Source organism: Salvelinus fontinalis, chromosome 24 (genome assembly GCF_029448725.1).
Source record: "Salvelinus fontinalis isolate EN_2023a chromosome 24, ASM2944872v1, whole genome shotgun sequence".
Taxonomy (NCBI): domain Eukaryota; kingdom Metazoa; phylum Chordata; class Actinopteri; order Salmoniformes; family Salmonidae; genus Salvelinus; species Salvelinus fontinalis.
This window is the reverse complement of record NC_074688.1, coordinates 17,254,967-17,531,478: the sequence shown is the minus strand read 5'-3', so window position 1 is coordinate 17,531,478 and position 276,512 is coordinate 17,254,967. Positions and strand designations below refer to the sequence as shown.

At 43.5% G+C, this 276,512-nt stretch overlaps 5 protein-coding genes, 1 long non-coding RNA gene and 1 pseudogene across 13 annotated transcripts; 3 read left to right on the top strand and 4 right to left on the bottom strand.

Moving 5' to 3' along the window:
• Nucleotides 1–674: 674 nt before the first annotated feature.
• Nucleotides 675–93,029, bottom strand: LOC129822073 (delta and Notch-like epidermal growth factor-related receptor). Its single transcript, XM_055879958.1, has 13 exons — nucleotides 92,511–93,029; nucleotides 51,702–52,028; nucleotides 51,385–51,482; nucleotides 28,719–28,882; nucleotides 26,258–26,406; nucleotides 25,172–25,325; nucleotides 24,217–24,330; nucleotides 10,766–10,996; nucleotides 3,830–3,952; nucleotides 3,207–3,320; nucleotides 2,887–3,018; nucleotides 2,532–2,778; nucleotides 675–1,979 (listed from the first exon to the last, which is right to left on the bottom strand). Exons 1-13 carry the CDS (start codon nucleotides 92,808–92,810, stop codon nucleotides 1,868–1,870), a joined length of 2,265 nt encoding a protein of 754 aa, XP_055735933.1. The 5' UTR covers nucleotides 92,811–93,029; the 3' UTR covers nucleotides 675–1,867.
• A 6,215-nt stretch (nucleotides 93,030–99,244) lies between these two features.
• LOC129822057 (E3 ubiquitin-protein ligase TRIP12-like) lies at nucleotides 99,245–155,287 on the bottom strand. Of its 6 annotated transcripts, none has more exons than XM_055879929.1 (44): nucleotides 155,182–155,278; nucleotides 152,155–152,269; nucleotides 142,018–142,107; nucleotides 141,469–141,615; nucleotides 140,972–141,097; nucleotides 139,953–140,737; nucleotides 137,323–137,428; nucleotides 133,617–133,759; nucleotides 133,166–133,249; nucleotides 132,945–133,040; nucleotides 132,132–132,283; nucleotides 131,998–132,033; nucleotides 131,683–131,778; nucleotides 131,340–131,432; nucleotides 127,432–127,593; nucleotides 127,072–127,140; nucleotides 126,807–126,972; nucleotides 126,481–126,598; nucleotides 126,167–126,323; nucleotides 125,792–125,945; nucleotides 125,170–125,398; nucleotides 124,939–125,057; nucleotides 124,379–124,583; nucleotides 124,153–124,253; nucleotides 121,849–122,023; nucleotides 121,075–121,216; nucleotides 118,989–119,180; nucleotides 116,236–116,387; nucleotides 115,884–116,041; nucleotides 115,597–115,670; nucleotides 115,285–115,484; nucleotides 114,293–114,420; nucleotides 112,530–112,681; nucleotides 111,942–112,084; nucleotides 109,648–109,804; nucleotides 109,350–109,448; nucleotides 109,027–109,141; nucleotides 108,563–108,717; nucleotides 104,508–104,672; nucleotides 103,965–104,129; nucleotides 103,728–103,841; nucleotides 103,528–103,622; nucleotides 103,318–103,421; nucleotides 99,245–100,661 (listed from the first exon to the last, which is right to left on the bottom strand). In XM_055879929.1, exons 4-44 carry the CDS (start codon nucleotides 141,564–141,566, stop codon nucleotides 100,465–100,467), a joined length of 6,177 nt encoding a protein of 2,058 aa, XP_055735904.1. In that variant the 5' UTR covers nucleotides 141,567–141,615; nucleotides 142,018–142,107; nucleotides 152,155–152,269; nucleotides 155,182–155,278; the 3' UTR covers nucleotides 99,245–100,464. The 6 variants fall into 6 exon arrangements, with proteins under 6 accessions (XP_055735904.1, XP_055735907.1, XP_055735906.1 ...); XM_055879932.1 differs by having other exon boundaries at nucleotides 152,155–152,306; nucleotides 155,182–155,251; XM_055879931.1 differs by lacking the exon at nucleotides 142,018–142,107.
• LOC129821691 (F-box only protein 36-like) lies at nucleotides 149,221–157,777 on the top strand (annotated as a pseudogene).
• A 568-nt stretch (nucleotides 157,778–158,345) lies between these two features.
• On the bottom strand, nucleotides 158,346–177,260 carry LOC129822072 (uncharacterized). 2 transcript variants are annotated; one of them, XR_008754444.1, is made up of 4 exons: nucleotides 177,060–177,260; nucleotides 175,950–176,022; nucleotides 163,331–163,415; nucleotides 158,346–162,686 (listed from the first exon to the last, which is right to left on the bottom strand). It is a non-coding gene; the product is annotated as an uncharacterized LOC129822072 (long non-coding RNA). The 2 variants fall into 2 exon arrangements; XR_008754443.1 differs by having other exon boundaries at nucleotides 158,346–163,415.
• On the top strand, nucleotides 158,889–172,228 carry LOC129822059 (zinc finger and BTB domain-containing protein 38-like). Of its 2 annotated transcripts, XM_055879936.1 has the most exons (3): nucleotides 158,889–158,977; nucleotides 159,537–159,610; nucleotides 167,085–172,228. In XM_055879936.1, the coding sequence occupies exons 2-3, from the start codon at nucleotides 159,590–159,592 to the stop codon at nucleotides 171,015–171,017; spliced, it is 3,954 nt and encodes a 1,317-aa protein (XP_055735911.1). In that variant the 5' UTR covers nucleotides 158,889–158,977; nucleotides 159,537–159,589; the 3' UTR covers nucleotides 171,018–172,228. The 2 variants fall into 2 exon arrangements, with proteins under 2 accessions (XP_055735911.1, XP_055735912.1); XM_055879937.1 differs by lacking the exons at nucleotides 158,889–158,977; nucleotides 159,537–159,610 and adding an exon at nucleotides 161,774–161,865.
• On the top strand, nucleotides 176,319–222,099 carry LOC129822061 (ras GTPase-activating protein 2-like). The gene is made up of 24 exons (XM_055879943.1): nucleotides 176,319–176,524; nucleotides 179,511–179,634; nucleotides 182,733–182,836; nucleotides 182,937–183,031; nucleotides 185,850–185,926; nucleotides 189,550–189,633; nucleotides 189,810–189,882; nucleotides 193,390–193,466; nucleotides 194,237–194,338; nucleotides 196,663–196,813; nucleotides 197,343–197,491; nucleotides 197,597–197,711; nucleotides 197,912–197,986; nucleotides 198,120–198,243; nucleotides 199,646–199,752; nucleotides 204,782–204,868; nucleotides 205,299–205,376; nucleotides 205,549–205,622; nucleotides 205,951–206,057; nucleotides 214,664–214,746; nucleotides 215,107–215,315; nucleotides 217,032–217,135; nucleotides 217,456–217,633; nucleotides 217,795–222,099. The coding sequence occupies exons 1-24, from the start codon at nucleotides 176,467–176,469 to the stop codon at nucleotides 217,823–217,825; spliced, it is 2,466 nt and encodes an 821-aa protein (XP_055735918.1). The 5' UTR covers nucleotides 176,319–176,466; the 3' UTR covers nucleotides 217,826–222,099.
• An 18,016-nt stretch (nucleotides 222,100–240,115) lies between these two features.
• On the bottom strand, nucleotides 240,116–274,734 carry LOC129822066 (transmembrane protein 255B-like). Its single transcript, XM_055879950.1, has 9 exons — nucleotides 274,449–274,734; nucleotides 273,193–273,335; nucleotides 272,099–272,161; nucleotides 266,130–266,219; nucleotides 249,801–249,881; nucleotides 249,500–249,585; nucleotides 245,200–245,359; nucleotides 242,662–242,778; nucleotides 240,116–240,582 (listed from the first exon to the last, which is right to left on the bottom strand). Exons 1-9 carry the CDS (start codon nucleotides 274,507–274,509, stop codon nucleotides 240,436–240,438), a joined length of 948 nt encoding a protein of 315 aa, XP_055735925.1. The 5' UTR covers nucleotides 274,510–274,734; the 3' UTR covers nucleotides 240,116–240,435.
• Nucleotides 274,735–276,512: the final 1,778 nt, after the last annotated feature.

The following is a 276,512-nucleotide window of genomic DNA, read 5'->3' as shown; positions in this document are numbered from 1 at the left end:
ATTTGTTTAGATTGATTAGGTTCTCAGGATTTGTGAAATGCACAATATTGATGATACAATTTTGAGTTGGTTGTCAAACACTAGTTTAGTCCAAAAATAGTACTTAGTCTTGTGCTTTGGAGGTTATCCAAACCCACTTCTCATGTCAAGTCGTGATAAATCATCTTTTCGACTTCAGTATCATTTTCATGTTTCAAGAGTATTGAGATCTAATTGCTGAGGTTTCGGTCACAATACTCAAGAGACACTGCTGGAATTGGATTGGACAGAAGAAATACTGATTCCATTCCAAGGTTAGTTGTCCATTGGACTCCAGAAGACAGACAGAAGAAAAGGAGGCCCGTGACAACATGGAGAACAATGACGAGTGAAGACTGAACTCCAGCAACACCAGTAGAGCTGGAGCACAGTGGAGAAGACGGCCAAAGACCACAGGAAGTGAAGATCCTTTGTTGCTGCCCAATGCTCCAGCCGGCGTGACAGGATGAGTGAGTCAATGAGGTTTTACATATTCAATTCATGTTTATACATGTGTATTACAATGACCAAGTCTTGTCATAGTACATTTCCACTGAGTCAACAGAACCCTGTGAGTCAAATGTTTTCCTAGACACAAATAGACCTCTGGTGTCATAATAAGAACAAACACCACGGAACTCACACGAGACACCAGCTGGGTTTGTGTTCACTTCAACCTTTATTGTTACATCATTGAACATAGATAATAATCATGTGGTTCTTCTCTTTTAAAAAAAGACGACCCTAGTAGGCAAAACATCAGTCAAGTGGAGAGCTCACTCGGTGCTCCGGGTGGGCGTAGATTTCACTAAAGAACCAATGGAATGGTCTAAAATGTGCAGCCCATCCGGCGCCCCAAACGAATGCACCCAGGGGTTGACCCTGAGTGGAACAACACAACCGCACACAGACAGAGAGAGAAACACCTATACCTGGGACACAGAAGCACATATATTACTGGAGCAGACCCACCAGCTGACCCCCACCTGTCAATCATCCACTCAAGACCCGCTCACCCCACCTGTCAGTCATCCACACAAGACCCGCCCACTGGCTACTCCGACCACTCCTGCAAAAACCACAATTATTATTCTTCCTTTATTTGTACAGAACTTGCATGTAAATAATAAAAACATGACAACCAATGTTTTTTTTTAAATGCTGTTTTAAAGCTTCCCCCATAGTGTACATCTCTTCTACCTCTACCCCACGTTGTTGTCTGAAGAAGGAGACGATTTTGCCATAAACCTGGCAAAGACACAGTAAATCAACCACAATATACGGAGGGTTTCAAAATTATGCAGAAAACATTGAATCTACCCATGCACCAAGTAAGGCAACCTACTGCAGATTTTTTATATAGAAAGATATATATCGTACTGCACTATGACAAGTGCACCTATTTCTACCACACCTGTAAGAACTCCTATCGACAGCCTCTGCTGAATCTACACTTTAAACTGAGCTCATGGGTTGGTGAGGGACATCAGGAACAACCCCCTTTTGGGAACCCAATGGCATCCTGGGTAATGTAGTCACATTCTACTGGAGAGAAGAAGTAACCAAGATGGCAGTATCACCCAACACCTACTAAAAAAGGTACGCTCTTATGCTACAGTAGCTTTATGGATATTCCAACAGATTTGTATTTATCTTCCCGCATAAGTATTTTTTATTTTTTTTCTCCACTACATTTATTTTGTTCATTTTTATGTAAAGAAATACTAAATGGTTTGCATTAACTGAATTTGTGTGTATTGGTGCACGTCCGAACATGTGCAGTTAGTTGTATGTGTGAACAGGTGATGCGTGATACTGTGTGTGGGTGGGTTTGTTGCCGCTGTGTTTTCTACAAATCTTTTGTTTTGATCAGAGTGACCAGGGGCTTGTCGTCAGGGCTGTAGTCCTCGTAGGTGATGGGTGCAGCGTCGTACATGGCCGGCCGGGACTTCTTCCCAAATCTGAGAGAGGGGAAGAAAACACATATATGGAACATCACTTCAGGTAGGACAACTAGCTAACATGCAAGACAGTTCCTAATGTTTCAAGTGTAGAGTTGCTCGGTTGAGAATGAAATACAGTTGACAGGTGAGTGTAGGGTTATAAACAGAGTAATATAAACATGGTGTTGTGAGAGAGGCATTACACATTTACCCACAGTGTATTACAGGTGAGTATATCCTAGTGCTGGTAATCTTCCAAGATTAGCCTGAAATCTACCGGAATGGGCCTTTGTCTCGTGTATGACATTGTTATTGAGTATTGCATTGTTGGGTTTTGAGTTTTCAAGAAAGGCATTTCACTGTACTTGTGCATGTGACATTAAAAACTTGAAACTTGAATGGGCCTTTATCTCCCGGTTAACAGCAAAGCTATAACAGGAGGTGTTTCTAATGGCTGAATCAATGTAATACATCAAATACTAACAATGTTGAGGCACTTGTGTACTTATAGTAAGCAAACCTAGTCTACCCTGAGGTGTGACTTGTTCAGAGAGCTTTGTGCCGTCTCACCTGGCGTGGCGGATGGAGGCGATGGCGTTGCTGAACTCGCTGTCGATGCTACGGCAGTTGTAGAACTCCTGGTAGGCATGGCGAGATGAGCCCTGGTACTCGATGCGGCTGATGCGGCAGATGCCCACGATGAGGATGATGAGCATGAGGACGAAGGCGACGCACAGGGCGCCGATGATGATGTAGAGGGAGTGACGCGGCATGTTGGTCAGGGTGTCCTCGGGGTGGGTGGTCTTCCACTGTAAGTCTGAGAGAGAAACAGACAGACTTATGAATAACCTAAGCAAGGCATGTACATGTAATCATATTTCATAATTTACTCCCACAACAAGGGGATTCTGGGTAATGTACTTACGTATCTCACAGCTGGCCCCTACCCAGCCTGGGGGGCAGTGGCAGGTGTAGGCATTTGATTGATCGATGCAGGTTCCTCCGTGATGACAGGGATTGCTCTCACACTCGTTGATGTCAACCTCACAGTCCTCCCCTGAGATAACCAATAGTGGGGCGGGGTTATGTTTAACTGGAACAGCAGGTACAGGTATACTTTGAAAGGGTTCAGAGAACAGCCTACTCCCACCTATGTCTAAGGCCTACTATGATAGACTGGGTGACACACATGTGTACTCACACGCACACGCATGCACACAAAACACACAGAGTTGAAATGCTCACCAAGGTAACCAGGTGGGCAGACACAGGTCGCGTTGAGGCCCACACTCTCACAGTGTCCTCCGTTCTGACAGTGAGTGTTCAGACAAGGATCCCTGTAGATCTCACAGTGTCTGCCTGCACAGGGACACACACATATGACCCATTAATGATGCACACACAGTACTCTCTACAGAGGTGGGTTCAAATACCTTTGGAAATATTTCAAACACTTTAAGCATTTGCTTTAGCACACTTTTTGGACTTTTTTATTGGCTCATTGCAACAGACAAGCTCATTAAAGGACAGAAGAAATATTTGAAATGATTAGAAATAGTATTTGAATCCAGGTCTGCTCTACACATGACAGTTTACACCAACACAGCACACTACCTCGCAATCTACTACACAAACACATACTGTAGACAACATACAATCACTTATATGGACACATTCATAATACAGGCTGTATAAACTCATCGAATTAGCATACATGTTGCAGTATCAGCATCATCACACAATCCCACCCCAGGATAACATACTTAAAACTGTCCCCGTTGAGTCACATTGGATTGAAATCAATACACACACACACACACACACACACACACACACACACACACACACACACACACACACACACACACCTTCATACTGGGGAGTGCAGGCACATTCGTAAGCGTTGATGAGGTCTCTGCAGGTAGCATAGTTCTGGCAGGGGGCTGACAGACACTCGTTGTATTCTTCCTCACAGTACAGACCATGGTACCCTGGGAGACACACCACACACACACAAAGTCACACTGTCTTTGATCATAATATTAGATGACAGTTCAAGTAATGATTATGTTTAGATATCACTAACGAGAAGATCACGGTGAGACTTTTTATGAGGGTGAGTTAAAAGTGGTTTAATGTACCTTTATTTATAAATAGAGATGATCACTTAGATGGAACAAGTCAATATATTTCTTTGCCTACATGTCTATGGCAAAACCTTGTGGATGTTACATCCACAGACATCTTATTAAATTAATTCTAGATGCAATTCTATGGTTACGTCGATATAGCCATGATTCAGCCGTGACTGTTAGTGATGTCTATTAAATGCAGCACACCCCAGTTAACACTGGGTGGCAGGTTTGCACTGGGACTGAGAACTGTGGGTCTTGGTGTTTTTCCCTATAAAAGAGAAGCAGTATGAGCCCAAGGTCAGAACACAGCGATTGACAGAATCTCAAAGTTGATGTAGGACATTGTGTTCTTTCTTCAGAGCTTACAAGCAGAAGCTACCGTACTGAGTATAGACATGTCAGTATGTGTAATGCATGCGTGAGTGTGTGTCGGGCTGTGTGTGTGTGTCTGGCTTTCTGCTGGTGTGTGCATGTGTTTGTCGTTCACCATGAGAGGAAACATTTACATACAAAGTAAGCCTTGATAAATGCCAGAGGTTCTCATAAAAAGCCAGTGAAATGTCAAGTGCCTTTCCCAGACTCCCAGACCCATATCCTCTGGCTAGTCTGACTATCCTCTGCCTGATAGGGAACAGGGAGGCTGGGATCCACTAGAGTATATATCAGATCCCTCACAGCCTCCTCTCCTCGTAGAGGGCGCAGACACCAGCTGGCATATTGATGAACAGGAGAAAAGGTCAATTATTTCCTTAAATGAGTCTGATTGCAAATCACCAATGACATCATTCCCGTTAGATGGGGGCTGTCTGAATGGAGATTGGATGGCATCATCTGCCCAACTAGTGTAGTCAAACAATGGTTGCAGACAGACAATGGTCTGGAAGGAAGCGCAAAGCAACTGTCTCACCTAATAAAAAGAGATCCTAATAAAAATCAACCAGATGACAGAGGAGAAGGAGAGGGAAATGAGGTGGGGAAAGAGAGATACAGAAAGAGAAGAGAGGAGGACAGAGAGAGAGGGACAGAAAGCCAAAGAGAGAAAGAGATGAAGAGCAATGGAGAGTAACAGAGAATAGGTTAGCGTGAAAGGTGAAAAGAGATATTATGTGTGAAAAACCGTGTGATATTATGTGTGATTTTATGTGTGAACATACTGTGTGAACATATTGTGTGAATATACTGTGTGAACATACTGTGTGAACATATTGTGTGAATATACTGTGTGATTTTATGTGTGAATATACTGTGTGATATTATGTGGGAACATACTGTGTGATATTATGTGTGAATATACTGTGTGATATTATGTGCGAACATACTGTGTGAACATACTGTGTGAATTTACTGTGTGATATTATGTGGGAATATACTGTAGGATATTATGTGGGAACATACTGTGTGATATTATGTGTGAACATACTGTGTGATATTATGTGTGAATATACTGTGCATTTGGAAAGTATTCAGACCCCTTCCCTTTTCCACATTTTGTTACATTACAGACTTAATCTAAAATGGATTAAATAAAACATTTTCTTCATCAATCTACACACAATACCCCATAATGAATTTTTAGCAAAACAGAAATACCTTATTTACATAAGTATTCAGAACCTTTGCTATGGGACTTGAGCTCAGGTGCATCTTCTTCACCAAACTAGATCTCAGAAGCGCTTACAACCTGGTGCGTATCCGGGAGGGAGACGAGTGGAAGACGGCATTCAGTACCACCTCAGGGCACTATGACTACCTCGTCATGCCGTACGGGTTGATGAATGCGCCATCAGTCTTCCAAACCTTTGTAGACGAGATTTTCAGGAACCTGCACAGGCAGGGTGTAGTGGTGTATATGATGACATTTTGATATACTCCACTACACGCGCCGAGCATGTGTCCCTGGTGCGCAGGGTGCTTGGTCGCCTGTTGGAGCATGACCTGTAGTCAAGGCTGAGAAATGCCTGTTCTTCCAGCAGTCCGTCTCCTTCCTAGGGTACTGCATTCCCACCTCAGGGGTGGATATGGAGAGTGACCGCATTTCAGCCGTGCGTAATTGACCGACCCCCACCATGGTAAAGGAGGTGCAGCGGTTTTTAGTTTGCCAACTACTACAGGAGGTTTATCCGGGGTTTTGATCAGGTAGGGGCTCCCATTACCTCACTGCTGAAGAGGAGCCCGGTACGTTTGCAGTGGTCAGCTGAGGCGGACAGGGCTTTTGGTCACCTGAGAGATCTGTTTACCTCGGCTCCCGTGCTGGCCCATCCGGATCCCTCTTTGGCGTTCATAGTGGAGGTGGACGTGTCCGAGGCTGGGATAGGACCTGTGCTCTCTCAGCACTCGGGTACGCCACCGAAGCTCCGCCTCTGTGCCTTCTTCTCGAAGAAGCTCAGCCCGGAGGAGCGAAACGACGTGGGGGACCGGGAGCTGTTGGCTGTCGTAAAGGCCTTGAAGGCGTGGAGACATCGGCTTGAGGGGGCTAAACACCCTTTTCTCATCTGGACTGACCACCGCAATCTGGAGTACATCCGGGCAGCGAGGAGACTGAACCCTCGTCAGGCAAGGTGGGCCATGTTTTTCACCCGTTTTGTTTTCACCCTGTCCTACAGACCAGGCTCCCAGAACATGAAGGCAGATGCACTGTTGCGTCTGTATGACAGAGGAGCGGCCCATGGATCATACTCCCATACTTCCGGCCTCCTGCCTGGTAGCGCCGGTGGTGTGGGAGCTGGACGCGGACATTGAGCAGGCGTTGCGTGCAGAGCCCGCTCCGATCCAGTGTGTCGCTGGGCGTCTGTACGTCCCGTCTGCTGTCCGTGACCGGTTGATCTATCGGGCCCACATGTCACCCTCCTCTGGTCATCCTGGTATTGGTCGGACAGTGCACTGTTTGAGCAGGAGGTACTGGTGGCCTACCTTGGATAAGGACGTGAGGGTTTATGTTTCCTCCTGCTCAGTGTGCACCCAGTGTAAGGCTCCTAGGCACCTGCCCAGAGGGAATCTAAACCCCTTACCCGTTCCACAACGGCCTTGGTCGCACTTGTCGGTGGATTTCCTTACTGATCCCCCCCCCCTCACAGGGTAACACCGCGATCCTGGTCATTGTGGATCGGTTCTCTAAGTCCTGTCGTCTCCCTCTGCCCGGTCTCCCTACAGCCCTACAGACTGCTGAGGCCTTGTTTATGCACGTCTTCCGGCACTACGGGGTGCCTGAGGATATAGTGTCTGATCGAGGTCCCCAGTTCATGTCGAGGGTCTGGGCAGGTGAGTAATGGGCAGGTGGAGAGTAACTAAACCAGGATGTGGGCAGGTTTCTGCGGTCTTATTGCCAGGACCGGCCGGGGGAGTGGGCGGCGTTCGTGCCCTAGGCAAAGATGGTACAGAACTCGCTCCGCCACTCCTCCACTAACCTCTCCCCCTTCCAGTGCGTACTGGGGTACCAGCCGGTTCTGGCGCCTTGGCATCAGAGTCAGACCGAGGCTCCTGCGGTGGACGACTGGTTCAGGCAAACGGAGGAGACATGGGAAGATGCTCATGTTCACCTTCAGCGGGCGCAGACCATCACTGCAGTAAGGCCCCGGTGTTCGCACCGGGAGACCGGGTCTGGCTCTCGACCCGAAACCTGCCCCTCCGCCTGCCCTGCTGGAAGCTGGGTCTGCGGTTTGTGGGGCCATTTAAAGTCCTGAGGAGAGTGAACGAGGTTTGTTACAGGTTACAGCTTCCACCCGATTACCGTATTAACCCCTCGTTCCATGTGTCTCTCCTCAGGCCGGTGGTGGCTGGCCTGCTCCAGGAGTCTGAGGTGTGGGAGGTTCCTCCACCCCCGCTCGCTCCATACTGGATTCGAAGCGTCGGGCGAGGGGCCTTCAGTACCTCGTGGAGTGGGAGGGGTACGGTCCGGAGGAGAGGTGCTGGGTTCCGGTCGAGGATCCTTCAATGTTGCAGGAGTTCCACCGTCTCCGTCCGGATTGCCTTTCGCCTCGCCCTCCGCGTCGTCCCCGAGGCCGGTGTCAGCGCGCCGCTGGAGCCGCGTGTCAAGGGGGGGGGGTACTGTCACGACTTCCGCCGAAGTCGGTTCCTCTCCTTGTTCGGGCGGCGCTCGGCGTCGCCGGTCTTCTAGCCATCATTGATCCACTTTTCATTTTCCTTTTGTTTTGTCTTGTCTTCCCACACACCTGGTCTCATTTCCCTCATTACATGTTGTGTATTTAAACCTCTGTTCCCCCCACGTCTTTGTGCGGAATTGTTTATTGTAAGTGCATGTGCACGTTTTCTCTGGTGCGCAACGGGTTTTGTACCCATTTGTTTGTTGTTCTGGTTTCCGGTGGTTTCATGAATAAAACTGCTCCGTTGATTACCCAGTTTTGCTCTCCTGCGCCTGACTTCCCTGCCGCCAGTTACGCACTCCCTAACAGCATTCTGTTTCCATTGATCATCCTTGAGATGTTTCTGCAACTTGATTGGAGTCCACCTCTGGTAAATTCAATTGATTGGACATGATTTGGAAAGGCACACACCTATCTATATAAAGTCCCACAGTTGACAGTGCATGTTAGAGCAAAAACCAAGCCATTAGGTTGAAGGAATTGCTCATAGAGCTCTGAGACAGGATTGTGTCGAGGCACATATCTGGCGAAGGGTACCAAAACATTTATGCAGCATTGAAGGTCCCCAAAAACACAGTGGGGTCCATCATTCTTAAATGTAACCACCAAGACTCTTCCTAGAGCTGGCCACCCGGCCAAACTGAGCAATCGGGGGAGAAAGGCCTTGGTCAGGGATGTGACCAAGAACCCGATGGTCACTCTGACAGTGCTCCAGAGTTCCACTGTGGAGATGGGAGAACCTTCCAAAAGGACAACCATCTCCGCAGCACTCCACCAAATCAGGCCTTTATGGCTGAATGGGCAAACGGAAGCCACTCCTCTGCAAAAGGCACATGACAGCTCGCTTGGAGTTTGCCAAAACGCACTTAAGGACTTTCAGACTATGAGAAACAAGATTCTCTGGTCTGATGAAACCAAGCTTGAACTCTTTGGCCTGAATGCCAAGCCTCACATCTGGAGGAAACCTGGCACCATCCCTACGGTAAAGCATGGTGGTGGCAGTACCATGCTGTGGGGATGTTTTTCAGCGGCAGGGACTGGGAGATTAGTTAGGATCGAGACAAAGATGAACGGAGCAAAGTACAAAGAGATCCTTGATGAAAACCTGCTCCAGAGTGGTCAGGACCTCAGACTTGGGCCAGGTTCACCTTCCAACAGGACAACAACCCTAAGCACACAGCTAAGACAACACAGGAGTCTCTGAATGTCCTTGAGTGGCCCAGCCAGAGCCCGGACCTGAATGAACATCTCTGGAGAGACGTGAAAATAGCTGTGCAATGACGCTCCCCATCCAACCTGACAGAGCTTGAGAGGATCTGCACAGAAGAATGGGAGAAACTCCCCAAGTACAAGTGTGCCAAGGCTGTAATCGATGCCAAAGGTGCTTCAACAAAGGGTCTGAATACTTATGTAAATGTGATTTGTTTTTTATTTTTACTAAATAAAAAAAACAGTTTTTGCTTTGTCATTGAGGGAAAAAAAACTATTTCATCAATTTTAGAATAAGGCTGTAACGTAACAAAATGTGGAAAAAGTGAAGGGGTCTGAATACTTTCTGAATGCACTGTACAGTATATATGGGAATGAACATACTGTACCAATGCAAGGTCTGAGGTTGTTTCAATGAGAGAACAAATAACATAATGCGATGGTATGAGACAATAATATACTAATAAGAGTATGAACACAGTGAGAAGTATCTGGCTACAGAGGACAGTCTGAATGGATAGTGTGATCCCCAAAGGAACTATTTTAAATGAAGTGATCTAAAAATTGTAGAATTGGGTTGTTTCTGTAAAAAAGAAAAGAAAAAAAGCCATTACTAATTTAGAGTGTATCTCACTCCCCATCCAACCTAAGATTGCAAATGACATCAAAATGAAAACTGAAAGGCAGAAAGATATATAAAGGGAACTCTTTGACAGACTGATAGAGAGGAGCAGCAGCCCGTCACACTGTGTTGATGCTTCTACTGATAGGGTTGTTCTCCTGCAGTCACACCCAGACCTGGATTTAAATACTATTTGAAATATTTGCAATATTACTACCATTTGTTTAAGCCTGCCTGGCGTGCCAAATGGGCGGGGTTTGCAATTTTGTGACTATTCTATTGGTTCCCTTGTACCAGGCAAGCTCAATCAAGCCCAGCTAAAGTAATTGAAATGATTTCAAATAGTATTTGAACCCAGGTGTGGTCACACAGCTGGGTAATTGCTGAATAAGGGATAATGATTTGTCATCATTCCACACCATTAATCTGAGCATGGAGCCATAAAAACCAGTGGCATGATCAATGAGCACATAATGGGCATGGTATTACGCACTCTGTGTCTGCATCAATGATATCACTGGGTGGGTTGGGGAATGGGTTGTGGAATAGTGAGTAGTAACAATGCTAATTTAAGATGCAGTATATTACATGTTACATGTTCACTAACATATTTACTGTGGGAGAATCAATCTGTTAGCTAGTTTTACAGCTCATCTATAGTGTGGGTAATGGAAGGTGGATCAGATTACCCCCCATACTAACACACGCTCGCTTTCACGCAGACACAGGATGGCTAACCTGGGACACACAGACACCTGAAGCTAGTGCCCACACTGCGGCAAATCCCGTGAGCACAGGGGTTGAGGGCACAGAAGTCCACCAACTGGGCACAGGTCGGGCCGGTAAAGCCGGCGGCACAGCTGCAGCCAAAGCCCAGTCCGGGACCCTGGGGGAAGCAGCTCCCGTTGTTGTGGCAGGGGCTGGAGGCACATGGGTCCACCCTCTGTTCACACATACTTCCCTGATACCCTGAGAGAGATGAAGGGAGAATAAGAGTGAGCGAGAGGAGCGAGAAAGAGAGAGGGGGGGGGGGGGGGTGCATCTGGTCTGGTGGCAGGAATGCTGTGGGGTTCTGGGAGTGTGAAGGACCCCATTGTGGGTGTTGAGGTGGCTCTGTGGACTCACTGGGATGTAGCCTACAGCGTCTGTTTTGTCTACACACGTACACACACCCGTCCCCAGTCTCCCGCCCGCCCACACACAAACACATACAAACAAACAATAATGTATACTAATAATATACAAACACCAGAAGCCAGCAAACCCATACTTAAAGACGGTACTTTGGCAACTAACTTTTTTAAACCTGCTTTGGGCTGGACATGTCCATGTGTAGTTCATACATGCATAATCTATGAGAAAGAAAGAAAAGATCCTGTCTGAGACACACACAGAAACCCAGCGACTTATTTCCTCCCTCTCTGCAGTGACAGTGAGATAATGTCCATCAGTCTGGGTGATATTGAGTCCTCCTTGCATCTGGATAAATGAATCAGCAGACCCTGAGAGCCTATCTTCATTAGCCCGATGAACTACACACACTTACACAATCACTGACACAATCAACATGCTCCTGGGTTATATTGACTGTGTAACACACACACACAGGCCAACACGCATACATAGGCTGACACAAACACCCTCATAAATGCTCACACACACACACAGTCCCTTCACAATAACACACAGTCTCCTCTCTGCGCTACCATGGTGATGATCCTGATAAAAACACCATTCTCCTGAGGAGGGAGGGAGGACAGAGGGGAGGGTGGAGAGAGGAGAGGGACGCGGCAAGGGGGGCACTGAGAGTGGCAGAGATGGTGGCAGTGATTGCAGAAGGTATGACAAAGTGCAAGTTTGATTGAGGGTGACCTCAATTTATGATCAGTCTTTCTCATAAGAGCATCAGGGTGTAGAAGGCTAGTGGGAGTAGAAAAGCCAGGTCAAACCACATAGACTGTTTGAGTTTGAGTTTATTTTTACAGGGACAGTGCACATTAATCAACGTTTCAGTAAAAGTGCCGGTTTTAGCCAGCCGGCTAATTTTCAACCGCAGTCCCTGGGCAGGTTATTAAAAACAATTACAATATAGACAATAGCAACATAGAACAAGACATAGCATACAGACATAGCAACATAGGACAAGCAAGACGTAGCATACAGACAGAGCAACATAGAACAAAAAGCAGCAAGACAAAATTCATAAAAGCAACAAAGTGTTTCCACACCTCACAAGTTACAGACAACAGACATGGAAAGCGGCAACACACAGCTAGGGACCATGTTCACAAATCTGATTGACCTTTAGCCATGTCTTCAAGCATTTTGTGAAAGTGTGATATGTGGTGCAGTTATGTGTGTCTGATGGCAGTGTATTCCAGACATGGGAAGCTCTCACAGAAAAAGCGGATTTACTAAAGGTGCTTTTCCTTAGGGGAACTACACAGTCACCTCTCATGGCAGACCTTGTGGATCTGCTGCCATATATTTGGGTTTTCTGTTTAACAAAAATACTGAGTGGAGGGGGAGCCAAGCCATTTAGGATCTTGAATACAAGACATGCATCGGTGTATTGCACAAGATTTTCCCAACTCAGGAGCTCATGCTTTCTGAGGATGTGACAGTGATGATGGCTATTGGGCTTCCTATCAAGCACTTTGAGAGCCTGTTTGTAGACAGACTGAATAGGTCTTACTGTTGTACAGCAAGCTTGGGCCCAACTAGTCAAGCAGTATGTTAAGTGGGGGAGTATCATAGATTTGAAGTACAGTTTTGCTACCTCTGTAGTCAAACAATTCCGTATAAATCGGAAATTAGCTAGGTTGAATTTAGTTATTTGAATTACCTTTTTCACATGCTTTTTAAAAGAGAGGTTGGAATCAAGTATGATGCCAAGGTACTTAAAATCAGATACCACCTGGAGCTTCTCCCCTGACACATAGACATCTGGCTCAGTAGCATCTGTTGCCCTCTTTGTGAAGAACATGCAAACAGTTTTTTTCACATTGAGATGCAAACACGAGTCACTGAGCCACTTTGTAACCTGGACCATTACAGTAGTGAGTTCTTGTGCAGCTTGTTGTTTGCTCTTTGAATGCACATATATCACTGTATCATCTGCATACATTTTAACTTCAGACCCAGATCATTAATGTACAGGCTGAACAGGAGGGGCCCCAGTATTGACCCTTGGGGCACGCCCACATCATAGCTAAGAGTGGGCGACAGCTCACTGCTCACTCTGACACACTGAGTTCTGCCTTCAAGGTATGATTTCATCCATCTCAAGGCATCGGGGGAAAAGTTTAACTTGGACAATTTTGTGATGAGAATCTCATGGTTAACAGTATCAAAAGCCTTCCTTAGGTCCAGAAACACAGTCCCAACAACGCCCCCTTTGTCCATCTTGGACTTCACATTTTCCAGAAGAAAGCAGTTGGCGGTTTCTGTGGAGTGTTTCGCTCTGAAGCCAAACTGCATGGAATGTAATGTGAAGGGGCTGTTGTTGAGGTGGGCAATCAGTTGTTCTGCTACACACTTTTCAACAACCTTTGACACCACAGGTAGTATACTAATGGGCCTTGTAGTTACTCACGTCAGGAGGGTCGCCTGATTTAAAGATGGCCGTTATTATGGCCGACTTCCATACCCTTGGAAAAACCCCGAGACCAATAGATGGGTTGGTGACCTTAGTAATGGGGCCAATGAGTGACTCTTTGTAGTTTTTAAGAAAGGTAGAGTCCATCCCAAACACATCTTTGGCTTTAGAGTTCTTTAGTGAGCTAATCACCTTGTCCACCTTTGACTCAGAAACCTCCCTTATGATGAAGACAGGTTGAGCATCATTTACTAGCACTGAGCCCAAGAAACCAGTGGAAGGGTTCTGTGTCAGTACCCTGACAGAGTCAATAAAGTAGGAATTGAAGGCTATTGCTATTTCGACTGCATCCTGTGTTAGATTGTTATTCACCATGATTTCTAGTCTTTTTGCAGTGTTACTATGGTCTTTCCCTGTTAACTTTTTTAGATTCTCCCAGATCAGTTTAGAATTTCCCTTTGCTTCACCAATTATGTTAATAAAAAAGTTTGCCTTGGCCTGTCTGATTTCTTTTATCACCTTATTTCTCAACATGGTGAACCTACGTTTGTCATGCTCTAATTTGGATCTTAGGGCTATTTTTAGATAATAATCTCGTTCTTCCATAAATTTCCAGATTTCTCCATTTAGCCAAGGAAGAGTGCTCTTTTGGCCAGGTTTGGATTTGATTTTCTTTAGGAAACCATTTAATTTAGTCTGGATTGTGGATAGAAAAACTTGACTATCAGCTTCCACGTCTGCATAGGACAAGAGATAATTCCAGTTAATTCCCTTAATTGCGTTTTCAAAATAGCTTAATTCACTCTTAGGTATTCTTAGTTGATCAGGCTTTCTAACAGTAGAGAGGTTAAACCTGCTCTTAGACAGCTTTCTGGCTATAAGTGTCAGATTATGATCAGATAGCCCAGTAACCATATTGAATGATTTAGTCACTCTCTCTGGTTTATTACTGAACACCAAATCAATCTGTGTTTTAGAGCAACAAGTCACCCTGGTTGGCCCTCTAACTAGCTGTGTAAGGTCAAAGGTATTAGTGATCCGTTTGAGGGTTTTCCTACAACACCTGTCTTCATAATTCATGTTAAAATCTCCCATTAAGCTGACCTCTTTCCCAAAAAAACATTCCCTAAGCATGTTATTAAACTGATCAAAAAACACACTTTTGGTGGAAGGTGGCCTATACATTCCAATGAGGGTAAAAGACATTTGGGGAGACAGTGTAATGTTCAGGCCAATACATTCTAGTTCATTATCACATGACCACTCAATTTGTTTACATCGGATAGGTTCTTTAATGTAAATCATCACACCCCCTCCTCTTCCTTCAGTCCTGTCTCTCCTGAAAACATTGTAGCCAGGCACAATCAAAGCAGCAGATGGAGAGTTTTTATGGAGCCATGTCTCTGAGAGGCAGAGAAAGTCAAGGTTGGAGTCTGTGAGTAGATGTTGAATTTGATCACTTTTTGGAATGACAGTACGAATGTTCAAGTGCCCCCCCCCCTAGTAGTCCCTTGGGCTTAGCTCGTGGGTCCCAGATGACTCGAGAGTGATTGACACATTGAAAAAAGTTACATTTTCTGTGTTTTCTGACGGCTGGGTTTAGGCCGTTTTGATTAGGGGCAGTTCGGTAGCGCAATTAACAATCCCTCCCGCCTGCACTGGATGCGGGAAACTAATTAAAACAGCTTGCGTACCAGAAGCAGAGTCAGGGATCGCATATAGCGACTTTGGTATGTTGGAAGAGTCAAAATCTATCCTGGAGCCGGGTGAGTCGAGAGAAACCATAGGACCATAGCACTCACCGACGACGATCAGTGGACGAGGCCATCCACCGCTTTCCACTCCGGTGCGTATCGCTGGCTCGGTGATGTTGGGCCCAGGATTGAGTTGCACATCCCCGGAGAGCAGGAGGGTAGTGAACAGGTAGTTTAACAGTTTCCGATAAATGTTGGACTTGTGTTTGTTGCGCCTAAGCGGTTCAGTAGAATAAGGAGCGAGGTAGACTTGGCCATTATTCAGAACATTATGGTATGCTGTGTACTGTCCGCTCCCGTGGAACGGTGAACCAATGTGTTTGGTGTTAATATTCTCCGGTAGTAGACTGATTGTGTCATCCCAGCAAGGACGCACTGAGATTATCAGTAGAGCAGCTACATAACTGACAATCATGGCAGAGTACTGGAGATAAAACACATAATTGCGCTTTAACTCTTTGCATGAGTTACTTAGCTGGGGTCGGCGTACACCTGATGGTTTAGATAAAATTACAGCATTCGAATGAGAAGCGGCACCTGCCGCACCACCCTGTCTTCCGTCCGCCATTTTTTCTCTACTGATAACCTGTAAATTCAAGCTGCCCTCATCACCCTGTCCTCTTCTGCAGAATTAGACGTTTGTCCAGGTCCCCGGAACGTCTGGAGATACCTTCAATACCGGTCACTAGGGGCAACGTGAGCGCCTTTTACCATCGAGCAGTCTTACGGCTTGCTAGCACGTTGTGGATGGAGATAGAGATGGGACTTAAAGGTCCCGAACAAAAAGATCCCATGTAAAAAACCTTTAGAGTGACTAAAATATCACACATAATATTTTGGGGGAAAGAAATGCTCACAATTTTAGAAATATGACTTTTTCTTTCACGGCTAACTACCAGGAAGTTTGAAAAGACACCCTGAGTGGGCAGGGAGCTTATATTCATGAGCTTGCCTTACAGCTCTTTGAAATGCCTATGTCAAGAAACTTGGATGCAGTGAGCAGTAAAATAATCTCAAGCTAATTTGGTGATACAATTAACTCAAACTACATACAAATTGCATCACTAGCTAGGTTTCCATCCAATTGGCGACAAATTATCATGAGAGTATTCATTACCAGTGGTGTGCTTTCACCAAACAGACTTGTTGCAGATCAAAATCAGTATGGGATGACATAGTGAACACACAAAGACATGTTTCACTTAGGTTTTCATGTACCGAATCAAAATCTACAGCTCAATATGTTTTCCACTCTACCGATAGTTTTGTCAGAAAAACTGTTGCTTTAAATAGAAAATGTGCTACTCTGGTCTGGGCACTTGCTCTCTAGCCAACAGCTCGCAAATACAGTGTAGGTAGGCTGTGCGGGTACAGTAGGCTAGACTACATGATGAGATTATTATGGATAAGAAGGAGAATATTTGTATTTGTCAAATGGCAGTCAAGCATCGATCATCATGTCACCAGAATAAGACCCTCGATATTTGTTGGAAAGGAGCATCAAGATCACCATGCACTTTCACCACCCTGTGAAGTTCATCATAACTTATAACATCTGTAGACTAATAAACTGCATGGCTTCCGAGTCTTAGTGGGAGGACCACACACCATATCATCACGTGACTCTAAGTTTACTTCGATACAGTGGCAAAAAAATATATATAATAATAATTATATATATATATATATACACACACACACTTTTTTTTTGGGGGGGGGGGGGGCTTGCCTGTTATGCATGTTATTTTGCCATAAATAATACATGTCACATATCAGTTTGCAAACAATATATATATATATATATATACACACATGTATATAAATATATATACACACACACACACACACACACATATATATCATTGAGTTAATAAAGCCGTGTACAAGCAGGCAGCTCCAAAATGCAGGTGTTACAGTCTAGCTCAGTGCTTTCTGTGGTGGTGGGGCAGGCCAGCAGAAAATAGGAGCATTGTACTGTGATTGGCTCAGCATTGCACTGTTATTGGCTCAGTGTTCTGTCACTCATGGGGACACTACGTCACTCGCCTTTAATAAGGGTAGACATCAAGAATATGAGCCGTTTGTGTGCTGCCATTGAGTTACATTAGAAGTGCCCTTCCAAGAAGGCTCAAGGTCATTGGCCACAGATAAAATTACGTCAAATCACGTTATATCTACAGTAGCTTTGATTGGACTGATCATGTCAACATCATACTTTCAAAATCTTAGCTAGCAGTCATCATCATGAATCAAGTTGACAATCTACTGGCAAATCCTTTTTAATCCTTGTCATATGAAGAGAAATAATGAAGAGAAATTATAGATAAAACGTATCGGTGCTCATCGACCATTGGACATAAACATTACACAACAAGTTGGAAATAGGAAATTCAACAATGAGTTGTTTGGAAGGAATCAGTGACAGTAGCTAACCGCAAGCATTGCAACTGGAAAGTCAGACTGGGAAAATACGTTTTCAACGGTCATCCAACTCGGAACTGTAAATCTTTGATGACAACATTATCCAGCGAAGGACTGCCACGCACAACAAGGTGAGTCCAAAAATGTCTTGTATGCTGCTGCATAAATTATGTAATATGCCAGGGAGATATGGTCAGCCATATAAGCTATGTTTTTTTAAAGGCAGTAAACGAGGCTGAATGAACTGTTTGGCTGCCAGACAAGGCTCCGCTGATAGCCAGGTGTAGTGGTGGTCAGGATTCACTCCATTGTGCTGGAAAGAAAGCTCTGCTGTTGGGACAATTTTATGTGGGCCCTAACAGTTTGTGGGCACTGCTTGTCGCCGTTATAGTGCAATTCATGTATTGTTTAGTGTTGTGTTGTGTAGTGGCTTTGCTGGCATGCATCTAAAAAAATGTTGGGGGACTTTGCCCCACCAAGATTTACATGCTAAAATCACCACAGCTTCGATATGATGGTTATTATATCTATATTTGCGCATAAAGGCATTTCCACCACCATTTCTCACATAATTCATTTAACAGACACAAAAAGATCCCACCATGTCAAACAAACAAATTGTCTGTCTGCATTTATAGAATTGTACCGAAACGTCCTGTTTCCATCACAGCTGTCATGATTTTCTTTCATATGGTATGACTTTACTTGTATAAAAACTGTGGATGGAAACATGATTAATGAAGTAAATGTTTTTATGCATCCCTTTTGGCATGTCTCTTGTGATGCGGTTCACAACAGCACTGACGGATGTGTTGGCATGACAGCTGCTTCAGAGTTTTGAATGACCCTTCCCGCTCTTTTGTTCCATGATGGCTGAAGACCTAGCTAGCCAGTAACTAGCTAACACCAGACACAGATGAAAGGGGAGACATATACTGTAAGTATCTTTGCCATAGATGAAGTGTAAAATTGTAATTATACTGTATTTTCTGATACGCTACAGTCAAATGTTGGCATCAGTAGAGTAGCTATATAAACCACGTACCTCTGCAAACACGCCTTCTCCAATGTTGGTTACAAGGCAGTACTTATTTAAACTAGGTAAGAGAATATTATGTTACCATTGGTGTATTAACATGAGAGTTAGGGTCACCCTATTCCCTTAATAATCCTGCCTCCTGAATCCAAGTGTTTGACATGGGGGATGGGATCAGTAACTTTATGATCAAAACTCATCAATGTAGAAGTAACAGTAATTTTTCATACTTTGGGCATCATACTTTGATTTGGTTTCATCCAAATATCATCCAATTTCATGAAAAACATGATTTTGAATGTTCATGACTTTTAAACTGGGCTCTACAACTCAGAGGATTGTGGGTTCAATCACTTTGCTAGGCACTCATTGTTATGTTTTTCTATTTTAACCCTATCCCAAACCTCAACCTTTACCAGTCGGAATGAATGATTAAAGGTAATTGTCGAGTTTTGACGTTTATCACTCCCCCTATATGTGTGCACACACAGACATATAGACACACAACCGCACATAATCTCAGATGTAGTAGAAAAGGTGACATGACAAAAGGTAAAGAAAAGAGAGAGGTAAAGGTGCCAAAAAGGAGGATGTGAAGATAGGAAGGAGGGAAATCACAGCTCTATTCCTTTATCTCTGTAGAAAGATAAGTCTGCACCACACAGTTTTCACACCCTGCTGCTTGTGTGCATTTGCCTTGGGCCTTGTTGTCAGGGAGATTGGCTCGGTGTCTGAGCATCAGGACCCCATCTCTCAATTCAATTCAAGGGGCTTTAATGGCATGGGAGACATATGTGAACATTGCCAAAGCAAGTGAAGTAGATGATATACAAAAGTGAAATAAACAGTTAAAATTAACAGTAAACATTACACTCACAGAAGTTCCAAAAGAATAAAGACATTACAAATGTAATATTATGTATACATACATTGTTGTAAAGATGTGCAAATGGGTAAAGTACAAATGGGAAAATAAATAATCATAAATATGGGTTGTATTTACAGTGGTGTTTGTTCTTTACTGGTTGCCCTTTTCTTGTGGCAACAGGTCACAAGTCTTGCTGCTGTGATGGCACACTGTGCTATTTCACCCAGTAGATATGGGAGTTTATCAAAATCAGGTTTGTTCTCAAATTCTTTGTGGATCTGTGTAATCTGAGGGAAATATGTGTCTCTAATATGGTCATACATTGAGCAGGAGTTTAGGAAGTGCAGCTCAGTTTCCACCTCATTTTATGGGCAGTGTGCACATAGCCTGTCTTCTCTTGAGAGCCATGTCTGCCTACGGTGGCCTTTCTCAATAGCAAGGCTATGCTCACTGAGTCTGTACATAGTCAAAGCTTTCCTTAAGTTTGGGTCAGTCACAGTGGTCAGGTATTCTGCCACTGTGTACTCTCTGTTTAGGGCCAAATAGCATTCTAGTTTGCTCAGTTTTTTTGTTAATTCTTTCCAATGTGTCAAGTAATTATCTTTTTGTTTTCACATGATTTGGTTGGGTCTAATTGTGTTGATGTCCTAGGGCTCTGTGGGGTGTGTTTGTGTTTGTGAACAGAGCCCCAGGACCAGCTTGCTTAGGGGACTCTTCTCCAGGTTCATCTCTCTGTAGGTGATGGCTTTGTTATGGAAGGTTTGGGAATCACTTCTTTTAAATGGTTGTAGAATTTAACGTCGCTTTTCTAGATTTTGATAATTAGTGGGTATCGGCCTAATTCTGCTCTGCATGCATTATTTGGTGTTTTACGTTGTACACAGAGGATTTTTTTGCAGAATTCTGCATGCAGAGTCTCAATTTGGTGTTTGTCCCATTTTGTGAATTCTAATTCAGATCCTAATTGGTATGTTAACTTTTATGTTCCTTTTGATGGCATAGAATGCTCTTCTTGCCTTGTCTCAGATCGTTTAGTCCAAGGTGTACAGTTAAAGTCGGAGGTTTACATACATTTAGGATGGAGTCATTAAAACTAGTTTTTCAACCACTCCACAAATTTCTTGTTAACAAACTATAGTTTTGGCAAGTCGGTTAGGACATCTACTTTGTGCATGACACAAGTCATTTTTCCAACAATTGTTTACAGACAGATTATTTCACTGTATCACAATTCCAGTGGGTCAGAAGTTTACATACACTAAATTGACTATGCCTTTAAACAGCTTGGAAAATTACAGAAAATTATGTCATGGCTTTAGAAGCTTCTGATAGGCTAATTGACATCATTTGAGTCAATTGGAGGTGTACCTGTGGATGTATTTCAAGGGATACCTTCAAACTCAGTGCCTCTTTGCTTGACATCATGGGGAAATCAAAAGAAAGACGTCAGAAAAAAATTGTAGACCTACACAAGTCTGGTTCATCCTTGGGAGCAATTTCCAAACGCCTGAGGGTACCACGTTCATCTGCACAAACAATAGTACGCAAGTATAAACACCATGGGACCACACCAGCTCTGTCAGGAGCAATGGGCCAAAATACACCAAACTTATTGTGGGAAGCTTGTGAAAGGCTACCCGAAACATTTGACCCAAGTTAAACAATTTAAAGGCAATGCTACCAAATACTAATTGAATGTATGTAAACTTCTGACCCACTGGGAATGTGAAGAAATAAATAAAAGCTGAAATACATAATTCTCTACTATTTTTCTGACATTTCACATTTTTAAAATAAAGTGGTGATCCTAACTCACCCAATACAGGGAATTTTTACTAGGATTAAATGTCAGGAATTGTGAAAAATTGAGTTTAAATGCATTTGGCTAAGGTGTATGTAAACTTCCGATTTCAACTGTATATAGTTATTTGTATGCTCTAGGGCAACGGTGTCTAGATGGAATTTGTATTTGTGGTCCTGGCGACTGGACCTTTTCAGAACACAATTATTTTGGTCTTACTGAGATTTACTGTCATGGTCCAGGTATGGCAGAATCCCCCCACCTCCCGCCTCTGATCATGCTGACAACTCTCCCCAAGACCAAGCTCATAATTCACTATGACACAGGGGGTATGGGTCAGCAGGCATGATAAAGACACACACATGCGAGTGCATGCATTCACACATATGCATGCACACACATGAACACAGGACACCCCCCCCCCCCCCCCTACCAAGCTTGCACACTTAACCAGATTCCCAAGGGAGCTCTGATATGAAAGGAGAGCAGCTTTAGCAGAGCAGCTGTACTCCAATAGAGTGAGTTAGGAGTCTAAATATAGTACCTCCAGCCCTCCTGTTCCTCACTGGAGACAGTGCCAGTCCCAGAGCTGAGAGCGAGACCTCAGAGGGCAGAGAGAGCAAGGAGGACTGCTGTGAGCAACCTCCTCAAGAGGCTCTGGCTGTCTGAAATGATACCCATATATCATCAAGCAGATCGCTCAAGATTGACTTTGAAATTGGACGTCTGTCCATGTCCTGAGGACGTCAATCCCATGACTTTGAATCCGATTGCGCGCTCAATCCCAGTGGTAGACACTCATTTTTTAAAGTCTGGTTTTAACCATATCCCAAACCTTAACCCTTAACTTAACCATTCAGAATGGATGCCTAAAGTTAATGTGTTAACCCTATCCTAACCCTTAACCAACCATTCAGAATTAATGACTAAACTTAATGTTAACCCTATCCCAACCCTTATTTTCAAGATTTGACATTTGGAGAAACGTGGATAAAAGTCTGAATCTGAAGTCAAATTGGTAAAACCATGATAGTTGCACTACTTTTGGCCAGGGCTCAAAGGCGCTTTGACATGATTGGTCGTGAATGGACATGACATGACAGATACTTGTTACTTCTTCTCCAAATAAATAAGAGACAGTCTAGTCCAAAAGGAAACAGTGGAGGTAAATTAACAACAGTACAAGAGTGTGTATTTTCCTCATTCCCCATAATTCCAGGTCCGTCAACTCCAACTTTAGCACTTCACAACTTATCTGTACCTAGTACTAAGAGGTATGCTACAAAGCAGGATCAATTAGTTAGCCAGCTAACCTTGATAAGCAACCAGAAAAGCTGATCTTTCTACAAAATAAAAAGTTATATCTGAATATTTAGACAAGATAGTTGGCTAACTCCATAATCCTGCTTTGTAGAATACAACTCTGCTATACTGCTGCCCTCAGTCACCTGCCAGAAAACAACAACTGTGAACCCTAACACATTCTTTACGTCTCTCCTGCTCAGTCTCTCACGACTGGATGGGAATCAGATGGACAGGAGTCTGCAGCTTGGAGCTACAGCCTGGAGTCTGCAGCTTGGAGCTACAGCCTGGAGTCTGCAGTGTGCAGCCGTCCGCTCCCACTCCTAGTGTGTTTGTGTATAAACAGAGGTAGAGGTGAGGCAAGGTGCCTCCTCATCACCCTCCACTGGCTGATTGTTGTCACCTCTGCAGTCACCTGTTCATTCGCGAATGTGATAGGCTAATTGCCATGAAACCCAGTAGAAAGGCTTCAAACGGCAGGATTACCTAACGAGCCTGTTCTGTTCAATACTTAGTCTCTCTCACAAACACACAACTCCTTGTCACACTTAATTACCGAGTGCTGAAGCAGGTTCCACCCCCATTGTTGCACCACAACCATGATCATTCTGTGAAAACAACCAAAGGGAAAAAAACTGCTGTGTATGGATGAAACAATTCTGGTCGGCGTTGGCGTTCGTCCAACAGTGTAAAATTAATAATTTAATCCAAGTTGCGTTGTTAGCAGGACTGTGGATCAGAACTCAGTGACCGCAGGGAATTGTACCTGCAATGTACCATATTTTTTGGACCAGGTTTTACATTCATACCTCTGTTGTTTTATTAATGTGTTCGAAGAGGATTATTCCGGAATGGTTTCGCATGGCTGTGTGCGTGTGTTCGCGTGCTCGTGTGTGTGCGTTTGTGTGTATTTATAAAAAGTGTGGGTTGGCATGCCCTTATTTAGGAGTGCTGTGTTTGTCAAAATGTAGTTTTAGCGGATGTAGATTTCCCATGTGGGGCAGAGAGCCGGTTGTTAGGGCTAGGAGGACTAATTAGACTAGTGGAGGAAGGTTTAAATTAAGCAACGGTCTGGCACAGATAAACACTGAGCAGGCACAGAAACGAACGACAGCGGAACTAGGATATCCTCACACACACATATTCAGACTCACACACACCACCAGACGCACGCATAGACCAGGGAACCAGGACAGTCCAACACACACACACACAACCAGCTAATCAGGCTCTGAAAATAAAACGGATTAACAACGTGGTATTGTGCAGTACATCCTTGCTATTGTTCATTGCTGTAGATCTGTACATGTTATGTTATGGCAATAGATGGTCTGCACTCAGAGCATTGCTGTGCTATTGGTACTGGGGTACCTACTACCCTCGAGGCAGAGTTATGATAAAGTACCTACCCTCAGGGCAGTAGCACCTGGGTCCAGCCAGGCTGCTGGAGCAGGTTGCCCCGTTCCTGCAAGGCTGAGACAGGCAGTGGTCCACCTGCAACTGGCAAAGACCACCCTCGAACCCTGGAGCACACAGACGAAACACAGTGTCACATAGCATTAAACCTGAACACACACAGAAGGAGCAAAACATACACCCGCAACTCTTACGCACTGACATGCAAACCATCCAACTTTGGCTATAACAAGAACACACACACACACACAAAAAAGCAGATGTACGCAACACACACACAGGCCACCCTATGTCTCACACTTCCCCATGACTGTCTATCTTCATTAACTCATCAGGTCAATTCAAAACAGAACACTCACTCTTCCAAGAACAAGTCCTGCATCTAGCCAATTACCCCAACCTTACTACCCATCAATCATGTAGTGCGGCCTCCACATTGCTCTAGATGAGCCTGTGAGAACCCACTGCCCTCAGTCTGTCTGTCAGGCAGGCAGGCATACCACCACAGTCCTGTAATCACTCTTCTCTAATAAGATGTGGCTGGCCATCAACAACAGCTCCAGCCTCTGCTTCTATAACAAGGCAAGTATCCTCTCAGGTGGATCAAAGCTGCCCTCACTGGTCCGGGCCCCAAATATATCTAATTGACAAGTTGAAAGGGTGCACTCTTCTCTGCGTCCCCTATTTCATTTTGAGACACTCACACACGCAGGCCTCAGGAGGTTGGTGTCACCTTAATTGGGGAGAACAGGCTTGTGGTAATGACTGGAGCGAAATTAGTGGAATGGCATCAAATACATCAAACACGTGGCTTGCAGGTGTTTGATGCCATTCTCTTTGCTCCATTCTGGCCATTACTATGAGCTATTCTCCCCTCAGCAGCCTCCTGTGATGCATGCACATACGCATGTACACACAGACACACACACACAAACACACAGTAGTTACCTGCAGGGCAGATACAAGTGAAGTTGCGGCCCTCGTCCCCCTGCCTCAGGTCACTACAGATGGCGTAGTTCTGGCAGGGCCTGAGGTGGCAGGCATCAAACTCCTCACAGAAGATTCCAGAGTAACCATTCTCACACTCACAGAAGAAGGTGCTCTGGAGGTCAGAGGGGTCACTGTCACACACTGACTGACTAAAGGTACCAAAACTAGTGCCAGTTTCTCCCAACCACATGACCAGGATAAACTCATGGCTCTATATGTGACTAGTATAGGGGTTCATGTGATGAGAAGAAAAACTGATGAGACTGAATGGTCAGATAACATTGTGAGCATAATGCTCAACACTTTGTCTATCACTGGGATGGTTCTAGTTACTGGGGCTACATGCGGCTCTATTGAGATGTACAACCCTGGGATTCTCTATTGTTAGTCCTCTAAACCCCACCGATACCCTTCTCCTCCCAGCTCCCCAAAGTGTGGTGTGCTAAATCACCCTCTAACACTGCACCTGTAGGCAGGAGGGAAAGAGCTAGCAGGCCCTCAATCTAACACACGTCTCCTCTCTCCCCTCTCTTCTCCCTTCCTCTCCCTTTCTTATTTTTTCTCCCTCTCTTCACTTCTCTTCATTTCCTCTCTCTGCAGCAGTCTACTCCTCTCTGCAGCAGTGATTATTCTGCTAACTGCAATGCCTCTAGGGACCCAGGGAGCGGGGGAGCAGTAGGGATGCAGGACTATATTATTAAGAACTCTGTCTCCATCCCACAATACATTTATACCTTTCTCTGTTCCCATGGCAATAAGGCATGGTCTTTATTCTGTCTTGCTTATCTTTTTCTCCACTCAGTCTCCTGTTGCTATGTTACCGCATAGTGTATCATCAAGACAATAGTGTCGCAATCTTACAATATTCTGCTGAATTTAAGCAATTACCTTCCAGTATATTGAGGGGGAAAATCAGTTTTCTGAATATTGAAAGTGACATGTTAAGCCTTAAAATAGTGTTCACAGGATCAAGCCCAAAGACAAGGGATTGATTCACCTACCCAAGGACAGGTGGCATCACATATTTGACCCCTGACCTCTTACCACAGAGGACTGGGTGATGCACTTCCCCTTCCCAGAGCATTGTGGGTCACTGAAGCGGCTGCCAGGCTCCACACAGCTGCTGGCCTTCACTGTCAGATTGAGACGCAGGGTGACTTCCGAGCCACTGGGGGTGCCCACGCGCAGCACACCTACAACGGGAGAGAGAAAAAAACAAGATCGATCAAAAAATATTTATTCTATCCTAAGGTCCTAGCTGGTTCACCTTGATAAATATGAAAAGACTGATTAAATGTGAGCAATATTCAATATTGCCAATGTAACTAGAGAGGAAGGTAGGGGAGGTCAACATGTATGTAGGGACAGAGGCATTGTGTTTAGATAAGGTGCAGAGAGAAGTAATGGTTCCTTGCAAAGAAGATTATGGTCGAACGTGTCCAGTTCTACACAAGTTTGCTATCTTAACATCATCGTACATAACATTGACCAGAACACCTTGTGTTTGACAAATGTTCTAGGAGGGGTTGCTTATGGATCATTGCCTAGATAAGACACCTCTAGCTTCCATTGAAAAAGATACATGTATTTCCTGGCGACCAACTATTAGAGAAATGGAGAGGAAAAGGCCATGCTAGCAAATATTAATCAAAACCAAAATAGATGAGTTATTGTTTTGTTATTTATGTGTCATGTGACACACAGCAGACTGCTACCAGAAGCCTCTATTTTAAAATAGCCTCAAAGTGAAGATTAATAGTCGTTATTAGGGACCTGCTATGAGCCAATGAGGCGTGAGCAAAGCCAGGACGAGTCATTGCCACAACAAAGCCCTGCAGCCAATCAGGCGTCTATAAAAGCTGGTCCCCTAACACCTCACCATTTTCTGGTTAGGTCAGCCCAATAATGTCTGTTCCTCACAACACAAACTCACAAATGCAAAGTCACTGCTCTCTGATGCAGCACTAACATGCACACACACACACTTACACTGCGTTTAGACAAGCAGCCCAATACTGATATTCTTTTCACTAATTGGTCTTTTGACCAATCACATCAGATCTTTTCACATCAGATTTTTTTCAGAGCTTAACTGATTGTTCAAAAGACTAATTAGTGAAAAAAACAAGATTAAAATTGGGCTGCCTGCCTAAATGCACGCACTGTAAAAAAAAAGATTAAACTCAATTGTAAGGAAATCAACTGCAATATGATTGTAAGTTTGCTCAACAAAATGTTCAAGCACAAACTTTTTGTTGTGAGTTTACTCAACAACATTTCTGCTGAGCAAATTCACAATCCTATTGCAGCTGGTTGCCTTACAATTGTGAGTTGAATCCTATATATATATATTTTTTTTTACAATCCAATCTGCCACCATCATTATTTCAGTCACACTAGCTGTCTCAGATGTAGGAACATGTGGTACATGCGTGTACGAGAGGGAGTGTGTGTGCACTTGTTCGTGTGTACTGCATGTTTTTGCATGTGAGACAGATTATGTGAGATGCACACACACACATCTCCACAGCAGCCTTGCTCTCAAGGACGTGACTCATTTATTATCCAGAGTCTTTGACTGGTAAACAACCAAACACGATGACAGAAAAACGACTCTCACTCTTTCTCTCTCCTTTTCTCTCTCTCTCTTTAATTCTCTCCTCCCTCACTCGCCAGACAGAGCCGCAGGATCTCAGGCGTAGTGTCTCCAGCCAGCTCAAGGTCAGTGGACAGACAGGCTGAGACCTAATACAGCAATGTTGGTATGGAGACCACGCACACGGGTCAAGTAGACGATTCACTAAAGGGAAGGACACCAATTACGACGCCACACCTGCTGGAATCCACCGAACCTTCAGACGTACGTTACTGTAACATTCCTCATTGAAAATAATCTTAACGGTAAAATATGCAGAAAAACAACAAACCTGAATTGCAGAGCCAACTGTTTATGTGCGCCAGCCCCATACAAATGAGCCATTATCATACTGTTTATGAATTGTATGGATATTGCGTTCTTGATTGACATTCCATGCAAATTACTGATCCAGACAACTCAGAACACTGCAGAGAATGTGAATGTTAGTATTGAAAACATGATGGAATACCATTCCATCCTATTACCCAATGGGCTTGTTTGATCAGGGTCGTTTGTCTCTGACTTTGAGGTACCTTATACCAATAAACTACAAGTAACTTCTAAATAGGAGAATGTATAATATGCACTTTTATCCCTATATGTGCTATGCAAAGATGCATTCCCTTGGAGTTGAAGATAGCCATCTCTAACGCAAAATACAGTTGGCACCAATGACAGGTTTGGCAGTATTGAAGTGATAGCGCCATAATAGCACCTGTACATTTACCACCAAATGGACAGACAGAATAAAGTAACCTATATTCCTACATATGCTTTATAACAGTTGTATTGAGGTGGAGGGGAAATCTTCTGTTCCACCTAGGAACAGACAGGATTACGTAAATTGAGATGGAGGAGGGGCCTTACTGAGGAAGTAGTTGTGTCCAAGAGGGAGGGAGTGGTCAGGGACCACCAGTCCATCCGAGGCCTGCTGGAACCACATGATGGTCCCCTCCACCAAGGAGGAACGCTGGAAGCCATCCTCTCCGACACGCCAAAGGACGGGCGCTCCACTCACATTCACTACGATCCTGAAGAGAGAGGGAGAGGGGAGGGAGTGTGAGAGAGAGAGAGTCCTCGAAACCAAACACTTTTGTTACCAGCCTGCTACAGTGCATTCAGAAAGTATTCATATCCCTTCATTTATTCCACATTTAGTTGTCACAGACAGAATTCCAAATGGATTAAAGCACACATAATTCCCCGTAATGATAAAGTGAAAACATGTTTTTGGAAAAATTTATTACAAATTAAATACAGAAATATCTGATTTACATAAGTATTCTACATAAGTATCCTTTGCTTTGACACTCCAAATTGAGCCCCCTTTGCCTTGATGACAGCTTTGCACACTCGTGGCATTCTCTCAACCAGCTTCACCTGGAATGCTTTTCCAACAGTCTTGAAGGAGTTCCCACATATGCTGAGCACTTGTTGGCTGCTTTTCATTCACTCTGCGGTCCAACTCATCCCAAACCATTTCAATTAGGTTGAGGTCGGGTGATTGTGGAGGCCAGGTTATCTGATGCAGCTTGGAGGTGTGTTGGGTCATTGTCCTGTTGAATTATATTCCCATATTCCCACGCAAACTAGATGGGACGGCTTATCGCTGCAGAATGCTGTGGTAGCCATGCTGGTTAAGTGTGCCTTGAATTCTAAATAAATCACAGACAGTGTCACCAGCAAAGCACCCCAACACCATCACACCTCCTTCTCCATGCTTCACGGTGGGAACCACACATGCGGAGATCATCCGTTCACCTAATCTGCATCTCACAAAGACACGGCGGTTGGAACCAAAAATCTCAAATTTGGACTCATCAGACCAAAGGACATATTTCCACCAGTCTCATGTCTACTGCTCGTGTTTCTTGGCCCAAGCAAGTCTCTTCTTATTGGTGTCCTTTAGTAGTGGTTTCTTTGAAGCAATTCGACCTTGAAGGCCTGATTCACGCATTCTCCTCTAAACAGTTGATGTTGAGATGTGTCTGTTGAACTCTGTGAAGCATTTATTTGGGCTGTAATTTCTGAGGCCTGGAACTATAATGAACTTATCCTCTGCAGCAGAGGTAACTCTGGGTCTTCCTTTCCTGTGGCGGTCCTCATGAGAGACAGTTTTATCATAGCGCTTGATGGTTTTTGCGACTGCACTTGAAGAAACTTTCAAAGTTTATGAACATTTCTGGATTGACTGACCTACATGTCTTAAAGTAATGATGGACTGTCGTTTCTCTTTGCTTATTTGAGCTGTTCTTGACACAACTGATTGGCTCAAACGCATTAAGGAAATAAATTCCACAAATTAACTTTTAACAACGCACACCCGCTAATTGAAATGCATTCCAGGAGACTACCTCGTGAATGTGGTTGAGAGAATGCCAAGAGTGTGCAAAGCTGTAATCAAGGCAAAGGAGGGCTACTTTGAAGAATCTCAAAAATAAAATATATTTTGATTTGTTTAACACTTTTTAGGTTCCTACATGATTCCATATGTGGTATTTCATAGTTTTGATGAAGTTAGTTTAGTTAGTTTCTACATTGTAGAAAATAGTAAAAATAAAGAAAAACCCTGGAATGAGTAGGTTTGTTCAAACTTTTGACTGGTACTATATGTAAATGAGATATTTCTGTATTTTATTTTCATTACATTTGTTTTAACTTTTTCATTATGGGGTATTGTGTGTAGATGCGTGAGAACACAACAAAATGTCAAATAAGTCAAGGGATATGAATACCTTCTGAAGGCACTGTATACATTTTATAAGACACACAACCACCATGCTCGTAGGATGGAATGGTGGACATGAGTAATGCCTGGTCCTGTCTCAGTGGGGGTACTATACTGCTTACTGTGGTGACTGAACAGCTCTGAAGGCCAGGGAGTAGAGTTATGACTGCTGTGGTCAAGGGCCATTACTCATCTGACTTTGGGCCAATTACTGGAAGAGAGAGTCTCTCTGCACAGACAGACAGTGTCAGCAAAGCAGATGCACTCCAACTTAACACAAGACCAGCTACACTCCCAGACTCCTCCCACTGGCGGAGTCACTCACAGATAAATAAACACACAGGTAGGTAAGTAAGTATTGACCTTTCAAAAGCTTTTGATAGCATTGAGCACCATTTTTTGTTGTTGCATAAATTACAAACTTATGGCCTTCGAAATAGAGACCTCGACTGGTTTAGGAGTTACTTCGTTAATAGGAAACTGTTTTGTGGAACAGCACAGTTTTGAAGTTCAAGAACATGCCCTGATGAGATTCCTCAAGGTTTGATCCTTGGCCCATAGCTTTTATTTTAAATTGATGTTAATGACAATTTTGATTGTGTACATGTTATATTGTTTGCTGATGACTCCAACATCTTTCTGTCTGATAAAGATGGTCAGAAATTGATCGCTAAAATGAATTCGTAATAAAGAAAAAAAATTGGACGACTGGTTTAAAGCATTTAAGCTGTCTGTAAATTAGGGCAGTCAACGTTAGCGAGTTAATCATGCATTTATGCGCTACATGTTTATCGACGTACATTTTATTTACACCGTTAAGCGCGTCTCCATTTCTTCACCGCACGGAACCTTTTAAGAGCATGTGTTTCCGTAACGGACCCTTTTAAGCACAGGACACAACACGAAACACAGCTAGTGTCAATGCTTGCGCATTAACATTGCTGAAGGCCATGTGCCTGTAGCCAAAATCATGTAAAAGTTATGCCCAATATTACCAGAGCTATATATTTTTTTTACCAGAGCTATATATTTTTTTTACCAGAGCTATATATTTTTTTTACCAGAGCTATATATTTTCATTGTTTAGCTAGCTAGTCATGTTAACTTGACTGACTAGGCTATGCACAAATTTGGATGGCACAGGAAGAACTGAAAATGAATAGGCTACTCAAAGAGATGCTTCAAAGGCAGGCTGCATATACAAGAGTGGGTTGTGTAGAATTGTGTGTGTGTGAGCTTGCATGCATGCAGGCACTATCAGTAATTAGCACACAAACACAACACAAAAACGATATTTGCCTACAGCCAAGAGCGGAGACTGTTATGCTGATAAAGACCTCTTATGTTTCCACTCTCCTGTCATTTATAATGAGACACTATACATTGACCACTTTGGATGACCAATAAAGGACATTTATGATGCTTGCTTAAATCAGAACACATTGCAGTCAGGCACTATACTTGGGCAACACAATGGAGGTAATTTGCTACCATCGGGGTTGCTGACAGAATAATAAAAGACTGCAAGTTCCATGTAAATGACAAAGGACGATAATCATAAGACAATGATCTCAAGGGAAGACAGATGTAGTGCAGTCTCCAGTGTGGTTTTATGCAGAACTACAGTTCACTTGGGAGGGAGAGAGGATAGGATAAACAGGAGAGAGAGGGAGAGGTTAGGATAAACAGGGGAGGGAGAGGGAGAGGTTAGGATAAACAGGGGAGGGAGAGGGAGAGGTTAGGATAAACAGGGGAGGGAGAGGTTAGGATAAACAGGGGAGGGAGAGGTTAGGATAAACAGGGGAGGGAGAGGGAGAGGTTAGGATAAACAGGGGAGGGAGAGGGAGAGGTTAGGATAAACAGGGGAGGGAGAGGGAGAGGTTAGGATAAACAGGGGAGAGAGAGGGAGAGGTTAGGATAAACAGGGGAGAGAGAGGGAGAGGTTAGGATAAACAGGGGAGAGAGAGGGAGAGGTTAGGATAAACAGGGGAGAGAGGGAGAGGATAGGATAAACAGGGAAGGAGGGAGAGGATAGGATAAACAGGGGAGAGAGAGGGAGAGGTTAGGATAAACAGGGGAGGGAGAGGTTAGGATAAACAGGGGAGGGAGAGGGAGAGGTTAGGATAAACAGGGAAGGAGGGAGAGGTTAGGATAAACAGGGGAGAGAGGGAGAGGATAGGATAAACAGGGAAGGGGGGAGAGGTTAGGATAAACAGGGAAGGAGGGAGAGGATAGTATAAACAGGGGAGGGAGGTTAGGATAAACAGGGAAGAGGGAGGGAGAGGTTAGGATAAACAGAAGAGAGAGGGAGAGGTTAGGATAAACAGGGGAGAGAGAGAGAGGATAGGATAAACAGGGAAGGAGGGAGAGGATATGATAAACAGGGGAGAGAGAGGGAGAGGTTAGTATAAACAGGGAAGAGAGAGGAAGAGGTTAGGATAAACAGGGGGAAGAGAAGGAGAGGTTAGGATAAACAGGGAAGGAGAGGGAGAGGATAGGATAAACAGGGGAGAGAGAGGGAGAGGTTAGGATAAACAGGGGAGAGAGAAGGAGAGGTTAGGATAAACAAGGAAGGAGAGGGAGAGGTTAGTATAAACAGGGAAGGAGGGAGAGGATAGGATAAACAGGGGAGAGAGAGGGAGAGGTTAGGATAAACAGGGAAGAGAGAGGGGGAGGATAGGATAAACAGGGGAGAGAGAGGGAGAGGATAGGATAAACAGGGGAGAGAGAGGGAGAGGTTAGGATAAACAGGGGAGAGATAGGGAGAGGTTAGTATAAACAGGGAAGGAGGGAGAGGTTAGGATAAACAGGGAAGGAGAGGGAGAGGCTAGTATAAACAGGGAAGGAGGGGGAGGATAGGATAAACAGGGAAGAGGGAGGGAGAGATTAGGATAAACAGGGGAGAGATAGGGAGAGGTTAGTATAAACAGGGAAGGAGAGGGAGAGGTTAGTATAAACAGGGAAGGAGGGAGAGGTTAGGATAAACAGGGGAGAGAGGGGGAGAGGTTAGGATAAACAGGGGAGAGAGAGGGAGAGGTTAGGATAAACAGGGAGAGAGAGGGAGAGGTTAGGATAAACAGGGGAGAGAGGGAGAGGTTAGGATAAACAGGGGAGGGAGAGGTTAGGATAAACAGGGGAGGGAGAGGGAGAGGTTAGGATAAACAGGAAAGGAGGGAGAGGATAGTATAAACAGGGGAGAGAGAGGGAGAGGTTAGGATAAACAGGGGAGGGAGAGGTTAGGATAAACACGGAAGAGAGAGAAGGAGAGGTTAGGATAAACAGGGAAGGAGAGGGAGAGGATAGGATAAACAGGGGAGAGAGAGGGAGAGGTTAGGATAAACAGGGGAGAGAGGAGAGGTTAGGATAAACAGGGAAGGAGAGGGAGAGGTTAGGATAAACAGGGAAGGAGGGAGAGGATAGTATAAACAGGGGAGAGAGAGGGAGAGGTTAGGATAAACAGGGGAGGGAGAGGTTAGGATAAACACGGAAGAGAGAGAAGGAGAGGTTAGGATAAACAGGGAAGGAGAGGGAGAGGATAGGATAAACAGGGGAGAGAGAGGGAGAGGTTAGTATAAACAGGGAAGGAGGGAGAGGATAGGATAAACAGGGGAGAGAGGAGAGGTTAGGATAAACAGGGAAGGAGAGGGAGAGGTTAGGATAAACAGGGAAGGAGGGAGAGGATAGGATAAACAGGGGAGAGAGAGGGAGAGGTTAGGATAAACAGGGGAGGGAGAGGTTAGGATAAACAGGGAAGAGAGAGAAGGAGAGGTTAGGATAAACAGGGAAGGAGAGGGAGAGGATAGGATAAACAGGGGAGAGAGAGGGAGAGGTTAGTATAAACAGGGAAGGAGGGAGAGGATAGGATAAACAGGGGAGAGAGAGGGAGAGGTTAGGATAAACAGGGGAGAGAGAAGGAGAGGTTAGGATAAACAGGGAAGGAGAGGGAGAGGTTAGGATAAACAGGGAAGGAGGGAGAGGTTAGGATAAACAGGGAAGAGAGAGAAGGAGAGGTAAGGATAAACAGGGAAGGAGGGAGAGGTTAGGATAAACAGGGGAGAGAGAAGGAGAGGTAAGGATAAACAGGGGAGGGAGAGGTTAGGATAAACAGGAAAGAGGGAGAGAGGATAGGATAAACAGGGGAGAGAGAAGGAGAGGTTAGGATAAACAGGGGAGAGAGAGGGAGATGATAGGATAAACAGGGAAGGAGGGAGAGGATAGGATAAACAGGGAAGAGAGAGGGAGAGGTTAGGATAAACAGGGGAGGGAGAGGGAGAGGTTAGGATAAACAGGGGAGGGAGAGGGAGAGGTTAGGATAAACAGGGGAGGGAGAGGGAGAGGTTAGGATAAACAGGGGAGGGAGAGGTTAGGATAAACAGGGGAGGGAGAGGTTAGGATAAACAGGGGAGGGAGAGGGAGAGGTTAGGATAAACAGGGGAGGGAGAGGGAGAGGTTAGGATAAACAGGGGAGAGAGAGGGAGAGGTTAGGATAAACAGGGGAGAGAGAGGGAGAGGTTAGGATAAACAGGGGAGAGAGGGAGAGGATAGGATAAACAGGGAAGGAGGGAGAGGATAGGATAAACAGGGGAGAGAGAGGGAGAGGTTAGGATAAACAGGGGAGGGAGAGGTTAGGATAAACAGGGAAGGGGGGAGAGGTTAGGATAAACAGGGAAGGAGGGAGAGGATAGTATAAACAGGGGAGGGAGGTTAGGATAAACAGGGAAGAGGGAGGGAGAGGTTAGGATAAACAGGAGAGAGAGGGAGAGGTTAGGATAAACAGGGGAGAGAGAGAGAGGATAGGATAAACAGGGAAGGAGGGAGAGGATATGATAAACAGGGGAGAGAGAGGGAGAGGTTAGTATAAACAGGGGAGGGAGAGGTTAGGATAAACAGGGAAGAGAGAGGAAGAGGTTAGGATAAACAGGGGGAAGAGAAGGAGAGGTTAGGATAAACAGGGAAGGAGAGGGAGAGGATAGGATAAACAGGGGAGAGAGAGGGAGAGGTTAGGATAAACAGGGGAGAGAGAAGGAGAGGTTAGGATAAACAGGGAAGGAGAGGGAGAGGTTAGTATAAACAGGGAAGGAGGGAGAGGATAGGATAAACAGGGGAGAGAGAGGGAGAGGTTAGGATAAACAGGGAAGAGAGAGGGGGAGGATAGGATAAACAGGGGAGAGAGAGGGAGAGGATAGGATAAACAGGGGAGAGAGAGGGAGAGGTTAGGATAAACAGGGGAGAGATAGGGAGAGGTTAGTATAAACAGGGAAGGAGGGAGAGGTTAGGATAAACAGGGAAGGAGAGGGAGAGGCTAGTATAAACAGGGAAGGAGGGGGAGGATAGGATAAACAGGGAAGAGGGAGGGAGAGATTAGGATAAACAGGGAGGGAGAGGTTAGTATAAACAGGGAAGGAGAGGGAGAGGTTAGTATAAACAGGGAAGGAGGGAGAGGTTAGGATAAACAGGGGAGAGAGGGGGAGAGGTTAGGATAAACAGGGGAGAGAGAGGGAGAGGTTAGGATAAACAGGGAGAGAGAAGGAGAGGTTAGGATAAACAGGGGAGAGAGGGAGAGGTTAGGATAAACAGGGGAGGGAGAGGTTAGGATAAACAGGAAAGAGAGAGAGGGAGAGAGGATAGGATTAACAGGGGAGAGAGAAGGAGAGGTTAGGATAAACAGGGGAGAGGGGAGAGGTTAGGATAAACAGGGAAGGAGAGGGAGAGGTTAGGATAAACAGGGAAGGAGGGAGAGGATAGTATAAACAGGGGAGAGAGAGGGAGAGGTTAGGATAAACAGGGGAGGGAGAGGTTAGGATAAACACGGAAGAGAGAGAAGGAGAGGTTAGGATAAACAGGGAAGGAGAGGGAGAGGATAGGATAAACAGGGGAGAGAGAGGGAGAGGTTAGTATAAACAGGGAAGGAGGGAGAGGATAGGATAAACAGGGGAGAGAGGAGAGGTTAGGATAAACAGGGAAGGAGAGGGAGAGGTTAGGATAAACAGGGAAGGAGGGAGAGGATAGGATAAACAGGGGAGAGAGAGGGAGAGGTTAGGATAAACAGGGGAGGGAGAGGTTAGGATAAACAGGGAAGAGAGAGAAGGAGAGGTTATGATAAACAGGGAAGGAGAGGGAGAGGATAGGATAAACAGGGGAGAGAGAGGGAGAGGTTAGTATAAACAGGGAAGGAGGGAGAGGATAGGATAAACAGGGGAGAGAGAGGGAGAGGTTAGGATAAACAGGGGAGAGAGAAGGAGAGGTTAGGATAAACAGGGAAGGAGAGGGAGAGGTTAGGATAAACAGGGAAGGAGGGAGAGGTTAGGATAAACAGGGAAGAGAGAGAAGGAGAGGTTAGGATAAACAGGGGAGAGAGAAGGAGAGGTAAGGATAAACAGGGGAGGGAGAGGTTAGGATAAACAGGAAAGAGAGAGAGGGAGAGAGGATAGGATAAACAGGGGAGAGAGAAGGAGAGGTTAGGATAAACAGGGGAGAGAGAGGGAGATGATAGGATAAACAGGGAAGGAGAGGGAGAGGTTAGGATAAACAGGGAAGGAGGGAGAGGATAGGATAAACAGGGGAGAGAGAGGGAGAGGTTAGGATAAACAGGGGAGGGAGAGGGAGAGGTTAGGATAAACAGGGGAGGGAGAGGGAGAGGTTAGGATAAACAGGGGAGGGAGAGGGAGAGGTTAGGATAAACAGGGGAGGGAGAGGTTAGGATAAACAGGGGAGGGAGACGTTAGGATAAACAGGGGAGGGAGAGGGAGAGGTTAGGATAAACAGGGGAGGGAGAGGGAGAGGTTAGGATAAACAGGGGAGAGAGAGGGAGAGGTTAGGATAAACAGGGGAGAGAGAGGGAGAGGTTAGGATAAACAGGGGAGAGAGGGAGAGGATAGGATAAACAGGGAAGGAGGGAGAGGATAGGATAAACAGGGGAGAGAGAGGGAGAGGTTAGGATAAACAGGGGAGGGAGAGGTTAGGATAAACAGGGGAGGGAGAGGGAGAGGTTAGGATAAACAGGGAAGGAGGGAGAGGTTAGGATAAACAGGGGAGAGAGGGAGAGGATAGGATAAACAGGGAAGGGGGGAGAGGTTAGGATAAACAGGGAAGGAGGGAGAGGATAGTATAAACAGGGGAGGGAGGTTAGGATAAACAGGGAAGAGGGAGGGAGAGGTTAGGATAAACAGGAGAGAGAGGGAGAGGTTAGGATAAACAGGGAAGAGAGAAGAAGAGGTTAGGATAAACAGGGGGAAGAGAAGGAGAGGTTAGGATAAACAGGGAAGGAGAGGGAGAGGATAGGATAAACAGGGGAGAGAGAGGGAGAGGTTAGGATAAACAGGGGAGAGAGAAGGAGAGGTTAGGATAAACAGGGAAGGAGAGGGAGAGGTTAGTATAAACAGGGAAGGAGGGAGAGGATAGGATAAACAGGGGAGAGAGAGGGAGAGGTTAGGATAAACAGGGAAGAGAGAGGGGGAGGATAGGATAAACAGGGGAGAGAGGGGGAGAGGTTAGGATAAACAGGGGAGAGATAGGGAGAGGTTAGTATAAACAGGGAAGGAGGGAGAGGTTAGGATAAACAGGGAAGGAGAGGGAGAGGCTAGTATAAACAGGGAAGGAGGGGGAGGATATGATAAACAGGGAAGAGGGAGGGAGAGATTAGGATAAACAGGGGAGAGATAGGGAGAGGTTAGTATAAACAGGGAAGGAGAGGGAGAGGTTAGTATAAACAGGGAAGGAGGGAGAGGTTAGGATAAACAGGGGAGAGAGGGGGAGAGGTTAGGATAAACAGGGGAGAGAGGGGGAGAGGTTAGGATAAACAGGGGAGAGATAAGGAGAGGTTAGGATAAACAGGGAGAGAGAAGGAGAGGTTAGGATAAACAGGGGAGAGAGGGAGAGGTTAGGATAAACAGGGGAGGGAGAGGTTAGGATAAACAGGGGAGGGAGAGGTTAGGATAAACAGGAAAGAGAGAGAGGGAGAGAGGATAGGATTAACAGGGGAGAGAGAAGGAGAGGTTAGGATAAACAGGGGAGAGAGGAGAGGTTAGGATAAACAGGGAAGGAGAGGGAGAGGTTAGGATAAACAGGGAAGGAGGGAGGGATTAGTATAAACAGGGGAGAGAGAGGGAGAGGTTAGGATAAACAGGGGAGGGAGAGGTTAGGATAAACACGGAAGAGAGAGAAGGAGAGGTTAGGATAAACAGGGAAGGAGAGGGAGAGGATAGGATAAACAGGGGAGAGAGAGGGAGAGGTTAGTATAAACAGGGAAGGAGGGAGAGGATAGGATAAACAGGGGAGAGAGGAGAGGTTAGGATAAACAGGGAAGGAGAGGGAGAGGTTAGGATAAACAGGGAAGGAGGGAGAGGATAGGATAAACAGGGGAGAGAGAGGGAGAGGTTAGGATAAACAGGGGAGGGAGAGGTTAGGATAAACAGGGAAGAGAGAGAAGGAGAGGTTAGGATAAACAGGGAAGGAGAGGGAGAGGATAGGATAAACAGGGGAGAGAGAGGGAGAGGTTAGTATAAACAGGGAAGGAGGGAGAGGATAGGATAAACAGGGGAGAGAGAGGGAGAGGTTAGGATAAACAGGGGAGGGAGAGGTTAGGATAAACACGGAAGAGAGAGAAGGAGAGGTTAGGATAAACAGGGAAGGAGAGGGAGAGGATAGGATAAACAGGGGAGAGAGAGGGAGAGGTTAGTATAAACAGGGAAGGAGGGAGAGGATAGGATAAACAGGGGAGAGAGGAGAGGTTAGGATAAACAGGGAAGGAGAGGGAGAGGTTAGGATAAACAGGGAAGGAGAGGGAGAGGTTAGGATAAACAGGGGAGAGAGAAGGAGAGGTAAGGATAAACAGGGGAGGGAGAGGTTAGGATAAACAGGAAAGAGAGAGAGGGAGAGAGGATAGGATAAACAGGGGAGAGAGAAGGAGAGGTTAGGATAAACAGGGGAGAGAGAGGGAGATGATAGGATAAACAGGGAAGGAGAGGGAGAGGTTAGGATAAACAGGGAAGGAGGGAGAGGATAGGATAAACAGGGGAGAGAGAGGGAGAGGTTAGGATAAACAGGGGAGGGAGAGGGAGAGGTTAGGATAAACAGGGGAGGGAGAGGGAGAGGTTAGGATAAACAGGGGAGGGAGAGGGAGAGGTTAGGATAAACAGGGGAGGGAGAGGTTAGGATAAACAGGGGAGGGAGAGGTTAGGATAAACAGGGGAGGGAGAGGGAGAGGTTAGGATAAACAGGGGAGGGAGAGGGAGAGGTTAGGATAAACAGGGGAGAGAGAGGGAGAGGTTAGGATAAACAGGGGAGAGAGAGGGAGAGGTTAGGATAAACAGGGGAGAGAGGGAGAGGATAGGATAAACAGGGAAGGAGGGAGAGGATAGGATAAACAGGGGAGAGAGAGGGAGAGGTTAGGATAAACAGGGGAGGGAGAGGTTAGGATAAACAGGGGAGGGAGAGGGAGAGGTTAGGATAAACAGGGAAGGGGGGAGAGGTTAGGATAAACAGGGAAGGGGGGAGAGGATAGTATAAACAGGGGAGGGAGGTTAGGATAAACAGGGAAGAGGGAGGGAGAGGTTAGGATAAACAGGAGAGAGAGGGAGAGGTTAGGATAAACAGGGAAAAGAGAGGAAGAGGTTAGGATAAACAGGGGGAAGAGAAGGAGAGGTTAGGATAAACAGGGAAGGAGAGGGAGAGGATAGGATAAACAGGGGAGAGAGAGGGAGAGGTTAGGATAAACAGGGGAGAGAGAAGGAGAGGTTAGGATAAACAGGGAAGGAGAGGGAGAGGTTAGTATAAACAGGGAAGGAGGGAGAGGATAGGATAAACAGGGGAGAGAGAGGGAGAGGTTAGGATAAACAGGGAAGAGAGAGGGGGAGGATAGGATAAACAGGGGAGAGAGAGGGAGAGGATAGGATAAACAAGGGGGAGAGAGGGAGAGGTTAGGATAAACAGGGGAGAGAGAGGTTAGGATAAACAGGGGAGAGAGGAGAGGTTAGGATAAACAGGGAAGGAGAGGGAGAGGTTAGGATAAACAGGGAAGGAGGGAGGGATTAGTATAAACAGGGGAGAGAGAGGGAGAGGTTAGGATAAACAGGGGAGGGAGAGGTTAGGATAAACAGGGAAGAGAGAGAAGGAGAGGTTAGGATAAACAGGGAAGGAGAGGGAGAGGATAGGATAAACAGGGGAGAGAGAGGGAGAGGTTAGTATAAACAGGGAAGGAGGGAGAGGATAGGATAAACAGGGGAGAGAGGAGAGGTTAGGATAAACAGGGAAGGAGAGGGAGAGGTTAGGATAAACAGGGAAGGAGGGAGAGGATAGGATAAACAGGGGAGAAAGAGGGAGAGGTTAGGATAAACAGGGGAGGGAGAGGTTAGGATAAACAGGGAAGAGAGAGAAGGAGAGGTTAGGATAAACAGGGAAGGAGAGGGAGAGGATAGGATAAACAGGGGAGAGAGAGGGAGAGGTTAGTATAAACAGGGAAGGAGGGAGAGGATAGGATAAACAGGGGAGAGAGAGGGAGAGGTTAGGATAAACAGGGGAGAGAGAAGGAGAGGTTAGGATAAACAGGGAAGGAGAGGGAGAGGTTAGGATAAACAGGGAAGGAGGGAGAGGTTAGGATAAACAGGGAAGAGAGAGAAGGAGAGGTTAGGATAAACAGGGGAGAGAGAAGGAGAGGTAAGGATAAACAGGGGAGGGAGAGGTTAGGATAAACAGGAAGAGAGAGAGGGAGAGAGGATAGGATAAACAGGGGAGAGAGAAGGAGAGGTTAGGATAAACAGGGGAGAGAGAGGGAGATGATAGGATAAACAGGGAAGGAGAGGGAGAGGTTAGGATAAACAGGGAAGGAGGGAGAGGATAGGATAAACAGGGGAGAGAGAGGGAGAGGTTAGGATAAACAGGGGAGGGAGAGGGAGAGGTTAGGATAAACAGGGGAGGGAGAGGGAGAGGTTAGGATAAACAGGGGAGGGAGAGGTTAGGATAAACAGGGGAGGGAGAGGTTAGGATAAACAGGGGAGGGAGAGGGAGAGGTTAGGATAAACAGGGGAGAGAGAGGGAGAGGTTAGGATAAACAGGGGAGAGAGGGAGAGGATAGGATAAACAGGGAAGGAGGGAGAGGATAGGATAAACAGGGGAGAGAGAGGGAGAGGTTAGGATAAACAGGGGAGGGAGAGGTTAGGATAAACAGGGGAGGGAGAGGGAGAGGTTAGGATAAACAGGGAAGGAGGGAGAGGTTAGGATAAACAGGGGAGAGAGGGAGAGGATAGGATAAACAGGGAAGGGGGGAGAGGTTAGGATAAACAGGGAAGGAGGGAGAGGATAGTATAAACAGGGGAGGGAGGTTAGGATAAACAGGGGAGGGAGAGGTTAGGATAAACAGGGGAGGGAGAGGGAGAGGTTAGGATAAACAGGGGAGAGAGAGGGAGAGGTTAGGATAAACAGGGGAGAGAGAGGGAGAGGTTAGGATAAACAGGGGAGGGAGAGGTTAGGATAAACAGGGGAGGGAGAGGGAGAGGTTAGGATAAACAGGGGAGGGAGAGGTTAGGATAAACAGGGGAGGGAGAGGTTAGGATAAACAGGGGAGGGAGAGGGAGAGGTTAGGATAAACAGGGGAGAGAGAGGGAGAGGTTAGGATAAACAGGGGAGAGAGAGGGAGAGGTTAGGATAAACAGGGGAGAGAGGGAGAGGATAGGATAAACAGGGAAGGAGGGAGAGGATAGGATAAACAGGGGAGAGAGAGGGAGAGGTTAGGATAAACAGGGGAGGGAGAGGTTAGGATAAACAGGGGAGGGAGAGGGAGAGGTTAGGATAAACAGGGAAGGAGGGAGAGGTTAGGATAAACAGGGGAGAGAGGGAGAGGATAGGATAAACAGGGAAGGGGGGAGAGGTTAGGATAAACAGGGAAGGAGGGAGAGGATAGTATAAACAGGGGAGGGAGGTTAGGATAAACAGGGAAGAGGGAGGGAGAGGTTAGGATAAACAGGAGAGAGAGGGAGAGGTTAGGATAAACAGGGGAGAGAGAGAGAGGATAGGATAAACAGGGAAGGAGGGAGAGGATATGATAAACAGGGGAGAGAGAGGGAGAGGTTAGTATAAACAGGGGAGGGAGAGGTTAGGATAAACAGGGAAGAGAGAGGAAGAGGTTAGGATAAACAGGGGGAAGAGAAGGAGAGGTTAGGATAAACAGGGAAGGAGAGGGAGAGGATAGGATAAACAGGGGAGAGAGAGGGAGAGGTTAGGATAAACAGGGGAGAGAGAAGGAGAGGTTAGGATAAACAGGGAAGGAGAGGGAGAGGTTAGTATAAACAGGGAAGGAGGGAGAGGATAGGATAAACAGGGGAGAGAGAGGGAGAGGATAGGATAAACAGGGGAGAGAGAGGGAGAGGTTAGGATAAACAGGGGAGAGATAGGGAGAGGTTAGTATAAACAGGGAAGGAGGGAGAGGTTAGGATAAACAGGGAAGGAGAGGGAGAGGCTAGTATAAACAGGGAAGGAGGGGGAGGATAGGATAAACAGGGAAGAGGGAGGGAGAGATTAGGATAAACAGGGGAGAGATAGGGAGAGGTTAGTATAAACAGGGAAGGAGAGGGAGAGGTTAGTATAAACAGGGAAGGAGGGAGAGGTTAGGATAAACAGGGGAGAGAGGGGGAGAGGTTAGGATAAACAGGGGAGAGAGAGGGAGAGGTTAGGATAAACAGGGGAGAGAGTAGGAGAGGTTAGGATAAACAGGGAGAGAGAAGGAGAGGTTAGGATAAACAGGGGAGAGAGGGAGAGGTTAGGATAAACAGGGGAGGGAGAGGTTAGGATAAACAGGGGAGGGAGAGGTTAGGATAAACAGGAAAGAGAGAGAGGGAGAGAGGATAGGATTAACAGGGGAGAGAGAAGGAGAGGTTAGGATAAACAGGGGAGAGAGGAGAGGTTAGGATAAACAGGGAAGGAGAGGGAGAGGTTAGGATAAACAGGGAAGGAGGGAGAGGATAGTATAAACAGGGGAGAGAGAGGGAGAGGTTAGGATAAACAGGGGAGGGAGAGGTTAGGATAAACACGGAAGAGAGAGAAGGAGAGGTTAGGATAAACAGGGAAGGAGAGGGAGAGGATAGGATAAACAGGGGAGAGAGAGGGAGAGGTTAGTATAAACAGGGGAGAGAGAGGGAGAGGTTAGTATAAACAGGGAAGGAGGGAGAGGATAGGATAAACAGGGGAGAGAGAGGGAGAGGTTAGGATAAACAGGGGAGAGAGAAGGAGAGGTTAGGATAAACAGGGAAGGAGAGGGATAGGTTAGGATAAACAGGGAAGGAGGGAGAGGTTAGGATAAACAGGGAAGAGAGAGAAGGAGAGGTTAGGATAAACAAGGGAGAGAGAAGGAGAGGTAAGGATAAACAGGGGAGGGAGAGGTTAGGATAAACAGGAAAGAGAGAGAGGGAGAGAGGATAGGATAAACAGGGGAGAGAGAAGGAGAGGTTAGGATAAACAGGGGAGAGAGAGGGAGATGATAGGATAAACAGGGAAGGAGAGGGAGAGGTTAGGATAAACAGGGAAGGAGGGAGAGGGTAGGATAAACAGGGGAGAGAGAGGGAGAGGTTAGGATAAACAGGGGAGGGAGAGGTTAGGATAAACAGGGAAGAGAGGGAGAGGATAGGATAAACAGGGGAGAGAGAGGGAGAGGTTAGGATAAACAGGGGAGGGAGAGGTTAGGATAAACAGGGAAGAGAGGGAGAGGATAGGATAAACAGGGAAGGAGAGGGAGAGGTTAGTATAAACAGGGAAGGAGGGAGAGGATAGGATAAACAGGGGAGAGAGAGGGAGAGGTTAGGATAAACAGGGGAGAGAGAAGGAGAGGTTAGGATAAACAGGGAAGGAGAGGGAGAGGTTAGTATAAACAGGGAAGGAGGGAGAGGATAGGATAAACAGGGGAGAGAGAGGGAGAGGTTAGGATAAACAGGGGAGAGAGAGGGAGAGGTTAGGATAAACAGGAGAGAGAGGGGGAGAGGTTAGGATAAACAGGGAAGGAGAGGGAGAGGTTAGTATAAACAGGGAAGGAGGGAGAGGATAAGATAAACAGGGGAGAGAGAGGGAGAGGTTAGGATAAACAGGGGAGAGATAGGGAGAGGTTAGTATAAACAGGGAAGGAGGGAGAGGTTAGGATAAACAGGGGAGAGAGAGGGAGAGGTTAGGATAAACAGGGGAGAGAGAAGGAGAGGTTAGGATAAACAGGGAAGGAGGGAGAGGTTAGGATAAACAGGGAAGAGAGAGAGGGAGAGAGGATAGGATAAACAGGGGAGAGAGAAGGAGAGGTTAGGATAAACAGGGGAGAGAGAGGGAGATGATAGGATAAACAGGGAAGGAGAGGGAGAGGTTAGGATAAACAGGGAAGGAGGGAGAGGATAGGATAAACAGGGGAGAGAGAGGGAGAGGATAGGATAAACAGGGGAGAGAGAGGGAGAGGTTAGGATAAACAGGGGAGGGAGAGGTTAGGATAAACAGGGAAGAGAGGGAGAGGATAGGATAAACAGGGGAGAGAGAGGGAGAGGTTAGTATAAACAGGGAAGGAGGGAGAGGATAGGATAAACAGGGGAGAGAGAGGGAGAGGTTAGTATAAACAGGGAAGGAGAGGGAGAGGATAGGATAAACAGGGGAGAGAGAGGGAGAGGTTAGGATAAACAGGGGAGAGAGAAGGAGAGGTTAGGATAAACAGGGAAGGAGAGGGAGAGGTTAGTATAAACAGGGAAGGAGGGAGAGGATAGGATAAACAGGGGAGAGAGAGGGAGAGGATAGGATAAACAGGGGAGAGAGAGGGAGAGGTTAGGATAAACAGGGGAGAGATAGGGAGAGGTTAGTATAAACAGGGAAGGAGGGAGAGGTTAGGATAAACAGGGAAGGAGAGGGAGAGGCTAGTATAAACAGGGAAGGAGGGGGAGGATAGGATAAACAGGGAAGAGGGAGGGAGAGATTAGGATAAACAGGGGAGAGATAGGGAGAGGTTAGTATAAACAGGGAAGGAGAGGGAGAGGTTAGTATAAACAGGGAAGGAGGGAGAGGTTAGGATAAACAGGGGAGAGAGGGGGAGAGGTTAGGATAAACAGGGGAGAGAGAGGGAGAGGTTAGGATAAACAGGGGAGAGAGTAGGAGAGGTAAGGATAAACAGGGGAGAGAGGGAGAGGTTAGGATAAACAGGGGAGGGAGAGGTTAGGATAAACAGGGGAGGGAGAGGTTAGGATAAACAGGGAAGAGAGAGAGGGAGAGAGGATAGGATTAACAGGGGAGAGAGAAGGAGAGGTTAGGATAAACAGGGGAGAGAGGAGAGGTTAGGATAAACAGGGAAGGAGAGGGAGAGGTTAGGATAAACAGGGAAGGAGGGAGAGGATAGTATAAACAGGGGAGAGAGAGGGAGAGGTTAGGATAAACAGGGGAGGGAGAGGTTAGGATAAAAACGGAAGAGAGAGAAGGAGAGGTTAGGATAAACAGGGAAGGAGAGGGAGAGGATAGGATAAACAGGGGAGAGAGAGGGAGAGGTTAGTATAAACAGGGAAGGAGGGAGAGGATAGGATAAACAGGGGAGAGAGGAGAGGTTAGGATAAACAGGGAAGGAGAGGGAGAGGTTAGGATAAACAGGGAAGGAGGGAGAGGATAGGATAAACAGGGGAGAGAGAGGGAGAGGTTAGGATAAACAGGGGAGGGAGAGGTTAGGATAAACAGGGAAGAGAGAGAAGGAGAGGTTAGGATAAACAGGGAAGGAGAGGGAGAGGATAGGATAAACAGGGGAGAGAGAGGGAGAGGTTAGTATAAACAGGGAAGGAGGGAGAGGATAGGATAAACAGGGGAGAGAGAGGGAGAGGTTAGGATAAACAGGGGAGAGAGAAGGAGAGGTTAGGATAAACAGGGAAGGAGAGGGATAGGTTAGGATAAACAGGGAAGGAGGGAGAGGTTAGGATAAACAGGGAAGAGAGAGAAGGAGAGGTTAGGATAAACAAGGGAGAGAGAAGGAGAGGTAAGGATAAACAGGGGAGGGAGAGGTTAGGATAAACAGGAAAGAGAGAGAGGGAGAGAGGATAGGATAAACAGGGGAGAGAGAAGGAGAGGTTAGGATAAACAGGGGAGAGAGAGGGAGATGATAGGATAAACAGGGAAGGAGAGGGAGAGGTTAGGATAAACAGGGAAGGAGGGAGAGGATAGGATAAACAGGGGAGAGAGAGGGAGAGGTTAGGATAAACAGGGGAGGGAGAGGTTAGGATAAACAGGGAAGAGAGGGAGAGGATAGGATAAACAGGGGAGAGAGAGGGAGAGGTTAGGATAAACAGGGGAGGGAGAGGTTAGGATAAACAGGGAAGAGAGGGAGAGGATAGGATAAACAGGGGAGAGAGAGGGAGAGGTTAGTATAAACAGGGAAGGAGGGAGAGGATAGGATAAACAGGGGAGAGAGAGGGAGAGGTTAGTATAAACAGGGGAGAGAGAGGGAGAGGTTAGTATAAACAGGGAAGGGGAGGGAGAGGTTAGTATAAACAGGGAAGGAGGGAGAGGATAGGATAAACAGGGGAGAGAGGGGGAGAGGTTAGGATAAACAGGGGAGAGAGAAGGAGAGGTTAGGATAAACAGGGAAGGAGAGGGAGAGGTTAGTATAAACAGGGAAGGAGGGAGAGGATAGGATAAACAGGGGGGAGAGAGGGAGAGGTTAGGATAAACAGGGGGGAGAGAGGGAGAGGTTAGGATAAACAGGGAAGAGAGAGGGAGAGGTTAGGATAAACAGGAGAGAGAGGGGGAGAGGTTAGGATAAACAGGGAAGGAGGGAGAGGATAAGATAAACAGGGGAGAGAGAGGGAGAGGTTAGGATAAACAGGGGAGAGAGAAGGAGAGGTTAGGATAAACAGGGAAGGAGAGGGAGAGGTTAGTATAAACAGGGAAGGAGGGAGAGGTTAGGATAAACAGGGAAGAGAGAGAGGGAGAGAGGATAGGATAAACAGGGGAGAGAGAAGGAGAGGTTAGGATAAACAGGGGAGAGAGAGGGAGATGATAGGATAAACAGGGAAGGAGGGAGAGGATAGGATAAACAGGGGAGAGAGAGGGAGAGGTTAGGATAAACAGGGGAGGGAGAGGTTAGGATAAACAGGGAAGAGAGGGAGAGGATAGGATAAACAGGGGAGAGAGAGGGAGAGGTTAGTATAAACAGGGAAGGAGGGAGAGGATAGGATAAACAGGGGAGAGAGAGGGAGAGGTTAGTATAAACAGGGAAGGAGAGGGAGAGGTTAGTATAAACAGGGAAGGAGGGAGAGGGTAGGATAAACAGGGGAGAGAGAGGGAGAGGTTAGGATAAACAGGGGAGAGAGAAGGAGAGGTTAGGATAAACAGGGAAGGAGAGGGAGAGGTTAGTATAAACAGGGAAGGAGGGAGAGGATAGGATAAACAGGGGAGAGAGAGGGAGAGGTTAGGATAAACAGGGAAGAGAGAGGGAGAGGTTAGGATAAACAGGGAATGAGAGGGAGAGGATAGGATAAACAGGAGAGAGATGGAGAGGATAGGATAAACAGGGAAGAGAGAGGGAGATGATAGGATAAACAGGGAAGAGAGAGGGAGATGATAGGATAAACAGGGGAGAGAGAGGGAGAGGTTAGGATAAACAGGGAAGGAGGGAGAGGATAGGATAAACAGGGAAGGAGGGAGAGGTTAGGATAAACAGGGAAGGAGGGAGAGGTTAGGATAAACAGGGGAGAGAGAAGGAGAGGTTAGGGTAAAAAGGGAAGGAGAGGGAGAGGATAGGATAAACAGGGAAGAGAGAGAGGGAGAGAGGATAGGATAAACAGGGGAGGGAGAAGGAGAGGTTAGGATAAACAGGGAAGAGAGAGAGGGAGAGGTTAGTATAAACAGGGAAGGAGGGAGAGGTTAGGATAAACAGGGAAGAGAGAGGGAGAGAGGATAGGATAAACAGGGGAGAGAGAAGGAGAGGTTAGGATAAACAGGGGAGAGAGGGGGAGATGATAGGATAAACAGGGAAGGAGAGGGAGAGGTTAGGATAAACAGGGGAGAGAGGGAGATGATAGGATAAACAGGGGAAAGAGGGAGAGGTTAGGATAAACAGGGGAGAGGTTAGGATAAACAGGGAAGGAGAGGGAGAGGTTAGGATAAACAGGGAAGAGAGAGGGAGAGGATAGGATAAACAGGGGAGAGAGGGAGAGGTTAGGATAAACAGGGAAGAGAGGGGGAGAGGATAGGATAAACAGGGGAGAGAGGGAGAGGTTAGGATAAACAGGGGAGAGAGAGGGAGAGGTTAGGATAAACAGGGAAGGAGAGGGAGAGGTTAGTATAAACAGGGAAGGAGGGAGAGGATAGGATAAACAGGGGAGAGAGAAGGAGAGGTTAGGATAAACAGGGAAGAGAGATTGAGAGGTTAGGATAAACAGGGGAGGGAGAGGGAGAGGTTAGGATAAACAGGAGAGAGAGGGAGAGGTTAGGATAAACAGGAGAGAGAGAGGGAGAGGTAAGGATAAACAGGGGAGAGAGAAGGAGAGGTTAGGATAAACAGGGGAGGGAGAGGTTAGGATAAACATGGGAGAGAAGGGGAGGTTAGGATAAACAGGGAAGGAGAGGGAGAGGATAGGATAAACAGGGGAGAGAGAGGGAGAGGTTAGGATAAACAGGGGAGGGAGGGAGAGGTTAGGATAAACAGGGAAGGAGAGGGAGAGGATAGGATAAACAGGGGAGAGAGAAGGAGAGGTTAGGATAAACAGGGGAGGGAGGGAGAGGTTAGGATAAACAGGAGAGAGGGAGAGGTTAGGATAAACAGGAGAGAGAGAGGGAGAGGTTAGGATAAACAGGAGAGAGAAGGAGAGGTTAGGAAATACAGGGGAGGGAGAGGTTAGGATAAACAGGGGAGGGAGAGGTTAGGATAAACAGGGGAGAGAGAAGGAGAGGTTAGGATAAACAGGGAAGGAGAGGGAGAGGATAGGATATACAAGGGAGAGAGAGGGAGAGGTTAGTATAAACAGGGAAGGAGGGAGAGGATAGGATAAACAGGGGAGAGAGAGGGAGAGGTTAGGATAAACAGGGGAGAGAGGGGGAGAGGTTAGGATAAACAGGGGAGAGAGAAGGAGAGGATAGGATAAACATTGAAGGAGGGAGAGGATAGGATAAACAGGGGAGAGAGGGGGAGAGGTTCGGATAAACAGGGGAGAGAGAGGGAGAGGTTAGGATAAACAGGAGAGAGAGAGGGAGAGGTTAGGATAAACAGGGAAGGGGGGAGGATAGGATAAACAAGAGAGAGAGAGGGAGAGGTTAGGATAAACAGGGGAGAGAGAGGGAGAGGTTAGGATAAACAGGAGAGAGAGAGGGAGAGGTTAGGATAAACAGGGGAGAGAGAATGAGAGGTTAGGATAAATAGGGAAGGAGGGAGAGGATAGGATAAACAGGGGAGAGAGAGGGAGAGGTTAGGATAAACAGGGGAGAGAGAGGGAGAGGTTAGGATAAACAGGAAAGAGAGAGGGAGAGGATAGGATAAACAGGGAAGAGAGGGAGAGGTTAGTATAAACAGGGAAGGAGGGGGAGAGGATAGGATAAACAGGGGAGAGAGAGGGAGAGGTTAGGATAAACAGGGGAGAGAGGGAGAGGTTAGGATAAACAGGGAAGGAGAGGGAGAGGTTAGTATAAACAGGGAAGGAGGGGGGGAGGATAGGATAAACAGGGGAGAGAGAGAGAGAGGTTAGGATAAACAGGGGAGAGAGAGGGAGAGGTTAGGATAAACAGGGAAGGAGAGGGAGAGGATAGGATAAACAGGGAAGAGAGAGGGAGAGGATAGGATAAATAGGGAAGAGAGAGGGAGAGGATAGGATAAACAGGAGAGAGAGGGAGAGGATAGGATAAACAGGGGAGAGAGAGGGAGAGGTTAGGATAAACAGGAGAGAGAGAGGGAGAGGTTAGGATAAACAGGGAGGGAGGGGTTAGGATAAACAGGGAAGAGAGAGGGAGAGGATAGGATAAACAGGAGAGAGAGAGGGAGAGGTTAGGATAAACAGGGAGGGAGGGGTTAGGATAAACAGGGAAGAGAGAGGGAGAGGATAGGATAAACAGGAGAGAGAGGGAGAGGTTAGGATAAACAGGGGAGAGAGGGGGAGAGGTTAGGATAAATAGGGAAGAGAGAGGGAGAGGTTAGGATAAACAGGGGAGAGAGAGGGAGAGGTTAGGATAAACAGGGGAGAGAGAGGGAGAGGTTAGGATAAACAGGGAAGAGAGAGGGAGAGGTTAGGATAAATATGGAAGGAGAGGGAGAGGTTAGGATAAACAGGGGAGGGAGAGGGAGAGGTTAAGATAAACAGGGGAGAGAGAGGGAGAGGATAGGATAAACAGGGAAGAGAGAGGGAGAGGTTAGGATAAACAGGGAAGAGAGATGGAGATTATAGGATAAACAGGGGAGAGAGGGAGAGGTTAGGATAAATATGGAAGGAGAGGGAGAGGTTAGTATAAACAGGGAAGAGAGAGGGATAGGTTAGGATAAACAGGGAAGGAGAGGGAGAGGTTAGGATAAACAGGGAAGAGAGAGGGAGAGGATAGGATAAACAGGGGAGAGAGAGGGAGAGGATAGGATAAACAGGGGAGGGAGGGGTTAGGATAAACAAGGAAGAGAGAGAAGGAGAGGTTAGGATAAATATGGGGGAGAGGGAGAGGATAGGATAAACAGGGGGGAGATGGCGAGGGGGAGAGGTTAGAATAAACAGGGGAGAGAGGGAGAGAGGGCGGGGATAGGATAAACAGGGGAGAGAGGGAGAGCACTATGCAAACACACACTCACACACATATACACATACACACAGGAAGGTACCAGTACATGCAATACAGGGCTCTTACTTGATGGCAGTCTCCTCAGGCACCTCTAGAGAGAGAGTCAGAGTTTCAGAGGTCAGCTCACACAGCTCAGGACTCACACAGTGCAGTCCCTCCGTCACCTGCAACAGGAACACACACATGCATGGACACACAGAGACACACATACACACAGGCACTCACATACATGGAAATACACAAAGATACACACATGAGGCAGCAAGTGGATAAATGTCATTATTTTATAAGACAAATAAAGAAGTTCTGCGAACTCTGAACCTAGCTAGCTGGTCAGCTGGACTGTTGTGACTAATAGAGTACAGGTAGCATTCATCTCTGACCTGTTCTTTCTCCCACTGCACCACCAAGAGTCTCTGTCCAGCCTTAGGCTGCCATGGTTGCAGCGTCGGAGGTGCCTGCGTGGTGCTGGACACTGTTGTTGGCTGGTAGGGCTGAGTGGCGGTTGTGGGTGTGGCGGGTGTGGCCTGTTCGGGGGCAGGGGGTGTGGCAGGATCCCAGTTGGAGACAGGCAGCAGGTCCAAGGTGCCCTGCTCACACTTCTCCCCCTCGTACCCCTCGCTGCACTCGCAGGTGTACTCCTCGCTCTCACCACTGCGGCTACAGTTGCCATGGAAACATGGGCTGTTGGCACAGGGGTCTGTGAAAAACTGACAACACAAAGAGGAAAGGGAAAATGACTATAGATGACATGGGAAACGAAACGCCAATTTCAGACTCAATATTCGTTGTATATGAACCACTGTATATTATGGATGCATCTCAAATCACAAACTTTCCTCCAGAGTGCACTGCTTTTGACCAGAGAGCTTTACTGTCCACTATGCCTTCATCTCAAATTACACCTTTTACAACCACTACTTCACAGGACTCTGGTCAAAAGTAGTACACTACATAGGGAATCAATCGAGACGTAGGCTGTATCCTCACTATTCTGTAACGGCCATCACCATTGGCTCAGAGGATTCTCCCCTTGTCCATTATTAACACCTGGATGTTTATTGCAACTTTTCCTGCTTAGGCTGCAAAACCAAGAGTGGCAGAGAGTGCAATGTTCTGCGGCAGTTTTATATTTGCAGCGCGTCTAAGGTAAGAGAGCTCAGTTTACCAGGGTAAACTCTCAAATCTTATTTTCATCCCTCCTAACATGTATCTTCTCTCTTCCTTCATGTTCTTTTCCCTCTTTCTTGTCTTCTTTGCTTTTCACTCTCTCTACTTGCGAAAGCCTGTTGCAGATATGTCCACTCGTCACATGCTAGCTGTATTGTTCTTGTAAAGGCCACAACAAATTATACACTAATGCACAGTTATAAACAAATACTCAATCACGACCACAGGCTTCCCGGTTATGTCCATAAGTAATCAAAAATGTTCTACGAACGAACCTAGGGTTTGAACTCATGTGCAACCAGAGGCTCAAGGTTTCTCACTATCACGCACACATTACTTTAATGGACCCTGGCAGTCTTTTTCATGCTGCTGTCTCCCATTAATAATTCACCATATTTAGAGAAGAAAAAACTCTGACAAAAGCGTTTGAAGGTGAGAGAAGATAAAGCTAAGTAGGTTCCAAGATGGCGTAGCAGTCGGACGTGTGTTTTGTCTTGTCCCGTCCCGTGTAAATATAATTTTCCTCTGGGTTTTTTTCATATATATTTCATATATATTTTCATCTCACTTTCCATCTATGGACTGAATATACTCTCCTGCAACCCGCCTCACCCAATGTGGTACGGATCTGCAATTTTTATACTTTAGAACCGGAACCCCCATCAGCAGCTAGCCAGCTAACTAGCTACTAGCTAGTAGTCAGTTAGCCACTGCTAGCGGTCTTCACTGTTAACTCGGACTCCAGCCAGCCTCAGCTCGGTCAATACCTGCCAGTCTGCACAGCGCAATATCAACCCAGAGCATATCGGACTGCTTTTTCTCTATCACATATCCAGATTCCTACCGCAAGCTCTGAACCTTTACACCGGATCATCGCAGTTAGCTAGCTGCAATCTGAGTGGCTACACCTGGCTAACGTCTCTGTCCCGAAGCAAGCACCAGTTAGCCTTGAGCTAGGCTCACCTCTCAGCTAGACGAAGAGGTCCACCAGCTAATTCTTGGGCTACAATACCTCTTTTGCGAATTGGCCTGGACCCTTTTCTGCCAACACGGAGCCCCGCCGATACATCACGACTGGTCTGCCGATGTAATCGTCCGAGGTGATTTCAACAGGCTCTTCCGTTTTGACGTCTGAATCGCCATGTCTCCAGCTCGCCTAGTAGCGTAGTAGCGACTACTGAATCGGCTCCCTGACTCAACTATTGCTACTCATTGGACCCTGTGATCACTCGGCTACACATGCCTCTCCCTAATGTTAATATTCCTTGTCTATTGCTGGTTTGGTTAGTGATTGTCTTATTTCACTGTAGAGCCCCCAGCCCTACCCAATATGCCTTAGATAGCCCTTTTGTCCCACCCCACACACGCAGTGACCTCACCTGGCGCCTCTAGAGACAAAACCTCTCTCATCGTCACGCAATGCCTAGGTTTACCTCCACTGTACACAAATCCTACCATACCCTTGTCTGTACATTATGCCTTGAATCTATTCTTCCACGCCCAGAAATCTGCTCCTTTTGCTCTCTGTTCCGAACGTACTAGACAACCAGTGTTTATAGCCTCTAGCCGTACCCTTATCCTACTCCTCCTGTATTCCTCTGGTGATGTAGAGGTTAACCCAGGCCCTGCAGCCCCCAGCACGACTCCCATTCCCCAGGCGTTCTCATTTGTTGACTTCTGTAACTGTAAAAGCCATGGTTTCATGCATGTTAACATCAGAAGCCTCTTCCCTAAGTTTGTTTTATTCACCGCTTTAGCACACTCCGCCAACCCGGATGTCCTAGCCGTGTCTGAATCCTGGCTTAGGAAGGCCACCAAAAATCCTGAAATTTCCATCCCCAACCACAACATTTTCCGACAAGATAGAACTGCCAAAGGGGGTCGGAGTTGCAATCTACCGCAGAGATAGCCTGCAGAGTTCTGTCATACTATCCAGTTCGACCTTCTACTTTTAAAAATCCACCTTTCCAGAAACAAGTCTCTCAACGTTGCAGCTTGTTATAGACCCCCCTCAGCCCCCAGTTGTGCCCTGGACACCATATGTGAATTGATTGCCCCCCATATATCTTCAGAGTTCGTACTGTTAGGTGACCTAAACTGGGATATGCTTAACACCCTGGCAGTCCTACAATCTAAGCTAGATGCCCTCAATCTCACACAAATTATCAAGGAACCTACCAGGTACCACCCCAAAGCCGTAAACACGGGCACCCTCATAGATATCATCCTAACCAACTTGCCCTCTAAATACACCTCTGCTGTTTTCAACCAAGATCTCAGCGATCACTGCCTCATTGCCTGCGTCCGTAATGGGTCCGCGGTCAAACGACCACCCCTCACCACTGTCAAGCGCTCCCTAAAACACTTCAGTGAGCAGGCCTTTCAAATTGACCTGGTCTGGGTATCCTGGAAGGCTATCTTTTTCAAACAGAAATTTGCATCCTGTTATTTATCTTCTTTCTCTTTTGAACCCCAGTATCTCTACTTGCACATCATCATCTGCACATCTATCCCTCCAGTGTTAATGCTAAATTGTAATTATTTCGCCTCTATGGTCTATTTATTGCTTTACTTCCCTAATCTTCTACATTTGCACAGACTGTACATAAACTCAGCACAAAAAGAAACATCCCGTTTTCAGGACCCTGTCTTTCAAAGATAATTAGTAAAAATCCAAATAACTTCACAGCTCTTCATTGTAAAGGGTTTAAACACTGGTTCCCGTGCTTGTTCAATGAACTACAAACAATGACTGAACATGCACCTGTGGAACGGACGTTAAGACACTAACAGCTTATAGACGGTAGACAATTAAGGTCACAGTTATGAACACTTAGGACACTAAAGAGGCCTTTCTACTGACTCTGAAAAACACCAAAAGAAAGATGCCCAGGGTCCCTGCCCATCTGTGTGGACGTGCCTTAGGTATGCTGCAAGGAGTCATGAGGACTGCAGATGTGGCCAGGGCATAAATTGCAATGTCCGTACTGTGAGACGCCTAAGACAGCGCTACAGGGAGACAGGACGGACAGCTGATCGTCCTCTCAGTGGCAGACCACATGTAACAACACCTTCACAGGATTGGTACATTCGAACATCACACCTGCGGGACAGGTACAGGATGGCAACAACTGCCCGAGTTACACCAGGAATGCACAATCCCTCCATCAGTGCTCAGACTGTCCACAATAGGCTGAAAGAGGTTGGGCTGAGGGCTTGTAGGCTTGTTGTAAGGCAGGTCCTCACCAGACATCACCGGCAACAACGTCGCCTATGGGCACAAACCCACTGTTGCTGGACCAGACAGGACTGGAAAAAAGTACTCTTCACTGACAAGTCGCAGTTTTGTCTCACCAGGGGTGATTGTCGGATTTGCGTTTATCGTCGAAGAAATGAGCGTTACACCGAGGCCTGTACTCTGGAGCGGGATCGATATTGAGGTGGAGAGTCCGTCATGGTCTGGGGCGGTGTGTCACAGACTCATTGGACTGAGCTTGTTGTCATTGCAGGCAATCTCAACGCTGTACGTTACAGGGAAGACATCCTCCTCCCTCATGTGGTACCCTTTCTGCAGGCTCATCCTGACATGACCCTCCAGCATGACAATGCCACCAGCCATACTGCTCGTTCTGTGCGTAATTTCCTGCAAGACAGGAACGTCAGTGTTCTGTCATGGCCAGCGAAGAGCACGGATCTCAATCCCATTGAGCACATCTGGGACCTGTTGGATTGGAGGGTGAGGGCTAGGGTCATTCTCCCCAGAAATGTCCGGGAACTTGCAGATGCCTTGATGGAAGAGTGGGGTAACATCTCACAGCAAGAACTGGCAAATCTGGTGCAGTCCATGAGGAGGAGATGCACTGCAGTACTTAATGCAGCTGGTGGCCACACCAGATACTTTTGATTTTGACCACCTCTTTGTTCAGGGACACATTATTCAATTTCTGTTAGTCACATGTCTGTGGAACTTGTTCAGTTTATGTCTCAGTTGTTGAATCTTATGTTCATACAAGTATTTACACATGGTAAGTTTGCTGAAAATAAACGCAGTTGACAGTGAGAGGACGTTTCTTTTTTTTTGTTGCTGAGTTTAGATGTTTCTATTGTGTTATTGACTGTACGTTTGTTTATGTGTAACTCCGTGGTGTTGTTTTTGTCACACTGCTATGCTTTATCTTGGCCAGTTCGCAGTTGTAAATAAGAACTTGTTCTCAACTGGCCTACCTGGTTAAATAAAGGTGAAATAAAAAAAAATGTAAAGGCCATGTTGACTCCAGTCCAGGACTCGTTGGTAATATTCATTATGCACCTAATGAAAAACGGACTGACACGAGACTATCTGAACTTGTCCAAAAATAAACACTTCTTGTTTTCCGTTGCAAAAAGTTTTGTCACAGTGTGCCCTCAATGAATACGACCCTTGCTTTTGTTTAGTGTGAGGAACGGTTCTTACAGGAGTCAATAATCTTGCTTCCCACCACAGAATCCCAGAAGCACCATATATCTGCCACCTCAGACAGCCACACCGTTCAAACGTGTGTGACTCAGTTCCCATTAGCAAAGGAAACAGAACAAAAGTCTGAGAGTGTGTGAACAGCATGCTGATGATACTCATGTAGAATACCCAAGTGTGTGTGTGTGTGTGTGTGTGTGTGTGTGCGTGTGTGTGTGTGTGTGTGAGAGTCTGTGTGAGAGAGCGTCATTAACAGCCCTGCTTTCCCTAGGACTGACTCATATCTTATTAGCACTAAACTCTCTCAAGTGTTTTCTCATGAGTCTCTATCAGAACCACTTAGAGCACTACACTGGAGGAGCACAGTGGCCCAACAGCCCACTCCACAACCCCTCAGAGAGACTGCTGACCTGGTCACACAGCTGTAGCACGGCCCACAGACCCAGCCACCGCAACCAAGACACACTAGGAAAACTGCCTCTCTGACGGCTAGCACCACACTCCCTCTGGATTAGAGGTCGACCGATTAATCGACATAGCCAATTAATTAGGGCCGATTTCAAGTTTTCATAACAATCGGTAATCAGCCTTTTTGGACGCTGATTATGGACGATTACATTGCAATCCACGAGGAGACTGTGTGGCAGGCTGACCCCGTTACACGAGTGTAGCATCAAAAGGACCTTGTGGCTGCAATTAGCCAAGACAAGTTGCTAGCTAGAATTAAACTTATCTTATAAAAAAACAATCGATCTTCACATAATCACTAGTTAACTACACATGGTTGATGATGTTACTAGGGTAACTAACTTGTTCTGCATAGCATATAATCAATGCGGTGCCTGTTAATTTATCATCAAATCACAGCCTACTTCAACTTTGCCAAACGGGTGATGATTTAACAAAAGCACATTCGTTGCAATAATGTACCTAACCATAAACATCAATGCCTTTCTTAAACCTTAAACCTTAGTTAAAAGAAATTAATGTTAGCAGGCAATATTAACTAGGGAAATTGTGTCACTTCTCTTGCGTTCAATGTATGCAGAGTCAGGGTATATGCAGCAGTTTGGGCCGCCTGGCTTGTTGAGAACTGTTGAAAGGCCATTTATTCCTAACAAAGACCTTAATTAATTTGCCAGAATTTTACATAATTATGACATAACATTGAAGGTTGTGCAATGTAACAGCAATATTTAGACTTAGGGTTGCCACCCATTCGATAAAATACGGAACGGTTCCGTATTTCACAGAAATAATAAACGTTGTGTTTTTTTCGAAATGATAGTTTCCAGATTTGACCAAAGGCTCGTATTTCTGTGTGTTTATTATATTATAATTAAGTATATGATTTGATAGAGCAGTCTGACTGAGCGGTGGTAGGCAGCAGCAGGCACGTAAGCATTCATTCAAACAGCCCTTTACTGTGTTTGCCAGCAGCTCTTATCAATGCTTGAGGCACAGCGCTGTTTATGACTTCAAGCCTATCAACTCCCGAGATTAGGCGGGCAATACTATAGTGCCTATAAGAACATCCAATAGTCAAAGGTATATGAAATACAAATGGTATAGAGAGAAATAGTCCTATAATTCCTATAATAACTACAACCGAAAACTTCTTAACTGGGAATATTGAAGACTCATGTTCAAAGGAACCACCAGCTTTCATATGTTCTCATGTTCTGAGCAAGGAACTTAAACGTTAGCTTTTTTACATGGCACATATTGCACTTTTACTTTCTTCTCCAACACTGTGTTTTTGCATTACTTAAACCAAACTGAACATGTTTCATTATTTATTTGAGACTAAATTGATTTGATTGATGTATTATATTAAGTTTAAATAAAAGTGTTCATTGTTCATTCAGTATTGTTGTAATTGTCATTATTACAAATATATATATATATAAATCGTCCAATTAATCGGTATCGGCTTTTTTTGGTCCTCCAATAAATCGGAATCGGTATCGGCGTTGAAAAATCATAATCGGTCGACCTCTACTCTGGATACAGTATATACTGGAGGCTAACATCTCTAAAGGTTCCGCACACACGTAACACAATACCAACATAGCATGTGAAACCTGTCACAAACTCGCCTACGTAACTGACATCATATAGCAAACACCCAACATAATAGAATCAGTTCCTCTGGGTGTATGAATGGTAAAGATGTTGGTGCAATTGGCTCGCCTACTTCTCGATAGGCAACTACTGCCTATAAGCACAGGGACAGGGCTAACAGTGTGATTTAGCACGTCTATTAGCTCACAGAGGCACAGAACAATAACAACCAACATACGCAACAAGCACTGTAACTATATTCCCACATGGGACACGAACAAAAAAGATCTAAAGATATTTTAGAGAAAAAATGTATTGCTTCACAAGTTAAAATGATCAACTTGCTATTTCTCCTGAAGCGAATAAGGATCAATAATATTGAAAGAAGATAGTATTCTTGTGTACATGAGAGACATAAAGACAGAGAGACAGACAAAGAGACAGAGAGAGAGAGATACAAAGAAAGAGACGGAGAGAGACAGATATGAGGTGGTGGGGGAAGTGGTGGTGGAAGAAGTGGGATGAGCTGCTGGCCATTTTTCAGCCCCTCACACACACACACACACACATACATACACACCATGTTTTATGGAATTGCTTAGGAGTAGATGAGACAGAGCTGTCTCCGAGCAGAACTACCACGGCAAACAAAATTAACAAGCTCAAGCTCATGGCACAATTTTCTTGTTTTTCTATTTACGGATAGCTAGGGGCACACTACAACAAGCAGACAACATTTACAAACAAAGCATTTGTGTTTAGTGAGTCCTCTAAATCAGAGGTGGTAGGGATGACCAAGGATATTCTCTTGATGAGTTAGTGAATTGGACCACTTTCCTGTCCTGCTAAGCACTGAAAATGTAAGTACTTTTGGGTGTCAGAGAAAATGTATGGAGTAAAAAGTACATTATTTTCTTTAGGAATGTAGTGAAGTAAAAGTAAAAGTAGTCAAAAATATGAATAGTAAAGTAAAGTACAGATACCTAAAAAAAACATTTAAGTAGTACTTTAAAGTATTTTTACTTAAGTACTTTACACCACTTCCACGGGGCTACCTCATTGGACAGAGGTGTAAAAGTGGGACTGGCCAGTGGGATGGCCAGTGGGATCAGCAGGCCTGTAATGGTTGATAATTGGGCCTGGTCAATTCATCCAGTTTATCAGGCAGTCAATATTTATGGCTGAGTCATCTGCACCGTGGGTGAGGCTGCGGGGACGGCCGGCGGGGGCGGTTTAATGGCAAGCTGGCTCAACCGCACACAGACCACACTAAGGAAGATGGAAGATGTTTAGGAAGATGCAAACACACAAACACAACTCAATGTCCCAACCATGGGCCGGTAAAGTTGTGGCAATACTGGAACAAATTCCAAGAGTCCTTTGAGTGTTTTTCTCATACAAAGAGCATTCTGTCTTTAACATGGTTATTACCTGACAATCTGTGAAGCCAATATGGTCTCATGTCTCAAATGATTTTGTAACCATTTTATAACGACATATCCGCGTTGCCATAGCTACAGTAGCTAGGTAGCCTGAAAGCAATACGCCTTGGTGAAAAAAACATTGTGTCTGTGGGCGTAAAGTACCTGAGACAGAGAGACAGAAACAGACAATAAAGTAGTAAGAGTACATAGACATATCTGAGGGTCATATTTCAGTTTTTGTCATTTAGCAGACACTCTTATCCAGACAAACTTATAGTAGTGAGTGCATACATTTTATTTCATACTGGCCCCCTGTGGGAATCAAACAACTCTGGCATGGCAAGCACCATGCCCTACCAACTGAGCTACATGACAAAGACACAAAGAACGACAACCCTTGATAGACAGCCAGCTCCATCACGTCACGCTGGAATTACTCGTCAAATCCCAGATAAATTGTCTGATCTCTGAAACACCGCTGCTTGATTTTCCTGAATGGCACCCGGTACTGCTGACAACCTTCCTGTTGAGAAGGCGCCCAGGACATTAGCATCTATTAGCATAACTCAGCAGCACCCAGAAAGACATGAAACTGTCACATAAAAGTTTCATCAGACAGCGCCTCAGGGACACAGACACATTTTCCACTCCAGAGAAGATGTTATTGTTTGTGTGCACCTGCAGAGGCACTGATAGCGAGAGTTCGTTGGCTGTCTCTCTGATAGTTCAATCAGCCGTAAAGCGGTCGGTCGGAAAAACGCAATTATAATGTCTCCAAACAGCTGTTGAGAATGAGAGCTTTTCTCCCCCAAATAGATCTCCTGGTTCCACTTTGAAACATGCTCAATCACTGCTTCTGAATATTGGTATCTTACTCCTTGGGAGAATATAACTTGTCAAAACTCTTACTTATACAAAAGTTTGAAGTAAATGCCAAGTAATGGCAGTAATTTCCCTATCTTGCTTCCTCCTGCTGCCATACTTCACATTTACTGTAAGTCGCTCTCAGGGTTGGGTAGGTTACTCTCTAAATGTAATCTATTACAGTTACTAGTTACCTGCCCAAAATTGTAATCAGTAACTTTACTTTTGGATTACTCAAACTCAGTAATGTAATCGGATTACATTCCGTTACTTTTAGATTACTTTCCCTTTAAGAGGCATTAGAAAAAGACAAAAATGTATGTTACCAATTGAACAACATCTATTGCAGGATAAATCAATGTTAAAGTTTACATAGCTGGCCATATATGGATGTTACATTTTTACTTTATGGGTTGGTTATGTAGGCTTCTTCTAACCCATCGCTTTCTACTACATATAATAATATGATTAAATTATATCTTTACATTAAAAACCAAAGTCTATCAGAATTCCAGTCATTACAATAAATGTTATACCCCTTGATCTTCAAGAATAGGACTTGGAAATATGGAAGTATAGATTAGCCAAATTGTTTTACTGGAGCATAACCCCAAAACTATAAGGACTTATTAGCCAGAAAAAAATGATGCCATTTGCTGCATTTGCTATAGGCCTAGTGTTTACCTTTTTGTTGGTGACACTTTGATATCTTGATAATATGCAACTGTTTAAACAGCAAATCCACAGATGAAACAATAACAAAACGGTCGCCCCGCCTCTGTTTTGGTAAAAAACTGAGGGATGGGTCTGGAGAAATGTAACCACACTCAGATTAACAGACAGAGTTTTGGATGCGAGACTGACCATCCATGATATCAAAATTATACTTTTAACCATGTAATGAGGCTATAAGGTGTTTTTTTTTATTTATAATGTTTACAAACATTGGAGGGAAAAAAAATTATATTTTGGGTTCTCAATGGGCGTGACGGTTGAACTAAGCTTAGGAGGCATTTATAAATTAGCATATCATTTATAAATCCAAAAATGGATATAGCAACTACAGATTGCTCATTTAAGTCTATCAACAGTGTGCGAGTTTGAGCATGTGTCCATTAGGCCTATGGATTATTACAATTTTCTATGAGCATTAATTAAATTGAGCACTAAAAGCCTCACCACATTCCTGTTCCCAAGAAAGCTAAGGTAACTGAGCTAAATGACAACCCCCCTTGGGTGGTATATTGGCCATATACCACAAACCCCCGAAGTGCCTTATTGCTTAAATATATAACTCAGAGTGATGGTGTGGCATGGATAAATGAGTAACAGTCCAACCTAGAGAGAGTCTCCAGTTGGGCACCCCCCTCACAGCCATTCATCACAAAAATCCCACTGTATAGAACCAATCTACAGTACTATTCACCAGACTCCTCTAGCGTTCACTGTTCATATCGACAGAGCTGCCACAGCATTCATCACAGAACTCTAGGAGTTACAATCAGGCCTATTCAGTCATCAACATTGGTCCCATATGGCCAGTAAACACACAGCATGCTCTCCAATTAATGTATCATTTTTTCGGTACAACACAAGAGCTGATGTGCTGTTGTTCTAGCACTCCCCTGCCACCTTCACACTATTGCTGTTTTGTCCCATCTTCATTAGAGCTCTCACTAACCATCCCTCTCCCCCTTCCTCCTCCTCCTCCTCCTCCTCCTCCTCCTCCTCCTCCTCCCTGTCTTCCCCCGCACAACATGGTGGAATCTGATAACTACCTTCACACCAATCTGTTGATTCTCTCATTTTGGCTGCTATGGGATGGAGTGTAATTAGGAAATGGAGGCAGAATGCATCTACAATTTGCTACAGTCAGTCACACGCATGCTCACACAAACAAACAGACACACACAAATTTTATTTTATTTTTATTTTACCGTTATTTTACCAGGTAAGTTGACTGAGAACATGTTCTCATTTGCAGCAACGACCTGGGGAATAGTTACAGGGGAGAGGAGGGGGATGAATGAGCCAATTGTAAGCTGGGGATGATTAGGTGGCCATGATGGTTTGAGGGCCAGATTGGGAATTTAGCCAGGACACCGGGGTTAACACCCCTACTCTTACGATAAGTGCCATGGGATCTTTAATGACCTCAGAGAGTCAGGACACCCGTTTAACATCCCATCCGAAAGACGGCACCCTACACAGGGCAGTGTCCCCAATCACTGCCCTGGGGCATTGGGATATCTTTTAGACCAGAGGAAAGAGTGCCTCCTACTGGCCCTCCAACACCACTTCCAGCAGCATCTGGTCTCCCATCCAGGGACTGACCAGGACCAACCCTGCTTAGCTTCAGAGGCAAGCCAGCAGTGGTATGCAGGGTGGTATGCTGCTAGCGATGAAGCTGTTCTGTCAGATAAGTGGAATTATATATGTACATACCCCAACCAGAAGCCATGGATTACAGGCAATATTCGTACTGAGCTAAAGGTTAGAGCTGCCGCTTCAAGGAGCAGGACTCTAACCACGGAAGCTTATAGGAAATCTCGCTATGCCCTCCGACGAACCATCAAACAGGCAAAGCTTCAATACAGGACTAAGATCGAATCGTACTAGACCGGCTCCGATGCTTGTCGGATGTGGCAGGGCTTGCAAACTATTACAGACTACAAAGGGAAGCACAGCCGAGAGCTGCCCAGTGACATGAGCCTACCAGACGAGCTAAATCACTTCTGTGCTCGCTTCGAGGCAAGCAACACTGAAACATGCATGAGAGCATCAGCTGTTCCGGACGACTGTGTGATCACTCTCTCCGCAGCCGATGTGAGTAAGACCTTTAAACAGGTCAACATTCACAAGGCCGCTGGGCCAGACGGATTACCAGGATGTGTACTCCGAGCATGTGCTGACCAACTGGCAAGTGTTTTCACTGACATTTTCAAACTCTTCCTGTCTAAGCCTGTAATACCAACATGTTTCAAGCAGATCACCATAGTCCCTGTGCCCAAGAACACTAAGGTAACTTGCCTAAATTACTACCGACCCGTAGCACTCACGTCTGTAGCCATGAAGTGCTTTGAAAGGCTGGTCATGGCTCACATCAATACCATAAGGGGGTGCATGCTCAGTCCACTCCTGTACTCCGTGTTCACTCATGACTGCACGGCCAGGCACGACTCTAACACCACCATGATGTTTGCCGATGATACAACAGTGGTAGGCTTGATCACCGACAAGGATGAGACAGCCTATAGGGAGGAGGTCAGAGACCTGACCGTGTGGTGCAAGGACAACAACCTCTCCCTTAACGTGATCAAGACAAAGGAGTTGATTGTGGACTACAGGAAAAGGAGGACCGAGCACGCCCCCATTCTCATCGATTGGCCGGCTGTAGTAGAGCAGATTGAGCGCTTCAAGTTCCTTTGCGTCCATGTCACCAACAAACTAACATGGTCCAAGCACACCAAGACAGTCGTGAAGAGGGCATGACAAAACCTATTCCTCCTCAGGAGACTGAAAAGATTTGGCATGGGTCCTCAAATCCTCAAAAGGTTTTACAGCTGCATCACTGCCTGGTACGGCAACTGCTCGGCCTCCAACCGCAAGGCACTACAGAGGGTAGTGCGTATGGCCCAGTACGTTACTGGGGCCAAGCTTCCTGCCATCCAGTACCTCTATACTAGGCTGTGTCAGAGGAAGGCCCTAAAAATTGGCAAAGACTCCAGCCACCCTAGTCATAGACTGTTCTCTCAGCTACCGCATGGCAAGCGATAGTTGAGCGCCAAGTCTAGGTCCAAGAGGCTTCTAAACAGCTACTACCCCCAAGCCATAAGACTCCTGAACATCTAATCAAATGGCTACCCAGAATATTTGCATTATCCCCCCCAGCACCCTCTTCTACGCTGCTGCTACTCTCTGTTATTATCAATGCATAATCACTTTAATAATTCTACCTACATGTACATATTACCTAAATTCTCAATCTTCAGAGCTCGTGCTGCTAGGTGACCTAAACTGGGACATGCTTAACACCCCAGCCATCCTACAATCTAAGCTTGATGCCCTCAATCTCACACATATTATCAATGAACCTACCAGGTACCACCCCAAAGCCGTAAACACGGGCACCCTCATAGATATCATCCTAACCAACTTGCCCTCTAAATAAACCTCTGCTCTTTTCAACCAAGATCTCAGCGATCACTGCCTCATTGTCTGCATCCGTAATGGGTCAGCGGTCAAACGACCTCCACTCCTCACTGTCAAATGCTCCCTGAAACACTTCAGCGAGCAGGCCTTTCTAATCGACCTGGCCCGGGTATCCTGGAAGGATATTGACCTCATCTCGTCAGTAGAGGATGCCTGGTTATTTTTTTAAATGCCTTCCTCACCATCTTAAATAAGCATGCCCCATTCAAGAAATTTAGAACCAGGAACAGATATAGCCCTTGGTTCTCTCCAGACCTGACTGCCCTTAACCAACACAAAAAACATCCTGTTCCTGCATTAGCATCGAACAGCCCCCGTGATATGCGACTTTTCAGGGAAGTTAGAAACCAATATACACAGGCAGTTTAAAAAGCCAAGGCTAGCTTTTTCAAGCAGAAATTTGCTTCCTGCAACACAAACTCAAAAAAGTTTTGGGACACTGTAAAGTCCATGGAGAATAAGAGCACCTCCTCCCAGCTGCCCACTGCACTGAAGATAGGAAACTCTGTCACCACCGATAAATCCACTATAATTGAGAATTTCAATAAGCATTTTTCTACGGCTGGCCATGCTTTCCACCTGGCTACCCCTACCCCGGTCAACAGCACTGCACCCCCCACAGCAACTCGCCCAAGCCTTCCCTATTTCTCCTTCTCCCAAATCCAGTCAGCTGATGTTCTGAAAGTGCTGCAAAATCTGGACCCCTACAAATCAGCCGGGCTAGACAATCTGGACCCTTTCTTTATAAAATTATCTCCCGAAATTGTTGCAACCCCTATTACTAGCCTGTTCAACCTCTCTTTCGTGTCGTCTGAGATTCCCAAAGATTGGAAAGCAGCTGCGGTCATCCCCTTCTTCAAAGGGGGACACTCTTGACCCAAACTGCTACAGACCTATATCTATCCTACCCTGCCTTTCTAAGGTCTTCGAAAGCCAAGTCAACAAACAGATCACCGACCATTTCGAATCCCAGCGCACCTTCTCCGCTATGCAACCTGGTTTCAGAGCTGGTCATGGGTGCACCTCAGCCATGCTCAAGGTGCTAAACAATATCTTAACCGCCATCGATAAGAAACAATACTGTGCAGCCGTATTCATTGACCTGGCCAAGGCTTTCGACTCTGTCAATCACCACATCCTCATCGGCAAACTCAATAGCCTTGGTTTCTCAAATGATTGCCTCGCCTGGTTCACCAACTACTTCTCTGATAGAGTTCAGTATGTCAAATCGGAGGGCCTGTTGTCCGGGCCTCTGGCAGTCTCTATGGGGGTGCCACAGGGTTCAATTATTGGGCCGACTCTCTTCTCTGTATACATCAATGATGTCGCTCTTGCTGCTGATGAGTCTCTGATCCACCTCTACGCAGACGACACCATTCTGTATACTTCTGGCCCTTCTTTGGACACTGTGTTAACTTCTTGACGCTAGAGGACAGATTCTTTTTTATTTTTAAATAACGTTCCCAAGGTAAACTGACTATTTCTCAGGCCCAGATCGTAGAATATGCATATAATTTACAGATTAGGATAGAAAACACTCCAAAGTTTCCAAAACTGTCAAGATATTGTCTGTGAGTATAACAAAACCGATTTTGCAGGTGAAAACCTGAGGAAATCCAACCCGGAAGTGCATTTATTTATTTTTTATCCCTGTTTCATTGCCTGCCCCTCTTCCATTTAAAGGGGTATCAACCAGATTCCTTTTCCAATGGCGTCCTCAGGCTGTGACCAGGCTTTAGACATAGTTTCAGGCTTTTATTTTGAAAAATCAGCGAGATATTTCAAAACGAGTCAGGTGTCCTTTGATTAGTTCCTGCGCGCGAGGGGGGTAGCTCGTCATTTTCTTTCTCTCTTTTATTGAATAGGTTACCGTCCGGTTGAAATATGATCAATTATGTATGTAAAACTACCTGAGGATTGATTACAAAAAACGTTTGACATGTTTCTACGAACATTACGGATACTTTATGGAATTTTCGACTGCCAGGAATGGAACAAGGCTGTGGTTTACTGAACATAACGGGCAACCCAAATGGCGTTTTTTTGTTATAAAACTAATATTTATCGAACAAAAAGAACATTTATTGTGTAACTGGGAGTCTCTTGAGTACAAACATCCGAAGATTATCAAAGGTAAGCGATTCATTTTATTGCGTTTCTGACTTTCGTGACCAAGCTAATTTAAGGCTAACTGTTCTAGCATTGATTGAGACACTCACAAACGCTTGGATTGCTTTCGCTGTAAAGCATATTTTCAAAATCTGACACGATAGGTGGATTAACAACAAACTAAGCTGTGTTTTGGTATATTTCACTTGTGATTGCATGATTATAAATATTTTTAGTATTATTTTTGAATCTGATACTTTTTGGAATTTTCTTCTGCCTTTCAGGACCGGAACGAGCATGTGGTTTTCTGACCATAACTAGCAACACAAATGGCGTTTTTTTGTTATAAAACTAATATTTATCGAACAAAAATAACATTTATTGTGTAACTGGGAGTCTCGTGAGTGCAAACATCCGAAGATTATCAAAGGTAAGCGATTAATTTTATTGCTTATCTGACTTTCGTGACCAAGCTAATTTAAGGCTAGCTGTTCTAGCATTGATTGATACACTCACAAACGCTTGGATTGCTTTCGCTGTAAAGCATATTTTCAAAATCTGACACGATAGGTGGATTAACAACAAGCTAAGCTGTGTTTTGGTATATTTCACTTGTGATTCCATGATTATAAATATTTTTAGTGTTATTTTTTAATTTGGCGCTCTGCAATTCAGTGGTTGTTTAGGAAAATGATCCCGTAAAGTTAACAACCCTCCAGATGAGCTTCAATGCCATACAACTCTCCTTCCGTGGCCTCCAACTGCTCTTAAATACAAGTAAAACTAAATGCATGCTCTTCAACCGATTGCTACCTGCACCTGCCCGCCCGTCCAGCATCACTACTCTGGACGGTTCTGACTTAGAATATGTGGACAACTACAAATACATAGGTGTCTGGTTAGACTGTAAACTCTCCTTCCAGACTCACATCAAACATCTCCAATCCAAAGTCAAATCTTGAATTGGCTTTCTATTTCGCAACAAAGCATCTTTCACTCATGCTGCCAAACATACCCTCGTAAAACTGACCATCCTATCGATCCTCGACTTCGGCGATGTCATTTACAAAATAGCCTCCAATACTCTACTCAATAAATTGGATGCAGTCTATCACAGTGTCATCCGTTTTGTCACCAAAGCCCCATACACTACCCACCACTGCGACCTGTACGCTCTCGTTGGCTGGCCCTCGCTTCATACTCGTCGCCAAACCCACTGGCTCCAGGTCATCTACAAGACCCTGCTAGGTAAACTCCCCCCTTATCTCAGCTCGCTGGTCACCATAGCAGCACCCACCTGTAGCACGCGCTCCAGCAGGTATATCTCTCTGGTCACCCCCAAAGTCAATTCCTCCTTTGGCCGCCTCTCCTTCCAGTTCTCTGCTGCCAATAACTGTAACGAACTACAAAAATCTCTGAAACTGGAAACACTTATCTCCCTTACTAGCTTTAAGCACCAGCTGTCAGAGCAGCTCACAGATTACTGCACCTGTACATAGCCCATCTATATTTTAGCCCAAACAACTACCTCTTCCCCTACTGTATTTATTTCTTTATTTTGCTCCTTTGCACCCCATTATTTCTATTTCTACTTTGCACATTCTTCCACTGCAAATCAACCATTCCAATGTTTTACTTCCTATATTGTATTTACCTCGCCACCATGGCCTTTTTTTGCCTTTACCTCCCTTCTCACCTCATTTGCTCACATTGTATAGAGACTTTCTACTGTATTATTGACTGTATGTTTGTTTTACTCCATGTGTAACTCTGTGTTGTTGTATGTGGCGAACTGCTTTGCTTTATCTTGGCCAGGTCGCAATTGTAAATGAGAACTTGTTCAACTTGCCTACCTGGTTAAATAATTGTGAAATAAAATAAATAAATAAATGACCTCAACACCGGTGCCCCAGCACATTGACTCTGTACCGGTACCCCCTGTATATAGCCTCGCTATTGTAATTTTACTGCTGCTCTTTAATTATTTGTTACTTTTATCTTTTTTTTATTTTTTTTAGGTATTTTCTTAAAACTGCATTGTTGGTTAAGGGCTTGTAAGTAAGCATTTCACTGTAAGGTTTACAGTACAGGCTACAGACTACAGTACACTGTGCACATCAGCTATATGTAGGACACCAGAAGAACAACATGTCTTTCCTCATAGGATACAGTATGTTAGCCTCAGTGTTTTCCATCATGCAGTTCAACATAATCTCCCCTGTAGAATGAGTTTTTTGGCCTAGGCTTTGGTTTAGCAGGCTAAAGCATTCCTGTGGGCATGCAGGAGACCTGGATTCGAACCACATTAGTCACACGTTCTCAAATGTGATAGAGAACTTTGGAAGGGAACATTGAGAGAACATTGGGAGAACGTTCCAGAACATTCCAGTTGGAGGTCAAGCAGCTGCTTCTATTAGATTCAGTGTTCCAGAATCCAGACCAGACAGGACTGGAGATGTGATTTATTAGAGACGTCAAGTGTAAGACAAAGGAGGGAGTGTTAAACCACTCACTACCGACAGACCTGGGTCTTGTCTCCGATGGACACTAACTCTTAAGGAGCAGAAGGATGCATAGATGTAAAATACGCAGGTCAGTATACCACTAATGATGCACGCAGGCGCACACACGCACGCACGCACGCAAGCAGGCACACACGAACGCAAGCAAGCACACACACACACACACACAATCAGCCTGAACATTGGTGCTCTTTCGGTCATGGAGGTCTGATGAAGGCCTAGACCAAAGATCTATCGACCGAACCTCAAGTCCCTTTTCATGTCTTTCATGACACAGCCAACATCGTGTCCCATCTGAATCTCAGACATACATTCTCTAGTGAAAGCAATCGTCATTGTAATGTACAACCGCTCCACTTTACGTAGACAGAGTTAATATTAACTTTTACTGCCTCTGAAACCCGGATCCGGGATCCCCCCCACCCCCCCCACACTGATTAGCATCGCTAGCATAGCGTCACATTTAAATAGTAGCATCTAAATATCATTAAATCACAAGTCCAAGACACCTAATGAAAGATACAGATCTTGTGAATCAAGTCACCATTTCAGATTTTTAAAATGTTTTACAGGGAAGACAAAATATGTAAATCTATTAGCTAACCATGTTAGCAAAAGACACCCATTTTCTTTGTCCACCATTTTTTCTCAACACCAGTAGCTATCACCAATTCGGCTAAACTAAGATATTGATAGCCACTAACCAAGAAAAAAGCTCATCAGATGACAGTCTGATAACATATTTATGGTATAGGATAGGTTTTGTTAGAAAAATGTGCATATTTCAGGTATAAATCATAGTTTGCCATTGCAGCCACCAACACAAATCTCACCAAAGCGACTAGAATTACTATAGAGAGCAACGTGTATGACCAATTTACTCATCATAAAACATTTCATAAAAATAGACAAAGCATAGCAATGGAAAGACACAGATCTTGTGATTTCAGACAACATTTCAGATTTTCTAAGCGTTTTACAGCGAAAACACAATAAATTAGCATACCACATGTGCAAACGTCACCCCAGCATGAATTCAAGCCAAAGGGCGCGATATCGTTATCATCGCCAAAAGATATACATTTTTTCACTAACCTTTTCAGAATTCTTCCGATGACACTTCTGTAACATCACATTACAACATACATATATTGTTTGTTCGAAAATGTGCATATTTAGCCATAAAAAAACGTGGTTATACAATGAAAATAGTAGCAAATCAAGCCTGAACATGTCGGACGCCATCTTTCATAGTGATCTAGTTTAATCGAAAGCTAATCATATACTTGACTAAAAAATACAGGGTTGACAGGAATCGAAAGACAAATTAGTTCTTAATGCAATCGCTGATTTACATTTCTAAAATTATCCTTACTGTGCAATACAGGGTTCGCCAAGCGAAGCTATAGCAAACAAAATGGCGGATTATGCGTTTACAATATTTCGACAGAACAACGATTTATCATATTAAATATTACTTACTATGAGGTGATTTTCCATCAGATTCTTGGGCAATGCATCGTTTCTTGGGTCTAATCTTCTTTTGGTCGAAAGATGTCCTCTGTCCGTCGAAATGACCACTAACGTTCGACCGGGACCCCAAAACGTGCCCGGTGCTTGAAAGTGCATAACAAAGCAATGCCTCAAAACCGCACTAAACGGATCTAAATTGCTATAAAACGGTTCAGATTAACTACGTTATGATGTTTCGAACTCCTATATCGAATTAAATTACAGACAGATACATTTCACGTTGATAACCGAGCCTCTGAAAATGGCATCCCGAGGTCGTCTTCTGCGTAATGGCAAGAGTCGAAAGGGGGGCTACCCTCACTCCTTCGCCTTTTATAACCTCTGAGAGCTACGCAGAAAGCCCATTCCACTTCTCATTGGTTACTGACATCCAGGGGAAGGCGGGTGCAGTTCATGTCGTTCCATAGGATATACAGAGACTTTCAAAACTGATCTGAAATCAGAGCTTCGCTCTCAGACCATCGCAGTACCTGTCATGGATTTCGCTGTAGAAAGAGTTCTGGGTCACCCACAGACAAAATTCCAACGGCTATAGAAACTAGAAAGTGTTTTCTATCCAATAAAATTAATAATCTGCATATTGTAAGATCAAGAATTGAGCACGAGGCAGTTTAATTTGGTGACACCCAGAAATAAAAAATGCTAATTGCGCCACCTATTGGCAAAAGGTTAACAGAGAAACAAGTCTTTGTGGCAAAGATTCCTGTCGACTTCCTTTAGTCTGCGATCAAAGCATGATCATTTCAGACTCCATCAGAGTCTGTCTTTGTCTGGGTGATTGACAGAGACTGACACCTGTCAGATACTATGAGAACTTGGGTGAGATCAAGTAGAAAATAACATTCCAAAATAGAATCTCAAATCCTAAGGAGAACCCACCCAGAAAGATGACAACGACCAACTACCACACTGTAAGGCTGCTGCATCAGACCCAATATGGATGGGGGGATATTGAATATTCATAGGGCCAGGAGTTTGTCCCGGCCACTTGACCCGATTAGGAAAAACTTCAGGTGAAGTAGATCAGCTTTAATATTCCAGATAGATTGTAGGTTCCATCAATGTAATTTCTGCACATGAAAGCATTGGCCCACCCTCACACACTCACTTCCCCCAGAGCCCCCTGGTCTGTGGCATCAAAGGACGCGCTTAAAAATCTGATCCATGGAAATCACACAAACACCTTCAAACACAGGGGGAAACTCACACCTGTCTTGTTGTATCAATACCAGCCCTTGTGTCCTGTCTCCCTTCTTCCCTCCTCTTTTCCCCCTCACTTTATCTCTTCCCCTCTTTCCTCATTTGTCATGCTCTAGAGTTTCATCATCACAACCCAAAAGACATGAGCATGATAAATCAACCCCCGTTAAAAATAACACACATCTGCTGTAAAACATTCTTATGTAAGGATCCCTTACTCCTCCAATAGATCACCACAAATTAGGCCACAATCCCTCCAAATCAACCCACATGTATATTACCAGACAACAGAGAGGATCAAGAGGTATAACTATGGGGAAGGAGAGGGAAAGGGAGCAAGGTCGTGCAAGAAAGAAAGAGAGAAAGAGAGACAGGAGAGGATGAAAGAGGAGAAAGAGAGACGGGAGGGGATGAAAGAGGAGAAAGAGAGACGGGAGGGGATGAAAGAGGAGAAAGAGAGACGGGAGGGGATGAAAGAGGAGAAAGAGAGACGGGAGGGGATGAAAGAGGAGAAAGAGAGACGGGAGAGGATGAAAGAGGAGAAAGAGAGACGGGAGAGGATGAAAGAGGAGAAAGAGAGACGGGAGAGGATGAAAGAGGAGAAAGAGAGACGGGAGAGGATGAAAGAGGAGAAAGAGAGACGGGAGAGGATGAAAGAGGAGAAAGAGAGACGGGAGAGGATGAAAGAGGAGAAAGAGAGACGGGAGAGGATGAAAGAGGAGAAAGAGAGACGGGAGAGGATGAAAGAGGAGAAAGAGAGACGGGAGAGGATGAAAGAGGAGAAAGAGAGACGGGAGAGGATGAAAGAGGAGAAAGAGAGACGGGAGAGGATGAAAGAGGAGAAAGAGAGACGGGAGAGGATGAAAGAGGAGAAAGAGAGACGGGAGAGGATGAAAGAGGAGAAAGAGAGACGGGAGAGGATGAAAGAGGGGAAAGCGAGACGGGGGAGGATGAAAGAGGAGAAAGAGAGACGGGGGAGGATGAAAGAGGAGAAAGAGAGACGGGAGAGGATGAAAGAGGAGAAAGAGAGACGGGAGAGGATGAAAGAGGAGAAAGAGAGACGGGAGAGGATGAAAGAGGAGAAAGAGAGACGGGAGAGGATGAAAGAGGAGAAAGAGAGACGGGAGAGGATGAAAGAGGAGAAAGAGAGACGGGAGAGGATGAAAGAGGAGAAAGCGAGACGGGAGAGGATGAAAGAGGAGAAAGCGAGACGGGGAGGATGAAAGAGGAGAAAGAGAGACGGGAGAGGATGAAAGAGGAGAAAGAGAGACGGGAGAGGATGAAAGAGGAGAAAGAGAGACGGGAGAGGATGAAAGAGGAGAAAGAGAGACGGGAGAGGATGAAAGAGGAGAAAGAGAGACGGGAGAGGATGAAAGAGGAGAAAGAGAGACGGGAGAGGATGAAAGAGGAGAAAGAAAGACGGGAGAGGATGAAAGAGGAGAAAGAAAGACGGGAGAGGATGAAAGAGGAGAAAGAGAGACGGGAGAGGATGAAAGATCAGAAAGAGAGACGGGAGAGGATGAAAGAGAGAAGGAGAGACGGAAGAGGATGAAAGAGGAGAAAGAGAGACGGGAGAGGAGAAAGAGAGACGGGAGAGGAGAAAGAGAAACGGGAGAGGATGAAAGAGCAGAAAGAGATTGGAGAGGAGAATGAGGAGAAAGAGAGATGGGAGAGGATGAAAGAGATTGGAGAGGAGAATGAGGACAAAGAGAGATGGGAGAGGATGAAAGAGGTAGACAGCAAGTGAGAGCACAGAGAGAGAACGAGAGAGAGTATAGAGAGAGTGTTTACTGTTCATTCCTATTATTTATTTCACTTTTGTTTATTATCTATTTCACTTGCTTTGGCAATGTTAACATATATTTCCATGCCAATAAAGTCCTTGAATTGAATTGAGAGAGAGAGAGGTAACAGTGTAAGAGAGAGACAAAGGGAAAGCGAGGGTGTGAGGGAGAGAGCAGAGGAAGAGAGATAGGAGAGGAGGAGTTTAGGGGTGGGCTGTCAGCAGTGATCTATTTATACCAGGCGGAGGAGGCTGTCGTGTTTCTCAGGGGATTGCATAGCGCCGTGACGTCACAGGTAATTACCTGGCTGTTTTAGGGTTAGGAGCTGGGTTAGTTTTAGGGTTAGGAGCTAGGGTTAGGTTTAGAGTTAGGGTAAAGGTTAGGTTTTTGCATTAAGGTTAGGATCAGGGTAAGCGTATGAGTTAGGGTTTAGGGAAAATAGGATTTGGAATGGGACTGAATTGTGTGTCGCCACAATGTTAGCTGTACAAGACTGTGTGTGTGTGTGTGTGTGTGTGTGTGTGTGTGTGTGTGTGTGTGTGTGTGTGTGTGTGTGTGTGTGTGTGTGTGTGTATTTGAACAAAAGGACTTCAAAGTGCTGAATGGGAACAGTATCCTGTTCATTACAGTTAATCAGTATGTAGCATCCACACACAGTCAACACACAGTCATGCCCAGTCACTCCCTCCCAGAGCTCCTCTGTTACATGGAGGAGAGCCAACCACAGCTGGCCTGAGTGAAGATCTATTTCATGCACCATGGTGATTGATATATGAGGTGCCTGTTCACTGACCTACATACCTACGCTTCCCTGCTGCCTGACAGCCAGTAAAAAGACCCCTAAAGAGCCCTGTTAAGCCTCAGCTTGATGGCATGGAAACATAGAACCGATTCCCTGTGTCAAACCAAATTTGTGCTGCAAATTATGATTGTTTCTCTTTTCTTTGCAGCCCTTACAGTAAGAAGAACGCAGCGGTTAGATATTGAGGGAGCTAGGACAATGGGAAAGGATGAAAGATCAGTCAATAGAGATAGTAGTGGGGCCTATTTCCTGTCCAATGGCCATTCGCATGCCTTCACCACATGAAGCTACCCAAGTTTTCAAATCAAATCGTATTTGTCACATGAGCCGAATACAACAGGTGTAGACCTTACCTTACTTACAAGCACTTAACCAACAATGCAGTCCAAGAAATAGAGTTAATAAAATATTGACGAAATAAACGAAAGTGAAAAAAAATTGAATCAATCAAAAACAATGTACATAACAATAACGAGGCTCTATACAGGGGGTAACGGTCCCGAGTCAATGTGTGGGGATACAGGTTAGTCGAGGTCATTTGGAAAGTGACTATGCGTAGGTAATAAACAGCGAGCAGCAGTGTAAAAAACAAAGGGGGGGGGGGGGGGGGGGTAGAAGCTGTTAAGGAGACTTGGCGCTCTGGTCCTGCTTGCCGTGCGGTAGCAGAGAGAACAGTCTATGAGTTTTGACGATTTTTGGGGCCTTCCTCTGACACCACCTAGTATGTACAGTGGAAGTCGGAAGTTTACATTCACTTAGGTTGGAGTCATTAAATCTCGTTTTTCAACCACTCCACAAATATCTTGTTAACAAACTATAGTTTTGGCAAGTCGTTTAGGACATCTACACAAGTCATTTTTCCAGCAATTGTTTACAGACAGATTATTTCACTTATAATTCACTGTATCACAATTCCAGTGGGTCAGAAGTTTACATATAGTAAATTGACTGTGCCTTTAAACAGCTTGGAAAATTCCAGAAAATTATGTCATGGCTTTAGAAGCTTCTGATAGGCTAATTGACATAATGTGAGTCAATTGGAGATGTACCTGTGGATGTATTTCAAGGGTTACCTTCAAACTCAGTGCCTCTTTGCTTGACATCATGGGAAAATCAAAAGAAATCAGCAAAGACCTCAGAAAAATGTAGACCTCCACAAGTCTGGTTCATCCTTGGGAGCAATTTCCAAATGCCTGAAGGTACCACGTTCATCTGTACAAGCAATAGTACACAAGTATAAACACCATTGGAACACGCAGCCATCATATCGCTCAGGAAGGAGACGCGTTCTGTCTCCTAGAGATGAATGTACAACGAAACTGAAAACTTGAGCGTGCATAACTATTCACCCCCCCAAAGTCAATACTTTGTAGATCCACCTTTCACAGCAATTACAGCTGCAAGTCTCTTCGGGTACGTCTCTATAAGCCTGGCACATCTAGCCACTGGGATTTTTGCCCATTCTTTCTAGGCAAAACTGCTCCAGCTCCTTCAAGTTGGATGGGTTCCACTGGTGTACAGCAATCTTTAAGTCATACCACAGATTCTCAATTGGATTGAGGTCTGGGCTTTGACTAGGCCATTCCAATACATTTAAATGTTTCCCCTTAAACTACTCAAGTGTTGCTTTAGCAGTATGCTTAGGATCATTGTCCTGCTGGAAGGTGAATCTCCGTCCCAGTCTCAAGTCTGGAAGACTGAAACAGGTTTCCCTCAAGAATTCCTTTGTATTCAGCTCCATCCATCATTCCTTCAATTCTGACCAGTTTCCCAGTCCCTGCCGATGAAAAACATCCCCACAGCATGATGCTGCCACCACCATGCTTCACTGTGGGGATGGTGTTCTCGGGGTGATGAGAGATGTTGGGTTTGCGCCAGACATAGCGTTTTCCTTGATTGCCAAAAACCTAAATTTTAGTCTCATCTGACCAGAGTACCTTTTTACATATGTTTGGGGAGTCTCCCACATGCCTTTTGGCCAACACCAAACGTGTTTGCTTATTTTTTTCTTTAAGCAATGGCTTTTTTCTGGCCACTCTTCCGTAAAGCCCAGCTCTGTGGAGTGTACGGCTTAATGTGGTCCTATGGAAAGATACTCCAATCTCCGCTGTGGAGCTTTGCAGCTCCTTCAGGGCTATCTTTGGTCTCTTTGTTCCCTCTCTGATTAATGCCCTTTTTGCCTGGTCCGTGAGTTTTGGTGGGCGGCCCTCTCTTGGCAGGTTTGTTGTGGTGCCATTCTTTACATTTTTTAGTAATGGATTTAATGGTGCTCTGTGGGATGTTCAAAGTTTCAGATATTTTTTTATACCCAACCCTGATCTGTACTTCTCCACAACTTTGTCCCTGACCTGTTTGGAGAGCTCCTTGGTCTTCATGGTGCCGCTTGCTTAGTGGTGTTGCACTCTGGGGCATTTCAGAACAGGTGTATATATACTGAGATCATGTGACAGATCATGTGACACTTAGATTGCACACAGGTGGACTTTATTTAACTAATAATGTGCCTTCTGAAGGTAATTGATTGCACCAGATCTTATTTAGGGGCTTCATAGCAAAGGGGGTGAATACACATGCACACACCACTTTTCAGGTATTTTTTTTTTATTTTTTTTTTATAATATGTTTATTATTTTCCAATAAAAATAAAGTAAAAAAGACAGCAATACAAACAATGACATTCATTGTACTGTTGGATGGGATGGCCAGTTTAGAGGACAAAACAAAAGTTAACTCACACATACACAAAATAAAACAAAATCCTATTAGGTGGTACATGTATAAGAAGACAGCGTATAGTCATTACAAGCAGTGTAGTTCAGCCAAAAATAAATATTGAGTGGAGTACAGCACAGAGTAGCAGCAGATCGTCAGCCCAGTTATGAAGCGGGACTAGACCATTTATCCAGTATCGGCTGCCATATTTTGTAAAACAATGGACTTCTATTGGAGGTGTTGTATCGAATCTTTTCCATATGGATTACATTCCCTAAATCCCGTAACCACATTTCAAAGGTAGGTACAGTCTCCAATTTTCAAAATTGCAATATGAGCCTTTTGGCTAATAGAGTACAAAGAGAGACAGCTTTCCCCTCCTGGTTATTCCCATCAACTGTACCAAACAGAGCGATCAATGGGTCTGGGGCTAGAACTCTATCAAAGGCCTTAGATAAGTAATCAAAAATGAGAGCCCAGTAAGCATGTAATTTAGGGCATGTCCAGAATAAGTGGGTCAACGTCCCCTCCTCCTGCTTGCACCTCTCACACAGTGGTGAGGTGTCCGGGAATATTTTATGCAGTTTTACTTTTGAGTAGTGTAACCTGTGTATCACCTTAAACTGTACAAGGTTGTGTCTGGCATTCACTGAACTGTGGTTTATATTCCTGAGAGCTTCTACACAGTCCTCATCTGAGATTTCTAAACCAAATTCTTGTTCCCAAGCCCTTTTAATGGTGTCTGTGGATACCTCTATGTGGGCCTGTAGCACATCATACAGTCTAGAGACCGACCCTTTTGAATGGGGTTTGACAAGGATCAAGCTATCTAATGTAGGACTATTTGGCTTCATGCCATACTGTGGGATATGTGTCCTTAAGAAATTCCTGATTTGGAGGTATCTGAAAAAATGTGTTGTTGGCATGTTGAACTTTGCCTGTAATTGTTGGAATGAAGCTAACTGACCATCTATGTATAAATTACCAATTGTTGTGAGCCCCTTCTCCCTCCACTGTGAAAACACCACATCATCCAATGCAGGGTGGAAAGCATGATTCAGGCTAATCGGGGTGTCTATGTAAACAGTGGGTATGTTAAGAAAATCCCTAATCTGTTTCCAGATCCTAAGCGTATGACAAATGACTGGATTGGAGTCATAAGTGGCTTTTTTCACATATGATGGGCTATTAACAAGTGCAAGGAGTGAGGAACGTTGACAGGAGGCCTGCTCGATCAAAAGCCATGAAGGCATATCCTTCTGTCTCATCGCAGGTAAACTTTCCCTCCAGAAAGACACAATGTTCAGATTAGCAGCCCAATAATACAATTTGAAGTGAGGAAGGCCAAAGCCCCCCTCTATCTTGTACTTGCATAAATGCTTCTTTGAAATTCTGGCTGCCTTGTTATCCCATAAAAATGGAGTTACTATTGAATCCAGTTTCTTAAAATAGCTTTGTGGTATGAAATTGGGTAGACATTGGAAGAGGTAAAGAAACCTGGGTAGGACAACCATTTTAATAGCGTTTATACGACCAACCAAGGAAATAGGCAGAGTTTTCCATAAATCTATATTTTGTTTAAGCTGATATATTTTCATGTCCCAATTCACTTTCAATAGCTGGTCAAGGTCTCTTGTCACTACAATGCCAAGGCTTGTGAACTTGTCCCTCACTGTTCTAAACGGGGTAGATTGCAGAAATTGCATATCCACAGGCCGTGATATTGGCATCAACTCACTTTTTTGCCAGTTTATCTTATAGCCAGAGAAGGAGCCGAATGTGTTTATCAAGTTAAGTAATGGTGGAATAGAAGTTTTAGGCTTGGACAAAAACAAAAGAACATCGTCTGCATATAGGGAAATTTTGTGCTGTGTGTCTTTTATTTTAACAGAAGCTATATCGGCACATGCCCGAATGCGAGTAGTAAGGGGTTCCATGGCTATAGCGAAGAGAGCAGGCGAAATAGGGCACCCGTCGGCACCCCTTGAACAGGCGGAATGACTGCGACATTTCCTGATTGGTCACCACGGACGCCATTGGGTGTGCATAAATAATTCTTATCCAATTAATAAATTCCTTTCCAAATCCGAAATGCTCCAGAACCGACATCATATACTTCCACTCAATCTGATCAAACGCCTTCTCTGCATCAAGAGCTATTACCACTGCCTCAACTTTATGATCATGATACATTACGTTGAAAAGGCGTCTCAAATTGTAGTATATATGTCGGCCCGGGATAAAACCTGTCTGGTCAGGGTGTATGATATCGGAAATATATTTTTTCAATCGGTTTGCCAATATCTTTGTCAACACCTTGTTTTCTATGGGGAGTAACGACACGGGGCAATAAGACGACATCTCCATGGAATCTCTATCTTTTTTCAAGATCAGGGCTATTCAGGACTATTGTAGCCTCATACAGTGTTTGCGGGAGTTTGGTATTTTCTTTGGCTTGTTGAAACATTCACATAAGTGGAGATAGACTAGCGCAGTACTTCTTATAGAATTCTATTACATATCCATCGGGCCCAGGGGCCTTGCTGTTTGGAAATTGTGCTATCGCTGTGTTAATTTCCTCTAAGGTTATCCCTGCATCGAGTGCGGCAGCTGCCCCCGTCTAGTTTAGGAAGTTCACATTCAGCGAGAAAGCGTTCCATAGTTTGTGGATCAGTAGCATCGCATTTTGATTGGTATAGCTCTGAGTAGAACTGTGCAAAGCATTTATTAATGTCCTGCGGATCTGTTACTATTTTACCCTTCTTGTCTTTTATTTTGTGAATAGCTCTAGATGCTTGTACATGCCTTAGCTGTCTTGCTAATAATTTATGTGGTTTGTCCCCCAGTTCAAAATAACTTTGTTGCGTTCTAGCAAGTAAAGAGCCCACCCGTTTCGAAAGGATGGTATTGTATTCATACTTTAACTTTGTGATCTTCTCAAGGACTGTATACGAGGAATTTGTCCTAAAAACATTCTCCTAACTCCCTAACTCTCTTTCAATTTCTCTCAGCCTAGTATTGGCACGTTTCTTCCTCTCTGATGTATAAGAAATAATGTAACCTCTAATCACAGCCTTTAGAGATTCCCAAAGGGTGGAGTCGTCAACATCCCCCGTGTCGTTAGTACTGAGGAAAAAGGCAATCTGCTCCTTCAAATACTGACAAAAAGCCTCATCTTTCAACAGGTATGCGTCTAAGCGCCACGGTCGCCGACCTGTCGACATATTGTCGACATATTGTCGAGTTTCAGCACCATGGACAGAGGAGAGTGGTCCGTAATTAGAATGGGGTGATAGGTAACCGAGTCAGCTGCTGAAATTAGTTTGGAGTCCAACAAAAAATAGTCAATTCTGGAATATGATTTATGAACTGATGAAAAGAAAGAATAATCCCTGTCTGTTGGGTGCGTCAGTCTCCAAATATCGACAATGTTAAGGTTTGTCATCAATGTATTTAGACAGACATTGGCATTTGATTGTTGAAGTGACCTTGATAGCTGTTTATCTAAAAGAGGATCTAACGTACAGTTAGTCACCTCCAACAATAACACTTGTATCCGAGATATTTGGTATGGCCTTAAATACCCTTTGAAAAAATAATGGATCATCGAAGTTGGGTCCATATAAATTGACCAAGGTTATTGGTTTTGAATTCAGTGTACCAGCCACAATAATATACCGACCATTAGGATCTGAAATCGAGGTGGAGTAAACAAAAGGAATGTTTTTCCTTATCAGGATTGCTACCCCTCTCGCTTTTGCATCAAAGTTAGACTGGTATATCTGACCGATCCAGCCGACTCGTAGCTTGGCCTGCGCCGAGCGTTTAATATGAGTTTCTTGAAGAAGCACTATGTCAGCACCCAGTGATTTAAGATGAGAAAAAACCTTAGCTCGTTTCACGACATGCCCTAAGCCATTACAGTTCCAGCTGACTATCTTTATTCCACCTGGTCTACTCTGTGCTCGGTCACTATGTGGCATTTCTTATTTTAAAGCAAATTGCTGCTGTCATACAAAACCCAGAAGAAAAACGTCCCGCCGTGCGGGAGCTTGTCATGCCACCTGTACTAATAAACGTGAACATAAAACACAGACCCCATCCCCCCTCCCGTCCCTTTACTGAGTGACTTCCCCAAACGAACCACTCCTTGGCTAACACACAAACGTTAGGGTGTCTAGACATAAAGCTTGAACTAACTCGTCGTCTATAGATGCTCCGCATATAAACTAATATTAAATAACACTTAACTTAACTCTCACGTTAGGGGGTGAGTGGCGCTAAAACATGACATGCCAAACAATGCTATATTAGCCACAACATCTCACCTATCATATAAGTCCCAATTTCTGATCTTCTGATCGAAAAGACATAGGCCGGAAATTCAATTCACACACATTCCTGGCCTGTATTTGGCCATTTAGCCTGCTGGCATAGCCGTTCTGTATCCTCAGCCGGGGAGCTTGCTTGTCAAGAACAGATCGGCCTCTTTTGCGTTGTCAAACGTACGTGTTGATCCCTCGACTGTCACCTTAAACCGGGCTGGGAAGAGGAATCCATATCGGATGTTGGCCGCCCTGCATTTGTTGCGTACCTCATCATACTCTTTCCGTTGGTTCCTCACCTCCAAGGTAAGATCTGGGTAGAAAGACACCCTGGCTCCGTTGTAGTTAAGGGGGAACTTTTGACTAGCCAGCTTGAGGATGAGATCCCTGGTGTGGGGATAGTGCAGCCTTACAATGAATGGCCTTGGTGGCCCGCCCTTGGCCGGCTTCGTTGCCTGTGCTCTGTGTGCGCGGTCGATCAGGATGGCCGTTTTGAAGTGTTCACTCCCCAGCAATGCCGGTATCAGCTCCGAGACAAATTCAGTGGGTTTCCCTTTCTCAGTGTCCTCCTGGATCCCACATATTCGGATGTTCTGGCGTCTTGAATGCGACTCGAGCATTTCCAGTCGGGCCTTCAGGGTTTTGTTGTCATTTTTGAACATTGCGCACTGTTTCTCTATGTCCTGTAGCCTGGCCTCGTGATCGATTGTCGTCTGCTCAACCTCGTGCACCCTTCCCTTAGTTGCCTTCACAGTTTCGGCCAAAGTCCCAATACTCTTTGAGATATCAGCCAACCTTGTGTCCACCTTCTTGCTTAGTGCGTTTATGGCAGCCAGTATGTCACTTTGAGTAGGATCTGTGGGGAACTCTTGGAAGCTAGCCTCTTCAGCTAGCTCCTCGTGGGTCGGCGACGTTGAAATTGGTTCGTTGTCTATCTCATTCCAATTACCTTGTTTAGCGCCCCCTTTTTTGTTGCCTTTTCCCTTTGTCATATTTGTTTGAAGTTATAGGTTGTGAGAGGTTAAGATAAATATTAATTTGTTTCAAAATTGAGCGGAGCTCTAGCAATGCACGTCTACTCCATAGCACGCTCTCTAGCGCCCCCTCAGGTATTTATTTTTTAGAATTTTTGAAACAAGTTATTTTTTTAATTTCACTTCACCAATTTGGACTATTTTGTGTATGTCCATTACATGAAATACAAATCCATTTAAATTACAGGTTGTAATGCAACAAAATAGGAAAAACGCCAAGGGGATGAATACTTTTGCAAGGCACTGTATGTAAAGCAATATACATACCGTATGTATACATGGTTTATATATGTTTTACATTTTATATACGTCATTGATGTAAAGTGATGGCTTCCTCTACAGCAGGGGACGCTGGACTCAGACAGTTATCCCGTACCCTCCCCAAGCCTCCTCAGCCCCCCTCCCCAGTCAGCACAGAGACCCAGCTGCTAATGCTATCTAATCACTCTGGTTAGCGCCCTGGGCTAACAACACACCCACTGGGAGGGGAACACAGACACTTCTCTTCCTATTCCTGTCAGTCTTAGGGGCTCTGCCTGTCTGTATTCTTGTCTGTCTTAGGGGCTCTGTCTGTCTGTCTCTCTACTTCTCTCTCTGTCTGATTGCCTGCATTTTTTTAAATGTTAAAACCAAATATACTGTATGATTCAATGCCAACTACCTCTCCCAGTCCTGGTAAAAAGCTAAAACCAGGTGGGAGCTCACATTGATCTGCAGGCGGCTCTGATTATATTATCTGATTATCTTAGCTTGGTTTCCAACATCCTCAAGCCATTTCTATGCTTCATTTACTTTACAGAGGAGAGTGTAAGTGGAGTTTGTGGCCTGTGCAAGGTTGCTGAGTTAGAGACAGGATACATTTCAAATGGCACCCTAGTCCCTATATAGTGCACTACTTTTGACAAAGGACCATAGGGCTCTGGCCAAAAGTCGTGCACACAATAAAGGGAATAGACTGCCGTTTGGGACATAACTGAGTGTACAAAACATTGCACCCTCCCCCCATATGTTGACCTCAATGCTTCCCACAGTGTGAAGTTGGCTGGATGTCCTTTGGGTGGTGGACCATTCTTGATACACATAGGAAACTGTTGAGCGTGGAAAAAAACCAGCAGCATTGCAGTTCTCTGGCACCTAGTACCATACCCCGTTCAAAGGCACTTAAATATTTTGTCTTGCCCATTCACCCTCTGAATGGCACACATACACAATCCATGTCTCAATTGTCTTAGGCTTAAAAATGATTATTTAACCTGTCTCCCCCTCTTCATCTACACTGATTGAAGTGGATTTAACAAGTGACATCAATAAGGGATCATAGCTTTCACCTGGATTCACCTGGTCAGTCTGTGTCATGAAAAGAGCAGGTGTTCATAATGTTTTGTCCAGAGTTTATATACACACAACCTAAGTAGATGTATCACTTTGGAAGTGATCTATTCACATATCTTTAGTTGGGTTACAAGCAATTAAACACATTTCCTGTAAATCAAGATATTAAGTTTGTTCCATAACATGAAGTAATGACTGCACTTTCTTTACATAAGACTTTCATATTAACTGGTTACAGAATTGTAACCAAATGGTGACTATCCCAACAATGGAAACCTTCCCAGGTTCTTTAGTATCACAGTACTTACACAGATATCATTTAAGATTCAGTGCTGGCAGGGAACATATAATCATACAAAATAAAAAAAATACAGAACAAATTGCCTGGAATGACATTCACTGTCACTGGTGGCCAAAAATAACAAACAATATGCCACTCCTCCAACTATTCTGAGAGAGATTACGTTCATCTGTCAAATTCGTTATTTGATTCTAGACAAATTTAATCGAAAATATGTTAAACGAACCAAAGTGTAATTTTGGATCATACCAATCAGAAAAATAACTTCAAATGAACAACAATGCCGTTCCACTTGTTATAGGGTATCTGTCTGCCCGCTTGCCCTTGTGGTCCAATGTCAGGATTGTAATGTCAGGATTGTAGGTTCAATTCCCCGGGCCACCCATATGTAAAATGTATGCACACACGACTGTAAATCACTTTGGATTAAAGCGTCTGCTAAATGGCATATATATAGTCTGTGTCTGCGTGCCTGCCTCTCTGTCTGTCTGTCTCCTCAGGGGGCCTCTGTCATCGTCTGACAGTGCAGATGGAGTCATGCTATCTGAGGTAAAACAACAGGCCTCCTTTAGATTAAGCCTCCGTTTAGTGTCTCAGAGACCCAGCAAGCTGTTCAGGACTACTCCAATACACAGAACATACTGGGTATCATCCCACACCGCCTCATTAAATGCTGTTATGCTGATAAACTGTGTCTGTGGCTTAGATCAGTATGTGTGTCTGGATGCCCGTCTATGTGTCTGTGTGTGTAAACTATAACTCAGTGGAGACGGCAGGCGGATTTGGCTGCACTGTTGCTAAGAGACACCCTCTCCTGGAAGAACGAAGGGCAAAAGTACAGATGATGAAGACACACACTCGCTGGTGGTATCAGTCTTTCCACATCTCCATCCTTATCCTCCAAACATACATATACACACACACACACGCAAGTAACCACACTATGACTGCTGATTAATAGGTGGCATGTATACTAATGACCATGGTGGATGGAGGGTGGATACTTGCTGAGTAAGAGCAGTATGCGTTTTACCCCCAGCCTTGTGACGCAAAGCCTAGGGCCGTAGAGGATATAAATAGGACTTATGACAGACAAACAGCAGAAACATAAACACACTGGCAAAAGAGCCTTTCTCAATCTAGGACAAAGCAAAAAGACAAATGTCTGTGTCCTATGACAACAGACAAAAGAGTAATCTTCTCTTCAGTCCTCCTCCATCCCTCACCCGAACTGACATTGACCTGACAACAGCACCAATAGAGGATGAGATCAGAAAGGATAGAGTGGTGTCTGAGTTCCAGATCAGCTGGAGCTTTTAGCCAACTCCCCTAACGTTTGTCATTGAATAATAGAGTCTGGCAACCAGGTCATATTGGGATGGGTTGTGAGGTTGCCAGGTTGGTTTCGGCTTATTGTAGCTCAACACCACAGAGCCTATTAAGGTTGACAATGAAGGCCATGTTGGCCATATTCACCCTATCCATATGCATAGACCTCTCTCAGCCACAAGATCAAAGATCAAGATCAAAAGGGAAGGTGATGTGTGATGTGGAAATGAGCAAGGCATTTGGCTGAGTGAGTGCTCTCTTCTTCAGAAAAATATGGGAAACATCACATCTAGAGGACATCACCCTGAATATGAGATTATTGATGATTGGTGATGGTTAAAAAAGGTCATTCGTCGTATTCGGTGGCAGATACTGCATTGATGATATTGTATATTTTCGGGTTCTTCGAAACCAGCATTAATAACATAACAATTCTTCTGTTCTAACCATACGATAGGCTACTAGGATGTATATAGAAAATGACTCACTAAAATAGGAGCTTCTATATGCCAAACTAAACAACTGAAAAAAAGAGGGGATACAATACTTCAGAGTGAGATACAACTCAGATAAAGAAGGCAAGAGGGAGAAATGAAAGGATGAAAACTTAAAGAACGAGACAACGAGAGTAGAATACCCAAGGGGTGCTGTAGTCTAGAATAGTCCATGTTGCTGTTCTATTTCTTGTAAGACAAATGGGTGAGTGACAGGGTGAGATGGTCTGCAGTGCTGCAGGGCTGCAGAATGAGATGTTTCAGTCCAGAACTGTCAGTCTGCCTTGCAGACAGTAGGACTTATGTTCCCTGCTGCTAACGTTAAGGGGCGATACTACGACTATATACATCAACCTTACCTAATACACTGGACCCACTGCAATTTGCATACCGCCCAAAGAGTTCCACGGACAACACAATCGCAATTTCGCTGCACTCTGTAGTATCCTAGACAAGAGGAATACCATCATTAAGCTCAGGGCCCTGGGTCTGTACCCCTCCCTCAACAACGAGATCCTGGACTTCCTGACGGGCAGACCCCAAGTGGTGAGGGGCCCCCCACAGATGCATGCTCAGCCCCCTAAAGTGTCCGCATGCTTCCCAACCGAAACAGTTTGGAAGAGTTTGTGCCTATATTATGACGACATTGTGTGACGTTTTTGTTTGTTTTGGACTTCGGTAAGGGTTTCGGGCATACACATCTTTTTCTACGGGCAAGCCGAAGTCAGTAGCTGAAGTCAGTAGCCGAAGTCTACGCCCTTTGTCAGTGATTGGTCAACAGTAGAGATTATTCAATAAAGTCTTTGTTGTGATTCAATGAGAGATGATGCACATTTTTTCATTGAGAAATACTGCACCAAACACCTTAGTTAGATTAAAATTGTGCGACTAAGATCTCCTTGGCAAAAAACGTCAAAATGAATGACAGATTTCTTGAATGATCTTAGATTCATTCTGACTATTTTGAGGAAGTCTATACTGGCTATGGCGTCTCAGAATGGACAAAGAGTACTATTGTCGCTTTTTCTGCTTTTCCAAGCGGTCTTTTAAGGGAATATGCACACTTGTTCGGTTCGCTTAACCGACTTCGGCTAGGTGCCAGCAGAACTGACACCTTTAGAGACTGTTTGCACTCTCCACACATCCAACCTTTACACACAACCACAAATAAACACACACACACACAACCACAAATAAACACACACACAAACACAAGCACACACACATACACACAACCACAAATAAACACACACACACACACACACACACACACACACACAACATTAAAAACACACACACACAAACACAACATTAAAAACACACACACACTCACTCACTCACACAGAAACACACACACAAACCAGAGTTGACCAGCAGGGGGAGAGAGTGAACATGACCATCTCCTGTTCAACCTGCTGATTCTCTCTCAGACTGGAAGCAGTCTTATCTGCCTTATCAGCAATGGAATAAAACAATATTCATTCTAATCCAAACATTATGATCTGATGATAAAGACCACCGTAAACTCCCTGTGCCACAGTCTCTCTATGGTATTGTAATGATCATGTAAATACTGTAATGAGTACTCCCTCTGCAGTGTTCGGATAAAAAGCTGTGTGGGTATTACCATATTCCTTGTGGCCTCTATCTTTCTGCTCCCCTAACAAGCAGGGGATATGAAAGCAGCTCAGACTGAGACTAAAGGGCTGTGTGGCGTTGTGCCTTGAGCTAGCCTTAACTGGATGGCACTGAAACGTTGGAACAAAAGCTGTAGCTCTGCAGCAACCCAGAGACTCTGAGAGACACCAGTCCCTTCTCCTAGCATATCACATGTTAGTATTCTGCAGGGCCCTGGCCTGTGCATAGCAGAGGGTACTGAGGGGGACTCGGTGACCCCCCCCCCCCCCCACACACACAAACCTTTTTGGTTCCATGTAGAACCCTTTTGGTTCCAGGTAGAACCCTTTTTTTGTTTTTATGCAAAACCCTTTCCACAGAGTAAAGGAACCAAAAAAGTTTTCTCCTATGGGGCCGAAAATCCCTTTTGGAACCATTTTTTCCTAAGAGTTTAGGGGTGTACAAACTGCTCTCAACCTCGAATATTTTTCCTTCAAAGCTGTGATGCGCAGCTCCCATAACTAGTGGTTCGGAATACATAGAGCCACCTGCCACTTAAAACAGCTCAAACAGTTTCCATTCCACCACAATGAAAACCCATTATGATAAACCTCCACACAACCTCCAGAAAAGTGCAGAGCTCAAATGAAATCCTCGCTAGGAATCATTGGAAGTGAGTGACCTCATAGAGAGGTATACTTTGTAATGGTAAACACAAAATGCTGGAGCAATGAGATTAAGTGAACCCAGCTCAACAACCCACTATTCACCGTCTCATAATGCTGAAAGGCTGAACAATCCAATAAGAGCTCATTGTGGGCTTGTCTTTAAGGGGTGACACTCTACAGTCTCCCTGACACTGACACACATACTTATTGCAGAGCACAACCAGTCTTTCAATAAGGAATAAGCCTGGGCCCTGGAGAGTCATGGGCGAATAACTTATAGATACACAAGCAGGAGAAATCTCAGGAACACACCATATAGGACCAGCTAATAGCTATAGGTACAGACTAGAATGGGTAGAGGTTCAGGTAAACAAACAACTACGCTTGATTCACACTATATGGCAGTCCTGAACAGTACTGTGCTGGCTTGGATATTTTCTTTTCACATTGTCCTTTACAGCACGGTTCCAGCATATCCTGGCCAGCCCAGCACAGCTCCTCTGTGCTTGATTTGTGAAAATGGTACTTGTTTAATTAGATTATATTTTTGATTTAACTAGGCAAGTCAGTTTAAAACAAATTCTTTTTTTCAATGACATCCTAGGAACAGTGGGTTAACTGCCTTGTTCAGGGGCAGAACGACATAATTTTACCTGTCAGCTCGGGACTTGATCTTGCAACCTTTCGGTTACTAGTCCAACGCTCTAACCACTAGGCTACCTGCCGCCCCACATTAGATTAGATAACCAGGCATGTCACTGATTCAGTATGTTCCTGGTTTCTCTCAGCTCCCATCTGAACCAGCTCAGGATGAGACATGATGGTTAACTGACTCTAACACCATCAAACAATGGCACACTCTCCGAGGTCAAATCTCACTTTCTTCTCCTCCTACTCTCCAGCACGGAAACATTTAGTCTCCTAAACTCTTGAGCTCATTTGACAAATTGGACGATTCCTTTAGGATAGGATGTTTGGCTGATTCCCTCACAGTTCTTACTGTCAATTGCTTTCTCGTTCTCTCTCTCTCTCTCCATCTCCCATCCGTCTTTCTCCATCTCCCCCTCTCGCTTTCTCTCTCAATCGATCTCTCTCTTTCCATCTCATATTTTTAATTCTCCATCTCGCCATCTCCATCCTCATCCTCTCTCATTCACTCTCTCTCTCGCTCTCTTCCTCCACTTCCGAGCTCCATCTGTGGTGCGAGTGTGACGCACGGAGGAAGGATGCAAATAGCCAGGGTGTCCCGCTGTCCGTCCGACAAAACAGGTCCTTTACCAAATCCCTATTGACTGCTGCTCCAGTTGCCATGGAGAAAGAGTGGGTGAGTGGGATAGGGAGAGAATAATCAATTACTCCCCAAAGAGTTTCTCTCATAGGCTGGCAGTGGCGGACCTGTGGTGCGGAGGAGCGGAGTGGTTGCGACAGTACCAAACAGCTGCTGCCCTCACCATTTCTATTCCAGGAGAAGGAAACAAGGCCAGCCAAGGAGACAGTGATAAGGTCCCTGGCTGAATGTTCCATTAAGAAGTCCGCTGCTGTTCTGTAACTGCTGGTGGTGGTGCAAAGTCTATCCTGAATGTAGTAGAAGTCATTTGGAATCATGCTGTTGAAGAGGTAGCCTTGCCTGAGACCCCAAATGTCATCCTCGGACCTTGAAGACGTCCTCTCGGCGTAATAGTTAAGATATTGGTTTGGCAAATGGGAAACCTGGGTTCAATCCCCATTGGTTCAACTTACACAGCCAGTCAGACAGCGCACTCACCTCCACACACTGCCCCTTTTCTTCAGGTAGATTGGCCTGTGACCAGGCTGTGACTGTGGGAGGCCTACCTGCTACCTGTGGGTTTGTAGCTGTCAACGTTCTCAGCAAAGAGTCACCTTGGTAGTTTGGTTATGAGATACAATGACGCTGGCTGCTGTTTGTGGATGCACTCTCTTACACCAGAATAAATCAGACAGGGGCCTTACAGACTGAATCCTATTGCTATCTACCTCATAACAACAAGCAGTATTCGCTACATGCAGTGAATAGTTGAGTCAACTCTGAATCCCCTTGAGGTATCCTACAAAGAACTGGGTTAGGTAAGATTGAAATGCGAAACACATTCTGCTATTGAGGTCATTATGACCAGTGGTATGTGAAGCAAGGACATTGGCCTTTTCCTTAGGAAACAATCCCACCCATTCAGGACATTCGCTTAGACATGTGTCATCACACGCATCAGTTATTCAAGTGCTTCACCTCTATCACTGGTAAAGTTATTTTCTTGCTGATGTAAGGAATCGTTAGAAATTTTCACAAAATTCAATGAGGGTCAAAACGCCATGGGTTCATATAAATAGGTCATGATTAATGAATAACAGCCATATCCAACCGTAGGAGAGCACATTCATTGATAACAGTTCTCGATAATAGAATCAATGGCCTGATGAATGCCAATAGTTGTAGGCAAGTTCTACTCTGCTCACACCAGTGCGTATTCACGGTAGCCACACACACACACAACCCTAAGACACACATGTTTGTTTTACTATCCTTGTGGGGACCAAACAATTGATTCCCATTCAAAATCCTATTTTCCTTAACTCCTAACCCTAAGCCTTAAAATCACCTTAATCCTAACCCCAAACCCTAAATTTAACCCCTAAGCCTAAAATAGCCTTTCTCATTGTGTGTAACAGTGAAATGTCCCCACTTGTCCGAATTGTCCTTGTTTTACTATCCTTGTAATGACTTCTGGTCCCCACAAGGATAGTAAAGCCCCACACACACACACACACACAAATACGCTGAAGATTGTATTTCAATGTATTTCATTGACACCGTCAGTTCTCAGGCTGATGAACCACTTGCCTCTAGCTATGAACAACTCAATGTTAGCTGGTAGTACGACATTATACTCCTGTTCAGCCTGTGAGACTTGGTTGGTGTGAACCGCCATAAACATCTGTGCCTTACAGTACTGCTGATCCATCTCTGTTTCCTATCATACGCACTCCCGTATCCTACATCGCTACTCCTCTCCACTCCTGTTGCCACAGCAACACAGCACTCCTCTTCATGTCTCGCTCACATCACATGCTCCCATTAAAAACCATCTCCAAGGGAGAAGAGAGAAAGAGAGATGCACATTATGTTATATCGGTATCAACATTCTAAATGTAAGAGAACCCAGCAGGATAATATCAGACAGACAGACACAGACAGACAGACAAGACAGACAGGTGGGTGGGGCTCACCTCACAGTTGTGTCCGGTGAAGTCGGAGGTGCAGGTGCAGCTGTAAGCCCAGGTGTTGGGCAGAGTGTCCTCTGTCTCCGGGTCGGAGGGCTGGGCCGAGCAGGCGCCTCCGTTGAGACAGGGCCGTCCCTCGCAGGGGTCAGGCAGGGGAGTGGCCTGGGTGGGGTCAGCCTCAGCCGGGGCAGCCGCCTCCGGAGCAGGGGGCTCCAGATCAAGGGGGGAGGAGAGACCCCTACCCCCGGCACTCAGCAGAAGCAGGAGGAGGTACAGGGGGTGCTGCGTGGGCACAGGCATCCTCATCTTCTCTTATGTATGTATATCCCTTATTTGTCTCTCGCTCTCTGTTCCTCTTAGCTCTGGCTTAGTGAGTAAGCTGCTGGTCGCTCTGCTATCTCGGTGTGTTGATGAGGGAGCTGAATGGAGAGTGTGTGAATGTAAGAAGCAGGCTGGTAGACTGCTGTAGACTGGCTGTGTGCACTGCTACTGAGCGAGAGAGCTGACTGGCTGACGAGGAGACTGAGGAAGGGGGCTAGCTACCGCCCCAGCTCTGATTCATAGTGACGACAGGTGACGACACTATCTCTCTCTCTCTCACACACACGCACAGATAGCCGCACACACACAAACACACAGAGCTGCGCACATATATGCACAAGCACATAGTCTACACTTGTTGTATTCGGCGCATGTGGCAAATAAAGTTTGATTTGATTTTGACATGGACGCACGCACACAAACACACCTTAGTTGGAATCTCATCATACATGACCTCCTTGGAGCTGGAGGGGGAGGGGGGCTATTCCACATAATATTCATAGAAAACATATGCAGAGTTTCAGCTAAATAAAACTGGTCACAATTCACATTTGGAATGATGCAGAGTATTTGCTGCACCACATAAGAGACATTCCACAGTGGAACTGGGGACAGATCTCCATCTGCTACATTGGAATCAGAGCAATAATGTAACGGTTGTCCTCCTCCTCTTCATCCGAAGAGAAGGAGCAGGGATTGAACCAAAATGCAGCGGATTGTGAAGACATGATATTTTAATAAACAAGACGGAAAAAACACGAAACGAAATACACTTGGATGATTAACAAAATAACAAACGGAGTAGACAGACCTGGACGACGAACTTACATAAACACGAAGAACGCATGAACAGGGAAAATAGCCTACACATAAATAACGATGAACAAACAAACCGAACAGTCCCGTATGGTGCGACAAACACTGACACAGGAGACAACCACCCACAACGAACACTGTGAAACAACCTACCTAAATATGACTCTCAATTAGAGGAACGCCAAACACCTGCCTCTAATTAAGAGCCATACCAGGCAACCCATAAACCAACATAGAAACAGAAAACATAGAATGCCCACCCAAACTCACGTCCTGACCAACTAACACATACAACAAACTAACAGAAATAGGTCAGGAACGTGACAAATAATCCAACTGACAAGCTCTTTGAAAACAATAGAAACGATTAGAACCAAGATTTAAGAAGACCAAATCTTGGTACAATGAGTCAATAATCCATGCATTCTGGAAATTCTATAAAGTGCAAAACTTATGGGCGAAGTTAGAAAGTTGCCTGTCAGAAGTATTACAATGTAAATGTACTTCTAATCAGTCTGTCTACATATTTCAAGACATGTCATATGAGGGTGCAGTGAGATACCCGATGGTTTGGACGATACTCTTCCTGTCAATTACCTTGAAAAAAACGAATACTTAACTTGAAATCAACCAATCCGACATCGTTAAGACAATGGACAAATCATATGCTTCAATATCTAAATATTGAAAGACCGTGGGCGATGGAGATGAACGCAATTGAGGACGTGGTGGAGAGGAGTGCAGGCACTGGAGATAGGGGTGAGAAAAGGTGGGTCTGGGAAGGTGTGACGTTGTTGATGTTTGTGTTCGTCTGTATGTTGTCTTTTGACGTGTATGTTTTGTACAATCGTGGCATAAAGTTTTGAGAATTACACAAATATTAATTTTCAAAGTCTGCTCCCTCAGTTTGTATGATATCAATTTGCATATACTCCAGAATGTTACGAAGAGTGATCAGATGAATTGGAATTAATTGCCTTGCAAATGATCTGAATCCCCCCCCCCAAAAAATGTCCACTGCATTTCATCACTGCCACAAAAGGACCAGCTGACATCATGTCAGTGATTCTCTCGTTAACACAGGTGTGAGTTTTGACGAGGACAAGGCTGGAGATCATTCTGTCATGTTGATTGAGTTCTAATAACAGACTGGAAGCTTCAAAAGGAGGGTGGTGCTTGGAATCATTGTTCTTCCTCTGTCAACCATGGTTACCTGCAAGGAAACACGTGCTGTCATCATTACTTTGCACAAAAAGGGCTTCACAGGCAAGGATATTGCTGCCAGTAAGATTGCACCTAAATCAACCATTTATCAGATCATCAAAAACTTCAAGGAGAGCGGTTAATTGTTGTGAAGAAGGCTTCAGGGCACCCAAGAAAGTCCAGCAAGCGCCAGGACCATCTCCTAAAGTTGATTCAGCTGCGGGATAGGGGCACCACCAGTACAGAGCTTGCTCAGGAATGGCAGCAGGCAGGTGTGAGTGCATCTGCATGCACAGTGAGGCGAAGACTTTTGGAGGATGGCCTGGTGTCAAGAAAGGCAGCAAAGATGCCACTTCTCTCCAGGAAAAACATCAGGGACAGACTTATATTCTGCAAAAGGTACAGGGATTGGACTGCTGAGGACTGGGGTAGTCATTTTTTCTGATGAATCCCCTTTCCGAGTGTCTGGGGCATCCGGAAAAAAGCTTGTCCGGAGAAGACAAGGTGAGCGCTACCATCAGTCCTGTGTCATTCCAACAGTAATGCATTCTGAGACCATTCATGTGTGGGGCTGCTTCTCAGCCAAGGGAGCTCACTCACTCACAATTTTGCCTAAGAACACAGCCATGAATAAAGAATGGTACCAACACATCCTCCGAGAGCAACTTCTCCCAACCATCCAGGAACAGTTTAGTGACGAACAATGCCTTTTCCAGCATGATGGAGCACCTTGCCATAAGACAAAAGTGATAACTAAGTGGCTCAGGGAACAAAACATCGATATTTTGGGTCCATGGCCAGGAAACTCCCCAGACCTTAATCCCATTGAAAACGTGTGGTCAATCCTCAAGAGGCAGGTGGACAAACAAAAACTCACAAATTCTGACGAACTCCAAGCATTGATTATGCAAGAATGGGCTGCCATCAGTCAGGATGTGGCCCAGAAGTTAATTGACAGCATGCCAGGGCAGATTGCAGAGGTCTTGAAAAAGAAGGGTCAACACTGCAAATATTGACTCTTTGCATCAACTTCATGTAATTGTCAAAAAAAGCCTTTGACACTTATGAAATGCTTGTAATTATTCTTCAGTATTCCATAGTAACATCTGACAAAATATCTGAAGACACTGACGCAGCAAACTTTGTGGGAATTAATATTTGTCATTCTCAAAACATTTGGCCACGACTGTATTGTTTGAAAAATAAATTTTAAATCGTACAAAAAAAGGAATCAGAGCAATAATCCAAACTATAAAGCCTCTCTTCAAATACTCTCAATTACTCAGCAACCAGTTTCCATGGCGATCCCGAGGGGACCTGTACACTTGACAGGCATTATAGCTGTAATGTCAGCAACTCTTATTGTTTCTCTCCATCACCTTCAGGGGTGAGCCCAGAGGTCAGTTCATTCTCCACCCAACCCTGAACTGCCTCTGATGTGAATTACCTCTCACCCTGCTCTTACACCAAACGCTGCCTATGAATGGTTCTAAACACCTTCATGGTGAAATAAAACCTTAGCAAGTTGCAAGAATCTAATTAAACAAGTTTGCATGATAAATATAAAATAAAGGTTATGAGTCTCTTAATGATCTTCAAATACATTGATGAAATACCATTCTCTCAATCAGGATCTTATAACATCATAAATGTAAAAGCTCAGGAGTTATAGATTATGTCCCAAATTGTACCCTACTACTACTTACACTACAGTTCAAAAGTTTGGGGTCAGATAGAAATGTCTTTGTTTTTGAAAAAAATATATATTTTTTGTCCATTAGAATAACATCAAATTGATCAGAAATACACCGTAGACATAGTTAATGTTGTAAATGACTATTGTAGTTGGAAACTGCTGATTCTTTATGGAATATCTACATAGGCGTACAGAGGCCCATTATCAGCAACCATCACCTCCTCAGCATCCCGGAATCGCCACTTCACTGTTGACGTTGAGACTGGTGTTTTGCGGGTACTATTTAATGAAGCTGCCAGTTGAGGACTTGTGAGGCGATTGTTTCTCAAACTAGACACCAATGTACTTGTCCTCTTGCTCAGTTGTGCACCGGGCCCTCCCACTCCTCTTTCTATTCTGGTTAGAGCCAGTTTGAGCTATTCTGTGAAGGGAGTAATACACAGTGTTATACGAGATCTTCAGTTTCTTGGCAATTTCTAACATGGAATAACCTTAATTTCTCAGAACAAGAATAGACTGACAAGTTTCTGAAGAAAGTGCTTTGTTTCTGGCCATTTTGAGCCTGTAATTGAACCCACAAATGCTGATGCTCCAGATACTAAACTAGTCCAAAGGCAGTTTTATTGCTTCTTTAATCAGAAACAGTTTTCAGCTGTGCTAACATAATTGAAAAAGTGTTTTCTAATGATCAATTAGCCTTTTAAAATGATAAACTTGGATTAGCTAACACAACGTGCCATTGGAACACAGGAGTGATGGTTGCTGATAATGGGCCTCTGTACGCCTATGTAAAAAATCCATAAAAGATCTGCCGCTTCCAGCTACAATAGCAATTTACAACATTAACAATGTCTACACTGTATTTCTGATCAATTTGATGCTATTTTTACAGACAAAAAATGTGCTTTCTTTCAAAAACAAGGACATTTCTAAGTGACCCCAAACGTTTGAAAGGTAGTGTATATAGTAGAGTACTGTTGAACAGAGCCCATAAAGTTGTGCACTATGTAGGGAATAGGGTGCCATTTGGGAAGTACAATAAATATTCCCTTATCTCATGAGGTTGGTATGATTCATGACCTTCATTTCGGTAAGTAAAACGTCTTTGTAGGCAGCTACCTCAGGAAGTGACTCTGTCGCCATGTCATGTGACCATGCGGTGTGGTCGATATAATGCACGGTGGTCGAGAAAAGCACGTCAGCCCTCCGCTGAGTCCCAACTCTCTATTTCCATAAGGAGTCTAAACTCAGGCCAGTAAATCTGTCAGCTCCACCACTTTACTCATCTCACAGAGAGCCGGGTACTGTAACCAACTTATCTGCTTGCATGCTTTAAAAAATAAAGGTAGAGAAGTTTATGGAGTTACTGGTTCTGGCAGTATTGTATGTAACCATACATGACTCAATATAACTGGAATTCTGACCTGTCAGCGTCATGGTGATGCAATCCCTTCACTGACAAGGCCCTATCAATAAGCTATCTAATGAAGACTTCTTGGCACATTAGACTTTCAATGGTGTCCCAGGACAGACTAAATGTAAGAGTCTGATTTAAGTCTTGAATAATTCCATTTGTAGTTGACTGCAAAGGACACTTGGACTGTGGAGAAGAAAAAAAACATGTATTTATTCAGTGGGATCCATTTATTGGCCATTTAGTGCTATCACTTGGCAAAGACATTTCTTCTAACTCATTTCCATTATGCAACAAATGATGCAGAACTTTAGGCAGCATTGAGTAAGTGTGCTACAGGTGAAACTGTAGGTGAAACTGTAGCACAGCAGTGGACTCTATGCTTCTTTGCTGTATCTCCAAAGCCTCACTACCCACTTCCCCAACCCTTAACAAAAAAAGGTTGCCGTTTAGGAACCGCAGTAAAAGTGCAGTCGACTGTGGTATTCTGGACAGTTATTGCAGAATAACTGGTTATACTGCACTATATTTGCAGTTACACTGCAAAATTACTGCAGTAAATGTTGTACACAGTATTTGCTGCATACTGCAGTTATACTGCACTTTAACTATATATACAACAGTGTACTGCAGTTACATGGCACTGACTGCAATCTTTTTTTCATAAGAGAAGAGGTTAGACTCACCCTGCTGGGGTAGGAAAGGAAAACAAATTCCTCTGGAGGTGACATTCAAGACACCTCTCCGCCTGTCCCCTAGCATCTCCCTGGCCGTGACCCTACTCTCTGAGGGTCTCTCAGGAAGAGTAGGGATATGCAAAAAAAAACATTTCCAATTCACACATGTATTAATAGACTTGTACATGTGTAAAAAAGGACAAATAAGCACCAAATTATACTGTATATCAGTTATGTTATGTCCAATTCCATGTCCCTCGGAACATTAATGGTTCTAAAAAAATAAGTAAAGTTACCTATAATGAAGACAATTCAAAAACTTACATTTTACAATGCAAGTTAATGTATATATATATATACATACACACCCACTCAGTTCATACACAATACCTTTGTCCACCAGTCACTGAAACATCAACCCTTCAAGTGCTACTCTTAATAAACCATGACATAGAATTGGTAGGGTCAGTGGTAATCAACTGTTCATATAAATGAGGTATGTTTTAAAATCAAGCAACTCCTACCCCCATTGATCACCTCCAAGACTGTCAGTCAGATCCACAGAATGAAGGATGAAAGGAAGAACAGGAGGATTAAATAAAGAGAACACAGATGAGTCAAACAGTTACTTTATTTTATGTTCAGGTAAAAACATTAACCTGATGCAGTAAATTATTGCAGATCTTAGAAACCAGCACATGAACGATTGGGCCAGGAGAGCATTGAGTGGGGCCCTCCCCTGGCCACAGACTGCAGGTGCACACCACGGTTTGTTCCAAGCCAGCAGCCAAAAAAAAAAAATAGACAGCAAGAAGAAAAAAGGTGGAAATTAAAAAAAGGTGAAGCAGACATCCCCACCTCAAACCGGGCATGAAACTGCATATAAACTCTTATTCCATAAATGAACTTGAAATGCTATCTGGCCGTGAAAGGATAAAAGGAGTCCAGCCAAATGGGTGCGCTCAGCTACAATAGGGATTGGATTGGGGGGGGGGGCTCAGAGTTTGGTCTAAGCCAGTCAGTCTGTCAGAGCGCACTCCCTCAGAGTCCATCTGAGACACACTACTATTCTATCAAAGTGAGAGCAAAAAGTAAGTTAACTTATCCAACACACTGGATAACTCTTATGTTTGAGCTGAAGCTCTTTGTAATTGTAGACCAGAACACAATTTCAACTTGGGAAAAATATATATATAAAAAAAAAAGCTCTCATCACTACCCGCAGTCAACCAACTGCAACTCTCGTTTCCAAAAAATGTATATGCAAACACACAAAAGGAGGGGTAGCAGAACCAAAACGCAACACAAACTGGGGCCGGCCGTATAATACAAGAGAACAGAATGGAAAACAGACAAACTGAAGGGGAAAGGAGACATGAGAACAAAGAGCTATTCTATCAAATGTGTAGAATGAGCAGTCTGGAAATTTTTTCTGTACAAATTATCTTTGGAGCTAAAGTGAACCTAGCTTGCTCTATGGACCTCCCCACCACAGTGACATTCACCACTTGGGAAACATCCCTTTAAATATCACACAGCAACGCATTTTAAAATGTAACTCAGGTTTTTTTTTTTTCTTAGTTTTTTTTAAACATTACTCAACTGATAATTTTTGTTTTGTTCTGCGAGTCATTTAACGCCTTTTTTGTAGGAGACAGGGGCAGCAAATATATAACTCAAGTCCTTTAATTTCTGCAAGCTGTGTTCTCTAACAAGAAGGCTGTACACACTTGGCCTTGATGTAGGTGATTACAAAAAGAAAAACTAAAAAGGAAGTCATGATTTCGTCAGTTTGCTGTAGAAGGCATTTTGAATAGGAGAGAGACTGCGAGATCAGGACAGGTGGAAGGACTGCTGGCCCTCACGGGCCGCAATCAACAGTTTCTTGCGCATGATCTCGATGCTGGAGTAGTCAGGCAGTTTCAGGTAGTTGACGCAGGTCATAACCGACGGCAGGAAGTCGTCTGGGTTCTCCGTCGACTCAAATGTCTTCCGCACGATGGTTAGCGGCGGGTTCAGACTACGGAAACCTGGAGAGAAAGAGGTGGCATGATCAGAATCAGCTCAAAACTGCCATGGCTGGATTTGTCTGTCGACACTTTTTTGTCTTGTCCTATTCTCTATACTTGAGGTCTATGATATTTTCATTTGCGGGTTTCCAGTAGAGTGAACAGTGTCACATTCATTTCCTTACTAAGTGCATGAGGGCACGACATGACTACAGCCTCAGTTAACTTCTACTTCATCACAATCCCGGATCCGGGAGCACCCCCATCAGTAAAAAAGCTGACTAGCATAGCCTAGCATAGCGTCACAAGTAAATACTAGCATATAAATATAATTAAATCACAAGTCCAAGACACCAGATGAAAGACACAGATCTTGTGAATCCAGCCATTATTTCGGTTTTTTAAAAATGTTTTACAGGGAAGACACAATATGTATTTCTATTAGCTAACCACGATAGCAAAAGAGACAACTTTTTTTTCCCACCATTTTTTCCTGCATAGGTAGCTGTCACAATTTGACCAAATAAAGATATAAATAGTCACTAACCAAGAAACAACTTCATCTGATGACAGTCTAATAACATAGAAAAATGTGCATATTTCAGGTATAAATCATATTTTTACATTGCAGCCACCATCACAACTCACACCAAAGCAACTAGAATAACTACAGAGACCAACGTGAATTACCTAAATACTCATCATAAAACATTTATGAAAAATACACAGCGTACAGCAAATGAAAGACAAAGATCTTGTGAATCCAGCCAATATTTCAGATGTATTTTTTTTATATTTTTTTATTATTTTTTTTAAAATAAATTTTATCCCCTTTTCTCCCCAATTTTCGTGGTATCCAAACGCTAGTAATTACTATCTTGTCTCATCGCTACAACTCCCGTACGGGCTCGGGAGAGACGAAGGTCGAAAGCTATGCGTCCTCCGAAGCACAACCCAACCAAGCCGCACTGCTTCTTTACACAGCGCACCTCCAACCCGGAAGCCAGCCGCACCAATGTGTCGGAGGAAACACCGTGCACCTGGCCCCCCTTGGTTAGCGCGCACTGCGCCCAGCCCGTCACAGGAGTCGCTGGAGCGCGATGAGACAAGGAAATCCCTACCGGCCAAACCCTCCCTAACCCGGACGACGCTGGCCCAATTGTGCATCGCCCCACGGACCTCCCGGTCGCGGCCGGCTGCGACAGAGCCTGGGGCGAACCCAGAGACTCTGGTGGCGCAGTTAGCACTGCGATGCAGTGCCCTAGACCTCTGCGCCACGCGGGAGGCCCCTTATTTCAGATTTTTTAAAGTGTTTTACAGCGAAAACACAATATAGCATTATATTAGCTTACTACAATAGCCAACCACACAACAGCATTGATTCAAGCCAACAATAGCGATAACGAATAAACCAGCAAAAGATATTAATTTTTTCACTAACCTTCTCAGCCTTCTTCAGATGACTGTCCTATAACATCATATTACAGAATACATAGAGTATGTTCGAAAATGTGCATATTTAGCGGCACAAATCGTGGTTATACAATGAGAATAGTAGCCAAGCTGCCAACAAAATGTCGGGAGAAATCTTGGGAGAGGCACCTAATCTAATCAGTAACTAATCATAAACTTGACTAAAAAAAAATACAGGTTGGACAGCAAATGAAAGATACATTAGTTCTTAATGCAACCGCTGTGTTAGATTTTTAAAATGAACGTTACTACGACATACAGCGTGCGTTAAAGCGAGACCGCAACGAAATTAATGGCGGAATAGGAGTTTTACATTTTTCAACAGAACAACGAATTAACATCCTAAATAGTTCTTACTTTTTGATGAGCTTTCATCAGAATCTTGGGCAAGTTGTCCTTTGTCCAAAAGAATCGTTGCTCGGTTGTAGATTGTCGCCTTCAACTTTCGAATTAGCAGTAAACATTAGCCATGTGGCCCAGACGTGCCCAACTCACTATAACGCAGCACAAAGAAATATCCGAAAATCGCAATATACTGATATAACTCGGTTTAAAAATAACAACATTATGATGTCTTTCACACCTATATCGAATAAAATCAGAGCCGGATATATCTAAGGCCTATAACGGGAGCTTTCCAGAACGCCATCCTGAGGTCTGTCTTGCGTCATGGAATGTTGAAAAGAGTGGACCCCACGTTCCCAGACCCTTTATATGGCCTCAGATCTGCCTAGGAACTCCATTCCAATTCTCACTATTTGCTGACATCTAGGGGAAGGCGTATGCAGTGCATGTCGACCAATAGAAGACATGCAAATTAATTAACTGACCCCAAAACAGCCTGCCTGATTTCAGATGTCACTTCCTCACAGGAAGTTTGCTCCAACTTGAGTTCTGTTTTACTCACAGATATAATTCAAACGGTTTTAGAAACTAGAGTGTTTTCTATCCAATAGTAATAATAATATGCATATTGTACGAGCAAGAATTGAGTATGAAGCAGTTTAATTTGGGAACAACATTTTTACAAAGTGAAAACAGCACCCCCTATTGAGATAAGGTTTTAAAGTGTATTGCACTCTGAAAACATGTCACCCAAAGCGTGGGATTGTTCAATTCTCAAATCGGAGAATGGGACCACTCAACTTCGGTGCAGAACAAATCTTCAAGTGTGTATGGTGAATATGTATCCATGACCACTCACCTCCAACAGGTAGCCTGGGGCTTCCTGTTACAAATTGCAGGAAAAGTCTCTGCTGCTCTGCATCGAAACTGCTGAGCACGTCAAACAGGAACCGCACAGCACGACTGTGGAGAGAAACAGACAAAACGTCAAACCACTGTACTCTGACAAGTCCTAAACACGACACTAAGTGTAGGTCTGGTCAGAGCTCTGGTCGGTGGAGTAACTCACCTGTCATGTGTGTAGCCGTGGTCGGGCCGACAGCACTCCATCAGGGTCTTGACGTCCCAGGTCTCGGACTTGCTGCCACAAAGCAGCTGATCCAACTACAGGCGGAAGGGAGAGCACAGAGGGGGTTGGCAACGTGATATCCTGAAGACAACCAAACACCTAAATAAATTATTTTTGGGATTATTGATAGCAGTACTCACCTCTTCAGGGTAGAAATACTGCAAGTGATGCAGGGGGAAGACTGACTCAAACCCTTCCCTGAAAGATTCAAACTGCCGGGACACACCTTCGTTCATCGTCCAGTAGACCACCAGCTGTGGAGACAATGGGACCAAAGGTCAGCTCCATAAGGAGGTGGACACTGGTTTGTGGAGAGTCTATATGTAGGAGCGCTGCGTGTGTGTGTCTAAGTGTGTGTGCGTGCATGAGCTACCCACCCTGAGGTACTCCTCCAGGTTGTAGATGGTGACAGGGATGTCCTTGCCTCCCTTCTTCAGCTCGATGTTGGGGAAACCGGGCAGGGTGAAGTCCAGGCCTAGGTCCTCCACAGAGCAGCCGTTCATGTTGAGACTCTCCAGAGCCTGCTGCAGGGTCTCTCTCGTCTAGGAGGAAACAGGCCTTTTATTAATATGGGGAACGTAACATGGAAGAGCTTCATCATTCTGATAGGGAGGGGCCTTAACGGTTTTACACTCCACCAAGCACTCTTCTTAGCAAAACATCACTGACACTTGAATACAGCTGCAAATTCTGACACGCATTAAATTTACGTGTGGACTGCAGAGCCCTTTGCGCAATGCGTGGGGAGAGCCACTAAGCGGATGTCTACTGGAGTGTAAATCAAGCCTTACTATAGCTACCACTATGAACCCCATCTCTGAGAAAGACCTCCATAAGAGTATCCAAGTTCTCATCACCAAAATCAAATTGTAATGACTGAGGTTAGCTGCATCTGGGGAGGTTGTGTATCGGGGACTGACTTGGGAGCGGTCCTGCTCCAGCCTCCTCTTCTGGCGGATGATGTCCTCCAGGTGCTGGATGGACTTGGCCACGCCCGGGTCGATGTTGACCAGGTCGTGGGAGCTGATGGATGTCTCGTGCCGCAGCATCCACTTGTAGAAGGGCAGCCCCAGGGGCAGGTCCAGCTGGGAGGGAGACAGGTGTTAGATCAGCAGAGGGCTCCCCACAGAGGTTCAGGTGAGTGTACAATTCTGCTTGAAAGGTGAGAGCATGTAGGAGGGCTGTAGAAGAGGGGAGTTAAAGTAGGAGCACAGAAAAAATATACAAAATCACCAAAATACAAATCACCTTTATTCTTGCAAACAGGGCTAAAGGCAAGTAATGTAAGTGTAAAAACCACTCCAAAACAACTAAAAGTGAAAGGTCAAGAAGCATTAGCAGTGGAGAATGTTAACTCGAAATGAAACAACGACAAGGTTCCAGTTTAACTAAGTTTAAAATACTATGAACACACTACAAGTAGCCATTACACTCAAGGCCAGGTCCATCAACGACCAGACTTCCTGCGCATGCGCACTCTTGACTGAGTGATAGTCCCGTAATAACAGAAATATAGGGATACTTAAAACATGAACTTAACAATCTCCCCCTTTTCTTTTAAAGACAAATAAAACATCAACATAATTAAATGTCCAAGTATTATTCAAGATCCCCATTACAAATGGGTTGTGTGACAGTTCTTATTTGTATTACTCAAGCTGCCACTTTCCATTACTGAGAGCCTGTAGGAGCACAAGACCGGATGCTCCTTTTTTAGTCAGACAGTCAGCAAGCTGTTTCTTTGTGGTCTACCACAGAATCCGCTGGATTCTCTGTGCTTGAATAAGTTCCTTGATGCTGAGTCTTTTCTCTGTGACAGACTTGGTTGACTTCACAGCATCAACTAATAAATAGTTGTCAGTGACACAAACTACAGGTAGAAAGTGCTGTTTTGTCTCACCAGTGATAAGCTCTGAGAACAGAGTTGCAAGAAAGATAGCATTGTCAACTCCATCCCCAAGACCAAGGGTTTCTCCAGCAAGTCTGCTTTGGACAACCCTTGTGATCCTTTTTTGACTGCCAACAGATAGGTGAGAATCTTCCTCCTTCACCCATTAACACGATTAGATGTCCATCTTGTGTGCCTCCATCTGTAAGGTTCCCTAGCAAAGCATCTCTGAAGACAACTAGTTTGAAAGAGTCATCTTATCCAACATGCTGAAACTTTAATATCACTTGTTGTGATTTCAGATTACGAACAACTTTGTTTGCCTCATGAATGGTTTGTACAGTGGCATGTTTTGTGTTAGATGCCAAGTTGCAAACAAACATTACATTAGGTCTACTCTGTCTATCAACCCATAAAATTTGTCCCATCTTTGACCTCAATTTATCAGCTTTAATTCCACTTGGAGGAATTCCTTTGTACGGCTCTTGAAGAATCCATGTGGATGGGTTGAAGATTCTTGATATAGCTCTCCTGTCGCATCAGTATTTTGCCATCAACTGTAATAAACTCTATGCCAACATAACAAAAATGTATGATCATGCTCCTCACGGCCAACCTAGAAAACAGCTTTGAGGTGTGGAATCAGTTGAAGCAAAGGTCTCTGAGCCACCCCAGATAAAGTCATCAACATGACAGGCAAGTACTCCAGTCACATTTTTGGCCAATATCTTTGACTTCCTCAAACACTCAATTTTTCCTCCAATTACTGAGCTCATCTAGCTTAGCTGAGTCAAATGACACGTCCTTTGTTTCAAGTACATCATCATTTTGAATGTCATTCTGTTTTCTCAATTTTCCATTGATTCAATTCTGATATTATCTACAAGTGACAGGTCAGCTGACCCTGTTGTACCAGAAAGTGTAGCTGGTTCAGAGTACTGCAAGTTGTACCAGTTCTTGTGTTTTACTTTTCCTGCTCGTCCAATGACGGTTGCTGTATGTGGAATACCACTTTCTCTGTCCATGTATTTAACAGTTTGTCCTGTTTTCAGATTGGAACAACCATGTTCTCTTAACACATATGGCTGTTGTTGAATGTTTTCCTCGTTTGAACGCTCAATAGTATTACCTGTGGCATGGTTAAAGGTCTCTGCTCCATTTCCTTTGTCAGTTTCAGTGTCCATATCATTGGATGTGACATCTGGTAGGTTTGTGTCTGTTACTGTGTCCTTTTTGTCATTTTCATTAGGAGACTGATTCTCAGCTACAGCCCCTCTATCTTCTTGATCATTTACTTTCCGCAATCTTGAGTGATGCACCCTGACAATCATGCCTTCGTGCCTAACAAATATCACCACACCATCTTGACCAATGACTATTTCCACTCTTGACAGTCAACTCGTTTTGCAGTACACTTTGTTTCCAGTTTCGTACTTCTCATCAACATTATTCCCTGAACTGCTGAGTAACTTCTGAAGTCTGTCAACTGTATCATGTCCAAATTGTTTGTAAAGCTTTTGCAATACTTTGTTTTTCTTTAGTGCTCATGTTCTCTGTGACTGTCAGAATCTCCATGTGCTCTGTGTCAGTCAATCTCATTTTTGCATGGACTCTGAGATGTCTTTGTCTAAAATGTTTACACAATAGTGGCCTGAGGTAGTAAGTTCAAGAGTCACTGGTTGTTTAAACATCACTGCCTGGTCATTTTTTATGTCTAGTACAGCCCCTGCCTTCTTGAGGGAAGCTTTGCTTAATGTTAAGGGGATATCTGTAGGTACCACCTCTGTTTCAATGTGACACTTAGTCTGACCAATTTGTGCTGGTATCTTAACTCTCTTGGTAGAATAGACAATTCTCCCATCTCCAAATTTGAAAGCTCTTTTGCTTGGTGTGTCAATCATATTTTGTACTTCTTTCATATTTAGTTCACTGACATAGCTATCAAGCCATTTTGCACCACACACTGTCCGTGTACATGCAATATCAATCACAGCAGATCCTAAGGATTCAACTAAAAATCTCAGTATCAGATTCATTTGAAAACAGTGTAATGTTACACTGCTCTATCTGTGTTTACATTTTCCTCTGTTAGTTTAACTTGTTCATTTTTATGAGGACAGTCTTTAACCCAATGGTAAGTGCTTTGACAAATTGCACATTTCAATCTCCTTCCATATTTGTCCAGTGGATTTGTGCCGGGAAATGGTGCCCTCTTCTGGTTGTCTTGAGAACGTGACTTGTTGGCGCCTTTTCTGTGCTGCTCGGTGTAATATGCTGCGTCACTCACTTGCATTCCATCTGTTATTGGCGCGACAGACGTCTTCTCACCAAATACTCTTTTTAGTGCCGACTTCATAGATGCAAAAGTCAGCACAGTACAAGCAGTCAAAGCCAACTGTTTCTCCCTACCATCTAGACAAGCGGTGTCTAGCAACTTGAACGCTAACACTGCATCTGGGAGAACCATGTCGTACTTGCGCATTCTATTGTACCTCTGTTCGAAATCAATGATGTAGCCCGCCATTGCAACCAAAATATCTCTCGTAGCACTGTCAAAGTTTGAATATGCCTCGTAGGCACGGTCTTTCTCTTCTTTAAGAAATACAGAATCCAGTGCTGTGATCAAAGTTCCCATACCGTCATCCTTGTTCAAATCCTCAACGGATATTTCCAGTGCTGTATCTCTCGCTCTTCCCTCTAGCGATAATACCACCGCAAGTGCTTGCTTTTTTGCCTCCAGATTAGTAACGCGTGTCCAGATTCCCAGTTAATTTTTCCAACTTTCGTACGACCTCTTCTCGTCGAAGCGAGGTGGCACATTGTAGTTAGAAACCATCCTCTGCTACCAATGTTAACTCGAAATGACACAACGACAAGGTTCCAGTTTAACAAAGTTTACTATACTATATGAACACACTACTAGTAGCCATTACACTCAAGGCCAGGTCCATCAACGACTAGACTTCCTGCGCATGCGCACTCTTGACTGAGTGATAGCCCCATAATAACAGGAATATAGGGAAACTTAAAACATGAACTTAACAGAGACTGGTCCACTGGTCAGAGGTACAAAGTGTTACTGTTTACCAGTCTGAAGTCCATTATGGCCTTGGCCATCAGCTTGCCCAGGAAGCGGAACTTCATCTTGATTTTGGCGATGTGTGCCGGTTTGGTTGTCCTGCCAAAGGGAACGGCAAACAGCCCTCGGGAGCTGAACATGTACTTGGTCCCTTCTTGGCTTCCTGGGAGAAGGAAGCAAGATGGTGGACAAGAGGACATTTAGGGAGAGGAAGAGTTGTTCCAATGTGGGTCTCAAAGACAAGCTACTCAGCAATGACGTCCTCTTTAGGAGCCCATATCTCCGCATGTGACTTAACAGTTGCCACCCAGGCACATCTTAGAAAACTGTAGGAGAGCCTTTAAATCTAAAATAAATCTTATTTCTGTCCAAATTAAATTGTTTTTTGTTGCAGAAATCACTTCTAAAATGTTTTTAGGAGCTCCTATTTAGAGACAAATATATTCCCCAGAGGGTTGGAGTAGAAAGTTACCTTTTGGGTTGGACAGGGCGACCTCCTCACCCCTCCACAGCCCGAGGTCGGCCCTCTGCAGCTCCTGGGAGACCAGGGCATAGAACTCCAGGGTGGGACCCAGCCCTGTGCCCACCTGACAGAAGGACAGAGACCGGGGGAGTAAGGGGGAGAGAGAGAGAAGAAATAGAGGCAGGAGAGCGATGGAGCTTCTATCTATATAAGTTTAGGGTCATGTTCAAAATCTACCCCCCCAAACGACTCCAGGTTCTGAGAGGGACAAACTCAAAATGGAGGTGACTGAACAGTGCTCTGTAATGAGGGTGTGAACGCGTGTACTGTACCTCGTTCTCATACTGGATCTCCAGCATGGCTCTGGAGCTGCCAAGGTCCTGCATCACTGACTCCGCCTGCTTCAGCAGCTCCTCACGGTTTATCGTTCGCTAGAGACAGGGGGAAGAGCAGAAACGAGGAGTTAGTGAAAAGACAAACAGGAGTGGGTAGAGATCCAGCCTGCTTTTAGTAATTTTTAATTGGGGATGTCCACTCCTTTTGGCTACAGTTATTAAACCCATTCCAGAAAGCCATTTGAAATGCATACATTGAGTCGATTAGGTGACATTACACCAAAATATTCAACACCTTTTTTCTGTCGAGGCGGGGCGCCACGCGGCTGTCCTGGGAATCTGACTGGTTGATCTCAGGGTTGGTGTCGAGGAGGCGCTGCATGGCCCGGTCACGGTCAAAAGCAGTCACATAGAAGAGCATCTGCCGTGTGTCGAATGGAAAGAAGAAGGGACTGGAGAGAAGGGAGTAACAATGATAGTTGGTCAAAATGCAACGCATCTATATACTCACCGGACAGTTTATTAGGTACACCCATCTACACAGAACAAAAATATAAACGCATCATGTTAAGTGTCGGTCCCACGTTTCACCAAAAATGTCATTGACACAATTGTTCACATCCCTGTTAGTGTCATAATCCATCCATCTGACAGGTGTGGCATATCAAGAAGCTGATTAGACAGAATGATCATTACACAGGTGAACCTTGTGCTGGTGACAATAAAAGGTCACTAAAATGTGCAGTTGTCACAACACCAGATGTCAAGTTTTGAAAGAGCATTGACATGCTGACTGGAGGACTGTCCACCAGAGCTCTTGCAGATAATTTCTCTACCGTAAGCCTCCAACATCCTTTTAGAGAATTTGGCAGTACGTCCAACCGTCCTCACAATGGCAGACTATGTGTAACCACACCAGCCCAGAACCTCCACATTTGGATTCTTTACCTGCAGGATCGTCTGAGACCAGCCATCTGGACAGCTGATGAAACTGTGGGTTTATATAACCGAATTATTTGCACAAACTGTCAGAAACCGTTTCAGAGAAGCTCATCTGCGTGCTCACCAGGATCTTGACCTGACTGCAGTTCGGCGTCTTAAGACTTCAGTGGGCATATGCTCAACTTCAATGGCCCCTGGCACGCTGGAGAAGTGCGCTTCATGCATGAATCCCAGTTTCAACTGTACCGGGCAGATGGCAGACAGCGTGTATGGTGTCGTGTGGGCAAGCAGTTTGCCGATGTCAACGTTAGGAACAGTGCCCCATGGTGGCGGTGGGGTTTTGGTACGGGCAGGCATAAGCTACGGACAACGAACACAATTTCATCGATGGGAATTTTAATGCAGAGGTACTGTGACGAGATCCTGAGGCCCATTGTCGTGCCATTTATCTGCCACCATCACCTCATGTTTCAGCATGTTACTGCACGGCCCCATGTCGCAAGGATCAGTACACACTTCCTTGAAGATGAAAATGTCCCAGTTCTTCAATGGCCTGCATACTCACCAGACATGTCACCCATTGGGCATGTTTGGGATGCTCTGGAATGCTGTGTATGATGGTGTGCTCCAGGTCCTGACAATATATCCAGCAACTTCGCACAGCCATTGAAGGGTGGGACAACATTCCACAATCAGACTGAAATTCTATGTGAAGGAGATGTCGCACTATGAGGCAAATGGTGGTCACACCAGATACTGACTGGTTCTCTGATCCACACAACTACCTTCATTTTTCTTTAAAGGTATCTGTGACCAACATACAGTGCTCAAAAAAATAAAGGGAACACTTAAACAACACAATGTAACTCCAAGTCAATCACACTTCTGTGAAATCAAACTGTCCACTTAGGAAGCAACACTGATTGACAATAAATTTCACATGCTGTTGTGCAAATGGAATAGACAAAAAGTGGAAATTATAGGCAATTAGCAAGACACCCCCAATAAAGGAATGGTTCTGCAGGTGGTGACCACAGACCACTTCTCAGTTCCTATGCTTCCTGGCTGATGTTTGGGTCACTTTTGAATGCTGGTGGTGCTTTCACTCTAGTGGTAGCATGAGACGGAGTCTACAACCCACACAAGTGGCTCAGGTAGTGCAGTTCATCCAGGATGGCACATCAATGCGAGCTGTGGAAAAAAGGTTTGCTGTGTCTGTCAGCGTAGTGTCCAGAGCATGGAGGCGCTACCAGGAGCCAGGCCAGTACATCAGGAGACGTGGAGGAGGCCGTAGAATGGGCAAAAAAAAAGTGGCCTAACATTCAATCGAACAGTAACTGAATGCCTCGATGCCTGCTTTATCTAGTTGGCCACGTGACTCACTGTGTGTAGGCGCGATCCATTTGTGGAAGAGGTGGTGTACCTAATAAACTGGCCAGTAAGTATATATATTCAGTTGCTTATGTGGGGTTAATCTTGGGCCTGGAAGAGAAAATTGAAGTCTCAGTTTACTTCCTGAATTGAAATTGTCCCCAACCCTGGTCTAGACATGCGGTTTGAGGACATTGCATTAGTGAATACTCAGTCAAATATTCAGGAAAAGCTAGGCAGGTTCTTGTGGGTGTTTATGAGCTGAAAAGTAGTTACCAGGTCTTGCCGAGCTCTGTGAGCCAGGTGGGGATGTTGCCGGTCATGATGACCAGAGGGTCCTGCAGCTGTCGGTTGGCCTTGGCTGTCAGCTTACTGTTGATGAACTCACTGGTGGGGATGATCTCCTTAGACACAGCATTCTGAAAAAAACAACCTCAGTCTACTGGAACTACAACACAGTGCCCCTTCTCTGATGCAAAGAAACAGGGGGCTAGGTTGTTTGAATGAAAAAAAGAACATTAATTTGGGCAACTGTGCACCAAACAGCTGTCTAGCTGGCAGACAGTTATATATATGGTACATTGTGGTTTACCTTCTACAAGCCCACAGACTATAAAGATATCTTTAGCATTATGTAGAACATGACACGGACAGTGGAATATGTTGGAGGCAGACATACAGGCTTGTGTCACAAATGGCAACGTATTCCCTACATGGTGGACTACTTCTGACCAGATCCCTATTGGTCCTGGTCAAAAGTAGTGCACTAATAAAAGGTTATAGGGTGCCTTCTGGGACTCAACCAGTATGTTCAGTTAGTGCCAGTATCTGTGGGCTGGAGAGGGGATAGGACAGGCTACTCACGTCGTACAGGTAGAACCAGTAACTACTAATGGAGTGCAGCACCCTCAGCAGCAGGTTGACATCCAGAGACGGGTCGTCGAAGGTGATGCTCTCTGGGGGTTCTGATATGAGGTACATCTCCAACGGGCTGGCCACGCTGGGACACACGCCGTCTGGGAGAGGAGACAGCAAGTCAGGGTCATAATTTCGTGCACACGGTAGCAAAACGTTTTGCAATGGTAAACAAAAACAAGCGTTTCTTATTGGACAAGGGCAGGTAGTCACTTGTTTGACCTTTTCTTCCGTTTTGTGGCCAATGAATACGACACAGATATGTGGTAGCTAAACTGACATGATAAAATGCATAGTATGAGATAAGGACTTGTGGGCAGATTTAGTGTAGGTCAAAGAATGATCAAATCTCCTATGTAGTGGACTACTTTCAAAAGTAATACGGTGTAGAGAATAGTGTGTCATTTGAAACTGTAAAAGCCCCTTGGCCAGGGGGTTAGTGCAAAAGCAAAGTTTTGGAAATACATTTGATTAATTGATTAGACAGACCATATCTGTGGGCTTGTGTGAAGAGGTCATCTCAGGTCACATGAATTCAGATGGTAAAAAAAAAAGTCAATTGACCAGTCACTAAGCACCGCCCCAGAAATTTGGGCACACCGATGGATAGCAACTGTAGTACAACACCTTGGACAAGCTCATGTTTAAAACCCTTGGAAGCCATGGATGGCTATGATTTTTTTTTAAACGATGATACATGAAATAGAGCCTGTTGTAATATTTTTCGAAAACAAAATGATACTGGGGTTACATTGTTTGCTCGCTAGCAACGTACAAGACCATTCGGAGGAGCAGAAAGGAAATATATTTTTTACACTGATCGGCTACCATATGGGGCCAAAAGTGTTTATTGGGATCTCTTCTTGAAGATAGTGGTTTCCTTATGTTTTGATCGCATACAGACCCTTCACCAGTTGTTTAAAGACAATGTTACATATAGGGTTAATATAACTGGTTCTGCAAATGCATGTTAGCTAGCTAAGTTGGCTATATTAAAATAAAATAATGCTAATTTGCTGTTGACAGTAGCCAACAATTAGAGCGCGCTTAGCAGAAAAAGTAAGAATAGCTCAGGAAAAACATTGACACATTAATCCCCTTATTTTTGTTGCCACAAAACGACCTCCATATTCCCATGGGTTACCTTCAGACGAGTCCCATGATACTCGTGGGGGTCGTAGAGCAAAACAGAGAACATCCTCGTGAGTCATCTTTCCACTACAGACATTTGTGAGAAGACCAATTTTCAGGAATGTCTCATGGTATGAAAAGCACCGCTATAACTCGGCCAACTTCCATTGCAGATGCGGAAGGACGACATGGGCAGATAAGGTGGATTTAGACTCAGCCCTTGCAAAAAAAAACATGTCTAGCTTAAACTGACATTTTGATGGGGATTCTTATTTTTTACTTAGATTGACGCACGGGTTCGGAAATAGACTTAAGGATTACAAACAGTTTGAGATCATTGTGAGGGGTTTTCGCCAGTGGTTTGAAAGATGAATTGGGCTTCGTGAAAATGTTGACCGAGGTTGCAACAGTAACCAAGGGGCGCAAGGCTTAGCGAAGGGTCAGCTCACTCCCTCCCCACTGTAAGGAGTACATTAGAGTTGCACTATAAAATAAACCAGCAGAACTTGTCTCTCAGTCTCCAGGCCAGTAGACAACACAGACACCCACCTAGGCCCAGAGGTGGTGGTAGTGGTTCCTACCGTGCCACAGCTCATCCTGTTTCTTGGCATTGCGGGGCGAGATCTTGGTGGGGGCAGTCTGTGCCCGGCCCCTCTTCCCTCCCACCACATCCTTAGTGCCATCCTCATCCTCCCTCACTGGCTTATACCTGATGGGATAGAGAGTCTCTACTTAAAGCATATCGTGGAACATGACTACACTGCCATGTCAGTTGCATTTGATCACTAACTCAGCCACCTATTAGACATGTGTGTTTGTATGCGAGACATCTCAACCCTAACAGCCACCTACTAAAAGCATCAGTCAGATATGTTCAGGGCCAAATGCAGGTATATTTAGGTATTGGCAGGCAAGAAAGTCTATTTCACCCGCCACTGTTTTTAAAGTAATTCTGCTGTTTTGTTTCATAGCCGTTTATTGCACAAATAAAAACGAATCCTATATCCCACCTCAAGAAGCAACACTGCCTGGCAGGGGAGCTAAGCTCACTGAGTGAAGTGCTGATCGATACATTTTTGGAGGCACATGTATAAAATAGTCTAATATAGTCTATTTACATTGTTTTGTTCACAAGTTCAGTTGTTTTTCAACGCTAGTTCGAGTCTGCTGCTTCAACTGAGAGCGAAGAGACGTCTAAGATGCCAAATCTTAGACATGTGACTGGACTCGGGTGGCCCCGTTACTATGGTGACCATGTGCCCTTAAAAGCGCAGCAGAACATGTTGTGTCTGATAATTTTAATTAAAAGAGGTAAACAAATTAAATTGAGCAATATACCACATTATTTCTTACTAATACATTTCTTGTTTTAGAAACATGGTCATCTGTTTTATGTAATTACAGCAAAAAAATATTTTGGCTGATAAAACAAATCTGAGGGGCTGGTAGATTGTCTCATCTACCTGCCACAGTGGCTGGTGGACCAAAAACACAATTTTAGGCTATGGTTGGGTTCGTTAATCAGTCCAGCCTATAGACTGGTGTGTGTGGACAGCCAGCGTAAAAGGGATACCATATGGTGTGGGTTTTGGTCCAGATGCCGGCCCGTCCGAGCGGGTTGGCCTCGTCGTCCGTTGACTCCCTCTCCTCCTCTGCCTGCAGGCTGAACTGCCGCACCGCCTGGTAAACCGTCATGTTGTAGGGCAGCAGGTGGTCGCCGATGTAAAACTGCAGCCGGTGGCGCACGCTCCCTGAGTTCAGGAACTGGGCCGCCTGGACAGAGATAGACGGTCAAGTTAGGGTGGAAGGTAACATAGTTATTGGTGGGGGAAAGAGGTAGTATCCAATATGGAGAGTATTTTGCAAGGACATTGTAGCTACGTACCAGCGATTCATCAATTTCATCGTCTGAACCATCATCGTCGCTGTCCTCATCCTCCTCTCTTATTCGTCCGTAACCTGTAGACAAAAGTCCCATTGAGCACGTCAGCATGTTAACCATAAAGGAGACATTCTATTTTGCCAGAAGAGAAGGACAGAAATACTCTGGGAAGGAACTTGAGAAAGCAGCCCCGTTGGATGAAGATCATTTGTGGGTGACCTATGCTCCAGAGTGAAAGGGCTTAAGTCAAGACAGTAACTCAATGTAAAGAGACAGTTCCCAGTGCTCACCTCGGACCACCAGGTAGCGTTCAATGGCCTGTACCAAAGCCAGGGGGTCAATTTTCACCGGACCCCCCTTCCACTGCTTCACATTGGTGCAGTCCGGGTGCCTCTGCAGCTGACACTTGAGTTGGTGTGTGTTGAAGAACTTCAGAGCCTGAGAACCTCTGAAGAACACAAGTCAATAGACAAGATCACAATGATACAAACGAGGTAAATACTGGCAAGTCCCCTTCCTTGACCTACACCCATCGACTTCAATAGGACATCACACATTAAGTAACCACACATTAGTGAATAGCTGACAAAAAAAGGGTTTGTGGAACAAAAGGAAAGGTTGGAACTTGGTAAATGAACTAACCTGCTCCCGTTGCCGTTGCCACTGGGGAAGTCGTGCACCTTGACAGGGAACTGCTCCATCTGGCTTAGGCAGTTGTTCATCTTGCGCACCAGTGACAGCAGGGGCCCGTTCTCAGATGGCTCCAGGCGGCCTGCCGGCTCCATCCCCGGGATCTGGACGGGCATAACACAGGAGGGACACACTTCAAACAAACTGCAAAGACCTGTCGTATTCATCAGGGCACACCGTAGAAACATTTTTGAAACAGAACATTTTAAAAAACATTTATTTCTGGGATAAGTTTAGGTAGTTCCTCCCTTTAGTTTTATTCCATTTGTTTCCTACTGAGTACAACCAGGGTTGAATATTGCCATTGTAAAAAAACTGACAAAGCATGGTTTTGCAATCAATTGTGTCATACTGTATTTAGACTGTTCAAAACATGGGCCCACTCAAAACCATGAAAAGGAATAACCCAAGGAGGCCTAGATGCAAAATACTTAATTTAACCCATGCTTGAAAAAATACAAAGAATGACAGTGCAAGGAGCTATAAGAAAGTTGAGCTGAAATAAAAGATTGCAGACATTATCCATACGGACAAAAAGTTAATTCCCTAAAATGTTGTGCACAAATTTGTTTACATTCCTGTTAGTGAGCAATTCTCCTACGCCAAGATAGCTGTCAGGTGGATAGATTGTGGCATTAATCTTTCAAGGAGCTGATTTAAAAGCATGATCATTACACAGGTGCACCTTGAACTGGGGACAATAGGCCATTAAAATGTGCAGTTTTGTCACAACATAATGCCACAGATGTCTCAAGTTGAGGGAGTGTGCAATTGGCATGCTGACTGCAGGAATATCCACCAGAGCTGTTGCTAGAAGTTTGAACGCTCATTTCTCTACCATAAGCCGCCTCCGTGGTTTTAGAGAATTTAACAGCATATCCAACCGGCCTCACACCCACAGATGACGTGTATGGCGTTGTGTGGGCGAGCGGTTTGCTGACGCCAACGTTGTTAACAGAGCGCCCCATGGTGGCGGTGGGGGTATGGTATGGGCAGGCATAAGCTAAAGACAACAAACAATTGCATTTTATGGATGGCAATTTCAATGCACAGAGATACCATGACGAGATCCTGAGGCACACTGTCGTGCCATTCATCCGCCGTCATCAACTCATGTTTCCACATAACGCACAGTCCCATGTCGTAAGGATCTGTACACAATTACTGGAAGCTGAAAATGTCCCAGTTCTTTAAAATGACCTGCATTCTCACTAGACATGTCACCCATTGAGCATGTTTGGGATGCTATCGATCGATGTGTACAACGTGTTACAGTTCACGGTAATATCCAGAAAGGGACAACATTACACAGCCCACAATCAACAGCCTGATCAACTTCATGCGAAGGATGCGTCACGCTGCATGAGGATCAACGCTCCTAATTTTATTAATATTTTTCTTCTTTTTAAAGTACCAACAGATTCATCTCTATTCCCAGTCATGTGAAATCCATAGATTAGGCCCTAAAGCATTTATTTCAATTGAACGATTTCCTTAAATGAACTGTAACGGAGTAAAATCTTTGAAATTGTTGCATGTTGTGTTTATATTTTTGCTCAGTATAAATAAAAAGGAGCATACGTTTCAGCCTTATGCCTTCAGAGCTGTACAAACAAACGAGGAGACACGTATTTAAGACACCTGCTGTGCATAACAGGAGCAAGCAGCTATAGTTCATTAGATACTGGCAAATTGGTAGTTAAATGTATATTAACAGGGAATATGTAGAAGACTATTAAAAACGGTCAATTCAAATGTCACATATAATTTTAAAAAAGACAACGGTCTAGGCCAGTGTTTCCCAACTTCCATTGTGTTGTAGCCCAGGACATAAACACCCGATTCAACTTGTCAACTAACCACCAAGGCCTCAATGAGCTGAATCAGGTGTTTTTGCCCAGGGCTACAACAAACATGTGTGCTGTTGTGGATACTCGAGGACCGGAGTTGGGAAACACTGGTCCAACCTACATAATGTAGGGCTCCCGAGTGTCCCGAGTGGGGCAGCAGTCTATGGCACTGCATCTCGGTGCTAGAGGCGTCACTACAGACCCTGGTTCGATTCCAGGCTGAATCACAACCGGCCGTGATTGGGAGTCCCATAGGGCAGCGCACAATTGACCCAGCGTTCGTCCGGGTTTGGCTGTCAACTGACTTGACAAGTTAAATAAAAAGTTTTTAAAATATATATAAAAATACTACATTATATAAGCAATAGATATAGAGGCAATACTCTAGTAGGCCACAAAACTTGAGGGTGGGGCTCAGTTGAGTGAGTACCTTTTGAACTCTAGGAGAAAAATATACATACAGACCAGCTGCCATTCATTCTAGCCTGAGCGCAAACCCTCATACTGGCTTTATAATGTATTTAGAGCCATGAGATGTATAGCCAATAACTAGGGCCTTGAGTTTATCTTGGTCAGGTCAATCTGAAGTGGTCAGAGAAAAACTTGATGCCCTACTAGTGCAACATGGCCCATTTGTTTGAGTGACAGCCTTCCTAGACAGATGTTTTTATTTATTTTTAAGATGCCCTCAGCTCCAGTCTCTGCCAACATGGCCTATTAGACTGGAGTTGGCTACATTCAGTCACTGGATACTGAGAAAGGATGAACGTCTTCATCGGGCGAAAGACAAACTTCTGATAATAGAAACAGAATCTCATTCTAGTTCTGTGCTTCAGACCAGGCTAACAGCCTTACCGGGCAGCCGTAGAAGACGTGCAGGAACCTCTTGAGGCGGACGTCACGGCTGACCAGGTCCCGGTCACTGCTGGAGGTCAGGTAAAGCAGCAGCTGCTTGACCAGGCCGCTGTGCTGGATCTCGAACGACGACACGTCCGACTCTGACACGATGCTGCAGATCTCCACGAGGCACTCCACGCCACCGTCCATCTGGTGGGGGATTGGGGGTGTGACAGCGGTCAAGAAGTGTATCATAACCCAAGTCACTCACCATCATACCTTAATGACCTTGTCTTTAGCTAGCAATGTAGATAGTACCATGTACAGTATATCACAAAAGTGAGTACACCCCTCACATTTTTGTAAATATTTGAGTATAACTTTTCATGTGACAAAACTGAAGAAATGACACTTTGCTACAATGTAAAGTAGTGAGTGTACAGCTTGTATAACAGTGTAAATTTGCTATCCCCTCAAAATAACTCAACATACAGCCATTGATGTCTAAACCGCTGGCAACAAAAGTGAGTACACCCCTAAGTGAAAATGACCAAATTGGGCTCAATTAGCCATTTCCCCTCCCCGGTGTCATGTGACTCGTTAGTGTTACAAGGTCTCAGGTGTGAATGGGGAGCAGGTGTGTTAAATTTGGTTTCATCGCTCTCACACTCCCTCATACTGACTGGTCACTGGAAGTTCAACATGGCACCTGATGGCAAAGAACTCTGAGGATCTGAAAAAAATTATTGTTGCTCTACATAAAGATGGCCTGGGCTATAAGAAGATTGCCAAGACCCTGAAACTGAGCTGCAGCACGGTGGCCAAGACCATACAGCGGTTTAACTGGACAGGTTCCACTCAGAACAGGCCTCGCCATGGTCGACCAAAGAAGTTGAGTGCACGTGCTCAGCGTCATATCCAGAGGTTGTCTTTGGGAAATAGACGTATGAGTGCTGCCAGCATTGCAGAGGTTGAAGGGGTGGGGGGGGTCAGCCTGTCAGTGCTCAGACCATACGCCGTACACTGCATCAAATTGGTCTGCATGGCTGTCGTCCCAGAAGGAAGCCTCTTCTAAAGATTATGCATAAGAAATCCCGCAAACAGTTTGCTGAAGACAAGCAGACTAAGGACATGGATTACTGGAACCATGTCCTGTGGTCTGATGAGACCAAGATAAACTTATTTGGTTCAGATGGTGTCAAGCGTGTGTGGCGGCAACCAGGTGAGGAGTACAAAGACAAGTGTGTCTTGCCTACAGTCAAGCATGGTGGTGGGAGTGTCATGGTCTGGGGCTGCATGAGTGCTGCCGGCACTGGGGAACTACAGTTCATTGAGGGAGCCATGAATGCCAACATGTACTGTGACATACTGAAGCAGAGCATGATCCCCTCCCTTCGGAGACTGGGCCGCGGGGCAGTATTCCAACATTATAATGACGCCAAACACACCTCCAAGACGACCACTGCCTTGCTAAAGAAGCTGAGGGTAAAGGTGATGGACTGGCCAAGCATGTCTCCAGACCTAAACCCTATTGAGCATGTGGGGCATCCTCAAACGGAAGATGGGGGAGTGCAAGGTCTCTAACATCCACCAGCTCCGTGATGTTGTCATGGAGGAGTGGAAGAGGACTCCAGTGGCAGCATGTGAAGCTCTGGTGAACTCCATGCCCAAGAGGGTTAAGGCAGTGCTGGAAAATGATGGTGGCCACACAAAATATTGACACTTTGGGCCCAATTTGGACATTTCACTTAGGGGTGTACTCACTTTTGTTGCCAGCGGTTTAGACATTAATGGCTGTGTGTTGAGTTATTTTGAGGGGACAGCAAATGTACCCTGTTATACAAGCTGTACACTCACTACTTTACATTGTAGCAAAGTGTCATTTCTTCAGTATTTTCACATGAAAAGATATACTCAAATATGTGAGGGGTGTACTCACTTTTGTGATATACTGTACCATCAAAACAGCAAAGCAAAACAGCTGTTCTCAAGTTAGTATTAGCAAACAGGGTCTCCAAAGCAGTCTCCAAGATCTCAACTAATGGCTATTTACTTTCATCGTGTGCAATACTACAACATGGGAGAGTGTTGGTGAGTACAGTACCTGTAGGCTGAGCTGTTGCGTGGCGGTGCAGAGTCTCTGGAGTACATTTAGTGCGGGGTTGCTGCCATCAATGTTTTCAGTGTTGAAGTAGCGTGCCACAAACTTACAGGCCTGCTCTTTGATCCAAGTCTTGATCTTGTCCCTGTAAGGGGGCGACCATCATCATCACCACTACTACTATTGGCTGTCTTGTTTTCTCAATTCTTTAACTCCCTCACAAAGACCATTGGAGGAGGTTGTCCAAGGGGAGAGACCTTGGAACCAGGAGGAATCTAAGATTTGACAGCTTGGGTGCAATTGATTTGACTAAACCAGGGGTGTCAAACAGAGCCCAAGGGCAAATCCGCAAGCCCATTCAATTTTAAGTGCAGCCCTCAGGACCTGAGACTGCCAAACGAGGGGCACATTATTTGGGATTAAACTCTTGCTATGTCACGTGACAGTCTGTATTGAATGGCACCTTTCCCCAAAGCGTTCAACGTTCTTGGACAGGTATGTTTGCACCGTGTGGTGGGGTGTGAAGCAATGAGTGACAAATTTAAAAGGGTAGCGTTGCATTTTGAATGCTCATATTTACACAACCAAACCTCTGTTTTTCAACTGATCTTCAGGAACAGCACCGTTGCACACCAATTTTCATACTGAACACAGCCCTAGCTACATTTTCTGAGCGAGCCAATGATAATCACCAACACCACTATTATAATCTCCACAACTACTACCAACACTGCGATAAAATCATCATCACCACCACCGTAATGGTTTCCGTCGTACCTGTTGTTGGAGACAGAGTCCTTGGGAAGGGCGCGTGCCAGGCCACTCACACCGGCCGTGCGAGAGGGCTCAGAGTTGGTGCTGTTGGTCTGGGCGCCCAGCTTGCCCCAGGTCTTGGGGTTCAGACTGGCCAAGAAGGAGGATTTGGGGGACTGAGTAGTGGTAGGACTCTTGGCTGTAGGAACAGTAGAATGGTTAGTCACAGGATGAAACATGACAAAGTGGGTCTCAAATGATACCCTATACTTGAGTGTTTCTCAAACTCGGTCCAGGGACACCAAAGGGGTGCACATTTAGTTTTTTTCCCCAAGCACTAGACAGCCAATTAAAATCATCAAAACTTAATGATTGGTAGATTATTTGAATCAGCTGTGTAGTGCCAGGGCAAACACCTAAACATGCACCCCTTGGGAAACTCCGTTATAGTTGTTTGAAACAGACACCAGATTCTCTGGCAGATATTAAAGAATGAAGTCTTGCTGTATTTATTTATGTCAAGAAATCATAAGGATCAGTTTGCATTCTGCATAAATGTCCCAAATATACCAGGACTCCAGGCACAAAGAGGCATGAGACCAATGATGCCGCAAATGAGAACCAATTTTGAAGCATCGACTCGTCCTGGTTTTACACACACTAACAGTCAAAAGGTTGTGACACCTACTCATTCCAGGGTTTCTTTAGTTTAAAACATATCTACATTGTAGAATAATAGTGATGACATCAAAACTATGAACTAACACATATGGAATCATGTAGTAACCAAAATATAAAAAATTCATTGGTTTGAACAAGTCAAAATATATTTTATATTTGAGATACTTCAAAGTAGCCACCCTTCGCCTTGACAGCTTTTCAAATTGCATTATCTCAACCAGCTTCATGAGGTAGTCGCCTGGAATACATTTCTATTAACAGGTATATCTTGTTAAGTTAATTTGTGGAATTTCCTTCTTAATGCATTTGAGCCAATCAGTGTTGTGATAAGGTAGGGTTGGTATACAGAAGATAACCCTATTTGGTAAAAGACCAAGTCTATATTATGACAACAGCAGCTCAAATAAGCAAAGAGAAACGATAGTCCATCATTACTTTAAGACATGAAGGTCAGTCAATGCGGAAAATGAAGAAACTTTCAAAGTTCTTGACAAGTGCAGTCACAAAAACCATTAATCGCTATGATGAAACTGGCTCTCATGAGCACTGCCACAGGAAAGGAAGACCCAGAGTTACCTCTGCTGCAGAGGATAAGTTCATTACAGTTACCAGCCTCAGAAATCGCAGCCCAAATAAATGCATCACAGAGCACAAGTAACAGACACATCTCAACATCAACTGTTCAGAGTAGACTGTGTGAATCAGGCCTTCATGGTCAAAGTGCTGCAAAGAAACTACTACTAAAGGATACCAATAAGAAGAGACTTGCTTGGGCCAAGAAACACGAGCAATGGACATTAGACCAGTGGAAATCTGTTCTTTGGTCTGATGAGTCCAAATTGGAGATTTTTGGTTCTAACTACTGCGTCTTTGTGACGCGGTGTGGGTGAACAGACAATCTCTGCATTTGTGGTTCCCACTGTGAAGCATGGAGGTGGTGTGATGGTGCTTTGCTGGTACACTGTCTGATTTATTTGGAATTCAAGGCACACTTAACCAGCATGGCTACCACAGCATTCTGCAGCGACACACCATCCCATCTGGTTTGTGCTTAGTGGGACTATCATTTGTTTTTCAACAGGACAATGATCCAACACACTTCCAGGCTATGTAAGGTCTATTTGACCAAGGAGAGTGATGGAGTGCTGCAGCAGATGACCCAACCTCATCCCAAACCATCTCAATTAGGTTGAGTTGGACCACAGATTGATGGAAAAGCAGCCAACAAGTGGTCAGCATATGTGGGAACTCCTTCAAGACTGTTGGAAAAGCATTCCAGGTTAAGCTGGTTGAGAGAAGACCAAGAGTGTGCAAAGCTGTCATCAAGGCAAAGGGTGGCTACTTTGAAGAATCTCAAATATATTTTAATTTAATACTTTGGTTAATACATGATTCCATGTGTTATTTTATAGTTTTGATGTCTTGACTACTTTCCTACAATGTAGAATAGTCAAAATTAAGAAATCCTTGAATGAGTAGGTGTCCCCAAACTTTTGACTTGTACTGTATGTATGCATGTGCACACACACAGGCATTTTCCCTATACTACTACAAATGTATCATTGACATTTAGCACTATTTGTATCACCTGTGAGAACCATGTGCATCCAGGCTTAGAGACTGTATGATACTTCCAATAACAATTACCCTGATTGTCTACTTTGTCGTCGTCCCTGGGAGGAGAGTACTTAGGCCTTCTGGGCCCTCTCTTAGGCAGACGTTTTCTCTTCAGCACATCACTTAACCTCCTAGGAGAGAGGGCAAGATTAATGTTGTTCTATGGAGGAGTGTATGAGTGTCCTTGCATGTGGTATCTGACCTATCATACATGCACATTCACGTATTCATGTATTTAGTATTCGTGGTCTCTCACCCCTGTGGGCTGAGGTCCAGTGAGTCGTCCATGCTGTGCTGGAAGCTAGGTGAGCCCAGGTCTGGGGGGGCGGTGGTGGCCGCCGTAGTGTTTGCAGTGCTGATGGTGGTGGTACACAGGCTAGCCGTGCCGCTGGTGCACGCCTTCGGTGGACTAGTGAGGAAGGCCTCCGACTCAGCCAGGTTCTTCACCTGGTGCATCACACCTGGAAGGGGAGGAGGGCAGAGGTGAGGGCAGATGGAATACAGCGAAATTCCTATTTTCCCAATTCTCTGACATTAACAAGGTTGGTGTCAGAAATTGTGATTCAATAAATCAGGCATTTAACTACATAAACAGCTTTCTGTGGTCCACGACATAAGTGCACTGTGGTGTGACATCCCAATTATGACCTCAGTGTTGACTTTGCTAAAAATGCATTGAAGCTCAAATAGCAATGAAGGACCAATTCTAACAGGTCCTCTGAACCGCAGCTCCTGGTGCTAGAAAAGAGCTGTGTGTTTTGGATCATTACGGGTCAGCTCCTCTAGGGAGACACCGGCTCAGGCAGGATCTATCACCTTCTCTTCTGAAGAAGACACTGAATACGTCAGGCAGCTTCTGCATGAGGATCTCAGCCATCTGCAGAGAGCCCACTACAATCTTCAGGTCCTGGCTGGACAGCATGGAGGCAATGTGACTGGGAGAAGGAAACAGACAAACACTGAGGTTCAGGTGTGATGTGAAGATGCATGTCGTACTGACTATTTCTTTTTGTCTATGGAGGCAGCAATCTTGACTCAAAAGTTCACCTGGACACAGCGTGGTTCCTCAGCACATCCTTGAGGAGCTCGGCATCGGCGAAGAAGATGATCCTGAGGATGGCTCGGAGGCACTTATGTCTGACGGCTGGGCCGGCCGATGAGCTGTACACCTCGTACAGCACCCCGAACAGGGTCTTGATGAAGCACTTGGCCAACTCAGGGTCCTCCTTCATCAGCTGGGCCCGTGCATCCTCCCTCCTCACCTCCTGGTGACCCCCTGGAGGACAGACAGGGAAAAACTCAAGTAAGAATTGATCATTCCTTTGACTCAAAAGGAGAAATTGGATTCCATCAGCTAGTGCAGAAGACACGATTTCACAAAAAGATGCGTCAAGAGCTGCCTCTTGAGCACGTCTGCATTGGGAAAAAGGTAAATCTGCCCTCAATGGGATTACCTGGTTCAAATGCTCAATAAAAATACCAATAACTTGGGGCACTGACCCCTTTCTCCACTGGCTCTATAGCGATCGATAAAATGTATATTTTCCGGTGAATAGAGCTAGTCTCAGAACCCAATGAGGGCATCATACGACAGCAACTGACATGAAACGCATACAACTGACACCAGTTTGGGGATAGTCTATGACTAGAGGTAATGATGGTCTCTCACCAGTAGTGGGGTTGGCTAAGGGGTTGGGTTTCCTCTGGATACCCCGTGCTGTGCCAGTGTCCTCGTTGATCTGCTGCATAGAGTTGAAGTCGATGGTGTAGACGCGGCCCAGGGTGGACAGGCTGATCTCGTCCTCTCCGTTCTGGTGGGCCGTCTGGAGAGGAAGAGAGAATCAGACACCCCCAGACGTTAGTGTAACACTGGGCTACACAGGGGATTCACACAGCTCACAACATATCAAGACTGAAACAGTCTACTCCGTGTAGTATAGGTAGAGCATAGAGTTTTCTGACTACCTGACGAGGACATACTCTGGGCCCCAAATCTGGAAGAAAATTCCCTATAATGGAGCGGAGCAGCATGTCTGTTCTTTACCTCAATGATGCGGCTGTCGATGCGGTTGTAGGGGTGCCACAGGCCCCGGTCGTCCCTCCACTGCCAGATGGCCCCCTCTGTGGCCTGGGCACTGCCCTTCTTCAGCATGAGGTCCACAGCAAAGATGCCCTCTCTGGGCAGGCAGGGCATCAGCTCGCTGGTGAAGGGGGGACAACAGTTAGCAAAGTGCATCAGGGAAATTAGCAAACAAGCCATCTGTGACACGTGCATGGAGGCCGCTATCTTTATGCACATCCACCATTAGGGAAGAAATGGTTGTTGTAACGTTGAGAGCAGCAGAGGGGGTTCCTTACCAGATGAGTGAGGTGAGTTCATAGAGCTCCTGGGGGCTCCGGGGCACCAGGTCAATCTGCTCCTGGCAGCTACCGTTGGCCGCGCCGCACAGAAGGAAGCGCAGAGTCTCTGCAATATCTGAACAAAGACAACGTGCTTAGTTTTCCCTCTTTCCACAGGCTATTGGCTTGATACAGTCAGGGACTTGGCCATGGAGGCATTTATACTGTCATTATATATAGTTAACTTAACCAAGATTATGTAAGCTGCATTTTTAGGCTTTATTCAAGTGAGCGGTGTAAATGCATACCAATAGAAAGTGTTTGTGTCTGCATGAGCCACTTACTCTGCTTCATGAGCTGCACGGCCAGACAGGGGCAGTTGGAGCACATGAGGGAGAACATACGCACCACCATGATGAACATGCCCGAGCTGAGCACGGGCGGGGTTACCACCAGCAGCTGCTGGATGTTGGTCAGCAGGTCCCGCGAGGCCACCTGCTGCAGCAGGTTCTGTGGACAGCGGTCACATAGAGATCAGTCATAATTGGTCTGTTCAGGAGGGTGAGAGATGTTAGAGCCATAGAAACGTGTCGAGTAGAAACACCTCACCTCCTCATGTTGAAAGTTGTCCACCAGCCTGGCAAAACAGAGACAAGTGCTTTCAACGGATTTCTTATCCTGTAGGGGGGGGGGGGATAACCACATTAGACATGTCTGTGGTATGTTCCCTGTGAAGACAACACCAGTGGTGGAAAAGTCCCAAATGTACAAACTTGAGTAAAAGATACCTTGATGACTCAAGTAAAAGTGAAAGTCAAACTAAAGGAAAAGAATAAGGTTTGAAATAAACTTAAGTATCAAACGTTTAAAAAAAATCTAATTCCTTATATTATGCAAACCAGGCGGCATCATTTTCTTGTTTCTTTAATTAACGGATAGCCAGCATGTAAAAGGTGAATGTATGTTTACCTGGTGTGTGAGTCTCTGGGTCAGCAGTGGCAGAGAGTCAGAGACAAAGTGGAACTCGTCAGGGGTGATGCTCTGGCAGCAGTTGGCGGCAATGGCCAGGGCGTTCCTCTGGGCGTTGATGCTGAAGAACTCCAGGTACAGCAGACAGTCAGCCAGGCCACCCTGCACGACACAGGAAACACAGTTAAACACAAGAATTTGGGATAGCTGGCACACACGATGACCATTAAATGTGTGAATTCAAAATGGCTTTTCTACCCAGTTTCATTTATTAAAGTGATATTCTTATTCTGTATTGCACAACTATCATACAGCAACCATTTATTAACACTGAGGGATCTCTGACCATCAAATTTTTTAAATCAAAAACGGCTTTCGTTCATCTCTACATTCCTGTACACAACATTTTGAATATTACATTTATGCGTCACTGCACAACAGGGTTTCCGTTAGGAATAAGTGGCACTGGATAATGTGTCCGGGATGATTTTAATATACCATCGATTTGAGAAATTCACCAGACCCATAACCCATCAGGGTGTCCCTCCACAGTTCTCAGAATGATAGAAATCACATTTAGATTATGGTAACGCATCTTAACAGAACATGCAACTCATGTAAATGAGGCATCCAACAGAACGTAATTTTCAAACATTTGCCAAATGCAATGTGCGGGAAGACACCATTATAAACATCACACCTGTCAAACCACCATTCTAAACAGCAACCTGATAACAGTTCCATATGTGACAGATGAAACTGTTAGAAATTTAGAGGGGGAATCTAAAGATGCAACAACTAGGAAGGGTTGCTAATATGACTAGGGTTTTGCCTTTGGCTTCTGGACAACAACAAGTTCATATGAAAACATATGAACAGGAGAGAAATTACTTAAGGGTTGGTTCCATAGGGAAGTAAATGGAAATAATTTTGCCAAAATTAAATTAATGATTCCTGTCAATACTGCAATAAAATCATTCAAAATACTTTATCAGAAAGCATGACTTAGCCAGTGGAATCAAGGATCCTTAATTAGCTTCTTTAAAAAAGATAATGGCTGAGCTTCTTCAAAAAGAAATAGCTGATTATAGCGGTCAGTGAAAAGGACCCAAAATGTGAAGATAATGTGTAGAGTATAAATTAAAATGTTGAGACAAGGGGAGAGGTGTGGTGAAGATATAGGAGAGTTTCAAGAATGGCTCAGCTGTTTCCCACCTATTCTTGCACATTCATTGTGTGAATAGACCATTACATACGTCACCAGTAGTAAATGTACCGTTAATCCCCTTCATTTGGTTACATACATCTGTTAATGCAGGCATTGCAGTCATTTACTGTACTCCTCACAGTTAGCTATTTGAAAAACCTTTCCAACAAGCTCCCACTCGATAATCACCAATCCTCAGTGTGAAAGAGCAATGATATAGGCCCACTGGGCATTGACCTATAAGGCCACGAGTTCCATGCACTAATTTCTTTAGCCGCCAATGGATCGCACTGTATCAATGTGTTAATTTGGTAGGTGTGGCGATCTCGGATTAATTGACTTATGATTAATATTTTTTTTTTTAAAGAATTAACCACATAACTGAAATTATTTATAATGACTGTTCCACAAAATTAAGCACATGAAAATCCTAACTGACACGCAGAACGGTAGAAATGGTAAACTTCCAAACTTGAAACTCACGCGATGCCTATGAAGTCTTAAAAAAATTACGTCCAAGGTCCCATGGGTCGATTTTGCCTATAGGCGGATTTGAAGCAAGGTAAGGCACGACTCATATGAAATAAAACATTCAGGTTTCAAACAAGTAAGTTCTCAAATGCATACTGCCTCCAGCTCACATTGAAAAGTGATGTTTGACGCACTGATTGCCTGCACTTGAATGGTGAATGGCCTGCGCACTTAAATTACAAGTTGAGAAATCCCAAAAACTATTTTTAAAATCGTGCACCAAAACTGGTAACACGTGATTGCATTTACAATTTTTGCGTAAATGAATGTGCTTATAAAAATAACATTTTACTCCAGCAGCAACCAGCTGAGGAGCAGCAGGAGAAATCCCGCTCAAAATAGGCTCTGTATGCTGTGCGCGTGTGATAGTTATGCATCTTATAAATCCAACTAATGAAAATACACAGGCAAATTATATATTATTACACCGATTAACCTATAGACCGATAAGCATGGCGGTCAAATGTATCTAAGTCAATTAACAAAAAGCATTATTTTATAGGGATGCGCCGATATGTCATTTTTGGCCGATACCGATATTTTCCTTATGCATTCTACTACATTTAAAATCGTTGAAACACCCACACACACCAAAAAGTTGTTGGCATTTACGCATGTCTCCATTATCAGTAAAACAATCAAAACTTATTTCTTTCACTTACTTGTTGTGTTGTTCAGTCGTTTCATTCTCAACCGGGATTTCGTCAAGCAGTGTCAATGGCCTCTTCTGTCGTGGGTCCTCTTTGTCAGTGCGCACTGTCACTGTGTCCGTTTCCATCTTGTCCAGCTGTGTCTAACATTTCACATAAACCCTGTTTCTTGTCTGCATGGAAGTAGAGGTCCTTGTACCTAGCATGGTGGCGACACCGTAATGAGGCTCTAAGAGAACGCCAACGAATCGCTTGTACACAGCCTCTAGTAGAGTACTTTTACAATTTAAACCCATGATCTGTCGGCAGCGTCGTTGAGCAGGCTAGGAGTGTGTTCATGTTTCCAAGTTTAAAACATGTTCGCAAATGCCATTGAAATGGCAGCAGCGGTATGAGAACCAGCACATTCTTGAGCATGCAACACGGCTTCCCTCAGTACGAAATCCTTGCCGACCCACTGTTCTGTCAGACTCAGCATAATCATGGGCCTGATATCGCTGGTCCAAATGTCAGTCGTGAAGATAATAGCAGCCCATAGCAAGTAGCTCATGGATGTGCATTTCAACAATACTGTGTAACTCCGGTAGGGCAACATCTGGAAAAAAGCACCTACTTGGTAGTGTGTACCGGGGCTCGAGGTGCTCGACCAGTCAGCGAAAGCAGACATCATCCACGACAGAGAACGGTTGATTGTCAAGGGCAATGAATTCCATTATCTTGGCATTAGTGGACTTTGCCTTAGAGATCTCGCAGATACTTTCTTACTCTTTCAAATGACTGCTTGACTTGAACTTGTTGGAAGTGTGCTTCTTTTTTGTTGTTGCTTTTGTTCTAAACAGTCCCTGAACATCTGGGGGTGATGCACTTTCAAAATGAGTCAGTAGGTTTGTGGTATTGAAAGATTTCACTTTCTCCCCTCGGGAAATAATAGCGGTATAAACATTGCATGTAGCATTTTTTATTATCTTCCTTTGAAAGATCAAAATAGAGCCACAAAGCAGACATTGTGGGCTAGGTTAGGAATCCTGTGTTGCACTTGTGCTGCGCAGTATTTTTCGTTGCGTCAACTACCTACGTTATATAGGTATGCACGTCAGCTTTGACATCGGTTTTGCACAGGCGTTATACTAGACATCAGGCCGAACACGGCATTTTTAATATCGTCCGATTCTAATTTGCTTACCGCTATATCGTGCAACCCTATTATTTTGCAATGGTATTTCTTTACTCCCATAAGGCGGTGTACAATTGGCGTCGTCTGTGTTAAGGCAGGGTTTGGCCGTCATTGTAAATAAGAATTTGTTTTTAACTGTCTTGCCGAGTTAACTAAAGGCCACTTAATATTTTTTACTCCCGTTCATTTTGGCCGGCAACAGTTTTATTTATCAACTATTATTTCCGGCTAATGGAAAATATGAGGTATATCTAACATACAGCCATCACCGTCAACACTTATTTTAAGGTGAGCCCATGAGAGCAGAAATGAGAGGCAGAGCTGAGCCAGAGGGAGCAACACTTACAGCCTGCAGGATGGCTTTGCTGTGTCGCCTTGACAACATCTCCAAGGCAGTCAGAGCCTGCTCCGCCACGTCAATGAACTGAATCACCTGAAGCTGTAGACAGAGAAAGAGAGCTATTATCATATCCACCACCGTTTTATGACTGCATATGAATGAAGAGGGGACAAGAACATGAGAATGACAAATGGAAGACAAGAGAACAAGGTGTGGGCTAGGAAAACCTGGATTGCATTCAGTAGGCATGAATTGTTGGAACATGTTTTCAAACGTACTAGGTAGTACTGAAATTTGAATGAGTGTGTGTTTGGTGTCTACTGAACCTGAACAGAGGGGGTTATCCTACCTTTTCCAGGAAGACGGGGATGGCATCCACGACCACAGCAGAGGACCGAGGCAGCGCCTCCATCATGTAAGTGAGAGCACGGGAGGCGTGGTTCATCTGAGCAGAGGCACGGGGTAAGATACAGATTACAAACATAACTCCAAAGCAATCCTTGTTGGCTGGAACCACAGTTAAAACACTGTACTGAGGTATAGTTATTTGCAACAAAATATAACCAGGAGACAGAGTGTAGCACCATGCAATGTAGGCCTAATGTCATGGTGAAAATCAAATGTCACTGGGCCCCCCCCAAAGATAGAAGCTCAGGATACTCACAATGTCAAAGTTATGCTCCATCTGTAACAATGTGATCTGTGAGGAAGAGAAGAGGGGATTAAGGGACTTGGCAAATCAAGTCATGGTGTAAAATGACTTAAGACTAAAGGCGGACAAAGCATTTTGTGACTCACCAGAGCAGGCACAACGCTCTTCACGGGGAAGCCTCCTAGCGTCTCCTCGTTGCCCATCACTAGAAGCTGGCACATCTCGATAGCGGCCTGGAGCTGCTGGGACTCGTCGCCGGTGGCCTGCAGGCCCTGCAGCAGCTGCTGAGCCTTGGAGCCTGGAAGGAGAGGAGAGATAAAGCAGGTCAGAGTAGAGACTAAACAGCAGGGCCAGTATTCACAAGAGTAGGAGTGCTGATATAGGATCAGTTTAGCCCTTAAGATATGGGCTAAACCCCTCGCCATATAATGAGATTATATGGCGAGGGGGAATCAGACCCTAGATCAGCACTCCTCCTCTGAGAAACGTTTTTAATATGGGCCCTGCCAGGAGTGCAGTCAGCACACATTAGAGATTAGGATTAGAGTTGACTGAATAGCAGGTTAGAAGAATAAAGACAGACATAAGTGAACTCAACATGCCTCCCCTGAGGGAGATTGGAAACATCCTGCTCACTCGGGGCCCCCGAGTGGCACTGCAGTTTAAGGCACTGCATCTCAGTGCAAGAGGCTTCACTACAGACCCTGGTTCGATCCCGGGCTGTATCACAACCGGCCGCGATCGGGAGTCCCATAGGGCGGTGCACAATTGGCTCAGTGTTGTCCGGGTCAGGGGAGGGTTTGGCCGGGGTAGGCCGTAATTGTGAATAAGAATTTGTTCTAAACTGACTTGCCTAGTTAAATAAAAGTAACAAAAAAAAGAGAAATAACAAAAATAAAAAAGATGTTAAGTGGTAATTAAATGGATTCTGGACACAGACAGGATGGTGTAGCACTCACTGGCTCCACTGCCTATAGTTCTGTGAAACAGCTGGGACATGCGGGGTCCCAGGGGCCCAAAGAGGTGTGGGGGTAGACCCCTGGCCTCCAGCAGGGCTGTGGGGAGAAAACAGCTAGGTTAGACAACAACCAAAGACCCCGCAACACCAACAAGGGCTGACAGGGAACTCTTAGACAGGAACATAGGCACCTGTATCTAAGGAAAGCTGTGATCGTCATACCTTGGAGTCTGCCCATTTCAGAGTCATCGGACTCACTCTCACCGGATGTGGTCATCCCTACAGCTCCGGCCACTGAGCTAGAAGCTGGAGAAAATTAAGGGGCAATTAAATCACCATTGTCATCATCAAAATTACAACAAATTCATCAAACACAGAGTTCAGGTAAGGGTCATACACACCCATGCAGGCCTAGGAAAACAGTCAACGATCTTTAAGTGAACACACACCAAGCAGAGGCTACATCAAGCTTAGGCTGGCTCTTATGTGTTTAGAACAAACACATACCAGAAATTTGTGGGATAGTGCAAAAGATGTTATCCACTAAGGGTCAAGGGGAGAGAATCTCTGCTACCACAAGCAGGTAGTGTACCATTGTAGGTGTAGCACTGAGTTTGTCCCTGACCATGCGAGCTGAGAAGGAAAAACTCTGTGCCCTAGTCGCAGTAGGTACCTGTACCCGAAGCCCCCTGCGGGGCCTCATCAGTGCGGGCGGCCGAGGAGTTGGCCCCATCCTGGTTGTTGTCCGAGTCAGCCATCTTCTCTTGTCGGCGAGCTTCGGCTGCCCCGCGCTTGCCCAGGCCTGAGCCTCGCCGACTGCATGGGGGGGGGGGGGGGGGCATAGTGGAACTGAGTGACTAAACAAACTAGACCATTAAGCCAACAATCAAACATGGCGGCACACAACTGACATTCCTGGTCATAAGGCAATCACTAACTTACACTAGTGTTTCGCAATGTGAACATATGTTCACACACACCTGTGAGCAGACAGGTGCAGGTACCGACAAGAAGCGAGTTCACATTCTTGAATGGTTAAACTGTCCAGTAAAAATTATGTATATTACTTAAAATAGTTGTTACCTCATACCCAAATAAATGTGGCCAAATAAATTGTGTGTGTGTGTGGGGGGGGGGGGCTTTAAAAAATAAAAACTTTTGGAAGGAAAACTAATTAACTCATATTGGAATTATAGGTCATATCTTAGAAACCAGTAAACACTGGACACCTAATTGACAGGAATAATTCACCTAAAACCACTAATTCAGTGTTAAATAATAATAAATGTAAATCATTTTGTCATTATAATAAGGTTGTTAGCAAGATGTCGAAATTTGTTGCAGCACAAGTCGACTACAACACACACACAATGCAAGGCGCTCTCACTCGGAGGGCTAGGTAGCTGGCTAGAAAATATAGCTACACACAATAATGACAAAAACAATATTAGCATGTATAGTAGCTAGCCAGCTGTAAAATCAAGAGTCTACAATATTACCATGTTCAACCTGCAGATCGTCTGCCTCAAGGAGGGGCGTGCTGACCTTGCTATGGCAACAGCCCTTTCCCATACATGCGGTAAAGACATTAATGGAACGCCGGGGCAAGAGCAAGGATGCGTCATTGGCTGCCATTCAAAAAAATCTGATCTAACAAAATGGATATTGATGATTTAGGAGGAGTTTTAACAGGCTCACAAATGTGGTTACTATAATCCGACATGGGTATATTAAGCTGGATAGTATTTAGTCCTTTTCGGGTTTGGAAAAATGTCTGCTAAATGCTTACTCCTATTTGTATAAGCTGGTAGCAAGGCTAGCCTTAGAAATTGGTAGGTGATGTTTTAAGTGTGATCCATTTGATTGGTGATGACGTTAACATGTATTGGGGTTGACATCCATTCAAGTATTATACCCGGATGTTTACCGCAAGATTGTGTGAAATACACTAATAGCCTAAATGTAGGCACAATAAGGGATTCTGAATCTTTCCCCCGCGTGCGTGGAGTTTCCATTGTTTTGGTCAAGTTCCATAGATCTATTTACAGAATCTATGCTTTCCCACAGACATAGCCCAGGGCAAGAAGGGAGGAGAAAAGTTCATTGCAGATTTTTTTCAACCCTTATTTTTATCAAGTAAGTTGACTGAGAACACATTCTCATTTACAGCAATGACCTGGGGAATAGTTACAGGGGAGAGGAATGAGCCAATTGGAAGCTGGGGATGATTAGGTGGCCATGGAATTTAGCCAGGACACAGAGGTTAACACCCTTACGATAAGTGCCATGGGATCATTAGTGACCGCAGAGAGTTAACTTCTCTAGGGTACGTGGGACGGTAGCGTCCCACCTCTTCAACAGCCAGTGAAACTGCAGGGCGCCAAATTCATAACAGAAATCCTAATTAAAATTCCTCAAACATACATGTATTTTACACCATTTTAAAAGATACACTTGTTGTAAATCCAGCCACAGTGTCCGATTTCAAAAAGGCTTTACGACGAAAGCAAACCAAATTATGTTAGGTGAGTGCCTATTCACAGAATAACACAGCCATTTTTACAGCCAAAGAGAGGACTCACAAAAAGCATAAATATAGATGAAATGAATCACTAACCTTTGATGATCTTCATTAGATGACACGCATAGGACTTCATGTTACACAATACATGTATGTTTTGTTCGGTAAAGTTCATATTTATATCCAAAAATCTGAGTTTACATTGGCACATTACGTCCAGAAGTTTCAAAACATCCAGTGATTTTGCAGAGAGCCACATCAATTTACAGGAATACTCATAATAAACATTGCTAACAGATACAATTTATGCATGGAATTTTAGATGCACTTCTCTTTAATGCAACCGCTGTGTCAGATATCAAAAAAGCTTTACGGAAAAAGCAAACCATGCAATAATCTGAGGTCGGCGCTAAGAGCCCAATCAAGACAAAAATATATCCGCCATATTGTGCTGTCAACAGATGTCAGAAATAACATTAGAAACATTCACTTACCTTTGATGATCTTCATCAGAATGCACTCCCAGAAATCCCAGTTCCACAAGAAATGTTTGTTTTGTTTGATAATGTCCATCATTTGTCCAAATTCCTCCTTGTTGTTCTAGCGTTCAGTAAACTTTCCAAAATCACGACGCGCGGGCAAGTCCAGCGGAAAGTATGGACGAAAGGTTAAAAAAGTTATATTACAGTCCATAAAAATATGACAAACAAAGTATTGAATCAATCTTTAGGATGTTTTTAACATATTTCTTCAATAATGTTCCAACCGGAGAATTCCTTTATCTTCAGAAGTGCGACGGAAGAGAGCTCGCTCTCACATGAACGCGCATGGTCAGGTCATGGTAGACCTTACTCATTCCCGTCTCCTTCGGCCCCACTTCACAGTAGAAGCATCAGACAAGGTTCCAAAGACTGTTGGCATCTAGTGGAAGCCTTAGTAAGTGCAAAATGACCCATATTCCACTGTGTATTCGATAGGCGATGAGTTGAAAACCTACAAACCTCAGATTTCCCACTTCCTGGTTGGATTTTTTCTCAGTTTTTTGCCTGCCATATGAGTTCTGTTATACTCACAGACATCATTCAAACAGTTTAAGAAACTTCAGAGTGTTTTCTATCCAAATCTAATACTATGCATATTCTGGCTTTTATGGCTTTGTAGCAGGCCGTTTACTCTGGGCATGCTTTTCATCCGGACGTGAAAATACTGCCCCCTACCCCAAAGAAGTTAAGAAACCCATTTAATGTTCCATCCGAAAGACAGCACCCTATACAGGGCAATGTCCCCAATCCCTGTCCTGCGGCATTGGGAAACTGAGTTGAATAATTTGGTCCACTGTTTAGTTTGAGCACATCTAATCGAAATATATACTTAGTCACGACGACAGACAGATGGATGCCCATGTAACTCCAGATGTAATCTGGAGTGCAGGTAATCATTTTAAAACCCTTATGAAATGTGATAGTGTGTTATTCCCCATCTCCAGTGACAAGAACCTTATGATGCGTTACAACACGATTTCCTGATTACACACTGTCAACTTAGACGTCAAATCATTGTGAAAATAGTTATTTTACCAACTCATAGAACATAACCAAATTGACAGGGTGTTTCATGTCTGGAGTGGATTTTCCCCTTTAAACATGTTATGGCTGACAACACTTTTGAATGCACTGAAAGATCAACTTCAGGGACAATTTCATTAGGTATTGCCAAGGAAGCCATCCTCTTCCATAAAATATTGGATGTATATTTTAATACTTTTTGTACACACCGAAATACAGCCGACTACAATTGACTTGGGGCTTTAGACTGGAGAAGTTGAGATGACATTGAGAGCAGTGTGAGGCTGTAGTACCTGGTACTGGCGCAGGAGCCCGTGGTCTTCTGGCGTGTGCTCCGCCGAAAGCTGGGGAGCTCTGCTGGAGGAGACTCGCTGCGCTTCTTAGTGGACTTCCTCAAACCTGATGAGGCACGAGGAGCCAATGAGTAAACAGTCAAGGTAAAAGACAGGACAAACCACAGTGATAGTAGACCACTAGAAATGTGTTATATTGCTCTCATGATAACCAGTTCATCCATTTCCATCACTTAAGAGGAATATGTAACGTAAATGATTGAGCTATGCAGAGATGCCACTATATATAATGTTGGTTTAGTCTACAACCATTACTAACCAAATGGTGTCTTAAGATATTTCACCCAATCCGTTTCAGCAGTGATAAGGGGTGTTTTTCCAGTAGAAAAACTGGAATATCAGATAACTCCCTAAAGTTTAAGAAAATGTTTGTTTTTTTACCCCAAATCTGATTTTAACTGATGCCAGCCACCTTGGTTAAGTACAGTAGTCGTTAGTGGTTGACAAGTGGCATAACGGTCAAGAGCAAGGCAAGGACTGGTTCAGAGGGGTCGGCACCAGTCACTCATAACAGTAAGGTAGGACAGTCACACACTGACAGCTCTGGTGTTGTTCTCAGTCGAGAGCCCAGTGCCACAGACGCTGGGTGAGAGTATAAATAGCCCATCTCTCATTAGTACAGAACAACCTTCATGCTAAACCTGAGGGTCCCAACAGAGTGCAAAAATATGACACCGACTGACCTTTTCCCAACACAGATATAACACAGGGTCGGTCAGCAGACAAGTAGCCACAAACCCAACCACACACGTCCCCCAGTAACACCAGTTACACAACAGAATAATCAAATGGCAATGTATTGTTGCTACAGCAGGAAGCCTGTTACGCGCCATCACAGCCACACCGCGTACCCACCATGCAATCTAGCTTACTCACCATTATAGCAGCAGAGACGACAGACTGAGAAGATGTTGTGTGTGTGTGTGTGTGTGTGTGTGTGAGACAGTGTGCACTACAAGTGAGAAAATGTGCCACTCCCCCCTTAATAACAGTGGGTGAATCACTCGCGCCGCTCCCTTCCCCCCAGTGAAAACATGATCCCTGCTAGTTGGCCGGCCGTCAGGCAGGGTGGGCTGGGCTAGGGCACATGTTTGGAGCTGGGCCCTGTGGCAGCATGCCCAGCCTCGGTTACCATCTTGGAATCCCCTACCCCAAACCAGAACGCACTGATCCACTGATCATCTTCCACTCACCCGCATGCACTACGTTTGTGACAGCTCCCCCCCACCTAGGAGCTTTAAACTCAAGACTGTATGAGTGAACATTAGGAGCCATGCAGTCACTCTTCTTCAAAACAAACTACAGCCAGAGTCTGACCTTCACCCTACAATTCCCATAATGCATTGCTGTATTGTGACCTCCGTAACCTCAGGGCTGATTGTGTCTGATCTGACAGCAAAAGTGTAGTGCCTCCGAGCACGTTAGCGAGCCCACCTACCTAACACATGAGAGGCTGTAGTAAATTAGTCTGTCCTTCACAAATATCCATTTGCGCCACAGTCCAACCGGTTACAGTAGAGCCATCAGACAGATTATTTACATCTTCCAGTTTGAGGCTGGCCTGGTACTGAAACCTGAACCAGTCAAGCCAGGTATTTGCAGATCTTTAAGGCACATTTTCTCCTCAATTTCGATCTTGTCTCATCGCTGCAACTGCCCAACAGACTCGGGAGGCAAAGGTCGAGTCATGCGTCCTCCGAAATACGACCCGCCAAACCACACTTCTTAACACCCGCCTGCCTAACCCTGCAGCCAGCCGCACCAATGTGTCGAAGGAAATACCGTTCAACTGACGACCGAGGTCAGCCTGCCACAAAGAGTCGCTACAGCGCGATGAGCCAAGTACAGCCCCCCCTGGCCAAACCCTCCCCTAACCCGGACGACACTAGGCCAATTGCGCGCCGCCCTATGGTATTCCCGAACTCAGCCGGTTGTGATACGGACCGGAATCAACCCCGGGTCTGTAGTGACGCATCCAGCACTGCAATGCAGTGCCTTAGGCCTCCCGAGTGGCGCAGCGTTCTAAGCAATATGGTTTACCACTACACTTATACTAATCCATACACTCCAGATCTGTAAACTTTAAAGGGTTAGGGCCAAAGGGAGCGAAGAAGCAAATTTGGACAACCTTTATCAGTTACATGTGTGTCTGTGGGAGTTTATCTGCAAGGTTCGCTCTGTGTGTCCATGCATGCTTATCGGCACCGACTGTCTGCGCAGGGTTAATCCCCGCCGTGTGTGTGTGTGTGGTTTAGTGTGCATGGTGGGAGAAGCAGTCACCCCAGCAGCAGCAGCAGTCCCAGTGCAGAGTGAATTTCTGTAACTGAGGCCGCAACAAGGGTCCTGTGACATTTAATCCCATAGTGTAACCTCTACCAGAGCCACACAACAACCCTCCAAAGACTGCTGCTCACAGAGCCCTACAACCTTTGAACCTGAAGGAAGCAAACCCTTTCACACTGGCTGGCTGACCATTACAAATATGAGCACCCCAAACCCAACTCCCCCTTGGTTGAAGGGAAATGTGAACCGGCCCACACAGGTACGAGGAGAGGGCAGGACAAACTCACTTGCTAGTTTGGCTTGTAGTCCTGAGGGTCCAGGTTTGGAGGCGGTCTCTGTCTTGGAGGAGCTGGGTAGGGACAGTTTGGGCTTTGGCAGGTTGACTTTGGGACTGAAGCGGGCCGCCCACTCAAACTTAGACGAGACGGCGGCTTTGGCCTGCTCCTTGTCACGGGTGCTTCGGCGTGGGGAGGGGCTGGAGGCGGAGCGGGAACGACGTGCCTTGTTCTGGTCTTTGCCCTGCTTGAGCCTGGCGCCCTGTGTGGCAGTGGCACTGTTAATGCCTGTGGAGGAGGAGGAAGAGGTGGAGGCAGAAGAGGAGGAGTCAGTCACCGTGCTACACCCAGCTTTGGCTGAGGCGGCCGACTTCGACGCCAGCTTGGTGGGTTTTGCAGATCTGCCGTCGGTACGGTTGGGGAGCGACCCAGCAGTGCTGCTCAGACAGGGGAGGGAGTCAGCCTTCTTCCGTTTCAGAGTCGGTGAAGGCCCAGAGGCCCCGCTCTTCTTGCTCTGGCCGCAGCCTGTAGGTGGCTCTGTAGCCAGGGGTCTCTTCTTGGAGGATTTGGCAGGGCCTTTCTTGGCCTCAGTGGTACGGTCTCTGGGTGGGGGGTTGGATTTTGACTTCTTGGCTGGGGTGGGGGTGTAGGTGTTGAGGTCAAGTGCAGAATTTCTCTTCAACCCTCGGGTGGTGCCTTCAGTCTTGGATTGGTGTGCTGTTGGCTCTCGCTCTGATGTCCCTGCGGCCTCTGGGTCGTCTTGCAGCACAAATGAAGCCACAGACAGTGACAGACTGCTACTCCCAGGGCGGTGGAGGAAGAGAAAGAGAGAACCTTTTAGCACAGTGTCCAAACTGGAAAGACAAAGTGATTAAGTACAACGCTTCCATTCAGTTAATTTAGGCCTACAGTAAATAGCCGACGGCGCTATAGATGGAAAAACAATAGTTACATTTTTATCTAAGCGCAATAGTCTGTCAAAAGCAGACCCCACAAACACACAGTGAGTGGTAAGGAGAGAGGAAGGGTACCTTCTTGAGCTGTGCCCTCTGGACTGGCCAGAGGCTGAGCTGGTTGCGGCTTTGGAAGCCTTAGATTTAGGTCTTCTACTTTCAGGAGGGGAATTTGCTTTATGTTTTACCTGCTCTGACTGTAATCTGTAAGGTGGGGAATTAAAGAGCAAGTGAGTGTGGATTGTGTGTACATCACTTCATATCATAAATAAAAGACTTGATTAAGTCATTCCCACATCATTGTTCACCCATCCTGTACTGCTCCAAGGAATGCCTCTGGAGAACACCATGCAAAACAATCTAAATATACTTGTAAGATTAATACAAAAGACACCAAATCATGCTTTTTCCTTTAACTCAACACATTGTAAAGGCTTAAGACATTAGTAATACATTAGAAGGAATGTCAAGCAATCGCTTACTTGCTCAAACAGACAGACTGCAAGACAGAAACACACCAAAAAACAAACAAACATGTGAGAACACAGATATAGATGTGCTGGGGGGGAACTTACCTTCCTGCGACTGTCTGGTCTTGTGGCTGGGCCGCAGCAGTGTTCCTCTGTGAACGGCGCAGTGACCCCCCTGGATTGGAATTAGGCCGGTTGGACATTGGCACCTCTCTCCTGAAGGGACATACCCTTTCTAGACACTACCATTCACTAGGCCGAGGAGAAGAGAGTAAAGATCAGATCACGGGTGAGAAATCAGGGTGCCCTTGTGATTACAATGTTCCCAAACAAAGTAAAATCCAATGGACAGATGTGTTAGCTATTGATGTCAATGCTGCCGTTTGACTCAAAGAAGTATTCCATCAACCCCACTAAATGATCAATCTCAGGACCATGTTTGCTGCATTTACAGAGGCAACACAAATCAGATTTTTGGATCCATCAGATCAGCTCAGAAAAATACCTGATGTGATTGGTCAAACTACCAATTAGTGGAAAAAATATCTGAATTGGGCTGCCTGTGTAAACACAGCCCTGGTAAATGATTCACAAAAATGTACACCTGATGATACAAGCCCCTGCCTAACAAAACAAATCAATCGTATTACTCACATTACCAATTGTTTGAAGGCAGCAAAGGGCAGTATGCAAGATCAATGAGCCTCAGCCAAACACATCACATGGAGACATACACCTCTAAATCTGATCAGACCAAAGATAGAGGGCAGATTGATCCAATGAGACAATGACGACAGGCCCAAAATAACTACACAAACTTAAAACAAAGATGCATATAGATTTAAAAGTAGTGATGGACCCATGACATTTTTGGCCAATACCGATATTTTCCTTACCAAAAAAACCCAGATACCGATATTTAAACGTTTCTGCGGCCTTCTAAGCAGTCTATTACAGTTAAATAGTTAACACACACACACACGCAGCGGTCTAAGGCACTGCATCTCAGTGCAAGAGGCGTCATTACAGTCCCTGGTTCGAATCCAGGCTGTATCACATCAGGCCGTGATTGGGAGCCCCATAGGGCGGTGCACAATTGGCCCAACGTCGTCCGGGTTTGGCCGGAATAGGCCGTCCTTGTAAATAAGAAGTTGTTCTTAACTGACTTGCCTAGTTAAATAAAGGGTACACACACAAAAGTTATTTTGTTGGTATTTACATATGCCCCCATTACCAGTAAAACAATCAAAACCTATTTCTTTCACTTACTTGCTGTGCTGTTTTGTTGTTCAGTCGTTTCATTCAACCAGGATTTCTCATACTATGGAACGACATTTGGGTCTTTGTGTCAAATAACACTATTTGACGTGTCAAATAAGACCAATCAGGACCTGAATATGACTGCACATCACATAATTAACACATTCATAGATTTTGTACATAGTTAGACTATCACTCATATTTCATGTCACAACGATTCATCGATACGTATGCTATAATGCCGGTAAAGTTCTCGCACACCTACAGTTCTGGTTAGAGGTCGACCGATTAATCGGAATGGCCGATTTCAAGTTTTCATAACAATCGGAAATCAGTATTTTTTACACCTTTATTTAACTAGGCAAGTCAGTTAAGAACACATTCTTATTTTCAATGACTGCCTAGGAATGGTGGGTTAACTGCCTTGTTCAGGGGCAGAACGACAGATTTTTTACCTTGTCAGCTCGAGGATTCAATCTTGCAACCTTACGGTTAACTTGTCCAACGCTCTAACCACCTGCCTGTTACGCAAATGCAGTAAGAAGCCATGGTATGTTGCTAGCTAGCATTAGCCTTATCTTATAAAAATAAACAATCATAATCGCTAGTTAACTACACATGGTTGATATTACTAGTTTATCTAGCGTGACCTGCGTTGCATATAAACGATGCGGTGCGCATTCGCGAAAAAGGACTATTGTTGCTCCAACATGTATCTAACCATAAACATCAATGCCTTTCTTAAAATCAATGCACAAGTTTATATTTTTAAACCTGCATATTTAGTTAATATTGCCTGCTAACATGAATTTCTTTGTGTCACGTCTCTTGCAACAGAGTCAGGGTATATGCAGCAGGTTGGGCCGCCTGGCTCGTTGCGAACTGTGAAGACTATTTCTTCCTAACAAAGACAGCAAACTTCGCCAAACGGGGGATGATTTAACAAAAGCGCATTTGCGAAAAAAGCACAATCATTGCACGTCTTTCCCTATCAAAAACATCAATGCCTTTCTTAAAATCAATACACAGAAGTATATATTTTTAAACCTGCATAATTAGCTAAAAGAAATCCAGGATAGAAGGCAATATTAACCAGGTGAAATTGTGTCACTTCTCTTGCACGCAGAGTCAGGGTATATGCAACAGTTTGGGCCGCCTGGCTCGCTGCGAACTAATTTGCCAGAATTTTACATAATTATAACATTGAAGGTTGTGCAATGTAACAGGAATATTTAGACTTATGGATGCCACCTGTTAGATAAAATACGGAACGGTTCTGTATTTCACTGAAAGAATACAAGTTTTGTTTGAGATGATAGTTTCCGGATTCGACCATATTAATGACCAACGGCTCGTATTTCTATGTGTTATGTTAAAATTAAGTCTATGATTTGATAGAGCAGTCTGAGCGATGGTAGGCACCAGCAGGCTCGTAAGCATTCATTCAAACAGCAATTTCGTGCATTTTGCCAGCAGCTCTTCGCAATGCCTCAAGCATTGCACTGTTTATGACTTCAAGCCTATCAACTCCCGAGATTAGGCTGGTGTAACCGATGTGAACTGGCTAGCTAGTTAGCGGGGTGTGCGCTAATAGCGTTTCAAACGTCACTCGCTCTGAGACTTGGAGTAGTTGTTCCCCTTGCTCTGCATGGCTAACGCTGCTTCGAGGGTGGCTGTTGTCAATGTGTTCATGGTTCGAGCCCAGGTTATAGCTATACTGTTAGCTATACTGCCCAAGCTATACTGTTACACTGGCAATACTAAAGTACCTAAAAGTACATCCAATAGTCAAAGGTAAATGAAATACAAATTGTATAGAGAAATAGTCCTATAATTCCTATAATAAGTACAACCTAAAACTTCTTACCTGGGAATATTGAAGACTCATGTTCAAAGGAACCACCAGCTTTCATATGTTCTCATGTTCTGAGCAAGGAACTTAAACATTAGCTTTTTTACATGGCACATATTGCACTTTTACTTTCTTCTCCAACACTGTGTTTTTGCATTACTTAAACCAAACTGAACATTTTTCATTATTTATTTGAGGCTAAATGCATTTTATTCATGTATTATATTAAGTTAGTGTTTATTCAATATTGTTGTAATTGTCATTATTATAAATATATTTTTTAAATTGGCCAATTAAATCGGTAACGGCTGTTTTTTGGTCCTCCAATAATCGATATCGGTGTTGAAAAATCATAATCGGTCAACCTCTAGTACTGGTCACAACAAAAAAAAATGTCTAGCTCATGAATGCAATCAACGTTCTTCCCCCAAAACATAGCAAAACGCCAATCTGTTTCAGTAGCTAGATAGCTAGCTACAAAACAGTTTTTATTTTATTTTTATTATTAATGGTGGCCGGACACATCTGTGAAGCTAGCCACAATAAGGATTAGCCACAATAGTGGACTTTGCGGTTAGCCTTCAAAATAAAAGTATGGCATAATTCCACTATTTGTATTCATTTACATCATTGTCAATGACATTGACATAGTGGCAAATTTGACTACTGTGCCTAATCCTTATTGTGGCTAGCTTCACAACACAACCGGCTCGAGCCTCACTAGCCACTTGAATATAGCTGGCTGCTTATAACATTGGCTATGGGAAACAGGGTTAAGTAGCTGGCTAGCTATTTTCATGAACTAAAGTTAAATTTCAATAGGCGAACAAGTGGCTACCTAGCTAATACTTACGCACAAGGATTCCTAAATCACTGCTAAGAATAATGAAAATGACTGCAGTTTCTACAGGTCATTGTTTTCAGGCTGCTTGTATTGGTTGTGGTCGAACAAATAGCTTATTACAAGCGCGGTATTGTAAACACATAGTTCGTGGCCAGTGTGCGCTTGTTTGCAGACTTCTGTTGTTGTACAGCTTTGACAGTACTACTGATAGTAGTGGTGGCGCTTGGCTTTCACGTGCAAATTCAGAACACACAACAGTCAATAATATAACTGTTATTTGACATGTATCTTTTTTGACACGCATAGACCCAAACCGCATTCCACAGTATGGAGTGAAGCTAATAGCAGTGACTATTACTGTGTAACTCCGGTAGAGCAACATGTGTACTGGTGCTCGACCAGTCGGCAAAAGCCATCACCCCCCAAGAGAGAAGGGTTGATTGTCAAGGGCAATGAATTGCATTATCTTGGCGCTAATGGATTTCGCCTAAGCTGTCTCACTGAAAATGTCTTACTCTTTTTAACTTCTCTGGGATAGGGGGCAGCATTTTCACTTTGGATGAATAGCGTGCCCAGAGTAAACTGCATCCTACTCTGTCCCAGATGCTAATATATGCATATTATTATTACTACTATTGGATAGAAAACACTGAAGTTTCTAAAACAGTTTGAATGATGTCTGAGTATAACAGAACTCATATGGCAGGCAAAAACCTGAGAAAAAATCCAAACAGGAAGTGAGAATTCTGAGGCTGGTCGATTTTTAACTCATCGCCTATTGAAATCCCAGTGGGTTATGGATCTGTTTGCACTTCCTACGGCTTCCGCTAGATGTGAACAGTCTGTAGGACGTTGAATGAAGCTTCTACTGTGAAGTTGAGCCGGATGGGAGCTGTTTGAGTCAGTGGTCTGGCAGAGAGCCAGGTCTTGGTCACACACATTCCACATGATATCGACTTGCGTTCAATTACTTCTATAGACAAAGGAATTCTCTGGTTGGAACGTTATTGAATATTTATGATAACAACATCCTGAAGATTGATTCTCTACTTAGTTTGACAGGTTTATTCGACCTGTAATATAACTTTTTGAAGTTTGTCCAAAGTTCGCCTGGACCTGCACGAGCGTTTGGATATGTGTACTAAACGTGCTAGCAAAAGTAGCTACTTGGACATAATTAAATGGACATTATCGAACAAAACAACAATTTATTGTGGAACTAGGATTCCTGGGAGTGCATTCTGATGAAGATCACTAAGGTAAGGGAATATTTATAACGTAGTTTCGTATATCTGTTGACTCCAACATGGCGGAGAAATGTTGTTTCTGAGCGCCGTCTCAGATTATTGCATGGTTTGCTTTTTCCGTAAAGTTTTTTTAAAATCTGACACAGCGGTTGCATTAAGAACAAGTGTATCTTTAAAAATACATGTTTTACATAGAATTAATCAAAGTTTATGATGAGTATTCATGTTATTTGATGTGGCTCTCTGCAATTTCTCCGGATATTTTGGAGGCATTTCTAAACATGGCGCCAATGTAAACTGAGATTCTTGGATATAAATATGCACATTATCGAACAAAACATACATGTATTGTGTAACATGATGTCCTATGAGTGTCATCTGATGAAGATCAAAGGTTAGTGATTCATTTTACCTCTGTGCTTTTTGTGACTCCTCTCTTTGGCTGGGAAAATGGCTGTGTGTTTTTTGGACTTGGCGGTGATCTAACATAATCATATGTTGTGTTTTCGCTGTAAAGCATTTTTTTTATTTTTTTTTATTATTATTATTTTTTTTAATCGGACATGATGGGTAGATTAATTAAGGCTAGGGGGTGCTGTTGTCACTATTTATGGAAATCGTGTAATTTTTGAAACGGCTTCCTACAAACATCTTGATCGTACAATATGCATATTATTATTATTATTGGATAGAAAACAGTCTATAGTTTCTATAGCCGTTGAAATTTTGTCTCTAAGTGGAACAGAACTCATTCTACAGCAATTTCCCTGACATGGAGTCAGATTTCACACATTTTGGCCCCTGTTCTGGAGTCAGTTTTAAGGCCACTGTTATTCCTATGAGTATACGGACACTGCTTACGTCTTCCCCTGGATGCCTTTACGTGATGACGCTTTGAATGGTATCGATTGCCCAATCACAGCCACTATAAATGAAAAAATCCTGTAAGTAGGAACTCTTTTCTAGGTGCGTCATGCGCGCGGAGGATACCGACCTACTGTTTTTCCAAGCATTAGTGTAGCCAGTTATATTTCTCCGGTCATATTTTTACTCGTTATAGGAGTTAAAAACATCATAAGGTAGTTAATTTAAAGCGTTTTATAGCAATTTATATCCTTTTAGTGCGATTTTGGGACATTTATTTCTGAGCCACTGTGAATCTCTGGGCACCGTTCCAGTTCATGCCGAACGCAATGTGCATTTCTGCATGGCAAGAGGACAGCTTTCGACCAAAAGACGATTAGACCCAAGAAAGGATTCTTTGACCAAGATTCTGATGGAAGAACAGCTCAAAGTAGGAACAATTTATTATGATAAATCGTGTTTGTCGAGAAATGTTAATCGCTTAGGACGCCATTTTTTTTGACTTAGCTTCGCTTGGCGCAAACTGTATTGAAAAGTAAGGATAATTTTAAAAATGTAATTCCGCGATTGTATTAAGAATTAAATTGTCTATCAATCGCTGTCCACCCTATATTTTTTAGTCACGTTTATGAGTATTTATGTATACGACTAGATCACTGTCTAATATGGCGCACGACATTTTCTGACCAGCTGGGCTACTTTTCTCATTGTCTAACCATGATTTTGGTGGCTAAATATGCACATTTTCGAACAAACTGTATATGTATGTTGTAATGTGATGTTACAGGAGTGTCATCTGAAGAATTCTGAGAAGGTTAGTGAAAAAATTAATATATTTTGGCGATGTTTACGTTATCGCTCTCTTTGGCTAGAATCAATGCTCTGGTAACATTTGCACATGTGCTATGCTAATATAACGATTTATTGTGTTTTCGCTGTAAGACACTTAGAAAATCTGAAATATTGTCTGTATTCACAGGATCTGTGTCTTTCGATTAGTGTATGCTGTGTATTTTTACGAAATGTTTGATGATTAGTAGTTAGGTAAACACGTTGCTCATTGTAATTATTCTAGTCCATTTGTGACGGTGGGTGCAGTTGTAAACTATGACATCTACCTGAAATATGCACATTTTTCTAACAAAACCTATCCTATACCATAAATATGTTATCAGACTGTCATCTGAGGAGGTTTTTTCTTGGTTAGTGGCTATCAATTTCTTAGTTTAGCCGAATTGGTGATAGCTACTGGTGTTGGTCGACAAAGAAAATATGGTGGATTATGCTAATGTGTTTAGCTAATAGATTTACATCTTTACATATTGTGTCTTCCCTGTAAAACATTTTAAAAATCGGACATGTTGGCTGGATTCACAAGATCTGTGTCTTTCATTAGCTGTATTGGACTTTAATGTGTGAAAGTTAAATATTTTTAAAAAAAAATAATAATTGAATTTCGCGGCTCTGCCTTTTCAGTGGGGGTGGGGGGGGGGTGTGCCGCTAGCGGCACCCCGGGGCTAGACAGGTTAACAAGATGTTTCTTTCATTTGCTGTATTGGACTTGTTAATGTGCGAAAGTTACATATTTCTAAAAAATATTTTTGAATTTCCCGTGCTGCCTTTTCAGCGGAATGTTGTCGAGGGGTTCCGCTAGCGGAACGTGTGTCCTAGAAAGTTTAACGAGAATTTTATCTTTAAAATGGTGTAAAATACATCTATGTTTGAGGAATTTTAATTATGGGATTTGTTGTTTTGAATTTGGCGCCCTGCAGTATCACTGGCTGTTGACGATGTGGGACGCTCACGCCCCCAGAGAGATTAACGACTGCTCAATCCACACAGCAGACATTGTGGGCTAGGTTAGGAATGCTGTGTTGCACGTGGCGTTATTATGCCACGTACCTACGTTACATAGGTATGCACTGCAGCTTAGACATTGGTTTTTAACATCGGCGTTAAACTATGTTGGCATTTTTAGCTAATATCGGCCTATTCCGATATATCGTGCTTCCCTAGTTATTTTAGATTATGACACCTAGCTATATAGTTAGCTAACTATAGCTACTGAAACAGATGTCGTTTTGCTACGTTTTTGGGGAAGAACAGTTTGCATCCAGCTAGCCTTTTAATTTTTATGACCAGCACTGTAGGTATGCGAGAACCAGCATCATAGCATACATATCGATGAATCGTTGTGACATAGGAAATATGAGTGATAGTGTAATTTTTTTGCGTATGTGTTAAATTGGGACGTGCAGTCATTCAGGTCCTGATTGGTCAACCAGCTTATTTGACACACCAAAAAGTGTATCTTTGACACGCAAAGACCCAAACGGCGTTACATAGAAATCCTGGGTGAGAATGAAACAACTGTACAACTAAACAGCACAGCAAGTATGTGAAAGAAATAGGTTGATTATTTTTCTGGTAATGGGGATATACGTAAATACCAACAAAATAACTTGTGTGTGTAACCTTTATTTAACTAGGCAAGTCAGTTAAGAACAAATTGTTATTTACAATGACGGCCTAACCCGGACCATTTGTGCGCCGCCCTATTGGCCTCCCAATCACAGCCAGATGTGATACCGCCTGGATTCGAACCAGGGACTGTAGTGACGCCTCTTGCATTGAGATGCAGTGCCTTAGACCGCTGCATCCATTGGTGTGTTTCAACTATGCAACTGTACTAGAATGCTTAAAAGGCCACTAAAATTTTAAATAAAAATCGGTATTGTTTCTTTTGCCAAGGAAAATATCGGAATCGGCCAAAAATGTCATATCGGGTATCACTAATCTTGATAGCATGTCGTGTTAACTTATTAGCATAGACATGAAATATGTCTAAAATGTACTCTCACTTTGAGACTAAATATAGTTCACATGTCAATAATCTTTTACCACAAAGTTGTGCATGAATCGGTTGTTGCTAAACAACCCACAGGTCTATATCCAAGCTATATTGATGGAGAATGGTGATATCGTACAGGCCACGAATACAAATCATGAGTAGGATAATTGACAGTTCACTCCAACCTTGATATTGAGATACCAATGGCGTGCTGTTCTGTAGCGCAAGACTTGATTCAACCCTGAATTGAATTGCTAAATTTAAAAAGCAAATGCCCAATTTTACAAGATAAACACTGCAGTTTGAAATTAAGCAAATCTAGATATTTACATTTGTCTTCCAACAGAGTGGAGGTGAGAATGCCAGGGAGGCTGAAAGAAACAGCTTAGCGAGGGTTCCAATTTTATTTAACCTTTATTCTGATTCACGCAACGTATCCTCAGATCCTCAAAAAGTTCTACAGCTGCACCACCGAGAAAATCCTGACTGGTTGCATCACTACCTGGTATACAACTGCAAGGCACTACAGAGGGTAGTGTGTACGGCCCAGTACATCACCGGGACCAAGCTTCCTGCCATCCAGGACCTCTATACCAGGCAGTGTCAGAGGAAGGCCCTAAAAATTGAGAGACTCCAGCCACCCTAGTCATAGACCATTCTTTCTGCTACCGCACGGCAAGCGGAACCATAGCGCTAAGTATAGGTCGAAGAGGCTTCTAAACAGCTTCTACCTCCAAGCCATAAGACTCCTGAACAGCTAAACAAATGGCAATCCATACTATTTGCATCCCCCCCCGCTATTCTGTTTATTATCTATACATAGTCACTTCACCCCTAACTACATGTACATATTACCTCGACTAACCGGTGCCCCCGCACATTGTACCAGCACCCCTGGTATAAAGCCTCTAGTTATTTTACTGCTGCTCTTTAATTATGTTATATTTATTTGTATTTTTTTTAACAAAATTTTCTTAAAAACAGAATCATTTGGATTAGGGCTTGTAAGCAGGCATTTCACTGTAAATGTCTACACTTGTTGTATTCGGCGCATCTGACAAATACAATTTGACAGGCCTACTGCCACCAAAACGTATTACAGAGGAACTTAACAGCCGTGAGTAAAAGTCCTAACTGAAAGGGAGAATCACATTGGAAAAAAGGGGGTCAATTTCAAGCAAGAATCAGATACTAGTCACTCTTAAATTATGGCTGACATTCATTAATGCACTTCCAAATTTTGGTCATATTGTATTATCACGCAAAAATTAAATATAATTTGATTCTGCAACAGGCAACTTTGAGATTCCATAATACACTGAACAAAAATATAAAAACTTGTTTTTCACAAGCTGAAATATGAGATCCCAGAAATGTTCCATATGCACAAAAAGCTTACTTCTCTCAAATGTTGTGCACCAATTTGTTTACATCCCCGTTTAGTGAGCATTTCTCCTTTACCAAGATAATCCATCCACTTGACAGGTGTGGCATATCAAGAAGCTTATTAAACAACATGATCATTACACAGGTGCACCTTGTAATGGGACAACAAAAATGTACACTAAAATGTACAATTATATCACAAGACAATGCCACAAATACCTCAAATTTTGAAGGAGCGTTAAATTGGCTTATTGACTGCAGGAATGTCCACCAGAGCAGTTTTCATCCCTCCATCGTAACCAGCCCTCAACGCCGTTTTAGAGAATTTGGTAGTAAGTCCAACTGGCCTCAACCACATACCACGTGTAACAACGCCAGCCCAGGACCTCCACACTCGTCTTCTTAACCTATGGGATCGCCTGAGACCAGCCACTCGGACAAGCGATGAAACTGTGCTTTTGAACAACCAAAGAAATTCTGCACAAACCTTCAGGGAAACTCATGTGTGCTCGTCGTCCTCACCGGGGTCTTGACCTGACAGCAGTTTGGCGTTGTAACCGACTTCCATGGGCAAAAGCTCACCTTCGATGGCCACTGGCACGCTGGAGAAGTGTGCTCATGGATTAATATTGGTTTCAACTGTACCGGGCAGATGACAGACAGTGGTGTTGTGTGGGCAACAGGTTTGCTGATGTCAACATTGTGAACAGAGCGCCCCAGAGAGGCGGTGGGGTTATGGTATGGGCAGGTATAAGCTACGAACAACTAACACAGTTGCATTTTATTGATGGCAATTTTAATGCACAGAGATACCGTGACGAGATCCGGAGGCCCATAACCGTGCCCTTCATCTGCCGCCATCACCCCATGTTTCAGCCCCATGTCGCAAGGATCTGTACACAATTCCTGGAAGATGAAAATGTCCCAGTTCTTCAATGGCCTGCATACTCACCAGACATGGCACCCATTGGGCATGTTTGGGATACTCTGGAATGACGTGTACGACAGCGTATTCCAGGTCCTGCCAATATATCCAACAACTTCGCACAGCCAATTAAGAAGAGTGGGACAACATTCCACTGCATGAGGCAAATGTTGGTCCCACCAGATACTGACTGGTTTTCTGATTCACGCAACTACCCTTTATTTTTAAATTAGGGAGCCAATATGTTTTCAGCACGGATTTCCATGACTGATCAAAACTTGTTCTCTCATGCATCTCATCACTATGCAGCAGACAGACTTATGGTGAGAAATATTTTGGAACATCAAATCATAATACATATCGAATGACAATACATATAGTATCAGCAGCTAAGTATCGTGATAATATCATAGAGGTCTGTGGCAATTACCAGCCCTAGAGTCAACACAGTAAGTTGGCAGGTAGACAAAAAAGCTGATTTGTAAACAAGATTTCTGCTTCCATTAATTAGCTATGCATTTCTTTAAGCGAAGTATCACCAATGATTCACTAAAGTTCCTACGCAAATCCACTTGAGCCATATCCAATGAAATATGGCACAATGGCAAATTAATATTTCAGGCCTTGCTTTCTAAGTTAAAAAAAAAACAGTAATCACAGTAAAGGTAAAATCACAGTAAAGAGCCTTCAGCATGTAACGTTCCAGTAGTTCACCTATAATAAACACGCGAGTTTAAGTAAATGCTCATGTTAAGAGTCGAGAGGACTCAAAGGTGGAATTTGAACAGACTTATTTCGTGAGTTGATTATGATGCACGTCTTTAAAAAATTTAAATCTGATAAACTAGCTACATGTTCTTCACGCCCGATGTATGCCGTCACTCATGTTAAGACCCAATGAACTGCGATATTGATCATAAAATAAGAGAACAATTGGCAACCTCGCAAGGCCATCTTTGCCAGGCCTTCTGACTCCATCCTAGTCTTTATTTATTCGTCCCAAATGACAATTGGTGTTTTACCATGTTCCACTGTAGTCATATACAATAGACAGTTCCTTCATCCTTCGATGAATATAATAGCTGTCATTATAACTAGCTTTTATTAGCCTACACTAATTTATTTCAAGCTCGTTTTACAAAGAGGCCTTCATACTGACGTAGTTAGCACCAGCTAGGTGGTTAGCAAACCCAGTCCCGTAATTTCAATTTGACAGTAAAGTTAGCTACCAATAGACAAAGAGCCTAGTATGGCACCTTCCAGATTGTAAAGCGATAACGTATGACTTAGCTAAGATGTCTGGTTATTAATGTAAAAATACATTTAAGTCCGCAAATACCATGTTAGCTAGCTATGTATTAATGTAAGATGAGCTATGTGACATGAAAATGCGTAGTTGGTTGACTGTTGTCCTAAACATTCAGCTAACGTTAAAGACAACCGCACAAAAACATGTAGATTAAAAAGAAACTTTTGCGCTGGCAAATCTAAATAACAATTGTCGGATGTTTCCATCAAATTGCAACATTGGCCAGACTAATATTAACTTAGTTGTACTAGCTAGCAAGCTTGCTAACTAGCTTTCTTGTTAGGACAGGCTAGTTACGTTAATTTTAGTTGTTCAAATGGGATATCAGACAAACTCCATCCAACGATATTCACACGGCATTAACTAACGTTAATCTGGTAATTTAGTTTTGTATTTATCTGACGTTAGCTATGTAACTAGATTATGTTAGCTAGCTAACGGTAGTTCGCTGACTAGTTTTGATAATTATTGTATCGCCTCAGTAATTTACCAGCTGTCGACGTGTAAGAAACGCAAGATTTAAAAGTAACGTTAGCTATGTAGCTAGCTAAACAAGCGTTTACTTGATTAGTTATGGCTAGCCAAATGGGAAGCTAAAGTTTCTTGCCGCTAGTTAGCAATGTTAAATTCGTTACCTGCTTACTTTCTAGCCTGACGTTATAAATTACTACTGTAGCTAGCTAACGTTAGCTCTATTAAATGGGGAATGCCATATTCAATAACACGATAACTTAACTTTTACACACAAGTTGCAAGAGGTGGTAGCCAGCTAACGTTAGCAGCTTTTTAATATTATGTTAGATACTAACGTTACATGTTGACCTTAACCCGAACAATATCGGGTTAGTTAAGTTAGTGTTAACCGGCTAACAAATGTCGCTAACTCCGATCATTGCTAACGTCGTTAGCTAGATAGCGAGGTAACTTGCCTAGCTGGTAGCCAACCAACTAGCTAAAATGTTTGTTTCTCCGACTGGCTAACAGTATGCTATTTCCAATTCAAGAGTAATTGTTTGGTTAGCGAGCTTATTTTGCTGCGCTAGCTACCTATGTTGATGGAAAAGCAATTGCAACACGAAATGGCCTCTGAACCTTCTTTGCTGCTTGCATCACACAGAAAAAGCAGGAACAGGATTCGAGAGATGACAATTGGAAACCATATTTTTTCGCGAGACAGATTCTCCATTCCTCACAAGTATTTCAGTCTTATATTATCAATGAGCCCCCCCCCAAACTACGGAATAAGACGCCACTGAACGTTAAATATATCATGTTATTACCTATTTGTTCCAGTGTTGTAGTTGTAACAGACAGTGCTCCACTCTCTCAGCCTTCACATCAGCTGAGGGACCTGCAACTGCAATATACCTCCGCTCTAAAGTGTCCCATTCTTCCGCTCGGGACTACTTTCAATTTAGATGATAAAGTCGACAATGAAACAAACCTGCGCCAAATAAATACATGTATTCAATAACAATTTACTGACTGTATTTACTATTGTCTACAGTTGTGTTCAGAAAATGTAAAATTATATTTCACAGTAGGATAGCTGCGAAATATTAATCCGCTGGGTCGTGACCCCCTAATCCAACTGTTTTCTCGAAAATATACATGACATTGTGGGTTGATCATTATTTTATTTATATACTTAAATTATCAATCACTCAATGTATACAGTTGCGAACAGAATTCGCTTTCATTGTCACACAAAATATTTCGCTGTTGTTTTCTCTCTGTTGTCATGGAAACTCTTTAGCGTCTAAAAACGGCGTCTTTACTTGGCAAGAAAGTGTTTGAAATAAATGGCCAGGGTCCTCCTCCTACAAAATATTTTTTTTCAGCTTACTGTCACTAAAACTGAGGTAAATTATTATATTTTATCACCCATTTGATATGTATCTTGGGATTGCTGAGAGTTAAAAACAGATAAAGTCAACTTTATCTGCACAATGCTGGACTGTGCCTGTGGAGAAAGGCTACACATCAAGACAGCAGCCATGGTACACAACACTGTATTTGGTAGTGTTGCTCTCCATTGACATGATTGTACTTTTAAATGCTACATATCAACCTTATGTATCTGACATTTCTTTCTGCAAGTAACTTCTGTTTCAACATGCTTTGAACATAGATTAACTACAAGGCTCTGATGATTGGAGAGAACTGAGTTGTATAACGGGCCTATGTATTTTTGAATTTCTCTTTAGGTGATATGGAGATCGTGGAAGATTTCTTTGCGGATTGAATTCAAGGGTGCTGCACCTGGAGAAAATAAGATGACCCACGATGACCATTTGCATGATGCCCGCATGCAGCGTAAGGTTTCCATTACAAGTCTCTGCCATGAAATACTTTAAGCCTACATCAGCTACTGTATTTGTTTTTGTGTAGATACACGTGGTTCTGTTGGTGTCTTGAAAAGTGCACTGCCCTGAGTATGTATGTACTTCTCCTTCTCTAGAACAGGTAGGTGGGGTGTTTGGCCAGCAGATTTTACAGTACACCCAAGCACTGTGCCATGGGAACTTTGATTACCTGAAGTGCCTGCCCAATGACTTACTGCTCCAAATCCTGGCCTTCTTGGAACTGAAGGACATTGCACTGCTGGCACAGACCACAGAGGTTCCACAAGGTGAGCCTGGGCTTTACAAACCCAAAGGACCGGTTTCTCAGATGAAAATGAAATCTACTCCTGGACTAAAAAGATTAATATAAAGAGAATTTCAATTTTTTAAATATATTTTTTTACCCTTTATTTAAATAGGCAAGTCAGTTAAGAACAAATTCAATGATGGCCTAGGAACAGTGGCAGAACAACAGATTTTTACCTTGTCAGCTCAGGATTTGATCTTGCAACCTTTCGGTTACAAGTTCAACGCTCTAACCACTAGGCTACCTGCTGCCCATTGACATTGCTTGCTTTTAAATCCAGGACTAGTCTTAATGTGTCCAGGAAACCAGTCCATATTGTGTACCCAAATAATTTACAAAAGCACATGTTACTTTCATATGCACATTATTTCATGAAGGGCCCTGAGTTTTTACTGACCATGTGAACAGACAAGGAAAACCTCGGGCTCTAGTTAGGCTTTAACATGGCCAGGAAAATATGATCTGGGTTTAGTTAGTGAGCTAGTGTTTGTCTGCCTGCCTGTCTGTCTGTCTGTCCGTGTGTGTGTGTTGTATTTCAATACGGAATGGGATATCCCAGCTCTGCAACTCTCCAGAGTTCTGGGAACAGACTGAGGGGTCGCTGTGATAAACTCTGACATGGAGGCCCTAGCCAACGCCACGGGCTGGAGGAAGATATTCTTTGCCTTCTTCAACACCAAAGAGAACCAGCAGTATGTACATGGCGGTAGCTAGACACTTAAACAAGACAGTGTTATTCATCTCATAATAAAGATTTGAGAAAATGTAATTTTCTCTGCCATTAGCACAAGGAGTTATGTATTTGAATGGTGTGTTGTGTCTCTGTGTTTAAAATGCACTATTGCTTGATTTATGTTATGTGAATGTGTATGTCAGAGCTTGTTTATTCTCTCTGCAAAAAATAAAAAGTGCCAAATGCTGTAGGCTTCCTTCGAACAAATAACATTCAATTATTTAGTCTTGGTTTTTGTTATTGCATTCGAGTTCTAATCCAGTATGTTATATGCACTGTTTACAAGTAAAGCCATACTATTATCTGAATGAATGCATGTTGCAATGGAATTGTTGAGGTGTTTATTAAATGAGAGTTTATTTGACCAACGTAAATTGTATCAGTGTGCTACTCTCTGGGTGTGACTGTGGGTCGTGTTCTTCAGTTGAAATGAGATACTTGGTAAAGTGTCTGATCTTTATCACACTCAATAACAGTAAGACCACATTTGTATGGTGTTGTAAATTGTATTAAAATGCCTGTTATAATAAAGAGTAGGCCTAAAACAGATTCAGCTACACAGCTGCTTATAATGAGTTCATGGGTCAGACGTAATGCTGGAGATGTTTCCTGTTTGATGACTGATTTAGCGTTCCTACGCCCTCTGCTGAAAACCAGCTGTACTGAAGGAACTGTGTGAGGGGGGTCTGATACAAACACTAGCCAGCAGAGGGAGCAAAGTGTCAGAGAAATGCACATCCTTACTTCAGGATTTCCAAGTAAAACAAAGGTGACGTGTGCAAAACAAGTGGTATCAGTCAGACAAACGTAATCCTACTGTTGAACTGTAACCACACTAGCATGAGTTTGAATGTAATCTTAGGTAGGCCTACTTAGCACATGTATCAGAGAAAAATGTGTGAACCCTCCAAGTGCAAGGGAAGTTTGGTGAAAGGGGATTTTTTTAAAGAGCAAACATTTTAGTAGTATACTCAGAAAGATAGGCCACATAACCCCACTTAATTTGTTTAAAGAAACTAACTCATACTCACCCTTTAAATTATAAAGAGGAGAGTCATGTAAAACAGAACATGTTTATTAATAAAAAAAATCTGTCTTTACATTGAAACGTTACAAAGGACACGATGGAGATAATTTTTAATGCATGTATTGTTGTTTAAAAACGTGTCTTTAAGTTGTAAAAAATCAACCAATCAATTGTGTCCAAATACCTCACTTCGGGGGGTGAAATGGATCAGATTCCCGCACACACACGGCCCTCAATGGTACTGAGCTCTATTATTAGTCTGAGTCAGAGTCGCTAAACACCGCCTCCTCAGCTGGGTCTGGGAGGAAAAATATGCATTACGTAACAATAAAAGATCTGTCTCTGGCTCCACTTCCTGAATACCACAGTGGCTAGGCCTGCGACAGTCGACCAGGCCGGAAGCCTCACTTTCTATTTATGCGTTTGGGCAGAGCTCACTCTTTCATTTATCCCTTGCAACACATTCCCACCACCCCTCCTCCTCATGTCCTCTTCATCTCCTCTTTGTAGGTCAGTGATGCAGCAGGAGTGACGCAGCAGTGTCAGCGCCTCATCGGCCTCCAGACGGGCAGCGTCTCAGGAGTGGACTGGAGGGAGAATCTGTGCCCAGGCTGGGCCCAGACACAGGCAGCCAGCCACGAGTAAACAGAGGAGAAGTTAGAAGGTAAATTATATGGCTAGGCAGAGAAAGAGCAGGCCTGGAGCTGGCTAGCTACAACTCTCCTTCCTACACTTTCTCTCTCCAGAGTCACTGCTCACTTTCATAGCGACAGCAAAAGGGCCTGTAGGACCATCCGTGAGGAAAGAATGTTAGTCGGCTACTGAGCATGTGTGAGTTGGATGTGCCAGCGCAACAGTAATGAGGATCAGTGTTTATGTACGCAGTGTGTGTGTGTGTGTGTATTTTGAGAGAGAACAAGGCCTAGTCAGGCTTGCGCTATGGGCTCTGTTTCCCTGCCGATCAATGTTCCTCTAGTCTAGTCTCTAGCGGGGCTCTGCAAGTGGCTACGGACAGACTGAGGCAGTAAAGGCATGTCTTCTTTTGTTGTGGTTTTGAAAATATCCCAGCTGTAATGCATTTAACGGATGGGTGTGCCAAAAAAAAATAGAGGATGTCAGAAGAAAGGAAAATATCTAGACAATTTCTATTAAAACTAAATTAAATGTTAAAAGTAAATGGGAAAGTCACATCAAACATTGTTGATATGTGATCTGTCTGACAGGGATGAATCTCCAAGCAATTATTCAAGAGTGAAAGAAGAATTCATCCCAGAGAATGGCAACAATGAATCAGCAGGTTGGATCTTTTTAATTTCTCCGATATCCACAAATAATGTGTTCATAGCAATATAAATTTGTCCAAATTATTTGTTCAAATTTCAACCGCTCTTTATGTATTCTTTGTTTGCAAGACATTCGAAGTACTAACAAATACTGTGGGAGAGGGGTTGTGGTAATTGAGACAAACAGTAGGTACTGCAGGCACTTAATTTGCAATTCTCAAAACTGTAAAAAAACAAAGAGCATGGATGGTAAAGGAGGGCTACTTATTATTTGTTTTGGGATGTTGAGTTACCCTGCAGTGCACCAGTGGAAATTGATTTTGCAGACAAGACTACAAATACAGGAAAAGTGGGGAGGAAGCAGGCAAGACCATTAACCATACATAGCAGGAATGTCTTAACACTGAAGGAAGAGAACGGAAAGACACCAGAGGAAAAACTGAGATAAGGCGTGATAGTGGCCACTCAAATCATATTTCCTTTTGCTTTAAGAGGCTCCCTCCCAGAACGTGTAAGGTTCGCAACCTTTACTGTTTCATACCACCATGCTGTTAAGGTAGCACTGTTTTCTTCAAATGTTGCCACAGCAACAAGGTCATGCCAAAGTGCAGCGGCTTACAGAAAGAAGTGTGAGGGCTGGCGTGCTCCAGGCTGGTGTACTGCTTACCCAGGCCAATGCAAGCAGACAGAGGCCTTGATTGCACTCAGGTAATGTCAACAATCAAGCCGGGTAGGCCTGCACTAGAAATAGCTGGCAGACGGCTGAGCTTGTGGTTAATTGTGTGCGTCTCGATCACAACCACAAGGCCATGTGACCAGTAATGAGCAGAGAGAGAAAGCACAGGGAGCAGGAGGGGACAGAGGCATGGGGATTTTCATGATAAGCTGAACGAACACTGATAGAAAGTGCACAACAAATGTCTCCCATGCATTTCATGAGGTCAATCTGTTCTGTGAGACCAAGTAAAATGTACATGGATTTCACACCCGGGTGCAGAAGCCGCATCCCTGACCCCGGAAAGAAAGCTAAGACACGTATGCAAATTCAAAAACACTTGTAATAAAACCCCTCCGCCTTCATACGCATAAAGCGACTGTGTGCATCTACAGCAGCTGGTGGGGCTAGCAGTGCCCTGCCTGCCTGGTTTAGCCCCTCCCTCCTGCACTCTGCAGTGCTGAGGCATCCCTCTGTGTTCCCATCCATCAGCAGCCTGCACAAAGATGACGGTCCTCCTCTCCCCCTGCTCTCTTCTACATCTTCTTTTTTCTCTCACTTTCTCTTACGGTACTTTGAAAGTGAAGAAGCAGATGAGAGAAATAAACCATACATAGTCACAGATATCTCATTGATCATGCTGCTATATACAAACAAGAGCATTGTAGGCTTATCATGTTCATGAGGCAATGCACACAGATGTGCTGACAAAGAGCGAGAGAGGGTTGAGTGTACACAGTAGCACAGAAAGAGAAAGTGAATGTGTGCATAGGCATGAGACAGATGGAGAGCTTGATGTGACTTGTGTTTGAAAGTGAGCTACAGATCCAGCTTCCCTTTTGGACTATGAGATACAGTATGAATGGTGTCAGTGTAGAAGTTGAGCAGAAATGTGATTGTGGGTGCGCTTTGTTTGAAGTTGTATCGCCGTAACCCCGGTAGCAGGCGTGCAACCTAGGTGTTTTCTCTGTGATCTGTGCAGCACGGCATAGTGGTGTGTGATGTAGCACTGAGCCGCTCTCTCTTACCGTCCTCAGCCATGATTAATAAAGTTGCCGTTTCCTGCTTGGCGACTGCAGAGTAGATGCCGCTGGGCTCCAGTTGCCCGGGCAGCACAGAGGCAGCAGACAGACCCATAGTCCAGTCTAGCTATTTTTAAACTTCAATGTGGGAATCCTGTGGTCAATGGTCTGAGAGCTGAGGCAAGCCAGGACAGGACTGGGTGGAAGAGGAGAGAGCAGGAGTACTCGACCAGGACCTAGGGAGAGACGAAGGACGTTGAAGCTGGAGTGATCAGCGTAGAAAGAGAGAGGGAGGGAATGAGAGAGGGAGAGGAGGAAAGACAACAGCGAAAGCTCTGCCTCCAACAGCACCACTGAGCAGCGACGAGTCTAGAAAAAAAAAGTGTCTACTTTCGCCTTCCTTTCACAAAAGTTATTTTCCTGTATGGTAGAGAATATGAACTATAGTGGAAGGACACTGCGTAATGTTTTTGGCTGTTTGCCTTCTGTGTCAGCTGTTCGCCTTCTGTGTCATTTTATCTGATTCGCAAAGGTATGTTCTGCACGTTTCAACGCAATCTACAACCTATCTTTAACGGAAATACACATATTGCATGAGGTGGCTTGAGTGGGTTCTGCTATGACATTTTCGCTCTTTGTTTGACTAGACAGCTTGTATTTAAGACAGTTTTTTTTCTCGTCTTGTGGTTCACAGAAATTAGGGGATTTTAATTTTTAAGGTTTTGAAATGCATATTGCATGATCTTCTAAGGCACAGTGAACTAGGGTGTGGCAAAGAGACAACCGTTGATGACAAATTCAAAATTTCCGCTCAATGTGTGAACAGAGTAAAGCACATCAAGATGAGAGAAAATTGGTCATATCAGCCCTCATTGAAAATAATCAACTGAAACCGCAGATATGCGGGCAATTTCCAGATGAAAATACAAGGAAAACGGCACAAACCAGGGGAAATCAGCATCAAGGCTGAATCAGAAGAGAGAAAAAGTCCATCGGGCTGCTGCATTTCTGCTGCAGACTCACACACACCGACTGACACATATCCAGAGTGGAAACAAAGGGCAGCGAGCCTCCATTGCAGTGGCGTTGGAGCCTGGCAGCTCTGCGGTGCTGTGGCTCTCAGACAGGCAGGGCTCGCTGTCAGGAAGGACCACACCAAATCCCCGGACGGCTAATGCAGTCGCCCACCAGCCCCGCCATCCGTCTGAATCTGAATCCCAATAAGTGCTGCGCCACAGCATGTTGCCATGACAACAGAGGCCTGTCAGACGGGGAGGCAGGAGGCTGTATTTCACAGCGATACGTAAGGCTTCTCTTCTCTGTCTGCTGCCAGCCATATTGTAATCGTGGCACCTAGAGAAAACATTAGCAAAAATATGTATTTTATTAAGATTTTTTTTTTCTTCAAACAAGGGTGCTTGATCACTTTAATAATAAGTTTAGTGACTACACATTTTTATGTTTCAATACGGACATGTTAAGTCAAATTAGTGTTTATGGCCTGGGGCGGAATGTATGGTTTATTGCTGTGCAATTATGTAAATCTAACCTCTGTCATTAGGTTATTCGTTCTTCCCTGCCTTTTCTGAGTAATATGTAGAATGTGATGCTTAGGAAAGTCAGTTGAAATATAGAGACTGAAAATGAGTACAGTTTCAATATTAAAACACGTAGGTGTAATGTAGTTGAACAAGCAATAGGGATGCCTCTAGCGCAGTATTCAACTAAGGGTATATGGAAAATGATATTTTTGTTACGAATAGGAGGTCTCATCTCAACATCATGATCTAATGGCAACCTGGAGCAGGGACAAATGGTACCCCATAAACAGGCAGCCATTTTAACCTACCCCAACAGCTCACCTTCAACAAGGATAAAGAAGAATATAGAAAATGGCCGCCATGCCATGGAACATTACATTATCAGCATTTGGTAGTGCACATTTATAAGCTGCCCTACTATATGCATAACAACAATGCCACAATTGCAGAGCTGACCTTAACCATCAGATAGCCTTGTTCTCTCTGTAAGCAAAGCTGTGGTGCGCTCCAAAGCACCTCTGCCGGACATCAGGGATTGCATCTTAAAAGTCAAACAGGGAAAGAAGACATTTTGCATTAGGAAGTATGTTGTGACACTGATCTTAAAATAAATATGTTTCCAGAGACCTCTTTGAAAAGAAGTCAGGGACAAAAATCACAGGATGCTAATAAAAATAGAACTATGTTGCCTAGGCTTCAGCAGCATATAGGCATAATCATATTAATAGTCATGCAAACAGAAAGTCAAAAAGAAATGCTGATAGCCTAAATATAGCCTTCCGCTAACTTCAGAAGCTACTTGCCTTTGCAGATAACCTAAGCATCATCCTGTTTAAAAGCCTGACAGAGGTGTTGCCTCAGACCAGTCCACACAGTGACATAGGCCCACTCCCCTGGGAGGAACACACAGGAAGTGCTATGCTCTTTAATTTCCTCTTAGGTTAGACAGAAAGACAAGAGACATTAAAATCGCACTGAACCACATGCAAAAGCATCGGAAGACGTTACACACAAACATAACACAACCCACTGGGCACAAACTCCAATTCAACATCTATTCCACATTGGTTCCATGTAATTTCATTGAAATGACATGGAAACAACTGATTCAACCAGTGTGATCCCAGTGGGAATGCTCTACAGATGTCTATAGATATAGTGAAGCAGATGGCGTGTTTGTGTAAGCCGTATGTGCGCTCCGTGAATGTGCGATTAGGGACTGGATTAGCAACTGAATTCTACGCTGAAAAGAGTTTAATGGTCACCGTGGTGGTCGTTCCTCTACAGTGGCTCTGTAGCCCAGTGCAGAGGACCCGTTTCAATTATAGGGCGTTGGTTAAGTATTCCTATAATTGTATTAGCTCTGTCTCAGCTGTGTGTGGGTGAGAGCAGTCAAAACAATCCTCCAGTGCTTATGAATAATGAACTAACGCTAGGGGCAGAAAGGGCGAATGAGTCAGGTGAGACAATCTTACCATCTCATTTACTGCCATCAACCTGAGCCCTCAGTATGAATTATGCTGATGTACCTACCAGCCAATAAGGGCAATGACTCTAGCATGGCTGGTGACCTGGAATGGCATTGAACGTTTGACTGAAGCAGGTAGAGCGACTCCAAATCCTGGGTGAATCACATGTTTGTCCTCATTCTAGTTTCCACCCCACCAGAAGTATCACTTGCCAGGTACAAGTCATTTTGCTCCAGGCACTTGACTAGAGCATGCTTAGTCAGTGTTTATTAAGAACATAGTGGGCAGCCTCCAGACTGCAGTCATTCTGCGTTAAGTAGCCTAATGTGCCTCACCAGATTGGGAAACAACAAAACAGAGAAGAGTCTCCAGGAAGCCATACGTCTTCAGGAATAGGTTCACAAATATATACTGAACAAAAATATAAAATGCAATATGCAACAATTTCAAACTTTTTACTGAAATCAGTCTATTTTTTAAAAAATGTATTAGGCCCTAATCTAAGGATTTCACATGACTGGGAATACAGATATGCATCTGTTGGTCCCAGATACCTTAAATTTAAAAAAGTAGGGGCGTGGATCAGAAAACCAGTCAGTATCTAGTGGGCCCACCATTTACCTCATGCAGCGCGGCACATCTCCTTTGCTCTGCATCAGGCTGTTGATTGAGGACTGTGGAATGTTGTCCCACACCTCTTCAATGGATGTGCGAAGTTGTTGGATATTGGTTGGGAACTGGAACACGATGTCGTACATGTCGATCCAGAGCATCCCAAACATGCTCCATGGGTGCCATGTCTGGTGAGTATGCAAGCCATGTAAGAACTTAGACATTTTCAGCTTCCAGGAATTGTATACAGATCCTTGTGACATGGGGCTGTGCATTATCATGCTGAAACATGAGGTGATGGCGGCGGATGAATGGCACGACAATGGGCTTCAGGATCTTGTCACGGTATCTCTGTGCATTCAAATTGCCATCGATAAAATGCAATTGTGTTTGTTGTCCGTAGCTTATGCCTGCCCATACCATAACCCCACCATTGGGCAGTCTGTTCACAATGTTGACATCAGCAAACCGCTCGCCCACACAGCCATACATGCCATCTGCCCGGTACACTTGAAAACGGGATTCATCTGTGAAGAGCACACTTCTCCAGAGTTCCAGTGATCATTTGCCCACGGAAGTCAGTTATGAACCTGGTGATGAGACAGTTTGACAGTTTGTGCAGAAATTATTTGGTTGTGCAAACCCACAGTTTCATCAGCTGTCCGGGTGGCTGGTCTCAGACGACCCTGCAGGTGAAGAAGCCGGATGTGGAAGGCTGTCGTGGTTACACGTGGTCTGTGGTTGTGAGGCTGTTGGAAATACAGCCAAATTCTCTAAAACAATGTTATGGTAGAGAAATTAACATTAAATTCTCTGGCAACAGCTCTGGTGGACATTCCTGCAGTCAGCATGCCAATTGCACGCTCCCTCATCTTGAGACATCTGTGGCATTGTGTTGTGTGACAAAACTGCACATTTTAGAGTTTATTTTTATTGTCCCCAGCTCAGGGTGCACCTGTGTAATGATCATGCTGTTTAATCAGCTTCTTGATATGCAACACCTATCAGGTGGATGGATTATCTTGGCAAAGGAGAAACGCTCACTAATAGGGATGTAAACAAATGTGTCCACAAAATGAGAGCAATAAGCTTTTCGTGCGTATGGAACATTTCTGGGATCTTTTCAGCTCATGAAACATGAGACCAACACTTTACATGTTGCGCTTATATTTTTGTTCAATGTAGTTCTATCACATACGAGGCAATTATTCAGAAATGTAAAATAAAAATGTCTGAAAGCAAGAAGTTTAATTGAATTGGTTTTCAGACAATGGTGAGTGCTCATTTCCAGGTGTATACATTTTTCCAATGTATGGTCAATGTTGTTTTTTCCAACAGAGAATCATCAGAAATTCTTCATGTACAGCATTGTAAACATTTTGTAAGGGTAATGTCAAGAGGAAATCTTTGTGCTGTTGTTACTTTTCATTAAGTAAATATTACATTAGTATATTCTCATGAGAACTAAGCATTGTTCTGGTTAATCTATTTGAATATGCTTGAAGAAAATAAGATAGGGCCTACAGTTCTTCAAGATATGGCGTGCCAGCATCATCTCAAACTTTGCTGCCATCTAGTGTGACAAAGTAAGAAGAGCGGGATCGCTTTCTTAGAAAACTCACACATTCCACTTGATTTCCATAAGGCCATTACTTCCAAATCCAGCCCATGCTTAATCAAAGTAACAAACCATATACCTTAGATTATCTCTGTATGAAAGGAAATGTTATTGTTTGCACAATTATAGCCTACTAATATTTTGAATACTAAAGAATCTAAGAATAAATAACACAATTTCTAATTCCACATAAGAAAAAGTATGTACCCCTTTCATATGTTTTTCTTACATTCCAGAATGACAATTTAGTCATTTTGACATTTTAGTCATTTAGCAGACACTCTCATCCAAAGCAATTTACAGTAGTGAGTCATATATTTTCATACTTGTTCCTAGTGGGAATCGAGCCCACAATCATGACGTCGCAAGCGCCATGCTCTACCAACTGAGCCACATGGGACTCAGTTTGTACAAATGTAATGACGTGTTCATATTTTTCATTGTGACTATAAGCAATGGGCTAACAATGTTTCGAAACCAATTTGAAATTTCCTTTATGTCCTCTATGCAGATGACCGTGACGTCTCCCTGCACCCAGGGCTTGATGGACAGCTCCCATCCCCAGGCGCTCCTCAGCAGGCTCAACGAGCAGCGCTCCCAGGGCCTCTTCTGTGATGTCACCATCGTGGTGGGGGATGTAAAGTTCCGGGCCCACCGGAACATCCTGGCTGCCTGCAGCGGATACTTCCGCAGCGCCTTCACCTCCCCAGAGGTGTGGACTTCCAGCCAGGTGCTGGAGCTCATCGACCTGAGGTCTGAGGTGTTCGCCAGCATCCTCAACCTCCTTTACTGTTCCAAGGTGACATCATCACCTAGCACAGAGGACACTAGATGCCTGATGGCAGCTGGAAAAAGACTGGGGATTCCCTTCTTAGAGAAACTAGTGGAACAAGACAGGCAGGACTCAGGTGGGCCACAGATCCAGACCTCAACCAACCCTGTTAAGACCACAGGCCATAGTAAAGCCCAAGGGCCCCGTAAAGCAAAGAAAGAGACCTCCAGGCCAGAGGAACCAGACAGTGCAAGAGGCCCACGGATCACCAATGCTTTCTCTATCACTGAGGTGGGTTCCGGGAACAACCTCTTCACCCCACTAGACCTGCACAGGGGGGAGAGGCCATCACCTGATCTTGGACAGACCCCAGCGGGCTGCCCTGCCCCCTGCCCCCTCGCAGTGGACAATGAGCCCATGCAGGCACTGTCAGAGCACTCCTACGCAGTTATTAGCCAGGGACCCAGGGACCCTGAGCACAGGGATGGCAACCAGGAAGAACAAGAAGGGAACAAGAAGGGCACCAAGCCCACACAGTCCCAACCAAGACAACTGGCCAGCAGGAACAGTGGCCCACTCAAAAAGCGTCACAGACTGCGAGCCGCCTTGAGTAAAAGCACACCTCCAACACCGGCTGTAGCACATGAACCTGTGCATCCTACTGGAAGCAGCCCGGCATTAATTAAGCCCACTGTACAACCTGTGGGAACGTCACCCCCGTCATTATACCCGCAGATAGTGCATACAAGCAGGGCCAATGAGCTGCCTCTAGCCATTGATAATGGCTACAGGGAGCTGGACCCACCTCCACTTTCACCCCACACAGATGATAGCATATCAATCTACAGCTGTGAGCACTGTCCAGAGATATTCACCAATAAAGCACTTCTCACCGTACACACAGAAATGCACAAAAAAAGGTTTGTCAGTCATTTGTTTTGCAAGTTTTGTCGCAGGAAGTTCATGCATTTGAAGCGGTTGCGGAACCACGAGACGGTGTGCACGAAAACACAGAGGGGCTCGCCTGAACACGAGCCCCAAGGCAAAGAGGCCAGGGCAGACCATTATTCAGACAGCATGCCAAGCACGAACAATACAGTAACTAATGTCCAGTTATCTCCTCCTGAATTTCCTGACCCTTTCCCTCCAACCAGCCTCCAAAAGAACCCCACGTCAAAAACACTGCAGGCTGTAGATAGGTTAGTGAAACCTAGTGGAGGCCAGAGGGTCTATAACTGCAGTGTGTGTAAACGGGCATATGTGACCGTCTCCAGTCTGAAGCGCCACGAGAATGTGCACTCCTGGCAGAGGGCGTACCCCTGTCACTACTGCAATAAAGTGTTTGCCCTAGCCGAGTATCGCACCAAACACGAGATCTGGCACACAGGTGAGCGCCGCTACCAGTGCATCTTCTGCTTAGAGACCTTCATGACCTACTACATCCTAAAGAACCACCAGAAGGCCTTCCACGGAATCCATCCCAGATTGTCTGTGAGTAAGAAGTCAGCAAATGGTGGATTTAAAGGCAGCGTTTACCCCATAAAACTCTACAGGCTTCTACCTATGAAGTTTAGAAAGAGACGTTACAAGACTTACAGTCAGACCTATTCAGAGGAGCTGGGGGGCAGTGAGCAGGCCCCGCTGGGCTGCAGCTCTCCCATCCCTTCATTTGATGATGGTGGCGCTATGAGTAACCAAGATGCTGCTATATTCTCAATGCCTGTGACATTCATGGCCACTCCAAAAGTGGTGGCATCTGTAATGCCACGCATCAGTTTTGATCAGCCCTGTGACCAAGATGTTGACCAAGTTGCAGGCACAGGAAAACAGGCCTCTCACTCCGAGCATAATGGGCCTCCATATAGCTATACAACCCCCTTGGCCATAATGCAGGCAGGTGTGGAGTCCCCTGCAATGGACTATGGAGATGGTGCCGCATTCCAAAGGTTTAAGAACCCGGAGGGCAACAGTCACAATCTACCAATCCTAAAAATTAACCAACCCAGCTCTCTGAACAGGCTATGTGAGCTCTCAGCTGCAGCCCAAAGAATTGAAGCCATGACCAGTCAGCTTTTTCTACCAGGGGCTGAGAGCCTGATGCCTAGCAAGACTGCAGGGGGGGAAACTGAAACGTACATTGCCAAGCCTGCATGTCCAGGTCCCTCCGTGGATGGTCATGTTCTACCCCTCTGCCAGATCACAGTGAAAATTGGCAACGAGGCAATCATTCGCCGAAGGATCAAGGGCTCCAAGCTGTTCCCCAGGAAGAAGAAAAGAAGCAGCGGGAGCCAGGTAGAGGAGTGTTGGGACCAGGGCCGGCCTACAGAGGGCAGCATGGAGAGCTCCAGCCTCCGCTTCAGGACAGAGGTCACTTCTGTCATAGAGCCAGAGCCATGCGATGACCTCACTGACCGTGACACAGCTGACAAGCTCTGGCGTCCCTATTACTCTTACAAACCCAAGAAGAAGAGTAAGAAACTGAGATCCAAACACAGAAAAGAGAAACGTTGTCTACGCTATTCCATGACATCCTCAGTAGTGCCCAGGGCCAGCAAAGACTACCTGGATAAAGGATGCAGAAGTGCTGAAGAGAGCATCTCCAGCGAGGGCAGAGAGCTGAAACAACGTCTCAGAAACACCAGCCCAAAGACGACATATACCTGTGACATCTGTGCAAGCACCTTCATAACAGCATCTGGTCTGAGAGCGCATGTCATTGGCTGTCACCCAACTTTCTGTCGGACCTGTGCAAAGCAGTGTCCCCCCGGCGAATCCCCCAGTGCCAGCTTTGAGACCGCTGAGGACAGCAGGGATTACGTATGCAAGAGCTGTATGGAAAATGGCTCCTGCTTTGACAATTGTGCCCGCAGCCCCAGCACAGAGAAGCGGTATCATTGCTCCTTCTGCCCCCAGCGCTTCCTCTACCTCGCAACCAAGAAGAGCCATGAAAAAAAACACCAGGAGACAGCAGGAAAGGGGTACAGCAGCAACAACTACTCCACAGATCCAAAACACCCAGCAACTTTGGACTTAGGCTTAAATCTGAAAAAGCATGTCATCAAAACAGAGGAAGGGGAGGATCAATATAGCATCGACAAGGAGAGCAAAGCGCCAGCGGGATTGCTAGGCAGGTTCTCAACAGAGAAGATAGAGCCTAAGCACGAGGAATGGGAGGACACAGATGACTACATGTCAGTGGCGCCCGAGAAAGAGATTCCATTTAGAATTAATAATGATGGACACTATCAAAAAACTCCAATGTCACCCCCCTGCACCGACACCTTTTCTCCATCCCCTTCAGAGATGCAGTATAGAAAGCCTTCCCCTTCAGATATGCAGTACAGAAAGCCTTCCCCTTCAGAGATGCAGTATAGAAAGCCTAAAAAGCGCATTGAACATAAACAGCAACATCAGACAAGCCTCACTTCCAAAAGGCAGAAGCAAGTAGACTATATCGGTAGAGAGACACCCAGCCATAAGGACCCTATGGCCACACCAGGAGCAGACAGTCATTTTAGCTATGGGCAGTCTTCTTCTACATATCTGAAAAAAGACTCTGTCACTAGAGCAACCACTCCCTCCTCGCCCAAGTCAGAAAAGCATACATACAGTGCAAAGAAAAGACCTCTTTATAAACATAATACTTATCATTCAGGAGGGAAATACTTTTAAGTGATTATATGCCTATGTAGTAAGTTGCAGACCTACAGTCAAATACATACAGTACCAGTCAAAAGTTTGGACACAGCTACTCATTCCAGAGTTTTTCTTTATTTTTAGTATATTTATAGAAAATAGTAAAAATAAAGAAAAACCCTGGAATGAGTAGGTGTGTCCAAACTTTTGACTGGTACTGTATGTCAATAGATTTCAAAGCTGTGCTTGATTTAGGTTAGTTTGATTTATGTTCGTTTGCCCGAAATAATGGACACAATGGAATTGACCCAAACTAAATCAAGTTCACCTCAAGTACTTTGAAAACATTATTTGATATTGTGTATTTGACCTGGGTCTGGAAAACAGATAGATCTGAAATAAGTTGCCAATGGAAAGCAGATATTGAATATGAGGACCTAACTGACATCTATGTAAATTGAATCTTCTTCACTTATAACACAAATCGGTCGTTTTTCATGTTTAAAAAAAAAAGTAATTTATTTTTGTACTTTATTTTGCTTTGAGACTAGTTCATAATTATTGTGCTGTCCATATTCTCTACCTATGCTAATTGTGCATTGTTATTTGCACTTTATAATAATTTATATTTACACTGTATAGGCTACCATTCATATTAATAACCTGTCCACCACTTTGGTAGTGTCATTACCACTGATAGCACCACCAAAATGAATGAGTCCCTATGTGTGTCTTTTAAAATAATATACATAAGTGTTACAAAGTTGACAAACTGCAGTTTGTCAGAGAGAATAAATAATTAATCAATCAACCAGTAGATAATGACAGGAAGAAAACATACATGCTTGTTTTTATATTCCTGTGTCTTGGGTTATTTAGATAAATAAACAAACAAACCTGTCTGGAATTGCCGAGAAGAGCTGTTAAGCTACATTCTGGAATTAAGAGGACAAATGAATGCATGGCACACACACACCCTCCTATTGTTTAGATAAAATAAGCACACAGGAGGCCATAATTTGTAAGTCCTTGCACTGATGCAGTTTGCAGCCGTTACTTTCATAAGACAAATATAAATAAAAACAAATCTAAGCCATCTAATATTTTTACTCTTTACTTTACTGAATGCTCCTCTACCTTTGTGTTAAATGTTTTACCTAACTTCTCAGTTGTATTACCTTCGGTAAATAAAAGTGTGTGTAGATTTTGCAAAGTGCAAATGCTTAGTAAATCTGACTGTCTGTTTACTCTGGTGCTCTGTTGAATTCAGTTCTACAGTCACTTGGTGGCCTCGAGGGTCAGCCCATCTGAGAAGTTAATTCCTTTCCCATCATCCCTCAACAAAACCCAGCAACATTTTAGAGTCTGGCCCACACGAAGCAAAATCCAGATGTTCCCCTCTCCCCATCCCCCTGGAGTCGGGACTGGCCCCGATCTGGTAACAGGTTTATTTGGTAATACAGTTCTTACCTTCTCCTCCTCCGCAACCCCCTTGTTACCTAATGCTACCAGTTTCTGGATAAACCTTAACTACTACTCTCTGCTCCTTCAATTAAAGTTAAACCATTGAGGTGGCTGTGAGTCACAGGCCATGAGAGTTTAACTATTTACAATTGGCTACACAGTCTAAATAAAGTTATTGATAATAATACACATATGACAAATCAAAGCATAGTCATGGAGTAGTCATCATGGCTGATACCCATAAGGACCATATAACCAAATGCAAAGCAGGTTAGGTTTGTACATTGAAACTTCCTCTGGTTTATAGAAACGGCAAATTGAATCACACTGGTCTCCTCTTCTAACACAAGCATCTGGTCATCTAATCTACTTCCTTCATGATGAGGTAAGTGGTCACATAGATAAAAACATCCATATGGGTGATTCCTCACAAAATTAGAACAAAAAGATGAGTATGATTTTGGGGATTTTCATGAAATGTAGTCTATATAAGGTTCCTTTGGTGGAAGGATTGTTGACATAATAGACATTTGTATCTTAAAGCATAATTGAGAAATCATTCATTGAAGCTGGAATGTGACATTTACCCAGGCCTCCTTAATGGTTCATCTGTAGGTGCTACAAAGCAGAAATTGTCATATGAAACCGCTTGCTCTGCAATATGAGTAGTATTTTGATTACAAAACCAATTTTCTTTCATTCATTTATGAATATTTAAAATATAACATTTTTGATTTGGCTAATGTTTCAATATATTGTTGATCATAACATACTCTACAAGCACACAATTCCCAGAATGGGATCTCTGCTACTTTGGAGTTATAATCCAATATGTAAGCATTACCAACAGAGTGAATGTGAAAACGGTTGCCCTCTGCTGCTGATTTGCATGATGTGCAATGATACAAGTAAAGGAGCATGCTATGCCAATTTATCTGAATAAAATGGGCCATAACTTTAAAACTAGGAGATCCCACTCTGGAACTTTGATATGTCCGTATTGTATATTATGTTCATCACTATATTTGAGTAATCAATTTTTTATATTTTCAATATAAGATCATTTGTATTAAAATCAAACTGCTACTCATATTACAGAGCAAGCGGTAAAGCTTCAAATGACACACATTTGTAGGTGCTTTGTAGCACCTACAGATGAAACATTGTGGAGCCTTAAACGAGGCCTGGGTAAGGCCAAAATGTTACAAATGTTACAATTAATTATTTCTCAAGTATGATTTAAAGCGCAACTGAAGGCAATAAACAACTTCTCTGATAGAAAACAGCCCATGTGGTATCGATATTAGTCAGAAACATTTATTAGAGTGTTAAAATTGACGCCAAAGTGTAAATAGGATCATTTTGATAAAGTCAGTCTCGTCCAAAAGAAAGTGTCATGTACACGTTTAAAGTGTTGTTTAAATAGAAAAAAAATTGACAATAGAACTTTCATAACAGTTACATACCAATAAAAAGAGACTAGCCTGCTAGCCTTACTGGGTCGATAGGAACATTAGCCCAAGCTATTTAGGAGGGATATCACACCTGGCACAAATTATTGTCTAGTTCTGTTTTCCTGCCGAGAGGTGCCCTATACCTACACCCAGAGAGGATTAGTTCAAAGTCCAGGTACAGGGGGTGGCTTGGGTCTAAAATGATTTTGTGAGCCTTGCGGAGGGCCCTGAACTTAAAGATATCATCCAGGCCTGTCTGTTTGACTCCAAGTGCCTTGCTTGCTGTGGTGATAATCCTTCTCAGCATATTTCTCTGGCTGACAGTGGCATTGCCAAACCAACAAACAATACAAAAAGTTTAAATAATCTCAATGAAAGATTCAGTATAGTACAGTCAACATTAAAAGATCCCAGCTTTTTGAGAAAGTACAGTCTCGGACTCTTTTTGTAGATCAGGTCTGCACATTTACTCCACTGGAGCTTATTGTCCAAGAGGACACCCAGATATTTGTATTCCTCTACAATCTTCATGTTCTGACCTCTGATAGATGTTGCAGAGGTAGGTGTTGTACACTTCCTGAAGTCTACTCACATCTCTTTGGTCTTGTTGGTATTGAGGACCAAGTGTGATTTGATACACCACTCTACAGTCATTTAGGACCAGGCCATGGTGTTCCTCGTCAGCATGCAACAGGCTGATCAAGGCAGTGTCATCAGTAGTACAGTAACCACATGTAAACTGAAATGAAATTTACATAATCTCCAAAAGTAATTATTAATCATGAGAAGACAATAAACAGTAACTAGTAATGCATCATACTCCAAGAAAGGTTAAAATCTCACCTTTCTGTTTTTTTTTTAATAGAAATTGCTCAGGTGTAGTCACTTTTGAAGACACAAGCGCAAGTACACAGTACAAATGAGGAAAATGTGAAATATTTTATATGATGTATTTCCTATTCAACAAAACTGTATGAATAAGGCTTGAAATGACATATGCTTTCTAAATGTAGTATAATCATATTATAAAACCGCTTACTATAAGATTTCACCTTCCTTATAACTAAAATACATATTTGTTTGTCTAGTGTTAGAGAAAATGTGCATATTTTCTAAAGGCCTCTCTTGATCAAAACACCTGCCCCCACCGCTGTGAACGTCAAATAGAGCTATATCAATTTCACATTAAATTTGTCCATCTATGACAACCAGAAATAGTTTTTTGTTTAAAATCTATAAAATATTTTAGATTAATGGCTATAAATCGATCTCTGAATATGCTATAGTGATGAAACCACTCTCACCTGCTGCGCTATGATGTAAGGATTGCAGGCATGCGCTTTTTCAGTGGATGTGATGTAGGGTTCAGCCAGGAGTTGATGGACAGTCGGAAGAGCGAATTAAATGGTAGGAGCTTCAAGTGGTTTCAGATTTAACGTCCTACGTCACACAGGCAGACAATATACTACTGTGTCTGTGGGAACCAAGGTTATCGCTCAATGCATGCCATTTTGAGCTAGTGTCCACAGATCCGATTTATAAGTGAAAATGTCAGTCGGAACCGGTACCAGAACCATGCAGGTCCCCTAAACAGGGGACTTTACATCTAAGAGGGATACAAATGTCAAATATATGTCAACAATCCTTCCTCCAAAGGACCCTTCTATTGATTACATTTTGCGAAAATCCCCAAAATCATGGTTTTTTTTCTTTCTAGTTTCATGAGGAATCACCCATATGAAAATAAGGTCAGGTTTAGGATTAGGGTTAAGGTTTTCAAAAGGTCTTGCAATAAAGTGGGCACAAGGGTTTGGTTAGGGTTTTGAGGTCAAGATAAACTGGTGCTAGGGTTAAGCGTTATGAGGACATGAGGACATGGGTTACAGTTTTGAAAAATATGTGAAGATAAGACTGGGACTAGGGTTTTCTAAAGTTAGTATAAGGTTGGGTCTAGGGTGCTGTTCCAGTGGTGTAAAGAAGATTGGCACCCGAATTGACAGGCACAAGGCACTTTCATTTCTGCTTGCCTTGAGCAGGCAGGTGTGCATACCTGTATTCCCTCTGTCCTTGTGAATGTCCTGAATAGTATTGGATAAGCAATCCACCATCCAAACTGTGAATACCTTGAAATAAGAAAGAGATGAGAGAAGTGAACATAGCCAATTCCCTGTATTACTGAAAAAAGCACATAATCCGAATTTGCAAAAATATATCAGCAGTAGGCCTGAACATTGTTAACTTTCAAATAACAAAATATACAAGTATTGTCTGTGCAAATTCCGTGTCTCTAGGCCTTGTACCAAAAGAGGAGTGGGGGGGCGCATCCTCTCATCTTTGACACTTTTTTTGTGTGAATTCGGAACAGAGCTTCCACTTGTTTTACAAACTGTGAGAGTCAGTGCAGTGAATAGTATTCACACAAGTCTCTCCAGTCTAGTCTAATGTCAGCGTACGGCCAATAGCGCTCGTAGTGACGCTGCAGTAGGTTGGCCCTTCGCTTGCATTCATAAACGGATATTATAGCTAAGCGTTGAATGTACTAGCTACAGATACAGTCAAGTCGGACCATGGCGGAAGAAGAGGACACGAGAATACGGATTTTACAAAGCCTGCGGGGAAAGATATGTAAGTGCGAACAATGTATTTATTGTATCGGCATTCTTCAATTGAAGGGTTTAACAAAGTAAACGACGTGAAAAAAGAGGGGCGCGGTACGATCAACACAGCCAGTTCATGAAGATAGATTGAGACATTGTTGTGAATGAATGTTGCCCGGGCCCGATAAAACTTATTTTATATTTTCAGAAAACGCTGTCACAATGTAGCTATTTATTTTAATATCACGGCTAGGTTATCTCCTAACAAAAGCCTATGCAAAGACGGGCTAGTTAGTTAGCACAGTCAGTGGTTTGAAATCCACACACGCATCAAAACACATGAGCTAGGACTGGCTAGCTTAACTGTTAGCTGGCTCGCGCTAGTTAGCTACGTTGCTAATTTAGCTGTCTATTTTTCTAGCAAACGTAAAGTGCTTTCCGTGAAATTGTGCCACTCCCTATACAGGTAATTCATTTGTTTCAATGTATCTTATCTTAGCTAGCTATCTAATAATAATTTGTCATTCATAGCTAGTTCACGCTACCAGTAGCTAGCTAGTTACCTTGTCTCTGTTCTCATCTTGCGAAACGCTCGTGGCAGGAAGTTGTCTCCGTGTGTTGGTTAGGTACTGAAATTTAATTGTGTTGAAATAACTAACTAGTTTCGATATTACTCTATTCCAGATTAGTCATCACTTGAGAAATTATTTTGAAATTTTAAGCCATACCCTTATCCAGCAGGGTTGGCTACAAGCTGTTTTTTGTTACTGTCATATTGATAAGGGGAAAAAAACGTGAATTTACCCAGATTTGAGAAAAATATTAATTTCATCAAAGATAATGGATACAATGTATTCTTCTTTGAGTGGAACTTTTACACTTTCGTGATATATTTGGTCACAAACACCCTTGTCCATCATTCTTTGAGCAGGAAAATAGCATGAATTAATAAAAGTTCCATAATACATTCTATAAGTTCTGTGTGACCCTTGCAATGCAGTTTACTCACGTGAATAAGATCAATTAAAAGTCATAATCATAAGAACAGGTTGATTACTGACATTTCTTCCTTCCATGGATGTCGGTGCATTGTTTTTGTTTTTTTTTGCAATTAAGAGACTTCTTGAGGTCCTAAACACATTCCACATCAAGACTACATCCATCATTGTTATTATCCTCTGTAAGCATCTACTTGCATCTATGAATAACAGCTAGCCTATAGCAGATATATAAGTAACTTTGTCAAAGTCCATTTGATAAAGAATTTGTTTGAGTTCATAAACATGCACCTGGCTTTGATGCAGTTCGTTAGTTTTGAATGAGCACAGTACCACACAGGATCTTTTGATGGAATGTTACTGGCACACAAACAATACTGTTAGCTTTGTTAGGGTAACTGTGAGAGAGAACAACACCATTCACACTATCTACTGCAAAATGGGAAAACAACATACTAAGCATCGCATACATAAACCTGTTTTGATTGCACGAAGTCTAGTAAAGTATGAATTTATCTCAATGGTCTAAAAGATGGGACTCCTCCTTTGGTCAGTGTTTTCACTAAAAAGGACTAATCATAGTACCTGCCCTTGGTTATAGACTACTGTATCACTGTATTACCCCGCCTTCCTCCCCTTCACTCTGGCTCTGATGCTTACTTCTGCAGATGCTATCATGAGTGTACAAACAAGCACAGAAGTTGACATGCACAAAGTACTGTCATCATAGGTGTGCATTTAAACATAATAAATGAATGCATTATGCACTTGCGCGCACACAAATCGGGTGCAAAACAAATGGCAGTTTCACTAACATGCATTGATTAGCACCCAGGAAACAAGAGAAATTGAGGAACTACCCTTGGCAAGAAAATCAGTTTGCCATCTTACGAAACCTTTTTTCCTCTTGGGGTTTCTCTTTATGTCTTAAACGAAAAGTGTCAATGGAAGTTGTAGTCTATTCAGTACAAACAGAGAAGTTTGTATTAGCGTGACGTTTGCTCTTTGACCTCTTGCCTCTGTGTTTCCATGGCGACCAGTGCTTTTTCTTGTGAGGATGGCATGGAGGAGGGTGGAGTTAGCGAGGGCTTGAACTCCCCTGCAGGTCAGGCTCACCGGAGCTTAGTGGCAGCTCAGGGCTCTGCTGTAGGTTTTCACAGCCCTTTTCTGGGATTAGACATATATTAATAGCCCTTTTAAAGAGCCTGATCTCCGACTCTGGCTTTTCTCCATTCAAGTTTGTTCACCCTTATGTATCCCAGACCAATTTAGACCACTGTTAACCACTACACAGTGAATAATCTTGTGGTTCACACACACATTGATGTGCGAAACTATTGAAACATGAAGCTGGTGACGCGCCATATAGCAGATGTAGACAGACAGAGCTCTATTACAGGTAGTGGTGTGCAGTCCTTCTTATGGTGCAGTAGCATATACATTTTAGTGGGTATTCGTTGCTGTGCTGTTGATCCAGGTGCAAGCAGTTTACCTGGCTGGATATTTCCGAGGTGTTTCACATTTGTGAATCAGCGCTCCACTGTCAGAGCCAGGAGCATGATGGGAGGAAGTTAATGCGCTGTCCTCAGTATCCTGACTAAATGCATCAATGAAATGACTAGGCCCCCTTACATGCCACATCATGACGTTGTCAAAATCAAAATAAATCTTCAAAGAAGGCCTTACGGAACACACTTCAGTTGAAACAAATTATCTTTTGGGTGTTTTTTATTATTTAAATCAGGGCTGTTCAATGTCAGTCCTGGAGGGACAAAAACACTTCTGTTTTTCCTCCTCTCCTTCTAACAATGAACTACCAGGTAGAAACAAAATCCAGAAGTGTTTAGGCCCTCCAGGACCGGAATTGAACAGCGCTGATTTAAATGTTCACATTGGTATTATCAACCATAGTAACAGCAGGTCGATGGGAAAGAGACCTTGGCAATTATTTGACTGAAGTCTATTTTCCACGTTAGCACCACCTGCCTCTCTGACCCTCCCCTCCATATCCTGCAGGTGAAGGCAAGAACCTGGGTCCGTGTTCGGGGCCCAACCGACAGCGGGACCTCTGCACCTTCTGCACCATCAGCCTGGACCAGGAGGAGGTATTCCGGACCAAGGTGTTTGACAAGAGTCTCAGGTAACAACATTTTTTTTATAGTAGTATTATTATAATGATATTATATAATCTATGCCATTTAGCAGATGCTTTTATCCAAAGCGACACAGCCCTGCGCATACATTTTACGAATGGGTGGCCCCGGGGTTAAATCCACAACTCTGGCATTGCTAGCACAATGCTATACCAACTAAGCCACAATCTCCCTCCATCATCATCCTCAGACTAAAGGTAGTCACTATCTGGCCATGCTACAAAGGTCTGAACTCGGAAGTATAGGTAGGCCTAGTCCTAAATAAAGAATACACCATTCATATACTTGCTCATCAGTCACAATAATCTAGCCAATTATGTTCTTTGTAGCATGGGCATCTAGTGATCACCTTACAAAAGGGAACATGTAGGCTACCTTCATATGTTCAAAAGTACCTCACAGCACTGCCTGCAAGAACAGCGCAGTGAAGACATTGCTCTTGTCATTTTAGCCTAGCCTATATTGCACTATTGCCATGGTGATATCATATGATGTGTAACATCCTCTTCCTTGCAGGACCCAGATCTTTTTTCATTTATCATTTTGTGTCAATGTCATCAGGCAGGGTAATAACAGTATAATTTCCTTACCATCTCTCCTAACGTTGAAATGTGTTCTTCACGATCAATGTGGAGGTGTCATGTAACACCATTGAAAACGTAACCCTTTAGCCTTAATGTTTATTGTAACCTGGAGACGACCAGGGCTGCCTCCCCAACTAGATACGCTTCTCGAGTCCAGGAAGAACAGAAGGACACCCAGCCGAGTTGGCTGTGTGTGTTTGTGGGCATAGTGTCAATTGGGCAACACCAGACGAGGACAGTGTTAGCTAGGCTACATCCTCTACGATGAGAGCAGCCATATTTGATTTGAAACGAACTATGCTGCTTAAAAGCTCCCTATTCAGAGCTGTCTGGGGGAGATGGACACGGGTAGAACCTAATGTTTCTGGTTCTAGTCTCGTTCATCTCACTGTAAACGCGGTGCTCGTCTTCTCTAGGTATTTCACAACGCACATCAGGATTTTTTTTATCCACTGTCGCAAACCCGCCGTTCAAAGGGCTCCTTTTAGAGTCTAAGGAAGTGCATCCTCCCACTCTCTCTCTCTCTCTCTCTACCTCTCTCTGCATATGCATGGTCTTTTATATGGCTATAAGACTTGAACAATCTCTCTCTGCAGAATCCCAAGGTTGTTGCCTCCCGCCACTGTCACGTTGCACAAAGTTGTCATATTTGAAAACAATTGCAGTGGAGCAGCTATACCGGTACCATATTACACTCTACTTATGGGGTGGTCAAAGGACAATGCCACTCAAACTATATAGAACCTTCAAAATACAGAAAGTGGCACAGTAAGATGCATTTGAATATGTGACAATCTGTGAGAACTGTGACAATTTTAGCATTTTGATTGCTGACATGCAAAACATTTAGGACTGAATCAACAGTGGACTAATGAAGCAAATGCCAGAAGATTTTGAGTGGAATTTTTCTTTAACGTTAGGATGTGTTTTGTTGAATCTAGGGCGTATTCATTACTCAAATTCTGTTGCAAAATGTTTCTTAAACGGAAGCGAACTGGGCGAAACGGGGAGGGACCTACCTGAATTTGTCCAATAGAAACTCCTGTTTTCTTTGCCAAACACAAGTGTTTGGACTAATGCTTACACCCGTTATCTGTCTGAGGGGGAAGGAACGGGACAACGAAAGAGGTTGTGTGTGTGTGTGTGTGTGTGTGTGTGTGTGTGTGTGTGTGTGTGTGTGTGTGTGTGTGTGTGTGTGTGTGTGTGTGTGTGTGTGTGTGTGTGTGTGTGTGTGTGTGTGTGTGTGTGTGTGTGTGGAGGCTACAAGTGCGTAAATCCATGTGATTATGTGCACTGGAGGATGCGTGGGCGTCTGCAGCCTGTTGCCAAACCCTCACTGCGGAAGTGACAGGCAAGGCATTTCACCAACCGTGCATGCAGTATTGCATAGAAGCTAGCCTTACTTGAACACAGCTTTTATGAACAGATCACAACGTTATTAGCACTGTTTGACTTTATTAAGATAATGGAATAAATGTCTGTCAGTTGTCCTGTTTTTGTACTGGTCTGTCATACACCTGCTAGCCATGCTTAAACCTGCTTAGCTTCTACTGTTTTGAGAAAGCTACACCATTCTGCAGCCAACAGCCATTCTGGCTTCTCTTTACATAAATTATGCCTCATACCAGAGTAACTACCAAAGTAACAATTTTGCATAATAACCATGTAACAGGCTAGTAACTATGTGCAGTTATGGTACATTACCATAATTGTATTTTCTTGGAAAATATTAATAACAGTGACAAGTATTTAACTGCCTGTTAGGCTCAGAAGGGCTCTTTCTCAATTGTCTAAAAACATCTGTCCTCGCCACCTCCTTCATTGCACTGATCTGAAAGAACTGACCAGGTGAAGCCAGCCTAATGATGCGCTTTCACCTAGCAACTATTTCTAGGTTTGGGGCGGAGATGAAAATATGATAGATTTTTAAGCAATTGGGATTGGGCTCAGGACTTGAATAATTCTTTTTTTTTTTACATGGTTTAAGTTGCACCAGCTCCTTTTCAAAACATTCTCTCCTGTCGGCCCATGCATAGTAATGAACGCAAATGACCCTGGTCATAGATGGATGGTACATCTGCTTGGCACCCTCTCTGCCTGCTCTTCCAAACCACTTGTATGCTGGTCAGTCAGTCCTAGGAGGCCTGGCCACCACAGAGCTAGGCTATATTTAGCACCTGCTGTTTAATGATTGCTGATGTAGGGCGGTCTGTGGATAAGGCCTTGGTTTGTGTTGTCGTCGGTGTGTTGTCTTCTAGCTCTTGAAATAGTATCCTGGTCCCAGATCTGTTTGTCTTGCCAACTCCTTGTCACATAAGTTGTTTGGCTGAAAAAACTGTTCTGGGATCAGGCTAATCAGTCATAAACCCTTCCCAATGAAAAGCCAACCAAGTTTTCAGTAAATGTTCCCTTTCCACAGAGGTCAGCCTGTTCTCTGAACGTAGCCTAAAGATGGCGTTTTGCTCTTCACTTCAACGACTTCCTGTGTGGTTGTTTTCCAGCCCTTTCTACGGTGAGGACTTCTACTTTGAGATCCCACGACCATTTCAGTGTTTGTCCTTCTACGTATTCGCCAAGGGTGTTTTTCAAAGGGACCTGCCTGTCGGTGAGTAGGAGCTGACACACACACACACACAGTTACACTATGCTTTCAGCTGGAGGATTTACAAGTATGTTGACGTCTGTCTGTCCATGTGTGGTTTCAGGGAAAGTGTCCATCCGGAAGGAGGAACTGTGTAAATTCAGTGGGAAGGAGCACTGGTTCGGCCTGCAGCCCGTGGACCCTAACTCTGAAGTCCAGGTGGGTGTCAGTCAGACCGTGTTTAGACATCTTTATGTGTACCCAGTTGGTCTGGGGTGTAAAGTTCACCTTCTAGTCAATGTGCTAGTTCCTATATGTGGTCATTTAGCCAACATAAGGCTGTTCAATGGTATTGATTCTAGTTGGTCACCAGTCAGACATTTGGCTTGGTCCAACTGTGTAACTGCAGCAGACACCTCCTCCTCCTCACATCCTGTTGTTGTATTCTCTCTAAGCTGAGAGGCTTGGCAACTGGGCTGATCCAAAGGGACTCTAGCTCAATTGATAAAAAAATCTCTTCTCACCTTGTCTTCTTCCCTTCAATCTACACTGATTGGAAAATACTTGACAGGTGACAACAATATGGTGGAAGCTCATTGGTTGGCTTTCACCTGGTCAATTCTTTCAGATCAGGGATGAGGCAAGGAGAGGATGTACTTTTTCGAAAATTGAGAAAGAACCAGGAGCTCTGCTGTTTCTGATGGCAGGACTTCTGGCTCAAAGGAAGGAGAAAGACTGGAAAAAAAGAGGACTTCTGCTCTCCAAGGTGTATTCAATTGCTGGTCTTCTTACACTCCAATTGACTCGATACAAGGCTATCTGTAAGCGTCTGCCCTCACTGAAAAGCTACTGTCAGATGCCTCTCGGTTACATAATGGTGTCATTAACCTGGTGGTGAGTGTTTTTTGTTCTTGAGTGATGAGCAGAGTTTAGGATATTGAAATCTGGCGGAGAACGGGCTGAAATAACCCCGTGTCCTGCTGCCACAGCATCCTGAACTGACCTAAGCCCGCAGACGTGTTACCCAATCACTGTAGGCTGTGTAGGACAGTTCCATTTAACCCTATTTCACTCCACAGTTGTAGCATTTCATGTTTAGCGGTGCCCTAGTCTGGGCTATTCTGAGGAGGGATTTGCTACAGTGACTCACTCTGAAGATAACCAGGGCTGCCTCCCCAACTAGAGACACAGTTTGAGTCCAGGAAGAACAGAAGGACACCGAGCCGAGTTGGCTGTGTGTGTTTGTGGGCATAGTGTCAATTGGGCAACACCAGACGAATACAGTGTTAGCTAGGCTAAATCCTCTATGGAGAGAGCAGCCATATTTGATTTGAAACAATCTATTATGCTTAAAAGCTCCCCATTCAGAGCATTGTGTGGGGGAGATGGACACGGGTAGAACCTAATGTTTCAGGTTCCAGTCTCGCTCATCTCACTGTAAACACGGTGCTCGTCTTCTCTAGGTATTTCACAACGCACAGCAGTTTTTTTTTTTTTCTCTCCACTGTCGCAAACCCGCCGTTCAAAGGGCTCCTTTTAGTGTCTAAGGAAGTGTATCCTCCACGCTCTCTTTCTCCCTCTCTCTTTCTCCCTCTGCCTCTCTCCCTCTCTCTTTGCAGATGCATGGCCTTTCATATGGCTTTAAGACTTGTAGAATCTTTTTCTCTCTCTGCAGAATCCCAAGGTTGTTGCCTCCCGTCGCTGTCATGTTGCACAAAGTTGTCATATGTGAAAACAATTGTAGCGGAATTGCCCCAGTCTAGGCTATTCTGAGGAGTGTTTTCTACAGTGACTCACCCTGAAGTAGGTGTTCCAAGTCTTGTTACATCAGTGATGGACTGCAGTGTGTGTGCTTGTGTTCTCTCTGAAAAAGGGGTTGAAATTGATGCAGAAACTGTGAGTGCAGTTGGCAATAGGCTGAGAAGAACAGAGTGAGTTAGAAGTGGTTGCTTCTGTGCGGTTGTTGATGGTACAGATTGGAGTATGTTGAAGTTGCCCTTTCAGAAGTGCCCAAGGTTAGGGCTTGGGGAGGACAATCTGTTCCTATATCTGTGCCAAGTGGATACTTGTACATGGACCTGATAGTACAATACAGGCCATGTTTTGAAGGTGAGTGGCAGTGAGCTGGGTCGCTTACATTAGGGCACGCAATAGAAAATGCTTTGCAGCAGAACATTATAGAGTGCTTCTTAGTCCAGGTAGTTCGTCCCTGTTTCAGTCCATTTTCCTTCGTTCGGTGTCTAATGAACACGTACCTAGGGACATTAACTCAATCCAGCAGGCATGCCAGGGTAGTTCTCACCATGTCGACCAAGCCTTATCTTCCATTAGCAACAACGTAAGCGACAACAATCACTATCTGAGCTCAACTCATGCTGTATTGAGGAGGGGAGAGGGAGTGCGTGCATTTGTTTTTTTGTTTTTTTTCTGCCTCCCTCTGACACTTCTGAAGGCAATGCAGCAGCCTTCACCACATCCGACCTGATAAAGACTTTGTGCGCTGGTTCACATGACAGCTAGCTGTGGCTTATCACACTCCCTAATGCACACACAGCCACTACAAACCTGAAGCCACCATAGAGAAAGACTGGGGAGGTTAGAGGAGTCAGCCAAATACCTTACTCATATCCACCACTTTAGAATGAACGTTTAGCTCATTCATAGAGTAGGCTGCACTATGAATGTAACCTAACCTCTAAAAGTCAATTCTGAACGTATGTTCAGAGAGTACACCTTTGAGCCATGCCTCTTTTGTACTACCCCTTGTTACAACAGCCACGGCTCATTTAAAATGTCTTGTGACTAGATTAATATAATAGCTGAATTTGACTCATTTGATAACTTTGACTTACAGAATACTGTGCTCTGCCTGTACCTCTCCCTCTGTGAGTAAATGAATGGGACAGATCAGACAGTACTCATTTGAATAGGATCTGGCATATACCACCAATGTTGATAGGAGAAATACTGAAGTAAATCCTGTTGACTTTCAGTATGCTCTGATGTCATGTGACGTCTCTCCTCTCTCTCCACCCAGGGAAAGGTCCACCTGGAGATGCGTCTGAATGAACTGATTATAGAGAATGGCTCCATGTGCCAGCAGCTACTGGTCCGGTGGGTATACTGATCCAGGGTCAGATTGTTATCTTCCCCTTAATGGGTTAGGGTGGGGGGTGTAGTATAATCTGATCCTAGATCTGTGGTTAGGGGCACCTGTTACCTTAAGAAGCGTTGGAGGACTTTAACACAAGTACATTAACATGTGGATTTTCTCTATGCAGTCTTATTTGCTGTCGATAAGCCTTTGTTTGTGGCTGGGCTAGATCGGCCAGGACCATTAAGCCTCCCAGTCAGGCATCAACAGGCTCTAAGGAGCCAGAGCCCAGAGACCCAACCATGGTTTACCCTCTCTTCAGTTCCCCTTACCGCAGCTGTTTTCTCCTACTCGTGAATTCATCTCTGCTGTATTCATTTTCAACATCCCTCCCTCCCTCACACACACACACACACATAGCTCTCACAAACAACTTGTCTCCTCTGTTGGCGTTTGACTGTGCATCCATACTGTAGTGCTGTCCCTGAGCACTCCCTTTGGCATTGCATGTGTGTTTGTACATTTCCAAGAGATCGTCATCTCTAGGGATTTGTGTGCTTGCATTGTGTGTGCGTTAGTCAGTGGATGTTGTTGTTGCTTGGCTTCACTCATTCCAACCGCGGCAAGCAGGTTAATGAGGAGGAAGTGATGGCATCTCGACAGGAAACTGCTGTAGCACTGCTCCCACTGCTGTGGTTGCTGCAGCTGGCGTCTCAGAACCGCCGCACTGCCGTCGTCGGTGTGTCACCACTACCTGCTCACTGTTACTGTCTCCTCCACCCTGACCTGTCACTGTGGGAGGATTAGGGTAGTAAAGCTACCAGTAATTGACCAAAGTTACCAGAATCGTTGGTAGTTTTGGTAATTAATTTTTAAAAATATGGCAATCTATGGTAACTTTGGTTATTTATATATATATATATATATATATATATATATATATATATATATATATATATATACTGAGGGTGCAAAATATTAAGAACACCTGCTCTTTCCATGACAGACTGACCAGGTGAATGCTTTTTTTAAAATCTACTTCAATCGGTGAAGATGAAGGGGAGGAGACGGGTTAAAGAATGATTTTTAAGCTTCGAGACAGTTGAGACATGGATTGTGTATGTGTTCCATCCAGGGGGTGAATGGGCAAGACAAAATATTAAAGGTCCTTTGAATCAGTCGAGGCTGCTGAGGGGCTCCTAATAATGGTTGGAACGGCACGAATGGAATGGCATCAATATTAAGACGGTGTTCCTAATGTTTTGTCCACTCACTCATAAACCATATGTTTCAAGAGAAAATGGCCTAATTAATGAAGGATGCATCTAATTAACAATGGGACTATTTTCAATGAAGGGATGGGGCTTATTGGGCATTACTAACAGCCAGCCAGAGGGTTGCGGGGGAGTTCAACACGTAGTCGGCCAAAACTTGAACCAAACCACAGCAACGAAATGATTTGACCATAAAGGAGTCAGAGAATAAGAAGCCAATTTCCTTAAACATTTAATTTCCCTCTTTTTTTAAAGCAACTCTTGAGTATAATGTTACAAACATGAATACATTTCCAATGCCTTTTCAGATTGTAACATCCTTTTCAAGTTGCATTTTTCCTGCATCTAACAAGATGACCACAGTTGATCTGTCATGATTAGTTGATGTCCTGTTTTCAGTTGATCTGGGTCATGATTAGTTGATGTACTGTTTTCAGTTGATCTGGGTCATGGGTAGTTGATGTACTGTTTTCAGTTGATCTGGGTCATGGGTAGTTGATGTACTGTTTTCAGTTGATCTGGGTCATGGGTAGTTGATGTACTGTTTTCAGTTGATCTGGGTCATGGGTAGTTGATGTACTGTTTTCAGTTGATCTGGGTCATGGGTAGTTGATGTACTGTTTTCAGTTGATCTGGGTCATGGGTAGTTGATGTACTGTTTTCAGTTGATCTGGGTCATGGGTAGTTGATGTACTGTTTTCAGTTGATCTGGGTCATGGGTAGTTGATGTACTGTTTTCAGTTGATCTGGGTCATGATTAGTTGATGTACTGTTTTCAGTTGATCTGGGTCATGATTAGTTGATGTCCTGTTTTCAGTTGATCTGGGTCATGGGTAGTTGATGTCCTGTTTTCAGTTGATCTGGGTCATGGGTAGTTGATGTCCTGTTTTCAGTTGATCTGGGTCATGATTAGTTGATGTACTGTTTTCAGTTGATCTGGGTCATGGGTAGTTGATGTACTGTTTTCAGTTGATCTGGGTCATGGGTAGTTGATGTCCTGTTTTCAGTTGATCTGGGTCATGGGTAGTTGATGTACTGTTTTCAGTTGATCTGGGTCATGGGTAGTTGATGTACTGTTTTCAGTTGATCTGGGTCATGGGTAGTTGATGTACTGTTTTCAGTTGATCTGGGTCATGGGTAGTTGATGTACTGTTTTCAGTTGATCTGGGTCATGGGTAGTTGATGTACTGTTTTCAGTTGATCTGGGTCATGATTAGTTGATGTACTGTTTTCAGTTGATCTGGGTCATGATTAGTTGATGTACTGTTTTCAGTTGATCTGGGTCATGATTAGTTGATGTCCTGTTTTCAGTTGATCTGGGTCATGGGTAGTTGATGTACTGTTTTCAGTTGATCTGGGTCATGGGTAGTTGATGTACTGTTTTCAGTTGATCTGGGTCATGGGTAGTTGATGTACTGTTTTCAGTTGATCTGGGTCATGGGTAGTTGATGTACTGTTTTCAGTTGATCTGGGTCATGATTAGTTGATGTACTGTTTTCAGTTGATCTGGGTCATGGGTAGTCACTAATGAAGGGCAGAACATGGGCATGATTACCTTTTGTTTGAGGAAGAAGGTGTCAATAATAACTTAATGGTTAGGATTAAGCAGAGTTTTACCATTGTTTATGCAAAGGGGGGGTATAACTAAATGTAAATAATGAATGTGTGGTTATATACAAATAAAGTGGCAGGAAGAGTGTTGCTGTATGCCTGTAGGGTAATGATCCATGTATGTTCACACGGTACAGGCGCTCAACAGCAGCAGACCTGCTCACTGTATGCAAGGGCCCACAGGGTAACCACCTCCCTCTGCAGTGTGCTGGACCGTGTGCTCCTGGAAGGCCTCCAGGTTCACTAAATGATTGTTATTCATGTGTTCATTCATTCACACTTTTGGTTGCATCCTCTACTGCTAATTTGCATTGCATCCTGTCTGGTGTTTCATCATGGCACGTTTTTATGTTTTGTAGTAAAAAATATAGAGGAAGATAAGTGTTTCCAATGACATCATCAACCATTATTAGACCATTTAGTAGGCAATGCCTGCTCATAATTGGTTAAAAATCGCATGATGCATTGGAAACTTAGAGAAAGATATCTTTTTTACTACAAAACATAGAAATGTGCAATTTTCACATGTTGGGGTGGTGCTGGAGATGAAGTTGAAACATTTCCCTACAAAGACTTAATAATGTGCATGTTTACAGTTTTTGTAGCATATTTCATATATGTAGCACATTGTGAGTGGTAGGTCAGATTGTCAGAACACTGTAATATTGATATGAGAAACACTATGGTCAATCCTGTCAAAGTTTAGTGTATTCTATGGTTTTATTAGTGTTTTCTCCTGTTGCTTTTGTCTCCCCCAGGATAATAGAATGCCAGGGCTTGCCTCTGATCAGTGGACAGAACTGTGACCCGTATGCCACTGTCTCGCTCGTTGGGCCTGCCAGGTAAGACAAGACTAGACTACCATCCTCTGCAGTGGAACATGATTATGAGCTCACTTCAATTGAACCCACATAGCTAATGCAATGTGTCAACATTTTAGGCATTATATCCGTTATTCTTTCATATATACCCCCATGAGAAAGGTTTGAGTATATTTCTGACTCTTCTGTCTCCTTAGGTCTGACCAGAAGAAAACAAAGGTGAAAAAGAAGACCAGCGACCCTCAGTTTGAGGAAACCTTTAACTTTGAGGTAAACCTAATTTACATCTGGCGGCTCATGTCATCTGTTTTCTTCCCAACAGAGGAAAACTGACTAAAATGGGGAGAGACTAGCAGGAATGCTCACATTTTGTTTTCCATTCCAAAATGTTTTAAACCGTTTTCCATTTCGTGCCCTAATGAACGCAACCTAGGTGTCTGGCTGGTTTTGACAGTTCATCAAATTTTGTCACATGCGCCGAGTACAGCAGGTGTTGACCTTACAGTGAAATGCTTACTTACAAGACCTTAACCAACAATGCAGTTTTAAGAAAATACCAACAACAAAAAAGTAAGAGAAGAATAACAAATATTTAAAGAGCAGCAGTAAATAACAATAGCTGGGCTACAGTATATACAGGGGGCACTGGTGTCGTGTGCGGGGGCACCAGTGTCGTGGTAATATGTACATGTAGGTAGAGTTAAAGTGACTATGCATAGATAATAACAGAGAGTAGCAGCAGAGTAGAAGGGGGGGGGGGCAGCAATACAAATAGTCCGAGTTGCCATTTGATTAGCTGTTCAGGAGTCTTATGGCTTGGGGTAGAAGTTGTTTAGAAGCCTCTTGGACCTAGACTTGGCGCTCCGGTACCACTTGCCGTGCGGTAGCAGAGGGAACAGTATATGACTCGGGTGGCTGGAGTCTTTGTCAATTTTTAGGGCCTTCCTCTGACACCGCCTGGTATAAGAGATCCTGGATGGCAGGAAGCTTGGCCTCAGTGATGTACTGGGCTGTATGCACTACCCTCTAGTGCCTTGCGGTCAGAGGCCGAGCAGTTGCCATACCAGTGATGCAACCCGTCAGGATGCTCTCGATGGTGCAGCTGTAAAACCTTTTGAGAATCCGAGAACCCATGCCAAGTCTTTTCAGTCTCCTGAGGGGGAATAGGTTTTGTCGTGCCCTCTTCATGACTATCTTGGTGTGCTTGGACCATGTTAGTTTGTTGGTGACGTGGATGCCAAGGAACTTGAAGCTCTCAACCTGCTCCACTACAGCCCTGTCAATGTTAATGGATGTGTGCTCAGTCCTCCTTTTCCTGTAGTCCACAATCAACTCCTTTGTCTTGATCACGCTGAGGGAGAGGTTGTTGTCCTTGCACCACGCGGTCAGGTCTCTGACCTCCTCCCTATAGGCTGTCTCATTGTTGTAGGTGATCAGGCCTACCACTGGTGTCATCAGCAAACTTAATGATGGTGTTGGAGTCGTGCCTGGCTGTGCAGTCATGAGTGAACAGGAGGGGACTGAGCACACACCCCTGAGGGGCCCACGTGTTGAGGATCAGCGTGGCGGATGTGTTGTTACCTACCCTTATCACCAGGGGGCGGCCCATCAGGAAGTCCAGGATCCAGTTGCAGAGGGAGGTGTTTAGTCCCAGGGTCCTTAGCTCAGTGATGAGCTTTGTGGGCACTAGGGTGTTGAGCGCTGAGCTGTAGTCAATGAATAACATTCACACATAGGTGTCCTTTTGTCCAGGTGTGAAAGGGCAGTGTGGAGTGCAATAGAGATTCCTATCATCTGTGGATCTGTTGGTGCGGTATGCAAATTGGAGTGGGTCTAGGGTTTCTGGGATAATGGTGTAGATGTGAGCCATGACCAGCCTTTCAAAGCATTTCATTGCTACAGATGTGAGTGCTAGGGGTCAGTAGTCATTTAGGCAGGTTACCTTCGTGTTCTTGGGCACAGGGACTATGGTGGACTGCTTGAAACATGTTGGTATTACAGGCTTAGACAGGAAGAGTTTGAAAATGTCAGTGAAAACACTTGCCAGTTGGTCAGCACATGCTCGGAGTACACATCCTGGTAATCCGTCTGGCCCAGCGGCCTTGTGAATGTTGACCTGTTTAAAGGTCTTACTCACATCGGCTGCGGAGAGAGTGATCACACAGTCGTCCGGGAACAGCTGATGCTCTCATGCATGTTTTAGTGTTGCTTGCCCTTGAAGTGAGCATAGAAGTTATTTAGCTCGTCTGGTAGGCTTGTGTCACTGGGCAGCTCTCGGCTGTGCTTCCCTTTGTAGTCTGTACTAGTTTGCAAGCCCTGCCACATCCGACGAGCATCTGAGCCGGTGTAGTACGATTTGATCTTAGTCCTGTATTGACGCTTTGCCTGTTTGATGGTTCATCAGAGGCCATAGCGGGATTTCTTATAAGCTTCCGGGTTGGAGTCCTGCTCCTTGAAAGCGGCAGCTCTACCCTTTAGCTCAGTGCGAATGTTGCCTGTAATCCATGGCTTCTGGTTGGGGTATATACATACAGTCACTGTGGGGACGCTGTCCTCGATGCACTTATTGATAAAGTCAGTAACTGACGTGGTGTACTCCTCAATGCCATCGGAAGAATCCCGGAACATATTGCAATCTGTGCTAGCTAAACAGTCCTGTAGTTTAGCATCTGCTTCATATGACCACTTTTTTATAGACCGAGTCAATGGTGCGTCCTGCTTTAATGTTTGATTGTAGACAGGAATCAGGAGGATAGAATTATGGTCAGATATGCCAAATGGAGGGTGAGGGAGAGTTTTGTACGCGTCTCTGTGTGTGGAGTAAAGGTGGTCTATTATTATTTTTTCCCTCTGGTTGCACGTTTTAACATGCTTATAGAAATTAGGTAAAACTGATTTAAGTTTCCCTGCATTAAAGTCCCCCGCCACTAGGAGCGCCGCCTCTGGATGAGATTTTTCCTGTTTGCCTATGGCCGTATACAGCTCATTGAGTGCGGTTTTAGTGCCAGCATCGGTCTGTTCTGGTATGTAGACAGCTCTGAAAAATACAGATCATAAACTCTCTAGGTAGATAGTGGGGTCTACAGCTTATCATGAGATACTCTACCACAGGCGAGCAAAACCTCGAGACTTACTTAGATATCGTGTGCCAGCTGTTGTTTACATATATGCATAGGCCCCCGCCCTGTGTCTTACCAGAGGCTGCTGTTCTGTCCTGCCGATAGTGTAACCCACCAACTGTGTGTTCTTAATGTCGTCTTTCAGCCATGACTCGGTGAAACATAAGATATTACAGTTTTCAATGTCCCGTTGGTAGGATATACATGCTTTCAGTTCGGCCCATTTTATTTTCCAACGATTGAACGTCAGCTAGCAGGACGGAAGGCAAAGGCAGATTAGCCACCCGTCGCTTGATCCTCACAAGGCACCCTGATCTTTTTCCGCGAAATCTCATTTTCCTTCTCCAGCTAATGATGGGGATCTGGGCCTGGTCAGGTGTCTGTAGTAGTATATCCCTCCCGTCTGACTCATTGAAGAAAAACTCGGTCTAATCTGAGGTGAGTAATCGCAGTTCTGATGTCCAGAAGCTCTTTTCGGTCATAAGAGACGGTAGCAGCAACATTATGTACAAAACAACGCTAAAAAAATATATATATTTGCATGGTTGGTTAAGAGCCGTTAAGACGGCAGCCATCCCCTCCGGCGTCATCACGTTAACTCGTCGTAGTTGGTATTTGCTGGAGAAGACTGATGTAAATTCCATCTTGTTGTCCTCAGGTCACAAGGCCCAACAGTTACACAAAAAAGTCTAATTTCCAAGTAGAGGAGGAGGACATTGAAAAGCTGGAGATCAAGTGAGTGTGCCATCTCCCCTTTCCCCTCTTCTTTTCCCTTTCCTCTCCTCCTTTCTCTTCTATTTTTCTCTTCTCTTTTTTTCTCTTTTCTCCTTCTGCTTTTCTCTCTTCTTTTTTTCCTATATTTTCCTTCCGACCTTTAACAGAACATCTGTGGGTTGGATTTTTTCCACACACTGACAAACAGACCACCATACCTCCATCTCTCTGGAGCGACTTCTGGGATGTAATCAGAAGAGGATTTTTCAAGTGTGTTTCAATTCAACCAGATTTGATTGGATTGTGTTAGTCACCACCGGTGTAGTGTGTAATGCAAAGTTGGTGGTTAAGGACCTGTGGGGTTTGTGTCTCTGTTTGCGTCACCTACAGCCGACTGACTCATAGCTACATAGCTCACTGGGTTTACAGTTGGGTAAGACTAGGCTGGGCCGAGAGAGGTAAACACACATGCATGACTTTCAGGTTTGGATTTGAGGTGATTTTAATTGCATGTGTATTTTTTAAGTGTACTGCAATTTGTATACTTCACACCGGTAAGGAGTAACTCATCAGTGTATTTTGTGTTTATGTGTTGCGATTGATGTGGTTGTGTTTTCCATGAGAGTGCCAGCCAGCCAATGGTAAGTGGTGTGTTTGGAAGGGGAAGGGGCATTGGTCCCTTATTTGTAGATTTTTATAGTGTATTTGCAAATATCACATTCAATTAGTATGTGTGATTGAGTGTTTCTCTCTCTCTCTCTCTCTCTCTCTCTGTGTGTGTTCCTCTGCAGAGTTGACTTGTGGAACAATGGGAATTTGGCGCAGGATGTCTTCCTTGGGGAGACACGGGTATCTGTCAAGATCCTGCGAAATGACCACATTCACAGGGCCTGGTAAGAATGGTGACACATCACAGCTTCACCTCGCACATTGTCTTCCTGATGCTTCCGCGCCAGGTTACTCACACTAACTCGAGAGATTTCGCATACTGACGCACCAATATGCAAAGGTGCACGTAGTGTCCGCATGCCCATAGGAGCCCACAGCTCTATCTTCTAACTACACACTCAGACACTGCTGTGTTTGTATTCAGAAACACACTGGTTGCATTCGAAAATGGCATGCTATTCCTTCTACACTGCACTACTTTGTACCAGAGCCACATAGTCTACTAGGGAAATCGGATGACCGTGACACACTTTCTTTCTCTCACATGAACACGTTGTGCACTCACTGCACGCAGCCACACGCCTGCTGCTGCGCTCAACCTGAAGAATGTAATCTGACTGCCGCGCTAGCTAGCTGAAATGAATAGACTGATTAGCAGATGACAGATAAGGGGACATGACGGGGACATGACACAGAGGGTCTTACGTACTCCGCTGCTACTCGCCTCGTTTTATCAGCCACAACGATCCGGCGCTCTGACGTCACACCCCTCACAGTGCTGACCTTCTTATCTGCGTAGATCCGTGGATGCTAGATCAGATCTGCACATTGTGAGGTGGATGTTAAAAAGGCCCATACTCACAAATAATCTGAGGGGTAAAGTTGATCTAGGATCAGGTCCCCCTGTCCATATAATCTTATTCATTATGATTTAAAAGGCACAACTGATCCTACAATGTATCAGTCCTGCTGCAATACTCTTTGTGAATAGAGGAATAAGGGTACATCCGGTTCCTTGATATTTCTTCCTATTTCTACTTAATAGTAATATGTTTTTTTTTCTTGTGTTTTAAAGGTGCTACACATCGGATTTATTCTTTTTGTATTGTAATTTCAGAATTTCCAATTATATCTGGCGCTAATAGTGGAATTATAGTGTGTCACAGTATTACTTACAACTCACAGTGTTGTGATTGGCTATGATATTCGCCTATTGATTTCTCCCGCCAGAACAGCATCTGTTGTCAAACTGGGAAAACTGTTCTGACTTTGTGGCTGTGTTATCTACTGGAAATCACTATAATTTCCTGGTAGCTAAAATCCGACACTTCTCTCAATTTCAGTTTACCTGAGAAAATAAGCTCTGAATAGTGTAGGGAATCATTGTATTATTTTTACAGCTGTTATCGGTTTTGGTCTACCAGCTTCGAACAGCGGTTTTCGAAATTATACAAAATCCTACGTGTAGCACCTTTAACAATATATAATTGGAGATGAACCTGTGCCAGATCTTGTCCCCCGGTCTAGCAACTCTATATCTGTGGTACTTTTTTGGACTGGTTACTTCCATCGTCTTCAGACTGCTTTGAACATTGCGATGGTGGTGTTCTGTAAACTGTGTGTGTGTGCACGCATCTAAGTGATAAGGGATTATGCAGATACCGATCTATGTGTTTTGCATGAAGGCCGTGAGACTAGTGTGGGTGTCAGTTTGCATGGAGACAGCAGAACCCCATCTCCTGTAGAGAGAGGGAGAGAAAGGCAGGGATGATCTATACATACACTCTAACATACAGACCCACAACTCGGCTGAACAAAATGTATATTGATCTATTGACTGTCCCAGAATACATGGGCTCAACTGAGGTGTCTGAGTACTGCAGTACGATTACAGTTCAAGCAGATTAGAGACAAACATAGCTGCAGCTTTCAAAGCGATGAAGAGTTCCAGCCTGATGTAAATCTGTGAAAACTGCTCCATCTGTTGGTGGCTAGGCAGCTATACAGACTCACCCAGCTCATTCACACACTGCTTAAACACACAGCTTAATTGTTTTTCGCGTTCTGTTTGAAGTCTTTGCATAGTTTTTTTTATTTTAACGCTACTACACTACCAGAGGTGTAAAACTCCAAAGCTTTTTTTATATAAATGCTACTTTATTATGTTTGTTTAATCGATATGGACAGGAAATGGATTTGAAAGTGAAAAAGCACTATATGGCTGAAAACGTCACATTTCATGACCCATGTAGCGGGCAGCATTGACAGCATAATTTGCGTCTCACCAATAGGGTTGCGAAATTCTGGTAACTTTGCCAAAACCCCCAGTTTTTCCAGACATTCTGGTTGGAGGACTCCAGATGTCCTGCTTACTCTGTCCTGATTCCATGAAGCTTTCAACCGGTATTTCTATATTAAACCTGGACATAAGTTATCGGAAATGTGCAACCCTACTCTAAACTGTCAAATACAAATGTGTCGGCTGGCCATCACTCTTAACGCTGACTGACTGGGTGTGTTTTGTTGGGTGTCTTTCTCTTGTCCACAGGTATCTCCTCCAGCCTAAAGGGAACGGGAAGTCCAAGACAGACGACCTGGGCTCTCTGAGGCTCAACGTAACCTACACCGAGGACAATGTGCTGCCATCCGCCTGCTACACACCGCTCCGCACGCTGCTGCTCAAATCCCCAGACATTAAGGTACTAACCTCACACACCTGGTCTGCCTGAATGGTACATTATGCTCATTAAGGAACTTAAAGGGATGCTAGCTGATACCCATTTTCTTCCAGTCATTGTACTAACGCTAGTTAGCATTGGCTCGGGAAACTACCTCAAACTTCCTTCATACTGAACACAGACATAACAATGGCATCCACAAGTTCATCTGACTCAGGGGAAGTAAACACAGGGCCTCATTGCCCAAATCCCCAAGTTTCCCTTTAAGGAAGAAAGTTATGAGTGTACAATAGAGGACGCATAGAACCGACAATCTGTCAAAAACCATCAGTGGCCAACCATCACTCACAGACCCCACTGTGTATTCCACACCGCTGCCAGTAGTTTTTCATGAGTGGTGGCCATCTACACGTTAAAATGCGGTCAACTAATAACCATTAGTGGCTGACCAATCATTGCTCACAGTATGGTGCCTTTTGAGAATAAGAGGATTTTTTTCAGAACCTCTCTGTCCCCCCCGCCTCTCATCTATCTCTCTTCCCCCTCTCAGCCCATCTCGGCGTCAGCGGCCCACATTCTGGGGGACATCTGCAGGGAGAGGTATGAGGCGGTGCTGCCCGTGGTCCGCCTGCTGCTCCACCACAGCCGCCTGGTGCCCTTCGTCTCCGCCATCACTGTCCTGGAACTGGAGAACACTCAGTGAGTAGTACACACTTCTCCTGGGCCCTATGGGCTCTGGACAAAAGTAGTGCTCTATATAGTGAATAGGCATCCTGTCCTCTGAACCCCGTCTTGTCTGTCTAGGGAGGCCAACACCATTTTCCGTGGCAACTCCCTGGCAACGCGCTGCATCGACGACATGATGAAGATTGTAGGGCGGAGCTACCTGACGGTCACCCTGAAGCCTGTATTGGATGAGGTAATGTACATCATATGTTACCTGGGGAATAATGTGAGAAAATGGATTATGTCATAGATTAACACCGATCCTAAGAAGAAAGCCCTGCTATGAACCACATCGTAGAAGCTCATTCCATAACCTAGGAACAACATGTTTGAAAATGCATTCAAAACTCAGCATAACAGCTAAATACAAAGTTATCTTTTTTTTTCCCGTAGATTTGTGAATCCAACAAAACCTGTGAGATTGACCCGATCAAACTGAAAGAAGGAGACAACGTTGAGGTCAACAAGGTACAGTATACATTTGTCCAGTGCATCGCAAGCTGTCTATCAGTGTATTGTCTAGTAGTGGGGTGGTATACAGAATGACCTGTTATACTAAGTGTATGTGTGTGTTCACGACGTGCGTGTCCATCCTCTCCAGGAGAACCTGCAGGGGTACGTTCAGAAGGTGTTCTCGTCCATCACCCAGTCCAGCTCTAGCTGTCCCCCGCTCATGTGTGACGTGTTCCGCTCGCTGCGTCACATGGCCTCCAAGCGGTTCCCAGGTGAGCGGGGCATCACGTGCATCTTCGTCCTCTCTCCTCACCTTCATCCTCAGCAGGATTGCACAATTCCGGAAAGCTTTCCAAAGTTCCTGGGTTTAAAAAAAATCCTGTTTGGGGTATTGCTAAACTTTCCGGGAAAGTTTCTGGAGTTTTGCAACCCTATTCCTCAGTCACAGCTCTCTCATCAATACTCACTGTGCCTCATCACATTAGAGAGAACGTCCACTAACCACAAATCAAGTTTCTGAGATGTTTTCATACCACAATATAGGGTTGATTTTGTGTAAGTGCCTTTTTATAAGCATTAGTGTAGAAAGGTCCAGGTCTCTATCCAAAGGAAAAGATGGTAGATTAGATACAGAAATATTATGCCAATCTTTCCCAAGTATTATCTAGTTACTTTTACAGAGTGGTTTTTATAAAGTATCTTCCATCAGTAAGCAGCATGTTGTAGAGACCATGTCCACCATGAGGTGGAGCCAGAAGCCTGACTAAAGTGCAGGAGATTGTCTCATAGTATGTATGACAGAGGCCCTTCAAGTAGAAGCTACTGAATCTGTGAGAAGGTCCTGTTAATGTGTAGTGTTGGAGCTTTGTACGAGTCATGTTCTCATAAACCGCTATGCTCATATGAATTGGCATCTTTTTAATGGTAGGAGGAGCATGACCTGTGTGTGTTTGTAAAAGTGTGTGTACTGTGGACAGCACTGCACAGTCCCAAATCAATTATTGTGCCCTTTGTTGATCTGAAAGTAGTGGATGGGTATCAACCCTGATATAGGGTCTTTGCTTACGTCAATCCCGATCCAGTCCTTTCAAATCCACTAGGTGAGCGGCAGCGTAGCCTAGTGGTTAGAGCGTTGGACTAGTAACCGGAAGGTTGCAAGTTCAAATCCCCGAGCTGACAAGGTACAAATCTGTCGTTCTGCCCCTGAACAGGCAGTTAACCCACTGTTCCTAGGCCGTCATTGAAAATAAGAATTTGTTCTTAACTGACTTGCCTAGTTAAATAAAGGTAAAAAAAAAAATAAAAAAAAATAAATAAGGTCCAGGGAACAGATGAGATCAGTCTGGAACTGGGCCTGTCCCAGTTGTTAGCCTGTCTGGGGTCAATGGGTGTATCTGCATTGCTTGCTGTATGGGGTTTTAGGCTGGGTTTCTGTACAGCACTTTGTGACATCGGCTGATGTAAAAAGGGCTTTATAAATACATTTGATTGATTTGATTAATGGGATAGTTCACCAAATAAAAAAAAAATACATCCTTATTTTCTTACCTTGTGAGCAGTCAAATGGATAAGGACAGGTAGCAAAGCTTTATTTTTATCTGTGCTTCTCCTGTCCCCTCTGTCCTCTACCCCCCCCCCCCCCCCTTTTCTCTCCCTTCCTCCTCTCCCCTGCAGATGATCCTCACGTCCAGTATTCGGCAGTCAGCAGCTTCGTGTTCCTGCGCTTCTTCGCCGTCGCCGTTCTCTCACCACACACTTTCCAGCTCCGCCCACACCATCCTGTGAGTACGCCCATATGCCTATGTTCTTTACATTTGTGTCACATAGTAGGTATCCCAAGTGTTTGCACTTTAGTGTTCACTCAGAAGTGAAAGTGTTCCCCCTATATTTGGGCTCCCGAGTGGCGCAGTGGTCTAAGGCACTGCATCTCAGTGCTTGAGGCGTCACTACAGACACCCTGGTTTGAATCCAGGCTGTATCACAACCGGCCATGATTGGGAGTCCCATTTTGGCCGGTGTAGGCAGTCATTGTAAATAAGAATTTGTTCTTAACTGACTTGCCTAGTTAAATAAAGTTATAAAAAAATATATAATAATTTAGAAGCGGGACCTCACTGGTGCTAAATCATTGCCACCACTAACAAAAATATTTTTATTTATTTATTTTACCGTTATTTTACCAGGTAAGTTGACTGAGAACACGTTCTCATTTGCAGCAACGACCTGGGGAATAGTTACAGGGGAGAGGAGGGGGATGAATGAGCCAATTGTAAACTGGGGATTATTAGGTGACCATGATGGTTTGAGGGCCAGATTGGGAATATGATTAGAAAATATATATTTTTTTACTAAATATTTATTCTGAGACCTGCTTTTAAGATAATTGACAAAATATTGCACTAAGTGCTTTTTCTACTTACCCAGAGTCTGAACTCATGGATACAAATGTTGTCTCAACATGCAGAAGTTGCTAACTAGCATTAGCACAATGACTGGAAGTCTTTGGAACAGCTAGATTTTGTTATTGTGCTAATGCAAGTAAGCATTGACTCACAAAAATACTTTAAATGTACTTCAAACTGCACACAGAGATATAAAAATGGTATCCATAAGTTTGTCTGACTAGGTAAGTTGAAAAAGGGCTTTATTGCCAAAATCCGTTTAAAATCAGTGACAAGTTATAACATATTTTTGTAGCAAACCAAGCGAGCAGTGCCCTCGAATGAGACTCATGAGTGCACAGCCACTGCTTGCTCTTCATCTCTCTTTAGAGCAGTGGCGCAAATCAGTTATATTTTAAGATGGTGTCAACATAATTACATTTTCATGCATTTTGGTGTAAGATGTCCTTTAAAAAAAAATCTGACAATAACAAAAGTCAGTTGAACATCCCAAATAATTTACAGACGCTCTTATCCAGAGCAACTTACAGTAGTGAGTACACACACACGCTAGTTAATGCATACATTTTCATATTTAGTTCATACTGGTCCCCTGTGGGAATTGAACCCATAACCCTGGCATTGCAAGTGCCATGCTCTACCAACTGAGCCACACGGGACCACTTAAACTCTTCCATGAACAAATCGCACCAGCAGTGACCAGAGGCAACAATGAAAAACAAACATTGACATCCAGGAATACTTTTGAACGATCAAGTAACTCCCAAGTAAAGTAGGCTAGGCTACCGACAATGACTAAACCAAGCACGAAACACTAGTCAACTGTTTGATTATAAAGTTGCGCTAGGCCTAGCCTACCTTAGAACTGAATTGTTAGCCAAGTTGTTCTAATGAATCCCATGTAGCCTATGATATTACTGTGTTGGCCTAATTAGCATTTCACCATGTCATTTATTAGTAAAGGTACCTGTACTGTAGCCTAAATGTTTGAATTGGGTCCTACAGGTCATAGGCCTATTTCTTTGTTCAAAATTACAGGACAATCCTTTCACTTAGATTACTGCAGTAAACCCATCCCCTAGCTTTCTGGAGGGATATGTGGTTAAACATGAGCATCGCTCAAAGCATTTCAGACCATTTTAAATGGTAAGAGTCTGTGAATATTACTGCGGAAGTACATGTTCATTGGTCCTTGAAAATAAGGTCAAGAGCATCTATCATGGATTTAGGAAGGTGCGGTGAGGGGCCGGAGGTGTGTTACTACTCTCCTCTAATCTGCCTGCCAGTGGTTGCACACACACAACAACCACTGAGCCACTCCCATAGGGGGCAGTGTTGGACCAGATCTCTCTGTGGGCCAGGTGTTGTAAAACAGTGGATTTTCCAGACATGTAACACTGTGGGGGAGTGTGGGACAAGGCTCTTAGCTTTAATCTCCCAGGGGAGATGGTGAATATATGGAGCTATCCACAGGTGTCTATCCACGGCCCACTGGCCTCCCACAGAGAGGGGGAGGAATGCAGAAGGAGCCCTGTTCATTATAATGAGGGAGAGAGCCAGAGAGGGGCAGAAGAGTGGGAGGGAGAGGGGAGAACCCTGGTCATTATTGTGAGGCCCACCTGGCAGCGTCCAGTACTCTACTCCTTGCCTCAGTGGAGCACAGCCATACACAGACACACACACACACACACACACACACAGGCTAGGCTCCTGGTTTCTCTGCCAGGCTCCTGTAGTTCTTGAAGAGAGGGTGGCTATGAGACGCTGGGGGCTGCTGCCATAGCAGTATCACACACACCAGACCTAACAACCTGCACGCATTTTGAGTACCATGTACACAATTTGAGGTCAAAGTATACTGGTATGAACTAGTTGTGGGTGTGGTACTCCTCTGATCTGCCAGCCAGTGGTTGCGTATGACGTGTTGTTGATGCTGGAGACTATTAGACCTCTGAGGAGATGGAGATTTGCCTTCTATCATACCCAGAAGCTCCTATACAGATGGAGGTGAAGGGAGCGGTTGGACCCTTTCGTAACGGGTAGAATTCTGTGGCAGGCTGAAACTCTATGGAAACCAGGGCTGACTAGAAAGCATGCAAAGAACCCATTTAGCACAGCAGAACAAAGTAGCAGTGGCTTTAAACGTGAAATGTACATTCACTATAGGCCTACATCATGCCCTACATGTTGCATGTACATTTCCAAAATTTGAGGATGTTCCAATGATGGAATGGTGTGTGTGTAGGCTACTCCAAACTTCCTATGTTTGTCAAACCATTTTTATGTTTAGTAAAATAAATCTTGCAAAAATAAGATGCCGTCAAAAGCTAAACACGATAAAAATGCTTAGTAATTCTTGAACCTCAAATGACATATTTGGAAGGGTAGATTAGATATGTGTTTCTGACTGGATTCCCGGGGACCCTCAGGGAGAGCACACTGTTATTATATCATCAAACCCTTGATTTATTGAGTTAGGAGTGTTCTTACTGGGTTAGAACAAAAATGAGGGTTCCCCTTGATTTGAGAAACTGGATTAGATTCCAAAAATGTTTTGATGCATATTCACATGAGCTGACTGTTTTTACAGTATATTAGAGAATGTGTATAGTCGTGGCCGAAAGTTGAGAATGACACAAATATTAATATTCACAAAGTCTGCTGCCTCAGTTTGTATGATGGCAATTTGCATATACTCCAGAATGTTATGAAGAGTGATCAGATGAATTGCAATTAATTGCAACGTCCCTCTTTGCCATGCAAATGAACTGAATTTTTAAAAAAAACATTTCCACTGCATTTCAGCCCTGCCACAAAAGGACGGGCTGACATCATGTCAGTGATTCTCTCGTTAACACAGGTGTGAGTGAGGACAAGGCTGGAGATCACTCTGTCATGCTGATTGCGTTCCAATAACAGACTGGAAGCTTCAAAAGGAGGGTGGTGCATGGAATCATTGTTCTTCCTCTGTCAAATATGGTTACCTGCAATGCCGTCATCATTGCTTTGCACAAAAAGTGCTTCACAGGCAAGGATATTACTGTCAGTAAGATTGCACCTAAATCAACCATTTATCGGATCATCAAAAACTTCAAGGAGAGCGGTTCAATTGTTGTGAAGAAGGCTTCAGGGCGCCCAAGAAAGTCCAGCAAGTGCCAGGACCGTCTTCTAAAGTTGATTCAGCTGCGGGATCGGGGCACCATCAGTACAGAGCTTGCTCAGGAATGGCAGCAGGCAGGTGTGAGTGCATCTGCACGCACAGTGAGGCGAAGACTTTTGGAGGATGGCCTGGTGTCAAGAAAGGCAGCAAAGAAGCCACTTCTCTCCAGGAAAAACATCAGGGACAGACTGATATTCTGCAAAAGGTACAGGGATTGGACTGCTGAGGACTGGGGTAGTCATTTTTTCTGATGAATCCCCTTTCCGAGTGTTTGGGGCATCCGGAAAAAAGCTTGTCCGGAGAAGACAAGGTGAGCTCTACCATCAGTCCTGTGTCATGCCAACAGTAAAGCATCCTGAGACCATTCATGTGTGGGGTTGCTTCTCAGTCAAGGGAGTGGGCTCACTCACAATTTTGCCTAAGAACACAGCCATGAATAAAGAATGGTACCAACACATCCTCAGAGAGCAACTTCTCCCAACCATCCAGGAACAGTTTGGTGACAAACAATGCCTTTTCCAGCATGATGAAGCACCTTGCCATAAGGCAAAAGTGATAACTAAGTGGCTCGGGGAACAAAACATCGATATTTTGGGTCCATGGCCAGGAAACTCCCCAGACCTTAATCCCATTGAGAACTTGTGGTCAATCCTCAAAAGGCTGGTGGACAAACAAAACCCCACAAATTCTGACAAACTTCAAGCATTGATTATGCAAGAATGGGCTGCCATCAGTCAGGATGTGGCCCAGAAGTTAATTGACAGCATGCCAGGGCGGATTGCAGAGGTCTTGAAAAATAAGGGTCAACACTGCAAATATTGACTCTTTGCATCAATAAAAGCCTTTGACACTTATGAAATGCTTGTAATTATACTTCAGTATTCCATAGTAACATCTGACAAAAATATCTAACGACACTGAGGCAGCAGACTGTGAAAATTAATATTTGTGTCATTCTCAACTTTTGGCCACGACTGTACACATGAGATTCTATTGTGTCAAGTGTTTCCCCTATAATAATTTAGCAGGGGTGCCCTGCCGCTGTGCTGTTGTGATATAAACTGGGTTGTATTCATTAGGGCATGCAACAGAGATTTTTATTTTTTTTATGTTTTGCAATGTAACATGAAAATTTGTGTTTGTAATTGACAATAAGTTATCCCTCCGTGTTTCAGTTTGATTTTATTCAGTTTGGTGCCTAATGAACATGACCCTGGTATTTGACCGTGCTTTGTACACCTCTGTCAGGACCTTGAGGTATCCCGAACACTCACTCTCATCTCCAAGACCATCCAGACTCTGGGAAGCTGGGGGAGCCTGTCCAAAAACAAACTGGTATGTATGAATGTCTCTTATCAGCCTCTCCAACATGCTTATCAATCTTCCCTTGTGTATATCAGTCAGTCAACATGTCTATCAATCATTCATTCCCACTGGGCACAGACGTCAGTTCAACGTTTAAATTTGATTTACATTTGGTTGAGTTGTCAACTAACATGAATTCTACGTGAAATCAACAAAACATTTCAATAAGTCATTGGATTTAGGTTTAAAAGTTGGGTGAAAAAAAAGGCATTGCCTTTACGTTGATGACTTTTTGCAAATCCAATTAGTTTTCCGTGTTGATTCATCATCATCATAGATTTTTGGGGTTTTAAATAACGTGGCCACAACGTTGATTTAACCTGTTTTTGCCCAGTGGGTTGTGTCTGTCGGTCTGCTCTGAGCAAAACTAACACTTTTTGTGACTGTGTTTTGTCTTTAGTCTAGTTTTAAAGAATCCTACATGTATGATTTCTTCAAATCATTCCAAGAAGACAAATGTATTGAAAAAGTAAAAAAGGTGAGTTTTTGGTTGTGAAGCGACCTTCCTATTACATTTTGATTTTGTAGGCCATGTGTCAAACTCAAGATTTTACCAACCACATGTTGGTAAATCGCTTTTCCATGTTAGTTTTGTATGCATTGCTGATTTAGCATGGTGTTTCCATCTGACATTGTGTGTGTGTGTGTAGTTCCTAGATGAGATCTCCTCCAACATCAGTAAGGAGTCCAGCGGGGTGGAAGACTCTGTGGTTCTCAAAGAGGGGTGAGTGGCTCACAGCCAGTTATTGATTATAGCTTGTGGGGTAAAGATAATGTGCCCTTTTCCTGGACTGAAAGTTATTTTTAGTCCAGGACTAAATCTTTAAACTTAATTTTAAAAGTTTGGTGTCATAACCAGGGCCAGGAGTTTGTCCTGACCAGAGGGGTTTGTCGCTAAGCGGGATCATTAACTTAGTTAGCTAACTAACTAATAAACAGTCCTGTATATTTATTGGTTGATTTTCTGGTTCATAAAGAAAGCTACACATAAATATTGGCTGTAAAGTTAAACTTACTGTGCCAATATCAAGTCAACATTTATTTTGCTACAGGGAGATACAGAAGCGGGCCCAGGGAAGGAAACGCATCGGCAAGAGGAACTTTAAGAAGAGGTGGCTCAGAGTGACCAACAGGGAGCTCTCCTACCACAAGCACAGAGGTGAGACATGCGCACACACACTCCCACACAAACACCGCCTCAACCACACACACACACACACAACCACTGAGCCCCCCCATAGGGGGCAGTGTTGGACCAGACCTCTCTATGGGCCAGATGTTGTAAAACAGTGGATTTTCCAGACATGTAACACTGTGGGGGAGTGTGGGACAAGGCTCTTAGCTTTAATCTCCCAGGGGAGATGGTGAATATATGGAGCTATCCACAGGTGTCTATCCACGGCCCACTGGCCTCCCACAGAGAGGTGGAGGAATGCAGAAGGAGCCCTGCTTATTATAATGGAGAGAGCCAGAGAGGGGCAGAAGAGAAGGAGGGAGAGGGAGAACCCTGGTCATTATAGTGAGGCCCACCTGGCAGCGTCCAGTCCTCTACTCCTTGCCTCAGTGGAGCACAGCCATACACACACATATACACATACACACACAGGATAGGCTCCTGGTTTCTCTGCCAGGCTCCTGTAGTTCTTGAAGAGAGGGCGGCTATGAGACGCTGGGGGCTGCTGCCATAGCAGGATCACACACACCAGACCTAACAACCTGCAAGCATTTTAAGTACCATGTACACAATACGAGGTCAATAAGGTGAATGCACCAATTTGTAAGTCGCTCTGGATAAGAGCGTCTGCTAAATGACTTAAATGTAAATGTCAAAGTATACTGGTATGAAAAACTTCTTCCAAAAATAGGCTTCTAGTTGGCACATTGTGGTTTTTGACTCAACCGTCTGAAGTTGGAGCCAATCAGAGGACTTGAGCGAGGACGAAACAAATATCTAGGTCTCTGCTTTGTCACCAATGACAACAAGACATGTTGCAATAAAGTCTAGTAATCAGACCTAACTTGATGGATTAGGTCAGGGATGGAGATCTGCAATAAATGTAATAGGCCTAGTCTAGTTGTTTCATATTCCAAATAGCCTACAATAAGCTACACTACAACATTGTATCCAGTAAATCCCCAAACAAAATGAATAAGCCAGTTTACATTTTCACTAGACTATCCACATAAATATACCTATTTATTAGAATAATCATTACCCCTAATGTAACCATAAAAAGGTGAGTCATTGAGACCACCTCAGTTTTTTTTTTAATTAAAAAAATAATAATAATAATTTAAGGGGTGGATCAGCTTAATATTGCAGAAAGATTGATGGAAGCAACAATGTAAATGTCAGCATCATTTCCAATCCCCCATATATATTTTTTTTATATACATACATACATACATACATACATACATACATACATACATACATACAGTGGGGCAAAAAAGTATTTAGTCAGCCACCAATTGTGCAAGTTCTCCCACTTAAAAAGATGAGAGGCCTGTAATTTTCATCATAGGTACACTTCAACTATGACAGACAAAATGAGAAAAAGAAATCCAGAAAATCACATTGTAGGATTTTTTATGAATTTATTTGCAAATTATGGTGGAAAATAAATAAAATTGAATATTTTTTGTACATATTTTAAAAGCAGGTCACGAGGTGTAGGCAAACCCATAAGAAAATAGGTAAACTGTGATATGACTAAAGAGTTAATCAGGGTTATTTTTCCACAAATAGATATGATCTTGCTACCAAGGTAAGGAAAATACCTATCTATTTTTGCTAACTTCCTATAAAAATTTATTGGAGTGAGATTTCTTTCTTTTGGGATTTGTATACCGAGTATGACCACCTCAATTTAATTTGGATCATATACAAGACATCTGTGTTGGCTGCATTGTTTGTTGTAATTTAAGACTCTAGATTTCAGGAAATGGAAGTTACATGTTTTTCAAAACAATTGCCTACAATTCCTTCTGAGAGAGTCTTCTGCCAATACCATTATTAGGCAAAATAATCAGCATTTGCCTATGATTTGAGTAGTATACCTCCAGTCCAAATCAAGTACAGCTTGCCTCCTTTGGTTCTGTCAAGTTGGGACTGCAAAGCCAAACCATGTTCAAGTCAAGTTTTGTGATCTGCTTGGACTTTGTCATACCTTTCCGATCTCTTGGTCCAATGAAAGCGAATAGCAGCCAAATGGTTCAGGCCATACTATACTGTACATGGTATGATAGCCTGGACGTTGCACAAAGCAATGAGCCGACGGTCTTGCGTAACACTGTTTTTTTCCCCTCTCTAATTATTGTGTAAATGTCAAATGATTTTTCAATCTGTTACGTAAATTGCTTGGAACGGGCCCCAGCCAAATCCAACCTTTTCGTTCAGTTACTGCTGCTCCCAGTTCCCTGGCACACACTACCAAAACTGTTCCCTCATCCACTCTGCTGTGTCGATTTGGGTGTGTGTGTCAGGGGGCTGAGGAGGTGTGTGTGGTGAGGTAATATTCATAATGGATTTTATATACAGTGCATTCGGGAAGTATTCAGACCCCTTGACTTCTTCCACATTTTGTTACGTGACAGCCTTATTCTAAAATGTATTTAAAAATAAAAAATCCTCATCAATCTACACACCATATCCTATAATGACAAAGCCAAAACAGGTTCAGGCATTTTTACGTGTGTGTGCATGCATGCATACATACATATTTTGGGGTCACTTAGAAATGTCCTTGTTTTTTAAAGAAAAACACTATTTTTTTGTCCATTTAAAATAACATAAAATTGATCAGAAATACAGTGTAGACATGGTTAATATTGTAAATGACTATTGTAGCTGGAAATGGCAGATTTTTTCTACATTGGTGTACAGAGGCCCATTATCAGCAACCATCACTCCTGTGTTCCAATGGCACGTTGTTAGCTAATCCAAGTTTATCTGTTTAAAAGGCTAATTGATCATTAGAAAACCCTTTTGCAATTATGTTAGCACAGCTAAAAACTGTTGTGCAGATTTAAAGAAGCAATAAAACTGGCCTTCTTTGGACTAGTTGAGTATCTGGAGTGTCAGCATTTGTGGGTTCGATTACAGGCTCAACATGGCCAGAAACAAAACACTTTCTTCTGAAACTCGTCAGTCTATTCTTGTTCTGAGAAATTAAGGCTATTCCATGCGAGAAATTGCCAAGAAACTGAAGATCTCTTACAACACTGTGTATTACTCCCTTCACAGAACAGCGCAAACTGGCTCTAGCCAGAATAGAAAGAGGAGTGGGAGGCCCCAGTGCACAACTGAGCAAGAGGACAAGTACATTAGTGTCTAGTTTAAAAAACAAACGCCTCAAGTCCTCAACTAGCAGCTTCATTAAATAGTACCAGCAAAACACCAGTCTCAACGTCAACAGTGAAGAGGTGACTCTAGACACTCTGATGTAGGTCGAAACAGACAACACTCATGGACATTTCGCAACATCTAGTTAGTTTGTCTTGGCAAATTAACATTGGGTTGTTATTTTACCTGACATGCATATGGTCCTCTTTTTACCTGGTTCTTTGTAGAATTTTGACCCAGAGTCATACAAAATTGTATGTTTCGTTACTCCGATTAATCCACAGATTTAAAAGGGAAATCTAGTTTGTTTTTTAGTAAATTATATTTCATCTCTCCCTGTTTGTCTTACAAACCCACATGGATGCTTGAATCTTCCTGATGTTACATACGGAGGGGACTTGGTGCTAGGCTACCCAGACAATTGTTTACACGCACAAGCGGTGTGGTTGAAATTATTCAATAACAAAGTTGAGTACTAAATGCAACTTTTAATGATATTGGAAAATTATTGATTCAGATACAAGGCTAAAGCTTAGGTTACAAGTTATCACCTGCATTAACAAAGCCATCACCTACAGAGAGATGAACCTGGAGAAGAGTCCCCTATGCAAGATGGTCCTGGTGCTCTTTTCACAAACACAAACAGAGCCTCAGGACAGCAACACAATTAGACCCAACCAAATCATGAAAAAATAAAAAGATAATTACTTGACACGTTGGAAATAATTAACTAGCCAGTGCGTGTGCTTGGCCAATGAGCGCGTTCCTATAAGACGTAGCGAGGACGCGCTCTTTGAAAGGAGGGAGTAGTGTAACGACCCTGGGTTTATAAGTGCGGATATCTATCTGCCACTTGACAATGCCTTTGCGGTACAGTCGATAGTGCGCTGGACTTCGGGCTAGAAGGTCGAGGGTTCGAGCTTGTTTCATGTTGATAAAAGCAGTGGCATGTATTAATGGTTGCCAAGCAAAGCCAGGCTTTTGACCAAGAAAATGGACCAATATATATTTTTTTAATAATGTACCTTTGGTCTCGGTTTCATAATTTCCCTTCAATTAGCGAGAGGCTGAATGTATCTCACAAGAGAACGCATCCGAGTGAGCGAAACCATGCCCCTCTCTCTCTACGTGTAGGCCACCGATCTGATGCTGTCTGGTCCAAACGAGTATGGCATTGTTGCTGTCCGTATCATTAAATCCAAGGGGAGCCAGCAAGCATTTGGCCTCCCTTGATTCAAAAAAAAAAAAAAAAAAAGTCGCTAGCTAAAATTGTACCCTTTCCTAAATTAGCCTTGGATGGAGACGGGGATTTGGACTTGCGGTTTTACTTAATTCTCCGTATAACGGCGATTCTGATCCAACCATTAATTCATACATTGCTGTGCCCCTGGCCTAAGAGGGTGGAAGTTCAATATGTAGCTAGATCCTAGCTAATGTTAACTAGCTAACGTTGGCCATTAATGGAATTTAGGCTAGCGAGTAAGCATTTTAGCCAGGTAACCTAGGACAACAAAAAATAAAAGCGTGTATTGTATCACAGAGTGATAGACCGTTTCGTCAACATGAAACGGAGGAGGATAACATTGGCGTGTCTCTACAAGTAATGAGTTAACATGTTTTTCTACTTGCACGAACGCGCATACAGAAATCAAAACCATTGACAGCTAAATTGTTTTTGGTATTTTTAGTTGTCATTGTATTAGACTAAGCAGAGGTGGTTTGATGATGTTGAAATGGTGCTGGAAAAGAGGCAGCTCCTGTTTACTTTGCGACTTGCGGTAACTGTGGTTCTAAATCAATAGTTCCCAGTGGTTTTACACACCGCTACTGCATAAAAGTGAGGTTGGGGATTGGGCCTTCCTACACCTGTATCTGTGCTTGCAACTGTATGTTTGTAAACGGTACCGTTTGTGTGTCTGTCGGTGTTTTTTGAAACTTTGTTTATGTAAATTCCGGCCTCGACTCAGGGCAATGGGCCCTAAAGCTCCAGCCACTCCTTCTACTCCTTGTCTCACTCTTTCTCAAGTATTGGAGCTATGTAAACTCACATTAATTATTTGAAGAAAGAATCCGCTCTAGATCCAATCTTTTTAGTCGGGTCCTGGTCTCCTGAGTGTGCTTCCAACTGCTTACAAGCTACCAACTTCTTCACCGCCATGTCAACAGTCAGTCTGGACACATTTAATTATAAATTTATGTTTTTATTGGAAAGGGGAAAACCCGCTGTCAGCGTGTGCATCCATCTTGAATTCCATAGGGAGGATTTTCATTGAACCAGGATGCACTTGAAACCCATGGTTTGATAAGAAGCATGTGAGCAATTGCAATTTAAATGTTTATTTAATCATATAAAAGTACATATTTGGTGAAGGAGCCAACTTCCTGATGTTAATTTATCATATTTAGCATTGGGTGTGTAGGTTTGGAAGATTGTAGATTTGTATTCTATACTCCCACAACATACTTCTAACTCATTCCTCCACAATCACATGACTTAGATGTTAAACATGCATGCACATTACATTGGGTATCTGTGTTTTTTGTGTGTTTGTGTTTTGAGTGGTCTCTGGAGCTGTGCTCTGCCACTACAGTGCTGGCTCTCCTACAGCAGAACAGGCAGACAGATGGGGCCTCTTGGTTGGTGTCGAACTTTTTTTGAACCTTTATTTAACTAGGCAAGTCAGTTAAGAACAAATTCTTATTTACAATAACGGCCTACTATGGAACAGCCTTGTTCAGGGGCAGAACGACAGATTTTTACCTTGTCAGCTTGGGGATTCGATCCAGCAAGCTGACAAGGTAAAAATCTGTTCACTCTAAATCGAATCAAACTTTATTTGTCACATGCGCCGAATACAACAGTGCAGTTCAAGAAGAGTAAAGAACAATATGTACAAAGTAACAATAACGAGGCTATATACAGGGGGTACATGTTAGAGGTAATTTGTTCATGTAGGTAGGGGTGAAGTGACTATGCATAGATCATAAACAGCGAGTAGCAGCAGTGTACAGAACAAATGGAGGGGGAGGGGTGGGTGTCAATGGAAATAGTCCAGTGGCCATTTGATTAATTGCTCAGCAGTCTTATGGATTGGGGGTAGAAGCTGTTAAGGAGCTTTTTGGTCCTAGACTTGGCGCTCCGGTACCGCTTGCCGTGCGGAGGCAGAGAGAACAGTCTATGACTTGGGTGACTGGAGTCTCTGACAATTTTATGGGCTTTCCTCTGACACCGCCTATTATATAGGTCCTGGATGGCAGGAAGCTTGGCCCCAGTGATGTACTGGGCTGTACGCACTACCCTCTGTAGCGCCTTACGGTCAGATGCCCAGAAGTTGCCATACCTGGCGGTGATGCAACTGGTCAGGATGCTCTCGATGGTGCAGCTATAGAAATGTTTGACCATCTGGGGACCCATGCCAAATCTTTTCAATCTCCTGAGGGGGAATAGGTTTTGTCATGCCTTCATGATTATCTTGGTGTGCTTGGACCATGTTAGTTTGTTGGTGATGTGGACGCCAAGGAACTTGAAGCTGTTAATTGGGGCCTGTTCTGCACGCCTTTTCCTGTAGTCCGCGATCAACTCCTTTGTCTTGATCACATTAAGGGAGAGGTTGTTGTCCTGGCACCACACTGCCAGTTCTCTGACCTCCTCCCTATAGGCTGTCTCATCGTTGTCGGTAATCAGGCCTACCACTGTTGTGTCGTCAGCATACTTAATGATGTTGTTGGAGTCGTGTTTGGCCACGCAGTCGTGAGTGAACAGGGAGGGGACGAAGTACACACCCCTGAGGGGCCCCAGTGTTGAGGATCAGCGTGGCAGACATTTTGTGGATCTGTTGGGGTGGTATGCGAACTGGAGTGGGTCTAGGGTATCCAGGAGGATGTTGTTGATGTGAGACATGACCAACTTCATGGCTACCTACGTGAGTGCTACGGGGCGGTAATCATTTAGGCAGGTTACCTTTGCTTCCTTGGGCACAGGGACTATGGTGGTCTGCTTGAAACATGTGGATATTACAGACGCTGTCAGGGAGAGGTTGAAAATGTCAGTCAAGGCACTTGCCAGTTGGTCCGCGCATGTTTTGAGTACACGTCCTGATAATCCAGCTGGCCCTGCGGCTTTGTGAACGTTGACCTGTTTAAAGGTCTTGCTCACGTCGGCTACCAAGAGCGTTAGACAGTGACAAAAACAGGGTTTGGGAGGTGCAGCTGAACCACCATGACATCAGGAAGCACTTGGGCTCTGGTGGTGCTGTTTTCAGGGCTTGGTAATAGTCGGTGCCAAAAAGGTTTGAAAGGATTTTTGGAGGTTGTGAACTAAGTCTCCTGTTGCCGTAAGTATTTAATGTGACTCATAACTTGAGTATTTGTTTCAATTTCTAATGGAATGGAGAAGGACGGGGGTCGATGTCAAGGGATTATGATGGTTTGGTATGCACATTTATCATTATGATCCCTGCAGATGGAACTAACCACTAGGACTACGTCTCAAATGGTAACCAATTCCATAGGGCTCTGGTCAAAAGTAGTGTGCACTATGTAGGGATGAGGGTGCCATTTGGGGTGCACACTATCTGTGTGTGGCTGGGTTCATTTTCAGACTAGTAGTGTGTCTGTGATTATTATCCCATGTTTTTCTCATAATATTGGCAGGCGGTTTCAGTAAAATTGTGACGAGAACCATCGATCAGAATGTTAAGATCTGCATCTGGTTGGCTAGACATATATTTTTTATTTAACTTAGCTAAGTGTATGTGCGTGTGAGAGACTAAACTGGAAGGCAGAAGATATGCAGAGAATCAGATGGTGCTGGAGGTATGAGGGGTGGGGCCAGGCGGTGCCTCGGCCTGGAAATGCGGAGGAGGAAGGTGGCAGGCAGAGAAAGGAGCTCCCGCTTAAATGAGAGATTGAGATGGCAACATTCATCACATACCCAATGCACCTGGATTCACATATGCAAGGGAGAGAGAAGGAAGGGGGAGGGACTGTGTGTGTGTGCAGTGAAGTATCATCAGTGGATCAGACACTTCACTCTATCAGCTAGATAAAGGGAAGGAGTGTGAGCTGATGGGTGGAGACTGAAGAGAGACCAATGGCAGGAGCTGATACAGAGACTGCTTTTATAACTGTATATGGCTTGTGTGTTTTGGCCCAGCTATTGTCAGACACAGCGATGGAAATGGTTGTCTATCGAGTTTAAAGACTGTTCTCTATTTTTGTTGGAAGAGTTGGTGTGAAATGTAATGCTGCACATCTTCTAGTAGTCAAGGGTCAGATGGTTTAAGACCTCAATGTTCCTCCTAGTGATGCAGCTTGACCACGACATGAGTGCTAGGGGTGCACATAAGGGTAAGGGTCCAATGTAGACATTTTGTGTGTGTGAGTATATTCAACATTTATTTTTCTTTCTGTTTTCCAAGGGAAAGAAGCACTCTGCATTATCCCAGTGAAGAATATCCGGGCTGTGGAGAAACTGTACGAAAGTGCCTTCAACCGCAAAAATGTAAGCAGGACTGTCTTTGTCTGATGTGGTCTGTTTACAGCCAGGAGTTTTACCCTGGTCCCCTACCTGACCAGTAAATGGTCAAGCACAGTTAAACTATAGGCTAATGCAAGGGCCCAGAGGTTTTCCTGGTCAGGTCAAAATATCAGGAAAAACTCCTTTGGTTCTGTGTAAGTTGTGAGGGGAAGTTCTTTGAGTTTACGCATTGAATTTGAACAGAAACATATGTGGACTATGAGTGTTTGTTACTCAAAAAAAAAACGTATTTGTCCGCAAAGGGCAATTCATTTGCACCATATTGACAGCCTGTCAGATATTTTGTTGTGTGTGTGTTATTGACAACCCCTCTCCCCTTTTTAGATGTTCCAGGTGCTCCACAGTGAGAAGCCACTGTACGTGCAGGCAGGGAATTGCGTGGAGGCCAGTGAGTGGGTGGAGGTGCTGAGCCAAGTGAGCCGCTGTAACCCGGACCGCCTGGGCACCTTCCACCCCTCGGCCTACGTGGCGGGGGCCTGGCTCTGCTGCAGGAGCCTGAGCGACAGCCAGCCGGGCTGCAAGCCCTGCACACCGTGAGTACTCACCCGTGAATCTCAAACCAACCTCTACTAGTCCCTAGGTCAGCGTTCCCCAATAGCATTTTATAAAATTCACCAGGAAATGACCTCAGTGATTTTTTTTATTTTATTTATTTAGTAAATCTGTTCGCCAAGTATCACCACACATAAATAGAGGGACATACAGTGAGCTCCAAAAGTATTGGGACAGTGACACATTTTGTTGTTTTGTCTCTGTACTCCAGCGCTTTGGATTTTAAATGATACAATGGCTATATGAGGTTAGACTGTCGGCTTTAATTTGAGGGTATTTTCATCCATAGTGGGTGAACAGTTTAGAAATGTGTACATAGTCTCCCCATTTTTAGGGAACCAAAAAGTATTGGGCCAAATTCACTGATGTGTATTAAAGTAGTAAAAAGTTAAGTCTTTGGTCCCATATTCATAGCACACAATGACTACATCAAGCTTGTGACTGTACACATTTGTTGGATGCATTTGCTGTTTGTTTTATTGTAAATAAGAACATCATACATTAATGTGGATGCTACCATGATTATGGATAATCCTGTATGAATCGTGAATAATGATGAGTGAGGAAGTTACAGAGGCATAAATATCATACCCCCCTGTTATTGTAATAGTGAGAGGTTAGCATGTTTTGGGGGTATGATAGTTGTGTAACTTTCTCACTCCTCAATATGCACGATTCATTCAGGGGTATCCGTAGTAATGGTAGCATCCACATTAATGTAGATGTGTTTAGAAACATATTACATTCTTATTTACAATAAAAGTGACTCTAAAATGACAGCAATTATTCATTTCTATTGGGCACAAAATAATCTGAAACACAACCAAAACAAGCAGCAAATGCATCCAACAAGTTTGTAGAGTCACAAGCTTGATGTGGCCATTGTGTGCTAGGAATATGGGACCAAAGACTAAACTTTTGGCTTCTTTAATACATGTATAAGTGAATTTGTCCCAGTACGTTTGGTCCCCTGAAATGGGGTGGACTATGTACAGAAAGTGTTGTGATTTCTAAACGGTTATGGATGAAAATACCCTCAAATGAAAGCTCACAGTCTGTAAATAAATCCAAAGTGCTGGAGAACAGAGCAAAAACAGTTGTCACTGTCCCAATACTTTTGGAGCTCACTGTATGTGAATGTTTCTGAATTTAATCAATGTTTGACATTATTCTTGGGACACTTGTACAAATTATTTATAACTATGTTCCGGCCCCCGACCGTCCACTCAAGGAATGAATGTAATTGGGGACCTCTGCCCTAGGTGCTTGTGTAGATCGGGTAGGTTTGTATAGATGCATGGTTCATTTAATTTATTTTCAGTCAATTCATTGTGATGGCTAAAAATACATTTTGTAACTGCGGAAAGTAAGTCTGATTACTCCTGGGCTACAGCAGCCAAATATTTGTTTATAGAACTTAAAAAGTTGAGCATAGAACATTTTTATATGGTTCATAGTTCTATCTTGCTCTCTGATCGGCCAGGTGGAATTTGACATATTTTGTGTACTGATGCTATCCTTCCCTCTCAGATCAACACAAGTTCCTAGAAGATTGACCTTATCAGACACCTGAGTCTTATTCAATAGGGAGCACGTAGCGAAATTGGACAATTCCAGCACGCGTTATTGGATAATTCCAGGTTTTCTGTTTTCTTCCATTTGGTGCCTACTGAACATGACCATGTCTTCTCTCCCAGTACCTTGTTGGCTAACCTGCAGCTGGACATCGACTGTGACCGCGAGACGGAGAGAATCTTCTCCCTCCTCACCTCCAGCTACTCCAAGCTGCAGAAGATGGAAGGCAAGTGGGATTCTACCAGTCAATCGCCCAACTCTTACACAAATTAATATAAAAAGTATTCCTATCACAATAGATTATTTCTATAGTGGCTTATTGCATGAGGCATTTTCTCTTGAACCGTACGTACCCTGCTGGCTCAGATATTTTATTTTCACATTGTCCTTTCCAGCTCGGTTCCTGCAACTATTGTGTATGACTAACCAGGCTAGTACAGCTCGGATTGCCTTGGCTCAGTTTGGCCCTTTAGTGGGAATCTGGCAACAGTAGCTTGGTGTGATAGCCTGTGATGATGACCTCATGTATCTGTCTCCTGTGATCAGATGCATGTGCCAGCATCGCTGTGTACCAGGGACCTCCGAGGGAGCAGGACGACTACTCCCTGTTCACCATCCAGGACCCCAAGGAGACATTCCACACAGTGCGGCAGATCACACACATTCTGGAGGAGCTGCAGAGAGAGCACGACACTCGCAGCGGCACCGCGCAGTACGGCAGCCAGTAAGTACACGCACGCACTCTCAAATACACACATACATGTGTGTATACGCGGACACTTATTCACATATACTCACACGCGCACACACACACACATGGATACACACATATGTGTAGACAGCCACGTAAATATTTATCCTCTTTGCTTTTCTGTGTCTTTCTAGAGAGAATCCGATAGTTGGGAAGACATCCTAACCAGTCTAGGTGGGTCTGTCTGGCCTGAGTTCAACACTGGAGCCCCAGGGTGGCACCGTTGGGATTGGCACTGAGGACGCTGCCTGCCTCCGCGAATACCAAGAACGCATTACCCCCAAGGTCGTGCTCTGCCCCCCCTTCCCATCGTCCAATAGATGAAGTTAGAATTGTCACCTGACCCTGACCAGAAGCTCTCATTGGTTCAGAAGAGGAGACCCTTAGTCGTTTAAAAAGAAATCTCTTTCCCCGTCTGTCTCCATCCCTCTCGTTCTCACACACCACTGCCCTAATCAGAGGAGTTATGTGCTTGCTCTCGTCTTCTACTTGATTTGCACAACAAAACTCAATCATTTCATTGAAACCTCCCCTTTTTCTACAGTTCGGTGAAGACCAGACAACATCATCATTAGTTGGTGTGTGTGTGTGTGTGTGTGTGTGAATAGGCTGCTAAAATGATCCCTTTTATACACTCAATGTTTTCGATCGTCAACCATCAAGATGAAGCTCTCAATCTCTTGGGGCTTCACTGTTTGACGTCCGTTTACGACTAAACAGCAAGCTGATTTTGTTTATCTAATTTTCTATGAAAGGGAATTTTTCTCTCCTTCCTCCTCCTCTACCCACCTCTATATTTTGTGCTTTGAACAAATGCAGGTGTTTCAGAGTACAGTTAAGTGGATGAAACCGATATGCCTTATTTTTCTTAATGGATGTATGTGTAAAAGTCTCTCTTGCGTCCTCGGGTTAGGGAATAATGCCCAAGCACTTTACATATTTGGAATATTCCAGATGTCATCATTTTAGATACGTGGTATCAGTATACCCCCCACATTGATCAGTTAAATGATCTCGTTTACGTTCTCGTTTCCATTCCTGTACGATAACGTTTATAGCCTGTAGATTTTAATAGCTATTTTTCTTACACCAAAGATGAACATTTCGTAGGATCGACTTGAAAAAAAGGGTATAAATGTATTTTGAATACAGACTTTTTGAAAATGGAGAGAAATGCAGGATATATTTAGTTCATGTACATTTTGGTAAATGCATTGTTCCTCTTTTTAACGATGTAGACGATTTGATTGAGTAACATTCTAATGTTCTCTGGAAATGCAGAGGTACCGTGGTCGGTAGTCTAGAAATGTCTGTGACAACCGCTTCACCATGTAGGGATGTCACTTCATATCAATCACCATAAATGACAGCAAGATAGACAATCCCCTTCACTTGCCAATCTAGCCCCTTAGATAGTCATCACTGCATCACTAGCCCACATTAACTAGTAGTCAAGATCAGGGATGGTAGACGAGTTTCCCACTAGTACACTGAACAAAAACATAAATGCAAGATGCAACAATTTCAAAGATTTTACTGAGTTACAGTTCATATAAGGAAATCAGTCAATTGAAATGAATTCATTAGGCCCTAATCTATGGATTTCACATGACTGGGAATACAAATATGCATCTGTTGGTCCCAGATACCTTTTAAAAAAAGAAGGTAGTTGCGTGGATCAGAAAACCAGTCAGTATCTGGTGGGACCACCATTTGCCTCATGCAGTGCGACAATTCTCCTTCACATAGAGTTTATCAGGCTGTTGATCGTGGAATGTTGCCCCACTCCTCTTTAATGGCTGTGCAAAGTTTCTGGATATTGGCGGGAACTGGAACACACTGTTGTACATGTCAATCCAGAGCATCGCAAACGTGCTCAATGAGTATGCAGGCCATGGAAGAACTGGGACATTTTCAGCTTCCAGGTAGTGTGAGCAGATCCTTGCGACATGGGGCCGTGCATTATGATGCTGAAACATAAGGTGATGGCAGCGGATGATTTGCACGACAATGGGCCTCAGGATTTCGTCACAGTACCTCTTGCATTTTATCGATGGGAATTTTAATGCATTGTGTTCGTTGTCCGTAGCTTATGCCTGCCCATACCAAAACCCCCCCGCCACCTGTGGCACACATTTATATCAGCAAACCACTCACCCACATGACACCATACACATGGTCTACCATCTTCCCAGTACAGTTGAAAAGCAGGATTCAATCCATGAAAAGCACACTTATCCAGCGTGCCAGTGGCCATCGAAGATGAACATTTGCCCACAATTTGATGTCAAACTGCAGTCAAGTCAAGACCCTGTTGAGAATGAAGAGCACGCAGATGAGCTTCCATGAGATGATTTCTGAGTTTGTGCAGAAAGTCTTAGTTGTGCAAACCCACTGTTTCATCAACTCTCTGGGTGTCTTGTCTCAGACCATCCCGCAGGTGAAGAAGCCGGATGTGGAGGTCCTGAGCTTGCGTGGTTACACGTGGTCTGCGGTTGTGAGGCCGATTGGATGTACTGCCAAATTCTCGAAAACAACAATCTGGTAGAAAAATTAACATTAAATTCTCTGGCAACAGCTCTAGGGGTCATTCCTGCAGTCAGCATGCAGATTGCATGCTCTGTGGCATTGTGTTGTGTGATAAAACTGCACATTTTAGAGTGTCTTTTTGTCCCCAGCACAAAGTGCACCTGTGTAATGATCATGCTGTTTAATCCGCTTCTTGAAATGCCACACCTGTCAGGTGAATGGATTATCTTGGCAAAGGAGAAACACTCACTAACAGGGATGTAAAGAAAAGTATAAACAACATTTTAGAGAAGCTTTTTGTGCATATGGGAAATATCTGGGATCTTTTATTTCAGCTCATGAAACATGGGACCAATACTTTACATGTTGCGTTTATATTTTTGTTCAGTGTAATTACGAGTTGGAGGGGCGTTCAAGTGGGGTTTTTTCCCCCCAGTCGTATGTGGTAAATGTCAAATCAAAGTTTTTATTTGTCGCACACACAGATTCGCAGATGTTAAAGCAGGTCCAGTGAAATGCTTATAAAGGATGCAGGTCAGGGAAGTCTAATTTCTGGTGAGTGACCACCGATCTAATGTCCCAAAGTTGTTTTTGGTTGTAGGAAATAATAGTACCTAATTCTACCACCTTCCCACTTGGTTATGAACACAGCATTAATCCACATAGTCGCACCGTTCTTTATATTTTATCAGTCAACCCGTAGGAACGACAGTGTGTAAACAGATGCCTAGAAACTTGAACTTGGATCAACAACAAGAAGGGAACGTGTATCACCGTTAGTACAGGGTTAACCATGTTTCAGATATATTTTTGTTTGGCTTGTGGAACTATTTGCTGTCAGAAGTTTTGTCTTTGGTCCGTCATATATTCCCAACATGCATGTCTTGTATATTTAACTGTATATATTTTTTTGAGTACATTTTGTATGTATGTTTTTTTTTTTAACACTGCAAAAGAATCTGTGTTGGTGTGTTACTGCACCTTGTTCTTTGTCTTCAGTGGTACTAGGAAGCTGGCTGCTTTTCATGTCACAGAGAGTAATGTATGGTAGCTTGCTGCAGAGTCTATAGCTTATGCAACGTTACAGAATTTAACGTTGTCTGGAACACCAGGGTCGTGTTCATTACAGCACACAGCGGAAAACTTTTTGAAACTTTTTGCAATGGATAAAGAAAATGAGCATCTACCTGTTTGTCTGTTTTCTTGCGTTTGGTGCCTAATGAACACAACCCAGGTTAGATCCCACCTGACTTTGTTTGTCAGCGGTGTTGCTGAAGGCTCTTGGCCTCATGGTTCTTGTCCTTAGTCAGCCTATTCTAATGTGTAGGTAAAGATGTCATGATTGAGCTTGTTGGTGAAAGAAAACAAATGAACCAATCTCAAACGGTTTTCAATCATAAGGGAATTTTCAATCACCGCATCATCTCCTCACCTTACCTTTGACAGTCAGACATTTTATCCTGATGTATCTTTAATGTTGTCGGAACCTTTTTTTAGAGCCATGAGAAACAGGCCTTTACTAACCCCCCCACCCAAGGGAACAAGGATTATCAGAAACATGTCTTACATTGTTGTGTGTGTGTGTGTGTAGCCCATTTAACAATTCAACAAAACATGGGAAGTCGAGTGATGGTTAACAGTCAATCCCTCGACAGGCCTTCATGTGAACAGTATCTGTGAATTCATCGCCATGACATAATCAGCAGTCTTTTGAATGTTAAATTCAATCATTGCAAAGAGAATCGGTTATTTTCATATTTCACCCCTGTAAACCTACAGGAATGGAGTACATATTTTTGTTATTTAATTATTATAATTTTTGCCACAACCAGAAAGTCAAATCATGTCTCCTGTTTTTTTTATTTGTTCATTTGAAATAATTGACAATAAACATGTTGCCAACCCTTTCACTTCAGGTGTGTGGTCTTTACTAAATGTCAGCTCTAGGGGAGGCGGAGTAGAGTAGAAACATTAGCCTGGACCCCGATCTGTTTGTAACACCTTGCCATCTCCTATGGTCATTGGAGTTAGTAAGATGGCACAAACAGATATGGAACCAAGCTATAAAGACATTGGGGGGAGAACACAAGAAGGGGCTATATTATTTAGCAGGTTGCTGTTTTATTGGGATGAGTTTTGTTCTGGAGGCAGAACTGAGCGATTTCCGCTAGATGGGCCAGCTGCATAGTCAAAATAGGCTAGATTGTAAAAAATAAATAGAATGAGTTTATTGGTCAGAGTTTTAGGTTAGGATTAGCAGTGTGGTTAAGGTTGGGTTTAAAATCAGATTGTATGACTGTGGCTGATCGCTAGTGACCACTGAAGAGCTACCTGCAGAACTAGATTCATGACACAATGCTAATCTTCTATCCTTTTCATGAGACCATTAGAGAGCTGTACAGTCAACCAGCCAACAGTGTATACTGAACTCAGCGATGTAGAAGTTGTTTTCCGTTTGGGGAATGGGTTTACTATTGGCAGCACTTCACATGGAACAACTAATCATCCGCAAACCATAAAGCACATTTTTTTTTTCCTTCCCAGTTATTGCCTCTTTCACTTCAGTGGACTCATCTCAATAAGAATGACTTGAACGTCTGTGGCATGTTGGATTTAAGTCTCTTCCCCCAGATTTTCTCTAGCTTTTGGATGTACTGTAGATATGTTGTAATGTAGATTCATAAATCAGTCTGTGTAGATCTGGGGTGCCCAAACCTTTGGACTTGGAAACCCCTTAAACATGGTTTATCAATATATAAGATCATTCTGGAAGACTGGCAAGCCCAATCTAATTTTGTTGGGGGCTATGTTCGGCCCGCAGGCCTGACTTTGGATGGCCCTGCTGTAGCTAAAGAGGGCGAGACGAGGAATAGTGTGATAGCCCGCCTCCCCTGTCCTAACCAAGGACTGCCCATGTGCACAACAGCATAAGTTACTCTTTAGCCCTGGTACCCTTTTCAAGCACCAGCTGCATTCTCCTAAAGGCACATATTGGACTGTCACTTTTGATAACTTCCGTGACCAAAAAGTACATCTTAATACATTCATCTGTGTGAAGACAAAGACCGTTCTCTTTACACAACAGAGTTGGAACTGATTAACTTTAAGTAAGAACATTTAAGTCAGAACATATGCTGGCTGTTTTCTTCATTTGTTTTGTCCCTGGCATCGCACATTGCTTTGATGTGTTACTTCGATGTCGACCACATAGTGTGAGACTTCTCAATTTCCACCTGCAATCTACAATTCCCCTGCAGATTGACACCAGTCTGGCTTTTGAAATGAAAGGACGCATGTAATGTCAAAAACATGTCGGAACAAATCTCTTTATGATGCCACAGCATGGCTTACGAATGATTTGGAAAAATACTTAACGTTTCTACCGAGCCATCCCTTTTCTGACGCCAAACCAATTCCTTAAATAGACCATTGAGATTCAAGTGCTTTAAAAAAAAAAATACACTTGCCAAGAACAATGACTTTAAAAGGGGTCAGTGTTCCCTCTCTGTTTGGACCAAAGAATTACATAATAGCGTCTGTGGTTTGGACACTATCTGACACACACAAACACACACACCTTGACCCAGACATTGATCTCCCCATCATGGTTTATTTTGTTGGCTCATCTCCATCCTTATTTGCCAGGACCAGGTTTGCCAAACTCTGGGAAAGAGACCGATTTCTCAAGACTTCTCAGCTTCCCTGTATCTCTTGTCTCATCAGGTGATGCTCCAGCCCAGTACATAGCCTAGAGGGCCAGATGAAGGACCAGGACCAAAGAATCGGACTTGAGACGATGTGGGTTCATCCAACGCTTGAACGGATGCTGGAGGCAAGAGACGAAACAATTACATTATTTTACTTTATGGTTCTACTCACACAGGGTTGGGGAGTAACTGATTGCATGTAATCTGATTACAAAACGGTATCAGTTACGGTACCAACAAAAATATTTGAATCAGATTAGAGATACTTTTGAAAAAGTAGATTACATCTTGGATTACTTGTCAATTCAGAAAGGATGTGTGTGAAAAAAATATGTGACACTTTCTGTTTTCTCAATGACATTCAATTCAGCATTGAAAAAGGGTGCAAGTTTGTTTGTTCCAGCTGAGCGAGTCTGACCACAATTCAGAGACCACTAGGATGACACACCAAATGCATTTGATGGATCTTTTTTGTCTTCAAATACCTCTTAAGGGGAAAGTAATACAAAAGTAACAAAGTAATCAGATTACGTTACTAAGTTTGGGTAATCCAGAAATGAGGTTACTGATTTTTGGACAGGTAACTAGTAACCTTAACGGATTACATTTAGAAAGTAACCTACCCAACCCTGCTAACACAGTTACTGTGAGTACACAAACACACACACACACACACACACACACACACACACACACACACACACACACACACATACATACACACACAGGTTTTTTCCTCCATCATCTAATTAGTGCAGCAATTGTTAGAAATTGTTTGGTTACGTAAATGTCACTCTTGTTGGTTTAGCTAGCTTTCCTATCATCACAATTTTTGCCTATATGAACAGTATTCTTGTGTTGTTTCAACCCCATAGCCATCACCGGAATGCTACTCTTTTGTCCAGATACTCACATCTCCTCTACACTACACTAGGAAGAGCTCTGTGGGGAATGTCCCCATTCTGGACTACAAGGTCACAGAGTTGACCAGGTAGACTATAGGGACCATGACACCACTGAGCACTCCCCTTTCAGAACATTTAACCAGCCGGGGCACATCCGGCTGAACCTCACTGACTGTACCAGGTCCCACCGAGTCTCTCATTTATATACACTGAGTGTCCAAAACATTAAGAACACCTTAACACAATCCATGTCTCAAGGCTTAAAAATCCTTCTTTGACCTGTCTCCTCCCTTTCATCTACACTGATTGAAGTGGATTTAACAAGTTACATGAATAAGGGATCATAGCTTTCACATGGATTCACCTGGTCAATCTATGTCTTGGAAAGAGCAGGTGTTCTTAATGTTTTGTGTATGCTCATTAAGAGCTGTTATGATAATGTCTGTGTTTTGACATGTCTGTCTATGTCTGTCCATCTGTAGCTTTGACTCTGAGTCTGGACCCGGAGGGGGTGATATTCTTTGGGGACATCGACAGGCAGCAGAACTACTTCCTGCTGGCGGTGGTCCATGGGAACCTGAGCGTCCAGACGAGCCACGGGGACGGACAGGTCCTCGTCACCTCAGGGCCCAAGATCGGTGATGAAGAGTGGAAAAAGGTGAGGTTCTGAACAGTACCCTCTAAATTACTTTGTGACAGTAGGCTATGTTATAACCATAACATAATTAGCATGTGGAAAATGTACAGGTAACTGACAAAATAAGGGAAACACCAACATAAAGTGTCTTAATAGGGCGTAGGGCCATTATGACAGCTTCAATGCGCCTTGGCATAGATTCTACAAGTGTTTGGAACTCTATTGGAGGGATGTGACACCATTCTTCCACGAGAAATTCCATCATTTGGTGTTTTGTTGATCGTGGTGGAAACACTGTCTTTGGCGCGCTCCAGAATCTCCCATAAGTGTTCAATGATGAACGTGCATAAAGATGTCAGAATTCAAATATGACTTCATTGTTTTACCAATATGCAATGAGATTTTGAACTACGGCACACAATATTGTTCAATGTGCCAATAAATCAGCACAATCTACTTTTTTGTTTTTTTCTAATTGCCGGCATCTTGAAGCTAAAATGGGGATCATGTTTACTGTGCTAATGAACACACAAGGAAAAAGAGTAATGGATAATGTAGAGTCGTGACCAAAAGTTTTGAGAATGACACACATATTAACTTTCATAAAGTCCGCTGCCTCAGTATCTTTAGATAGTTTTGTCAGATATTACTATGGAATACTGAAGTATAATTACAAGCATTTCATAAGTGTCAACGGCTTTTATTGACAATTACATGAAGTTGATGCATAGAGTCAATATTTGCAGTGTTGACCCTTCTTTTTCAAGACCTCTGCAATCCGCCCCGGCATGCTGTCAACTAACTTCTGGGCCACATCCTGACTGTGTGAGAGGACCCATGGGAAGGAATGTGTCTAGAGAGGGGTTAGGACCTAACAGGGACACAGCAGGGTTGCAGACAGGCTGGAGGTGGAGGTGAGAGATATTTAAGGTGTAGAAGGGGTAGTGCTAGCATGTTGTGAGAGGTTTTTGAAGGGAATTTGTGTCTGCACAGTAAAGGTTAGGACCTTTACATTCTGTGGTTAGGAGCAATAGTTAAGAAACACAGGGTTGCAGATGGGGTGGGACATTAAGAGAGAGCGTGAAGGGGTAGTGGTAAAACGTGAAGTGAGGTTTTGGAGGAAAATGTGTGACTGCAGAGGACTTGGGAACAATGTTAGTAAGTACACTGGGGTTGCATCACAAAATACACCCTATTCCCTGTGTAGTGTACTACATTTGACCTATAAATCAAATTAAATGTCACATGCGCTGAATACAACAGGTGTAGACCTTACCGTGAAATGCTTACTTAGAAGCCCTTAACTCCCGAGTGGCGCAGCGGTCTCAGGCACTGCATCTCAGTGCAAGAGGCGTCACTGCAGTCCCTGGTTCGAATCCAGCTGCATCACATCCAGCCGTGATTGGGAGTCCCATAGGGCGGCGCACAATTGGCCCAGCGTTGTCTGGGTTTGGCCGGGGTAGGCCGTCATTGTAAATAAGTATTTGTTTGAATCCAGGCTGCATCACATTCAGCTGTGATTGGGAGTCCCACAGGGTGGCGCACAATTGGCCCAGCGTTTGATTAGTTTAGTTGTTCAGCAGTCTAATGGCTTGGTGGTAGAAGCTGTTAAGGAGCCTTTTGGTCCTAGACTTGGCGCTCCAGTACAGCTTGCCTTGCAGTAGCAGAGAGAGCAGTCTGACTTGGGTGACTGGAGTCTTTGACAATGGAATACCGTGCCATTTGGGACACAGCCTGGGTTGCAGAAGAAGAAGGGCATGGGGTGAAACATTGAAGGCTCGCTAGTGGGACACTAGCTACTATGCCCTCCTTAATTATTGCGACAGTCAAGCATTTTTCATATTTTTTGGCTCTATACAAAAGTCTAAATTGAGTGACTTGGACCATTTTCCTGTCCTGCCAAGCATTCAAAATGTAACGAGTACCTTTGGGTGTCAGGGAAAATATAAATAGGAAAGTACAGACACCCAAAAAGTACTTTAAAGTATATTTACTTAAGTACTTTACACCACTGACTGTCTGTGGAGATGGGAGTTAACCAGGGATCTGGCTGGTTCTCATAACATTAGGTTTGCTCATCTAACCCGTGTGCAATGATAACCACTGTGCTCTTTCAAACACTAATAATGATTTTCAGAGTTGGAACGCACAGCCTGAGCCAGTTCTCTGACACACCAACTTTCTCACCATGATAAGGACAACAAGATCAAAGCATAGCATATGGCTCAGTGTTCAACCACTCCTAAGAGAACATGAACTGTAGATCATATCACTTGAACACTATTTCATACCCCACACAAACAGCAATCCATGGTTAGGAGCAATAGTAATAAAACACAGGGTTGCAGATGGGGTGGGAGGATGGTGGGACATTAAGAGAGAGCGTGAAGGGGTAATGGTAAAATGTGAAGTGAGGTTTTTGGAGGAAAATGTGTGACTGCAGAGGGCTTGGGAACAATGTTAAGGTCAACTACCCCTAAATGTTTCCAAGGACCTAAAATGTAGGTCCCCAAATTTTTCCTTGTCAGGGTGCGTGGTCAGAAAAAAATCCTGTCCCTCGTCATGTGACGGGGAACTGAGGTGGCCTACCTAGAGGGTTAAAGGCAACAAAGCCGACTCCAGGAAAGTAGGACCCAGGGGCAATATGTACCCAGCACCTCTGCACCTTGGAATCCTGCAGGGTCCGTTCCAGGATGCTGGATTCCTGACTGACCCAGTCCCAGCTCCGCATGCAGCCATTCAAAGAGGGTTCAGCTTGACTGACTGACAGACAGACTGACAGACTGACAGACTGACAGACTGACAGACTGACGGACTGACGGACGGACGGACGGACGGACGGAAATTGTAAAGAAAAACAAGCCACAAGTGATTGCCCTTCACTACATAGCGCTGTTCTTTCTTGTTTTTATTTTTCCATTTTAAAATAGTCTAATTCAGATTAAGAGGGACAGTGGGTTCATTCAAAGAACAGACACATGCTGTTTGTGTAGAGTATAAAATACAATGTTAAAATTATATGAACTGCAGTTCATGCTGTCTCAGGATTGGTTGAACTCTGAGCTCTGCTTTGATCCTGTTGTTCTTATCATGGTGAGAAAGTTGATGTGTCAGAGAACTGTCCCAGGCTGTGCAGTCCAGCTGTAAAAATCATTATTAGAGTTGACAAGAGCACAGTGGTTATCATTACACACAGATTAGAGAAGCAAATCTCACGTTATGAGAACCAGCCAGATCCCTGGTTAACTCCCATCTCCACAGAGAGTCTTACATTCTTTCATATAGTTAGTGTCCCACTAGCAAAGCTTCAACGTTCCACCCCATGCCCTTCTTCTTCTGCAACCCAGCCTGTATCCCAAATGGCACCATATTCCATTTATGGGTAAAAAGTAGGACACTACACAGGGAATACGGTGTAATTTGTGATGCAACCCCAGTGTACTTATTAATATAAGTCATTTTTGGGGGACTGAAACAGTTCTGTTTGTCAACAATATCATTCCAAAATACATGTTTGACTTAGAATTAGTTTCAAAACGATTTTAGGTCATAGTTTTCATACTCCCATTCCATGCATCATTTTCTTCACAGGGCTTTACGTAGAGCCTGTATCTGAAATATTTATTTATTTATTTTATTTTATAGATTTTCAAATATGAGAACAAAAACGGACCAACCCCAACCCCTCATTCTCTCATCCATCCATCCCTACTTTCTGCCCTCCCATCCATCCCTCTCTCCAATCCATCCTCACTTCCGCCCTCTAATCTACCCTCCCTCCAATCCACCCACCAACCAAGGCATCATACAAAGGATATACTATTAAAGTATGGGGTGGCAGGTAGCCTAGTGGTTAGAGCGTTGGACTTGTAAAGGTTGTAAGATTGAATCCCCGAGCTGACAAGGTAAAAATCTGTCGTTCTGCCCCTGAACAAGGCAGTTAACCTCCTGTTCCTAGGCCGTCATTGAAAATATGAATTTGTTCTTAACCAACTTGACTAGTAAAATAAAGGTGTAAAAAAGTAAATGAAATAGGACAGAAAAAAACAGAAAAACAGTCATAGAAACAAAAACAATGGAAAAAGTTCAATAAAAATTATTATCAGCACAAATGGCCACTAGAACAGATATGACTGCTTACCAAACTATGCAAGTTAGTCTAAGTAAAAGACAGGCTCTCCACGTATTGTATTAATGGGGACCAGGTTAAGTCAAACTTATGTTGGGACCCCCTAACCCTCCCCAGAGGCAGCGATGACATCACCTCCTTAACCCACTGCATAAAGGAGGGCGGCCCTTTGGGGTAGGTTAACTCCCATCTCATTTACATTTACCTCATTTAGCAGATGCTCTTATCCAGAGCGACTTGCAGGAGCAATTAAGGTTAAGTGCCTTGATCAAGGGCACATTGACAGATTTTCCACCTTGGCTGCTTAGGGATTTTAATCAGTGACCTTTCAATTACTAGCCCCACGCACTTAACCACCAGGCTCCCATACTGTACCTACTGTCCCACGGCATTTCATTCTTGCCATTACTTCAATAACATCTGAAGCTGAAGTTTAAGTACTTGGATCAGGTGCTTTCCTTATTTTGTCACTAATGTAAAAAGCGTGACGACATTCAAAGGTCTGTAAAAGGAACACTGCATTGCTGTATGAACAAGAAAGTGCACCGGTTAGGGTGCAGAGTGATATGCATGTTATGTTTGTCTTTGTGTCTGCAGTGCTGCTGGGAAACTCTTCAGCTGAGCCAGATGGTGCAGACTGGACTCTCTCTGTGGAGCTAGCTCTCAGAACGGTTTCAGCCAGAGGCTCTCTCTTCATCCTCGTAGACACTCAGAACGACTACATCCTCTCCTTGAAACTCAACCACCCTTCACAGTTAACACACCGGAACTATACAGCCTCACGGCCCAACTGATCTGGACCAGCTTTCTGTTACGTTATAGTCTCTATCTTCTCTCAATCCTTCACTATTACTGCTTTGGAAATGATCTTGTGATCTTGAAGAATGGCACAATGGCAAATCTTAACAAATGGCAAAGAGATGGCCAACACAAGCACACACACACACACACACACACAATACATGTAACCTTTATTTAACTAATTCTTATTTTACTATGACTGCCTACCCCGGCCAAACCCTAACCCGGACCACGCTGGGCCAATTGTGTGCCGCCCTATGGGACTCCCAATCATGACCGGTTGTGACACAGCCTGGATACACATACAAACTCACGCGGGTCACTCAAACACACATGCATGCACGCCCCCACCCACACCCACACACACATACACACAGCAGCAGGTCACAAAGAAGTCACACACACACACACTCCTGCCTCCATAGAGTCTGAGAACTGACTTGATTAGCCCAATGCTCACATGTTGTGATGTCATGCAAAATGCCAAGCATGAAGAGGTCAAACTCTCCGAAAGAGGCTTTGTTCAAATTATGTCAGTGTCAACATGCCATACTTTAAGATGATTTAACTCCTGGAAATCCCCTCACATATATACATGAACAGATCTCTATTGGACTTCAACACACATTCTTTGTGCTGTGTGGAACAAACCCTGACTTTGACCTTTTACGTCTTTCTAAGGCACGAACAGATGTGTTGCTGTTTCCTGTTGCAGATTGTTTTGTTGATACCGAATGTTGATCTGGCATTCGCTGTCTCTCTTTATGAAATTTGTATCCATTTGACAATGTGTTAACAATTTTTCTGGACCAACGGAGATCCTTTTTAAACCCAAACTAAGCATTACCTCCAATCCCTATCCAAACACAGCCTTATGGGGTGATATAAAGCAAAAACAATCTCTCCTGGGTAAGTTTGTATTCATCCATTGTTAGTGTTTCCTGTGCCTTAGGAACTGATGCTGCGTTTGAGGGGGACTCTATTCTAATTGCGCAGCTACCCCCAGGCCCTTTGCTCTGGTGAGAGTCAGTTCCTGCTGTTGCAGGTGAGGCCAGGCCAGCTGGCGATTGGCATGGGCGTAACCAAGGCAACCATGAAGTTGACAGATTGGGACTATGAGCTCCTGAAGAGGGTGTTGAGCCAACCAGGGAGCATGGTGTACCTGGGGGGTGGGCCAGGTGAGAAGTGAGTCTCAAATGACACCCTTTTCCCTAGATAGTGTACTACTCTAGGCCAGATACTTTTCTCTTCCAATCCTATTCACACTGTCTTCCCACAACAACTGATCCTATTCCTCTTACTCTTTTACAATTCTACTCTTACACACTTAAGAAGGCCGCAAAGACGAAACGTCTGTGTACGCTATCCCTGATGCAGTGAAATGAATCAAATCAAAAATGATGTAAGCTTTATACAGCATATTTTTAAGTGTGGACCCATCACACCTTTTTACTATTCTACTCTTCCCACACTCTCTCACCCTCAACCTTTCCTCTTATTTTCAGCTCTCTCCTTCATTTCACCTCATTCTTCTTTTTTCATTCTTTCTCACATACCATGTCCCAGAATCATTCTCTCTATATCCTCTCCATTTATTGTCCACTACTACTGTCCTCCCACTTTGCATAATTACAACCCACATCTCCTCTCCATTATTTTCATCTCGCTATGTTCATGTTTCCTGGATCACCTCACAAATCAGATCAGCTCATTTTCCACGTTTCACCCCAGAATGACCATATGCTTCCTGGTCATGTGGTGACATATAACCAATAAAAAAAAAGGATGACTACAGTACGTTCAGATGTCAAAATAAATATAAAGAAAGTGCATTCCTTCCTTCCTCCTTTAAATGATGATTGCAAGTTCTGCCCTACAGTACCTGTCCGGTCATGTCTCATCAGTGATTACTTCTAGGAAGGAAGGAAGGAAAGATGCACAACTCAGTTACTTGAACAGGGCCTCTCTTTGACCTTTGACTGTGTCCAGAGGGGGAGTCCAGCTTCCAAGGCTGTCTTCAGGCCAAGCTCCAGGGTGTCAACGTCGACCTTGACCTGGCAGAGGTCAAACACAGGGATGTCCGCTCTCACAGCTGCCCTGCCGCCCTCGACATCCGAGATGGGAAGTGGAGCCGCTGTTACACAGCACTGCTTATAAGACTACGAGACCACTTAAACCACTGTTTACTGTTTGGCCATTGTCTGTCTCTCAACGTTTTACTCTGTCCCATATGGCTATCTATGTAACGACTGTAACACATGTTACTGTAACACATGTTACAACCAACCTCTACTCACTGGACCCTTATGATCACTCGATTAAGCATGCCTCTCCTTAATGTCAATATGCCTTGTCCATTGCTGTTCTGGTTAGTGTTTATTGGCTTATTTCACTGTAGAGCCTCTAGCCCTGCTCACTATACCATATCCAACCTTTCAGTTCCACCACCCACATATGCGATGACATCACCTGGTTTCAATGATGTTTCTAGAGACAATATCTCTCTCATCATCACTCAATACCTAGGTTTACCTCCACTGTATTCACATCCTGCCATACCTTTATCTGTACATTATTCCTTGAAGCTATTTTATCGCCCCCAGAAACTTCCTTTTACTCTCTGTTCTAGACGTTCTAGACGACCAATTCTCATAGCTTTTAGCCGTACCCTTATCCTACTCCTCCTCTGTTCCTCTGGTGATATAGAGGTGAATCCAGGCCCTGCAGTACCTAGCTCCACTCCTATTCCCCAGGCGCTCTCTTTTGATGACTTCTGTAACCGTAATAGCCTTGGTTTCATGCATGTTAACATTAGAAGCCTCCTCCCTAAGTTTGTTTTGTTCACTGCTTTAGCACACTCTGCCAACCCAGATGTTTTAGCCGTGTCTGAATCCTGGCTTAGGAAGACCACCAAAAATTCTGACATTTTCATCCCTAACTACAAGATTTTCAGACAAGATAGAACGGCCAAAGGGGGCGGTGTTGCAATCTACTGCAGAGATAACCTGCAGAGTTCTGTCCTACTATCCAGGTCTGTTCCCAAACAATTTGAACTTCTACTTTTAAAAATCCACCTCTCTAAAAACAAGTCTCTCACCGTTGCCGCCTGCTATAGACCACCCTCTGCCCCCAGCTGTGCTCTGGACAACATATGTGAACTGAATGCCCCCCATCTATCTTCAGAGCTCGTGCTGCTAGGCGACCTAAATTGGAACATGCTTAACACCCCAGCGATCCTACAATCTAAGCTTGATGCCCTCAATCTCACACAAATTATCAATGAACCTACCAGGTACCACCCCAATTCCGTAAACACGGGTACCCTCATAGATATCATCCTAACCAACTTGCCCTCCAAATACATCTCTGCTGTTTTCAACCAAGATCTCAGCGATCACTGCCTCATTGCCTGCATCCGTAATGGGTCAGCGGTCAAACGACCTCCACTCATCACTGTCAAACCCTCCCTGAAACACTTCATCGAGCAGGCCTTTCTAATCGACCTGGCCGAGGTATCCTGGAAGGATATTGATCTCATCCCGTCAGTAGAGGATGCCTGGATATTTTTTTTAAATGCCTTCCTCACCATCTTGAATAAGCATGCCCCATTCAAGAAATTTAGAACCAGGAACAGATATAGCCCTTGGTTCTCTCCTGACCTGACTGCCCTTAACCAACAGAAAAACATCCTATGGCGTTCTGCATTAGCATCGAACAGCCCCCGTGATATGCAACTTTTCAGGGAAGCTAGAAACCAATATACACAGGCAGTTAGAAAATCCAGAGCTAGCTTTTTCAAGCAGAAATTTGGTTCCTGCAACACAAACTCAAAAAGGTTCTGGGACACTGTAAAGTCCATGGAGAATAAGAACACCTCCTCCCAGCTTCCAACTGCACTGAAGATAGGAAACACTGTCACCACCGACAAATCCACTATAATTGAGAATTTCAATAAGCATTTTTCTACGGCTGGCCATGCTTTCCACCTGGCTACCCCTACACCGGTCAACAGCACTGCCCTCCCCTCTGCTACTCGCCCACGCCTTCCCCATTTCTCTTTCTTCCAAATACAGTCAGCTGATGTTCTGAAAGAGCTGCAAAATCTAGAACCTTACAAATCAGCTGGGCTAGATAATCTGGACCCTTTCTTTCTTAAACTATCTGCTGAAATTGTTGCCACCCCTATTACTAGCCTTTTCAACCTCTCTTTCGTGTCGTCTGAGATTCCCAAAGATTGGAAAGCAGCTGCGGTTATCCCCCTCTTCAAAGGGGGGGACACTCTTGACCCAAACAGCTACAGACCTATATCTATCCTACCCTGCCTTTCTAAGGTCTTCGAAAGCCAAGTCAACAAACAGATTACCAACCATTTTCGAATCCCACCATACCTTCTCCGCTATGCAATCTGGTTTCAGAGCTGGTCATGGGTGCACCTCAGCCACGCTCAAGGTCATAAACGATATCTTAACCGCCATCAATAGGAAACAATACTGTGCAGCCGTATTCATTGACCTGGCCAAGGCTTTTGACTCTGTCAATCACCACATCCTCATCGGCAGACTCGACAGCCTTGGTTTCTCTAATGATTGCCTCGCCTGGTTCACCAACTACTTCTCTGATCGAGTTCAGTGTGTCAAATCGGAGGGTCTGTTGTCCGGACCTCTGGCAGTCTCTATGGGGGTGCCACAGGGTTCAATTCTTGGACCGACTCTCTTCTCTGTATACATCAATGATGTCGCTCTTGCTGCTGGTGAGTCTCTGATTCACCTCTACGCAGACGACACTATTCTGTATACTTCTGGCCCTTCTTTTGACACTGTGTTAACAACCCTCCAGGAGAGCTTCAATGCCATACAACTCTCCTTCCGTGGCCTCCAACTGCTCTTAAATACAAGTAAAACTAAATGCATGCTCTTCAACCGATCGCTGCCTGCACCTGGCCGCCTGTCCAACATCACTACTCTGGACGGCTCTGACTTAGAATATGTGGACAACTACAAATACCTAGGTGTCTGGTTAGACTGTAAACTCTCCTTCCAGACTCACATCAAACATCTCCAATCCAAAGTTAAATCTAGAATTGGCTTCCTATTCCGCAACAAAGCATCCTTCACTCATGCTGCCAAACATACCCTTGTAAAACTGACCATCCTACCAATCCTCGACTTCGGTGATGTCATTTACAAAATAGCCTCCAAAACCCTACTCAATAAATTGGATGCAGTCTATCACAGTGCCATCCGTTTTGTCACCAAAGCCCCATATACTACCCACCACTGCGACCTGTACACTCTCGTTGGCTGGCCCTCGCTTCATACTCGTCGCCAAACCCACTGGCTCCAGGTCATCTACAAGACCCTGCTAGGTAAAGTCCCCCCTTATCTCAGCTCGCTGGTCACCATAGCAGCACATACCTGTAGCACGCGCTCCAGCAGGTATATCTCTCTGGTCACCCCCAAAACCAATTCTTCCTTTGGCCGCCTCTCCTTCCAGTTCTCTGCTGCCAATGACTGGAACGAACTGCAAAAATCTCTGAAACTGGAAACACTTATCTCCCTCACTAGCTTTAAGCACCAGCTGTCAGAGCAGCTCATAGATTACTGCACCTGTACATAGCCCATCTATAATTTAGCCCAAACAACTACCTCTTTACCTACTGTATTTATTTCTTTATTTTGCTCCTTTGCACCCCATTATTTCTATCTCTACTTTGCACTTTCTTCCACTGCAAACCAACCATTCCAGTGTTTTTTTACTTGCTATATTGTATTTACTTCGCCACCATGGCCTTTTTTATATTTTTATTTATTTATATATATATATATTGTTTGCCTTCACCTCCCTTATCTCACCTCACTTGCTCACATTGTATATAGACTTATTTTTCACTGTATTATTGACCGTATGTTTGTTTTACTCCATGTGTAACTATGTGTTGTTGTATGTGTCGAACTGCTTTGCTTTATCTTGGCCAGGTCGCAATTGTAAATGAGAACATGTTCTCAATTTGCCTACCTGGTTAAATAAAGGTGAAATAAAAAATTCAAAAAATAAAATACTGCAGAGTGCAGTAATATTGTATTTTCTAATAGTTGTATTTGTATTGAACCATATTTGACATGTGAGGGATGTTCATTTGAAGAACAAGAGAAGGGATTGCATTTTCTTTGTGTAGATCATTTTGTATAACTTTTTTGGCAAACTTTGGTACGTTACCAAAAAACCACAACATGGCCTCTTTCACTTTATTTGCTGCATATGTTTCTGTAATTTCCAGCAGAATTCCCCTCTGAGGTAAAGCTAAACGGTACAGCTGAATTACCATGTCCACTCTTGTTAAGTCTGTGCGAATGGCAATAAAGCATTTGCTGCTTTTTATAGCTATTTGAGTAGCATTGCATTTTTTACAGACGTGCTCAAATTGGTTGGTACCCTTACAGCTCATTGAAATGATGCTTAATTCCTCCTGAAAAGTGATGCATTTAAAAGCTATTTTATCATGTATACTTGCATGCTGTTGGTATGTCATAGAATAAAGCAAAGAAGCTGTGAAAAGAGATTAATTATTGCTTATTCCACAAAGACATTCTAAAATGGCCTGGACACATGTATTGGTACCCCTTAGAAAATATAATAAATCATTGGAGTATAGTGATATTTCAAACTAATTAGTTTAGTATCACACACGTCTCCAATCTTGTAATCAGTCATTCAGCCTATTTAAATGGAGTAAAGTCGTCACTATGCTGTTTGGTATCATTGTGTGCACCACACTGAACATGAGCCAGAGAAAGCAAAGGAGAGATTTGTCTGAGGAGATCAGAAAGAAAATAATAGACAAGCATGGTAATGGTAAAGGCTACAAGACCATCTCCAAGCAGCTTGATGTTCCTGTGACAACAGTTGCAAATATTATTAACAAGTTTAAGGTCCATGGAACTGCAGCCAACCTCCCTGGGCGCGGCCGCAAGAGGAACATCGACCCCAGATTGAACAGAAGGATAGTGCGAATGGTAGAAAAATAACCAAGGATAACTGCCAAAGAGATCCAAGGTGAAGGTACGTCAGTTTCTGATCGCACCATTCGTCGCTTTTTGATTGAAAGTGGAAGAAGACCCAGGAGGACTCCACTTTTGAAAGAAAAACAAAGCCACTTTTGAAAGAAAACAAAGCCAGACAGGAATTTGCTAAAATGCATATTGACAAGCCACAATCCTTCTGGGAGAATGTCCTTTGGACAGATGAGTCAAAACTGGATTTTTTTGGCAAGTCACATCCAGCTCTATGTTCACAGATGAAAAAATGAAGCTTTCAAAGAAAAGAACACCATACATACAGTGAAACATTGGTTAGGTTTTGGGGTTGCTTTGCTGCGCCTGGCACAGGGTGCCTTGAACCTGTGCAGGGCACAATAAAATCTCCAGAATGCCTTGATAGTCTTGAGAGAAACGTACTGCCCAGTGTCAGAAAGCTCTGTCTCAGTCGTAGGTCAATGGTCCTCCAACAGGATAATGTCCCAAAACGCACAGCTAAAAGCACCCAAGAATGGATGAGAACAAAACATTTGACTATTCTGAAGTGGCCTTCTGTGAGTCCTGATATGAATCCTATCAAACATCTATGGAAAGAGCAGAAACTTGCAGTCTGGAGAAGGCACCCATCAAACCTGAGACAGCTGGAGAAGTTTGCTCAGGAACAGTGGGCCAAACTATCTGTTAACAGGCACAGAAGTCTCATTGAGAGCTACAGTAAACATTTGATTGCAATGATTGCCTCTAAAGGTTGTTCAACAAAATATTAGGGTCCCATTTTTGTCCATGCCATTTTCATATGTTTTATTATGTACAATATTATGTTGAGTAAAAAATAAAAAGCAAAGTCTGATTTCTATTAAATAAACAATGGTGGACCACTGTGTTATTATTTGACCCTGCTGGTCATCTATGAACATTTACATTTAAGTCATTTAGCAGACGCTCTTATCCAGAGCGACTTACATTTTTAACCTTTTTTTTATTTATTATTTTTTTATTTAACTAGGCAAGTCAGTTAAGAACAAACTCTTATTTTCAATGACGACCTAGGAACAGTGGGTTAACTGCCTTGTTCAGGGGCAGAACGACAGATTTGTACCTTGTCAGCTCGGGGATTTGAACTTGCAACCTTTCGGTTACTAGCCCAACACTCTAACCACTAGGCTACCCTGCAGCCCGAACCACTAGGCTACACTGCCGCCCTGAACATTTGAACATCTTGGCCATGTTCTGTTATAATCTCCACCCGGCACAGCCAGAAGAGGACTGGCCTGGTTCCTCTCTAGGTTTCTACCTAGGTTCTGGCCTTTCTAGGGAGTTTTTCCTAGCCACCGTGCTTCTACACCTGCATTGCTTGCTGTTGGGGTTTTAGGCTTGGTTTCTGTACAGCACTTTGAGATATCAGCTGATGTAAGGGCTTTATAAATACATTTGATTTGGATGCCAATTACTTTTGTCAGTTAAGTTATTTCAGAGAATTGTGCATTCTTGTTTTTTTGTGGAGGGGTACCAATAAATTTGAGCACGTCTGTATATGTTGTAATTTCTTCCAAAGCTGTCCAGATGGTCAAAAAACATTGTATTCTTTCTCACACTAAGTTCCTGAACCATTTCTTAATGTACTGTACGGATGAGATGCGAGTTTTCTGTGTATTACCTTATACTGCCTATGAAACTAACTAAAGCAAGACAGAAGCGCTTGGGACAGAACAGTTACTCTATATTCTTCATTGACATGAGTGACATGAACACCAAAACACAAGGCGCTCATCTTTTAACCAGACAGAAGCTCTCACATCCAGTTGCAGACTTGGACTCAAATTTAAATCATTTCAAATGCTTTAGCTGAGCTTGATTGAGCTTGCCTGGCGCAATGGAACCAATAGAATAGTCGCGAAGGTGCAAAACCTGCCCACCTGGCACTCCAGACAGGCTAAATCAAACATGCAAAGTATTTGAAAGTAGTATTTGTATTTGTATTTGAACCAAGGTTTTCACAGTTGCCTGAGAAAGGGAGGAGTCTTAACCAATGTTCTTGTGGTTTATTTTTGTACTGTGAAATTCTTTGAGCCCTGGTGAGGAAAGAGTTTTTTTTGTTAACTCTGCTATTTTATTTGGAAAGAAAAACCCCAGATAATTACTCCATCCATCTTCTGTCTTGTACATTTCCACAAGTGTTTCATGTGGAATTGTGCAAGCAAATTACATTTGGATTTTGGGTTCATTGGTTTTTAGCCCTCACGAGTGGAAAGATGAATCTGTCTTTGCTCCTTAAAATAAAAGGTGTGTGTGTGTGAGTGAGTATGTCTGTCAATTGGAGGGGACATCTTGGGGAATTGTCTCAGCTCTGTACCTTGTGTTTCTGTAACCAGGGGAAGCACATTGCAAACAACAGGTCTAAAGAAGGAAGAAAAAACACAGAAGTTTCAGTTTGTGAGGTATGCATTGTCTGGCTACAGGCTTGATACTTCCAGACACATCCCCCTCTATGCCTATTGGGCTCAAAGAAAGAACAAAGTTCTTATTACTTAATGAGTTTTGGGCCCTAATGAAATAAAGGTAAACAATGTTACGGCAATGAAGAGGCCAGGCAGGCAACATCAAGCAGCATCTCTAATGAATATGAGTGTCAGTGGGCATCACAGCTGAACCCAGAACAGAATGACTGTCGGTGCATTAGTTCATTTAATCAGAAAAAAAGACTTAACTAACATTACTTGTTATTACTTTATTAGCAGATACAGTTGAGTTTAAGATGTAGTATAAAAAGTCAATTTATTTTGTCAAACCATACATTTCACAAAAGGTCTTAAATAATTTGCCTTTTCACTCGTTTGTAGAATGCACATCATAAGACCAGAAAAATTGACATATAATTTGAAATAGCTCAACATATTTACATTTCATATACAGACATTTTACACCATACCCAACAACTATTCTAAATTAAACTCCAAAATACGGATCCCCCTGGATGACTTGTGACTGTCATGTGACAAGTTGGCAACGGAACGCTGGAATAGGGAGGTTCATTCAGACAGAAAAGCTCTGTGGTTTGTAGGGCAGCAGGTTATAGAGCGGGGCGAAGGGAGGGGGGTTGGGGTCCGGACGGAGGGGTACTGATGGATCACTCTGGGGGAACTCCTTCCCCGCCGCTGGGGCAAAGTATAAGGAGGCTCTCTGAAAGACCGAACAGAAAACACAAGCTTAGTTGGATTCAGCTCAACAGTATTGTTCCATTTGCTAATTTGTTCCATTTATAACTACACTCTACTTCTAGGTAAAGAATAGTTACAAAAATATTTAGAATTGAAAACCATGACCAGTTTGAGTGGATAAGCAAATAAACGTAATAGATGCCAAATAAATAGATGCCTATACAAACAAATCTTAATTTGAGGGAAAAACAATATTGTTCTATTTGTAACTACACTAAACTTGGAAATAATTACAAACAGCAGGCTTTGAACATCACCGGCTTTGAGTGGATAATGGATAAGAAAATAAAAAAGTTTAAAAGATTCCAAATAAAAAAATTGATTCCAAATGGAGGTAGGCCAAATGTTTCTCAGACAAGTTCTTGTTTTCTGGGGGTTTATTGGTTGTTGGATGCATGAACCTGGCATGATCTACTAGGGCTACTTGGTGCTTTCTGTCTTTCAAGCAGATTAGTAGTTGCAAAGCTGGGTTTTAATACAGAGGTTAAGGTAGACGGTGGGCAGAGGAGGGGAGAGCAGCAGGGCAATATGGGATGGTAGAGGGAGCTGAGTCCTCCCAGAACATCTGTGAGTTTCCATCCAATGTACAGTATCTCACCCCTTTCTCTCCCCTGGGGTTTTACAAGACCAATTACCAGTAATAGGACTACTTGAGCTCAAGACCGAAACAGAGGTTGCTGTTGAAATATAGTGCATTCGGAAAGTATTCAGACCCCTTCACTTTTTCCACATTTTGATACGTTACAGCCTTATTCTAAAATGGATCAAATAAAATAAAAAGGGCTTGTAAGTAAGCATTTCACTATAAGGTGAAATACACCTGTTGTATTCGGCGCATGTGACAAATACAATTTGATATGCAGAGAAGAATGGGAGAAACTCCCCAAATACACCTGTGCCAATCTTGTAGAGTGATACCAAAGAAGACTCGAAGCTGTAATCACTGCCAAAGGTGCTTCAACAAAGTACTGATTAAAGGGTCTGGCGTGGAGATATTTGAGGTGTGTCCTTAAAACGTGCGCCAATGTGCCAATTTCAAGCAGCGCTACTGGTGATACTCAAGACTCACCAAAAGCTGGTCTTAGCGGTAATGCAATTGGTTAAGTCAACAGACATTCCCGTTTTTTCTTTATATTGGACATTAAAAAAAAATCTGAATGGCCAGTGAGTGGCCAAGCCTCGACACACCCACAACTTGTTTATTTACCAAAACTTGCGCCACTGTTATCTACTGCGCCCATAATTCTGATTGTGAAAATAAAATAATTAAATCAGACACACCCCCAAACTTATAATGCTATTGCCAGATTTACCATTGCACTAGATGTATTAAAATAGAGCCCTGTATCTCCAAAAAGGAAACTTTTCATAAAAACTGATTTGTTAAATATATTTTCAGATCTATTACCATATAGTCACGGATATTCACAAGGTGTTTGGAGTGACTTTGATTGGTCTTAAAGTCATTAAACTTTCACTGCACATTTTTGTTTCTGTTTTTTTTTACACACATTGAAAGTAGTCATTCGCTTGACTGCTTTCAATGTGTGTTAAAAAACAACATAACAAATCAAAAAGGTTACAAGGAGATACAATGTTTATCCAGGACGGCAATGATTTATTTCTACAAACTCCGCTTCAGTTTTGGGCTTAATTGACCTAGTAAAATCATAGCAGAGAAATGGGTCAGATTCATTATATGGAAACAGCAAATGTGGGTCATGAGCCTGATCTGTGTGGGTAGGCAAGCAGGGTTAGGGTTAGGGTTAGGGATAGGGACAAACTTATTACAGTAACAGTAACTTCAACACTGAAGATTCAGTGGAAGCAGCAATTTTATCTTTGTGTTTTGCAATAAATAGGTTACATGGTGTGTTTATCATGCATTTCATGTGGATGTAGTTTTTTTACGTATTCAATATCTGTGAGAGATGTTTGCTTTGACACTTACCCAGTGGGTTTTGCTCTTATCTGTTCCAATATTAACAGGAGTGGAGGGTGTGAGCAAACAGAATTACGAGTGTGTGTGTATGTGACTGACCGGGTAGAGGTGTTGGTGTCCTTTGTTGGTGTTGTCCATCAGCAGGGGGGCAGTGGGGGAGGAAAGACATCCACCCTCTGAGAGATGAGATGACAACAGGGTCACTGAGCTGCTCCTCTGTCAAACACATACACAAAGAAAGACACACACAAACACATTTTGGAATGTTGTGAAATGTGTTGTGATCCTCTTGTGTGTATTCTGAAATACACACACAAACACACGTTAAGGGTTGTGCTGGATATCTGAAATGATGTTGTTACCTGGTCTGGCATCAGCAGTCTGCCACATGGATGAACCCCGACCCACCTCCCACCCCCCCCTCCCCCCCACCAACACAAACGCACAAACAAACGCTTGTTCACGCACACACACCCTGACACGCTGCTCATCAACCAGAAGTGGTGGGGAGAGAGAATTATAGCAATGCCGTGTTATTTGGATAAGACAGGAAGGGTTGGGGGATCCTGGGGTGGAAGGGAAGAGCTCAGATTTCCAAGAAACAATTATGTCTGACGTTGATGTGTGTCTTCCTGGGCTATGCCCTGCTGTGTCTCCCAGCTCTATCGTGCCGCAACACAGAACATAAGCTCCTTCTTCTAATTCAATCAGGGCCGGTTAGCTGTTCTGGTTCTGCTGGGGACATTTAACATAGGATGATCGCCAGAGAGATATCTTTCTTTCCTCTTAAGTGAATCGTGACATTTCTAATCTGGATTGCCGGGAAACTAAAAGACACACTTTTGTATTCGATTTGATCATCAGAAACGTATGAATATGTCTTTCCCAACCCCCATCCACTCCTTCAAAGCTTTGCTCAGATATGATAGCAGACAGACCTGGGTTCAAAAACGATTTTAAATAATTGTAAATACTTGATCTGTGCTTGATTGAGCTTGCCTGGCTTAATGGACCGATAAAATAGTTCCAAAACTGTAAACGCTGCACATCTGGCACTCCAGGCAGGCTAAAACCAACACTGACAGTATTTGGGCGATTTCATAGCAGAAGAACAATGATAGCAGAAGGTCTTGTAAAGTTTAACGGCTTCCCGGCCCACACCCCTACCGGCTCACACTGTTCCATCTTGACACCATATGTCCATAGGAGTCATCCTGATACATCATCTGGGAGATTGTCTGTAATTTGATACCTCTGCTACTCTCCACAACTCCCATCTCTTGCTGTGTTTGTCCTCAACAAATGCTTCACCTCCACTCCTCTGGAACACGGTACACCTTGTATGGACTCACTGTACTCTACTGTATCAACCCCAGTCTCATCAATAGCACTATAGGTGCAATCAAGCAACAGTTATGCAATTCGCCTCCACTCACTTAAAGGAACCCATACTCTAGATCCTTCATCGCTCGGGTCAAAAGTTGTGCACTATAATAGGGAATAGGGCTTCAAACACATATAGTGCACTTAAAGTGAGTTGTGTTTTCAGATCACAGAGGTCTTATATTGGGATAAGTCCATGTCCCAGGTCATCTGTTCTGTAGATTCATCTTGATCAAATGGAAAAGAGAAGCACTCTGGGCTCCCGAGTGGCGCAGCAGTCTAAGGCACTGCATCTCAGTGCTAGAGGCATCACTACAGACCATGGTTCGATTCCAGGCTGTATCACAACCGGCCATGATTTGGAGTCCCATAGAACAGTACACAATTGGCGCAGCGTCGTCCGGGTTAAGCCGTCATTGGAAATAGGAATTTATTCTAACTGACTTGCCTAGTTAAATAAAGGTTAAATAAGATAAAAAACAAATAAATGTAACTTCCAGATTTGTTGTGCTTATGTTGTCCATTCATTTGAGGTTGAGGAGGCACATAGCTAGATCTACACAACCTGAAAACATCTGAGAAACTTTGAATTTGGAGTGTAATGTCCCTATAATGAATAACAGTATACCCTTGATTCAATCCGTAGAGCTGAAGACCTGCGCTGCAGTGCAATAGAAAATGAAAGGCAATGTTCCCGCGTTCGGTGAGACTGCATTTATGGTAAACGCTTAATACAGTATGTCGGCTCAATCGAAAATTACCTTGAAATTTCAATCGCGCTACAGCTCAGACCTTCAGCGCTACGAATTGAATCAAGTCCAATATTAACCTGTGAGCCCGAGGAATGTACCTATATAAATAACACGCCAAAGTATTTCAGAACCATGGACAGCTACAGTTAGCCAGTGCAGGAGAAAGGCGCTGATGGTTCAGCACCACGGCAGTGGAGAGCTCCACTACAGGTGGGCCGTGTCCCGCACCCAACACCGCTCATTACGAGCTGTTGCCACACACCTGTGGGCTACTGAGAAGAATGTTTGGAATGGGCAGGAGCAGGCCTGCAGGGCAAGAGAATGCCACCTAATTTGGATTATTTTTCCCAATCCCCTTTCCCCAGGTTTAATACAATATGGAATAAAACCTGGATATGATTTAATTGCAAGTACTGATTAAGACTCCTGATTGTACACCACAAACCTTAAAGCATTGCAAAAGTACAGTAGCATGTAATTTTAGCCATAGCCTCGCTCTCACCTGGTCCTTGATGCTTCCCAGCACAGCGGTGGTCAGGATACCCAGGAAGAAGGCCACCAGGTTGAGACTGGTCAGCACCCAGATCAACACGTACAGGGACAGCACGTCTCCGCAGCTCCGCACACCCACAAACTCATAGTAGTTGTTCATGTAGCCCCCACTACAAGACAGGACAACAGAACGTCACTAACAACAAATCCTAGAACAATATTATTATATTTATGCTATTAATATGCCATTCATAGAATAACATGATGCTACTTTATAAAGCTATACTATTAGTATGAAATTATTTGGGCAGGACCAGGAGTTCTCGCCATTGTTTTTATTGAACCTTTATTTTGACAGGGAAGTCATACTGAGACTAGGGTCTCTTTTTCAGGTACAATATACAAAATTACAAAACATATTAAGAAAAAGACACATTTATCAACATAGAGGTCTCTGGTCATTACTCTGAACGGACCAAGTAAGACCAGGGGCCTCGTTTATAAAAATGTTCTTAGATTTATACTCAAAGTTAGTCGTAAGATCATTTCCGACAGTGTGCTTACGTTGGATTCATAAAACATACCGAGCATAAAAAAACGTGCTTACGCAGCTTCTAAGAAGCCCATTTGTAACTTACGCACCTGTGATCTATAAATTTCAAATTAACTTAGAATTGACGGCACCTGAACGTGCCTTACAATCAGCGATTTCCCCGTATAGAATGCTAGCACAAATGAGGGTTTAGTCAGGAATAGCCATGGACCAAAAGAGAAAAGCTAACTTTTTGGAAGTCGAGATCACGGCGATGGTAGAGGAGATTGAAGACAGGCAACACGTATTATTCGGTGGACTAAATAGTGAGTTGACAAACAAAGCCAAACAGGTAGCTTGGGAGTGTGACGCCGCTGCAGTGAACGAGGTGGGGCAGCAAGACAGAACTGTGGCTGATGTGAAAAAGAAATGGTTTGACCTTAAACTGCAAGGGAAAAAAATAATAGCCCTACATAACCAGCAGGAAAATCACTTACGTCAAGTCTAGACTTTGCATAGAGATAAGATCATTTCCACGTCAAAGTGAGGTTTTATAAATAACTACTTATATGTGGTTTTCTGCATAAGTCATACTTAAGATCAAAATTCATTGTAAGTCCGTTTTCTAAATGAGTCTCCAGAGGATCTCATTTCAGAGTGCTCTGTATGTTGTTCCACATAAAGGGCACAACAAAAATCAGCTTTCCCCAACTCTGTGGAGACCGAAAGGGCCTCCAGTGTTATTCAAGCCTGAGACCGAGTTTGGTAATTTGTAAGTCTAAATTGAATTAATTATGATAGATACATAAGAAGTTTCTGCATGAGTGCTTTGTAGGTAAACACATGAAAATGTTGCTCTCTCCTTACATACAAAGAGGCCCAACTAGTGCTGTTACTGTGACATATTACCGCCACACTGGCGTTCACAAGTCATGACGGCAGTCAAATTCCATGTGACCGTTTAGTCACGGTAATTAGGCGTCTCCAAGCTCTGATGCTGCTGATGGTCATTAGTGGCCTACCAAACTTGCTAACTGCTACCAAACTTGCTAACTGGACTCTATTGTCCATCTAATCTCTCTGACATCAATGCAAATGTAATTGAAAATCTAATCACACTTCACGAGAGCCCATGAGCTCATGTTGCGCAACATTTCTATAGGCTATGCAATTGCGTGAGAAAACAGAGTGATGGCCTCTATTAAAAAGAGGTGGATCCCATGAGCTTTCTATAGGCTTACTATATTTATTTCTCAACTTCCTAATATTAAACAAATTGCTTCTCTTTACAACAGGGGTATAGACTACCTGGTTGGAATGAAAATGAACCACGGGAAAAGCGTCCTCCATTCGCTATTTAAGTGCATAGATGACATGTATTTTTCCCGCTGCCCCTGTTTCGAGACAGGTGCATAGTAATGGTCCATTCTAAATTAAAAACGAATTTCACACATATATTATTTAGGATATGTAAAGACAAGATTAAATCAAGAACAGTCTGAGGGGTGACAATATTAGCCTATCACTTGTGAATGATGCCCAGCTAGTGTGCAGTAAGGCAAGAAACAACGCAGGCCTTTTTTTAGCAATTTTTTCAAATCACACCTCGCACACCTCATGTAGTCTAGCCCATAGGCCTATATGTTTTTATAAGGTTTATATCGCAGCTAAAGTGGCCAAATAACTTCTCAACATTAAGCACATTAATCAGGTTTACAACGGGTGTAGAGCCTAACTGGCATACATAAGCAGCGCGTGAGTTTCAAGTTTGGGGAAGTTCATCTTCACCATAAAAATGCACCTTTGCATAGTCACATTTGCAGTCACTTTTGAGAATGGTGTTTTCCCACTAATTGATAGCATTTTGGAACATTAGCGCATATAGCCTACTGCCATGTGCATATTGCTGCGCTAATAATGTAAAGGAATAGACTAATAGTTTATCAACATTTTAAGCTAAACGTTCTGATCTGTTGCGTCAGACACATTGCTCACTTTTTTTTTATGCTAGTGGTTGTATTAATTTGGGATCTATCGCATCCCACAACTGTCCCAGACTTTGTTTGGAACATTTATTTATTGTACAGAATAGGTAAACGTTTGCATTATTGGGATAGTAGATCTCCTGACATGTCAATGATGTGTCGTGAAACAGTGTTGTTTGATGAAGGCATTGTCTGTATAGTTCTTTTGTCCTTTTCCCCCAGCATTGTCCCAGCCATATCCGTAGCATCAGGAAGAATTAAGTCCTCCACAATAGTACGGGGCTTGCCTGTCCTAGCCACTCTGTAGCTCACCATATTAGACGCTTCTAGCACAGTCTTATTAATGGTATTGGTTGCTTTTATACATGTTTTACTACTCAAAAGTTGTCTTAATTCTTGCTCCAAAAACTCCCGTGGCTTATTTTTCAAATTGGCATGTTTTGTTTCTAAATGTCTGCGCAAGAGTGAAGGTATTCTCAGCAACCATCACTCCTGTGTTCCAAGGCCACGCTGTGTTAGCTAATCCAAGTTTATAATTTTAAAAGGCAAATTGATCATTAGAAAACACTTTTGCAATTATGTTAGCACAGCTGAAAACTGTTGTTCTGATTAAAGAAGCAAAAAAACTGGCCTTCATTAGACTAGTTGAGTATCTGGAGCATCAGCATTTGTGGGTTCGACTACAGGCTCAAAATGGATAGAAACAAAGAGCTTTCTTCTGAAACTTGTCAGTCTATTCTTGTTCTGGGAAATGAAGGCTATTCCATGCGAGAAATTGCCAAGAAACTGAAGATCTCGTACAACGCTGTGCACTACTCCCTTCACAGAACAGCGCAAACTGTTTCTAACCAGAATAGAAAGAGGAGTGGGAGGCCCTGGTGCACAAGGCCCTGGTGCACACTCTGAGCAAGAGGACAAGTACATTAGAGTGTCTAGTTTTCGAAACAGACGCCTCACAAGTCCTCAACTGGCAGCTTCATTAAATAGTACCCGCAAAACACCAGTCTCAACGTCAACAGTGATTAGGCGACTCCGGGATGCTGGCCTGCTGGGGACAATAAAAGTCCACTCTTAAATGTGCAGTTTTGTCACACAACACAATGCCACAGATGTCTACATTTTGAGGGAGCGTGCAATTGGTATGCTGACTGCAGGAGTGTCCACGGCAGAGAGTACGGCAGAGAGAAAGCAGAGGACTTTCTCACTGTATGGATCCTGCCTGCACATACACTATACGAGCCGGAGATTACCAACTTGGTGCTGTAGAAGCAAGCAGTAAATTGCAGAGCAGTGAGCCAAAACACCGGTCAACGAGTTAAAGAAAGACTGGTAGTAGGAGCATTCGCTTACCAACGCGCAGCGTGGTGTGAATGAGCGTGGAGTGAAGGAGCAGCGAATGATGGCTCATGAGGGCAGTGGGAAGTGAGATGAGTTGGTCTGTACACCATTTGACCTGGCTAGGAAACCCTCAGCGCTAGTTTGAGCCTACTTCAGCTTAAATAGGGCACAATCACTCCATACCTTATCATCGTGATAGCTAATGTGTGAAGAGCATTCTGGCACAAAATGCCTTCCAAGCATCACACAGGTGGGTGGGTTCTACACATTGCTGATATGAGGGGTGAGTTACCACATATACTGTATATAAAGTTATTTTTGTTAGATTATTAAAGTTAGTTAGATTATTACCGGTTGGATCTGCGGCTTATCAGACTTGCTTTCAATGAGAAATCTGTTGGGTCCTACACAAAGTTACATGATGGATCTTTAATGTATGTGCATCTTTGACTCACTTGGCACAGTCATAAAGGTCACAGCAGTAGCAGGTCCCACTGCGTACCTTCATAGTACATGACTCCGTGAGACCCTGGCACGGCACCTGCAAGAGGAGTCATACACTCTAATCAACAGTATTGAGTGACAGGTACAGTGCAAGCAGAGATTAGTCAAAGGTGATAGACCCCTCCGTAAAATACTTAAAATACTTTAAATGTATTTTCCCCCTGCCAGACAGTAAGTACTACACATATTTTCAGAATTGGACAGGATAGCTAACACAGTAAGTCATACTGCTATGCGTGCAGTTGTACTTACAGAGGCATAGTAATTCTCATAGATGTAGCTGTTTCCACTTGTGTAAAACTGGCATCTCCCTGCTTTCAGAGGACGGACATCCTGGTGTGGGACAGACAGAGAGACATGATATCGTAATGCATGAGAGAATCGAATAGACTGCAGTTGTATGGTTTAAACACAGCTGCAATGACTCCATCCAATTCCAGCACATCCCTTTTGAATAGCATTTGCCAATTAGACTCCATATCGTTCTGGCATTGTAAAGTTCTCCTATAAAACAGATGATGGATGTAAAATATATATACACTAAGTGTACTAAACATTAGGAACACCTGCTCTTTCCATGACAGACTGACCAGGTGAATCCGGATGAAAGTTATGACCTCTTATTGATGTCACCTGTTAAATCCACTTCAATCAGTGTAGATGAAGGGGAGGAGGCAGGTTAAAGAAGAATTTGTAAGCCTTGAGACAATTGAGACATAGATTGTGTGCCATTCAGAGAGGGAATGGGCAAGACAAAAGATTTAAGTGCATTTGAACGGGGTATGGAAGTAGGTTCCAGGCGCACCGGTTTGAGTCTGTCAAAAACTGCAACGCTGCTGGGTTTTTCCACTCTTAACAGTTTCCCATGTGTATCACGACCCAAAGGACATCCAGTAATACAACTATGGGAAGCATTGGAGTCAACATGGGCCAGCATCCCTGTGGAAAGCTTTTCACACCCTGTAGAGTCCATGCCCTGACAAATTGAGGCTGCTCTGAGGGCAAACGGGAGTGTAACTCAATATTAGGAAGGTGTTCCTAATGTTTTGAACACTCAGTGGTGTAAAGTACTTAAGTAAAAAATACTTTAAAGTACCACTTAAGTAGTTTTTGGGGGGTATCTGTACTTTACTATTTATATTTTGACAACTTTGACTTTTACTTCACTACATTCCTAAAGAAAATAATGTACGTTTTACTCCATACGTTTTCCCCGACACCCAAAAGTACTCATCTTGTATCCAAGATGGCGTAGCAGTGTAGACGTCTTTGTCCTGTCGTGTCCCGTGTCCCTTGTATATATCTTTTTACATCCTTTTCTTCGCATATCTTTTTAAAAATATTTTCTTAAACCTCAACTTCTAAATACTCTCCTGCAACCCGCCTCACCCAATGTGGCGTGGATCTGCTTTTTTCTAAAGTATTTCTATTTACTTCTGATCTGGAATCCATCAACTGAAGATAGCCAGCTAACTACATACCAGCTATCAGTTAGCAAACCATTGCTAGCGGTCATCAGCTAACCTTTAGCTCGGAAAGCTCTCGCTAGTTCGAACAACGTGACTAAAACCAGAGCATAACGGACCTATTTCTCTCCATATCCCCGGATTCCTACCGCAAACTCTGAACATTTTCATCTGGATCTTCGCAACTAGCTAACCACAATCCCGGGTGACCACTCCTGGCTAGCGTTTCCATCCCGGAGCAAGCACCAATTAGCCTGAAGCTAGCCCGGCTAGGGCTCCTGTGCTACCACTGAAGCCCACTCCTGGGCTACAATATCCGGACCCCTTTACTGCCGGTACGGAGCACGGAACCCCGCCGATCCTCTTCAACAGGCCCCTCAGGCGTGCCGCCCGCTGAAGGCCCATTCTGCTAACCTACTAGGCCTGCTAGCTACCTAGAGCTACCTGGAACACTACTAATTCCACGACTGGTCTATCGACGTCACCGCACGAAGAGGCAAAAACAGACTCCCCCCCATCGCGACGTCCCCCAAAGGCTAACTTGCTAGCCCCGGTCTGCTAACTGCTAGCTTGCCTGCCCCGGTCTGCTAACGGCTAGCTTATCTTGCAGCTAGCGCAGCCAGGAAGCTAGCACCAGTTAGCAAACACAATTCTACAATTCACAACCTCTCTTTCGCCATCGCCATCCGGCTTGGATTCTCTGTCGACACGACCACGTCTGGTCTGCAGACGAATACCCCATCCGCTGTGCCCTCAACCGGCCTCCGTCTGAGCAGACCCCCTCCGTCTGAGCAGACCACCCCCCGGGCTACTAACTTTAAACGCGTGCTAGCTTAGTGGAGGCCTCACTGCTCCATCTACGGCTGCCCCCTGGACACTATGATCACTTGGCTACATAGCTGATGCCTGCTTGACTGTCCATTAATTCACGGTACTCCATTCTGTTTATTTGTGTTTTATCTGTCGGCTCTGTGCTTTAACTCAGGATCTGTGTGTAGTTAATCCGACCCTCTCTGCCTAGTCGTCGCCATTTTTTTTACCTTCTGTTGCTGTGTTAGCTGACTAGCTGCTGTTATCTCACCTGTTGTTTTAGCTAGCTCTCCCAATCAAGACCTGCAATCACTTTATGCCTTATTGTATGTCTCTCTCAAATATCAATATGCCTTGCATACTGTTGTTCAGGCTAGTTATCATTGTTTTGGTTTGCAATGGACCCCGTAGTTCCACTCTCCGTACCTCTGATACCTCCTTTGTCCCACCCCCCACACATGCGGTGACCTCACCCATTGAGACCAGCATGTCCAGAGATACAACCTCTCTTATCATCACCCAGTGCCTGGGCTTGCCTCCACTGTACCCGTGCCCCACCATACCCTGGTCTGCACATTATGCCCAGAATCTATTCTACCACGCCCATAAATCTGCTCCTTTTATTCCTTGTCCCCAACGCTCTAGGCGACCAGTTTTGATAGCCTTTAGCCGCACCCTCATCCTACTACTCGGGTGATGTGGAGGTAAACCCAGGCCCTGCATGTCCCCAGTCACCCTCATTTGTTGACTTCTGTGATCGAAAAAGCCCTGGCCTCATGCATGTCAACATCAGAAGCCTCCTCCCTAATTTTGCCTTACTCACCGCTTTAGCATACTCTGCCAACCCTGATGTCCTTGCCGTGTCCGAATCCTGGCTTAGGAAGGCCACCAAAAACTCGGAGATTTCCATACCCAACTATAACACTTTCCGTCAAGATAGAACTGTCAAAGGGGGAGGAGTTGCAATCTACTGCAGAGATAGCCTGCAAAGTTCTGTCATACTTTCCAGGTCTATGCCCAAACAGTTCGAACTTCTAATTTTAAAAATTAATCTCTCCAGAAATAAGTCTCTCACTGTTGCCGCCTGCTACCGACCCCCCTCAGCTCCCAGCTGTGCCCTGGACACCATCTGTGAATTGATCGCTCCCCATCTAGCTTCAGAGTTTGTTCTGTTAGGTGACCTAAACTGGGATATGCTTAACACCCCGGCAGTCCTACAATCTAAGCTTGATGCCCTCAATCTCACACAAATCATCAAGGAACCCACCAGGTACAACCCTAAATCCGTAAACATGGGCACCCTAATAGACATTATCCTGACCAACTTGCCCTCCAAATACACCTCTGCTGTCTTCAATCAAGATCTCAGCGATCACTGCCTCATTGCCTGTATCCGCCACGGGTCCGCGGTCAAACGACCACCCCTCATCACTGTCAAACGCTCCCTAAAACACTTCTGCGAACAGGCCTTTCTAATCGACCTGGCCCGGGTACCCTGGAAGGATATTGACCTCATCCCGTCAGTTGAGGATGCCTGGTCATTCTTTAAAAGTTACTTCCTCACCATATTAGACAAGCATGCTCCGTTCAAAAAATGCAGAACCAAGAACAGATATAGCCCTTGGTTCACTCCAGACCTGACTGCCCTCGACCAGCACAAAAACATCCTGTGGCGAACTGCAATAGCATCGAAGAGCCCCCGCGATATGCAACTGTTCAGGGAAGTCAGGAACCAATACACGCAGTCAGTCAGGAAAGCAAAGGCCAGCTTTTTCAAGCAGAAATTTGCATCCTGTAGCTCAAACTCCAAAAAGTTCTGGGATACTGTAAAGTCCATGGAAAACAAGAGCACCTCCTCCCAGCTGCCCACTGCACTGAGGCTAGGTAACACGGTCACCACTGATAAGTCCGTGATAATCGAAAACTTCAACAAACATTTCTCAATGGCTGGCCATGCCTTCCTCCTGGCGACTCCAACCTTGGCCAACAGCCCCGCCCCCCCCCCGCTGCTACCCGCCCAAGCCTCCCCAGCTTCTCCTTTACCCATATCCAGATAGCAGATGTTCTGAAAGAGCTGGAAAACCTGGACCCATACAAATCAGCTGGGCTTGACAATCTGGACCCCCTATTTCTGAAACTGTCCGCCGCCATTGTCGCACCCCCTATTACCAGCCTGTTCAACCTCTCCTTCGTATCATCTGAGATCCCCAAGGATTGGAAAGCTGCCGCGGTCATCCCCCTCTTCAAAGGGGGTGACACCCTGGACCCAAACTGTTACAGACCTATATCCATCCTGCCCTGCCTAGCTAAGGTCTTCGAAAGCCAAGTCAACAAACAGATCACTGACCATCTTGAATCCCACCGTACCTTCTCCGCTGTGCAATCCGGTTTCAGAGCCGGTCACGGGTGCACCTCAGCCACGCTCAAGGTACTAAACGATATCATAACCGCCATCGATAAAAGACATCACTGTGCAGCCGTCTTCATCGACCTGGCCAAGGCTTTCGACTCTGTCAATCACCATATTCTTATCGGCAGACTCAATAGCCTCGGTTTTTCTAATGACTGCCTTGCCTGGTTCACCAACTACTTTGCAGACAGAGTTCAGTGTGTCAAATCGGAGGGCATGTTGTCCGGTCCTCTGGCAGTCTCTATGGGGGTACCACAGGGTTCAATTCTCGGGCCGACTCTTTTCTCTGTATACATCAATGATGTTGCTCTTGCTGCGGGCGATTCCCTGATCCACCTCTACGCAGACGACACCATTCTGTACACTTCCGGGCCTTCCCTGGACACTGTGCTATCTAACCTCCAAACGAGCTTCAATGCCATACAACACTCCTTCCGTGGCCTCCAACTGCTCTTAAACGCTAGTAAAACTAAATGCATGCTTTTCAACCGTTCGCTGCCTGCACCCGCACGCCCGACTAGCATCACCACCCTGGACGGTTCCGACCTAGAATATGTGGACATCTATAAGTACCTAGGTGTCTGGCTAGACTGCAAACTCTCCTTCCAGACTCATATCAAACATCTCCAATCCAAAATCAAATCTAGAGTCGGCTTTCTATTCCGCAACAAAGCCTCCTTCACTCACGCCGCCAAACTTACCCTAGTAAAACTGACTATCCTACCGATCCTCGACTTCGGCGATGTCATCTACAAAATAGCCTCCAATACTCTACTCAGCAAACTGGATGCAGTTTATCACAGTGCCATCCGTTTTGTTACTAAAGCACCTTATACGACCCACCACTGCGACCTGTATGCCCTAGTCGGCTGGCCCTCGCTACATGTTCGTCGTCAGACCCACTGGCTCCAGGTCATCTACAAGGCTATGCTAGGTAAAGTGCCGCCTTATCTCAGTTCACTGGTCACGATGGCTACACCCACCCGTAGCACGCGCTCCAGCAGGTGTATCTCACTGATCATCCCTAAAGCCAAAACCTCATTTGGACGCCTTTCCTTCCAGTTCTCTGCTGCCTGCGACTGGAACGAATTGCAAAAATCTCTGAAGTTGGAGACTTTTATCTCCCTCAACAACTTTAAAAATCTGCTATCCGAGCAGCTAACCGATCGCTGCAGCTGTACATAGTCCATCTGTAAACTACCCACCCAATTTACCTACCTCACCCCCATACTGCTTTTATTTATTTACTTTTCTGCTCTTTTGCACACCAGTATCTCTACTTGCACATGATCATCTGATGATTTATCACTCCAGTGTTAATCTGCTAAATTGTAATTATTCGATTTATTGCCTACCTCATGCCTTTTGCACACATTGTATATAGATTCTCTTTTTTCTACCATGTTATTGACTTGTTTATTGTTTACTCCATGTGTAACTCTGTGTTGTTGTCTGTTCACACTGCTATGCTTTATCTTGGCCAGGTCGCAGTTGCAAATGAGAACTTGTTCTCAACTAGCCTACCTGGTTAAATAAAGGTGAAATAAAAAAATAAAAATAAAAAACTCGTTAGGCTTAGCAGGACAGGAAAATGGTCCAATTCACACACTTATCAGGACAACACATGGTCATCCCTACTGCCTCTGATCTGGACTCACTAAGCACGAATGCATCTTTTGTCAATGATGTCTGAGTGTTGGAGTGTGCCCCTGGCTAACCATACATTTTAAAAACAAGAAAATGGTACCGTCTGCTTGGATTAATATAAAGAATTTCAAATAATTTATACTTTTACTTTTGATACTTAATTCTTACGGCTGAGATCCCGTTAACATGATCGACTTGACAACAGCCAGTGAAAGTGCTCATAATTAAAATTCCTCAAACATACAAGTATTTTACACTATTTAAAAAAATAAACTTGTTGTTAATCCCACCACAGTGTCTGATTTTTAAAAAACACAGCCATTTTTTCCAGCCAAAGAGAGGAGTCACAAAAAGCAGAAATAGAAATCAAATTAATCACTAACCTTTGATGATCTCCATCAGATGTCACTCATAGGACTTCATGTTACACAATACATGTATGTTTTGTTCGATAAAGTTCATATTTATATCCAAAAATCTTAGTTTACATTGGCGCGTTATGTTCAGTAATGTTTTGCCTCCAAAACATCCGGCGATTTTGCAGAGAGCCACATCAATTTACAGAAATGCTCATAATAAACATTGATTAAAGATACAAGTGTTTTACATGGAACTTTAGATAAACTTCTCCTTAATGCAACCGCTGTGTCAGATTTCAAAAAAACTTTAAGGAAAAAGCACACCATCCAATAATCTGAGTACGGCGCTCAGACACAAAAACAAGCCATACAGGTACCAGCCATGTTGTGGAGTCAACAGAAGTCAGAAATAGCATTATAAATATTAACTTACAGGCGGAGCTAGCATGTTGGAGTAAACGGCGGTGTGTGAGAGGCTCCTGCAACTTTTTTGCGAAATAATCTAACTTAACCTACTTTATGATACTTTTTACAACAAACGTTTCTTTCTAATACAACATTGTAACTTTCTGTGTAAAAATGCTGAGTAATAAGCGAACAAAGGACAATAAATCCACATCGGAGGCCTACTCCACACCAAACAACGAGACAGACATGGCGGAAGGCACAGGCAACAGTGTGACACTTAAAGAACTTACCCAGGCTTTGGGAGAACTACGTGTTGCTTTAGCTGAGGATCTTAAGGCTACTATTGCTGAACTGGACACCAAAATCGAGAGTACCATTCGAGCGGTCGCTTCGCAGGGCCAGAGTATTGTGGACCTTGAGAGGGCTTCTGAATTCAACGCTGGTAGGATCGACGAGTTAGAGAAGCTGTGCTCGTCACTGCAGGGTAGTGTGCAGAGGCTTTCTGTGAAAGTGGTCGACCTGGAGGGCCGTTCCAGACGTAATAACCTTCGCGTTGTTGGTCTGGCAGAGGGGGTAGAGGCGGGCTCTCGCCCCACCGACTTCTTCGCCAAGCTATTGAAGGATGCAATGGGATCGGATGTTTTGGCTTCGGACCCCCAGCTGGACCGTGCACATCGCGTCCTTGTCCCAGTGCCTAGACCGGGCCAACGTCCTCGCCCAGTAATCATCTGTTGTCACAGTTTCAAGACCAAGGATCTTATCCTGCGCGAGGCCCGAATGAGAGGCAACCTGTTACATAAAGGGCACCCCTTCCGTGTCCATGATGATTATGCGCCCGATGTGGCAAAGCACCGCGGCGGCTACAGAGATGTCATGACCAAACTTACAAACTCCATCTTCACCCGGCCTTGCTCTTCCCTGCAAGACTAAGAATTACCCCGCCTTTCGGTGAGAAGAATTGGCTCTCCTCGGTTTTGGACGCAGAGAAGTTTATCCGGGAACATACGCCAATCCCCCGCACAGGTTAGAGTGCCTTGTCATTGTGTGTTAGGGTCTGCTCATGGAATCGAATCCATACTATACCATAACGGGTGAAACCGTATTGAACGGTCTCAACAAGGGCTACCGTACATGTAAGATGCTGTGGAGGGCGGTCTTGGCTCTCAGTTAAAGTCACTTTCATTCTGGCTGTGTTCAGAGCGATGCCTATTTAGGATGCCTTCCAGGTTTGATCATTGACACTTTCGGATTAATATACTTATATTCCCTCATTTTTTTGTTTTGTTTCGTTATTTATTTTTCAATTCTTACATTTATTGTTATTACAATACCATTTATTTAATGCTTGCAGGGGACTGGAGGTGATGGTTGGGAAGGGGCAGACACAGACACCTGGATAGCAAGTTGATGTTTTGTGCCGTTCTGCCTTTGTTTTAGCCGAGGGCCGCTCTCCCAATTAGATCCCCACCAGCCCTCTGTAGTGTCTGTATAGGTGTGCGTACATATAATTATTATTTGTACTTTATAATTATTTTCTCTTAGCATTTTACTATTATGTATGTGTATATTTTAAATTAGTGTAGATTATTACTCTGGGGCATGAATGTTTCTGTATGTATGTGTGTGTATGTGTATATATGCATATGTATATATGTATGGGTGTGTGTGTGTGTAGGGGATGTGTGTGTGTGTGTGTGTGTGTGTATGTATGTGTATGTGTGTGTATATGTGTATGTATGTATGTATGTATATATATATGTATGTATGTGTGTATGTATATATATATATATATATATGTGTGTATGTATATGTATATGTGTGTATGTATACATGTATATAACCTTTTTATTTATTTATTTTCTGACTGGGGGGTACGTTTAATTTAGAAAAATTCTTGTTTCCGATCTAACCCACAATATGTAAATGTACGGCTGTCTAAGTCGGTTGCTGATGGTTCATGTTTAGACCGGCAGTACTTAGCAAAATAATCTTGTGATGCTATATCTTGCTTATCTCAGGGATTGACCCAAGATGACGCTTAAGTGCGCAATATGTTTAAGTTGCAACTTATTCTCTTTAGGTTTATTAGATGCTAATTGGACATTTTATTCGCGGGAGCCTCCTCAGTTCATATGTTAGTAGAAGTTCTAGGATAGTGAGAGGTGAACGTATAGTTGGGATTTTATTTTTGTTTTACCTCTTGTTCGAGGTCACGCCGTGCTTTTTTGGCATCGGCCAGACAATGTGTTTATTATTTTTATTTTTCAATTTTTTTCTCTCCTATATGTGTATGCCTGTTAAAGGTGGGTTGATCGGGGGGGTAAATAGTGGGGAAAGTAGGGGAACAGGGTGGGAAGTAAAGGGGCTTGCAGGGGGGGAGGGGCTGGTTGGATACTGCTCGGGTGTAGCTGATACATATGCTGATCGTGATGGTTTGGTGCGCTTTCTTACCTTTTTATTGAGTTACATGTTATGCAGTTCACCATAGGAACTACAAATGAGAGGGGGGGCGGGGCTCACATTCACTTCCTGGAATATCAAGGGTTTAAACGAACCAATTAAGAGAGGCAAGGTCCTAGCCCACTTGAAAGCACTCTCGTCTGATATTATATTTTTGCAAGAAACCCATCTGAAAAATAATTCTCATAGCAGACTTAAATGTAGGTGGGTGGGGCAAGTGTATCACTCTAACTTCTCTGACAAAACGAGAGGCACAGCGATTCTGGTACGAAAAGGAATTCCCTTTCTACATAAAACCACTATTGTGGATAAAGAGGGTCGTTACGTGATCGTAATAGGAGAGATCCACTCTACTTCTGTAACTCTACTAAATATCTATGGGCCAAACATTGATAACCCCTCTTTTTTCAAAAGAGTCCTTGCCCTGATCCCAGATATCTCCCATACTAACCTGATCATTGGAGGGGACCTTAACTGTGTGCTAGACCAATATTTGGACAGATCCTCTACCCGGCGAACCCCCACCTCCTATTCAAGTGAATTCTTGAATACCTACATAAAGAATTCTAACTTATTTGATATATGGAGGATCACTAACCCTACGGGTAGGGAATACTCCTTTCACTCTCATGTTCACAATGTTTATACTCGAATTGACTACTTTTTGGTTGATGCTAAACTACTCCCCTATACCTGTAATGTGAAGTATCATGATATTATAATCTCGGACCACAGTCCACTCACCTTCTCCCTGAGATTGGGTGACATTGTACCAAACGAGAGGGTCTGGAGGTTAAATCCTCAGCTCCTCACAGAACCAACATTCTGTGAACATCTTAAAGACCAAATAACATTTTTCTTTGATACCAACGACAACACAGAGACTTCCCCAGCATTACTGTGGGAAACACTTAAGGCTTATTTGAGAGGCTGTATCATCTCCTATCAGACTGCCAGGAGTAGGCAAAACAGGGGAAAATTGGTAGAACTGGTGGGACAAATTCACTTACTGGATAGGGAGAATGCTAGACATCCATCTATGGAGAAACATAAAAAAATTACCTCTTTAAAATTTGAATATAATCAGATTCTCTCAGCTAAAATTGCTAAATCTTTTCTCTACGCCAAGCAAAAATATTTTGAGTTTGGTGACAAACCACACAAATTACTCGCCAGACAACTTCGAAAAAATGTGAGTGACCGAATGATTCACAAAGTTAAATCTGCATCTGGGGAATTACTCTCTTCCCCCAAAGACATCAATGACAGATTCCGTCAGTTTTATGAGACTCTATATACATCTAAAGCAGATCCTAACCCTGAACCAGGAAGATTCTAACTTCCTGAATAAGGAAATATCTCTTGAAGAAATTCGAGAAACAATCAAAACTCTAAAGAGTGGCAAGACCCCGGGCCCAGATGGATACCCTGGTGAATTCTATAAAACATTCAGCAACATGCTCTCTCCCTACCTGCACAAAATGTTGGTTCAGGCCAGAGAGGATGGAGCTCTCCCATCTACTTTGGATGAAGCATTCATTACAGTTATACATAAGAAGGGTAAAGATCCGGAAGAGGTAGGGTCATACAGACCAATATCCCTCCTCAATACAGACCAAAAGATTTTAGCAAAAACCCTGGCTAACAGGCTTAGCACTTTAATTGGCAAACTGGTCTATTCGGACCAGAACGGCTTTATCCCGAACAGAAACTCATTCTTCAATCTCAGGCGCCTCTTCAACATGATGTATTCTCAGAGGTTACCAAACGTGGACCTTGCCGTTATATCTCTTGACGCCGAGAAGGCTTTTGATCAAGTTGAGTGGTCCTATCTATTCAAAGTCCTACAGAAATGTAATATTGGAGATGGGTTCATAAATTGGATCCAGCTTTTATATAGGAACCCCTGTGCGAGAATACTCACTAACCAATCATTGTCGCCCCGATTTAACCTCTACAGAGGGACAAGGCAGGGTTGTGCGCTGTCGCCTATGCTCTTCGCCCTAATCATTGAACCTCTCGCTCAGGCGATTAGATCTGATGCAGCAATACACGGCTATAATACTAAAGATACTCTAAATAAGATTTCCCTATACGCAGATGACATTCTCCTCTATGTAACAGAACCCCAAGCTAGTATTCCAGCTATTCTTGATGTGATTAATTTGTCTGGTACCTTCTCGGGATACAGAATAAATTGGAACAAGAGTGAATTAATGCCCATACGGTTACAAAACACCTCCTGGCTAGAACATCTTCCAGTTAAGTTGTCTTCAGAAAAATTGACCTATCTAGGAATTGTAGTTACCAAACAATACTCCTTACTATTTAAAGAGAATTTCCCCTCTCTGATGCAAAAACTCAAGACAAACATACAATTTTGGAGAACTCTCCCAATTTCTCTGCTCGGAAGAATTAATGCCATTAAAATGGTCTTCCTCCCACAACTGCTCTACCTATACCAGAACATCCCAGTATTCATACCTAAATCCTTTCATAAACAACTGGACTCAATTATCAATCCTTTCATCTGGGATTATAAAACACACAGGATAGGTAAAATACACCTCTGCAAATCCAAGATGGAAGGAGGATTGTCTCTCCCAAATTTTATATTTTATTTTTGGGCCGCTAACCTCCGCGCGGTTACGTTTTTGCTGGATGACGCACGTCCGTCACCCAGCTGGCTTAGTAAGGAGCGGGAGGAGTGTCACCCCTTCTCTATTGGTGCTGTGATTTTGTCGCCTGTCAATCTGGAGAGGTCACTTTATCGTAACAATCCTATTATACATAGCACAGTCCGAATCTGGAAGCAAATTAAAACCCACTTTGAGCTTAGACCAATGTCATTCATGCTCCCTGTTGCCAGGAACCCCTCCTTTGCCCCCTCCAACCTTGATAACACCTTTGAGCAATGGGGAGAGTTGGGGATAAGTACCATAGGGGATTTATGTATAGAAGGGACCTTTGCTTCCTTTGAGTTGCTGAGGGAAACTTATAATCTTCCCAGAAGTAACTTTGTCAGATACCTACAAATCAGAGACTATGTTAGGAAACACCTCGCAACATTTGGGAACGCTAAGCCTTCCATGTTTGACGGATGCATAAAAACATCCCCCACCTCAGACAAACTGATATCTCGTTTATATGATTCTTTTCAATCGGTTAGCACACCCTCTACAGATGCCATTAAGGCAAAATGGGAGGAAGAACTAGGGACTGACATTTCGGTGGCAGACTGGGAAGATAGCTTGGCGTATATCCACACCTGCTCCATTAACTCCAGACATCGTCTCATACAATTCAAGGTATTACACAGATTACACTATTCCAAAACCAAACTGCATAGGATATTTCCTGATACATCCCCTATGTGTGATAAATGTCAGGCTGCACAGGGTACACTACTCCACTGCTTTGCCCTATGCTCTAGCTTGTATGGTTACTGGTGTGGAATTTTTAGGATCCTCTCTGAAGTTCTGGAGACTTCAATTGACCCAGACCCGCTTCTGATAATCCTGGGAGTGTCTGATTCCCTAAACGGATTAACCAACCCCCAAAAACAACTAATCTCTTACAGTCTCATTTCGGCAAAAAAAATAATCTTGTTGTTTTGGAAAAAGAAGGAAGCGCCCACTACCAAATTATGGCTCAGCGAATTGGCAAACACTGTACACTTAGAAAGGATTAGATATATTCTGAACAATAAATTATCAACATTTGATCAAATCTGGCAGCCTTTCCTCTCTTACTTGGACCATTCGGCGCTGTGAATTTGTACTTTTTAACGTACTCTCAATTGTAATATTTTAATCCACCTCTGGGCAGCACGTGCTGGCACCGCCACCCGAGCAGTAGGGAGGGGAATAAGGGGAAGGGATAAAGGGGGGGAGGGATAAAGGGGGGGAATAAGTGGGGGGTGACACCCACCCTCTTTCTTTCTACCTGTCCTTGTTCTGTATGTCTTGTTTTGTAATAATTGTTTTGTACCCAGAACTCTGGATCTTTTTATTTCTGTCTGCTCTTTTATGTTTAGTTAAAAATTGTATACCTGCCTTTCATACCTATACACCATTCCTGTGTGTGTTCAATAAAAAATATTTGAACGATAAATATTCACTTACCTTTGATGATCTTCATCAGAATGCACTCCCAGGAATCCCAGTTCCACAATAAATGTTTGTTTTGTTCGATAAAGTCCATAATTTATGTCCAAATACCTCCTTTTTGTTTGCGCGTTTAGTTCCAAAATCCAAATTCATGATGCGCAGGCCAGACGAAAAGTAAAAAAATTCCATTACAGTTCATAGAAACATGTCAAACGATGTATAGAATCAATTTTTAGGATGTTTTTAACATAAATCTTCAATAATGTTTCAACCGGAGAATTCCTTTGTCTGTAGAAATGCAATGGAACGCAGCTAACTCTCACGAGGGCGCGCCTGAGTGAGCACGTGGCACTCTGCCAGACCCCTGACTCAATCAGCTCTTATTACCTCATCCTTCACAGTAGAAGCATCAAACAAGGTTTTAAAGACTGTTGACATCTAGTGGAAGCCTTAGGAAGTGCAATATGACCCCATAGACACTGTATATTGGATAAGCAAACTTACAAACCTCAGATTTCTCACTTCCTGGTTGGATTTTTTCTCAGTTTTTTGCCTGCCATATGAGTTATTTTATACTCACAGACATCATTCAAACAGTTTTAGAAACTTCAGAGTGTTTTCTATCCAAATATACTAATAATATGCAAATCTTAGCTTCTGGGCCTGAGTAGCAGGCAGTTTACTCTGGGCACCTTATTCATCCAAGCTACTAAATACTTCCCCCAGCCATAAGAAGTTAAGTATATTTAGCAATTACATTTACTTTTGATACTAAAGTATATTTAGAACCAAATACTTGTAGACTTTTATTCAAGTAGCATTTTACCAGGTGACTTTCACTTTTACTTGAGTAACTTTCTATTAAGGTATCCATCATTTTACTCAAATATGACAATTGGGTACTTTTTTTTACCACTGAGTATACACTGGAACCAGAAGATGGATGTAAAATATATAAACAGTATATGTTATGAATTTTGCAGGTTTTGCTAAGGCATTGTAAACAGATAGTAGTTATGTACTACGCTGTTCAACACATACTTTAGATAAGTATATCAACTAGTTGGACACTACGTTGGAACTAGTCAAGTCAACTCTGTTATTGACATTTGTAAGTACTGAATGCATACAGATGAAGGATGTTCATTTGATCACCCAGTTGCAGGAGAATCTTCCTGAAAGCAGTAAATGTAAAACTTGTAGTGCAATTTCCACTTTTAAATTTCAGACTTAATTTTCTCTTATGAAAAATGTATCAACCCCCACAACAATGTTGATTAATTCTAATCCACATAATAACTTACATTTCCTTTTGCGGCAGGATTACCTTCCTGCTGTAGCAAATATGCTCAAATTAAGATTCTGCATCTGTACAGTGCATTGTAATGTTTCTGTGACAAAAGCTAGCATATTATGTTACGTCTAGTCTATGAGACCAGGCTGCTATACCCAAAGACTTACTTCTGTCTGCTTTGGCTATATTCATTCTCGCTCACAGTTTAGAGAAAAACAGAAGAAATGCAGAATTTACATAATTAAACATTGCATAGAAAAAAGCATTACAAAACCCTCACTTAGACACATGAAACATGGCATATTGACAAACCTTGTTCATTTGAAGGTGTTATTGGTGCTTTGAATTTTACAATTCAATCTCTGTTTCTTTAAATGTTTTAATAGGGTTTTGATAGAGGCAAACATTCCTAGCTGAAGCGTTGGGATTAATGGTCTTATAAAATAACTTGCTTGCTGGGTTTCCCAGCCCTCCTTCCACTACATACTAACACAGACACAGATGCCCTGTACAATCAGACAGGCATGCAGACAGACAGACAGACAGACATACGTAGGCACAATTCTGGACCATGGGTCATTTGCATCTTGGTATTTCCCTCGAAATGTACACATTAATATTATATTGCAATGTCGTTGTGTAGCCATGTATTGATCCACTTTGAAATGTAAATGTGTTTAAAGTTTATTGCAAGTATTGAAGCTATATTGTGCTATGGATGGCAAACGGATCATTCGATCTTGTGTGAAATTTTCAGTTGGGTTAACACATTGAAATGGGAGAGGACGCTCTCTCATGACCACACTCATCCACAGGGAGTGAGACTCAATCCAAACTGCTTTCAACATTACAGACAGGGTGGGGCAATCTCCATCCACACACGATGGAACACTCATGCATGAACACTAATATTACAGCTATTCTCACAAACACTCATGCATGAACACTAATATTACAGCTATTCTCACAAACACTCATGCATGAACACTAATATTACAGCTATTCTCACAAACACTCATGCACGACATCAAGATCAGAGACTGAGGGAAGAGAAACTGAGATCAAAGCCTACTACTGACTGAATAAATTAGAAATATATGAGTTTTTCCCTCCTAAGATTGCTATTTTCACTCTGAATGTCACGCCCTGACCTTGGAGATCCTTTTTATGTCTCTATTTTGGTTGGTCAGGGCGTGAGTTGGGGTGGGGATTCTATGTTTTTGTTCTATGTTGTCTATTTCTATGTGTTTGGCTGGGTGTGGTTCTCAATCAGTGGCAGCTGTCTACCGTTGTCTCTGATTGAGAACCATACTTAGGTATCCTTTTCCCACCTGTGTTTGGTGGGTAGTTGTTTTCTGTTTTTGTGTCTGCACCAGACAGAACTGTTACGCTTTTGTTCTCCTGTTTGTTGTTTTTGTTCAATTTGGTTTTTGGATTAAATTATGAACACTTTAAACGCTGCACCTTGGTCCACTCTTCCTTCAGCCCGCGAGAATCGTTACACTGAATGAGAAATAAATTAGCTTTAGGTAAGATTTTCATTTACGGTCACAATTGTCTCAAACCCCCTGTGATCTGTTGAGTTGAAAGACACACGTGGAGCAGCAACGTTACTCACCATGTTGAAAACGATGAAGACGCCATCCACCACCAGACACAGGAAGGAGGCAATGATCCCGAAGCTGAGGAAAATAATGGCCGCTACAAGCTGGAGAGAAAGGGAATAAGACATTATTAGAAATTACATACATAAAACATACATACATGACTGAGCACATGCTAGTAGGACTAATGTTCAACAACAAAACTAGGAAGACAGTACACTGTATATATCCTCCCAAGTGGGTTGTAGCAATCCCACTGGGCATCAACATCAAGGCATCGTCTATTCCACGTTGGTTCAAGGTAATTTACATGAAATGACGTGGAAACAACGTTGATTCAACCAGTGTGTGCCCTGTGGTATTTTTAAAGCTTTCAATTTTATCAGGGGTCTGTCTGATGAAGACAGAAGATTAAATCATTGTTACAATAAACACACTTGGGAGCCTATATTGATTTAAGACATAATGTCAGACAAAATGCAAACAGCTGTGTTAAAAAAAACAAATTAAAAAAAAAAACAGCTGTGTTAAAGCAAACTTTTCACTCAACTCAAGTGAAAAGAGAGAGACACAGGTTGAAAGGTATAATGATTAAAAGAGAAACACAGTATGAAGGAACACAGAGAAACACATGTAAAAACCACAACAACTGTTTATGATCAAAAGCATGTTATGTGCCCAGTGCCATTTAACCCAAGCTCTGTTGAGTAAAAACAGACTTCCTTTTTTAACGTAATAGTATTTATTTGCAACCCGTGACTGGTTTCTGTCTTTATGTCTGACAGTTCAGCTACCCTATCCTGACATCTAACTTGAGATCAGTTATGAGACATATAAGCAATCATATTCCATGATCGAGGAACATTTTTCATCTTAATCCAAGTTGCTGGTACGAGAGTCCACTTAAACAACAAATCCACTCAGGAGATTCACTCGTTTTTCTTGATCATCTCTGAGCCGACATCTCACATGGGCCCTAAAAGTTGTCTGGCTGTGAAATGATGTCCAAAATAGCTGAGTAGATTCAACAAAATGTCCCCCAGTGTTAACACGATATCCACACTGAGACAGAGAGAGAGAGCGAGAGAGAGAGAAAGAGGGAAGGAGAGAGAGAGAGCGAGAGAGAGAGAAAGAGAGAGAGAGAGAAAGAAAGAGAGAGAGAAGAGAGAGAAAGAGAATATGAAGGAGCTGTGGCCGCCAGCAGACAAAAATAAACAGATGCGGGAAGATTTGTGGACCTTAGGGAAGCTTGGTCTGGGATGTGTTCATTACCCACTCGGCAAAAACTGGTTGCATCAATGTTGTTTCTATGTAATTTCAACAAAAAAATCTATCTGATGAAATTGGATCAACGTAGAAAACTGATTTGATTGCAAAAAGTCATCAACGTAAGGGAATTTCATATTTTTTTCACCCAACTTTTAACTTAAATCGAATGATTTAACCCCCACGTCTCTTGGACCTAGACTTGGCTCTCCGGTGCCGCTTGCCGTGAGGTAGCAGAGAGAACAGTCTATGACTAGGGCGGTTGGAGTCTTGGACATTTTTTAGGGCCTACCTTTGACACCGCCTGGTATAGAGGTCCTTGATGGCAGGAAGCTTGGCCCCGGTGATGTACTGGGCCGTACGCACTACAGAGGGTAGTGCGTACGGCCCAGTACATCTCCCCCACGTCATTCAAAAATCATGTTAAACACTATTACAGCACATAGTTTGAGTCGATGCAACATATTATGTGACATGTTAAGCACATTTTTACTCCTGAACTTATTTAGGCTTGCCATAACAAAAAGGTTGAATACTTATTGGGTCAAGACATTCCAGCTTTTAATTTTTAATTACATAATTCCACTTTGACATTATGGGGTATTGTGTCTCAATTTAATCCATTTTAAATTCAGGATGTAACACAACAAAATGTGGAAAAGGTCAAGGGGTGTGAATATTTTCTGAAGACACTGAATATACACTGAGTGTACAAGTTATTACGAACATCTTCCTAATATTGCCCTCAGAACAGCCTCAATTCGTCTGGGCATGGTCTACAAGGTGTTGAAAGCGTTCCACAGGGATGCTGGCCCTAGTTGACTCCAATGCTTCCCACAGTTGTGTCAAGTTGGCTGGATGTCCATTGGGTGGTGGAACATTCTTGATACACACAGGAAACAGTTGAACATGAAAAGCCCAGTGGGGTGGCAGCTCTTGACAAACACAAACTGGTGTGCCTGGCACCTACTACCATACCCCGTTCAAAGGCACTTAAATCTTTTGTCTTAACCATTCCCTCTCTGAATGGCACACAATCCATGTCTCAATTGTCTCAAGGCATACAAATCTTTCTTTAACTTGTCTCCTCCCCTTCATCTACACTGACTGAAGTGGATTTGACAGGTGACATCAATAAGAGATCATAACTTTCACCAGGATTCACATGTTCAGTCTATGTAATTGAAAGAGCAGGTGTTCCTAATGTTTTGTACACTCAGTGTGTATATGTATAAAACGTTGTTTTTTCCCCCTCTTTTGTTAATGAATATTACTAACAGCAACCGATTAAACGATTTTGGCCAAGGGATCAGTGGAATAAGTTTAGAGGGTGTAATAAAATACATGTAATATTATGAATCTATCATTTATGGTATTAACACTAGGCAACAGGGACCTGGGAGACTCACTGGGATATTTGTGAAAAATATATTTTTTAAATACACCTGCTAAGTTTTCTCTCTGCCTCATTTGTAGAATTGCAGGAAATTAGCTTGAAAACTGCAATTCCAAGAGGCGAACCTTTAAAATGTTCCTTCCCAGGGCCCGAAACTTGATTAGTCCGGCCATGCACGGCCGAATTCATTGTAAAACTCCTATTTTATCTCACTTGAGTTGTGTTCTGATTATGAGGGGGTCCCCAATTAATTTGCTATTACAATAGGGGTCCCCAGTCCCAGAAGTTTGAGTTTTTTTTTACTTGCTATATTGTATTTACTTCGCCACCATGGCCTTTTTATATTTTTATTTATTTATATATATATTTTGTTTGCCTTCACCTCCCTTATCTCACCTCACTTGCTCATATTGTATATAGACTTATTTATCACTGTACTATTGACTGTATGTTTGTTTTACTCCATGTGTAACTATGTGTTGTTGTATATGTCGAACTGCTTTGCTTTATCTTGGCCAGGTCGCAATTGTAAATGAGAACGTGTTCTCAATTTGCCTACCTGGTTAAATAAAGGTGAAATAAAATTAAAAAAAAATAAAAAACCTGCCCTAATAAACACTACCCTAGCCTCAGAGACCGCTCGTAGCAGAACTATTTAGCCATGGGCAAACCTCTGCACATCGTCAATGGTCTGTGATCTCTGATGGGAGATGAGCCTAAGTCAGTAAGTAAGTAGCCTAAACCAGGGTGGTTTGGCAGGACTGGAGCCCTGGTAGCCATTCTGGCCAATAAGCTAGTCCGTGACAGCCACTGAGGTAATGTCGAGTACATGTCTGTAATCTTGGACATGATTACAGACATGATTAGAATTAGACAAAATAACAGTGGCCTGTTACTGAACAAAAATATAAACGCAACATGGAAAAATGTCATTGATTTTACTGAGTTACAGTTCATATGAGGAAATCAGTCAATTCAAATAAATTCATTAGGTCTTAATCTATGGATTTCACATGACTGGGAATACAGATATGCATCTGTTGGCCATAAATAGCTTTTTTTTTTTTTAAATGGACCTCACAATGAGCCTCAGGATCTTGTCACGGTATTTCTGTGCATTCAAATTGCCATCGATAAAATGCAATTGTGTTTGTTGTCCATAGCTTATGCCTGCCCATACCATAACCCCACCGCCACCATAGGACACTCTGTTCACAACGTCGACATCGGCTAACTACTCGTCCACACAACACCATACACGTGGTCTGCGGTTGTGAGGCTAGTTGGACGTACTGACAAATTCTATAAAACAACGTTGGAGGCAGCTTCTGGTAGAGAAATTAACATTAAATTCTCTGGCAACAGCTCTGGTGGACATTCCTGGAGTCATCATGCATATTGCACGCTCCCTCAAAACTTGAGACATCTGTGGCATTGTGTTGTGTGACAAAACTGCCCATTTTAGAGTGGCCATTTATGGTCCCCAGCACAAGGTGCACCTCTGTAATGATCATACTGTTTAATCAGATTCTTGATATGCCACACCCGTCAGGGGGATGGATTATTTTGGCAAAGGAGAAATGCTCACTAACAGGGATGTAAACAAATTTGTGGACAAAATTTGAGAGAAATAAGCTTTTTTGTGCGTATGGAACATTCTGAGATTTTTTATTTCAGCTCATGAAACATAGGACCAACACTTCACATGTTGCGATTATATTTTTGTTCAGTGTAATAATAACTGACAGACCACACTCTCTATCTCCCCCTACCCCCACCCCCCACCCCATCTTTGTTTACCTACATTGAAGTATCATTAAAAAAGCTTCTTTAACATTTATTATGATTTGAATTTGAATTTCTTATACGATTACAAGAACCAACAAGACACAGAAATGAGCAGGTGAGAATAATTAGCAGCAGACTGCTTTACTTCATATTACAAGCTCACTAAAGTTTACAGTTTTTCTAAATTCCAAGAAAACTGTGGTAAAATGTATTGATAACAGAACAATAGCTAACAAATACCCATCTGGAATCATTTTAAAGAATCATTCATGAACGTACGTGTGTGTGTGTGTGTGTGTGTGTGTGTGTGTGTGTGTGTGTGTGTGTGTGTGTGTGTGTGTGTGTGTGTGTGTGTGTGTGTGTGTGTGTGTGTGTGTGTGTGTGTGTGTGTGTGTGTGTGTGTGTGTGTGCGCGCGCATCTGCACTGCAGGCATTGACATCCTTTCCAAGCCAGGCACATTTACTCCTCTATGCTGGGGTCCCCTCACTCTCTCCATCTCCCTGTCTTACCTCGACCTAACAAGTTGCTTTCTGTTTATACACTCAGTATCTCTCTCCTTTTTCACAATGTTTTCCTCTGCTGGATAAAATGAGATGGGATGGTATGGAGAAGCCCCTCACGTACACATCAATCAAAATCCTTATCCACTGTACATGCATGCACACACACACACACCACACACACACTACTCTGTCCATCTTCTCTAACTTGTTAAAGACTAGTCCTGCTGTGTGAGGTGGAGAGTCAACCCAACAGAACAGAGTACCATGGGATGTGGTTTGGACTGGAAAGACAGAGTTGGCCATGCTGAGTCTGTTGACTTGAGCTGGTTGAAGATCAGCTTCTTTAATTTTGTATTATATTGATTGGTGTGTAAAAGATTGGAATGCTCAACCCTGAATTCTACCTTAGAAACAGTGTTTTTGGTTGCAGCGATTATAAGGGCATATGTTTCACTTCAAATAACAGCTGGCTACAATGATTTAAATATTTCTAGACATAGATATTTCAAGACTATTATCCAATGAGTTTTAGGGTTTTTCCTTTTATATTTTACAGGCCAGACCATATTTCTGGCTTTTACACAAAATAGAGGATGTGGCTGTGGCTTGGATACCACACCACTCTCTATTCTTAATCATCCCCACTCTCTATGACAGATAAAAAAGACAATTAACTGAAAGATGCAATATGGAAATACTCTGAAACCAAAACTCAACCCCAAGTAACCTCTTTAAAAACGACTAATTTGGTCATTAGCCCTGTAAACACTGTGCATTATTTCATAACAAATGGTCCACTATCCGCTAAATCAGGTGTTATAGTGTTGGGCTGGGGAAAAAGCCTGCACACAGCCTGCAGTTACCCAAATCAATCTCTGCTGTGCATGGATGCAATTATAACCAAGAGGATGAAAGAGAGAGATGGATCAGGCAAGAACATTATGGGATAAGCAGAGGAAGAGAGAGAGACCATTCAGGAGGAAGGATAGTACAAATGTTACAAATGAATGAGAAGTAGTAGAAAGATACCAGCTGTTTTCGGTTTTCCTCCAGGCAGAGTCCAAGAACACCCAGGAAGGATCCAAACGCCAACTGCAGAGATCAAATAGAACAGCCACTGTTAGAGAGATGCCAGAGGTTGGCTCTTACTGTAGAGAACTTTATGCACTATTAAAAGTCATGTAAAGTCAAGACATAAATAACAACTCCGTTCACTAATGTTATTGTTATGCAAAGATTATTCCCTGGTGGACTACTACTACAACAGAATTGGAAGTGTCAATGAACTGTGCAGTTGAATCACTAATGTACCCACAAATCAGAATTGAGTTGCGGTGATCCAGCAGGAGAAATGCCAAGGTTTAAAACATGGACACAATAGAAAATGCACCTGTTAACAACATGGCTGTGGTACCGTAGAACTCTCTGAAAGGAATGGGATGTGTGGGATAACAAGTAGCAGAAGTTCTGGTGTTTGGGTTTTTCGTCACTGGTTATTTGGACAAATGGCAATTTCGCAGTTGTTAGCATATTTTGAATTCCCGAAGTGAAGGGGACATTCGGCCCGTAACTTGCAAAGAGAGAAGGTGGAGCACCTCGTTCTAGCATCTCTTGATCCAATCTCTTAACACATACGGACCCACAACTTAATCGAGCAGCTGACCAATTACACAAGACTTTAGTTCTGGGTTAAACAAGATTATACACTTAGAAATGATCTGTCTTTAAATGTATATAAAATCTACTGGAAATATTTACTGGCTGTGATGCAAATAACAGCTGAAATATATGTTGTTTGTCTGTCATGTGCTATAAGATCAGGGTTTGTTCTCAAGGCATTTCTGAGACTTTAATTGTCATAATTTGGAAGACATCTTGTTTTGCGGACAACGACTCACAAACCACAGTTTCCCCATCTGTCAATAATTTCTGGAGACCTGCCTTCTTGGCATTGCAACTTCTTTATTTTCTTAAGGTCTGTGTTGTTTTTTTATGACAAAAAGAACATTTGAGAAAATGTGTTTATTGTTATTAAAAGTTAATTTATATGTATAGTGAGTAATTTTCAACAAAATGGAAGATGAACATAATTATGATGATGATAATTATGAAGATGTACTTACAATGACTCCAGAGGTGTATCCGGTGATGCTGAGGCTCTCTGTGCGAGTGGTGGTGTAGATCCCCAGAATGACCAGGACCAGGGACAGACAGAGCATGCCCAGTACCAGCCATATCGCCATCCTGTTCCTCCTCTTCATCAGTTCTGAACCCACAGATGCATAATCAGTCACAATACCATTTCACTGTACAATGTATACCTAGCCCAGGTGGGTTAAAGAAGGGTTAACACTTGGGGTCCTAGGAGGATAACCAGAAGGGGCCCACTAAGATGTGTCCTCAGTATCCACGTTGGCCCCACATGTTGGGCTTTATGTGGGCTCATGTTGGGCTTCATACCCACGTGTGGGGCCAACCTGAATACTGAGGAAAAAACGTTTAGGGTCCCTGTTGGGTTTTCCTCATGGGGCCTGAGGAAAAGACGTTCATTAACCCATTTGGGCCCCACATGGAAATGTTGGATGGGACCATTTATGATAAAAACAAAATAAAAAGTGACATGTTTTACTGAGAATCTAGCACAGAGGGAGCAGATATGCTCCAGTCCATGATTTACTATTTTCAAAATAATATGGATTATTAATATGATGGTAACAATAACATTTAAAATATATTAGGCCTACTTTATTGTGCGGACTGTCATACTGAAAGGGCAGTGTAGATAATACATATTAAAGAGTCTCAGACAGAGAATAATTCCACATCTGCAAAACAGCTCTACCAAGTCTGCAAATGGATAATTAGCCAGTATAATAACCACAATGGACTGAATTCTAATTTGCGATCAGTGCATGTAAAAATCTCCTAACGAGATCAATACTTGAGTTACACGTCAGTGAGTCTTCTTTCTATTGGCAGGTCTCAAATTACAACAAAGTAAATCTTAAAAATGAAAGGTAAAACCTGTAAATAGATGTCATATTTCTCTTTATTTGATTAATGATTAGGCAAAGCTGCTTTGGGGATTATAGGCTATGTCAAAATGCTCCACACATAATGTTTTTCAATAAGCATATAACTTACATAGTTTTCATGTACACAGACAAAAATCACTTGCATGTTCCTTCACCAAAACGAAATCCTTTCAACTAAGCTATTTAATTGTTGCTGTTATAATTTACAAAGCATAATATGGTAAAAAAAAATCTAAATCGTCGGCCTAATTCAAATATAGTAGTTTACACTAATTCGCAGTATAGGCTAAGCAACCGGAAAAATACGCATTGAATGGCAGTCTCAATTTAACTCTATAGCCTACCTGCTTGACTGAGAGCGGGCTTCTCCCGATCCGCTGCGTCCCGAATGGCTCCGGTTGTCATGCTCCCCAAACGGATGCTCCACGGAGTAGTATAATATCCACAATATCCCTGAGTGAGCCAATGCGCTATGTCTACTATGCTGATTTCAGAACACCTCCGCACCGTCTGTTGCGTATGGAGCTCCTCAAATGTTTTATAAGCGCACTGCGCGCACGGTTGGCCAACGTGTTCCCAAATATGCACGCGTAAGATCCCGCTCCTGCCAACGTGTTCCCAAATATGCACGCGTAAGATCCCGCTCCTAGTAGCCTACAGCTGCGATGATGCGCTGCTCACTTGTTACTAAAGGACCAGGCTAATAATGGGCGTTTTCTTCTCATGTCATTGAATCTTACTGTGAATGCTTTTATGGTTTATTCAGTTGGCCAGTTAAAAAAAGAAACGCTAATCTTATGAGAAATTGCATGGGCTATTTTTACAATCCTACATTACTATACCTTGAGATGTTTAAACTAAAATAACCTACATGTGTTTTAGCTGAGATTTTAGATTCAACTTCATGTATCTATTAATCGTGGATGTTTCTTTGTTTTTTGGTATTTTAATTATGAATGTGACCCACTCCCTCTCCGACTTTCCTCTGTTAATCTGCTCAAAGCCTAGATCATTATTATTGCATATAATGTATATGTACTCGTGTGTTACATTACTGTGTATTAATCATTCTGAAAAATCACTGTCTTAGAGATGATACGATAATGATTGCATGGACAGATTGCATGGACAGAAACTAGATTTAGACATGAGTACTGCTGATTTCCCTTGTTTGGGAGAAACACTCATAACTTTCAGAGTAATACAACGCAATAATGTGGACCATTAAACATCATTATTAAATATTTTCAGCTAAGCTGCAGTTCCTGTCAACATGCATACATTTATTTTTCCGTGAATTGTAATTTTTAATGGGAAAAACTCTAGGCCCAATTGGTACAGCCGACCTAGTAGGTCTCAGTCTCAGAGTTGTTCCTGGCCCTGCTGGGTCATGGTCAGGAAGAATTCTGGGCCTTATATGTAATGTATGTAATATCTTATGTAATACCTAGATGTGCACAATGTTACATTTTTCAGTACATCTAAAGGAGGTCATTTTCACTTGATGGGTGATTAGGGTTGCAAAACTACCAGTAATTTACCAAAGTTACCAGCATTTTCAGACACTTTGATAATTAACAGGTAATCTGTGGCAATCTATGGTAACTTTGGTCATTTATACTTATAAATGACCAAAGTTATAATAACTCATATTTTCATATAAAGTATTAATTTTGTATATCCGTATTGTCCATGAATTTCTAGTGGATAGACCATATAGTTCAAGAGAAAATAGCCTAATTAATGAACAAAGCATGTAATCAACAATGGCATTATTTTCTATTCACTCCAACTCTTCCAACTATAGACTTATTTCGCAACTGCCACCAGTTCGTCACCAAAATATTTACAACAAAGACATTAATATAGCTAGTCAAATAAATAAGAGGTTAAATATATAAAGGATATTTAAAGCTGAAACCTTCCTATTAAACACCAATGGTATTCACTAAGTAGATTAGTTATATTTAGGATAATGTTTTACAGTTTTGTCGTTCTATTATATATTTTTTGGATTATATTTTTTTATGGGCTATATATATATTGTACATGTGATAAGGCCAAACAGGGGGCGGAGATAATCATAGACACTTGATAATCTGAAGTACACAAAAAGGCCACTAGATGTCATCTGACAACTTTCAAGGATTTTATGTAATTTACCCAAATTCTGGTGGTTGAACAGTGCTTACACGTCAAATGTTCTACTGCTTGAGTTCCTGTTCCTCTCAGAATATAAACTCAAAAGTATTGTCAGAATGAATATATTTCCACGGCTGAATTTCTGTAGACATAGGAGGACTATCCATATCAACTTTAAATTATATTTACAGACACTAGCATTTTCTGCCCCCTGGTTGAGTATATAGAGAATATGCTGTCTCTTACTGGAGTCCCTTGAGAAACCT

What these genes read in the sequence shown, in the direction of transcription:
- LOC129822057 (XM_055879928.1), bottom strand. Translation starts at nt 141,566, where the DNA reads ATGTCCAACCGGCCTAATTCCAATCCAGGGGGGTCACTGCGCCGTTCA. An exon ending in GACTCTGTCTCCAACAACAG is followed by an intron (nt 121,217 to 121,848) that starts GTACGACGGAAA and finishes GCCCCCTTACAG; the next exon opens with GGACAAGATCAAGACTTGGA. An exon ending in CCCGCCTCGACAGAAAAAAG is followed by an intron (nt 109,449 to 109,647) that starts GTGTTGAATATT and finishes CCCTGTCTCTAG; the next exon opens with CGAACGATAAACCGTGAGGA.
- LOC129822061 (XM_055879943.1), top strand. Translation starts at nt 176,467, where the DNA reads ATGGCGGAAGAAGAGGACACGAGAATACGGATTTTACAAAGCCTGCGG. An exon ending in CTCCTACCACAAGCACAGAG is followed by an intron (nt 206,058 to 214,663) that starts GTGAGACATGCG and finishes CTGTTTTCCAAG; the next exon opens with GGAAAGAAGCACTCTGCATT. An exon ending in GGCTGCAAGCCCTGCACACC is followed by an intron (nt 215,316 to 217,031) that starts GTGAGTACTCAC and finishes CTTCTCTCCCAG; the next exon opens with TACCTTGTTGGCTAACCTGC.
- LOC129822073 (XM_055879958.1), bottom strand. Translation starts at nt 92,810, where the DNA reads ATGAGGATGCCTGTGCCCACGCAGCACCCCCTGTACCTCCTCCTGCTT. An exon ending in TGCAGTGGGAGAAAGAACAG is followed by an intron (nt 51,483 to 51,701) that starts GTCAGAGATGAA and finishes TTCCTGTTGCAG; the next exon opens with GTGACGGAGGGACTGCACTG. An exon ending in CACTTGTATCTGCCCTGCAG is followed by an intron (nt 24,331 to 25,171) that starts GTAACTACTGTG and finishes TGTGTGCTCCAG; the next exon opens with GGTTCGAGGGTGGTCTTTGC.
- LOC129822059 (XM_055879936.1), top strand. Translation starts at nt 159,590, where the DNA reads ATGGCAACAATGAATCAGCAG. An exon ending in TGGCAACAATGAATCAGCAG is followed by an intron (nt 159,611 to 167,084) that starts GTTGGATCTTTT and finishes TCCTCTATGCAG; the next exon opens with ATGACCGTGACGTCTCCCTG.
- LOC129822066 (XM_055879950.1), bottom strand. Translation starts at nt 274,509, where the DNA reads ATGACAACCGGAGCCATTCGGGACGCAGCGGATCGGGAGAAGCCCGCT. An exon ending in AGGAAAACCGAAAACAGCTG is followed by an intron (nt 266,220 to 272,098) that starts GTATCTTTCTAC and finishes CTTTCTCTCCAG; the next exon opens with CTTGTAGCGGCCATTATTTT. An exon ending in GACACCAACACCTCTACCCG is followed by an intron (nt 240,583 to 242,661) that starts GTCAGTCACATA and finishes TCGGTCTTTCAG; the next exon opens with AGAGCCTCCTTATACTTTGC.